The sequence below is a fragment of the Bos taurus genome, chromosome 11 (genome assembly GCF_002263795.3).
Source record: "Bos taurus isolate L1 Dominette 01449 registration number 42190680 breed Hereford chromosome 11, ARS-UCD2.0, whole genome shotgun sequence".
In the NCBI taxonomy this organism is placed as follows: domain Eukaryota; kingdom Metazoa; phylum Chordata; class Mammalia; order Artiodactyla; family Bovidae; genus Bos; species Bos taurus.
The window spans coordinates 80,818,458-81,106,815 of record NC_037338.1 but is presented as its reverse complement, the minus strand read 5'-3'; the positions used below and the strand labels follow the sequence as shown (position 1 = coordinate 81,106,815).

Here is a 288,358-nt window from a genome sequence, read left to right as displayed (position 1 = left end):
AGTGCGACTATTCTATATGGTATAACAGTGAATACATGGCATTATGCATTTGACACAAAGAATGAACTCTAATGAACTCTACTGTAAACTATAAACTTTAGTTAAAAATAATGTATCAATTTTGGCTCAACAGCTCTACCATATGTGCCATAGTAACACAAGATTTTACAGGGGAACTGGAGAAGAGTAGTAGTATACAAGAACTCTGTATTTTCTATTTAATTTTTTTGTAAATCTGAAACTACTTTGAGAAATAGTCTATTTATTTTCTAAAGTTAGTATTATAAAAACATTAATGATTACAAAACTATGCTCTCTCTTAATGAGAGTTTTAGTCTAACATGAGAGTGTTATATCTCTTTAGACAAACACATGCTAAGCTCTATATATTTCTATAACATTATATATTTAGAAATTGTTGGTGCTATTACACTTCCTTGTGCTTAGTCGCTCAGTTGTGTCTGACTCTTTGCAACCCCATGGACTGTAGCCCCCCAGGCTCCTCTGTCCATGGGGATTCTCCAGGCAAGAATCCTGGAGTGGGTTGCCATGCCCTCCTCCAAAGGATCTTTCCAACCCATGGATCCAATCCAGATCTCCTGAATTGCAGGTGGATTCTTTACTGTCTGAACCACCAGGGAAGCCCATGAATACTGGAGTGGGGAGCCTATCCTTTCTGCAGGGGAATTTTCTGACCCAGGAATAGAACCGGGGTCTCCTGCATTGCAGGCAGATTCTTTACCAGCTGAGATCACCTTCAAATTTATTTTTCTTTGTATTCAGCACCTTCAAAAATATTCCTAGATCCAAGTCCAACTTGTGGCATTCTAATCCAAATATTTCAAGAAATCTCTTTCATGTCAAAAAAAATTTAAACCATTAAAAATATATGTGGATCAGGTCTGTTTTTAGAGAAATAAATTGGTATGTACACAAACTTATATATTGAGCTAATTTCTATAATACTCTGCAACATGCAAATTAAAATTTTCTATCAATATGTTTGTAGTTTTTCATGCCCAAAAACGGAGACTTACATGTGTAGAGAAATTTTGTAAAAATATATAAAATGTTTGAGCAAAATGCTACTGATTAGAAAATGAAGTAGCAGCCGGAAGATTCTGATCCATCCAGCAAGCTATGAAACAACTTTTTGTTCTGCTACATTGCAATAAGTTGCCTATAAATTTTGGTTATTCATATGTCCTACTCATAAAGGCACTTGATGGCTAGTAATGAAAATGACAGTAATGATGAGGATGATCATTCCAAGTGTAGCAGTCAGAATAGTAGTAAATTTGCAAGGTATTATTCTGTGAAACAAACTTTAAAAGACACAAAAGAATAGTCTTACAACATTCATTTTTGCGTATATGTGAAAGTACATAAAAATTTCAAGAAGTTTTTGTTGAAAATAAATGTCATCAAAAATAAAAAATGAGTGTGTAAATCAATTTAAGTAGATGTTAATCATTTTAAAAGGAATTTATATGAGAAAACCCTGGGTTCTGCCTTGAAGCTGGCCTAAATACTGAGAGTAAACAAGTAAGAGGCAAAAACAAAAGTGTCACCGAGTCCCATTGGACTTAGGTTTATTCTCTTCCACAAACCAAAAAGGCTGTAAATATGGTAGATTTATCAATAAAAATGCAAAGCCATGTATAAAAATCATGAAATAAATGCCATATTAATGTTCAACATATAACCATAAATATTTTTAAATATAAGACATTGATAAAGTGCATTAGAGATTCCAAAATATTTCTAAAATGATGCCTGTGCACAAGCTTAGATAGGTGAAGAGATAAATAGTACCGAAACAGGTGTCATAAACATTTTTTGAGTGAATTTTTAAAGAAACTACTAATGCTATTTATGGGACACAGTAAACATAACACACTCAAATAGTTGGAGAAAGCATTATAGAGATTATAATGTGAGGATAGGTAAGATTTAAATAGGTAGGAGAGTATTTTAGGAGAGGAAAGACTATGAATAAAATGGGAAAATATTATAATAGTTGGAGAAAGTGAAGTGTTAACAAGCTAGTTTAGTTGTAGGGAAGTCATGGGGTGGTCACCTAGAAAGTTAAGCAAAGTCACGGTATTAGAAGAATAGAAAAGGATGAATAAGTCAGAGAATTCCTCAGAAAAAGGAAGCAACAGGATATGATAGCATGAAATAAATATCAGGTAGAAAAGTGAATGATAACTGTAGAATTTTAGATATGAGTTGAATTCTTGACCTGTAGTGATATGGAAATTAAAGCAGTATACAGTAACAGTTAGGCACTTTGGCCCTGAAGCAGGCTGCCTGGGATCGAATTCTAATTTTGCCAATTAATACTTTATGACCTTTGGCAAGATATTTAAATTTCACAATGTAAAACAGACCTGGAAATCTTACTATGACATTATTTAAGGATTAAATGATTTAATATATGTAAAGAATTTAGACTAGCTCCTGACTCCTAGCATGCATCTAATGAATATTAGGTTTCTCTATTATTGTTACACAATTGAAATCAGAATTTGAGAAAGATATAATTTGGTGCCAAAACCATAGATTTGGTATAGTAAATGGTACCACCAGATTGATAAGATTTCTAAGGAATAAAATACAGAAAACAAAAGTCACTCATTTGTGTCTGATTCTTTGTGACCCCATGGACTATATGTCCACAGAATTCTCCAGGCCAGAATACTGGAGTGGGTAGCCATTCCCTTCTCCAGAAGATCTTCCTAACCCAGGAATCTAACCCAGATCTCCCACATTGCAGGTGGGTTCTTTACCATCTGAGCTACCAGGGAAGCCCAGCAATACGGAAGTCAAAAGCATAAGTCCATGGGCTAAACTTTAGAGTTTACTTATATCTAAAAATCAGAAAGTTAAAAAAAAATAGTGTGGTCAGGAAAATAAGAGGTAGTATATTATTACAAGGTGAATGTTTCAAAGATGCAAGGCAGCTAGCAATGCAAAGAAATAAGAGAAAAGTCAAACTGAAAAATAGCCAAAGGGTCAATGACTCTTGAGTGTTCTTTCTAGTGAAAGGAAGCAGGGCAGGGCAAAAAGAAATAAAAGACTCTGAGAAGAGAAGGGATATGTGTATATAAAGATGGAAGATTACAAAATTAATGAGTAGGAATTAGAGCTACTGAATGCAGAGCAATGACATAAAGGAAAGAAACTGAAACAGCAATTAACCAGGCAACAGAAAATCAATCACAAAGATTTTTTAAGAAGAAGGAGACATATGGATTATATAATTAGTATGTCAATAAAATTCTACTTATTGAAATATGAATATTATGTTAAAATGGTATTAAGACTATTTTTAAAAGTTATATCAGAATTCCTAAAGTTGTCTTAAAAATTGTTATTTTAATCAAAATGTCAGATTCACTAAACCCATTTGACTTATGTTTCAGTTTCTTTACTGTTAATTTTTTCTCCTCTTAATTTCAAACTTTTAACATGTTGAAATACATAGACTACTGAATTTATTAAATATTATATTTTAAAATTATAGTAATAGAAAAGGCAACAACTAAAAATAATCCATGTGCCTATTTATAATAAAAGTTCATTATTTCATAAAAATATGTAGAGGTAAGGAACTGTTAACGGTTATTTCTTCCATCAAGAAAAATTGAATAGCTGAGTGCCGAAAAGAAAGAGAGGGCCTTATAGTCACTGTTTATTTTTTTCTTTATCCTTTGCATTTTGTACCATATCTACATATTAACTTTTCAAAAAACAAACAAAATTCAAAAGATTACTTAAGGGGAAACATAAAGGGAAAAATAAATAAAAACATAATCTAATAGCTATTTTTTTACTAATGCAAAGAGAATACATAACCAGAAAATTTTAGTGTATTGAACAGACTTTACGAAGATTTTTAAATGGGGTAAGATAGCATGGAATTTTGAGAAGTATTTTTATAATTTAGTTTTCAAAATTATTTAAAAATCATGTATGCTTTTATTTGTTCTACCTTATTTTTCTCTTCATAAAAAAAGAGAAAGACTTTTAAAATTCTGACAGCCCCTGAATTCCTGAAGAAAGATACACAGTAAGCCATCTAGATTCAAGCTTTGTTTTGACATCTTTGGCTCCAGGAGAAAATGCAACAAAGAATATCAAAGAAGAGGGGAGAGAACTTTAAAGGCCAGTACACAGCACTATGTGCCTGAAGAATAAAATTTAATCAGCATGATACATTTTAACACATAACTACTCTTGTTCACATTGTTGATTCTTGCATTCAGCTAACATGTATTGAATAGTTATTGTATGAAACACCATTTCTAGGCATTGGAAACACAGTAATAAATATAATAAGAAAAACTTTTGCCCTTATTGATTTTCAAATATAATAGAAAAGCCAGACAATAAACAAGATAAATAAGTAAAATACACAGTATGTTGATAGCAAAGTATTAAAGAGGAAAAAATAAAAGCGCGGAAAAGATATGTGAATGTTAGCAGAAAGAAAAAGCCACATTGAGAAAGTGACATTTAAGTAAAGCTCTAAGGAAGGCAGTTCAGGGCAAGCTATACAGATATTTTAGGAATGAGCAGTCCAGGAAAAGAAAGCAAGTGAAGAAGCCCTGAGGCAGGGACATTCCTAAGGAATCCAAGGAACAAGGCCAGCGTGGTTTCAGTAGAATGAAAAAGAGGAAAATACTAGAGAGGAGTTTAGGGAATTAAGAGGATCAAGTCATCATATATCCTTGTACATGAAAGTAAGAATTACGGCTTTTTCTCTAAGTGAGATGGAAAGCCTTTGGAAAGTTTTGAGCAGAGTTGTGATGTGCTATGACATATTTTAAAGAACCATTCTGGCTAATGTGTCCAAAATAGATTAAAGGGGAGCAAGTACTATAAAGTAGGAAGACCAGTTTGGACTCTACAGCAGTAGTCCTGGCAAGAAAAACAAAGCCAACAGATCTGACACTGGGCCAGCTGTGGGTCATGAGAAGATAGTGACAAAAATGACTCTAAGATCTCTAACCTGATTAACTGAGAGAATGACATTACCATTCACTGAAATGAGAAATCCTACAGGAGGAGGGATTTGAGGGGAAATATCAGGAACTCAGTTCAGGACATGTCAGGTTTGAGATATTTATTAGACATTATAGTAGAGATGCTGAGTAAACAGTTATGAGTCAATTTCTGTGAAGAGGTCCTCAAGACTTCTTTTTTTTCTTCTTTTTTTAATTACACATGGTCCAAATTATAAAAATTGTTAAACTACAGAAACATTATAATTATAGAGACTTTTATATCATGAGTTTATTATTTTGCCCATATCCTGGATAAATGAAATAGTTTAATGACTATTTCTTCTCAATTTGCTGTTATAACATGTGCCTATGCTTTAAAAAAAAAAAGAGCAAAAACAGCAGCAACAAAAACATAAAGTAGGAATATCTGAGGGATAGCTTCAAACAGTGGTATATTTTACGGCTATGTAGAAAAAATATAATTTGGAACCTTTCTGATATCTTTATATCCTAATCTCTTTAGCCTAAAAGATAATTTCATTTATCTAGCTGTGCCAGGTCATAACTGAGGCATGCAGGATCTAGTTTCCTGACCAGGGATCAAACCCATGCCCCCCTGCATAGGGAGCATGGAGTTTTAACCACTGGATCGCCTAGGAAGTTGTCCCCAAAAATAATTTTTAGTAGTATAAATTCTGTCGCAAAGTACTATATGTCTATGTAAATATGTGTAATATTTGTGTTATTAGAAAAATTTCCCAAACTGATGGCTGACTCTATAAATTCTTTCATGTGGCCATTGAGATGGAACTAAAGATCAACTTTACTAAATATTTTATTTTCTATTTTGATTAACTAAATAATGTTAAATAGATAACATTAACTCAGAAGTTTAAGGCACTGACTATCAACATAACTTTTTCAAGTTGATTTAATGGAAGGTTCTGCTTCTTTTCTCATGCTCACTGTTAATGCATCCAAAAGCTTGTTGCTTTAAACTGAAATAACACAGAGATTTATTCTAAAGTTGAAGAAGAGCAAGTATTTTTTGAAGTGGCTTTTCATCCTTTGAATATTTTTCTTCTAATCTGAAAGCATTCAACTTTTACATTTTAAGAACAAGGTGGAGGGAGGATGGATTTCAATTTTAAATGTCTTCAACCATAGCTCTCAATTCAGACTCTCCAAACCTGGCCATGAAGACAAAAGCAAAAGAGCCAAAACATTATCTCCCTCCTATCCTCCAACTTTCTAATTCCAGAAACAAGAACTCATAAAACTAGGCCTAAGGAGGAAGGTGGTGTCTGTTTTTGTGTGCATATGTGTATTTGGGAAGGAAGTACTGAGGGAAGAAGTACTTGAATAATGATGCTAGTATGAGCAAATTTCAATTTGAGGAGGTGTAATCTTTCTCAAAATTTTAATAAGAAAAGCTCTATAGATCAAGCTATTAATAGTAATGGTGTGAAGTGAAGAAGTGTTAGTCCCTCAGTCGTGTCTGACTCTTTGCAACCCCATGGACTGCAGCCCACCAGGCTCTCTGTCTATGGAATTCCCTAGGCAAGAATACTGGAGTGGGTAGCCATTCCTTTCTCCAAGGGATCTTCCTGACCCATGGATTGAACCAGGTCTCCTGCATAGTAAGTGGATTCTTTACTGTCTGAGCCACTAGGGAAGCCCAGTAATGGTGTAGCAGCATAGAAATGGTATGTGCTAGGAGTTTATACTTATTATGTAGTTCAGAGTGTGAAAGAACTGTAGTGGTTGTAAGTTTATGCACCATTTACTAGAGAAAAAATGAAAGCATATATAAAAGCTTCCTAAAATTAAGAATAAGACTGGGAGCATAAAAATTTGTCCTAGAGAAATTGATATGAGAATGGAATTCAGTATTCACACACAGCAACAAAGAATAGGGAAAAGGACCAAGGTCTGTGAAGACAAACTTTGATTGTGATGAGATCTGCCATGTATAAAATGAAATAAAAATCCAACATGGAACTTATAAAAATAATAAAAAGAAGGAGAAGGAAGATAAGGACCTGTGTAGAAAAAAAAGTTAAAGGAATATCTTCAACAGACTCAAAGGAGTAGGCATAATCCCAAAGATAATCTAATTCAAGATACAGAAAAAAAGAAAAAGTCAAAACATTCTAGTGACTAGCTATTGAGTATTTACTGTGTATCAGTACATTATTTTTCATTACTGAGAAGTTTCTACTAATATCAAAGCTATTATGAATCTATCACATGCATTAGCTCATTTAACATCACAATGATCCCATGAGATATTATTATCCCCTTTTTAGACTTTCCCAAGGTCATAAAGCTATTAAGCATTCAAAAGACATAGCTATTATGACCTGGTGTAGAAATTTATTCACTTGTACACGCAAATATTTTATGGGTACTTACAAGGGGCAGGTACTCTTAAGAAACCTGCCTTCAAGGGTCTTGCATTCTAGCAAGATATAAATTATATGTGTGTGAGAAGGTGGTGAGTTCTGTGGGGAAAAATAAGAAATTAGAGCAGGATGTTGAAGTTACCAAGTACATGGTGGGGAATGAAAATTAATGAATAGAGCTGAATTTGAAATGGTATTTAGTGTGTCTGAGAACCTTGGCTTGTAGTAGGATAATTTAATCCAGTCACATTTATTTGTGAACTGATACATCAGTCTTCCTTTTTCTGATTTTATCCTTTCTTGACACTTCCTTTTTTCCTTACTTTTTGCTAAGTAGCCCACTTTATTGCTATTTCTCTGCTAAATGTTTTGAAAACTATTGCTCTACTAATGGTGACCTTTAAATTATATCTTTAAATTATACAAATCATATATTTTATCTGTGTATAAAATGTAAGCTCATTAAGGCAGGTCTTATACATGTCTTTTTATACATTCTATTACTGAGCCTAATACAATAGCAGGAGTATCAAAATATGTTTGTTTTATAAATTAATTAATTGATAACTACATGATCATAATTCTGCTCTAGCCAAAGATAAGACTCTGGAGGGGAAAACAAAAACTAGAAAGTGAATTCAGAGAAAGGTGAAAAAATTGCTACAGAGGAGAGTGCTTTTATTTCAATCCTGACTAAAATAAAAAGTGAAAGTCACTCAGTCATGTCTGACTCTTTGAGACCCCATGGACTAATACTTGAGTGGGTAGCTGTTCCCTTCTACCAGGGGATCTTCCCAACACATGGATCAAACCCAAGTCTCCCACATTGCAGGTGGATTCTTTCCAGCTGAGCCATCAAGAAGCCCAAGAATACTGGATTGGGTAGCCTGTCCCTTCTCCGAAGATCTTCCTGATCCAGAAGTCGAGCCGCATTGCAGGTGGATTCTTTATCAACTGAGCTACCAGGGAAGCCCTTCAATCCTGACTAAGTGGTCTTGAAAAATTTACCCATCCTCTTTGTACCTCTGTTTTTTTCACTTTAAAAATAGGGAGAGTGGATTAGAACAGTTAGTTTGTGACATTTTTAGGAGTCATAGATTCTTTTCAGAAACCAATAAATACTACCAATGCTCTCCACAAACACTTTATATACATATATCATGAAAATAAGTTGACATATTTTATAAGACTATGAAAAACCTTCATGTATATATTTATTAATATGCTATGAAAACATTAATGAAGTATTTTATAACATTTAAAGATAGATATACACATTGCTGCTGCTGCTGCTGCTGCTAAGTTGCTTCAGTCGTGTCCGACTCTGTGCAACCCTATAGACGGCAGCCCACCAGGCTTCCCCGTCCCTGGGATTCTCCAGGCAAGAACACTGGAGTGGGTTGCCCTTTCCTTCTCCAATGCATGAAAGCGAAAAGTGAAAGTGAAGTCGCTCAGTCGCGTCAGACCCTCAGCGACCCCATGGACTGCAGCCTACCAGGCTCCTCCGTCCATGGGGTTTTCCAGGCAAAAGTACTGGAGTGGGGTGCCATTGCCTTCTTCAAGATATACACATTAGATACACACATACACAAACTTCTAAGCTGGAAGAAAGCATTTATCCAAAGAAAGAAACAAAAGATTTATAGATGTGAAATGTTTTGAAATATTAAAGTCCAAAATCTTCTTTTAAGTTCTCAAAACATATTCATTTCAGATAGGGATGAAGTTGTTTAAGCTTGGCTTTTCTTGACAATCCAACCCTGATTGGTCGACCGCATGTCTTAAGAGGTAGTACTCTTGAAATTCCATATGAAAAACTGCTACCTAAAAATATAAGACAATAAAGGTACATAAGGGAGTAAAAATCACTCATAGTTTCTATGCTTAAAAATGATTCCTAACTTCTAAAATCACGATACTAACAACATTTACTGAGTCACTGAGCTAAGTGCTTTGAGTGCATTAGTTTACTTACTCTTATCTCCATTTTTTAAATGTGGAAAACTCAGCACAAAAATGATAAGTAACTTGCCCAACATAACATAACATAGCAATTAAATAAAATCAGCATTCCAGTCATGCAATCTGGCTTAACATCAACAAAACTATATAGAGTTTAAACTTAACATGATGTAGTGGCTGTAAAGACTATGTTATTTTTCCATTAGAAGTTATTAGACTATATCATTAATATGTACATGTGGCTTCTAATAGAGATTATTATAGATAATACAGCACAAATGTATTTCATCTTCATGTATCAATGGAGAGCTCTAATTTTGAAGTTTTATTTAACATGACACTAACATTTTGTAAAAAGTTCAAAACATCTGGCTACCTAATGCGAAGAACTCATTGGAAAAGACCCTGATGCTAGGGAAGATTGAAGGCGGAATGGAAAGGGGACGACAGAGGATGGGATGGTTGGATGGCATCACTGACTCAATGGACATGAGTTTGAGTAAACTCTGGGAGTCGGACACAACTAAGCAACTGAACTGAACGGAGAGCTGTGAGTTTCAGTTTTGTTTGGGGACTTACTGAGGAGTATACCCTCTGGATACAGCCTCTCAGATAGCTCTGAAGAACTGCTGTGGACAGTTTAGAGAGGAGGTGAGCATACATGTGATTTTGGAGAAGAGGTATATGCAACCAGACTCACATCTTGGTAGAAGCTTAGTGCCAGTTAGGAGGAACAGATATTTTAGTCAATTATTTCAGTGCTTTTCTAAGTATGGGAAGATGCAAGAAATTGGGTTCATACAATTTTCTCTTGAAAATATCTATCTGAAGACCTGTTCTGCCAGTTTTTCCAGAGCACAGAATTCCTAAACTCCTTTCAGACTATGCTAGAGATTAGCAAGTGCAGTGGTTAATGACTCACTCCTTGTAGAATCAGGTGACTCGTGATATTCTTTGGTTGACATATACATACACATTAAAATTAGAGAAGTATTGGTATTAAATGATATATAAAGCTCCTGGCATACTGGCTAGCTGCCATTTGACACACTCAAAGTATTTGCCTCCTCCATACCACAGAGAAAGGAGAGAGACAGAAAGGGAGATAGGATGTGCTAGAAATGTTGGTAGCAGAAACTTTAATTGGAGGCATCATGATGACAAGTGGGTGGGTATCAAAAACATTTCTGCACAATCAGAAGTCTTTCAATACCTTTAAAAATACCCTGCGTAAGTAGGGACCCAGAATTAGTCCATTTTTAGTCCATAATTAGTCCATTTTCCCCAGTACCTCCCAACTTTTCCCTTACACTATGGATTTTAACAAATCCCAGGTATATCATTCCATTTTTATGCACTTTGAAAGAGGCTTCACAATGATCCTAACATAGTATTAAGTAATTTTGGCTGACCTCTAACATTATTTTTCATATTTCTTGACAAGGAGGTATCTTTCCTCGTGAAGCCACAATAGAGTATTATGGGTTCAGATATTTCCAACAAATGTAACATTTCTTTCCCGATTGAGGCACATACTTTAATCTGTCTTAAATATCCATTTCATTAACACAATTATCATCAAGAGGACAATATGGGTTTGTGTTCTCTAATAATCTTCCTCTATCAGAGAATATGTTCCTAAACCCAATTTCTTCCTTTCTTCCTGTTCTAGAAGAAACAACCCCTATCCTTTTCAGGCTAATTCTACTACCCAGCTTTCGGTCTCATAGAGTATTGTTCCTTAAATTATTTCCTTTTTTCAGGGGAGAAAACCCACAGGCTTTTGATCTTCCAAGGACCTGGATTAATTTTTAAGAGTATTTCATTGAAAGCTAAGAAAAAAGAAATTATGCAGTTTTGAAGTGACTGAATAAAAGTGTCAGGGACAGCATTTTCTTCTAATGAGAAGCCAGGAGAAATGCTTTGAGAAGTGATGCAAGACTGAAGATATTTTGATAAATGTATTTCACCTACATCATTATTCTTTCTAGATCTAGTCTTGTATAAAACCAGCAATTTCAGATCAAATGAAAATGTAGTCATTTAGAAAATAATTCCCTAAAAAAAAAAAGAAAGAAAGAAAAGAATTCCCTAATTTCAATCCAACCCCTACCTCATCTTCATTGGTACTACAAGTTAGAACAGATGGTAGACTTAGTGTATTTTATTCTGATATTACAGACCTCTTAGGCAAAGAATAAGGTTAGCCGTTTAACTTTTCTTTAGTTTGATTCTTTTATAATCAAACATTTAAATGCCATAGTACTAAATTATGTTAATATATGTAAATGGTGCTAATTTCTTTCAAAATTACAATATAAAATGTCCATATAAACAGCCCTATAATATTTAAAGGATAGAAAACAATGATACTAAATTTATAATTGGGAGTAACACCAATGTAAATCTAACTTAGACAAATGCCTTTTTTGCTTTTGCTAATTAATGTTACATATATTAGATATACATACTAGATATATATAATACCTATCTTATCATATAGCGATTGCAAGACATCACTGAAAATATGTAAAGTTTTATAAAGTATATTTTCTAGTTACATTCTAAATGATTTTTTTCATTTTTAGCCAATTTTTACCTGTAGGAATTTGTATCAATAAATTTAATGTTTACAAAAGTATTACATTTTTGTATTTATTTTTTAACAACTTAGCATATTTTCCTTATGCTAAAAATACAAGAATGCAGTAATCATCTTATAAAGTATTAAAGAAAATAACCAAAACTCCTACCTGCCTTCAGTAGATAATTAAATTTTTCTTCCTTAGATTCATCAGAGAAAGAAGTTGGTCTTTCAGGTGAAGGATTTTCACAATCTGAAAATAAAGATCAATGTGTTATAACAAAAAGTAACTTTTTATATGAAGTGTCAATACTATAAACAAATTACTTTTTCAGAAATATTCCCTCCCATTCGTTCCTTATATATAATAGAAAAATAATAACATCAATAAATACTGTCTTACACCTTACTTTCTTTTTTGCCAAAATTATATATTTGGCCTACACAGAAAAAAAATGCCGTATTTTATCTCAGAAAGTACATTTTAAAATCAATTTCATACCTTCCTTAGAAGTAGAATAAAGTAATTCTTCCTCTGGTGTTCTTAGGCAGCAATCATTAGGAACTTCCTGTTCACCATTTTTGGGTACTGTTTTCCACTTAAATAAACTTTGGTGTTTTTTATGCATATTCGGACTTGCTATCATATCACCAAGCAAAGAAGATGAACATAATTTGTTTTCTGTACCCATTTTCAAACCTTTTTTTATCTCCATTTTTACCTCCTCAACAGCATTGCTTTCTACAAAGTAATTTTCTTGCCTATTGTTGGTTTCCACAGTGCTTAGAATTTCATTTTCCTTACTAATTTCATGAAACATACGAAGTTCTTCAAGCACTAAATTAAATTTACTCTTCATTTCAAAATTGTTTGCTATTGTCAGAACGTCTGTTGATAAACACTTGGCAGTTAAGTCCTGAAAACATTCATTGTTCCCTACACTCAAATGAGTTTCAAACTGATGATTAAAACATTCTGAAGAGTCATTCTTTGGATGAAAATGCTTTGAATTAGCTAACTCACTTTCTTGAAAAGTACTCTCATATTCATTTCTGTCAATTACATTACTTTGATTAACATATTTAGTCTCTTCCACATCCAATTTAGTCATTAATGAAACTGGTTGCACAATAAACATGTCATCCATTGAATAAAAACTATTTTTCTCTTCTTTTTCTGTCTTAATGTCTTCATGACCTTGGCAAAAGTTTGTTAAATTTTGTGTTGTGATTTTTCCTTCCTCCTTCAAAGTTAAGTCGTACTTTTTATCTTCAATTTCATTTATCAAGTTCCCAAAACCTAGCACCTGAGTTACAGTCATGGGATTGGTTTGTTCACTATGCTTTTTGTCATGGCTTGCCTGTATAGCCTGTTGCCTAGTATTGAAGAAATCTTTAAATATGTAGTTAAAATTAAAACTTTTCTGCTTTTGCTTTTCTTCATCAATGTCATCAAAGTCCATTAAAAGAGGAATTTTTTCATATGTTTCAAAAATTGGAAAGTGTATGTTTTTACTTGTCATACTGAAGGAATTGGTAAGTTTTTTCTTAGGCTCTTCAAAAATTTGTTCACTTTTAAATAGCTTTCTTTTCTTTAACTTAGGTTTCATATTATTGTCTAATAGTCTTGAAAAAGTTAAAATCCTGACTGAACATACAGTATGACTTTCCAATGTGATGTTTTTTGGATAATTCAAATACATTATCCATTTGAAAATGCATCCCTCTTCTAATTTAGAATCATTTTCAACTACTGTAAAAGAGACAAAGTCATTGAGCAAAGAAGTTATGCTGGTTTTCAATATAATATTTAGAGGGTCCAAAACATTGGTTTGTAAACATATGCTTGAAATATCATTATTTATACTGACATTCATAGTCTCAGTTATTAGATTTTGAACATCAATTTGCTTTTTACACTTCAAAATTCCATACCAGGTTAAGATATTATTATCTTTTTGATTTCCTGAAATACTTTCATGGAAATAAAAAATTTCTGTAATGAAACTTTCAAAATAACTGCTTAAATGAAAATCTTTTTGTGTGGTATAATGTCTGAAGTATAGCATATTATCTTTTTCTCCTTTATCTTTTAAGCAAAAAATTTGCTTTAAAGCTTTTTGACTACCCAGTGTTTCTGTCATGAGAGGCTTTGCTTTTTCATCATGTGTTTTCATGACTTTCATATTGTGATAATTTCCTTTACTTAGATCTATTTCTAATAATTGTTGCAAATTCAGTATTTCTCCAGCTTTTTTCATATTTTCATATTTCACCTTGTAACTATCCATAGTCCAACTATTTTCCCTATTTTTTCTCAAAATATATATAATGTTACAGTCCCAGCTTTGCAGTTTTTCCAATCTGGTAAATATGTAGCTGTACAGGCATGTTTCTGTCTCCTTGCAATTTGCATTTTCTAGTTTTATAGTGAAATTCTTTGCGGAGTCTATTGCATCAAACTTGATACTACTGTGATTATAGTAGTGTAAACTGATCAAGTCTTTTTTTCTCACACAAACACTTTGGTTGCTGACTGACTGGTGGTTACTTTCATAACACTCAGAAAAAATATTTTCTGCATCCACAATTTTTTTATCATTCTGTAACTTTTGCTTCTTAACATCAGGTCCATTTTGGGACCAGTGAGTGTTTGTGAAATCCCTAACATATGCCTCATTTTTGTCATTTTTCTTCCCTATTTCCTTTAAATAGACAGAGGACATTTTGCTATTTAAATCAGTTGGAAACTCAGGGATACTTGTTGTACTCTTATCTCTAAAATAGCTAGGTTTGGCAATTTCCATGCCGCGCTGGTTTTGAGATTTTGGTATTTTTAGCGTAGATGCTGGAACGCTATTTTCTTTTTTATTTGATGGCATAACACTACCAGCTTTACATCTGTTCTTAATATCATGAAATGTTGATTTGGTGTCCTTGTAAAAGGTAATATCTAAAAATGGATTTTCTGTCAGTTTTATGTCATTATTGTCTTCCTGACTATTGTCTCTCTCCTGAACTAAATATTGTCCATCCTCGTTTTTAATTACATGTACATCGTGTACAGAGGCGTGGGACAGCTGACCAGTCTCTATTTCAAATCTATCAGTGCAATGCACACTGAAAATCTCTCTGGCATACAGCCCTGGTTCACAAGACGTTCTAGAAGTCTTCACACCAGAAACAAAATTTTGTGAGGGTAGAGACCGCAAACAACTATTCATCTCAAATTTGCTATTTTGGCCTTCCGGATTATATATCTGTTTCCCACTTACAGATTTCTTCACACACGAGCCTGTGGCGTTACCAAAAATCTCCTCAGTTGAAATCATGAGCGCTGTGAGGGGTCTGAGCGACAACTCCCAGACTTTTTCCACCTCAGACAAGCAAGGCACCAAAGGCAGCCTCCACTCCACCTCAGAAACACCACCGGTCTCCTCAAGACGGGGCCTCTTACTACGGGGTGGTAGGGAATCAGGGTCGTCAGCAGGTGGTAAAGGGGAGGCAGGCTCCCCGAGTTCGGAAACCTGCGGCGCGCGCTGCGTGAGTGACATGACAGCGAACTGAGGTATTCTGTCACAGGTTCCGGGCAGACTCGGGTCTCTGAGCCGGCCCGAGGCGGCTCTTAAGCAACACACCCCCTCCAGCCCCGCCTCGGTCACGCCCCTGACACGCCCCCAGGGCCACGCCCCCACCCACCCTGCTGCAGCGAGCCCCGCCCACATAGTCTCTACTTCAAAAAACACCAACCGCCTGTGACCGTTATTTTGTCTATTGTTAGCGCCCCTTGCTATTGTTACAATTGTAGCTGATCTAAACTTTTTCTTCCCTCTGGTAGAATTAAAGAGAAAAGTCAGAATCTTTTTTTTTTTAATTTGTGAACGGACACGGCTGTATTTTTAAAATTCTAAAATTCTGTTTTTTCTCAGAAGAACGTCTCCACAGTTTCTCTGGACTATCTTGTCCATTGAAACCGTGTAGCTCTGTAAACACCAGACCAAATCTCCCTATGTGTGGTAAAACTTCCTAAAGTGCTCTTAATGATGCCAATGGCGTTTACAATCATATTCCCACTTCAGTCTTGAAGTGTGTTTTGAGAGAAGGCAGGACTGGTACTTAACAATCTGAATATTTCAGGGGAAAAGTCGTGTGGAAATTATTATCCAGATAACTATTAATCTACACTTTAAGACTGTAGAAGATTTTCAATGCACTGTGGAGTTTTCTTTCCCAATGTTGTGATTTTTTTTTAAGTCGCTCAGTCGTGTCCGACTCTGCAACCCCGTGGACTGTAGCCCACCAGGCTCCTCCGTCCATGGGATTCTCCAGGCAAGAATACTGGAGTAGGTTGCCATTTCCTTCTCCGGGGAATCTTTCCGACCCAGGGATCTAACCCAGGTCTCCCGCATTGCGGGCAGACGCTTTAACCTCTGAGCCGCCAGGGAAGCCCTGTTGTGAATACAATTACTTAAAAATTATATGTTTCAAGTATTCTATTTATTGTAAGTGTAATCAGACAGTTCTGACTCACGTAATAAATTTTGTAAATGTTATTTTTCTTTTTCTTCTGGTTTGAAAGCAATATATTTATTCTCTTCAGTCAATTCTGATTTTTGTGAATGTCATAATTCTAAAGAAAGCTATTTTCAAAGTGCTTAATATTATTCTTATATATATGTTCATTATGAAATATATCATTACTGTTCAGTAATCAGAAGCTTCTATCCCCTTGATACTAGTTTCAAAGTTGATAAGCTGTACATTCATAGATACATACATATATATATATATATATATAAAATCTCAGAAACTCTAAGTGTATAAATGGCAAACTATGACTGGCATACTGCTTTACTTAATAAACTGTTCATCAGCCTCTTGTCTCATAAATATTCTTAGATATATTATAATTCCAATTCTAGACGTTACTTTAGCTTGTGAATTCCTCCAGACAAATGTTTACTTAAATTTATAGAAAGCCTTACAGTATAAGCACTTCATCAACACTATAAATATAAATGTGGCAATAGTTCAGGTTATATATCAGCAAGTTCTCAAAGTGCTGTTCCTATATATCTTTGGTTGCATTGTTTTTTTTTTAATCTCAGATTTTCCATAATTCTACACTCCATTCAAATGCACTCTGTTGTATGCTTTGACCAACCCATAGACTGACTTGCATAGCCAGTTCAGTTCAGTTGCTCAGTCGTGTCCGACTCTTTGTGACCCCATGAACCACAGCACGCCAGGCCTCTCTACCATCACCAGCTCCTGGAGTTCACCCAAACCCATGTCCATTGAGTCGGTAATGCCATCCAACCATCTCATCCTCTGTATCCCCCTCTCCTCCTGCCCTCAATCTTTCCCAGCATCAGGGTCTTTTCAAATGAGTCAACTCTTCACATCAGGTGGCCAAAATATTGGAGTTTCAGCTTCAGCATCAGTCCTTCCAATGAACACCCAGGACTGATCTCCTTTAGGATAGACTGGTTGGATCTCCTTGCAGTCCAAGGGACTCTCAACAGTCTTCTCCAACACCATAGTTCAAAAGCATTAATTCTGCAGCGCTCAGCTTTCTTTATAGTCCAACTCTCAGTAGATGTAATTGGTATAGTGACATAATATTAGAAATAAGCTTTCTATCAGTATAGTAACTGTTATAGCTTTGTGATTCTAGATAGATCTGTAACTTGGTGTTTTTTTTCTTCAACTTGCTAGTTTTCCCAAGAACACACAGTTTTTAAAATCTCCATCACACCATTATTTTAAAACTGCATTAAGGACTAGAATTCAAATAAAACTCAGTTTTCCATTTAATTCAACATTTGTTTGAGAACTATGTCTAAGATGCTGTTAAGTGTATAGGAATGTATGTTTTTTTCTGTTTTGAAAAAATTTATAGCAATAAAGTCAGAAAAAATCTTTCCTTGAACTTACTTGTTTCAACATTAATGACCACTGTCATTTTAATCAATGTCTATTGAAACTACTATGTGCATTTTCCTTGAGTTGTAAAATGCTGTCTTGAAAATAGACTAGTTACAAGTGATAAGTGCAAAAAAATTGTATCTTCAACTCATTTTAATCTAAATACACATGAGACTTCTAATCTTACCTACTCTTGAAAGCCCATTTTAATTGTCCCATTTTTCTGTATCACTTTACCTGCCCTTCCTTTGAAAAATCCTACCTCCTTTAATAACAATAAACTGAGCTTTAAGGCCAGCATCTGTCATTCCTTTCAGCTTTGTGTCCTATTACAGTGCAGCTCTGAAGGAAAGAATGAGATAAATACCATACTGAAAATATGACACAAGTTCCTGTTAAATTCAAAAGTTCACCCAGTACCTCAGGATGCCTGAGGACCAATGTCCTTAGCTCAGTATGGCAGATCTTCACAACTAGATCCTACCTTAACTTTTATGGCTTCATCTGGTTTTATAATTTGCCCTGTGCTGCCTACACCAGACTGTTATTTTCTTGTCTTTTCATGTATGTTTTCAATGCCCATCTCTTTCTCCATTTGACAAATTCATTTTCAGTGTAAAAGGGTTCTACCCAAAAGTTACCTCCACTGAGGGAGCATCTTTATCGCATTCTTGCCCTATCCAAATCTTAGGAAATATTACTTAGATCCTCATCTCTGTTCCTATAGAAGTTTATTTTCAACTATACTATAACACTTAAAACATTGTATTAAGTTGTTTACATCCCCTCTACTAGCCTTGTCAATTAGGGCAAAGATCTTTTCATTTTTACATCACCAGTGCCATGCTGCTGCTACTGCTGCTAAGTCGCTTCAGTCGTGTCCGACTCTGTGTGACCCCATAGACGGCAGTCCACCAGGCTCCGCCGTCCCTGGGATTCTCCAGGCAAGAACACTGGAGTGGGTTGCCATTTCCTTCTCCAATGCATGAAAGTGAAAAGTGAAAGTGAAGTCACTCAGTTGTGTCCGACTCTTAGTGACCCCATGGACTGCAGCCTACCAGGCTCCTCCATCCATGGGAGCTTCCAGGCAAGAATACTGGAGTAGGGTACATCCCCAGTGCCATAGTTAACTTCAATTAATGAAATAGAATGTAGGAATATTACTGTTACTATACTTTTACCCCTGGGCTTCCCTGGTGGGCTCAGTGGTAAAGAATCCACCTGCCATTGCAGGAGATGCAGGTTCAATCCTTGGATCAGGAAGATCCCCTGTAGCAGGAAATGGCAACTCACTCCAGAATTCTTGCCTGGGAAATCCTATGGACAGAAGAGCCTAGTGGGGTCGCACATGAGTTGGACATGATTAAATAACTAAATAACAACAACAACACTTTTACTAATCCAAATGCATTTAGTGGTGTATTAAGTATATTTTAAGCTTCTGCTTTTGGCTTGATTTTATACGATAAAATGGAGAGTTGATTGAGCTCATATCAGCATAAAGCCAAAAACTGACTTTAAATATTACTGGTTTTAATGTCATTTAAGTTTCATGGTAAGACCAGATATTTGACAGGGCAGTTTTTCTCTTTTATATCTTTTAATAAAGCACATAAATGATGAATAAATACACTCAACCTAAAACTTTCAGACCAACAAGTTAACAAATATATTTTAAACACTTAATAAGAACAACTAACAAAAATATTTGAAACAAATACGGGGGTTAAAGAAGAAATGCCACCATTTACAAAAAATGTTTGAAATAAATATGGCTATAAATAACACAAAAAGCATTCTTTATAGTCACTAAGAAGCTCTAGTTGGGAAAATATTTAAGAAAACTGTGATGTTCTGTACATCCACATATGCAATTAACCTTTCAGCTGAGTAACAACAGTAACTTATAAAAGTCTTAAATGAGACAATGTATATACAAATACTTTGAGTTTTAAACTATCTCCTCATTACCCATTTTATTAATAACATCATTATCTACCCAGTCTTCTGAACTAGAAACTCTTCTTGTTATCCTTAATTTTTTTCTCTCTTACAGTGTTTCCTCATCACCCAATCCCTATGTAGACATTCATCAAATCTTTTTAATTCTATATTAAATATGACCCAGGAATGACTCCTCTACTCTTTATCCCTTATGACCCAGGAATGAATCCTTTACTTTTTATCCCTAACACATCTGCTTTATTTTAAACCCTCATCACCTCCTGTTGAGAATAGTAAAAAGATGGTCTTTTTACTAGTCTTCTCTTTGACTTCCACCCACCACTATCATGAGATTTTTTTTCCTAAAATATTAATCGCTTTGTTGCTTGTTTCCTAACCAAGAACCTCTCTTGACTCGTTGATGCCCATAGAATAAAATACAGGCTCTTTAATTTGATATGCAAAGTTCTTTGTAGTTCTCCAAACTGTTTTTTCAGCTGCTTTTTATCTTATTACACAACACAACTTGATTTCCTGCATCACTAAGCTTTTCACCATTCTTCAAATATATAAAGTCCTTTCACATCTTTAAGTCTTGGGCATATGCTGGTTCATTTGTGTAAGTATGATGTCAGGCTTTACTTAAAAGTCTTCTGAATTCCTTCCAGTTTACAGCTATGTTGTATGTTTAGACACCCACAGTTTCATCTGCTCCTCATTCTTTAGTTCTAAATATGATTTCACTAATGTACTATTATATTTTTGCATGGTTAGCTATTCAAAGATATTTTTTTTTCCTAAGCCCTGACTGTTGGAAAACCAGGGGAAATGTTCAACTATTTCCAACATTTCTTTGATGGTCTAATAAATTTCAGCAACAATTAAAAGATTCTTTGTTGCTGAGATAAAAGCAAGAGTCTGTATTATTTTGAAATTCATACAATTGTAAATAACACCTCTTTTAAAAAATAATTGTGAATTCTTTTCAATTAGCCTTTTACAAGAATCTTTTCAAGATTTTGAGATGGCAAAATGTCTATAATTATTTTTATCATACAAACTTGTAATTACTTAGATTGCCTTCTCCTTTTGTACAATTTTTTTGCTGAGATTAGTCATTTTTTTATGGTTGGTTGCGTAATAAATATTTAGCTGGGCATTGCAAATTTATAAAACTATAATATACTTTAAAATTTGAAGGAATTATATATATTTACATTAAATACAAAATAGAGTTAACATTAAAAACTACACTGAACGTAATTTTTTTTATCCTGAAGGCAATATAGAATAACACTGAGGTGAGTAGGCTCTGGAATTAAACTGTCTGTGTTTAAATCTATGGTCTACTTTTTCCTGCTTTTGTAATCTGAGCCAATTACTTAACCTTTCTGAGACAGATCCCTGTAAATGGGAATTGTAAAGTAGTAATAGAATTTATCTCTTAGGCTATTGTGATTTAAATGAAGTACATCATGCAAAGCATTTAGAACAGAGTTGGACATGTAAATAGATATTTATTAAACATTTCTTAAGTTATGATAGTTATTATTAACATCGAACTAGCAAGGTGTTGGGAGAAGGCAATGGCACCCCACTCCAGTACTGTTGCCCAGAAAATCCCATGGATGGAGGAGCCTGGTAGGCTGCAGTCCATGGGGTCGCTTTGAGTCAGACACGACTGAGCGACTTCACTTTCACTTTCCACTTTCATGCACTGGGGAAGGAAATGGCAATCCGCTCCAGTGTTCTTGCCTAGAGAATCCCATGGACGGAGAAGCCTGGTAGGCTGCAGTCCATGGGGTCGCACAGAGTCGGACACGACTGAAGCGACTTAGCAGCAGCAGCAAGGTGTTAGACTAGTTCTTACAGTTTGATGAATGTCAGCATCTCTATCCAACCCTCCATTTCAGTAATATCCTGTGGGTAGCTTAGAGTAGGCCTTGATGGAAGTATTTCTATTTAAATTGCCAAAATCAGAAACACTACAAATTAGGGGTTTTTTTTTTTTTTTTTTTTTTTAAGTTCTAGACAAGCCACGTGTCAAACAGTTACCAGCATAGTATTGAATCAAACTCTATTTTACAATACTTCAGATACATTACTCTGTAAATCAATTCTCACTACAGAATTGTAGCTGTGGTAAGCCAGGGAGTTTTTGTGTCTTGTCTGGCTAAAGTAGTGCATGCGTGCGTGCATGTGTGTGCAATTGCTAGGCCACATCCGACTCAGAGAGGCAATTCAACAGATTATATATTGGTACCAGGACATATTGTGAAAACTTTATCACAACAAAACAAAACTCTGTTAGTTTGTTTTCATCTCATTTGATAATTTTTATGGGTGAAGAATCCTAAATTTGCCACATACAAAAAAGTATCAGTTCAGTTCAGTTCAGTTCAGTCGCTCAGTAATGTCCTACTCTTTGTGACCCCATGAATTGCAGCACACCAGGCCTCCCTGTCAATCACCAACTCCCGGAGTTCACTCAGACTCATGTCCATCGAGTCAGTGATGCCATCCAGCCATCTCATCCTCTGTCGTCCCCTTTTCCTCCTGCCCCCAATCCCTCCCAGCATCAGAGTCTTTTCCAATGAGTCAACTCTTCGCATGAGGTGGCCAAAGTACTGGAGTTTCAGCTTTAGCATCATTCCTTCCAAAGAACACCCAGGACTGATCTCCTTTAGAATGGACTGGTTGGATCTCCTTGCAGTCCAAGGGACTCTCAACAGTCTTCTCCAACACCACAGTTCAAAAGCATCAATTCTTTGGTGCTCAGCTTTCTTCACAGTCCAACTCTCACACCCATACATGACCACAGGAAAAACCATAGCCTTGACTAGACGGACCTTTGTTGGCAAAGTAATGTCTCTGCTTTTCAATATGCTATCTAGGTTGGTCATAACTTTCCTTCCAAGGAGTAAGCGTCTTTTATTTTCATGGCTGCAGTCCCCATCTGCAGTGATTTTGGAGCCCCCAAAAATAAAGTCTGACACTGTTTCCACTGTTTCCCATCTATTTCCCATGAAGTGATGGGACCAGATGCCATGATCTCCGTTTCTGAATGTTGAGCTTTAAGCCAGCTTTTTCACTCTCCTCTTTATAACTCTCTCAATATTTTAAGTTTGCCTATGGTTCTATAATTTCAGAATGACCATAGGTTCAGTTCAGAGGAAAGGAATGGATCAAAAGAATGCTTCTTCTATCACTATTTAGGGCAGAATGTAGTCACTGTTTACTATCAATAAATAATCACTGGCAACTAAATAACATAAATTTCAAAGTAATTTAAGTGAATGCTCTCATCTGATTTAATTATCCTTCAATTTGCTGAATGAAATACCTGTTATCTGCAAGAAACTATGCCTCATACTGAAGTAAATATTATGACATATAAAATGTAATCTTTGTCTCTAACAAATACATTCCAGACAGTTATATGCATATAAAAGGATAAAGGTGATATAAAACTAACACTACATTGCCCATTACATAGCCCAGTTAATCAGGCCATTCACAACTTTGTCCTAGACTGTTTTCTAGCCTGATCTCCAACTAATCCATTCCCTTCTCCCATGCCTCTCACACTCTGCCTCACCAAGTTGCTTTCGATTCCCCAAACACTCATGTTTTCTTGTTGTTACTCAATTCTCAAGACATTTATTGAGTATTATGCTCCAGACTTCCTGATGGCTCAGATGGTAGAGTCTGCCGGCAATGTGGGAGACCCAGGTTTAATCCCTGGGTGAAAGATCCCCTGGGGAAGAAAATGGTAACCTACTCCAGTATTCTTGCCCAGAGAATTCCATGGACAGAAGAGCTTGGTGGGCTGCAATCCATGGGGTCACAAAGAGTCAGACACAACTGAGTGACTAACACTTCCACTTTCATGTTTCAGGAACTGTGTTAGGTATTAGATATTCAAAATCAAGACAGCCTTTTTTCAAGGGGTTTACAATATAATAGGAGAAACAGGCACATAAAGTATACAGACATATAATAGTATAAGTGCTACAACAGAGGAATACCCAAGCACTGAAGAGACGAGACGAAACCGAGTCTGGAAGTTTAGGGAAGATACCTAGGAACAAATGATGCCCAAAATCTCATTCTTAAAGGATACATTAATTCATTCCATACTTCAGTTCAGTTCAGTTTAGTCACTCAGTCATGTCCCACTCTCTGTGATGCCATGAATCGCAGCACGCCAGGCCTCCCTGTCTATCACCATCTCCCGGAGTTCACTTAGACTCATGTCCATCGAGTCGGTGATGCCATCCAGCCATCTCATCCTCTGTTGTCCCCTTTTCCTCCTGCCCCCAATCCCTCCAAGCATCAGAGTCTTTTCCAATGAGTCAACTCTTTGCATCAGGTGGCCAAAGTACTGGAGTTTCAGCTTTAGCATCCTTCCTTCCAAAGAACACCCAGGACTGATCTCCTTTAGAATGGACTGGTTGGATCTCCTTGCAGTCCAAGGGACTCTCAACAGTCTTCTCCAACACCACAGTTCAAAAGCATCGATTCTTTGGTGCTCAGCCTTCTTCACAGTCCAACTCTCACATCCATACGTGACCACTGGAAAAACCATAGCCTTGACTAGACGGACCTTTGTTGCCAAAGTAATGTCTCTGCTTTTCAATATGCTATCTAGGTTGTCATAACTTTCCTTCCAAGGAGTAAGCATCTTTTAATTTCATGGCTGCAGTCACCATCTGTAGTGATTTTGGAGCCCAGAAAATAAAGTCTGACACTGTTTCCACTGTTTCCCCATCTATTTCCCATGAAGTGATGGGACCAGATGCCATGATCTTCGTTTTCTGAATGTTGAACTTTAAGCCAACATTTTCACTCTCCTCTTTCACTTTTATCAAGACACTTTTTAGTTCCTCTTCACTTTCTGTCATAAGGGTGGTGTCATCTGCATGTCTGAGGTTATTGATATTTCTCCCGGCAATCTGGATTCCAGCTTGTGCTTCTTCCAGCCCAGTGTTTCTCATGATGTACTCTGCATATAAGTTAAATAAGCAGGGTGATAATATACAGCCTTGACGTACTCCTTTTCCCATTTGGAACCAGTCTGTTGTTCCATGTCCAGTTCTAACTGTTGCTTCCTGACCTGCATATAGGTTTCTCAAGAGGCAGGTCAGATGGTCTGGTATTCCCATCTCTTGAAGAATTTTCCACAGTTTATTGTGATCCACACAGCCAAAGGCTTTGGCATAGTCAATAAAGCAGAAATAGATGTTTTTCTAGAACTCTCTTGCTTTTTCGATGATCCAGCGGATGTTGGCAATTTAATCTCTGGTTCCCCTGCCTTTTCTAAAACCAGCTTGAACATCTGGAAGTTCATGGTTCACGTATTCCTGAAACCTGGCTTGGAGAATTTTGAGCATTACTTTACTAGCGTGTGAGATGAGTGCAATTGTGTGGTAGTTTGAGCATTCTTTGGCATTGCCTTTTTTGGGGATTGGAATGAAAACTGACCTTTTCCAGTCCTGTGGCCACTGCTGAGTTTTCCAAATTTGCTGGCATATTGAGTGCAGCACTTTCACAGCATAATCTTTCAGGATTTGAAATAGCTCAACTGGAATTCCATCACCTCCACTAGCTTTGTTCGTAGTGATGCTTTCTAAGGCCCACTTGACTTCACATTCCAGGATGTCTGGCTCTAGGTCAGTGATCACACCATCGTGATTATCTGGGTCATGAAGATCTTTTTTGTACAGTTCTTCTGTGTATTCTTGCCATCTCTTCTTAATATCTTCTGCTTCTATTAGGCCCATACCATTTCTGTCCTTTATCGAGCCCATCTTTGCATGAAATGTTCCCTTGGTATCTCTAATTTTCTTGAAGACATCTCTGGTCTTTCCCATTCTGTTGTTTTCCTCTGTTTCTTTGCATTGATCGCTGAGGAAGGCTTTCTTATCTCTTCTTGCTATTCTTTGGAACTCTGCATTCAGACGCTTATATCTTTCCTTTTCTCCTTTGCTTTTTCTTTCTCTTCTTTTCACAGCTATTTGTAAGGCCTCCCCAGCCATTTTGCTTTTTTGCATTTCTTTTCCATGGGGATGGTCTTGATCCCTGTCTCCTGTACAATGTCACGAACCTCCGTCCATAGTTCATCTGGCACTCTATCAGATCTAGGCCCTTAAATCTATTTCTCATTTCCACTGTATAATCATAAGGGATTTGATTTAGGTCATACCTGAATGGTCTAGTGGTTTTCCCTACTTTCTTCAATTTAAGTCTGAATTTGGCAATAAGGAGCTCATGATCTGAGCCACAGTCAGCTCCCGGTCTTGTTTTTGCTGACTGTATAGCGCTTCTCCATCTTTGGCTGCAAAGAATATAATCAATATGATTTCAGTGTTGACCATTTGGTGATGTCCATGTGTAGAGTCTTCTCTTGTGTTGTTGGAAGAGGGTGTTTGCTATGACCAGTGCATTCTCTTCACAGAACTCTATTAGCCTTTGCCCTGCTTCATTCTGTACTCCATGGCCAAATTTGCCTGTTACTCCAGGTGTTTCTTGACTTCCTACTTTTGCATTCCAGTCCCCTATAATGAAAAGGACATCTTTTTGGGGTATTAGTTCTAAAAGGTCTTGTAGGTCTTCATAGAACCATTCAACTTCAGCTTCTTCAGCGTTACTGGTTGGAACATAGTCTTGGATTACTGCGATATTGAATGGTTTGCCTTGGAAATGAACAGAGATCATTCTGTTGTTTTTGAGATTGCATCCAAGTACTGCATTTTGAACTCTTTTGTTGACCATGATGGCTACTCCATTTCTTCTAAGGGATTCCTGTCCGCAGTAGTAGATATAATGGTCATCTGAGTTAAATTCACCCATTCCAGTCGATTTTAGTTCGCTGACTCCTAGAATGTCGATGTTCACTCTTGCCATCTCCTGTTTGACCACTTCCAATTGCTTTGATTCATGGACCTGACATTCCAGGTTCCTATGCAATATTGCTCTTTATAGCATCGGACCTTGCTTTTATCACCAGTCACATGCACAACTGGGTATTGTTTTTGCTTTGGCTCCATCCCTTCATTCTTTCTGGAGTCATTTCTCCACTGATCTCCAGTAGCATATTGGGCACCTACTGACCTGGGGAGTTCCTCTTTCAGTGTCCTATCATTTTTCCTTTTCATACTGTTCATGGGGTTCTCAAGGCAAGAATACTGAAGTGGTTTGCCATTCTCTTCTCCAGTGGACCACATTCTGTAGGACCTCTCCACTATGACTGGCCCATCTTGGGTGGCCCCACAGGGCATGGCTTAGTTTCATTGAGTTAGACAAGGCTGTGGTCCTAGTGTGGTTAGATTGACTAGTTTTCTGTGATTATGGTTTGTGTGTGTGCCTTCTGATGCCCTCTTGCAACACCTACCGTCTTACTTGGGTTTCTCTTACCTTGGATGTGGGGTATCTCTTCATGGTTGCTCCAGCAAAGTGCAGCCGCTTCTCCTTACCTTGGACGAGGGGTATCTCCTCACCACCACCCCTCCTGACCTTGAATGTGGAGTAGCTCCTCTAGGCCCTCCTGCGCCCGTGCAGCCACTTAGGAGCCTATAATTTTCTATAAAATAACTTTTTTTCTCTTCTCCATACTAAGCAGTTTTTATCCATATCCCCATTATTTCAGACATCTATTGTAATACCTATAAAATTACATAATGTTATATACTATCTCCTCTACTAAATTATTAGCTCCTTGACACTTAAAACAGTTACTTTGTTTACCTTTGCATTTCTAGTGTATACATGGGTATTACCATCTAATAGATAATAATAATTTTTAACTGTTGGGTTGACTATATACCAATTGAGTAATATTAGCACTATTAAGAAGAGTGCAATGGCACCCCACTCCAGTACTCCTGCCTGGAAAATCCCATGGATGGAGGAGCCTGGAGGGCTGAAGTCCATGGGGTCACTGAGGGTCGGTCATGACTGAGCGACTTCACTTTCACTGTTCACTTTCATGCACTGGAGAAGGAAATGGCAACCCACTCCAGTGTTCTTGCCTGGAGAATCCCAGGGACGGGGGAGCCTGGTGGGCTGCCGTCTATGGGGTCGCACAGAGTCGGACACGACTGAAGTGACTTAACAGTAGCAGTAGCAGCACTATTTATTGAAATAAATAATTTCAATAAATTTATTGTTGTTATTGTTTAGTCACTAAGGCATGTCTAACTCTTTACAACCCCATGGACTGCAGCATGCTAGGCTTCCCTGTCCTTCTCTTTCTTCTGGAGTGTGCTCAAACTCATGTCCATTGAGTCTGTGATTCCATCCAATCATCTCATTCTCTGTGGAATTCAGTGAAGAATGAAGTAAGTTTTAGATAGGAAGGTGAGAAATCTTTACAGAGGAGAGAGATTGAACTGGGTCTTGAAAAACAGGATCTAGACAGCCTCAGGAGAGTAGTTTCAACTAGAAAACAAAAAGGATCTAAGATCTAAAAAATAGAACTCTGCTTTCACAGAATTAAAGGATGTGCAGAAATAGCTCTAACATTGGACTGAGAGAAATAAGGATGAACTAATTAGGAAAGTCATTAATCCAAGAAGTTTGGCTATAGAAAATGCTACCTAGTCAGGACATAAAATAACTATGGTCTGAAAGAAATAAAGTGATATTTTTAAAAACCAAATCTACATAGAGACTATAATATAGTAACCTATCTATTGTGATTGTATCAATAATATATGTCCCAGAATTCCTAATTATAATGAATGAGTTGGGCACACTCTTCATAACTGAACCCCGCACATTCTATACATTAGTGGATCTTTTAGAGAAGAGTTAATGATAGAAAAATGTGACCCAGGCCATGACTCTCTTGAGGAGGTTCTTGAGGGAGTCTTGAAAAAAGACAGCCAAGAATCATAGAAAGTGGAAAGGAAATGTAACTTTAGGACATGCAGAGACGCAATTAGCTGCCCATTGTAGTGTGCTGTCACAGAATTCTATTAAACAGCAACTCATTCCTTAATTTTTAGAAGTTTCTCATAGATAGCTATGCCCTATGAGAAACAAAGTAGCACAAGAATACATATTCAGTTTCACAAAGTTATCTGACACATATTCATTATATACCTAATATTTGTTATACATTGTACTTGATCATGAATAGATTAGGGTTAGGGTTAGCAGTGTCACCTGTTTTGCAGTTTTCCTGAGGCCAGACATGCTAATCACCCACTTGAAAAGTGAAAGTGAAAGTCGGTCCGTCGTGTCCTACTCAGTCCATGGAATTCTCCTGTCCAGGATACTGGAGTGGCAAGCTGCTCCCTTCTCCAGGGGATCTTCCCAACCCAGGGATCAAACCTGGGTCTCCCACATCGCAGGCGGATTCTTTAGCAACTGAGCTACCAGGGAAGCCCCCATATATAACTGTAGTAACCACTCACTTACTACAGTTACACATCAACTTCCAAAAGCTAAACCCATGCTATCTGGAGACCACTCAGAAGGACTCTAGAGGTGACTCTTAAAAGTTATCTAGTTCAGGTCTTGAACAATAACCTGGAAAAACATATATATATATATAGACACACACATATATAACAATGCCATCTTTCAAAAAACAGAGAAACAGGACAGGGGCTGGGCTTGGTATATAATGAGTAGCTAAGCAAAGACAGAACCACAACAATCATGGTTTGTATGAAGATCCTTTTTCTCATATGAGAAAAACTAAAAGGTGAGAAGGAGAAGCAGAAGCACTGTGACCATACATTTCCAAGCTCTCCTAATTAGGCTATAAAGGAAAAATATGTGTGTTCTCCATTATAAAAATGATATAAAGAATCAAAGGATTAAAAATAGAATTTTACTTTAATATGATCTATGACCATCCATGGGAGAAGGCAATGGAAACCCACTCCTGTGTTCTTGCCTGGAGAATCCCAGGGACGGGGGAGCTGGGTGGGCTGCCGTCTATGGGGTCGCACAGAGTCAGACACGACTGAAGCAACTTAGCAGCAGCAGCAGCAGCATGACCATCCATGTTTTGTAGTAATTTAATCTTCAATAATACTACATAAAAAGGCATAGAGGTTTTCTTTGTTTTTTGCTTATAAAATCTCTGCTGGGCAAAAACAAATACACCAAAAAAAAAAAAACATCATTTCAATTCAAACAATATTTAGTACACAATATGTACTCAAGGGGCTTCCTAGGTGACGCTAGTGGTAAAAAACCCACCTGCCAATGCAGGAGACATAAGAGACACAGGTTCAATCCCTGGGTCAGGAAGATACCCCTGGAGGAGGACATGGAAACCCACTCCAGTATTCTTGCCTGGAGAACCCCATGGACAGAGGAGCCTGGTGGGCTACAGTCCATAGAGTCTCACAGAGTCAGACTCGACTAAAGCGACTTAGCACGCACGCATGCATGTGCTCAATATTAGATCAGATGCCATATTAGATGCCATCCTCTTCTGAAAAGTATAGACTGATATATGTGTCTTGCTGATGAACAGCCTTCTGCTTGCACAGTAATGTAATAGCTGCATCATCTTTTCCACTTTTACTCTCCAAACTCCTCTCTGATAAAATAATTTTTTCAAAAAGGCAATAGTTTAACTTATGCAGGCCACTGAAGAAAAAACCTTTTCTATTGGATTTTATTTATTAACTAATTTTCTCAAACTATAATTATCCATCTTTGAAGCATTGATACATGGTCAAACTTTGTCAGGAACCTCAAAATATTTAAATAGAGTTAAGAGACCAGAAGCGGGAATCCTCACACCATATGACAATAGTAGAGCCCAACAGGAAGAAGGAAGACTCCTCTTCTCTCCTGGCAACAAACTGGCCAATGAAAACCCATGGGCTCTGCTTACTGTTGGAGAAGGCAATGGCACCCCACTCCGGTACTCTTGCCTGGAAAATACCATGGATGGAGGAGCCTGGTGGGCTGCCGTCTATAGGGTTGCACAGAGTCAGACACGACTGAAGCGACTTAGCAGCAGCAGCAGCAGCTGCTTACTGTAGTCCTCCCAACTTTCCCCCTCTATAAAAAAAGTTCTCCCTCCCTGGCTTGTGCAAGCACTTGCATGTGGCTTGACATGACTGCAGACCTCAACTGCAATTCTCTGCAGATCCTGAATAAACCCATCTTTGCTGGAGAAATAACTGGCAGTCTATTTGTCTTAGATCAAAAAGTGTTACCTACATATAGACAATCACCCACAAAATGTTGAGATGTATGACATTTCCCTCAGAAACTCTAAAAGGGAAAACCATTTAAACTTTTACAAAGGCCTTGAAAAGCCATGATTAGGTCCAAGGAACACTTAGGGGAAAAAAATAATCTAGCACAACCTTCATTTGTCAGTAGCAAGGAGAAGAAGCGGAGAAGGCAATGGCACCCCACTCCAGTACTCTTGCCTGGAAGATCCCATGGACGGAGGAGCCTGGTGGGCTGCAGTCCATGGGGTCACTAAGAGTCGGACACGACTGAAGTGACTTCACTTTCACTTTTCACTTTCATGCATTGGAGAAGGAAATGGCAACCCACTCCAGTGTTCTTGCCTGGAGAATCCCAGGGACGGGGGAGCCTGGTGGGCTGCCGTCTATGGGGTCACACAGAGTTGGACACGACTGAAGCGACTTAGCAGCAGCAGCAGCAAGGAGAAGAAGAGAAAGGAAGGGGGAGCAGAGGAAGAGATGTCAACCTAAAGAAGAATATAAAAATTTTCTTGGCTTACAAATGATTACACTGGTTGCCAAAAGATGGTTTGGTTCTAGTGTCTAATGCCAATTGTAAACACTGCTGCCCAGTCAAATAAATCTAGAAACTCCCTTTTGTCAAATATAAAGTCCTCTTTTCTTCATAAATTAGATCACATGGCATCATGGAAATTAATTTAAGCATTAAATCACTTCTTGTTTAAGCTCTTTTATAATATATTTCACTACATATGGTACAAACCTATATTGAATAATAAATATAATCACCTGATGGGAGATGTTTTCTCTTTAAAATCAGTATAAAAAAACTGCTTTTCATTGTTTAGAATTCTATAAACAGAAAATTATGTATCACACTTACAATACCAATTATGAAACAGAATCATTAATAAGTTGTAAAAATAATCTTTCCAATTATCAGAATTCTAAACTGAATTTTAAATCTTCTAAGTAGTAAAATCACAGAAAAACAACACACTGAAAATAAACACTAAAGAGACAGGAGATTAATCCACCAAATAATTACTAAGCTCTACTATGAAGCATGAACTTGGCAGTTTTAGTAAATTAAAGTAGAAATATAAGACACAGATTCTGCACTAAGGAGCTTTAAAATACAGTTGGATATTAAAATCTAAAAGGAAAACTATGTGTCTTGGTGATATTTCATTGATTGTTCCACACATCTTACATCCAATAGAAATTGAAAAGAAAGAACTATCAGTTTGGAATAGATAATCAGGGAAGTCATCACAGGACTTGAACAAAACCTTGAAGAAAAAGTACGAAATGTTACTGCTATTCAAATTCAGCAATGTCCTGTACTCTGATTCTTTGGTGGAAACTTGCCAATCCATTCTAAAATTCCTCACATGGGGTACAAATTGGTGAATCAGGAAATATTTGTTTGAGAAGATCCTGCCCTGCTTAGGCTCATTTAAAAATGCTATGGTGGGTCCTTAGTATCTACTGGTTCCATGTGTATAGCTTCAACCAACCAAGGATTGAAAATATTGGAGCAGAAATTCCAGAGAATTCCAAAAAGCTGAACAGGCAACTACTTACATAGCACTTACATTGTATTTACAACTATTTATGAAGATCCCCTGGAGATGGGAATGGCAACCCACTCCAGTATTCTTGCCTGGAGAATTCCATGAACAGAGGAGCCTGGAGAGCTACAGTCCATGGGGTCACAAACAGTCAGACATGACTGAGTGACTAACCCTTTTAATTTTCACGCAGCATTTACATTGTATTTACAAGTATTTGCACAGTATTTACATTACATTCAGTATTAAAAATAATCTAGAGACAATTTAAACTATATGGGAAGATATGCATAGGTTATATATAAGCTATTTTATATAAGAGACTTGGGCATCCATAAATTTCAATACCAATGGGATCCTAGAACTAGTCCCCTGTAGATACCAAGACAACCGTTGTTGTTCATTCACTAAGTCATGTCTGATTTTTTGTGACTCCATGGAAAACTGTATTCTATTCTAATTCCAGATCTAGGATCTGATCAGAAATTACTACCACAACCTGTTACTTGCCCCAGCTCCGGTTCACTTCACAGCAGAGGATCACCATAACTACCAAAGAGGACAATTTTCTTCTCTCTGAAGGAAAAATACTTTGTCATAAATTGGAAGAGATTCATCTTTGGCATCTTTCCACTCATTCATACTATTTTTGAATAAAATGCATCACCAAGGCAGAATGTGGTCTTTTCTATGGGAGAAGGAGGAAAGAAATATTCAGAGAAATAAGAAGAAAGCATACTCACCTGACAACAGCAAGGACATTTTGTCTTAACTGCCTTAATGTTCCTGAATAAGGCTTTCTTAATTTGTTTCAAGGTGACCCTACAAGCTATATTAACGGCTGCTGGAGAGATACAGGACTCCTCAGATGGACACTGGTAGCTTCCCAAAGACATAAATAAAGTTGGGTACTGTATTCTTTCCTCCTGGCCTAAGTAGCAAATTGTTTGCACAGCTTTAAGGACAGAAAGAGTGAAAGCATAAATAGTATCATTAATGGTTCATTCTCTTAGATTAATAGATTTATTAACTCCTAAGGAGAAAGAGCTTCAATCTATTTAGAAGTATTTGGGAAGGTCTATTGTAAAAATGCATGCTGAATTTATAAAATTTGAAGAATAAATTTTAGCTTTTTCAAACCTGACCCTCGTTCATTGAATTAAAATTACTTTCAAAATGGCCATGATCTCAAGCCTCAATCACTTATTTTTCAAATAGTACAATGATGTATGAACACTTAAATGTTTCCAGGTAGCAGGGTTTTAATAGAATGTGGTCTTTATAGATTTAATCTTTAGACTGTATCTATTTATGAATGATCCTGAAGGTTATAATGACAGTAATATGTCATTTGCTAAAATTCAAATATAAATCTTAAACAACTAGGAAGCTGGTAGTTGTAACTGATAATTAAATTGGTATTAAATGATCAAATGACCACCTAATGTCTGCATCTCAATATAGCTGTGTTGTTCTTATTTATTATCTCACTTAATATTCTGTAAGTAAGCAATATAGCTTACTTTACCAACAAAGCAATTTTATTCTAGAGTGATATTCATATAATAGGGAATCAGGAAAGTTTTAGAACATATCCTTCAGGAAAGTCAAAGGTCTACAATATATTAAGTAAGCAATATAATTAGTCTGTTATTTATTTTTATTTTTTATTCAATCCAAAATCAACAGGCTTGAACCTCCAAAACTATATTATAATCTATACTACCGGAACCAATAAGGTCAATGAATTTTGCTCTAAAAATAGTCTTTTTAAAGATATTATACTGCTAAAGTGCTATTTATGTAAGTTTAATTTCAAAATGTTGTTTAACACTCCAGTGTTATTAATACTTAATTTTATTAGAACATCTAAATTAGCCCAAGAAATTTTAAACCCACTTGTATTACGTCTAGTAGTGGTGCTGTGATCACTGTCCCTAATCTGATTTTCATAAGCAACAATATGCAAGGTCTCTAAGGAAATTATTTTAAATGAACTCAAAACCATGAATTTAATTTGCTTTACAATTGGAAGAAATTGGCTCAATATTATCTTAGATGTAAATTAGCACTGTTAACTTACTATCTGAAATTTTGTAGATGCCCAGTATCTTGAATTTTTGAACTATAGAGCTCTACTTTTATAAATGAGTAAATCAAGTCATGAGGGAAACTTAGCTGATTTTCCCAATACCATATCTAATAAGTAGCAAAGCTGGCTCTTGAATCAAAATCTCTTAATTTAAAATCCAGTGATTTTCACATGAAAAAGAGGGGGAAAGAGAAATGTCTATTTGTAGAAAAGAAAATGTTATCTTTCTATCATCTCAATCCCAGAATATTCTTACTGTAGACCTATCTGCTGAATGTAGTTATCCTCTATTATTGAGACTTTCCTGGTGGCTGAGATGGTAAAGCATCTGTCTACATACAATGCAGGAGACCCTGGTTTGATTGCTGGGTCAGGAAGATCCCCTGGAGAAGGAAATGGCAACCCATTCCAGTAGTCTTGCCTGAAAATCTGATGGACGGAGAAGCCTGGTAGGCTACATTCCATAGGGGTCGCAAAGAGTTGGACACCACTGAGCGACTTCACTTTCACTTTCATCCTCTATATTAATTTCCTAGGACTGCTGTAACAAGATACAACAGATTGGGTGGCTTAGATACAAAATTTTATTCTTTCACAGATTAGCAGAAATCTTTCAGGCAAAAGAAAGAAGAGTTTCTCTAAAAGAGAGGAGTAAATGCAAAAGTACAGACAGTACTGCTCCACAGTATAACAGAGCAGAGAAGCCTGGAAAGGCGTAGCAGGAGGCGAAGCTGAAGGGGTATGCAAGAGCTAGAAAATAAAGGGGCTTGCTGTGCCCTTTTCTTTTTACTATATAAAGTGAGAAACCACTTAACGGTTTTATTCAAGAGAGTGATGTGATTTTATCTGAGTTTTTTTCAATAGTTATGAGAAGGAAATATATGATGCTTTGATGATGAAAGGATCCAAAAGAGATGATGAAAGGATTAACTAGTACAGTGTCAGTGAGGAATGAGTTTGAGAGACTTTCAAGACATGGGACTTTTAGGACTTAAGTGATGAGTTGATGGGGAATGAGAAAGATGGGGGAGCTGAAGGTGCTACCCAAGGTTCTTATTTATAGGACTGGGCTGATAGAAGGTACCTTCAAAGTGGTAGGGGCATAGGGAGGTTAGTGGAGGTGGTAAGGGGCCAGAGAAGTAAGTGTTTTGTACATGTTGAACCTGAAGTATCTGTAAGAAATTTATATGAAGGTGTTCTATAGGCAATCATAAATAATGAACTAGAGAGTACTCTCTGGGTTTAAGACCATCAGTGGTCCTTCTTTCTGTTTTTGAACACTTCCTATTTAGTACGGTAAAATGAACTTAAGGAAGAAACATAGTAAGGACTGCAAAAAAATGAGGGAGTCTTCTGTTTCTCTTCCTCAGGCAGTAGACAAAAGGTAGTAATGCTGGGAAAGGCAGTCTTTATCTAAGCCTGTTTCCTTCCTGCCTCCTACTCACCCCTCTGAAAAAAACCCAGATGCTCTGTGATTAAGGTTGCCACATAGTGGAAAATTCTGAATACATGACTTAGGATTTGACATTTTCTCAGAGGAAACTGGAGATTATTGAAAAGAAATAAGATTATCACAATATTCACAATATTTATCTTGCAAAGGAATATTAGGTGGATAAAAATGTAGTAATTTATAGAGGGAGAATCATAATATTCTTTGGAATGGGGTAAAGAATAAAGAGGAATGAAGGCCAACTGAAGAAGGTATCTGGAGAGGTTACTAACACAAATGTTGCCTCAGTTTCCTCCTCATCTGTAAAATGAGTTTTCAGCTCAGTTCACTTCAGTTGCTCAGTCGTGTCCAACTCTTTGTGACCCCATGGACTGCAGCACACCAGGCCTCCCTGTCCATCACCAACTCCCAGAGTTTACTCAAACTCATGTCCGTTGAGTCAGTGATGCCATCTAACCATCTCATCCTCTGTCTTCCCCTTCTCCTCCCACCTTCAATCTTTCCTGGTGTCAGGATCTTTTCCAGTGAGTCAGTTCTTAGCATCAGGTGGCCAAAGTATTGGAGTTTCAGCTTCAGCATCAGTCCTTCCAATGAATACCCAGGACTGATCTCCTTTAGGATGGACTAGTTGGATCTCCTTGCAGTCCAAGGGTCTTCTCCAACACCACAGTTCAAAAGCATCAATTCTTCGGTGCTCAGCTTTCTTCACAGTCCAACTCTCACATCCATACATGACCACTGGAAAAACCACAGCCTTGACTAGATGGACCTTTGTTGGTAAAGTAATGTCTCTGCTTTTTAATATGCTGTCTAGGTTGGTCATAATTTTTCTTCCAAAGAGCAAGCATCTTTTAATTTCTTGGCTGCAGTCCCCATCTGCAGTGTTTTTGAAGCCCCCAAAAATAAAGTCTCTCACTGTTTTCATTGTTTTCCCATATATTTGCCATAAAGTGATGGGGCCAAAATGCCATGATATTAGTTTTCTGAATATTGAGTTTTAAGCCAACTTTTTCACTCTCTTTCACTTTCAAGAGGCTCTTTAGTTCTTCTTCATTTTTGGCCACAAGGGTGGTATTGTCTGCATATCTGAGGTTATTGATATTTCTCCCAGCAATCTTGATTCCAGCTTGTGCTTCATCCAGTCCAGCATTTCTCATGATGTACTCTGTGTACAAGTTATATAAGCAGGGTTACAATATACATCCTTGATGTACTCCTTTCCTGATTTGGAACCAGTCTGTTGTTCCATGTCCAGTTCTAACCGCTGCTTCTTGACTTACATACAGATTTCTCAGGAGGCAGGTCAGGTGGTCTGGTATTCCCATATTGAATAATTTCCCACAGTTTATTGTGATCCACACAGCCAAAGGCTTTGGCATAGTCAATAAAGCAGAAATAGATGTTTTTCTGGAACTCTCTCGCTTTTTCAATGATCCAGCAGATGTTGGCAATTCGATCTCTGGTTCCTCTGCCTTTTCTAAATTCAGCTTGAACATCTGGAAGTTCATGGTTTATGTACTGTTGAAGCCTGACTTGGAGAATTTTGAGCACTACATTGCTAGTGTGTAAGATGAGTGCAATTGTGTGGTAATTTGAGCATTATTTGGCACTGCCTTTCTTTGGGATTGAAATGGAAACTGACCTTTTCCAGTCCTGTGGCCACTGCTGAGTTTTCCAAATTTGCTGGCATATTGAGTGCAGCACTTTCACAGCCTCTTTTAGGATTTGAAATAGGATTTGAAAATGGGTTTTAATAGCACCTATCTCACAGGTAAATAGCTTTGTTACTAAATACAGTGTTGCATATAAAGTGCTGAGCACACTGCCTGACACAAAGTAGGTGCTCAATAGGTGTTTGAGAAATGAATGATGAGTGAGATCAAAAGAAATTCAGCCTGCATGCATTACTGAACACAACCATGGGTTACTCAAGCATTTTCTTTCTTCTAAACAATCAGAACAATCCACGCTCCTAGAGACTATGGTACAAGTGCTAAATCTACATTCTGAAAAAAATCAACAGTCATCAGTGGTCACTCTTTCTCTTCCTGAACCGTTTCAGAGTGGTAACATGAACTTTAAAGCCGGAATATGATAAGAACACAAAAAACTGAGAGTGCCAACTGTTTCTTTCCTCCTTCAGACAGTAGGTAAAAATGTAAACGCCACTGTGAAAATTCTTAGGTACAGAATGTGGGTTTGCTTCTTGTGGTTGTCTCAGCGGGGATGTAGAATTCATTATATTTATTTTTCCCTTAGGTTTCTTTGTTGTGTTCAAGTAAAAAATTCAAAGGAACTATAGTAAGGAAAATAAAGATTGAAGGGAAAAACAAATCATTAAGATCTGCTTCAGGTAAGAAGTGCTTTTGAAGATCTTTCAGGATCAGATGGTATCCAAAGTACAAAAGTTCCAGAACATGAATCCACAATAATATTTGTAGTGGCTAGTCACACAACTAAAAAAGTGTACAGCCTGGCAAACAGGACTACCTAAAAAGCCACTAAAGAAAAGGAATATAAGCCATAGATAGTCTAATTCTGCTATCATTGTTCCTTTTGTGTTGTCACTATAAGCAGTGACATTTTCCAGCTCAAGTGCACTGCTATGAATCCACAGGTTAGGCCCAACTGTAGAATACATGGGATGAATGGAAAAGAATGGAATAAAGTACTTTACATTCTTAAGGCTGAAGATCACCTGCACTTGCTAGAACTAGTTCTAACACTCCAAGAAACTTCTGGAAACTCAAAACGTTGACAATAATTCACTCAGCAGGGATATAAATTTTTATTGCAGATTGTTCAAATTTTCGGAGAAGGCAATGGCACCCCACTCCAGTGTTCTTGCCTGGAGAATCCCAGGGACAGGGGAACCTGGTGGGCTGCCGTCTATGGGGTCCCACAGAGTCAAACACGACTGAAGCGACTTAGTAACAGCAGCAGTTCAAATTTTAAGGGGAACTGGTGACACAGCAGAGAATGATCTCTCTGAATTTAGATTCAATCATGGATTACAGAGATAAATCAGTAGTGGGAAGGGTGAAATGACCAACTGTCATTTAAAAAGTAGGCCTTTCAATTCCTCTTCTGTATACGAAGGCATAGAACATTCCATTTGCATGGGTATTACTCCTTCAGAGAGCAATCTTATATTTTTCCACTTATTTTCAGTTCAGTTTAGTCGCTCAGTCGTGTCCGACTCTTTGCGACCCCATTGAACGGCAGCACGCCAGGCCTCCCTGCCCATCACCAACTCCCGGAGTTCACTCAGGCTCATGTCCATCGAGTCAGTGATGCCATCCAGCCATCTCATCCTCTGTCGTCCCCTTCTCCTCCTGCCTCCAATCCCTCCCAGCATCAGAGTCTTTTCCAATGAGTCAACACTTCCCATGAGGTGGCCAAAGTACTGGAGTTTCAGCTTCAGCATCATTCCTTCCAAAGAAATCCCAGGGCTGATCTCCTTCAGAATGGACTGGTTGGATCTCCTTGCAGTCCAAGGGACTCTCAACAGTCTTCCCCAACACCACAGTTCAAAAGCATCAATTCTTTGGCACTCAGCCTTCTTCACAGTCCAACTCTCACATTCATACATGACCACAGGAAAAACCATAGCCTTGACTAGACGGACCTTTGTTGGCAAAGTAATGTCTCTGCTTTTCAATATGCTATCTAGGTTGGTCATAACCTTCCTTCCAAGAAGTAAGCGTCTTTTAATTTCATGGCTGCAGTCACCATCTGTAGTGATTTTGGAGCCCCCCAAAATAAAGTCTGACACTGTTTCCACTGTTTCCCCATCTATTTCCCATGAAGTGATGGGACCAGATGCCATGATCTTTGTTTTCTGAATGTTGAGCTTTAAGCCAACTTTTTCACTCTCCTCTTTCACTTTCATCAAGAGGCTTTTCAGTTCCTCTTCACTTTCTGCCATAAGAGTGGTGTCATCTGCATATCTGAGGCTATTGATATTTCTCCCGGCAATCTGGATTCCAGCTTGTATTTCTTCCAGTCCAGCATTTCTCATGATGTACTCTGCATAGAAGTTAAATAAGCAGGGTGACAATATACAGCCTTGACGTACTCCTTTTCCTATTTGGAACCAGTCTGTTGTTCCATGTCCAGTTCTAACTGTTGCTTCCTGACCTGCATACAGATTTCTCAAGAGGCAGGTCAGGTGGTCTGGTATTCCCATCTCTTTCAGAATTTTCCACAGTTTATTGTTATTCACACAGCCAAAGGCTTTGGCATAGTCAATAAAGCAGAAATAGATGTTTTTCTAGAACTCTCTTGCTTTTTTGATGATCCAGCGAATGTTGGCTATTTGATATCTGGTTCCTCTGCCTTTTCTAAAACCAGCTTGAACATCAGGAAGTTCACGGTTCACATATTGCTGAAGCCTGGCTTGGAGAAGCCTGGCATTACTTTACTAACATGTGAGATGAGTGCAATTGTGCAGTAATTTGAGCATTCTTTGGCATTGCCTTTCTTTGGGATTGGAATGAAAACTGACCTTTTCCAGTCCTGTGGCCACTGCTGAGTTTTCCAAATTTGCTGGCATATTGAGTGAAGCACTTTCATAGCATCATCTTTCAGGATTTAAAATAGCTCCACTGGAATTCCATCACCTCCACTAGCTTTGTTCATAGCAATGCTTCCTAAGGCCCACTTGACTTCACATTCCAGGATGTCTGGCTCTAGATGAGTGACCACACCATCGTGATTATCTGGGTCATGAAGATTTTTTTTGTACAGTTCTTCTGAGTATTCTTGCCACCTCTTCTTAGTATCTTCTGCTTCTGTTAGGTCCATACCATTTCTGTCCTTTATCGAGCTCGTCTTTGCATGAAACGTTCCCTTGGTATCTCTAATTTTCTTGAAGAGATCTCTAGTCTTTCCCATTCTGTTGTTATCCTCTATTTCTTTGCATTGATCACTGAGGAAGGCTTTCTTATCTCTCCTTGCTATTCTTTGGAACTCTGCATTCAGATGCTTATATCTTTCCTTTTCTCCTTTGCTTTTCACTTCTCTTCTTTTCACAGCTATTTGTAAGGCCTCCCCAGACAGCCATTTTGCTTTTTTGCATTTCTTTTCCATGGGGATGGTCTTGATCCCTGTCTCCTGTACAATGTCACTAACCTCAGTCCGTAGTCATCAGGCACTGTATCTATCAGATCTAGGCCCTTAAATCTATTTCTCACTTCTACTGTATAATCATAAGGGATTTGATTTAGGTCATACCTGAATGGTCTAGTGGTTTTCCCTACTTTCTTCAATTTAAGTCTGAATTTGGCAATAAGGAGTTCATGATCTGAGCCACAGTCAGCTCCTGGTCTTGTTTTTGTTGACTGTATAGAGCTTCTCCAACTTAGGCTGCAAAGAATATAATCAATCTGATTTCGGTGTTCACCATCTGGTGATGTCCATGTGTAGAGTCTTCTCTTATTTTAGGGGGGAAAAGAAGCATGTAGAAGGAGTATAGACATAAAGGGTAAAACACTATGTATCAGAAAAACTACTGTACAGTTTTATTGTAGGTGATAACTTTCTGTTTTTCTTAGGGAAGTTATTTTGTTAGTCTATCCGTATATTTTTTTAAATAGCATTAAAAAATTAGGATGTTGTGTGCTCAGTTGCTCAGTCGTGTCCAACTGTGCAACCCCATGGACTGTATGTAGCCTGCCAGGCTCCTCAATCCATTGGATTTTCCAAGCAAGAACACTGGGGTGGATCGCCATTTCCTAAACATAATTATTTTACATTATATCTTCCCTCTGTAAAGATTAATACCCTTAGGTTTTTTAAATAAAGACCCTTTACCATACAAAAAAATTACTATCATTATTCTCTATGAATATAAGTGTTATAAATTCATTTTTCCAATTCCTGTCTCTTTTCATTTTCTAATGTCATCTTCTGAACACTTTTTCTTCCAATATCCTAAATGCGCCCATGCCTTCAGTTCCACCCTTTTTGGCTCATATATTTTATACAGAGCATGTCCGATAAATAATATTACAATGAGCTGAGATCTGTTATATCACTGGCAATTTGCACTTTTACTGCCATTCTCAGTTTTCAGTTTGTCTATGTCACAAATAAAGTGGATGGAAATATTAAATTAATTTACTAAGTATTAAATCAGTTGTGTACACCTGAAAATCGTTCTTAGTTTTGTTTATTTTGTTTGAATCTCGGAAGGAGAAAGGCTAAAGTAGAGCTACTTCAGAAAAGAATGTTATTTGCAACTGAGGAAGGGAAAAATGGCTTATCAGGGGTTTCCAGGTAAGTGAGGGTTCCACCAGGTCCTCCAGAAAAAACAAAAAAACCAAAAAACAATTCTTCCTTAAAGCACCTTTCTCCCTCCCTTCCCCCAGCCCCGATTTACACAGCCCCTCCCCAAACCTCCCGGCTTCTCAGGTGGCGCTAATGGTAAAGAACCTGCCTGCTAATACAGGAGACTTCAGAGATGGCGGTTCGATCCCTGGGTCGGGGATCCCCGGAGGAGGGCATGGCAACCCACTCCAGTATTCTTGCCTAGAGAATCCCGCTGGGCAGAGAAGCCTGGCGGGCTACAGTCTATGGGGTCGCAAAGAGTCCGACAAGACTGAAGCGACTTAGCACGCAGCACTTCCCAAGCCTCCAGGATGTGAAAGCTGACACCGCGATCCGCAGTGTAGGGGACTTGGCTTCAAGTAATAGGGCAAGTGCTACAGCTGATGGCATTCTCCGCTCATCACGGCCCAGCATCCCGGTCCCTCTGTCCCAGGGCCGCGCATCTCTGCTCTCTTGTGATCACAAGTGTAAATGACCGAAGAAGGAAGGAAACACAGGGCTCCCGCGTTTAGTGTTCTTACCACACTCCTTTTTTAGAGTTCACTCTACCATCCTATAGAAGGGAATTGCTTTCTGTAATTTAAATGATAATATTCCTTCGATGTTTTTAGAATCATCTTTCCTATGTGACTACATGTGACTTTGTTACATATATAAAAGGCATCACACAAAACATTTTAACAAAAAACACTAAAAAGATAAAGGTGCACAATAACTGAGGATTAAAAAAGATATCGCCAAACAACGCCTCAGTGCAAACAGAACTAACAAAATCTGCTTGCCCAATGAGACAAAGCAGCTTCACAAAAGCGCACGCTTCTAAATCAAATCTCCCCTACAAGAGAACACGGTTTAAAGTCTCAGTGTTCACTTTACCCTACACACAAGTTGTCAGTAAGTCATCTAAAACCTAACACAGCCACGAAAGAGACCTCCAGGGGAAATGAATAGGTACATCTCTCCGAAGAAATGGCATCATGACCCTTTCGGTTGCTGCAGATTGCAGTGCGGAGACTGTTCTCGAGAGAGAAATCAGAGAGCACAGTGTAAAATGCTTGACAACAGAAATCGACAAAAGACGAGGAATCACTTTGAAAGCTTTTGGAGGTTGTGTCCCTGGCCAACCAAAGCGACTCATCTGGAACTGACTTTTGCCCCCACCCCATCCGGAGAAACAGAAAGAATCCGACCGGGCGAGCCCCGCTGCGCAGTGCGCATTGCGTCCCGGAGCGCAGGGCTGGCGCCCGCCAGATCCACAACCTGCTCGGCTGCCGCAGCGCGCCGGGGCGGCGCGCCCTGCTCCGCGTCAATCCACGCTCCGGGTTTCCGCGGTCTCCGCCGCCGCGCGGAAGAGCCCCGCGGGGAGGGCGCTTCGGCGAGCCTAGTTCGGGGAGTCCCGGGAGCGCTCCTCTGCTCTATCCAGGGCTTCCTTCCGGCCCAGCGGAGCGCGTTCCTGAGCTCTGGGCTGGCCAGGTTGGCTTTGAGCTTGAGGCAGCGGCTTAGTTGTCACCACCTGGGGCCCTCACCCACCACTGGCCTTCCAAAGCCAGAGACTTGAGGAGTTTCTCTTGATCTTTGCTTAAGTAGCCTCAAGGTCTTCCAAGCTGGGCGCCCCCTACTAGCAGTCAGGAGTAGGCACCCTCTTAGCAATGGAGATTTGTCTATCTCCAGCTCTTTTGCCCAAAGAGATACTCTTGGTGTCCTCAGAACCGAAAGGTTAACTGCAGGTTTAAAAAAAAAAAAAAAAGGTTGCTGTACCGCAAAGTGAATCAGCTTCCTGGATGTGATAAGGTGTTTGAAGGCACTTTGCAAGTTGTAAAATTCTCTGCTTAAAAAGAAAGTCCATCTACACTGTGTAACAAAGAGTATCTTTGTTACCCCATGGACTGTAGCCTGCCAGGCTTCTCTGTCCATGGAATCTTGCCAGCAAGAGTACTACAATGGGTTGCCATTTCCTCCTCCCAGGAATCTTCCCCACCCAGGGATCAAACCGGTGTCTCTTGCAGTGGCAGGTGGGTTCTTTACTACTGAGCCATTGAGGAAGCCCCCATCTTCACTGCCCCTCAGAATTTCCCTCTCTTGAAAACTCCCATCTGAATGAAAACCTCGAGAGGGATTTTGTTCCCTGCCTTTACCCCCAAGGCATTGAAAAATGCCTCAAGTAAGTGGGCAGGTGGTCAATGAATAATTGTTAAATAAGCAAAAGTACCAGAGAAGGCAATGGCACCCCACTCCAGTAGTCTTGCCTGGAAAATCCCATGGACGGAGGAGCCTGGTAGGCTGCAGTCCCTGGGATGGCTAGGAGTTGGACACGACTGAGCAACTTTACTTTCACTTTTCACTTTCATGCATTGGAGAAGGAAATGGCAATCCACTCCAGTATTATTGCCTGGAGAGTCCCTGGGACGGTGGAATGGTGGGCTGCCGTCTATGGGGTGGCACAGAGTCGGACACGACTCAAGAGACTTAGTAGCAGCAGCAGCAGCAAGAAAAGTACAAACAACACACTTTAGGAAATTAATTGGGTTGAGAACATTTGAGACTTCACCTTGCTTTCCTGGTAGAGAAGCGACCAAACATTTACTGGGCACTACTCCTTGCCAAGTCTTCTAGGCTTTGGCTAGGACAGTCATGATCTGGGGAGGGCTGGCAAATGTAAGTGTCCTTCAAAGACACAGAAGGGGGCTTTATAAGATGGCTTAGTCCAATCCCTCAACCCTGGATTCCCATGAGGGCTCATTGACTGCCCTTCTCTGCCCACCACAGCCCCACCCAAAGCATATTCAATAAAATGTATTTAGTGCACAAAGAAGGCACTTATTGGTAAATGTTGGTTGATGATTAGCATGATTGGCCCAAGGTCACTCAGGACCAGGACGAGAGCTTCAGTCTCCCCCTCCCTTCAACACACAGCTTCTCCAAGGCCGTTAGGGACCACGATCATCCTGAGTAGAAGGCTTTTAGAATGCCTGGCTCCCAGTGCTCTCAGTTTAAGACCCTCGGAAGAAATGACCCACGCAAAGTGCCAACCATAAGGGTTTTCTTCAGAGTGAGCCATGGAGACAAGCTTACAGCTTGCCGGACACGTTTCCTTCGGAGCAAGGGATTTCTGCAGTTTTCTCCTTCACCTTACAAGCCTGACAAAGAGGGGGTCGGGGGCCCTCCAGGCCTGAGGGTGGCAGGAAGCAGGCTCCACGTGTCCCATTTCTGGCCTCAGCCTTCATCACCAGACTTGGCTGGTTAACCGCGGGGGCGTGGTGAGGCCAACTCGCTCAGCCAGTCCAGGTGAAGGGCTGCGCCAGTGGCCAGGCTCCCTTTTCCTATCTACTTTCCTTCCGAGTTTCTGCTAAAATCTGGAGACGTGGAATCCACTCGCGGCAACTCCGAGCCTCTCCAACTGAGCATGCGCCAATGCCTGGCTGCTTTTGGTCACCGGCCCCAGCTCCCTTTGAGCTGGGCTGCGGAGCCGGAGGAGGGAGGAGGGAGGAGGGGAAAGGGGAGGGGGTGCCTGGAGAGGCGGCGGCTCGCGCGCCTGCGCATCCGGCTCCAGGGACCCTAGGTTTTCTATGGGATTCCCAATCTGCAGCAGAGACCTACCGGAGCGTGTTGCGGCGGCGACTGGGCTTGCAAGGCGCGATCCAGGAGGGATTTAAGCAGCCCAGAGCTCCACTGGAAAAAAAAAAAAGAGCGCGAGAGAACCATACCCAGAGACGGCTTAACCGTTTATCCGAATTAAATATATATATACATACATTTATTTATAGAGAACTGTTGAGTTTTATCATTTTCGTTAAGTGACCGTGAGCAGCGCTATAACTGTAAGTGGAAAATACAATCTTCGTTGCATTTGTGCATGTGTAGTGCAGCCAATTGTCTGGGAGACGCTTGGGTTATTGTAACCTACTTGGCTTTGCATAGATACGTCTAAATGCATGGTGTGACAATAGCTTTGTTTAATGCTGGTGATCTAAACGTATACTGTTAGTCCATGGGGGACCTTTTGGAATAATGGGGGTGGGGGAAGGGGGAGTGTTTACATGTGGCGTGTTTGGGGAATTGCCTTAGGCTAGATTTAAGACAGGTGAAACTGAGGTGCTTTTTAAGTGTGTCTATACATACGCAGATTTCCTTACACAGATTTAAGTAGCTAATGGACCGATTGTGAAGTTTTCCGGTTGCTGATAAAACTATTGAGTGGTTGCAGTCAAGTACCAACCTGTCATCCGTGGGGCTGGTGCACCATTTTTCTCACCGTGGAAGAGGAGCAAACGTGTTTGTTAAGTAAAACTGAGTGGACGAGATGGTGTGGAGACCAGGATTGGTTTCCAAAGTGGGATGTTTAGAACCACAGGGCTAGGCGCAAAATCAGCTCATTTCTCTGTTAGTGTTTAGAAATGAGAAGATAATTTTCGGTTTTGATTTTTCATCACGATGGTGAATGGGCAGAAAAAGGAAAGATGTTCAACCACCCCGTCAGCCCGGTCTATTTTGAACAGAGTATGAGACTCAGAGCCTGTGAATGGGGACTGTCAGATCCAAACTAGTTACCTGCCTTTGCATGCTGTATTTGCATTCCAGAATGCAGGGATGAAAAAATATAAAACCAGATGTTTTACCTTTGGTAGTGTTTCTTTAAAGGAGAAAAGGTCGTTCCGTGTTTTGAGTTAAAATGGATTGTTCCTTGCCCAGATACTGAAGAAGGGTCTTTGCAAGGTCAAACCCCCTGTGGAAATCAGGGGGTCTGGGGAACTGGGGGAGGGTGCAGGAAATGATGATGCTCTCTGTGGGTGCTCAGCACTGCAAGGAGATGCCAGAGTGAGAATACATTTTTCTAGAGTTTCCCTCCTGTCCATATTTCGGAGATCAAAATGAAGTGGAAATGCTAGTGGGTGTAGAAAAAAAAGTGTATACTATCTATGTGTCACATCTCACTTGGAGACAAGAGGACCCAGGGAGCTGTATTTCTACATATTTAATTTTTCAATTTAAAGGAATTTCACATTGAAAAAATTAAAAATGAAACTCTTGGGAAGACACCTTTTTTCCCTCACTACCGTTTAAACTGGCTATTGTTGTCTTTGGTGGAGGCGGCCGGGGGCGGGGGCAGGGGGATGGTGGTGGTGTAGAGGGGTCCTGCATCATTGAACACCCCACTCTTGAGCACACGCTCATTAAGCTTCGGTGTTTAACCCCAGAAAATGCTGCACTGAAGCAGGTTGGCAGAATGGCATGAGGCAGGCAGACAGGAGAAGAGCATGGCCAGTGTGTGCTGAATTTCCACAGAAAAAGCAGATCCAGTTTCTAGGATGAAATGAAATACGTTTTACTCCAAATAGGACAAGCCATTTTAGACTCTTGACCCTTTAGTCAGTTCAACTATTTGGAACCTTTCAAAGGAATCTACAATTTATTTAAGTGGATGAAATTTGAAGTAGAAAATTCTGGAAGATCCTCTCCTTGGAAACCTAAAGTGTAAATCATACTGCCTTCTCGGTCCCTCCTTTCTTTACTCCAGGGCAGAAGGACCAGTCGTTTGTCCTAACTGAGCCATACTCCTTGTCACCAGTGAAAGTTGGATCAGCTCTCTGAATGGTGCAGGTGCAGCACTGCGTTGATAAATGGGTGGAGGAGAAAGAAGGGGGAAACCTGGTGTGAAAGCTCATAGATGTTTTCTCCCAGATACCCTGGTTCATAAGGCTGAGTTATAGAGAATCGCATCAGGCAGAGACCTTCGAAAACATCTAGTCCAAACCCCTTGTTTTATAGATGAGAAAATTGAGGCCCAGAGCCGTGAAGCTAGGGGAAAGTCAATTAACTTCGAGTCTATGGAATAAAGAATTAAAGAGTAATGTTGAGGGAAAATGTTCCCTTCTCTCTGCACTTATAGCATCCTCAGTGACATCGCTGAGGTCTTGCAACAAATAATTGCCTGCTCCCAGCACATCTTTCGAGAGAGTCCCGAAGGTTCGTTTTTTACACCACTGCACCTCTCTTTGCCTCTCTTTTTTGGTAAGGTCTCCATCTCTTTTTGCTGTTGCCCCTCACTTCTAATATACCCACTTCATTAGATGTTTAGTCTGGCCTTCCTGGCATCTCAGTCAGTTCCTTTGGAATCCTTCGAGTTTTTGGAGAGAACTGACAAACCAATTGGAATCTTCAGCTCCCGTTTGAAAACTGTCCAGGCCCATCGCCAACCCCTCTCTGCTCTGTTCCCCAGAACCTTTCAGGGAATCCAGGCTTCTGAGACACTGCAGGTATCTCCCCTTCTGTTCTACCTGTCTCACCTCCTTCAGCTGTGCTGCAGCTGCGGGCACTGGGACCTAGCAGAGTGAGGAAGTTGCAGTGTCAACACACAGCAGGCGCTGCCAGCTCGCCTCTGGCTCCTAGAAGGCAGAACCCAAATCCAAGATGCCTAGCTGTCTCCAGCCTTCATGGAAATCCACCAGACAAAGCCACCTGCAGAGAGAGGGACTGAAGGCTGGGCGGGAAGACTGAAGGAAGACACCTGACTGTTCTTCCTGAAGTCGGCGCTATAGAGGAGAGGAGAGCAGCTTTTTAAAGCCTTTAGAGCTTTTAAAGCGCAGTCTTGCTGGACAGGGACTGCAAAGCAGGCAATAATTATACCTGCCTAATTTGCCCTCTTCTTTCCTTCTTTTTTTAATCTCTTTTCCACTCATTTGCTTTCTCTATTTCTCCTTCATATTCTCCCTTTCATAAAAATTTCTTGAGTATCTGTGCCATGAAGCTCTAGGCCTTTTAAAGATAATTCAGTCATCCCTGTCCCTTCTCCCCAGGCACTCAGGAACTATCACAAATGTCCCCTTTGGGGAAATGCCAGGAATTCTTACCTGAAAAAGCTGAGAAGTTGGGGGAGGCTTGAGAAAGACAAAGTCTGAGACTCTTCCTCATTTGAGAGATAAGCTAAATACACTTGACAAGTGTTGAAGCTCAGAAAGCAAGGTAGTGAGTTTCTCAACACATTTCCCAATTAACAATTTAACTTAACCATTTCCCTCATGGTAAACTTTTACTGAGTTGGGATGAGCTCTGTCTTGGAGAGAGTCTGTCCCTAACACATACTCTTGGGTCAAATGTCACCTGGCCTTGCTGTTCTGTTCTGAAAACAGCCATGTCCAAGCTATTCTATACACCACATACCTTATACAGAGGTCAGAGATTTGTAGCTACTAAAGATGCTTTGCTTTGCTGCGGTATAAATCTCATTCTGTAATAAGACAGCATGATTAGAAATGTCCTGAGCAAGCTATAGATTTTTCTATTTCTTTTTTTCAAGCAAACATCCAGTTCTCTTTATTGGGATGCAAATAAATCTCCTAGCACTACAAAAGTACGAGTCATATGAGAGGTTTACAATGGTCCCTAGTACTGTATGTAGGAGGATTTTAAATAAGACAGCTATCGATAATTAAAAGCGAATTAGTTCAATCAAGTTACAGTATCATCCTTCAGATTAAAGTGCTCTGATATTAACTAATGTGGCAGCAAACGTGATCCTGAGAAGGAATCCCACTGCCAATCATCTTGCCTCTTAACTTCAAAACAACAAGAATGAACACAGTTCGTGTAATAACCATTCTCTCCTCAAGCCCTGCCCACCCCCTTGGCTTGTGACATTGTCTCCTGAGGAGAGATGTCGGGATTTGATGAGATTCTGTCTCAACTGGGACAAAGAAAAATGAGTAATATGGAAAACATTCTAACATCGGGTTACTAACAAATTAAATTAAATTACCTGATGACTCTGTTTAGTTGCTAAGTCATGTCCGACTCTGTGACCCCGTGGACTGTAGCCCACCAGGCTCCTCTGTCCGTGGGATTCTGTAGGCAAGAGTACTGGAGTGGGTAGGTTTTCTATTTGGGTTGCGTGTATAAATGGATTCCAAACCTTGCTGAGGAGCTCCCTGTGGAATTTTATAGACTGACAGTATAATATCAATATCAAATGCGTGGTTTCCTAGTTTGCAAGAGCAAAATATGTTTAATGTCATTCTGAAGGTCTTTTTCTTTGTGTTGAATGATTTTTATGTTTCTACGATGAGCAATTATTTAGGAAGATAGAAAGGCTCTCCTTATAGAGGTGATCACATGCCGTTGATCTAAGGCTGAAATTGACAAAGTCCATCTCAGTTACATTATTAGATGTAAATATATTAATTTTCTAAAGTATCAAATGGCACAGAGATAAGTGAACAAATGGTTGATATTTCTACTATGTTGGTGGTTAATTCACATTATTTATAGAGTATGTGAACTGGATGGGATCCATATAAATTACCTAATCCATCCCTTCAATACATAAAAAATTGTAGTATAGTAAGGAACATTTTCCTGAGGAGGGCATGGCAAACAACTCCAGTATTCTTGCCTGGAGAATCCCATGGACAGAGGAGCCTGGCAGGCTATGGTTCATAGGGTCACAAGGAGTCAGACACAACTGAAGTGACTGAGCAAGGAACATTTTATCTTAAAGACATATCTGCAATGTGAAAACACATTGCACAAGAGCAGAGATTTTAATGATCTTTTTCATATTTCCACAAAATCTATACAATGTCCTTTATAATAGACACTCTGTAATATTTCTCAATTAACTATTTTAATAAGATTCAGTTACATAAACCTTGTTAATTATGTCAAGAAATTAAATCATGAATACTAAAAGCATGGCTTCCCTCATAGCTCAGTTGGTAAATCATCTGCCTGCAATGCAGGAGACCGGGTTTGATTCCTGGGTTGGGAAGATCCCCTGGGGAAGGAAATGGCAACTCACTCCAGTATTCTTGCCTGGAGAATCCCATGGACACAGGAGCCTGACAAGCTACAGTCCACGGGATTACAAAAGTTGGACACAACTTAGTGACTGAACCACCACCACCACTAAAAGCATGCACAAAATTAGAATTGCTTTAAGTATCTATGTTACTAAAAGGAAAATCTAAACTAAAAGTTATTTTATAATTTATTTTCAATAAGAACATAAAAGCACTATGCTAATACCTTTAAGCATGCTTTTTGATGTACTTACGGAGTATATTCCCTTGTATCTCTTCATAGGTAAAAATGTAAATTATTTTATGTATTTACAAGAATTGATATCAATATGTCAAAAATGGAGTATAAACCTATACTGTAGTAGATATGTATACCACGTATTTAAATCATGATTCTCTTGAGCTATGGAATTATTTTAATGTGTTCACACTGTGAAGGGACCATAACACTGGATTTCTCATTTACAGTTTGTTTCTAAAGATAGCTTATGCTCTCTTACGTGAATCAAAATAATTTGAGTTGCTTCCAGCTTCATTCATTGAGAACTCCACAAATGGAATCTTAGGGGTACTTTAGAAACTGCTTAATGAATGAAATAGATATGCAATAGAAAATTACTGAGGAATCCTCAAAGAGGTTTGACACCTTAATAACAAGGTTCTATGAATACATTAAAGATGCTCTATACCCTTATCAGCTGACTTAAAGCATGCCAGTCGGGTAATTTGTTGGTGATTCTTTTGTTTCACTCTGGATTTCTCCGTTGCCTCCCTTAACTACATTTCTAACACAGATGACCTGATGTGTAGCCATCAATCGTTTTTTTAAAAAAGAGTGCACTGCATTTCTAACCATTTGTTGGATTATTTTCAGGTGAACAACATATTTCCTTTTGTTCTCAATTACATTTAAGATTTGGAATATTCTCATTCACCAGCAACCTTCAAGCTCACTATATCTAATGCAATAATTGCAGAACTTTTTATAGAAAATAAGACTCTCAAAAAGAGTTCATTTTTATGAAACATTGCTCATAAAAGGCAACGTGTTAACAAATAAGCTAAATTTACTTGCAATTTTTATATATCTATAGAATGAATATGACTTTTGTTTATTCTTGTTCATATAAGGACTTTTCTAAGAAATATGTCCCTTTAAATGTATTTTTTTCTCCATTCTTTGGATCTTATTTATTATCTCTCAGGCTCTGAAAGACTGTGAACTTTTGAAGAGCTGAAAGTAAATAGATTTTTTGCAAATTATTAACATGTTCAATGTGCTTTGCAGCCTTGGTAAATTTTTTCCAGTGTGAACAACTAGATCCTAATATTTCTGCTGTTTCGTAGTTTAGAATGTTTATTGCAGTTGAAAGCTTCTCAGAATAGTAGATTTTGATGCTGCTAGAGTCTTGTGTTTTACATTTTGCCTTGGTTTTATTAATTTGTGATTAGTGTATTTATTTTTGACTTATTGAAACCCAGTCTTAAATTATGAGTGAAATTTCCCATTGGAGGCCCATTAAGGATTATCACTAAAGTTGACATGCTTATTAATATAATATCTTATTTTTAATGTGTGGAATAGTGCTGTACAAGTTTGATTTTCAATTAGCAACTTCTGTTCTGGAGTTTTTTGGCTTTTGATGTTATGAGCTAATGAAAGGCTATCAATTTTGTTTATTCCAGAAGTTCAAGTGTTTCTGAAATTTATATGTAAGGTGTGTGGTATATGCTTTCTTGTTCATATGGGAAATTTTATGAAAAATAAAAAAGAAATTGTGAAATGAGTTTAAATTCTAAACAAAATTGTTAGTTTTTCTTTTAAGTGTTTATAAAGATATTTATTCCTCAGAGTGAGATGAAAACCATCCATGCAATCTTCTGCCATTTTTAATTAGTAAATGGAAAAATTCCTCAATTCTCACGGTTTCAATTGACTCAAAAGAAATTATGAAAGTGTAAAATGAGTTTTCAAGCTAGATACACTTAGATAAAAATCCCTAATTCCACAGTTTATTAGTTCTATGACCTTGAATATATTGTTTAACCTGTCAAGCTCAGTTTCCATTTAAAATTGGATTCTTGAACAGAAATAGAAGACTATGTATTAAAGAATATAATATAATGCCTCATTATTGAAAATGTGCAATTAATGATAGTCATTATCATTACTGTCATTTCTTTTATCAGAAATTAATGGTTCATAAACCACTTTAGTCTCTGAGTTATAGTAATCCCAGTCATAATAGAATCTCTGAATAAGAAGTTGAGCTATGACCAATGCACAGTTAACAGTGCTTAACCTACCTTGTAAAAAAACATCCATTAAGTAAGTGTGCCAAGCACTGTGTAGTCACTGGAATCAATATTAAATAAGTTACAATCTCAGCCTTCAAGGAATTTATGCCTAATGAGGAAGGTAAGCGCAGTTCAGTAAGTCAAGTGAAACAAAAATATGGTATAGATGCATAAAGGAAATAATTTGTAGAAGAAATGCCTACACTGAGACCTTATTCTCATTCTTATTTCTTTCATTCTTTCCTTAAATGCATCTCCTTTCATTATACTGTTCCTTTGCCATTATTTCCCTACCATAAAATACCAACGTATAATTGGACACAACAGAATATGGAACCAAGAAGATATTTTTAAGCTTGTTTCCTTATTGAATACATTTTAAGGTCATCTATTAATTATTTTCCAATGTAGCTAAATAATGTGGCCCTTGTCTCCCACCCAAGCCTCCAGAGGGTCATTGAAACTCAGTGAAAAAAGAGCCTTGCCTTTGGTTTAAATATTATACAATGATACTTCTATCCTTTGATACCTTCCAAAAAAGAGCTTTCTGTCTGATACTCTCTGTGCTAAATGCTAAGTTGCTTCAGTCATGTCTGACTCTGCAACACTATGGAGTCTGTAGCCCGCCAGGCTCCTCTGTCCATGGGGATTCTCCAGGCAAGAATACTAGAGTGGGTTGCCGTGCCTTCCTCCAGGGGATCTTCCTGACTCAGGGATAGAATCTGTGTATGCCACACTGGCAGGCGGATTCTTTACTACTGAGCCTCCAGGGAGGCCCACACATACGTGTGTGTGTGTGTGTGAAAGTCACTCAGTCATGTCCGACTCTTTGTGACCCCATGGACTGTAGCCTGCCACGGAAGCCCACACGTACACATACATAAATCCAAAATGGCCTTAGCTATCTTCAGCTCTTCTAAGAGCTTTTTCACTTCTCCTCAGCTTTTTCCTCCATTCTCCCTCTATTTCCTGCCCCACTTACTAGGAAAACTCAAGTATATTTCTTATCTGGAGTTAAAGAGATATCTTTTTCTCCTTTTGAAGTCTGTAACAAAGTTGCACCTGAATTCTGAGGCTCTTTTCTATAGGAGGAGTATTGTATGATTCACAGAATTAGGTAGGAGTTTTGATTCTCATTAATTTGGGGGCTTTTTTTCCTCATTTTTGAAATGGGGTCATATATCTACCTTGGTACTAATAGGTGTGTATGTGTGTGTACCTCACATGTATATGTGTACCACTTAAAGAGCACACCTGCCACTGCAGGAGACATAAGAGATGCGGGTTCAGTCCCTTGGTTGGGAAGATCCCTTGAAGGAGGGCAACCTTCAAGGTTGGCATGGCAACCCAGTCCGGTATTCTTGCCTGGAGAATCCCATGGACAGAGGAGCCCAGGAGACTACAGACCATAGAGTCACAAAGAGTTGGACATGACTGATGCATGCACCCACGCACACCACTTAAAAGAGGTTCAGTTCAGTTCAGTCACTCAGTCGTGTCCGACTCTTTGCGACCCCATGAATCGCAGAACACCAGGCCTCCCTGTCCATCACCAGCTCCTGGAGTTCACCCAAACTCATGTGCATCTAGTCGGTGATGCCACCCAGCCATCTCATGCTCTGTCGTCCCCGTCTCCTCCTGCCCCCAATCCCTCCCAGCATCAGGGTCTTCTCCAATGAGTCAACTCTTCGCATGAGGTGGCCAAAGTATTGGAGTTTCAACTTTAGCATCAGTCCTTCCAATGAATACTCAGGACTGATCTCCTTTAGGATGGACTGGTTGGATGTCCTTGCAGTCCAAGGGACTCTCAAGAGTCTTCTCCAACACCACAGTTCAAAAGCATCAGTTCTTCGGCACTCAGCTTTCTTCACAGTCCAACACTCACATCCATACAGGACCTCTGGAAAAACCAAAGCCTTGACTAGATGGACCTTTTTTGGCAGAGTAATATCTCTGCTTTTCAATATGCTATCTAGGATTGTCATAACTCTCCTTCCAAGGAGTAAGCGTCTTTTAATTTCATGGCTGCAGTCACCATCTGCAGTGATTTTGGAGCCCCAAAATATAAAGTCTGACACTGGTTCCATTCAACCATCTCATCCTCTGTCGTCTCCTTCTCCTCCTGCCCTCAATCTTTGCCTGCATCAGGGTCTTTTCCAAGGAGTCAGTGCTTCACATCAGGTGGCCAAAGTATTGGAGCTTCAGCATCAGTCCTTCCAGTGAATATTCAGGACTGATTTCCTTTAGAATGGACTGGTTGGATCTCCTTGCAGTCCAAGGGACTCTCAAGAGTCTTCTCCAACACCACAGTTCTAAAGCATCAATTCTTCAGCACTTAGCTTTCTTTATGGTCCAGCTCTCATATCCATACATGACTACTGGAAAAACCATAGCTTTGACTAGATGGACCTTTGTTGGCAAAGTAATGTCTCTGCTTTTTAATATGCCATCTAGGTTTGTCATAGGTTTTCTTCCAAGGAGCAAGTGTCTTTTAATTTCATGGCTGCAGTCATCATCTGCAGTGATTTTGGAGCCCAAGAAAATAAAGTCTGTCACTATTTCCATTGATTTATAATGCTCTTCATAAATCTTGTCAGAGGATATCTGCCGACCTTTAATTATCTTTCAACCTTCGTACTCTCCCTCCTCTACCTTTTCCTCCAAGGTGCCTTGAGCATGTTTTAAACATTCTAATGACATCCTTACTTCACTTCTTTGCTTCAGGTCTAGCACTATCACTTCTGTATTTTTGGCCCAACTAATGTCCATCAAATAACATCAAATAAATGGTAGAAAGGGAGCCCTCAGTGGAGTACATAATACCTGTTGCAGAGCATGTTCATGCCAGGGTTGGCCTCTCAGAGCCTTCATTTGTTGAGCATTTGTAGAAGTGTAATCTGATGTAAGTTAGCTAGGAGCTGAGCTCTCAAAGTGAGGGTGAGGGAGAGGTGCACCTACATACAGATACATAAATACATACATACTTACATGCATGATAGACACACAGTAAGCTCAGTATGTTGTCATAGGTTGTTTTACATTTTAAGGAAAAGATTGAAGAGCAAATAACTACATAATAAATCAGCACTTTTGAGATGGCATTAAAAGGAAGGCCTTGATGAAAGTCTTCTCGTTCTAGGTGAAGTGGCAGATTTGAAAGTGAAGCGGGTTTTAAGGCTTCCCGGGTGGTGTGGTGGTAAAGAAACTGCCTGCCTGTGCAGATGCGGTTCTGCTATCTGCTGTCTGCCAGAACAGATGGGAGATTCGGTTCAGCCCCTGGGTCAGGAAGAACCCCTGGAGTGGGAAATGGCAACCCATTCCTGGGAAGTCCCAAGAACAGAGGAGTCTGGAGGGCTACAGTCCATGTGATCAAATAGTCAGACACAACCAAGCACTCACACGTTAAGGACATTTTAGACTTTGTTTGTTTAAAGAAATATTTCCAAAATACTAATAGTTATTTCCCCTCGAAGAGTCTTGTGGAAACCCTTTTTGACGTAGATAATGTTTCCAACATCCTAGTCTTAAATTATTTTCAGTGCATATTTTCATATTAATAGTAAGTCTGAGTGGTCCTGTGAAGACCCAGTATATGTTTTGTTTGCTTAACCTTATGTTTCCAAACCTTTTTGCCCAGGAAAGTTATGTTAAAATGCACTTGTTAACCATCTCATTGTGGTTCTGAAGAACCCAATTGGAAAAGAAGGACAAAAACTGGAGTATGTAGTGAAAGGTACTTTCGGACAAGGAGCCATTAATTGTGTCTTTTAGGTATCAAAGTTGTGTTTTAGGTATCATAAGTGTGAAGTCTTGCAAGAGTTACTTTACTTTTCTGAGTTCTAGTTTTGTCATTTAAAAATAAATATGAGATTTTCTGCCTTCCCTTCTCTGATTAGTAGTTTATTGTGAGATTGAAATGACTTTGAACATACGCTATAATCTGGATCGTGCCAAGTAAGGGTAAGAGACTTATGATTATTATTCAACTTTAGAATTTTAGTTTATCTTTTATTTTAAAAAGATAAATTAAGAATCAGAGTACTGATCTGGTGCAAATTATTGCAATGAGATTATATCTACAAAAGAAGTCCCTGCCCCCTATCCTCCCCTACCTCAGTATAAAATGGTAAACATATGGTAACTATAACTAGGTTTTCACGCAGTAAAATTGAAAAGGTGATTTTAAAATAAAATAAATCTGGAGGGGAAAATCAAATTATTTAAAATTTTAGGCACATCGACTTCTGGTTTTTTCCCTCAGGATTTCTCATGTAGTTGAGCCCACAGTGTTTCTCAGTGGAGTAAGCATGTTCCAATTTTCAGAGACGCTCTTGTGGAAAGAGAGGCAACCATGGCCATGCCCAAGTGTTTGTTCCAGCAGACAAGCTTTGGCAATAAGACTTTTATCCTAATGGAATAAACAGGTCTGTGAGAGTCACTGGGCCTTGCATTCTTGAATGCAGCATGTAGAACTGAACAATGCAAGGACGGGGAAAAATGACCGAAGAAACAAAAGAGACCCGTATATGTCTGAGTCCAAAGAGAATCCATTTTGAACAAGGTCTGTGCCTCTCAGTGCAGGCCAGCAGGAGCCATGACTTCCCCCCAGGGACAATGGAAATCATTTCTCATGAGTTTCCACAACCCTGACTATCAAAATCTGATTCTTTCCTCGGAATCCTCCCCTAGTCATCTTAGCCAAGAGTTTTCTCTCAGGCTTCTTACCACATCTGAGCTCATAGTTACTTGTGTATGTGCCAGTTCTCCTAGGAAACTGGAAGTTCCTTGAAAGGAAATCTGCCTGATAGATTTTTAGGTCCCCTCTAGAGAGGTGTACCACTGGAGGGCAGTTGAATAGGGGTGGTACCATGTCAAGTGTCGTTGCCCCATTAGTAAGTCGTAAAGAGTGGCAATCACCAGTCAGGCGCTATTAAAGAGTTCGCAAACACCTAGGGTTATGAGAAGCAGCATTTGGGCATCTGACTCATAAAGGGTGTTGGCGGCTAGGTTACACAGTACCTGTAAGAGTAAGACCGCCCATTTCCTATATAACCTCCTTTTCTTGGCCCCTCCCTGGAGCAGCAGAGCAAACAGTGAAAAGGGAAGCGAGCAGAATAAAGAACAGATTACAGTCTCCTCTCTTCTGCTTATTTCAAAATTGAGCTGAGAAAGGAGAGACTAGGTTGGATATATAGTGGAAATTTGCAGTTAAATTAGACTGAGCTTTTTAATACCTACTATAATACCTACTTTTCTGATACCTGAAAGTTACTTGGAAAGATACAGATCAGCCCAATATATCATCCTGGAATGGGAAAGGGAGGCACAGTTAAAGCATATTAGAGGAAGAGATGAGAAAATAAAGCTATATAACCAATCCATTCGACAAACTGGTTATAAAAGAAACAATACAAAATGGCATATAATTCATCCATAACGCAAGAGGTAGAGACCAGAATTGCTGGTGTAGGTGTTAGAAAGAAGAAACTGGTATGAACTCGACTGACAGAAGAAAATGGCCTGGATCCAGATCACCAATGGTTCAGGAGAAATGGGAAAAGAATGACTTCCAAAGAGGCGCTCTGTAGATATCCAAGTACACAGAGCACTTGTATCATTCATCTTTGGCTCATAACCAAGATCAGATTCATCTGAATATTGAAGTTATCTCTAAGCTAATTTCAGGAGAGCAAGGAAATGAAAGCAAAGATCATTTATACTTGGTAATAACATTAAGTAATAATGGTGTAAAGAATTTAAAGTGTATATGACACTGTTTTGGCTATTGACACGTTACTTCATTGAATCCACATTACAGGTCTGCAAGGTAAGCTTCATTTTATGACCAAGAAGCTCTGTCTCAGAAAGTAATTTTTTCAAGATCACACATCTACTAAGTGATAAAGGTGTTATTTAAACCAAAGGCTCTCTCTATCTATCTTTTTGTAGTTGTTTAGTTGCTAAGTTGTGTCCAAGTCTTTGTGACCTCATGGACTGTAGCCTGCCAGGTTCCTCTGTCCACGGGATTTCCCAGGCAAGAATACTGAATTTGCCATTTCCTGCTCCAGGGGATCTTCCTGACCCAGTGATCAAACCCATGTCTCCTTCTTTGGCAGGCGGATTCTTTCCCCCAGGAAAGCCTGCCTATCTATATAGGCTTTTTTTTTTTTTTTTTAAAGCTTTTTATTATGGAGAGCATACACATTTGAAGAGAATGATATAATGACTCTTATGTACCCATCACTCAATTTTAACCACCAAGAGTCACTTTGCTTCACTTCTATACCCATACTTCCCCCTCCAATAGTTTAGTTTGAACAAATTATGACACTATGTCATTGCATCTATAAATATTCAAATATGTGTCTATAAGGAGTCTTTGAAACATGTCCACAGTACTGTTATATACCCCCAAAATTATTTAATGTCATCGAATATCTAGTCAGTGTTCAAAGCTCATAAGTATTATTATAATTTATCTGAATCAGGATTTAGATAAGGTCTACACATCCCAGTTGGCTAGTAGACAGCTGCTGCTGCTGCTCAGTCGCTTCAGTCGTGTCCGATGCTGAGCGACCCCATAGACAGCAGCCCACCACGCTCCTCTGTCTCTGGGATTCTCCAGGCAAGAATACTGGAGTGGGTTGCCATTTCCTTCTCCAATGCATGCATGCATGCTCAGTCTCTTCAGTCGTGTTCAACTCTGTGCGACCCTATGGACAACAGCCCACCAGGCTCCTCTGTCCACGGGATTACCTAGGCAAGAATACTGGAGTGGATTGCCATTTCCTTGTCCAGTAGACAGCAGCCTGTTTTATATAAAACATTTATATAAGACATGTTTCTCACTAGAGGAAACTATGTTATGGATAAAAGAGACATGGCTTCAAATTTGAGCGTAGTTGCTCTGAACAAGTTATCTAACTTTTGAAACGTGAAAATTATGTTCCTGAGATTAGTTGCAAGGTTTAATAGTATAATGTTTTAAAAAGTGCTTAGAACAATCTCTGGCATGTACAAATATTTTAGTGAATTTTAGTCTCCTTTCCTTAAAAAAATTTAAAAGAAAAACATAGTATACTAGGCCAAGAAACTTGAGGAAACTTCTTGGAGTGGTTTGGCTACTGACCCTTGTGATCACTCTTGTTTTGCTTCTGGATATAAATTTGACCACAGTTGTCCCATAATGGCTGATGACTAACAGCTCTGAATCCTCCTCACTGGCATGTTTCATGTGGTTTCCCACATGAAGAGGAAGGAAATTTGTGAGTTTAAAATGGTCTCAAGTTCAAAAATAAATGAAATGTTACAAGCTATTATCATGTCAGTTAAAAGTAATAGGAAAAAATTAAAATATGATGTCATGTTAGCAGAGGTTAACTTTGCATAAGTAGCATAATTAAAAAAAACAAATAGGGGCAATTAAAATGATTCAGGTTTGAATTTACTTTTTGTTCTTATGAACTTGGGCAAGTCACTTCATTCCTCGAGATCCCAGTTTCCTAGGGTATAAAATACAAATTCTGAATAAGATAATCAAAATAATCTAAAGATCAGACATCAGCAATATGGGAAAATGGAAATAATATTGGGCAATAAAACCAAATCTGAATTCTGACTTTACCATTTAATGGCTGTGTGGCCTTAGGCAAATAATTTAATCTCTCTGAACCTCAGTCTTCTCAGTTGTTAAATAAAAATTATAGCTGCTCACAAAATTGTTGTGAAAACCAGAGGTTATACGTACATTTTAAATGACTAGCAGAAACCAAGCATTTAATTGACACTCAGTTTTTTAATAATGAAGTAGTATTTGCTGTTCTCAAGAGTTTTTCATTTAAATTGAGAAAATTGAATGAATTCATAATCAGGAAGCATAGAACTGAATACAGCTGGCAGGCCATCTCCTGAATTGGGTACATCTAAAGCCATTTGTGAAGTTAACAGGTACTTTATCTAGAACACGATGTTTGAATTCAAAACATTATATTTATAAAAGCTTATAGCCCAGTGACAGTAACATAGTGTTCTTATAGTGCTTATGCCTGCTTATTTAGAAAATATAAAGTAAGCAGTTTTTTTCTGTGTCATGTGAGAACCAGAGGTTGCTGGTGAAGAGTATTCAGATTTTTGTAATAGGTCTATAAGGTTATACATCTGTGAATTGAAACTCACTAGGAGGTGATGTAATGCTGATAGAGGGAAGGCTAAAAATTCATACAGCATTCCAGCTAGTTTATCTGAAGTGTAGTTACTGATTTCTATGGTCAGTAGCCAAGAATCACATTATTTCTCTGAATTTGAATCTAATTTGGACACCACTGATTGTTATCATGGTGACTGAGTTTGCATCATTATAACAGCGAGAATATTCCAGTTTTGTGGTTGTCTTAGATTAGATATGAGTGCAGAATTTTTCTTTTTTAATTAAGTGGAGACAGAGACTGCTTTTTTATTTCAAAAGACTTTTTAAATCTAATTTTAAAAATTCATTTGACAAAACTCCAAAAACTAGAACTAAAGAGGGTTACTGTCGGCATTCCAGATAACTCACCAAACAAATAACCACACTTCAAGCTGCTACTCATATGACAGCTCTTAAATGAGCTTCATTGAAAGCCAGGACTTTGCTCTTTTAAAGTACTTTTTCTGAGCAAAAACAATAATACTTGCTCACTGTAGAAAATTTAGAAAGAAAAACCCAGAAAAAACAGAATCAGAAAAGAAAAGAAAAATCAGAGGAAAGAATAAAAATCACTTACAGTCTATTATTTATAGGTTATAGTTTCCTCCTTTATAAACATTTTTTTCTAATTGAGACTACTCGTCTCTTTAAAATTTATATTCTGCTTTTTTCCCCCCTTAACACCACCTTTGCAATTAAAACTGTTCACAAATGTAATTTTTAAAAAAGATTTACTTATTTATTTTTGGCTGCGCTGGGTCTTTGTTGCTACCTGCAGGCTTTCTCTAGTTGCAGCAAGAGGGGGCTACTCTCTAGGGCGGTGCACAGGCTTCGCATCTCAGTGGCTTCTCGTGTTGCAAAGCCTGGGCTCTAGGCCCTTGTGGGCTTAGTTGCTCTGTAGCACATGGGATCTTCCTGGACCAGAGATCAAATCCATGTCCCCTGCATTGTCAGTCAGATTCTTAACCACTAGATCACTAGGGAAGCCCCACAGATATAATTTTAAGACATTACACTCCACCATATGCATAGAGAAGATTTGCTTCAGTGTTCTCTTATTCTTACACTTTTAACTTGTTAAAGACCACTGAAGGGAGCATCTTGCCTGGAGAATCCCAGGGACCAGGGAGCTTGGTGAGCTGCCGTCTATGGGGTCGCACAGAGTCGGACACGACTGAAGCGACTTAGCAGCAGAAGGGAGCATCTTGTGCACAAACTTCACTGCCTTTTTAAGAATGGACTGGACAATGTCCTTGGTATACATTTCCGGGCATCACTAGCAGAATGAGTAATTTCTTTGAATGTAGGCTTTTCTGCTTGGTGACAGAGAATGGGACTCTGGAGAAACAGTAGGCCTGAGGAGTCATAATGTTAAATAGTTTGTGGAAAATTCACCTAGACTAGTTTGTAGTTTGGGGAGACTACTTTATGGGCAGATAGCTGTATTCCTTTCAGAAGTTCTGAAAAACCTCTTCTGATCAAAACGTTCCTGAAATGTCATTATGTCTGTCACTGTTTTGAAGCAGGAAATAGGAGAGAAAGCCATTTCTAGGCTAAGATCCCAGAACATTGTTTGATTACCATTTTTAATAGCATGCTCTGCCTTTATTATCATTATGACTGCTATTACCACTATCATCATCATCCTCTTCATCATCATTTCCAGTAGTACCCTTCCTAACCCATCTGGGAATTCCTAGAAAGCAGACACAGGGCCTCAGTAATCTTTGGATCTCTCACAAAGCCGTACACCTACGAGGACATAGTTAGGGGCTTTAAAACAGAATTCACCCGTATTTGTTTTAGCTTAAATAAATTTCTGAGTTTTTCTCTTGAAAACAAGTTTTGTTCGAAGAAACAAAATAGCAGACTGTTAGGCTCCCGGAAGGTGGTGAATAACATTTCCTGCATTCAGAATTTGTTCTGTTCCAAGCCAGCCCTATGCCCCATTTTGACACTCCCAGGACTTCTTAATAGGCAGAATTTCTCTTACTCATACAGCAGATGCCTCTTGTGCTTTTATCATATGCCAGGGATCCAGTTTGATTCCAGGAGTACAAAGATCTTTAAGACAAATTTCTGTCTTCAAGAAGCTCATGATCTAAAGCAGCAGTTAAATGAAGTGGGCTATATGTTAAAGGAGTGTTAAAATGATGATATTTTGTTCAAACAGAATACTTGCCTAGAATCTCTACCTTTTAAAACATTGTTGTTGTTGTTCAGTCGCTTAGTCATGTCTGACTCTTTGCGACCCCATGGACTGCAGCACGCCAGGTTTCCCTGTCCTTCACTATCTCCTGGAGTTTGCTCAGATTCATGTCCATTGAGTCTGTGATGCTATCTAACCATCCCATCCTCTGCCGCCCTCTTCTCCTTTTGCCTTCAATCTTTCCCAACATCAGGGTCTTTTCCAACGAGTCGACTGTTCGCATAAGGTAGCCAAAGGATTGGAGCTTCAGCTTCAACATCAGTCCTTCAAATGAATATTCAGGATTGATTTCCTTTAGGATTGACTGGTTTGATGTCCTTGCAGTCAAAGGGACTCTTCAAGAGTTTTCTCCATCACCACAGTTCAAATGCATCATTTCTTTGGCACTCAGCCTTCTTTATGGTCCAACTCTCACATCCATACATGACTACTGGAAAAACCATTGCTTTGACTGTACAGACCTTTGTTGGCAAAGTGATGTCTTTGCTTTTTAATACACTGTCTAGGTTTGTCGTTGCTTTCCTTCCAAGGAACAAGCATCTTTTAATTTCTTGGCTGCAGTCACCATCCACACTGATTTTGAAGCCCAAGAAAATCATATCTGTCACTGCTTCCACTTTTAAAACATAGCATGGATAAACTGGCCAACATAAGCACATACATGGTTTCATGTGGTTCAAGGTTCATTAATTTGGCACACTTGGTGTAAAAGAAAAACTCCTGGATCCTGACTTTTGCTATCATTTTAAGGCTTTTTTTTTTTTTTTTTTTAAAGATTGCTGTACCAAATGCAAGTGGTGTGAAAACTCAACTTTTATGAACCTATATTTTTATATCACTTATTATAAGAACTATATTTATTAAAGTGACTAGTCTAATAAAATAAATTATAAACTAATGCCAGTTCATCACTTCTTAAATCAGTTAGAACATTAAAAGTGATAGGCAGATGTCGGTAGCAGATGGAAAAATCATGTCAGTAGTGTTACATAGACCTGAAGTCAAACCCAGCATTACCACTGGCTAGTTGCAGCATCTTCTGTTTCCTTGCCTGGAAATGGAAAGTCTATCTTGTATCGTCCTCATAAAGATTAAATCAGTTTATGTATGAAGCATATGTAGGACAGAGCTGGGGATAGAAGGAATGTGCAATATCAGATAATTATTATCATTAATGTTTACAGTGATAATGTGAATAATTAAGGTCCCTAGGTTCTTCCAGGACTTATTTGCACAACAAAGCTTTTAGACTCAACTTCTATGTAATTCACCAGTGTATTCTCAAAACCAAATCCAGTGATTAGCATATATAGCATAGATGCTCAATAAATATGGATTAAATGAATCAAAGAACCCCAAGAGGTCTAAGAGATGGAATAGAGAAGTGGTAATTTCTGGTTATATGGGGAAGATATTTCAGGGGCAAAAGAACCTCACATTCTCCAGGGTTTACTCATCAGAGTTCTTTCCACTTGTCACAGTCTTACACCTTATGATGTTCAAATGTTCTGAAACTCCCCACAGTTAATTCAGCAAAGAAGGGGAAAAGAGGAAGAGCTGCCTTTTCAGGTGTGCAGTGTTTGCAAACACTTGTGGCACTTACGCTCCCTCTGTGCCAAGGACTGTGTAGATGCTTTACTTTACATACATGTTATCTCATGCATTTTCACAATAATTCAGTGAAATATCTGTACTTTAGATGAAGAGATTAGTACTTACAGGGATCGATTAATTAACATAAAGTCATAAAGTTGTAAGTGTTGGCTCTTAGACCCAAACAGATCTGTGCTCTTTCCACTTACTTTACTACATTGCTTTTCTCTTCACTATGTTACTTTTACATGAAGTACCATCCCTGTGCTTCATCAGTTCATTCATTCTTTCAACAAATACCTGTTGAAGGCATCTATCATTTGCCTAGTACTAAATGTACAGGTCAACACCGAAATCAGATTGATTATATTCTTTGCAGCCAAAGTTGGAGAAGCTCTATACAGTCAGCAAAAACAAGACCAGGAGCTGACTGTGGCTCAGATCATGAACTCCTTATTGCCAAATTCAGACATAAACTGAAGAAAGTAGGGAAAACCACTAGACCATTGAGGTATGACCTAAATCAAATCCCTTATGATCATACAGTGGAAGTGAGAAATAGATTTAAGGGCCTAGATCTGATAGATAGAGTGCCTGATGAACTATGGAATGAGGTTCATGACATTGTACAGGAGACAGGGATCAAGACCATTCCCATGGAAAAGAAATGCAAAAAAGCAAAATGGCTGTCTGGGGAGGCCTTACAGATAGCTGTGAAAAGAAGAGAAGGGAAAAGCAAAGGAGAAAAGGAAAGATATAAGCATCTGAATGCAGAGTTCCAAAAAATAGCAAGGAGAGATAAGAAAGCCTTCCTCAGCGATCAATGTAAAGAAACAGAGGAAAACAACAGAATGGGAAAAACTAGAGAGCTCTTCAAGAAAATTAAAGATACCAAGGGAACATATCATGCAAAGATGGGCTCGATAAAGGACAGAAATGGTATGGACCTAACAGAAGCAGAAGATATTAAGAAGAGGTGGCAAGAATACACAGAAGAACTATACAAAAAAGATCTTCATGACCCAGATAATCATGATGGTGTGATCACTGACCTAGAGCCAGACATCCTGGAATGTGAAGTCAAGTGGGCCTTAGAAAGCATCATACGAACAAAGCTAGTGAAGGTGATGGAATTCCAGTTGAGTTATTTCAAATCCTGAAAGATGATGCTGTGAAAGTGCTGCACTCAGTATGGCAGCAGGTTTGGAAAACTCAGCAGTGGCCACAGGACTGGAAAAGGTCAGTTTTCATTCCAATCCCAAAGAAAGGCAATGCCAAAGAATGCTCAAACTACCACACAATTGCACTCATCTCACACGCTATAGTAAAGTAATGCTCAAAATTCTCCAAGCCAGGCTTCAGCAATACATGAACTGTGAACTTCCAGATGTTCAAGCTAGTTTTAGAAAAGGCTGGGGAGCCAGAGATCAAATTGCCAGCATCTGCTAGATCATCGAAAAAGCAAGAGAGTTCCAGAAAAACATCTATTTCTGCTTTATTGACTATGCCAAAGCCTTTGACTGTGTGGATCACAATAAGCTCTGGAAAATTCTGAAGGAGATGGGAATACCAGACCACCTGACCTGCCTCTTGAGAAACTTGTATGCAGGTAAAGAAGCAACAGTTAGAACTGGACATGGAACAACAGACTGGTTCCAAATAGGAAAAGGAGTACGTCAAGGCTGTATATTGTCACCCTGCTTATTTAACTTCTCTGCAGAGTACATCATGAGAAATGCTGGGCTGGAGGAAGCACAAGCTGGAATCAAGATTGCTGGGAGAAATATCAATAACCTCAGATATGCAGATGACACCACCCTTATGGCAGAAAGCGAAGAACTAAAGGGCCTCTTGATGAAAGTGAAAGAGGAGAGTGAAAAAGTTGTATTAAAGCTCAACATTCAGAAAACTAAGATCATGACATCCAGTCCCATCACTTTATGGGAAATAGATGGGGAAACAGTGGAAACAGTGTCACACTTCATTTTTGGGGGCTCTAAAATCACTGCAGATGGTGATTGCAGCCATGAAATTAAAAGATGCTTACTCCTTGGAAGGAAAGTTATGACCAACCTAGACAGCATATTAGAAAAGCGGAGACACTTTGCCAACAAAAGTCCATCTAGTCAAGGCTATGGTTTTTCCTGTGGTCATGTATGGATGTGAGAGTTGGACTGTGAAGAAAGCTGAGTGCCGAAAAATCGATGCTTTTGAACTGTGGTGTTGGAGAAGACTCTTGAGAGTCCCTTGGACTGCAAGGAGATCCAACCAGTCCATTCTAAAGGAAATCAGTCCTGGGTGTTCATTGGAAGGACTGATGCTAAAGCTGAAGCTCCAGTACTTTGGCCACCTCATGGGAAGAGTTGACTCATTGGAAAAGACTCTGATGCTGGGAGGGATTAGGGGCAGGAGGAGAAGGGGACAACAGAGGATGAGATGGCTGGATGGCATCACCGACTCGATGGACATGAGTTTGGGTGGACTCCAGGAGCTGGTAATGGACAGGGAGGCCTGGCGTGCTGTGATTCACGGAGTCGCAGAGTTGGACATGACTGAGCAACTGAACTGAACTGAACTGAAATGTACAGAGTAAACTAAAACAGACACAATCCCTGCCCTTAGGCTTCCCAGGTGGCACAGTGATAAAAGAATCTGCCTACCAATGCAGGAGATGCAGCTTCGATCCTTGGGTCAGAAAATTCCCCCTGGAGAAGGAAATGGCAACTCACTCCAGTATTCTTGCCTAGAAAATGCCATGGACAGAGGAACCTGGTGGGCTGCAGTTCATGGGGTCACGAAGAGTTGGACAAGACTGAGCACGTGCATGCAAGCACGAGAATCACAAAATAGCCTAAAATTACAAGATTAAGTATCATGAAAGAAAAATACATGGTGCTGTAAGAAATGGTAATATGGAGATCTATTTTGAGCTGCATGAAGTAATAGATACCAGGGAAATCCACTGAGGTCTAGATTTCCAACTCACCCTCCTGGGATTGCCACTGAGACATGTTTACCGTGGCTGTGTCTTAGGAAGGTAATGAGTGCTGCATTTCTCTTTGAGAAGAGAGGAATGGGCCTTGCTTCCAGGTTTTAGCATCTCCCACTTTATCCATCACTCACAAGTCCCCCAGTAATAAGGACAACAGAGCTTTTGATGCCAGCTCATCTCTAAGAGAACCACACTCTCTGATGCATCATGCACTGTGACAGTGTCCAGATAACTTGCAAGCACCTGTGTGTCAAGTACTTCTCCCAAACCCTTGGCTGTTTTCATGGGGGCCTTTAAACACACCCAAATGCCTCTATAGTTCCACTAAGTTCCAGAAGTGGTTTTCATTGATTCAACAAGTGTTTATTAAGCACTTACAGTGTACTCTGAGGATACAAGACATTGTTCATACCCTCTCAGAACTGACACTCCAGTGGTGAAGATAGATGATAGTTGATAGTCTGATAAGAACAGTTGTGAGAGAAGCAGAGTGTGCTATGGGAAGACTTCTGGAATATACAGGACCCAGACCTCCCTTTAGGATGAGAGTTGAAGGTGGGATCACTTTGAGGACGCCAAGGCTATGAATTAGGAAGACAGTGGGAAAGAGGAGTAAGGACACTATTATTGACAGAAGGAGCAGGAACCACAGTTTAGTTACAATTATGGCAAGAAAATACTTTCAAATAAGTGTGTTTGACATAAAGTGTTAAAGTTTATAGAATCTTAAATAAGATGAGCATGGTGTAATGGAAAGAATTGTGGGTTTTGTAATCAGGCTCTGTCACAAAATATTCCAAATTAGGTGAGTCATTTTATCATGAAATATTGATAATGATACCTATGGGACAGTATTATCATGATAATTAAATTACAGATATTACCACATAAGTATATATGATATCTAGACTTTAGAGGTAGTAGTAGTGATGGTTTCAATGATAAGATCAATAATACTACATGGAATTAATTTATATTGACATTATCAATTGTGTTTATTTTTCTAACACTCACAACCCATGCTAAAGAACTTTTAATGTTCTGACTGCAAAGAAAATTTAGAAACAATAGGCAACAGGCCCACCATCACACAGCCAATAAGCGGCAAGACCAGAAAGTATGACTTCAGAGCCATTTCTTGAGTGCTCTCCATAGGCTGCCCCCAGTAGTCAACACACTGCTGTTATTATCATTATTTTAAGTTTCAAGTTCTTGAGAATATAACCAGAATTCTATTTAACATCTTGGCTCAGACGATAAAGAATCTGCCTGCAATTCAGGAGACTTGGGTTAAATCCCTGGGTCAGGGAGATCCCCTGGAGAAGGAAATGGCAACCCATTCCAGTATTCTTTTTTTTTTTGCCACAGTGTTCTCTCTCTCTTTTTTTTTGCCTTTCCAGTATTCTTGCCTGGGAAATGTCATGAACAGAGGAGGCTGGCGGGCTATAATCCATGGGATTGCAGAGTTAGACAAAACTGAGTGATTTAACACTTTCATACTCTATTATGCTTTCTTTCTTTTTTTTTTTTTTTTTTTTGAGCAAGAGCTTGCATTCCTAGAATTTACTAACAGACCAGCTAGAATTAGATTCAGCTTAAAATGACAGAGAACCCCAGATAACAATAAGTTAAAAGGAGAGTTTATTTCTCAATCATATAAAAGAAATCCAGCAGTGGGCAGTACAAGGTTGATAGGGGAGCTTCACGAAGTTCTCAGGGGCTCAGTCTCCTTCTGCCCTTCACCTCTGCCATCCTTCACAGGTCGCTTCCATTTCTTGATCCGCCATGGCTGCAAGCCTCACATGTGCTTTCTACTAGCAAGAAGGAGAAGGGGGAGATAAAGGGTGCATCCTTTCCTTTTAAGGACCCTTGCCTAAGTCAGACCTGAAAATTGACATATATGCCATTGGCCAGAATTCAATCACATTGAACAAAACCCCTGCTATAAATTAGGAGTTTTATTATTAAGGAAGAAGGACATTGATTTTGAAGGAAGCTGGAAACTTCTGCCGTGCTAGTAATAATAAAATTTTAGAATAAATATTTTAATTTAGATTATCAATTTTTATGTGTAATATTAAAAAATCAACACACACACAAAAATACATCTAAAGTTCTAATCAACAAAATTTTTATTAAAAACATTGTTCCAGGGGTCATAAAACTTTGGTATTTTTGCCTGGGCTTTACTCCTAGTTCTTTGTCTTGGTCAAATCACTTTCTCTTGCTGGGCCTCAGTTCATATGTAGAATAAGTAGGGTTAAACTAGGATATCTCTAAGATCTTTCCATCCCTACCTACTGTTATCAAATGTAATAGGTAAATCTCAAGGTCTTACCAGAATATTAAAGTGTTATAGAGCAAAAATCTTGCAATGAGCCACTTTTCTCAGAAATAGACACAGATTTATTACTGTATATTTATACTTGGGGGCTTCCCTGCTGGCTTACATGGTAGAGAATCTGCCTGCAGTGCAGGAGACCCAGGTTCAATCCCTTGGTTGGGAAAATTCCCTAGAGAAGGAAATGGCAATCTATTCCAGTGTTCTCGCCAGGAGAATTCCATGGACAGTGGAGCCTGGCAGACTACAGTCCATGGGGTCACAAAGAGTTGACATGACTGAGTGACTAACACTTTCATTTTCATTTATACCTTGTCTTCACTCAGAAAAAAATTAAAGATTCATATTGTTCTTTATTTGTGCAAAAGCAATATGATGACAAAATAAGCAGAATAAACACTGAGAAAGAGATTAAGTTATCAATTTTTTTGAGGGGGGGCTCAGCTTAAAGTGAAAGTGAAAGTCACTCAGTCGTGTCCAATGCTCTGCAACCCCATGAACTATACAGTCCATGGAATTTTCCAGGCCAGAATACTGGAGTGGGTAGCCTTTCTCTTCTCCAGGGGATCTTCCTAACCCAGCGATCGAACCCAGGTCTCCCACATTGCAGGTGGATTCTTTGCCAGCTGAGCCACAAGAGAAGCCCAAGAATACCGGAATGGGTAGCCTCTCCCTTCAGCAGATCTTCCCGACCCAGGAATCGAACCAGGGTCTCCTGCATTGCAGGAGAATGCTTTATCAACTGAGCTGTCATGGAAGCCTTACTGAGCTTATTTAGAGAAAATCCAAAGTTTCAAGTAGAGACAAAAATTAGTAAATATTAGGAGGCTGGATGCAAGATAAATTACAAAAATAAATAGACTTTTCTTTTAGGCTATCAAAAAAGCTTTCAGAAATGAAAATTGGAAAAATATTCTATGTTCAATAACAACAAATACAAATATTTAGGATTAAAAATTTTAAGAAAGGCAAATACTTTTTGGATGTTAACTATCTGAAACAAATCTGTTATCAGTAGATTTTTGAAGTTGCCTCTTCAGGCCTCAGAATTTCTTCTGTGAGAGTGTGACAGTTAATCCAACTCAATAAACATTAATTGATTAATTCCGCTTAGCAGATTTTAATTGAGTGCTTATTATGTGCCAAACTTCCCTGATGGTTCAGACTTTAAAGCGTCTGCCTATAATGCGGGAGACCCAGGTTCAATCCCTGGGTCGGGGAGATCTCTGAAGAAGGGAATGGTAACCCACTCCAGTATTCTTTCCGCCCCCCACTGCCCCCCACCAAAAAAAAGTCCTAAGGACTTTCCTGGTGGCTCAGATGGAAAAGCGTCTGTCTACAATGTGGGAGACCCTGGTTCAATCCCTGGGTTGGGAAGATCCCCTGGAGAAGGAAATGGCAATCCACTCCAGTACTATTGCCTGGAAAATCCATGGACAGAGGAGCCTGGTAGGCTACAGTCCATAGGGTTGCAAAGAGTCGGACACGACTGAGCGACTTCACTTTCACTTTCTTACGTGCCAAGCCCTGTAGTGGAAAATTTAGAAGTGGGAAAAAAGAACAAACCAACAACCTAGAGTCTTTCATGGAGCTTATAGTAAGGAAAATACAACAAACAAATGATTAAGAACTGATCAGGTGGTGGGTTTGGGAGAAGCAGAGATTATGCTCCTATGGGCATGTATAGCAAAGAGATTAACTTAATCTAAGGAATTTAGGGCAGAGACAAAGTAAGATTTATGCTGCAATCTAAAGTAAGAGTAGGGGCTTCCCAGGTGGCTCAGTGTTAAAGAACCCGCCTACCAATACAGGAGATGCAGGTTCCATCCCTGGGTGGGGAAGATACTCTGGAGAAGGAAGTAGCAACCCAGTCCAGGATTCTTGCCTGGAGAATCCCCTAGACAAAGGAGCCTGGCAGGCTACAGTCCATGGGGTTGCAAAGATTCCAACATGACTTGGCAACTAAACAACAGCAATGAAGTAAGAGTGGGAGTCAGCCAGGTGAAGGAGGCACAGAAAGAGCGCTCCCAACACAGATAATAGCAAGTGCAAAAAGCTGGATTCGAAAGTGAACCTGGTGGGAGACAGCAACTCCAAAGAGTGACGAACAGCCAGATTTCATATTGTGATGAATCTTATGAGGACTGTTCAGAGTTTTATTTTGTTTTTGCTTTTTTTTTAACTGGGTCCTAAGAGGAATAGTGAAGAACGGAATCCTCATGTGCTGCAGTCCATGGGGTTGCAGAGTCAGGCATGGAAATGACTAGGCAACGGAACAACAACAAAGAAGAAAACGGAAACCATGGAAGGTATTTGAAAGGAAGTGACTTAATCAGACTCACATTTGCAAAAGATCCTTCTGGAGAATGAATTAGGGAGGAGCTAAACGTAAACAAACCAGTTTGGAGACAATTAGAATTGTCCATGTGAGAAGTGATATTGGCTTGGGCTGAAATTGTGCAGTGCAGATTCAGAGACTTGTACAAACTTGGGAAATATTTAGGAGGTAGATCACATTGGAGCATGACTGAATTTGTGAAGAGAGAGAGGATGATATTGTGTTCATGGAAGATTGGGTTGATGGGATAATTCATCAGATAGAGAATGAATGTTGAATATCTATTCTTTTTTGTAACTCTTAACTGTACAGCCCGGAAGTTAATAGAGAAAATGGCACTCCTTTTATGTTGTTCTAAAAAGGTATTTGTTGTTGTCTAGTCACTAAGTCGTATCCGACTCCTTGCAACCCCATGGACTGTAGCCTGCCAAACTCCTCTCTCCATGGGGTTTTTCAGGCAAGAATACAGGAGTGGGTTGCCATTTCCTTCTCCAGGGGATCTTCCAGCCTCAGGGATTGAACCCACGTCTCCTGCTTGGCAGGCAGATTCTTTACCACTGAGTCACCTGGGAAGCCCCAAAGATGGTTTGTTGTTATTTTTGCTAAGTTATGTTCAACTCTTGACGACCCAATGGACTGTAGCCTGCCAGGCTCCTCTATCCATGGGATTCCCATACAGGAATGCTGGAGTGGGTTGCCATTACTCATCAGAATAAAAAATGTAACTCAACACCAAACCCTCTAATCAAGCCAGCAGGGTCTTCAGTACCCTACCCTTCAGAATTAATATTCTTTTCTATTGAGGATAAATTCAAACTTATTAAGGTTTTCATCAGGTCTACAGTTGGTCAGGCATTCCTAATTTTTTCCAGCACTACTTTACACTCCTAGGACTTCTTTGTAATACTAGAGCTTTTTCAAGTCTCAAAGTTAATCATTGTGATTTCATTATTAGTCAATTGAAAGAACACAGAGTGATACATAGCTACTATAAAATTCAGTAATGCTTAAAATTCATGTATTATTAATAGCAGTAGCATTGACATATATTTGAAAATAATGCAATGATATATGAAAGACACACTATGCCATTTACAAGGCTTAGTTTTCACATGTGTTCACAGACCAAAATGTATCTTTCGGATGATTAAAAAAGTTTTTGTTTTACATAAAAGAATGCTGCTGTTAACATGAAAGAATCAATTTTTGCTCCCTCACGGTGGCATTTAGACCGGGCCATGAGATTACATAAGCAGGTATTCTCTCAGCTGCGGCATAAATTTAGAACCTAGAAGCTCTCTCCAGTCAGGGCATACATTGCATTAAAGCAGTGTTATCTGTCTCTGAACATTGAATTTATACAAAGAATACTTATTTTAAGAATGAGCGTCAGAACTAGACCTAAGGAGCCATCAGGAACCAGCAGAACTCTGAGGACTTGCTGTTATCTCCTTTTCTTGGTCTTGTGGAATCCAAGATGTTCTTCTGTCTATACATAGCATCTCAGCCACTCTCTCTGCAGTTTAGCTTTGTGATCACTATTGACGAAGGATCCAGTACCATCTGCTTTCCATTCCAAATCCCTGAAAGTGTAAGTCTGATGACTTTTATCTCTATTTGCACAGCCCTTCCCACCATCCAGCGTCATTGATTGACCTGTGCTGTGCCAGCTTTGATTGGATTTTTAGGTCATCTCTGCCTAAAAACACCTTAACAGTACTTCCCTGAATATGAAATCAGATAAGACCATCTCAGCTAAAAGAAGAGATGGGACATATTAATAGTAACATGTCCAGTATATCTAGTGAGGAATAACCAGGAAGGGGAAGATGCAGAAGGATGGGAACTATTTCATGACAAAAGTAATTCAGGCATTTCCCATGCGTCCATAACAGAACATATTATCTTCAGAACAAAACCAGAGGGTTTATAAAATTCTGTACTTAACTGAAGAGAACAGTGGAGCTTTGAGGGAATGAACAATGTGCTTGGTCATCCAGCAGACCCAGGCCTTTTTGACTCCCGAACTTGAACTTTTTGCAGACCCCTTCTAACCTGGAGTGTTTAGCTGTCCCTGGCATCAGTCAGTATTATATGTTTAATTCTGGGGAGAACACTTGTTAATCAGTTCAACTTGTTTAAATTTAGGTCAGTCAAGACAACTCTAAAGACATTAAGCAAATATATAATTGCTAAACATTTGAGAATTGCCTGTGTGCTATCTAAATGTGTAAGTCCTTTAAGAGTTATGTTCGGTTTCATTATAAAGATAATATTTGACAATGATAAGAATCTGAAAAATTCTAACATGGAAAGAAATTTAAATCATCATCTTAATATTCAAAGTTAATTATTATGATTATTCGACATTTTCTTTCTGATCTTTTTTCTATACGCTTACTTCTTTACATTGTTGTGATATAAAGAAAATTTACCCTCTTCTAAGTATTCCTTTTTAAAACAAATTCTTCTAATAGCACGTGTTTTTCAAGAGTCATGCTCTTCTCTGTTTTCTTTTATCTAGTCTTCTTCCATACTTCAGAAGTGATTTCAGTTAGGTTTAGGAAATGTATCAAATACAGTGAAATAAAACAGTAAAAAAAAAAAGTTAATTAGAAAAGAGAGGTTTCAAAAAAGGAAAACAAGGAAGTTTTTCTGTGTGGCCTGGCAAGCTCCTCTCTACCTTCCTTGAGTCCTCTGACCCAAAATATGCTGCTAATAAGCTGAAAGAAACTGTGCCTAGATAGTTGGCCAAGGATTATGTTCCATTTTGGCAATGAAACACATATTTATCATTAAGTGGACTTTATTACACCATTCCATGAGACTGTTCAGAGTGACCTTTACAAAATTATCCCAATACTCATGCTTACAGTTCTGGAAAAACAACAACAGCAACTACAAGCAATTACATACTCATTTAATGTGTTTAGTACAATGGCAGGAAACCAGATGGACTCAAAGAGTTGCCATCATTCCAACTTTATTGATTCAGCACCTCAAAAGGTCAGAATCTCTCAGAATGTCTTGCCAATGTTTCATCAAACTGTTGTATCTAATATCTCCATTCACAGATGAAAGTTGGGCTTCCCAGGTGGTGCTAGTAGTAAAGAACCCTTCTGCCAATGAAGGAGACATAAGACACGTGGGTTTGATCCCTCAGTCAGGAAGATCCCCTGAAGGACAGCATGGTAACCCACTCCAGTATTCTTGCTGAAGAACCCCATGGACAGAGGAGCCTGTGGGCTGTAGTCCATAGGGTTGCAAAGAGTCGGACACAGCTGAAACAGCTTAGCACACGTGCACAGATGAAAATTGAAATTTTATAAAATCAGTTTAAAAGCACTCACTGAATGCCCATATGATAAGGATATTTGATGAACAAAACTGGGTGTCCATCTTCAAAGCATTCCAAGAGTCTAGTCAAGTCAGGCAAGGAAACAAGTAATTGTAATGCACAAAAACTACCTAGAAAGTGTTAACTGTAGATGCAATTGTAGCACCAACAAAACAGTCATGAAACTATGGAAATTAACTTGATTTCCATTTTGCTTTGTGCTACCAATTTGTATACCACAAAAATGAAACCACCTGAGAATTACCAGTGGAGAATAAGAGAAATGTCTTTTTTCCCTAGACTTCAAATGGACATGCTTTAAAGTATTCACTAAAATTCTTAGAGTCTGGCACAATTTTCTCCTCATTATTCTGCCACATATTTTCTTTGAAATAAATGTGATTACTCTGTATAAAAGCTGAAAGAAAACATCATTATTCAAAATTATAATGGCACCCAAGCCATTTGATTAGTTAATTTTCTGCAATGGAGTGTACCTAAGAAAAAGTCAGTTGGGATTTGAGATAAATCTGAATTACAGAATAAAGGAAAATAAATTACTTTTTTGTTGTGAAAAATTTCAAACATCCAGAAAAATTTAGCGAGTAGTATGACAGATATCCATTGACCTACTACCTAGAATTCAGAAATATTATTGCCATCTCATGTTTTGAAATGATCATCATTTTCCTTCTCAATCCCACTCACCTCCTTTCTTCCTCAGAAAAATCATTCTGTTATTTGCTATGCATTTTCTTCTTGAATACCTTTATTCTTTTGACCAGTTATGTATATCTCTATAGTATCAGTTTGGCTCTTTGATGTTTAAGTAGATGACATCATAATGCATGTGTCATTCTCCAACTCCTCTCAAAAATATTTTTAGATTACCATTTTTATTCATATAATATCTTCGTTCTTTTTGACTACTTTATAGTGTTTCATCATGTGACTATACTTCAAATTAATTAATCATTTGCTATTTCCCTGGTGGCTCAGTGGTAAAGAATCTCCTGGCAATGCAGGAGACATGTGTTCAATCCTTGGGTCAGGAAGATCCCCTGGAGCAGAAAATGGTTACCCTCTCCAGTATTCTTGCCTGGAGAATCCCCATGGACAGAGGAGCCTATGGGCTACAGTCCATGAGGTCACAAAAGAGTCAAACACAACTTAGAAACTAAACAACAACAAATCTGATGAACATTTAAGTTATTGTCACATTTTTTTTTTTTTACTTTGGTATTACAGATTTGTAATGTACATCTTTTTCACACGTCCCCTTGTGTATTTGTGTGAGTTTCTCTAAGGTTTATATGTCTAAATGGAATTGCTGCGTGCATAAGTTGCTTCAGTTGTGTCTGACTCTGTGACCTTCTGGACTGTAGCCCGAAAATCTCCTCTGTCCATAGGATTCTCAGGCAAGGATACTGGGGTGTCTGTCCTCCTCTAGGGTGTCTTTCCATGCCCTCCTCCAGGGTATCTTCCTGACCCAGGGATTGAACCCACGTCTCTTATGTCTCCTTCATTGACAGGTGGGTGAAAGTGAAAGTAGCTCAGTCGTGACCAACTCTTTGAGACCCCGATGGACTATACAGTCCGTGGAATTCTCTAGGCCAGAATACTAGAGTGGGAAGCCATTCCTTTCTCCAGGGGATCTTCCCAACTCAGGTCTCCCGCATTGCAGGTGGATTCTTTACTGGCTGAGCCACCAGGGAAGCCCAAGAATACCAGAGTGGGTAGCCTATCCCTTCTCCAGTGGATCTTCCCAACCCAGGAATCGAACCGGCGTCTCCTGCGTTGCAGGCAGATTCTTTACCAACTGAGCTATGAGGGAAGCCCAGCACCATATATATATAAAATAGCTATTAGCATTTTGTCTGGCATATTTTCAGTTTCTAATAGTTTTCTTTCATTTAATTTTATATTAAAGTGTTTATTTTAAATGGTAATGATGTGTTAAAAGATGTACATGGTGTGGTTCTGGCTTCCTTTTTGCACCAAATGGCTATCAAGTGATGGTGATAGCATCCCTTACAAAATTATATTTTCTTTAACCCCTTGCTCTGAAAAGCTTCCTTGATCATACATTAAGTAATTATGTATAGCCAGATCTATTTCTAGACTCTCCGCTCTGTTATGCTGATGTATAAGTCTATTTTTGTACCAGTAAATCCTTCACTTATATGAGGAGAGCTCAAATTTCCTCTCTAGAACCTTTGCTTCTCCAGCCTAAACATTCCCAGTTCCTTCAATTGCTGCCCTTGTATTTAGCAGCCAAGCCCTCCCCCAACCCCATGAGGGCCAAAGCCCAGCAACTGGGAGGTAGCTGACTAGGACGACCAGTACCTTTAAGTTGACTCATTTAGGTAAACAAGTGCATAGATCAGGGCAGCATCCAGGCAAGAAAGGAGAATAATGAACGCTTACATTAAAATAATAGTTTTTCCCCTGGCAAGAACTTTCTTGTTTCTCATCTCCTTTAATAAGCAGAATAGCTAACAGAGGGTAAGAGCCTTCTAGGGTTCAAATCCCACTGTTTTCTTGTAGTGTGACCTTGGACAAGTTTGTTAAATTCTCTGAGCCTTATTTTCCTTGACTCTAAAATGAAGATATACATGGCATCTACTTTAAATTATTGTAAAGATGAAGTGCATAATCCATGAATGAACACATGGTAAGTACTTGCTAATATAAGCCAGGATTGTTACTGCTAAAATATCAGTGAAATAGATTTATTATTTCATTTAGTTTTTGTTGTTGTTGTTTAGTTGCTAAGTCATGTCTGAGTGTTTGCGACCCCATGGACTGTAGCCTGCCAGGCTCCTCTGTCCATGGAATTTTCCAGGCAAGAATACTGGAGTGGCTGGCCATTTCCTTCTCCAGGGGATCTTTGACCCAGGGATCGAACCCATGTCTCCTGCATCAGCAAGGCAAATTCTTTACCACTGAGCCATTTAGCATTTGGAGATAATTTAAAGTTGGATGAATGGGAAAGATTAAATAACTTTCCTGAAGGCACCAACTAATAGAAGTGCTGGAGGTGGAGATCTTACCTCATGTGTCTAACTCCAAGGTCTGGGCTGTTTCTCGTAGATAACACTACCGCACAGCATGATGTTAGATACTTAGAACTGGTTCTTTGGGTTCGGCGACGGTTACATAAGTGAAGCTGCAAATTCTTAGGTAAATATAAGGTTCAAATATATGATTATCTTGAGATTTCCTTTTGGTTTCAACATGAAAAGCCATTAGATTAACAGGAAGCAGATATACAGTTTGATCTTAATCTATAAATTTGCTGATGTGGAAACCTAGTCTTTTCAAACTGAGTATTACTCCACCTTGGAGAAGGCAATGGCACCCCACTCCAGGACTCTTGCCTGGAAAATCCCATGGACGGAGGAGCCTGGTAGGCTGCAGTCCATGGGGTCGCAAAGAGTCGGACACGACTGAGCAACTTCACTTTCACTTTTCACTCTCATGCATTGGAGAAGGAAATGGCAACCCACTCCAGTGTTCTTGCCTGGAGAATCCCAGGGACGGGGGAGCCTGGTGGGCTGCCATCTATGGGGTCGCTTACTGAAGCGACTCAGCAGCAGCAGCAACAGCAGCATTACTCTACCTGCAGCTCCAGGCGGCAGTGACATAGGTCCAGAAGCATTTGTCATCCCCACAGGGTGCCAGGGGAAGCAGCATTTCCACTCCTTCAGCACATGTTACCTGTGCACTCAGAAGGCCCAGGGCCGGGAGGGAGGCGGGGAGAAAGGGCCATGTTAGCAGCCTGTGCACGCAACTGCCAAGTCAAACAGCACCAGAAGGTCTAATTTTAGCCCTCTCAGCCTTGGCATTGTCCCTTTTAGCCAAGATATTTTTCCTGCACCACGAAAAAGTGCTTTGTTCCAGCCTTACTGGGTGCTTCACAAAGACCCAGCAAGGACGGGGTGAGCGTAATTCAGAGCTGGAAATACATTAGAGATAGGAACCTCGATGGGAGGGTCAGCTCTCTCTGCTGGCAATTTTGGGTAAATATGCTCTTTCCATTCCCCTTCCAAAACCCCAAGGTGGGCGGTGTGGTTGCCTCCTCTTCTCTGGCTGCTTTGTGAAGCTTCTGATGGCTGCTCATCCCCAGGTGTCTTTGCTCCTTCTTGCTGGGACTTGCAAGTCACTCTCTCTTCATTCCTGCCTAATAAAGCCCACTCCTTTCCATATGTCTGGGTCTTATTTTCTCTCCTGAGGTGTCCTGGAAAGTGCCTACATGGAGAGCTAGAAACACTTGCCCATTTCGCAAACTGCCTCTGTGGTTTGTCCCAGTGAATTAGGTGAATTCTTTCATAGAACTTTTGGAGATGAGGAAATGGAAGTTCAAAGAGGAAGCCAACTTACAGGAAAACATGGGCAGAGTTGGGACTGAAAACCCAGCTCTCATGTTTTAAGAAAAGGCATGGTCACATTAATCTATCAAAGCCCAGAAAACCCATACAGGTCTTTGGGGAGGCCCTGGGTACTTTTCCTGAGGATGTCAATGGGTTTCATGGCCAAAAGTTCTGGATTGAGAACCCTGGGTAGTGGGCTTTTGTTGTTGGTGTTTAATCGCTCAGTCCTGTCTGACTCTTTTGTGACTCCATACACTGTAGCCCGCCAGGCTGTCTCCTCTGTCCATGGAATTCTCCAGACAAAAGTACTAGAGTGAGTTGCCGTTTCCTTCTCTCGGGGATCTTCTGACCCAGGGGTTGAATCCACATCTTGTGAATTTGCAGGTGGGTTCTTTACCCCTGAGCCACAAGGGAAGCTCCATGGTGGTCTTCACCTTCAGGCAAATCACCATTTCCTTATTTCTTAGGAAGATGGCAGGGAAGCTTCATCCTAGACACATCCAGAGATACCACTACTTCCAAAACCTTTGTAAGGGAGGAAAAATAATTCTCTTTCTGCCCTATGGGTCCTTGGTTAAGATAGATTAACTGGAGAAAAACAGAAGTTTAATAACATGTATAACTCCTTATACAAGCAAAATATTCAAAAAACTGAGGAACTCTCTGAAATAGTCCAAACCATCCCCTTAAATACCATCTCCAGCTAAGGATAAAGAAGATATTGGTGGGAAGGAAAGCTAGATGTGGGATGCTATGGCAGGGGCGGGCAAAGCTCAGTAAACAGGGTATGGTGATGCAGATTTAAGTCAGTTGCCTTCTCCACTGAGTTCCTGGAGATTTAGTCATTGTCCTCTTCTTCTTAGAGAGGGAGACACCTTACAAATGGAGATATCCCTCAGAGACGTAAATGTCTGTTTCAGAAGAGTAACTTCTATTTGGTTTTCAGAGATTCTCCTATGTCTGGTGTTTATTAAAAGTAATCAGCCTAAAATAATCTTTATGCCAAAGAGGCATGTTTTGAGTGACAAATTCTATTCCTCTTCACCTCAGAGACTCTGACACACAGGGTTCCCCTCCCAACCTGTGTCTCCCATCACTGCCTCTCCAGGGTGAATGTGGGTGAGGAGGCGACAGACTCGGGGTTCTTCTGAGCTTCTCTTCCATGTTCATCCCTTCACCCAGAGCTAACCCTGGCTTCAGAGCTAAAGGTTTGTTGTCTCCCCACACCTGGGCTTCCTCAAGGGTAAAGTGATTATCATGTTCTCCTTAGCTTCCAGTTCAGACTGAACCCTGAAATATTGCTGTGAATTAATTGTTTGAAGAAAAAGTGGCTTTAACTGAAAGCACCATAAAAGTTCTCTTTCCACAGTTCCTGAGACTGATTGTTTTGTTAACAAAAGACATTTCATTTGTTAGTTGAAATTATTTATGTACTTTCTCTCTGATTATAAATGTTATATGTACACATTATAAAAATTCCAGAACGATTCTGAGCAGTGAAATACTACCATTCTACTGCCAGCAGTAATAATAACTACTGTTAAGACTTCATCATAAATGATGTACTGCCCTAACTTTCAGTGCACAATAACTTGAGCTTGAGCACGTACAGAGTAAAAGCAAGACAATACGACATACACTGTTTTATGACTTGTGTTTTCTACTTAAGAGTTTATTGCAATGTCTTCTCTCTTTTTTTTCTTTTTTGGATCTCAAGAGCACACTTATGATAATCATATTCCTCTGTTCATGGCATGCAATCATCGTCTATATTACAAAGTCCCTCTGGTGTTTTATTACATATTTTTATCTTCTGCACTCACTTCCATTCTTCTCCTCCATTCTATTTTATTTAATGCATTTCTCAGTGAGTTTTTATCCTTGCATATATACATTTGTTTTGTTTATTTGTGTGTTTTAATTTAAATAAATGACACTGACGCAATACTAATTCATCCCAATCAACATAGATCTACATTACCACTTGTAATGGCTTTGTCATTTCCATTGTATAGTTCTACCAAAATCTATTTAACCAGTTGGTTTTTTTGTTTTGATGGATACTTAGGTTATTTTTTTTAAACGTTTTTCTAAAATTATTTTAAACAATGATGGGGCAAACATTCTTTTGTATATGTCTCTGCAGAATTGTGATTATTTCCTTGAAATAATTTTGTGGGACCACTTTGTGAAAAATCCTTCATTCAGTTTTTTCATTTTTCATCTCCTAAAGTAGTTTTGTTACTGATTCCTAGAAGTTCCCCACCACCACCCCCCAATCCTCTTTCACTCTCTCTTTCTCCCAAAACTTTGCTGGTCTTTCTCTAATGGCACTAAGCACAGTTATTTTTGATCTGTTTCTTGCTTTTCATTCAGCTAATAAGCTCTAGCTCCTTGTCGACAGAGATCACGTCATAATTAATTGATCTGACAACATTTTCTGGGCACCTGTTCAGAGCTAGGCTCTGAACTGGATGCCAAGGGGAACATGACGGTCTATTTCCCCTTGAGGAAGCCCAGGTCTGATGAGACAGCAGACATGCCTTATGGTGACCACGTCATGGGCAGGTGGTGTGGTAACAGCAGTGTGTACAAGAGTCAAGGTGAGAAAGAGGAAACCAGACAACAAAGTCACTGACGAAGATCCCCATCTGTGTCTGGAGTAGACATTGGATTAACTGGCAGACCAAAGTGGACCTGATGGGACTGCCCTCAAAGTAAAAGAAACAGCTCGTGAACAGCCAGAGACGTTCAAAATGGTAAAGGAAGTTGGAGCACAGGGTGGGAGGGTGGACAGAAAGGTTCCTGGGTGGGGGCCAGAGTAGGTCCAGGTGAGGACTGAGTCAGAATAAGGACAATGGGAGGCCACTGTGGGGTAAGGCAGAGCAGTGATGTGATTGGATTTCAGGTTTTAGAGAAAAGGTCACTTTGTCTGTAGTGTGGAAGATGGATTTCAGGAGAGCAACACAGATGGATTTCAGTAGAGGCTGTTGTAGTAATCAAAGTGAGAGATGATCCTGTCCTGAACTAAAGTAGAAGCAACAGAGAGAAGCAGATGGAACTTAAGAGACAGTTAGGAAGTAGCGTCTACACACTATTTAACTGGATGATGGACTAGATATAGCATTACGAAGAAGAGGACAGAGTCCTGGGTAACCCCCAGGCTACGTAAGAGACCCTGGGTAGGCGGTGAGGCCATTTACACAGTGAGGAGCACAGGAAGATATGTGGAGTTTGATATGGTTGTAGGACAAAGGTAGAGGGTATGTTCTCCAGTGTTCGGGAAAGGCTCACCATAAAATGAGATTTGAGAATCAGTTCCAGTTCCAGTTCAGTTGCTCAGTCGTGTCCAACTCTTTGCAACCCCATGAACCACAGCATGCCAGGCCTCCCTGTCCATCACCAACTCCCGGAGTCTACCCAAACCCATGTCCATTGAGTCAGTGATGCCATCCAACCATCTCATCCTCTGTCGTCCCCTTCTCCTACCCTCAATCTTTCCTAGCACCAGGGTCTTTTCAAATGAGTCAGCTCTTCGCATCAGGTGGCCAAATTATTGGAGTTTCAGCTTTAATATCAGTCCTTCCAATGAACACCCAGGACTGATCTGCTTTAGGATGGACCGTTTGGATCTCCTTGTAGTCCAAGGGACTCTCAAGAGTCTTCTCCAACACCACAGTTCAAAACCATCAATTCTTCAGCGCTCAGCTTTCTTTTTAGTTCAACTCTCATATCCATACATGACTACTGGGAAAACCACAGCCTTGACTAGATGGACCTTGTTTGACAAAGTAATTTCTCTGCTTTTTAATATGCTGTCTAGGTTTGTCCTAACTTTCCTTCCAAGGAGGAAGTGTCTTTTTATTTCATGGCTGCAATCACCATCTGCAGTGATTATGCTGCTGCTGCTGCTAAGTCGCTTCAGTCGTGTCTGACTCTGTGCGACCCCATAAATAGCAGCCCACCAGGCTCCCCCGTCCCTGGGATTCTCCAGGCAAGAACACTGGAGTGGGTTGCTATTTCAGCCCCCAAAAATAAAGTCAGCCACTGTTTCCACTGTTTCCCCATCTATTTGCCATGAGGTGATGGGACCAGATGCCATGATCTTCGTTTTCTGAATGTTGAGCTTTAAGCCAACTTTTTCACTCTCCTCTTTTAATCAAGAGGCTCTTTAGTTCTTCTTCGCTTTCTGCCATAAGGGTAGTGTCATCTGCATATCTGAGGTTATTGATATTTCTCCTGGCAATCTTGATTCCAGCTTATGCTTCCTCCAGCCCAGCGTTTCTCATGATGTACTCTGCATAGAAGTTAAATAAGCAGGGTGACAATATACAGCCTTGACGTACTGCTTTTCCTATTTGGAACCAGTCTGTCATTCCATGTCCAGTTCTAACTGTTGCTTCCTGACCTGCATACAGGTTTCTCAAGAGGCAGGTCAGGTGGTCTGGTATTCCCATGTCCTTCAGAATTTTCCACAGTCTATTGTGATCCACACAGTCGAAGTCTTTGGCATAGTCAATAAAGCAGAAATAGATGTTTTTCTGAAACCCTCTTGCTTTTTTGATGATCCAGCGGATGCTAGCAATTTGATCTCTGGTTCCTCTGCCTTTTTCTAAAACCAGCTTGAACTTGTTTACCTTTCTAATATATGTTAATATTGAATAAAACTTTGTTAAATAAATGAACAAATTAAATTTTAGTATCATATATCCTTCAAATGTAGAATAAGAAATGGCAAGCCGCTCCAGTATTCTTGCCTGGAAAATTCCATGGACAGAGGAGCCTGAAGGGCTATAGTCTGCTGCTGCTGCTGCTGCTGCTGCTGTTAAGTTGCTTCAGTCGTGTCTGACTCTGTGCTACCCCATAGACAGCAGCCCACCAGGCTCCCCCGTCCCTGGGATTCTCCAGGCAAGAACACTGGAGTGGATTGTCATTTCCTTCTCCAATGCATGAAAGTGAAAAGTGAAAGTGAAGTCACTCAGTCATGTCTGACTCTTTGAGACCCTGTGGACTGCAGCCTAGCAGGCTCCTCCGTCCATGGGATTTTCTAGGCAAGAGTTCTGGAGTGGGGTGCCATTGCCTTCTCCAGGAGGGCTATAGTCTATAGGGTCACAAATAGTCAACCACGACTGAGCACATCCTTCAAATGGACTTCCAGGTGGCATTAGTGGCAAAGAAGCCACCTGCCAATGTAGGAAAAATAAGAGATGTGGATTTGATCCCTGGGTCAGAAAGATCCCCTAGAGAAGGGCATGGCAACCCACTCCAGTATTCTTGCCTGGAGGATCCCATGGACAGAGGAGCCTGGTGGGCTATAGTCCCATAGGGTGGCAAAGAGTTGGCCATGACCAGATCGAGTTGGCAGGCATGCACGCATCCTTTAAATAGAGCATTTTACTTCTATCAAGTCACGTTCGTCTGAGAATTTCCAAGTTCTCTGTATTTAAGTCCCACCAACATGAGTTAAAGTAGTTTTAGAAATACTGTAGAGATAACATGGTAAGAGCAAATGGTTCTCAGAGGGGAAAGGCCACCAACTGAAGAGTCAGAAGACTTGCACGTCTCTGCCACGACTGGTAGACAGTTGGATGCATCCGTCGCCCCTTGGAGTATCTCCTTACTCTGCAGGCAAGGAGGGGCTCAAACCACTGATGCTCCAGGCTGCTCCTAGCCCTGTGCCTAAGGATGTGCGGGTGACATCGGTGCCCCGGCCTGTACTTCTCTCTCACAGCTCCCTGCCATTCGGAGATAAGGGCCATGGCTCTTCCCCACTGCGACTTGGCAGCACAACCTGGAACACAATCTGTTGGACAGAAGGGGGTGATTATTAATGAACGCATTTCCTCTGTGACCTCACCGGACTAAGCGAGGCTCTGACACTGCCAGAGGCGGCCCGTTTCCTTTCACAGAAATCGCTGCTCAGAAACACATAGCATGGTCAGAGGCAAGACCCAGGGGGAAGTGAAAAATAAGACTCAGAAAAGTGGGCAGTGGCTTGAACAACTCCCAGATGAAAGGTTACTAGCTATTAATCAGCTCACATTCTGTTCAGTGGGTGAGCAAGGAATTGGATGGAAGCTTCAGTCAACAGTTGAGGCTTCATCAGGACTGTGGACTCCTCAGATGACTTTCCTCTGTCAGGTTGGGTATGAAGCACTTTTACTAACAGGAAAGAAGCAGAGGAAATAGGACCACAGTAGAACTGTCCGTGTGTGACTATGTGTGGTCTTCCGTTTGGTGGCACTTGTGGTCAAAAACCCACCTGCCAATTTAGGAGACTTAAAAAGATGGGGGTTCAATCCCTGGGTCTGAAAGACCCTCTAGCGGAGGAAGTGGCAACCCACTCCAGCATAATTACCTGGGAAATCCCTTGGACAGAGGAGCCTTGTGGGCTATAGTCCATAGGGTCGCAAAGAGTCAGACATGACTGAAGAAACTTAGCACACATGCATGCACGCACGCATGCACGTACTTCTGTTTATGCACACCAGGCCTGGTGTAGGTGTCAAGGTTAGAGTGACACCTTGGTGTCTAGACCTGAATCCTGAAATGTTGGCCTCTGCCTCTTCTGGAATAGCCCAGTTTCCTGGGTCCTATGCTGAGGGTAATAATAGCTACTGTTTGTTGAACGCCTGTTGTGTGGAAGGCACTGGTGGAAGGAATTCAGCGTGTTATCTCATTAATTCTCATAACAGCTCAGTGAACCAATGTCATCATGTCCATTTGACAAATGAGGAAACCGAGGCTCCAGCGGGCAAGTAACTTGTCAAAAGTCACACACCTTGTGTGCAGCAGGAGCTTCATTTGATCCCAGGTCTGACTCCAGCACACATGCCCCGCCCCCCACCACTAAACTAAGTCCAAGTGCAAAATAAAAGAGGCACGTGGTGTGATAGAAAGAGTAGGGAACCCGCAAAATGAGGTCGAAGGGGAAACTGGGTCTGAGTAGAAACTTTCCCAAGGTCGTAGCCCAGCACCTGGTCATGGGATGTGGCTTCTGTCTACGTGGCATTTCCAGGTGTTCAGGAAGTGTTGTCTGTGTAGAGAACATGAGGGGGAAGATGGCAGTTGAATCTGACCCTTAAGGGCTTATAAGGCCACTTGATTCCTCGCAGATCAGAGTCCCTGAGCACCTGGCCACCTAGTTACCAGATGGGTTCAGTTTGGAACCACCTAGTCAGATCCAAGGGCTAATGTCCACTGGCAGCTCCTGTCCTGGGGTCAGGGTGGGCTGTCCCATCCAGCTGGTTCTCCAGGGCCCCTGCAGCTCTCAGACCCTCAGTTGTAGAAGGACAACTCAGGTGGCAACTTGACTGGGGGCAGCAGACACGGGCCTGGGGAGGAGTCCACTGTCCACACCTCGGTCATGGGATGCTCTTCCAAATCCTGCAGGGTCTAGACCCTTGGCCCATCTTAGCGCCCGAGGATCACTGGCCTGGACATTGCAGCAGCCTCAAATCTTATTGTCAAGGCTTGGTAGCCAGGGCGCCGCTAGAGCCTGTTACTAACTTGCTGTAGTCCCCGGGTTTAAGTCCCCTGACCTCCCAGGCTGCCTCTAGAAAGCAAAGGGATTGAGTCGGACGGTGGATCCCTGGGGCCCTCTTGTGCTTTCACCTTCGTGTGCGCATTTATTATTCTTTCTGGAATAGAACTCCTGTCACTTGCCCTAACAGTGCCTCTGCCACTGCCATGAAATGGAAATGAGGAAATGTTTTTCCTCATTTATGACAAATCAAATAAGTACTCTTGCCTTATCTTGAGTCCTCAAGGATGTAATCTCTGCCCCCTGCCTGTTTCATGCTTGTGGGCTAGGACTTGTGCTGTCATCCCAGGAGGTTCCCAGTTAGAAGTAAGGTCAGCAGAGAATGCCCCAAGAAAGCCTGTCTCTTCCTTTCTGAAGCTGCTCTGGTCCCCAGAGGTGGCATGAAATGCCAGCCTATGATCAGCACTCTCCTTACCCCCTGGGAAATGCTGCTGGGGACTTGTAAGTACTTGGCTTTCAGGAGATGAAAATGAGAAGAACAGAAAGAACCAGAAGGACACATTTGCCTTTGTAAGAAAAGAAAACCCCACACAATGTACTGGGAAACTTTGAGGCTTATTCTTCAGGGCTGTTTTAACAGTCTCTGAAAACTAGCAACCTAATGTCATTTGTTTATGGGATCCAAGAGGGGTGGTAATGGGGATTGTTTCAACATCCTGGCTCGGAGAAAAACACGCCTCCTGGCCGATGGACTGTGTGTGTTTGGCATGAGGACAGCGTGCTGTGGGGCTGAGAGGGTGGGGGCACCCAGTTAGGTAAGGAGAGTCGGGGTTCTCATCATGGTCATGCCATCAGTTGTCCGTGTGATCCTGGAGGAACTTTAAATGCACCAACCTACAACCAGGGAGCTTAAAACAGAATAACCCAGAGGCAGGTCTTTACAAGCTTTGATCTTCTCTGGTTGTGTGATTTTTAAAACCTTAATGCTAGTCCCTGGACCTTGAAACCACATCAAGGATGCCAGATGGAAGGTGTGAGGGATTAGAGACAGCAGGGTTATGTCTATGCTGCTGTGGGCATTTTCTACCTTGATTTTCATTCGTATTTTTCATCAGTGATTCCCAAATTGACTGAGAACCATATTTACCTGAGTTGCTTGTTCAAAGTACAAGCTTCCTTCTAAGTGAGGGTCTCTTGAAGCTGTATTTGTAACAAAATAACCAAGGATGATTCTTGTACATAGGCAACTTAGGGACACATTGCCTAAGAATTTTCACCTGGGGACCAGTCACAGGTAAAATTGCCTGATGGGAATGTGTCTCTCTGTCCCTTGTGCTCCCTGGCTTTCAGCTGTGACCATTCATCTCACCAAGCCCCACATTCCAAGAGGTGTCTATTTCATCCCGTTCTGAGCCCTTCAAGGCTGAAACCATGTCTTCTTTTCTACATTCCACTGTGCCCAGCACAGGGCCTTTTTCACAGATGATGCCTATAACGTCCACTGAACTGAGTTGCCCAGAGAGTTTCTATCTGCCTCAGTTAACCAGACCATTAGTCATTATTGGTACAAATCCATGCCTTTAGGGACAAGGAGGAGAGGAGAATTTGTAGAGACGTACCACAGAGAAGACAGCATGAAAACTGAGCCTTGCAGAAGGAGTAAGATTGGGCAGGTGGTAAGAACAAGAAAGGGGAATCCAGGCAGAAGTTTAAGCGTGAGCAAAGCCAGGCTCCTCCAATTATTTCCACGTTCAGGTAAGGATCCCATGGCCCAGAAAGAAAGCCGGATGTAGCCTTTGGAGGCAAGCCAATTGGAAGTCTTTAACTTGTACTTTCGTACTTACCAAACTTAGGTTGCAAATCAGGGATCAGTGGGGTCGGAAGGACCTTAAAGATTATCTTGTGCAACTCATTCACTTTTCACTCATTCAGATCTGGCCCAGGTTACCTGACACTAGAACCACCTTAACTCCATTCAAGACTCCTTCCATACCGGGCACTGTTGTATGTTCCTTAGGCCTCCCACCTGAGCCCCTAAAGAGCTTTCGTCCTCCAATCTGAACTCAATTTCCAGGACTATTTCCCTATCAGTGGTGCTCACCCTGCTGTCCACCTGCATGTGAGGTGGCACCATCCCCAGCTCAGCCCCCCAGTCTTTACATGAGCCTCACCAAACTCAGACAGGCTGATGGCCAGGCTCCTAGGAGAAGCCAGGCGTGCCATTCTGGGTGCCTCAATGCACACAGCAAGCCTTGGTGTGACCTGAGAAGCTGGGCTTAGATGTCAGAGTAGGCAGGGGATAGGTTCAGGGCAATACACACACACACACACAAACATACATACACCATACAAAAATATATTTAATTTGAATCCTCTTCAAGACCGAAAGGGTCTGTGGAGGAAAGAGGGTCATGGGAGCTTTCCAGGCCTTCTGGGGGGTCTCTTTCCCCTTCTAGGAAGTTTCCTAGTTCTCTCCTTAGAGCATTCTTGCACGTGTCGCCTCTTCCGTACTAGAAACCTGTTATCCAGACAGGGTAGGAAATGGATGAGAAGTGGCCAAATGCAAGACAGGAAGACCAGTTAAGAGGTGGTTGCAGTATCCAAGTAAGAGATGACAGTCTGGAAATCAGTGGGGTTTGAGACAACCCATTTACTCTGTACTTGTGGCTCAGCTAGTAAAGAATCCGCCTGCAATGCGGGAGACCTGGGTTTGATCCCTGGGTTGGGAAGATCTCCTGGAGAAGGGAAAGGCAGTGTTCTGGCCTGGAGAATTCCATGGACTGTATAGTCCATGGGGTGGCAAAGAGTCAGACAGGACGGAGCCACTTTCACTTTTCAAGCTTTCTACTAGCTCTGGAGCTAAGGTAAATTACTTCATCTTTCTGAGGAGCTTCAAACTCCTCACTAATAAAAGGGATGATAATTATCTCTTCCTAACAGCATTGTTTGGAGAAGGCAATGGCAACCCACTCCAGTACTCTTGCCTGGAAAATCCCATGGATGGAGGAGCCTGGAAGGCTACAGTCCATGGGGTTGCTGAGGGTCGGGCATGACTGAGCAACTTCACTTTCACTTTTCACTTTCATGCATTGGAGAAGGAAATGGCAACACACTCCAGTGTTCTTGCTTGGAGAATCCCAAAGACGGGGGAGCCTGGTGGGCTGCCGTCTATGGGGTCGCACAGAGTCGGACACGACTGAAGCAACTTAGCAGCAGCAGCAGCAACAGCATTGTTATATGGGTAAATATTGTTACACAAAAGCCTTTTGCAAGCTGTAGTGTATAAATATGTGGTCTTTTCTGGCTATCAATTGCACTTTGGTGCCTTGCCCACGGGTCTGTTCCTGGTGGTTTTCTCTTGCCCATCAGAACCCTTCCATCAGTCCCATTTTGTGCCTAGTGCAAATCTCTCTCTATGATAACTCAAACCGTAAGGAGTGATTTGATTTGGGGCTGGGCTGCCCTTTATCTTATAGCCTGGAGCCCTAGCCTAAAAATAATACACTCCTGTTTCTGTTCCCTCACTTCTTAGGTAACAGACTCTCAAATACCGACTGGCTTTCAGGGAAAGAATCCACAGAGCCAACATGCCCTGACTCCTTAGAGACAAGCCACATGGAAGTCCTTGACTCGTATTTTCGTACTTCAAAAACTTATGTTGCAATCAGTGAACGGTGGGGTTAAAAGGACCTTAAAGATTATCTTGTCCAACTCACTCATTTTTCAGTTGGAGAAGCTGAGCAACAGAGGAGGAAAAGATCTTGCCCAAGATCAGGATTTAACTGGAAACAGGGCGAGGATAAATACTCCCCATTATGTCATGGAAGCTTTAGGGAACATGTTAAGCTTTACTGTCATTTTTACCCTTCTTTTCATCCCAGTCTCATAATGAAGACTACTTGGCCCACATCATTGCAACTCCAGTATGGTTGTTGTTATTCAGTGGCTAAGTCATGTCCAGCTCTTTCAGACCCTATGAACTGCAGCTCACCATGCTTCCCTGTCCAGGCTATCTCCTGGAGTTTGCTCAAACTAATGCCCATTGAGTTGGTGATGCCATCCAACCATCTCATCCTCTGTTGTCGCCTTCTTCTTCTGCTCTCAATCTTTCCCAGCATCAGGGTCTTTTCCAGTGAGTCAGCTCTTTGTATCATGTGGCCAAAGTATTGGAGCTTCAGCTTTAGCATCAGTCCTTCCAATGAATATTCAGGATTGATTTCCTCTAGGATTGACGGGTTGGATCTCCTTGCAGTCCAAAGGACTCAAGATTCTTCTCCAGCACCACAATTCGAAAGCATCAATTCTTTGGTGCTCAGCCTTGTTCATGGTCCAACTCTCACATCCAAACATGACTACTGGAAAAACCGTATAACTTAGCACCACATTTGTACCTCATACCGAGGATGCTAAGACAAAGGCACAGGCCCTGCTTCAAGCTATGCACAATGTAATGATGAAGACAGACAAGGAAACAATCTCTTAGAAGGGCAGTCTCTTTTCTATACAGTTAAATGAAATATTCCTCCCATCTGCCATCTGCACCCTATGTTTATACTTATGGTTGCACTAACTTTCCTCATGTATAGATTATTATGAGGTTGATTTTCCCAGAAAGAAACATACCAAATCCCATAACTTAATGAAAACCAGTGACCAGCTCCTTTATAGTGGCTCATGTATCCTTCATTCATTCCCTCAAAAAATATTTGTTGAGCATCTGGTATGAGGTACCAGGCTGCAAAGATAAAAAAAAAAAAAAAAAAAAAGCAGTCCTCTCAAGCAACTAACAATCCAGTAGAGAAATAATGATCATGGAAGCTTTTATAAGGGAAGGGAGATGCCTAGGACAAAAGAAAGTCCTATGGAAAGCCTTGGAAAGTCCACAAAGATTTCACAGACAAGGAGGTATGTGAAACTGAGACTACCTAAAGAAGTATGCTGAGCAGACAAAGGAGGATGAAATTCCAGGAAAAGAAACAGCACATGCCAACCATGAATGTGTGGAAGCATGCAAGTTCTGGGACCTGTAACAGTTGATTATTGCTGGCATGCAAAATGAAAAGACAGGTTGGCAGAAAGTGAGTTTATGAATAGGCAGGACTGTGCCATGTCAGCAAGCTGGGGCTACATCCTGTAGACAATGGAGAGCTGCTGAGGGTTTTAGGGAGAAGATCAGATGTTGAGGTTTGCACTTCAGAAATGCCATCAAGCAGCCATGCAGAAGCCAGGCTACAGTTAGAGAACACAGTGAGGATTACTAATCCAGGCAAAACCTAAGAAGGGCAGTGGCAGGCTGCTCAGATCCAGGCCAGAACTTGATTTTCTATATGAGTCACTCATTTCCTGGCACACCTGAGTGATGATACTGACGATGACCCATAACCAGGTTGCATGAGGTTATGTATTTGAGTCTCCAAAACTGTGATTCATGGTGCTAATGGTGTTCCCCTTATGTATAAGAGGCCATCCTCTCCTGGGTCAACTGAACAGTTTAAGGCATCACAGTGATCCTTGGAGAATGCAAGTTTCCTAGCTCAAGAGAGAAGCTGACACACTGTTGACCTTCTAATGGCCCTTGGGAGAGGAGGTTTTTAATAATGCTTAATCCATTTTCCCATCATTCACATAAACTCACTTCTGAGATTGTGGTTTTGGCAAATCTAACAGGCTTTTCCAAACAAGAGCCTGGCAAAGTGATTGCTCTCTCATCCCTTCTTTCAGCACCAAAGGACTGATTCAGCCTCTCAAACCTTCCTGCTTCTGCTCCTGTTCCTTCTGCTGAAATATCTTCGGACCACCTATCTCTGGGTAGTTGTGCACTGATATCTTCCTTACAGTTCCAGGTTCAAATTCTAGCTCTGGTTGTATGACTTGTACAAGAAGGCCACTCTAATCACTTGCTCAGTTGTCATGGGGCTAGAGGTCAAGTTTATGAAGTGTTCAACATACTGTCTACCCCCCAGCCACTGTCAGGGTTCAGTAGCTATTATTAGGTGAGATTCTAGTTCAAAAATGACAATTTGTACTTCTCTACTGAAAAGAGCAAAGAGAAGTAGTGAAAGGTTGGGTAATACATCTTTTGATTATCAAGAAAACCCTGAATTACAGTTTTCTTACCCAGATTAATTAAATCTGACACCTGAGTACCCACTTGATTTCCATACCCAGCTGTGGAATCCCACAGAAACTTATAATTAAGAGACAGTTGCTAATAAGAGACTTGGAACTTGAAATTAAGAGCGAAAATAAGTAGAGAAACTCCGGAGGTCATTGTTGCTGATCCTCAGGTCCTTTTCTCAAACAGAAGCATTTGAAAGCAAATGGCCATCTTAACAGCACTGTTTTACCGTGTATTCTTCCCAAGAGGAAATCTCCTGAAAGCAGCAAGAGTGGTTTGGTTTCATTACAATGAAAGAATTGTGCAGTGTTAGGGCAGGCTACTGACAATAGGTGTGGAATCTGTTTTAGAAGAAAGTAATAAAAAATAATAACAACAAGGTATGTGGTAAGATTACCCCTCTTGGGCTATTGCAAGTGTGGGCCTGCTGAAGGCCTGGTAGAGAACCTGTCTCCAGCACGTAAAAGGGCTAGGTCTGCTTGGGTAAATTCTTCTAAACCTATCTCCTCTAACAGGACTTTAAAGATCTTGTGATACCTTTCTTGTTCTGGTGACCCCTCGTATTTTCAAGTCTAACTTGATTTTTAAATCACCCTGTGGTTAATTTGTTTTGTTTTCATTCCGTTTTGTTACAAAACAACAACATTAAAGGGGAAAAGCTTAAATTTTGGAATAATTTTTGGTCTTTGTTTACCTACTTATTTCTTAATTAGCCATCACAGTAAATCTGAAAGAGTTTTTTAGTTTTTCTTTTTTTAATGTGTGCTTTATTGGGAAAGAAATTGACGATAAAGCAGATAATTAATATTTCTCTAAGCAGCACACAAGATAAATGGCTGGCCAAATCAGGGATAACTCTAAACCTATGCTCTGCCCACCTACACTTGAGAGTGATGTTGGTCACACAACCTGGCCCATGATTGATATATTTTATATTTTATTTTATGCACTTATTTTTACTTACTAGCAGTAATAATAAAATAATGAAATTATATCAACTGAAATTCACTAACCAATCTTAAAAAAAAAAGCCACCCAGAGGTTGTCAACACTGAAGGCAATGTTGTAGGAAGTCTCTGAAGATGAAAAGAGAAATAGAGAGCTAATGTGACCAGTAAAAATGAGCTGTTTCCATTTGAAAAAGAAAAAACAGCAGAAACTTTAGAATTAGAACAACCACCATTGCTGATCATGTTTTCAAAGCCATTTTTTGATGATTTGCCGATAAAGCCTTCTTATTGTTCTTGTCAATAGCCCCACTTAGTAACCCTGCAAACTAAATGCAGAATTAGGTATCTGGGCAGTAAGTGCTAAGGAATCATAATTCATAAAATGAGATTATAAACAGTTTCCATATACTTTACCTGAATAGCATAAAAGGAGATGATTGGCTTTCCTTGTGGGAGTCAATGTGTGTAAAAGATGACACATGACGAAGGAAGATAAAGTCAGTAGCCTTTTGAGAAATCTTTTTCATGCATCTCTTTTCTAGAATATCAAATAGAAGGAAACAGATTTGGGAAGACTGATCAGACACGCTAGAGGGACTTCCAACCAAGGGACTGCTCAGAACTCTAGCTTGGCTCCTAATCAAGCTTGAAATGATCACAGGCACAGCACTAATTGCATTAATTTGCTTTTCTTCAGGCAGAATGGGGAAACAGAATAGCAAACTGGCCCCTGAAGTGATGGAGGACCTGGTGAAGAGCACAGAGTTTAATGAGCATGAACTCAAGCAGTGGTACAAAGGATTTCTCAAGGACTGTCCAAGCGGGAGACTGAATCTCGAGGAATTTCAGCAGCTCTATGTGAAGGTAAGTTGTTTTTCAACCTTTTTAAAAATTTTTTCAGGCCAGAAAACCTTGTCTTCATCAACTATAGCTTCACATGGAATTATAACTCCAAGTAGCCAGTTTGTTTCAACTCTAGTGGTTTTCCACCCCAAAAGAAAAATGGTCATTTTTTTTAAAATGTAAAGGAATGTGTTTTATTCCAGAGATAAGTCAAGAAATTTCTGAACAAGAAGAGTAATTGTTCAATCAAAACACCAAACAGAGTTCAGACTTTGACAGCATCTGGTAAAGAAGAGTAAAAATCCCAGATAATAGTGTTTCTTGATGATTATGGACAAGCAACTAATTGCATCATTTTGCTTGTTAAAGGTATCTACACGTTTCTCCGGCTCCCCTGGTAGCTTAGCTGGTAAAGAATCCGCTTGCAATGCAGGAGACCCCAGTTTGATTTCTGGGTTCAGAAGATCCCCTGGAGGAAGGCATGGCAGCCCACTCCAGTATTCTTGCCTGGAGGATCACCATGGACAGAGGAGCTTGGCAGGCTGCAGTCCATGGGGTCGCAAAGAGTTGGACATGACTAAGCGACTAAGCCCTGCATAGCACACCTCAGTCAAAGAGGAAGTGCATGGGAGGGCTTTTGCAACAAAGGTTCCTTTATATGCAGATAAGAAAAATATATAGATCCCCAAAGCTTTGAATTTAAAAGGAAGTAGGGAGTTCTGATGTATATTAAGGTCAGCATGGATGGTCGTCTACATTTTATCAAGTTCTTAAATATGAACTCTTCCCAGCATTTTCTACTGTTTAGAAGTTAAAATTCCCCCATTGTTGTTTAGTGACTAAATCGGGTCCAACTCTTTTGCAACCCCGTGGACTGTTGCCTGCTAGTCTCCTCTGTCCTTGGGATTTCCCAGGCAAGAATACTGGAGAGGGTTGCCATTTCTTTCTCTAGGGGATTTTCCCAGCCCAGGGATCCAACTTGTGTCTCCCGCATTGGCAGGCAGATTCTTCACCACTGAGCCACCACAGAAGCCAAGGACATTAGATAAAACCGTTCAATGAAAGGTATTTGTACCGCAGTGATGTTTCAGTTTTGCTGAATTTATCAGTTGTATTGGTTCTAGATTTGACATGATCTAAGACATTCCTTTTTCTTTATACTTGGATAATTTGTGGCTTGTGGAAGAAATGCATTGTTTTTCTTTTAATTTTTTCTGACTAAAATACCAAATATATAATAGTGCTCTTATCATTTAAATGCAGCGAATACCAATTTGAGCAATATGATCCATCCACGTGCATGTATGTGTGTTGGGATGATTATATAAAATATTGAACATTGTCATTCTCTCCTGAAGTTGAACATCTCACATAGCCTTTGCTCCAGCAATACCATCCTGTGCATATAAAAAAGGTATATATAAGAATGCTCATAGCTGCACCGTTCACAATAGCAAAACTGGGAAACAACCCAAACGCCCATCAAAAGGAGAGTGGAAAATAAACTGTGGTATACTCACACAGTCATCCAAACAGTGGAACTTCAGCAACACTGAAACATTAAGTGCTCAAAGTCAGTCTCAAAATACTTTAAATTAAACACAGATAAGATAAAAATATATTTTATAGAACTACAAATAAAAGCAATAAAATCACACAAAAAAGAAAGCAAGAGAGTGATGAAGACAGGATTAAAACCTATGGTTGCCTCCCATGCATAAGAGGCAAAGGGTGAGATGGAAGTTTAGCCACGTGGTTAGATACAGATTGTGTCAAAGTCTTAGCCACTGCTTTGGGGGCTGGGTTTGCAGGTACTTATTAAATTACTCATTTTATTAATGCAACAAGCACGGACCACCAGTGAATGTCAAGAATCCATGATTATCATGAATCTAGTGCTGACCTCCTGAGAGCTCGAGGTATCTATAAAATTCTCTCCTTGCATGTGTGTAGAAAGGACAAAAAGTGGCAGGTATGCATGTTATAAGATCACTGTGACATTTCTAAGAGGATCTGAGCCATTGGTTTTAGTGTGTAGAGATCTTCTATATGGAAGCACTGAGAAATGCATTTATCATTGACATAAATAGACATAAACTGCTTTTGCACAGAAGTGGGATGGTCATTTTCCTAAATTTTTATACCACTCTCCATAGCTTTCAAAGTCACATCTTCTATCGTTTTATTACCCAGGAGTGAGCCTGTGCCTCCACATTGTCTTCCCTCAGCCCCAAGGAAAGTACAAATAAATGAGATTTGTCAAAGCCACTTTCCTCTGAGGAAAGGTCATGCAGGCTGTCACTCTGTGTTTAAGAGAGCTGTGTGTACCACGTTTCTCACTATTTGTTTACAGTGAGAGCGATTTTGCCTTTGAAGAAATAGTTCAAATGCAGGAAATGAAGTATTTTATTTACATGCTGGAGGGACTCCACACGGAAAATAAAATCCACCTCAAAATAAGGGAGGAGCATGTATAAACATTAAAAATCCCTCAGCGTTTTATGGTACAACTGATGTACATGACCAACATCAGCCCCCGTTTCTACCTTCCCCAGTCCACCTCAGAGTAGACTTTTTTCCAAGAAGGTGAAGTTTTATCCTGGTAGATGGAGTTTAGATTCTTGGCAGACTCTTAACAACCATATTTAAACTCAGCCACTGCTCTGGTTATCAAATAGTCAGAAAGTAGGCAAAGTCTTCCTCTCCTTTGAGAGTTGTCCAAGGACAAAATACAAAAAAGAATCACAGAGGAAGTATGCCACTTCCTTCCACAGGGAAAAAGAATAAAAGAAAGAAAGACAGGTCTGATAGGTTAGAGGGGAGAGTAACAGAGAAAGATGTGGTTTATGTAATGAAGGCCCAGGAGAAGGGCTGGGAAGAAAACTCTTCCTTTAATGCTGCTTAAAAGTACAAATGTTCACCAAGGCAGTCTTCATCTTGGTGAATAGGCATTTTTCAGTAGTCCCTTCTGTCTCAGGCTGAACGGTGAGACATCCTGGAATCCAGCTGAGCGAACAAAGCGGCCGGTGGCCTCTGCCCTCTATCTGTGAGGTCAGCCTGGTACATTTACTGTTACTGACCTGACCCCGTTTAGGCTTCAGGAGAGTCACCTCACTGCTGTAGCGTCAGCTGTGAGGAGAGCGTGGGGTGGAGCAGGATAACCAGAGAGGCCCCTGCCCCCGCCACCCCCTGCAAGGCCGGGAACCACAAACCCTCAACTTCAAAAGACTTTGTATGCAAAATATAAAGAAATTCCATCCAGTCTCTCTTTAGAACTGTCCAAAACTGAAGTTCAGAAAACGTAGATAATTTTCCCAGTGTCACAAGAAGACTGGTGATCAGGACAGACATTAAAGATGGGGTACCCTGACCCGCCCAGCAGCCCACGGCTCTGCCTGTCCCCTGGATTCTCTTGGCAGCCTCTCATCACCCTCCCTCCAAGCCCCTCCACCGTACAACCTGCTGGAGTGAGCCTTGAAAAACACGGGGCTGGGCATGGTCCTTCCTGGTTGTGGCTGGTGGTAACCGAACCAGGCTCATTTGCCTGACGCATGGCAAGCCAAACGCTGAGATGGTGAGGTTTGTGGCAGGGAAAGAGCTGACTCAAGACAGCCAGCCAAGGAGCTGATGGACAAAACAGCCAGGAGAAGGAGTCTCAGACCCACTGCCTTGAAGGCAAAGGGCGTGACATATTTATATATAAAGAAGCGAGGTTGTCTGAGGCCTGGGGCAAGGTGATGCGAGCAGAGAAAAGGTGAGTTATCAGCATTCGGTGCAGATGTGTCCGGGTTACATGCTTCTTCATGGGATGCATGTTCAAAAATGGAGGTGCTTTAGCAAGATCTGAGGATGGATGTTTTGGCCCTCTGACATCAAAAAGTCACTCATCAGACAACTGTGCAGGCCCAGTTTTAGTGTCAGCGGTCCCTACCTGCTTTAGTCAGCCTGACTAGACAGGAGTTGACGCCAAGTTTCTGGAAAACAGCTTAAGTGCCTGTTGTTCCTATAGTGATCCGTAGTCAGAGGAGTTATCTATAGGAGTGGTTAAGAAGTGTTGTGATATTATTACCTCGCTATGTGAAACTTGGAGGGAATGCAATTAAAGAAAAAAAAAAAAACTAAACCAAGCTTAATCAATAAAGGCAGGTTACAAGCAGGGTTTTTTTGTTTGTTTTTTTAACAGTCTGTTCCCTTATCTGCTGTTCTGTGGAAGTCAAGGATTTCTGTTAACCCTATGGGGCACAGTTTTGCAGGTTTCATTCATCAGTCCTGTAGAGCAGGAGTCCCCAGTCTCTAGGATTTAATGCCTGATGATCTGCGGCGGAGCTGATGCAATAATAATAGAAAGTATTAATAACAGAAATAAAGTGCACAATAAATGTAATGCACTTAAATCGTCCTAAAATAATCCCACCCCGCCCAGTCCATGGAAAAATTGTCTTCCACAAAAACTGTCACTGGTGCCAAAAAAGTTGGGGACCACTGTTATAGAGGACAGTCAGCTCACTTCCATTAACATAAAACCTGGTGGCTAGCACAGGGCCTGCCACAGAGCAAGCATCAGTGTTTGGTGAGTGCCCTATAAATAATAAACACTGGCTGTGTATCTCCTTTTTGGGAAGCCTTGTGGTGGAGGCATAGAGAAGCGGCTAAAGGATAGTCCTGCCTGCTCTTCAGGAACTCAGAAGCTAATTGTAGAGACACAGTTAACCACAAGCCAAGGCAGAATGACACTGATGCATGTTGTTGGGGCACAAGCGGAAGGTAGATGTAATTTCATGATGGCATATTAAAGTAAGAAGTTAATTAATGCAGTGCAAATAGCTTTATCTGTACCATTTTTCTAGATTCCACTTGTTCAGTCACTAAGTCATCTCTTTACGACCCCATAACTATATAGCACGCCAGGCTCCTCTATCCTCCAATATCTCCCAGAGTTTGCTCAAAATTCATGAGTTGGTGATGCTATCTAACCATCTCGTCCTCTGTCATCCCCTTCTCCTCCTGCCCTCAATCTTTCCCAGCATCAGGGTCTTTTCCAATGAGTTGGCTCTTCCCATCAGTGGCCCAAGTATTGAAGCTTCAGCTTCAGCATCAGTCATATCAGCAATGAATATTCATAGTTGATTTCCTTTAGGATTGACTGGTTTGATCTCCTTACAGTTCAGGGGACTCTCAAGCGTCTTCACCAGCTCCACAATTCAAAAGCATCAATTCTTTGGCTCTCACATGCATTAATACACAGTATTTGACATATGTGCACTGCCACATGTAAAACAGATAGTGGAAACCTGCTATATAGCACAAGGAGCTCAGCTCGGTGCTCTGTGATGACATAGATGGATGGGATAGGGCGTGGGCTGAGAGGGAGGTCCAAGAGGGAAGAGATATATGCATACATATAACTGATGCATTTCATTATTCAGCAGAAACTAACACAACATTCTAAAGCAACTATACTCCAATTTTTTTTTTTAAAGAGAGTAAGTTTTAAAAAATCATGGGATTTAGAATCTGACAGACCTGAGATTCAATCCTAGCTGTGCTACATTTGCCAGATCTCTGCCTCTCTGAATCTGTTTCCTTATCTACATGATGGAAATAATAAGCCCCGGCCTGTCACCTCAGTGGTGGAGTCCCAAAGGAAAGAAAGGAAGTGAAAATGACTTGCAACCTATAACAAGATGTTTTTGCCATCATGATAGATGATCTGCTCATTTACTCTCAAAGAACCAAGGTGGAAAATAGGTTTTATTTCCTGTGCCAAAGGCAGTGGCAGCATAGAAGGGTCTATAGAGGAGGAAATGAGGTTCTGCGGAGGTTCAATAGGAAAATGAGCCTGAATCGAATAGTGTTGTCTACCATGTTTCCAGGGTAGCAGGATCCACCATGAGGCTACATCCCCAGCCCTGAGATTCTTAGCCACTGAGTTCTGTGCTTTCTCCAGCACAGTGGCCTCTCCCAGCTCCCTGCTACCAGGCAGAATAAGGCATGGTGTTCCAGATCTTCTGTATTCAGTCCCACCAACCACTTGGCGTCCTGTCCCCCACACACCTCCACCTGCTTCTACCTGCTCAGTCTCTACTGCATATTATTTTGCAGATGAAGAAAGAGATAAATTCTCAGAGGTAACTAAATAGCCAAAGATTGTTCTTCTGGTTCTGTTCTGTGCTCATTCGCTCAGTCGTGTCCAACTCTTTGTGATCTCATGGACTGTAGCCAGCCAGGGTCCTCTGTCCATGGGATTTTCCAGGCAAGAATACTGGAATGAAGTGCTATTCCTTCTCCAGTTGATCTTCTTGGTCCGGGGATTGAACCTGCATCTCTTGCATGTCCTGCATTAGCAGGCAGATTCCTTACCACTAGTGCCACCTGAGGTCTAGCCCAATTCTCTTGAGCCACTGTTTTTCCACCAAGCAAAAACAATTGCACCAAATTTTCTCCTCAAGAGTGTTAAGTGATAGGCAACACTTACAGGTGTTAGGGCCCGAGGCAGGTGGGAGGGCCCGAGAGTGCCTTTGAACCATCTCTAATCCAACAGTTTGAATTTTAGTAAAACTTATTTACATATAACAGAAGAGTTCTTGCCTAGTGATTCCATGTGTCCATCCAAGCGGTCGTTTCCTGAATAGCTCCTGTAATTTGGTTTTTAGAAAATACTCTTGCTGCTTATCCTTCAAAGACTGGGTTTATCCATTCATTTAGTCATTCAAGGCCCATTTCCTTTATGCTTTCTGTAACATGTTCTCTGTCTTGGGACTTGCCCTTGGTAATCTCAGAACCTGGTAGAGCTGGAATATCTTTTTTTTTTTTCTGTATAATGCTTTTCACTTCACAAAACTATGTTTATTTTACAATAAAATATAATTGGAATTCCATTCAGTGAGCAATTGTCGGGGCCTAAAACTTAAGAAATACAAATCTCGACCCCAAAATTCTGATGATATAACTACCCAGAGACAAGGATTAGAACAAAAATTTTTTTAAATGCTATCATAGAATCAGGAGCATCTAAACATTTGATGATAAAGACATTTTAATAGAACAAGAGAGATTTTCCAGATAATAGCGCATTATTACCTAATTCGCTAAAGGGCTCCCTGGGTAGCTCAAATGGTAAAGAATCTGCCTGCAATGTGGGAGACCTGGGTTTGATCTCTGGGTTGGGAAGATCTCCTGGAGAAGGGCATCGCAACCCACCCCAGTACTCTTGCCTGGAGCATTCCATGCACAGAGGAGCCTGGCGGGCCAGAGTCTATGGAGTTGCAAAGAGTCAGACACAACTGATCGACTAACATTACACATTACACCTAATTTGCTTTATGGCTTTAGCAGTTTACTCTCAAATTGTGCTCTTATGTTTAAAAACCTACTATTAGAAGGAAATATGACCTCAAAGATAGTCCTGAGAAAACCCATGAATGATATTTTGAGAGACACTGGCCTGTAATGTAAAATTTTGTATCTACCCTCTAGGGATAACTTCCTCAGATTTGTTTTATTTTATTTAGTTAGTTTTGGCTGTGCTGGATCTCCCATTGATGTGCAGGCTTTAGTTATAGCCAGCAGGGGCTACTCCCTAGTTGCAGTCAATGGGCTTCTCATTTCAGTGGCTTCTGTCATCATGGTTCCTGGACTCTAGGTTCACAGGCTCAGTAGTTGTGGTGGCACACAGGCTTGGTTGCTCTGTGACATGTGGAACCCTCTCAGAGCAGGGATCGAACCCATGTCCCCTGCATTGGTGAGTAGATTCTTAATCACTGGACCACCAGAGAAGTCCCTTCCTCAGATTTATAAAGGGTTCTTTGCAAGCTCTCAAAATGTTGTTGTTGTTGTTCAGTCGCTCAGTCATGCCTGACTCTTTGCAACCCCATGGACTGCAGCATGCCAGGCTTCCTTGTCCATTACCAACTTCTGGAGCTTGCTCAAACTCATATCCACTGAGTCAGTGATGCCATCCAACCATTTCATCCTTCATCATCCCCTTCTCCTCCTGCCTTCAGTCTTTCCCAGCATTAGGGTCTTATCTATCAGGATCTGAAAATGTTAAGGATCACCAAAGATACTTGTATCATTGACGGGCTGAACATTCTAATTTCCATAACAGTAGAGTTGTGGGGTGTCAACTGACATGAGACAAATGGGGAAGATCTCCCTTCTATACTAGACTTTCAAATAAACTTTGCAGGCAATAAAAGAACAAAAGTTTCTAGATTGCACTCTGTGAAATTGTTTTCAGTTTGTTGGGGATGCTTTCCTGATTCATTCAGGGCCCATTATTTAAGCTGTATTTTGTCCAGAGCCCCATGAAAATGGGAAGGCCCCACAGGGATGAAATGTATCTGCTTGCCATTCATTCTCCTAAGCACCTATGTGCCAGATGCTGTGTAGGCTCTGAGTCTACAGAACACGTCACAGATCCTTGAGCTGAAGTGGCTATGATCTGGTCCTATCAAGAAGTCTATAGGTCGAGTGTATGAGATATGTATGTGTGTGTGTTCAGTTGCTCAATCATGTCTGACTCTTTGCAACTCCATGGATTTCCCAAGCAAGAATACTAGAGTGGTTGCCATTTCCTTTTCAGGGAATCCTCCTAACCCAGGGGTCAAACCCTCATCTCTTGAGTCTCCTGCATTGGCAGGCGGATTCTTTGCCATTAGCACCACCCGGGAAACCCCTATAAATGGGTAGGTGTATATATACATACATACATATATATATGTGTGTGTGTGTATGATATATATATATATAAGTATGTGTTTTTTATATACACACATACACACATCTATGGTACAGGGGCTATTGTTATCAAGACCATGAAAGACAAGAAGGACATGAAGGCCTAGGGAGGGCTGGTGGGAAAGGAGATATTAAAGCTGAGTCTCAAAAGAAGAGTGATTTGGACCTGAGCTGTCAGTCTGTCTGGAAACTCCAAAATCCCAGTGACCAGAATCACAAAAGCTAAAAAAAAAAAAAAAAAAAAAACTATTGTGTTTGAGAGCTCCTTTGCATAATGCTGGCATGAGGCCCTTCTGATTGAGTATATCAGCTTGAAACAAAAGTACAATGAAACAAACACAACAAACTCACTCACTAAAACCTCTCGGCAGAAACTCGCTGAGATAATTTGGAAAAACCGCCTGTTGAAACTAAAGCTCATACCCACCAGGACTCCACCACAGGCCTCCTCTCTGGTGTCTCCCCCTTTTCTCCCTCCCTCCCTTTCTTCCCTTCCTTTGCGATCACTCTAAAGTGCTTCCCATCTGCCTGGTAGCACACTTGATTCTCCATGACTGAGGAGCCAGACTTTGGACATAGTATTTCCTCACTTGAAGCCATAAGAGTTGGAAAGTCAGGAGACCTGACCTGCAGAGGGGCCAGCAGAGTCAAACACGTGGGCCACCTTGCAAGCAGCATTCTCCCCTCCTTGCGGTGCTTTCTGTGTCCTCTGGGTCACATTCAGGAGCAAGCACCAGGAGTTTCTCTGTCTACTTTGTTGTAAGCCATGTGTGCCACATCCAGCCATCCTTCTAGGACCAGCTCAGAAGTCTTGTTGTAGCCACGTGTTCCGGGAAACAAACTCACTCAGAAGAATAATGCAGATAGTGGAGTGCAGTTTATTACACCAACGGGCCCAAGGTAGAGTCTCCTCTTAGCCAAGGACCCCGACCAGTTTTTAGGAAAACCTTATATACCCTAAGTGTACGTGTCCAAACCCACCTCCCCCAAATTCCCTGAAACTAGTCGGAACAGAGGAAAAAGAAAGATACAATCCAAGTTAACCCATGATTCATAAGCCTTAAGCCTAGGTAGTTAACAGTGGACAATTATCAATAGGCTTGTGGTCATACCCCAATAAGCATAATATAATGTATGATTCTATTTGGTTACACAGATAATTAAGGTATTCTTTTAGGCAATGGGGGCCTGGTTTTCTGTTGGTATGTCGTTTCCATAGATACTGGGCATATAGCTCAAAGTCCACAGTCCGGCCCAAGATGGAGTCCTGCTTTCAAGAGAGAGCCTGTTCTGTTTCCTCCTTCAGTCTCTCCCTGGAAGAGCCTCCTTTGATCTCCTTACCCTCAAAGCCAGAAGAATCTCTTTCTCCACTGAGTTCCTTTGACTTTGATTCACCTGCATCCATCTCAAGACATTATGGTTTTGCAACAAAATTCTGTAAGCTTTTTTCACCGTCTCTCTAAATAGAAGCCTTCTTCATTCTCTAGAGCCTATACTGCTGTCAGTGTTTTGCCAGAACACACTTCAATGTGATGTGGTTTGATGAGAAGGCTAGAAGTGTACCTGGCTCTTCCGTTAGCTGGTCTTGTGAACTTGGGAATGTTTTATGCTTAAATGTTGTTAAGTAAGTCAACAAACCACTCTGACCCTCAGACTCCTCATCTTTCGGATGGAGAGAATTACTCTGACGCCTGCTTATATCATGAGAGAGCCAACCAAAGCGCTTTATAAACAGTGACTATCCTTGCCCAGGTAAGACTGATCAGGACTTGATCTTAGGCACCTGGGCATGGGAAGGCTTCCAGACACCTAATAGCCAGTCTTTTGGGCTGTGGCATCAAAAGCTGGCTCCTCTATCAGATATTTATCAAAATAAAATGTAACATTGCTTCTCAACACCTGATTCAAATCCATTTTGAAAATAATACTCTTGGCTCAAGAAAAGATTTTTGGGTAATCAGTTTTGGGGTATTCAGATTCTGCTTGTTCATAAGAGGTAATTAGGAGCAGGCCTTATTAAAAATTTGTTGCGCAGAGCGATATACAGAAGCATTTTAATTCCTTTGGGAAATAGACATTACATAAGACACAAAATGTTATCCAGATTGAGCTGGTGAGAACGTGGTAATTTTTAGTGAGAACCTGGAAATCCATTTCCACTTGGAATGTTTGCCAACATGATCCAGGCTGCACTTCAACTTGAATTAATGTGGAAAACAAGAGCTGGGGTCTGAAATCTCAAGGAAGAGATGACAATAAAGTTACAGTTCTGGGAAAACAAGGTCCCATGTAAGACTGCAAAGATACTTTATCAGGGTGAGACTGTCTCAGGGAATAGCTGGCTATTTCCTGCATGTCTTGCATTAGAGGGAGCATTTATCCTGGAAGGGTGGAAGTGATAACCTTCTTCTGTCTCAAAGGGTGTGAAATTATGTTGAATGGCTTCCACACCTTGGGACTTTACTTTCCCATGATAGGGTAGGTGTCAGTTAGAGAGATAACAATGATCTTTGCAGCCAAGCCATCCAAAGGAATGCTCTTAGAGAATACCTCAACTTCTGCAGCCTCAGGTTAAGGTTGGAAAGAGTCCACCCTTATCCCATTTTACAAAAGAGGAAACAGACGTCCTGGGGGGTGAGGGGAGGGCTTTCCAAGGAGCTGTTTCCTAATCTCTCCAATTAACATCTAAAAGGACGTGCCTCAACTCCAGGTTCTGTATGAGGGTTTAAAGCCAGAAGAACCTACTCTTCCTGTTAGCTATTCTTTTCAGTTAATTCAGTTCAGTCGCTCAGTCGTTTCCGACTCTTTGCGGACCCCATGGACTGCAGCACGCCACGCCTCCCTGTCCATCACCAACTCCCAGAGTTTACTCAAACTCATGTCCGTAGAGTCGGTGATGCCATCCAATCATCTCATGCTATGTCATCCCCTTTTCCTCCCACCTTCAATCTTGCTCAGCATCAGGGTCTTTTCCAATGAGTCAGTTCTTCACATCAGATGGCCAAAGTATTGGAGTTTGAGCTTCAGCATCAGTCCTTCCATTGAATATTCATGACCGATTTCCTTTAGGATGGACTGGTCAGATCTCCTTGTAGTCCAAGGGACTCTCAAGAGTCTTCTCCAACACCACAGTTCAAAAGCATCAATTCTTCGGCGCTCAGCAGTCTTTATAGTCCAACTCTCACATCCATACATGACCACTGGAAAAACCATAGCTTTGACTAGACAGACCTTTGTTGGCAAAGTCATGTGTCTGCTTTTTGATATGCTGTCTAGGTTGGTCATAACTTTCCTTCCAAAGAGCAAGCCTCTTTTAATTTCATGGCTGTAATCACCATCTGCAGTGATTTTAGAGCCCCCCAAAAATAAAGTCTGTCACCGTTTCCATTGTTTCCCATCTTTTTGCCATGAAGTGATGGGATCGGATGCCATGATCTTAGTTTTCTGAATGTTGAGCTTTAAGCCAACATTTTCACTCTCCTCTTTCACTTTCATCAAGATGCTCTTTAGTCCTTCACTTTCTGCCATAAGGGTGGTGTCATCTGCATATCTGAGGTTATTGATATTTCTCCTGGCAATCTTGATTCCAGCTTGTGTTTCCTCCAGCCCAGCATTTCTCATGATGTACTCTGCATATAAGTTAGATAAGTAGGGTGACAATATACAGCCTTGACGTACTCCTTTTCCTATTTGGAACCAGTCTGTTGTTCCATGTCCAGTTCTAACTGTTGCTTCTTGACCTGCATACAGATTTCTCAAGAGGCAGGTCAGGTGATCTGGTATTCCTATGTCTTGAAGAATTTTCCAGTTTGTTGTGATCCACACAGTCAAAAGCTTTGGCATAGTCAATAAAGCAGAAGTAGATGTTTTTCTGGAACTCTCTAGCTTTTTCGATGATCCAATGGATGTTGGCCATTTGATCTCTGGTTCCTCAGTATGTATTAAATGTATTAAAGGACAATACATTTCTAATTGGAAACAGAGCCAAAAAGGAAGAAACAGCCCATTCCTATTACAGGGTTGGACTTGAATATAAAAAATTATATCTGGATCTCTCAATGTAAAGCTGTTTTATATCACTGTATTTTTCTGACGTTTTGGAAGGGTGAGAGGGACTGGGATCTGATATCATTGACCCATCTTAGTAGAAATCATTTCCTCTCCTCCTGTGGCCTGTTCAGCACCTGCTAGAAGAAATCTGTCTGTTTTTTTGATTATGTACCTCTGTGTCTCCATTTGGAATGGTTCTTGGACCCGCATCTGTCCTTCCAAGGTTGTGATGAAACCTGGGCTCCCCTCCCTGTGACAGCGCTTGTGTTGCTGGGTATCATAAGCAGATGAGCTCTAAGACAGCTTCTCCCCTTACATCTGCAATCAGTGTGCTCCTGTCATCACTGGAGAGAATGCAGCAAAGGTAGGGGGGAGGTTCAGCCATGAAACAGGCCTCTCCATCTATGAAATGCCCAAAGGCACCCTTCACTATCTTAGGGGAATCTTGTTGTAGATAATCACCCATAGCAGCTTCTACCAATCACCCACCTTTGCCAAGCACTACTAGGTTGTATGTATAAGTCTGTAACCAAGAGCCCTGGATGATGCAGTTTGAGCCAGACTCCCTCAGTCCTTTAAAGAGCTTGCAGCCTAGTAGAACAATCCATGTAGACAGTGCAAAAATCATAGAGAAAGTGATATCTGTGCAAAACCCATGTAGATATTCTAGCATAGTGAATTTCTAGATAATTCTCTTCACTGAAGGGACTTGCCTGGCAGTCCAGTGGTTAAGACTCCATGCTTCCAATAGGGGACGTGGGTTCAGTCCCTGGTTGGGGAACTAAGATCACACCTGCTGCATGGTGTGGGCAAAAAAAAAAAAAAAAATCTTCACTGAACATTTCATGGTACCTTGAAATAGAGGTCAGATTGGCAGCCGCAAGGATGATGACATTAGCAGCGGTACAGGGCAGGGGTGCAGGGGAGCAGGGGGTGGTGTGGCAAACAACGGCAAGCCACTGTGTTGGCTAAAATGTTGGCTCACCAAAAAGGTATCAGGGAAAAGTGAGGTTGGAGATGTGAGTGGGGTTCAATCGCAGAGAGCTCAGACTGCCAGAAAAAGCTCTGACGTCCTGAATGCTGTGGCGAGGTAAAGAGACGGCTTCCTGCCGGAATGTGTTTGAGGAGTGTGGAAATACTGGTGACCTGGTGTTGTCTTCCTCTTAAAACAGCATAATGAGGGACTGGGAAGGAAGAATTATTTTTCATTTCCTTTGTAAATGGCCCCAGTGACTCTGTGGGTGAGGCTGCAGGAGCTTGCGGCGTGCCCTCCAGCAAATGACTTACGTCAAATTTGACGGAGTTATTCATCAAGTACGTACCAGCTGTACCTTGTCTGTGCTCACTAAACCCTGAGGGGAGCAGGAGGTAGGACTCCCATGGAAGAGCCGGGCCATCTGGGGGAGATGAAGCCTTCCAAGCAGACAAGTGCAGGGACAATTTAAGAGCTCAGTGAAGTTACGGGTCCGTCAGAGCTTTGTGAGCTCAGGTGAGAAGAAGGGAAAGAGAGGACCAGGGAGGGGCTGGTAAGGCTTCCTGGGCAGAGGGTACAGGGCCAGTGTGGGAGCTGGGGGCTGGGTCCCAAGCAAGAGACAGAGTGGGGAAAAAGCTATTGCCTCCTCAGCACAGGTGGTGAGCTGTAGGTGGATAAAGCCCTGCTCTTGGAGTGGCCGGTGCCTTCTGGAATGCTCAGGGGCATTTGGAATGTTCCTTCCCATTGTCTGTTCACCCAGGCAGACTTGCTGCCTCCTCCCTTTAGCAGTGGAGACTGACCCCACCCCACAAGACTAGTCCTGTCCTGTCATCCTGGCCCAGTTCCCAGCCTGAGCTGCCTGCTCCGAGCCCTCCGCTTGCTGAGAAAGAAAGTGAATTCGTCAAAACTTTCAGGGTGAAGACAGTGACTCTGGGTGTTCCAGAAAGACCCTCTGGGTCTGGCTGTTACAGGCAGCATCCGTGACTTCAGATCCCACACCCCTGACCTCTCTGAAGTCGAGGAGCAAACTCAGTGTGTTGTGATTTGAAATGAAAAAGAAATAGCAGGACTTCCCTGGGTATCCAGTGGTTAAGACTTCACCTGCCAATGCAGGCGGTGAGGGTTCGATTTCCGGCTGGGGAGCTAAGATCCCATGTGCCTCATGACTGAAAAACCAAAAGATAAAACAGAAGCAATACTGTAACAAATTAAATCAGTTCAGTTTAGTTCAGTCACTCAGTTGTGTCCAACTCTTTGCAACCCCATGGACTGCAGCACGCCAGGCTTCCCTGTCTATCACCAACTCCCAAAGTTTGCTCAAACTCATGTCCATTGAGTCAGTGATGCCATCCAACCATCTTATCTTTTGTTGTCCCCTTCTCCTCCTACCTTCAGTCTTTCCCAGCATCAGGTTCTTTTCAAATGAGTCAGTTCTTCGCATAAGGTGGCCAAAGTATTGGAGTTTGAGCTTCAGCATCAATCCTTCCAATGAATATTCAGGACTGATTTCCTTTAGGATGGACTGGTTGGATCTCCTTGTAGTCCAAGGGACTCTCAAGAAGACTCTCCAACAACATAGTTCAAAAGCATCAATTCTTCGGCCCTCAGCTTTCTTTATGGTCCAGTTCTCACGTCCATACATGACTACTGGAAAAACCATAGCTTGGACTAGACAGACCTTTGTCAGCAAAGTAATGTCTCTGCTTTTTGATATGCTGTCTAGGTTTGTCATAGCTTTTCTTCCAAGGAGCAAGTGTCTTTTAATTTCATGGCTGCAGTCACCATCTGTGGTGATTTGGGAGCCAAAAAAATAAAATCTGTCACTGTTTCCACTGTTTCCCCATCTATGTGCCATGAAGTGATGGGACCAGATCCCATGATCTTAGTTTTTTTAATGTTGAGTTTCAAGCCAGCTTTTTCACTCTCCTCTTTCACTTTCGTCAAGAGGTTCTTCGTTTCCTTTTCTTTTTCTGCCATAAGGGTGATATCATCTGCGTATCTGAGGTTATTGATATTTCTCCTGGCAATCTTGATTCCAGCTTGTGCTTTATCCAGGCCAGCATTTCGCATGATGTACTCTGCAAATAAGTTAAGTAAATAGGGTGACAATATACAATAAAATACTTTAAAAATGGTCCACATCAAAAAAAAAATCTTAAGAAAGACAAATTGGATTTTTTTCTTAGCTTAGTGCAGGACGGGTTCAGGGAAAAGTATAAGACAGATGCAGTCCTCTGTTTTGTGTATGTATTTTTTGCTAAAGGGCACAATGATGGGAGCTAAAATAATGGATATTATTAAGATTATTTGGGGCTTGGATCCCTCTATCAGAGACACAGAGAGCAGCTCAGAATATGTGTTAAATAAGTAAGAGCTGAAAAGGCAGCCTCTTCTGTGTGTAAAGAACAACGCTGGAGCCGACACCACAGTTTGAACCCAGGTTCTGCCCCTAAGATCTGCGAGTTCTTGGACATGGTCCTTCACTTCTCTTATCTTCGCTTCTGCCGCCGTTAACTGCTTCTCCATCTTTCCCTTACACGTGCTTCCGCTAAAGCTGCTCAATTAATGCCCCAGTCACTTTGGCCCTGAGGACTGATGACAGGGGTGCAGGGGTGCGGAGGCTGGCCTCACAGTGTGGGGGAGATCCTTCTGGCTCTGCCGGCCTCTTAGCAGCCTCACGTCACCCTTTGCCCCAGGGCCTTGTCCGTCTCTTTGAGGGGGAGTGCTGTCTTGCCTCACATCCTGTGAATCAGGCTTCCCCGGGGACCAGCCATCCCACCCCTGTGGGGAAAGAGGGGAAGAGAAGAGATTGTTCCAGGCACAGATGCCAGCCCGAATTCTCCCAGCGGCTGGGGAGGGAATCTAGCAGACAGAAAATTCTCCCTCTCCCTGTGTGTCTCTGCTGCAGACAGTAACAGCCTCGGAGGCGTTACCCTGACTCCAGAGGAGAGCTTTGGGAGGAAGTGACTTCCCCTGGACGGGAAGCCCAGGTGGCGCACTTGGGGCACGTGTACAGGCCCCTTGGAGGGCTGAACGGGAGGAGCAGGATCCCATTTGAGGCAAAGCATCCTCACACTAGGGATGGAGGTTGGTGGCCGGGAAGGTTCCTGTTATCCTTGTGCAATCTGTAAATATGCTGTCTGCTCCAGGGCACTGTCACACCTTGGAGGTGAGTAGAGAGGGGGCAGGTTGTTATTATAACAAAAAATACAGTAGAAACCGCACGCTTTAGGTCCTTTCTGTTTTGTTCTTCAGTCACTCAGTCATGTCCAACTCTTTGTGATCCCATGAACTGCAGCACAACAGGCTTCCCTGTCCTTCACTATCTCCCGGAGTTTGCTCAGACTTGTGTCCACTGGGTCAGTGATGCCATCGAACCATCTCACCCTCTGCCACCCTCTTCTTCTCTTGCCCTCAGTCTTTCCCAGCATCAGAGTCTTTTCCAATAAGTCAGCTCTTGGCATCAGGTGGCCCAAGTATTGGAGCATCAGCTTTAGCATCCATACATCCAATGTATATTCAGGGTTGATTTCCTTTTGGATTGACTGGTTTGACCTCCAATCCCAAAGAAAGGCAGTACCAAAGAATGTTCAAACTACCGGACAATAGCACTCACTTCACATGCTAGCAAGTTCATGCTCAAAATCCTTCAAGCTAGGCTTCAGCAGTACATGACTCGAGAACTTCTAGATGTAAAAGCTGGATTTAGAAAAGGCAGAGGAACCAGAGATCAAATTGCCAACATCCGTTGGATCATAGAAAAAGCAAGAGAATTCCAAAAAACATCTACTTTGGCTTCATTGACTACGCTAAAGCCTTTGACTGTGTGGATCACAGCAAACTGTCAAAAATTCTTAAAGAGATGGGAATACCAGACCACCTGACTTGTCTCCTGCAAAACCTGTGTGCAGGGCAAGAGGCAACAGTTAGAATCAGACATGGACTGGTTCAAAACTGGGAAGGGAGTACCTCAAGGTCCTTTCTAGGACAAATCAAACTGTGACTAGGTGCGGAGATGAATGATGGATAGGTGACAATAGGCAACATTAACTGAATGCTTATCAAGAGTCAGGTACTGTTCCAAACATATCATTTTGTGTATGTTAACTCATTTGGTCCTCAGAACGGTGTATGAAGTAGACATTGGTATTCCCCCACTTTACAGATGAGGAAACTGAGGCAGAAGATGATTGATAACTTTCCCAGGGTCACGTGACATTTACACCCAGGCCGCTGGGCCCCATTGCTGGTGCTCTTTACTGGGTGGATGTATCCCTAATAGAAATCTCAGAGGACCTGATCCCTACTAAAAAGGGTAATTTGTATAGTTTACCTTCCCACAGTCTTTAATTCAAAACATCCAAATAAACAACTGATGTGGTTCCAGAGTACAGACAGGTGGAAGGAGTGAGGAGCCTGGAGTCCAGGAGTCTGTTGGACTGAGGCAAGTTCTTCACTCTTGAGTCTACGTTTTCTCACCAGACAAGGAAAAGGCCAGGGTCCTTGTGAAGGCCAACGAGGCAGAGGTCTGACAGTGCCTGTATTTCCAGTGCGAGAGCTCCTTGCCAGCAGTGTTAGAGTTGGCTCAGCGGAAAACCAAGGAGAGCTGACTATGTATACGAGGCTGGAGAAGGCTACTCACTATGAGGAATTACAGCTTCATTCTCAAGCAGGCTTAATGATTACAGATTATGGGACCAGGCTGCCTACTGCCTGGCACTGACCAGAGGAGACACAGCGGGGTGGCTTGATGAAACGAGGTGGTAGACATTGTGGGTTGTATACCCAGTGGCCATGGTCCTCGTTCTCTGCCCGTGGCCTACCTCCCATGGCAGAGGCTAAAAACCCTGGTCCATCTTGTATTTGAGATGTGTGCATGTCACCCAATCCTGGTCCAAACGTATCTGAGAAAAGCTGTGCTGGAAACTGGGGCTGGTACTGAAAAAGCATTTCTTCACTTTAGAAGGACCAGTGTAGTGATGTTTATATAGTACCTGCATGTGATTTCTGGAATTGCTATGGCTAACTCTCAGAGGTGAAGGAAGATGCTGATTCCAAGCTGAGCATGGCAAAATGGAAAGACAGAAGGAGCCTGGGCCCTTGCTGATATCCCTGAGCTGCTGACTTGATCCTAAAACAGTGTCTGGACCATGCGTTGTATGGGATAATTAACCCTCTGTGATGTGGGCCATCTTTGGTTGGTCAGTTCCTTGCAGAAGAAAGCATCATAAGAGATTGAAACTGATAGCCAGGAGCCCTTGGTTCTGATCAGGACTCCGCTGCTAAGAAGTTGTGTGAATCTGGGCCAGTTACCAACGTCTCCGAGGCATAGTCTCAATTTATTTATTTAATTATTTACTTTTATATTATACTTTTTTGGTTTTTTTTTTTACCTTTTCAGACGCACCTTACAGCATGCGAGATTTTAGTTCCTTGACCAGGGATCAAACCCATGCCCCCTGCAATGGAAACATTTAGTCTTAACCACTGGGCCACCAGGGAAGTCCCTTAATTTATTAAAGAGGCTAGTAACCCTTGCTTTACCTCCTTCTCAGAACACTTGTGAGACCACATGAAACTTTTTTAGCCCTACCTCCTACTTTGTTCTGAAGATACATTGGGTTGGCCAAAAAGTTCATTTGGGTTTTAATGAACTTTTTGGTCTACCCAATCGAAATGAATAAAATAGGGTATGGATAAAAATGAATGAATAAATGAAATGAAAAAAGGAATGGGTAAAATTAATTTTAAAAGACAAATATGGGGGCAAACTCCATGTTCCATGAACAGAAGAAAGGAGTTCAACATGACTGAGCACCGGAGATGGAGGGACCAGAGGCAGAAGACGGGAGGTAGAAGAGATAAGCGCAGCCTCAGTTTCCACCTCTGTAAAATGATGGAGAGAACCACATGACCTCTTAATTTCTTCTCCAACACCAAGATTCTGGAAGCCAAGTGGAGCTGTCACTAATCTCTGCTAGATGTGAATGTCTCAGTACCACATGTCCCTTGGCATCATAGCAGTTTTTCTGCCCAACTACCCGCAGGGGCGGGGACTGTCTTACTCATCACTGTCTCCCCAGCACCCAGTAACAAAAACTAATTGGTTAATAGAACAAGTTAATTAATGAATAAAGGACTCTGTCTTACAGGTTACCTGAAGTGTTTGAAAAATAAATGAATGAAACATTTTCTAGTGTGTAATCCAGAATAATAAACCTACAGAGATTCATAATGAACCATTGCATATAGTACATTTAAGTAAACAGGGTGCAACAACAGGTAACAGGATAGTATAGCATCCCATTCTCGGAGTCAAGTGGCTCATTTTCTTACAAATATTTGCCAGCAAAAGAGAGTCATCATGAACTTCCTTAAGTACTATTTTTCCCAAAGAGGAAATGAAAGAGTAAAATGTAAAGTTGAGATGTCTCATATGAAAAAGCTATGTAATGACTTGAAAATTAGGCTGCTTACGTTTGAGTTTGTAATGAGATTGTCAAAGAAAAAAAGCTGTGAGAACTGAAAGGATTTTCTTTTAGAAGAGATGCGAAGGAGACCATTAAAAACATAGATGGTCTCTGAAAATAGATGACTGTCTGCTTTCTAAGTAAATCTCTCTGCATAGTCAAGGTAGGACTTATTTTTATTCATTTTCTTTTAAAAAATGTGATGTGTCTACTGAGAGCACGATAAATGATGACACTGTTTAAAGCTAATATGTTGTGGATTCACAGATCAGCCCAGTAAAGTCTTTTGCAGACTCAGAAGCAGGGACTTAGAGACATCTTTCAAGATGACGCAGCTGGGTTGCCAGGGTAACTCGCTGGATGAGGATGGGGCTGGTTTGGGGAGAGATTACATAAGACAAGACCCACTGGGAAGAGCTAAGGGAAGTCCTGGAGTCAGGGGATGAAAAGAGTTCCTTCTGGCTTCAGGAGGAGGACATGGATCAAGGTGGGGACACTTGGAAGTGGACAGCATTAGACACCTGGATTGGCCACCTAAATGGAATATCTTAGGGAACAGACTGATGAAGAAAGAAAGCTCTGGGTAACTGAGGATTCCAGTTGATAGAGAATTAATATAACATATAAGAGCAAGGATGACCATTTCCCCAAGAATCAGTCTTACCATTTTCTTTTAAGATGTCAGAAATATTGAAGAAGATGCCCTCTTATTTTGTGTTTTATGTGTTTATTGTTCAAATGGATGAATGACTCCCTTGAAGGACCAAGATTCAGTTGAATTTGTAACTGTCGATGGAGGAGACATAAAGATACTGCTGAGTGTATGTGTGTGTGTGTGTTATGTGTGAGAAAGAGATTTGATACACACACACACACACACACACACACACTGTCCAGATACAGTGTTTTAGTTGCTCAGTCATGTCTGACTCTGCAACCCCATGAACTGTAGCCTGCAGGCTCCTCTATCCATGGAATTTTCCAGGCAAGAATACTGGAGTGGGTTGCCATTTCTTTCTCCCGGGGATCTTCCCAACCCAGGAATCGAATCTAGGTCTCCTGCATTGCAGGCAGATTGTTTACCGTCTGAGCCACACACACACACACATATATGTTCAATTTACACACATAAAAATATATTTGTTTATATGGGTGTCTTGTGAGAGAGAGAGATTTTATACATACACATACACATCTGTATTTCCAGTTTACACACATATAAATGTATTTGGTTATATAGGTACCTAAATTAAGATGAAAATTCAACTGAGTGTGACAGAGGTTCATCTCATTTCAACATGACTGAAAGTTATTTTTCTCTTGTGGAAAGTCCAAGCTGGCCTGGCCACTGCTGTGCAAGCCATCAGGGACTCAGTCCTCTTCTCTCCTGGTGCACCTTCCTGGGGTGTTGCTCTGATTCAAACAACCCCAAGTGGCTCGCCACGGCATCACATTCTAGCTAGTGGAAGGAGAAGTCAGAAGAGATGGGGGAACATACCCTTCCTTTTAAAGGCAAGACCCCAAAATTGCACATGTGCAGAGCTTAGTCTCACGGCAATATGTAGCCACAAAGGACACTGGGAAAGTAGTCTTAATTTTGGATGGCTGTATGCCCATTATATAAGTCACTCACCCTGGAAGGAGAGAAGACTAAAAAATGGGAAATCCTAGCAGTCTCTCACCAGCTTCTCTTCAGTTGAAACATTCAATTGTTTAAGCATCTCTGTGGTTGAGATTTGAGGCATGTCAAGCAGAAATGGACTCACTCTGCGTGTGCTTTTGTTTTACCAAAGTGTGTAATGTCAAGTTACCCATCCTGCCTGGACTGGGCCTCACTACCTCTCCCAGGTTTTGCTCTGTCTGATGTGATGGGGCTTGATGGAAACTTCATCCAAATGGATGTGGCCATAAATGTGCCAATGGTGGTCACTCCATATGCTGCAGGCAGTGGCGTTCATTTTTGAAGCATGAAAAACTGTTGTCCATAATTTGCTAACACAAGAATCCCCTGTCACTTCTACCCTTTTCCTGTGCCTGCTTTTTGAATCTTTAATCCCTACAGTGCTGCCTCTGTGGGGTGCAGCACTGGACTAGAGGACCACGATTTAGTGCTTGCATTTCTCTCCTTGTGTCAGTATGGTAGCAGAGGTGTTTATTTGCTCAGTGACTTGAACATCACATGAACAACAGGCTTCTAGGGGCATTAGGCAAATGCACCATCACATGAGGGACAAACACCTAACAATGGGTGAGAGATACTGAGACACAGGGCCTGTAATCACATTCATTGTGAGAGTTATTGATGCAGAATGACTGTTTGCTCTTTGTATTCCTTCCATGTATCCATTCATCCATTCATCTATCCACCCATCTGTCCATTCACCAATTCATGCATGCATCTACCCATCTATCTATCCATCCATCTGTCTATCCATCCATCCATCTATCCCTCCATCCATTTATTCATTAAAATGCCCTACGAAAGTCCCAAATTAAGAGCTGAGGATATTGAAATGAATCAGTAGCCATGAGGATATTGAAATGAATCAGTAGCCATGATCCATGAGTTCCTGTCCTCAATGAGCTCAGTCAATGGGAGAGATTGTCAAGTAAACTGACATTGATGATTGTTGTTGTTGCTTAGTTGCTAAGTCATGTCCGACTCTTTGCGACCCCGTGGACTGTAGCCCGCCAGGCTCCTCTGTCCATGGGATTTCTCCAGGCAAGAATACTGGAGTCAGTTGCCATTACCTTCTGCAAAGGATCTTCCCAATCCAGGGACTGAACCCACGTCTCCTGCATTGGCAGGCAGTTTCTTTATCACTGAGCCACCTGGGAAGCTGGCGTTGATGATGCAATGAGGTAAATGAACTAGAAGCAGTGAAAACCAGGTAGTTCTGGGAAGAGACTTGGGGTGGAAGGAGGAGGCTTCCCAGAAGAAATAATACTTGAGCCACATCTTAACACATTGAGCCAGTTGGCAATGAAAAGAAGGAGCTGTTGACAGCAGTACGCATTTGCAATCCTTTTCTTTTTGGGCTGAGATTTATTTCTTCCTAGTCCTAGTGCACACAATCATCTTGCAGGGCAAGATCTCAGATATTTCTCAGCCACACTAAAAATACATCCATAATCTAATGGAAACAAGCACGCTGGCAGAATGTTCCCCTTCCTGCCCATTAGTCAGCCTTTTATCAGAAGAGCCCTGTCGAGGACCAAAAACATGACGTTGGATTGCAACGTGTCAGTGATAGGGGACTGGAAACATCCGGGTGATGGGGCCTTGGCTGTCCATCTCCACTGTGTGTTTCCAAGGAATCTTCCTCTGAACTCTAGCCAAGCAAGGGCAGAGCCCAAAGCCCTGAACCCTGCTTGCTTTGATCCAGTAGTGCCTCTGTTGGCTTTTTCTCTTGGGGGACATGAACATCTTTGTTCCATTAAACAAGCAATTACGTCCCTTTTCTGTTCCTGATGGTAGTTTTCAGAAAGAGAAAAGACAGGGGAAAGGGAGCTAATATTTACCAAGTTCCTACTGTGTGTCCAGTAGTTGCTATGAGAGAAACCGTGGAGATAGGATCCCCTTGGAAAATTAGTGAATAGTTACAATAAAAAGGACAAGAGCAATAATGATAGCAAACACTTATGTGTTATATGCCAGGCATTATACTTTGTATGTTCTATGTCTTAATTCACCTAATTCATACAACAGCCTTTTGTACTGGATACCGTTACTGTCTCCATTTTGCAGATGAGGCAACTGAACACAAATAGAGAACTGTAATGTGTCTAAGGTCACACAAATGCTGAACGCTTGAACTGTACACAGATTTCAACTTTGGAATCCCCAGCTCTGATCTTTACTGTATGACCATGGACAAATTACACAAACTCTCTGGGCCCCCGTTTCTCCATCTCAGTGATGGTGACAGCAATGCTTCATGTCCAGCTCAGTCATTATGTTGAGATACCGTGCTCATATAGATACAAAATGAGGGGTAACCATGCCTATGACAAATACACAGTGGAACCCTCATGTATGACTGCTCTGGGGTTGGCTTTACCCAGGAAGTGGGGCTTGACCTGGGCCAAAGGGTAGATTTTTTTCAGGTTAGGATGAGGTTTGGAAGATAATTCCGAAGAGAACAGGGGTGGCTCCAACTGACCCCCATGAGATCCCAGACCAGACAAACCTCGTCTCTGGGTTTATTCCCTCCTCATGAAAGGTATCGGGACTAAATAACCTCTAAGCACTCTCCTTCTTGGGAGAGTCACCCCAGTGTTTCTTTCATGTTAAACTCCCTTCTCTGCTCATGGTTGCCCTCCACCTGCAGCCAGGCAGAAGGTGGGGCCCTATGCTGGAGAATGCTCATTTTCCCCTGAGCTGGACAGAGCTACTGGCCCAAAGCTCATCGGTTCACCTCACTTTTCATACAATTGCCTAGAAGCAAAGGATACATCTTTCCCACCAGTTATTCATTCGTTTATTCCACCAAAACGTAAGTAGCATGTATCAGTTACATAGCTCTTTATAGGGTGATCAAGAGAAAAATCCACCAGACAGGATCCCGTCCCATGAAGAGCTCCCGGTCCAGGTGTGAGGGATGAACTGTTAACTCTATAAAGCAAAATGTGCTCAGCTTCCTTTAACAGGGAAGTCAGAAAGGTTTGGAAAGGAGGCTGGGAGGGAAACATGCTGAGGAGGGGCCGTTCGAAGAGACCTCATGGAAGAAGTCGTATTAGAGCTGGGCTCTGAACCAACGTAGAATTCCCCAGGACTGTAGTGGGGAAGGCATTGCAACAGGCATTGCTTTTATGTGGGCAAAGCCCCCTGCAGTCTATCTGAGGCCTCTCCCACAACCTTTGCTTTTGTGGCAGCAGAAGCGAGGGCACTGAAACAGCACTTCCGGTTGTCAGACTTCCCAGTTGGGGAAAGCATTGGCTTAACGATGTTCAGCAAACTGCATATTCACGATGAATCCCGTTGGCAGATTTTGCCAGCCCTGAGCACTAAAGAGTGCCTCTCACAACATAATTATCCCTCACTATGAGTTTTGCCAGTTGTCACTTTTCCCAAGAGCTTTGCTTAACAGTCAGAAGGGAAACCAGTCTGATGGGCTCCACACAGCACTTTCTGTGGCTTTCTCATCTTGTCCTTTCCCTCCAAACCCATGCCAGTTTGTGCCTGCCTTACTTACTCAGCTTTGGCCAGCACCCAAGGGAGCATTGACCCTCAGGATCAGGTTCAGAGCATTTTGCTTTTCAGCAGAATCCACCAGGAGGAAGCTCCCTGGGCGCTCACTTTGCATTATGTCTCATCAAAGCCTTCAGATATATTTGCATCTGGAAGCATGAAACACATGGACAGTAATGAAGGAAAATGGAAAAATGCAAACCTGCTTGTTCGTGAGACAGCGGACCCAAGGACTTTGGGTTTCCCAGGTGGTGCTAGTGGTAAAGAACCTGCCTGCCAATGCAGGAGATGCGGGTGTGATCCCTGGGCCAAGAAGGTCCCCTGGGGGAAGGCATAGCAACCTGCTCCAGTATTCTTGCCCAGAGAATTTCATGGATAGGAGGAACCTGGCGGGCCATGGTCCATAGGGTCGCAAAAGAGTCAGACACGACTGAAGCGCTGAAGTGACTTAGCAGTCAAGCATGGAGAAGGGCAAGTAGGAGGTGACTTAAACTATCTGCTGGATGGCCTGGTGACTTTTCTTTCTCATGGAGTTAGTCCAAGCACCAGCTAACACAGACAGCTTACTGTCATCAAACAAGCCTCCATGTGGCACCTCCATCCCTGTACTCCACTGTTCTCTTGGCTATGACAGGTTCCCTTGGGAGGACATGGTGAAGGGAACAAGTCACTCACATACTGTGAACATCATCACAGAGAGAAGCCCAGCTGCCACACACTGATTCTTGACTCCGGGTGGCCCTGCAGCCAGCTGTGTGGCTCCTGTTGGGCTCTCATGGTTAATTAATGAAGTCCTGTTTATTTATTATGAAGTGTTATGAAATGGCACAGTGTAGCCTTGTCCCATGAACGCTGCTAGCTCCCTGGATGCTCTCTGCAGCACTCTAGCAAGTCCCACAAAGATGAGGAAGGACATAATAAACTACTCCGAATACCTCATGCTGATGGGCGGTGCAGTTTTAGGTGGCATGAGCTGACAGAGCGAAGTGAATTTGCTTTCTAAATGCAACCTTGGTCAAGGTGAGCTCCATGTCGACCCTGAATTACAGTTACTTGTGTGTATGTCTCAACTTGCTTGACTACAGCTCCTGGAAGTCGGGAGCTAGTTGAGCATCCTTAGAGAAGTTACCTGGTGGATCAGATTGGTTGGAGGAGTTTCTCCTGCTTTGTATTAACAGGGTCTGGGAGTCCATCCTGGTCAGAGGTGGGGCTTATGAACTATGCCTGAGGAATAGGAATAGGTCTCTGAGGAATAAATAGTACAGGAAGCAAGGCTCTCTGGGGCTCCTCCAATGGATGGCAACCGGAGGGTGGATTCATCACCTATTCTTCTATCTCATCCACCTTAGAATGGGGCACTCCTTGGAGAAAAATGAGAATTTGGAATAACACAGAGAGTAGCATCTTTTGGCAGTTGTCCGCTGGGGCTCTTCTCCCCTCTGCCGCAGGGAAAATGTTGGTTTTGGGGAACGCTAAAAAATAGCCATCAACCTGATTTCTTTAGCTCCAGCTCAGTCTTGAGTTTAAGTTTACTGTCTCCCAGTGAACTTTATCTCAGAGTTGTTAGAGGGGCTGTCAGGGGCCCTCCTGGGCAACCGCTTGTTCATCACACCAAAGAGGAAACAGGCTAAGCAGGAAAGGCCTTAGTGAAGAGATCTTGAATCCAGTGCTCTGCCCACTCTTCCTTGCAGCCTCCTGTCCATTGAGAACCATGTTCTCAATCAAATTTCCTGGCTTCTGGAATCCTGCAGTTAATTTAGAAAGAGGGAGCATAGCAGAAGTGCTCTAGCCTCATGGTAAGTCAGACCCTGTCTTGACCAGAAACTGCCGAGCCCTGGGTGGTGACTGGATTGCACAGCGGCAGAGCTGTTCTAAGGAGGCAGCGAGCAGAAGCCAAGGGGTGCTGTTTCCATGGCAACTGCCTTTCATCCTTGGTTTGCCAGGTTAGGCATTCTGGAGTAGAGCAGGGCTGAATTTTTGCCCCACCATGTAATATTTTTTCAGTTTTGAAAATGCCTTCATTTACATACACACACACATACATACACACTCACCACATTTGATTCCCAGTGGACCTTTTCAGGTATGGAAGGACCTTCCCAGCCTCAGACAGCATCAGTAACCTTGGAAGGGGAGGTGAGGAGAGGGGATGAGAGAAGTGTGAGGGGGACCAGCTGTCATCACTGTACCTAGTGACCAGAGTTTGGTGGTCATTGTTACTGTCAGTGTTCAAGATGGTTGTCACCTGGTGTATAAGTCTCCTGTTGCTACAGCAAATTGCTACCAACTGAGTGACTTAAAACAACACAGATTTATATTCTTGTAGTTCCAATGGTCAGATGTGTGACATGGGTTTCACTAGGCTAAAATCAGAGTGTCTGCAGGGTTGTGTTTCTCCTGGAGACTTGTAGAGAATCCACTTCCTTGTTTTTTCTACCTTCTAGGGGCTGTTGGCTTTCCTTGACTGATGGTCCCTCCTCTGTCTTTAAATACAGAAGAATGGCATTTTCAATTCTCTGCTTCTGCTTATGTTCTCACATCTCCTCTGACTTTTTAAAGGACCCTTGTGATTACATTGAGTGCATGTTAAGTCACTTCAGTCGTGTCTGACTCTTTGCAACCCCATGGATTGCAGCCCGCCAGGCTCCTCTGTCCATGGAATTCTCCAGGCAAGCATACTGGGGTGGAGTGCCATTTCCTTCTCCAGGGGATCTCTCCAACCTAGAGATCGAACTGGTGTTTCTTGCGTCTCCTGCTTTGGCAGGTATATTTTTTACCACTAGCTCCTCCTGGGAAGCCCCATGTTTAATGTGTAAAATGTGTACAATTTGATGAGTTTGGGCTAGACATATACCCACTACACCATCACCACAATCAGGTAATGAACCTATGCGTCACCTCCAAAAACTTTTTTGTGTCCCTTTGTGATTTGTGTGTGTTTATGTGTGGTTAGAAAACTTAGCTTGAGATCTGCTCACCTTAACCAGTGTTTAAGTGCACGACAGTGTGTCATTAACCACAGGCACTAAGTGTAAGCCCATCTCGAGAACTTAGTCATCTTCTGTACCTGTGACTTTATCTCCATGGAGCAGCTTTCCATCGCCCCCTCCCCCATATCTGGCAAACTCCATCTATTTTCTGCTTTTATTAGTCTGACTGCTTTAGACACTTCTTAACCACAGAATCATTTAACACATGTCCTTTGATGACTGACATCTTTCACTTAGTACAGTGTCTTCCAGGTCCATCTACATTGCTGCATATGAAAGGATTTCGACCTTTGTTAAAGGCTCAATAATATTCCATTGCATCTATATACCTCATTTTTCTTTATCCATTGATCTGTCAGTGGAGAGTTGAGTTGCATGTTTCAGTTTTTAAATAAGACATTTTAGGGAGCATAAGGCAGATTTCATATAAATAAAATGTGAGATAAATAAATACATGCTAAGTAAAATGTGAAGCTTCAAACAGCAGCCCCTGAGCCTACCAAGGCCACAGGTACTCTGTACTTCCAAGTGTACACTGGTGGCAGATCTGAGCCTCGTCCCCCAACGTGCTCAACCAGGTTGATTGTCTCGTATTTGCCTTTTTAGAAAAGGCCTCTTCTAGGCAGAGTAAGTGGGTCATCGGCAATATTAGAATTGTCCTGTCCTGACTCCCATCTCCTGCTTCTTTTACTTCACCAGCTGCATTTCCCCACCTGAAAAAGAAGGAGTGACTCATTCATTCACTGAGTCAAGGTTTACTGGGCACCTGTGATGACCTGGAACTGTACTAGACACCAGAGATTCAAAGATGAGTTAATGTCAGTCTTTTTAAAATATGTATTTAGTTGTTTGGCTGCAGGTCTTAGGTGTAGCACATGGGATCTTCCATCTTTCTTGGAGCATGTGGAATCTTTTTAGTTGCAGCATGCAAACTCTTAGTTGCAGCATGTGGGATCTAGTTCCCTGACCAGGGATGCAACCCGGGCCCCCTGCATTGGGAGCTCGGAGTCTTGGTCACTGGACCACCAGGAAGTCCCTAATGTCAGTCTTTTTTTTTAAATTAAAAATTGGATGCCGTCCCTAAATCTTCAGGAACACAGGGATGTTACTGGGCTCTTCTGGCACGTGGTTGGTGCCACACAGGGTCCTGTTGGGGGTGTTAAGAGGGCGGGGAGGCAGAGCAGTCCACCTGGCTTGAGTTCAGGCTCCCTATGTGACCTGAGTCCTGGAAGTTGTGTAGGAAAATGCCAGGAGGTAAGAAAGCATCAGAGTGAAAGCTTTCCATATAGTGGGAGAAGCCTGGAGGTGTGAAACTACATTGGGAGGTACGTTGAGAAGTATTGATACAAAAGTATATTTTACTAGAGTGGAAAGTATTGATCAGGCGGGTAGGGCACCGCTGTATGAATGGTGTAAACCTTAGAGAGATGAACAGCCCCTTTTAAGTAGCTGGTTCTGGCAGAGTGTGTGGAAAATGGATTGGTGAAATGAGAGGGGCAGGCTGGAGGCAACAAGGTCAGGAGCCACTGACCAAGTGACCCAGCTGGGAGGAGGTCAGGTCACTGTCTCTTCCCTCAGGAAGGTCCTTGAACCCCCAGGGGATTGCCCTGTATGGAAAGGTTTCAGGATAGAGGACTGTCTCTGGCTTTGGCATGGGCTCCGTTCCCTGGAGGACGGCATGGCAACCCCCTCCAGTATTCTTGCCTGGAGAATCCCATGGATGGAGGAGCCTGGTGGACTATAGTCCATAGGGTTGCACAGAGTCAGACATGACTGAAGCGACTGAGCACGCATACACCCTCACCCACAGATCAACCCTATTAATTAAAACCAAGGAGCCACTGGAAAAGTGCAGTCTTCTCTGATTTCCTGGAAAAGTGGGCAGGTAGGAGGTAAGTGAGTAATGTGCTAGTCATGATATGCTCTTTTGAGAAAAAGATTTTCTCACCCACCATTGTCTTTCTTCTGGTAGCATTACAAAATAGATTCCAAGCCTCAGAAATCAAAGAGGGTGTATAGTAAAAAAAAAAAAAAAAAAAGCAAGATCACACAGTGTTTCCTTGCTTGTGATTAAAAAAACAAAACAAAACTCAGAGAGTAACTCTTGATAAATTCAGGAAACATGTAGAGTGAAATGTCTCAATTTGAACTCACTGAGGAAAGCTTATTTGAATTTTACATGGTTCCTAAGGAATGCAATTATAATCCTCTCACATCTAAGGGTAAGAGAATATTTGTGTCATCAGATGCTGATGAGTAGAATAAGGCAAGTTAATATGAAAATATAATAGACTTGTGTTATATAATGGTGAGTCAGGAGCAGTCTGGTCATTTTCATATACAGGAATGAACTTGATGATGGATAGTTTTCTTAAAACAATATCCAGCCTCTCACTTAATAGAGAATCTCTCACTGAACAGATGGCCCTGAAATAATCAGTGGTTTCCAGGGAGGCTACTGGTTCTTAGGTTCGATTCTTCTGGGAAGACCAGGAGAAATCACAATGCAAGAGGCTAACCTGAATAGGTGAAGTCCTCATTCATTCTCCTCACTTTTTCTGAGATGCTTTCTTACCTCCCCCTTTCCCCTACTTATGACACAAGTCAAACCCAGAGGCATCCCAAACCATCAACCTCTTCTAGCTCATCCCTTAATCCAGCACCAATCTTACCTCTAAACATAGAAAAATCTTCCATGCATCCTGGTCATCTATATTTTTTTTAACTATGTATTTATTTGGCTCTTCCAGGTCTTAGTTGTGGCATGTGAGACCTTTTAGTTGTGGCACGTGGGATCCAGTTCCCTGACCAGGGATCGAACCTGGGCTCCTTGCACTGGGAGTGTGGAATCTTAGCCACTGAGCCACCATGGAAGTCCCCCTAGGCATCCATATTTAATGCATAGTAAAACTACCACTAAGTTTTTGTTTTCTCCCAAGACTTTAAGGCTAGTTTAGCATTAGAAAAAACTATAAATACTTTATAATATAATTACACCAAAAATTTTTTAAAACATCATCTAAAATAACAACTGAGGGAAATTCTTCAATTTGAGCAAGGTTAACTATCATAAACCTTAATTGGTATCATCATCTTTAATAATAAACATTTATTAAAGCCAAGACTGATGAAGGTACATCCATGATCTTTGGCTGCTGTTATTTATTTTTGTTATGGAAATCCTCCCCCATTCAGTAAGATAGGATATCAGCACTGCTGCTGCTGCTACTGCTACTGCTGCTGCTAAGTCACTTCAGTCGTGCAAGACTCTGTGCAACCCCATGAACGGCAGCCCACCAGGCTTTCCCATCCCTGGGATTCTCCAGGCAAGAACACTGGAGTGGGTTGTCATTTCCTTCTCCAATGCATGAAAGTGAAAAGTGAAAATGAAGTCGCTCAGTCGTGTCCTACTCTAGAGACCCCATGGACTGCAGCTCACCAGGCTCCTCCATCCATGGGATTTTCCAGGCAAGAGTACTGGAGTGGAGTGCCATTGCCTTCTCCGTCAGCACTAGTATCATAAATTAAGAGATATAATTATTAAGGGACCATGTTCTCCGAAAACAACTCCGTGAGTATCAACAGAAAAATTTATATTAATAATGATTAATTTTAAATGACCTAAGTTAAAAATATAATAGTCATCACCTTCTCTATATACATTAATAATTAATCAGGAAACATATTAGAAGAAAGGTAACAATTATAATAGCAACAAAATAGAACACCTAGAAGCAACCTTTTGGAAAAAAAGTGTGGGACTTATATGATGAGGGACTTAAGCCTGAAGTAAATGGAGGGAAACTCAATTTTCCTGGACAACAAAATTACATATTATAAAGATACCAATTTTCCTATAATTAAATGTCAATTTTAAATGATTCTAAGGTCACCTTGGAAGAATAAATAGCTGAGAGCAGCTAACTCTTAAGTAAGTGGGATACTTGTTCTCTCAGATGTGAACATGTTCCATAACTTCAGTAATTAAAACAGTATGGCACCAGTGTCCAAGACAGAAAAATGGCAGTTAGGTCAGAAACAATGCCTCGATGCATAAAAATGTTGCATGTGTTCAGATGCCATCACCAACTAAAGACTGCTGGGACATTTGTCGGTTTTTCGTTTTCTGTGGGGAGAGAGTAGAAAAGAAATTCAGATCCTCTCCTTCCATCCAGCATTAAATAAATTCAGGCAAATGAAAGAATTTATTATTTAAATTAAGTAATAAGGAAAATAAGGAAATAGAAAAGTGTTAGTCACTCAGTCATGTCTGACTCTGTGACCCTATGGACTGTAGCCCTCCAGGCTCCTCTGTCCATGGGATTCTCCAGGCAAGAATACTAGAGTGGGTTGCCGTTCCCTTATCCAGGGGATCTCCCCGACCCAGGGATCGAACCCAGGTCTCCTACGTTGCAGGCAGATTCTTTACCATCTAAAGAAGGGGCTGTTAATTATCTGCATGAAGGGCCATTTCTAAAAGTAATGGAAAATATATGTTTGATTTGTTTATATACATGTAGTTTGACTACATATAAATTAAAGATACTGTCAATCCAGAAATGCCCCAGGCTAAATTAAAGACCAAAAACCAGTTCTGCTGTAGAAACACCTTGCACTGAGTTACAATAAGGACTAAAGTTGTTGATCAAAAATACCGATTTCTGCAAGGCAACTTTTGAGAGAGGATGTGCTCAAGTCTGCCAGAGGTTGGGAGAGCAGTGTTGATTTCACTGATACGTGTCAGACCCTGTGCTTTTGGGAAGCCAAGCCTAGCTGTGGACAGATGCCTGCAGTGTGTGATGATCAACTGGGCTGCATTTATCTACTGGGTAAACTTGGAGTCGTCCCTCTGCCTCCCTGTGCCTTTTGCCTCCTGTGGAAAATGACAGGTGTGGGATGCAGAATAATGCTCCCCAAAAATGTCCACAGCACCATCACTAGAGCCTGTGGATATGCTACATTATGTGGGAAAGGAGAAGTAAGGTAGTAGGTAGAACTAAGATTACTAATAGGCTCACCTTAAAATAGGGGGAAAACCTTGGATCATCTAGATGCCCAATGTAATCACAATGGGTCCTGAGAAGTGGAAGAAGGGAGCTGAAGAGGAGCTCAGAGATGTGTGATATGAGGATTCCACTGCCCATTGCTGGCTTTGAAGATGGAGGAAGGGGCCACAAGCCAAGGAATGTGGACATCCTATCAGTTCAGTTCAGTTCAGTTGCTCAGACATGTCCGACTCTGCAATTCTATGGACTGCAGCACGCCAGGCCTCCCATCACCAACTCCACAGCTTGTTCAAACTCATGTCCGTCAAGTTGGTGGTGCCATCCAACCATCTCATCCTCTGTCGTCCCCTTTTCCTCCCACCTTCAATCTTTCCCAGCATCAGGATCTTTTCCAATGAGTCAGTTCTTCACATCAGGTGGCCAAAGTATTGAAATTTCAGCTTCAGCATCAGTCCTTCCAATGAATATTAAAGACTAATTTCCTTTAGGATGGACTGGTTGAATCTCCTTGCAGTCCAAGGGACTCTCAAGAGTCCTCTCCAACACCACATTTCAAAAGCATCAGTTCTTCGGTGTTCAGCTTTCTTTATGGTCCAACTCTCACAAATATACATGACTACTGGAGAAACCATAGCTTTGACTAGATGGACCTTTGTTGGCAAAGTAATATCTTTGCTTTTTAGTATGCTGTCTAGGTTGTTCATAAATTTTCTTCCAAGGAGCAAGTGTCCTTTAATATCATGGCTGCAGTCACCATCTGCAGTGATTTTGGAGCCCCCCAAAATAAAGTCTGACACTGTTTCCATTGTTTCCCCATCTATTTGCCATGAAGTAATGGGACTAGATGCCATGATCGTAGTTTTCTGAATGTTGAGTTTTAAGCCAGCTTTTTCACTCTCCCCTTTCACTTTCATCAACATGCTCTTTAGTTCCTCTTCACTTTCTGCCATAAGGGTGGTGTCATCTGCATATCTCAAGTTATTGACATTTCTCCCAGCCATCTTGATTCCAGCCTGTGCTTCATCCAGCCTGGCATTTCACATGATGTACTCTGCATATAACTTAAATAAGCAGGGTGACAATATACAGCCTTGATGTACACCTTTTCCAATTTGGAACCAGTCCATTGTTCCATGTCTTGTTCTAACCGTTGTTTCTTGACATGCATACAGATTTCTTAAGAGGCAGGTCAGGTGGTCTGGTATTCCCATCTCTTGAAGAATTTTCCACAGTTTATTTTGATCCACACAATCAAAGGCTAGGGTCAAAATTAGGGTTAGGGTTAGTCAATAAAGCAGTCAATAAAGCAGAAGTAGATGTTTTTCTAGAATTCTCTTGCTTTTTCTGTGATCCAACGGATGTTGGCAATTTGAACTCTGGTTCCTCTGCTGGATTTAGAAAAGGACATCCTATAGAAGAAGGAAAAAAGGGCATGGGAATGGACTATCCTCTAGGGCTTCCAGGGCACCAAAATCGCTGTGGTTGGTGACTGCAGCCATGAAATTAAAAGACACTTGCTCCTTCTAAGGGAAACTCTGACAGACCTAGACAGTGTATTGAAAAGCAGAGACATCACTTTGCTGACAAAGGTGTATATAGTCAAAGCTATGGTTTTACTAATAGTTAGATACAGATGTGAGAGTTCGACCATAAAGAAAGTTGAGTGCCAATGAATTGATACTTTTGAATTGTAGTGTTGGTGAAGACTCTTGAGAGTCCCTTGGACTGCAAGGAAATCAAACCAGTCCATCCTAAAGGAAATCAGTCCTGAATATTCATTGAAAGGCCTGATGCTGAAGCTGAAACTCCAATCCTTTGGCCACCTGATGTGAAGAGCTGACTCATTGGAAAAGATCCTAAATGCTGGGAAAGATTGAAGGCAAAGGGAGAAGAGGGCCACAGTGGATGAAATGGTAATATAGCATCACCAACTCAGTGTTTATGACTCTGAGGAAACTCCAGGAGATAGTGCAGGACAGGGGAGCCTGGCATGCTGTAGTCCATGGAGTCTGAAAGTTGGACACAATGGAGCAACTGAACAGCAACGATGACAAGGCCCCCAGATGGGAATGCAGCCCTACCAACACCTGGCTATTAACTGAGGGAGACCCATGTGACACTTCTGACCTCCAGAAGTGTAAGATAACACGTCTGCCTTGTTTTTAGCCCACAACTTTGAGGTGCTTGTTATAGCACCAATAGGAAAACAATGCAAGAAATAACATATGCATGCTAATTCGATTCAGTGGTGTCCGACTCTTTGCGACCCCACGTACTGTAGGCCCCCAGGCTCCCCTGACCGTGGGATTCTCCAGGCAAGAATACTGGAGTGGGTTGCCATGCCTTCCTCCACGGGGTCTTCCCACCCCAGGGATCGAACCCACATCTCATGTCTCCTGCATTGGCAGGTGGATTCTTTACCACTTGCACCACCTGGGAAGCCTGCAACAAATGATACTTCAATGTATGATTAAGACATTTTCAATGAAAGCACCTATGTGAAATGCTAGTATGGTGATTGGCATCCAGATGCTCAATTGAAAGCACTGGTTGCCTTAACAGAGCAGCTAGAAGGAGGCTCAGTGATGAGATTTCCTGAGGAGTCTTGACTCCTTGACTTATAATCGTGAAGTGTTTTTTTTTTTTTTTTCCCCTTACAATCCCACACAGCAACCATGCTACTCTACCCTTTGTAGTAGTTGCTTTGACAGCATCTTGGCAAGATTCCCCACATTTGCAGTCACTTTCAGTTATTAGGATAGACTCATTTCAGGTATTTAGGACTCAGTCCTATTCATTAAAAAAAAAATCCCATCTCCATCTCACGTCTGGTTCTCTTTCCCCTGCCCCACTCCACGGCGTAGGCTGACTTGTCTGTAGCCTCAGCTTCTCGTGACGGGAGTGGGAAGTTTCAATGATCAGCTCTTGGCAAAGTGCTCGTCTTTCCTCTACCATTATAGCTCCTCTCCCCCTTCAGTGCATTAGGGCAGGGAGAATGTAGAGAAAAGGGAGTCCTCTGCTAACTGAACTGGTTCTGGTTACATCCTCTCCTTGGCTGATCTAATCTAACCCATTGTCTCAGGATCCTTGAAGGATGGCCAAGGCTCCAGTAGGCTCCCCCAGCAAGAGCAGAGCTTATGACTCTGCGGTACCCCCTAAGCCCTTGGATTTCATGCTGCTTTTCTGTGAGGTCAGGGTTTCCTGGTGGCTCAGATGGTAAAGCGTCTACCTGCAATGCAGGAGACCCAGGTTCGATCCCTGGCTCCAGAAGATCCCCTGGAGGAGGAAATGGCAACCCACTCCAGTACTCTTGCCTGGAAAATCCCATGGATGGAGGAGCCTGGTAGGCTATAGTCCATGGGGTCGCAAAGAGTTGAACAGGACTGAGCGACTTCACTTTTTTGTGAGGAGTTGGGTTGTGTTCCCCATCAGCCACCCCCAGGCTAACACTCGGGCTAGTGGGCGCCTGCCAGATCCATTGTCTAACCCCTTTAGGAACTAAGAACTGGAAAGGGGGACCTGAATGAGGAACCTCCAGCCTAGTCTTTGTCAATCACATCGTAAGTCTCCAGGGCTCCTTGGTCAGAAGCCTGGGGGCCACTAATGAACCGCCTACACAGCATTCATCCAGGGAACAAGATGCCAGCCTTTGCTTTATGCAGGGCCTGATGTTCTTTTATAGTAACCCTCCTGGAGCTATTTTAATTAAGTTGTGTATTTTTATTTTTTCTCAAAATAAAAACTGCTTTTTTTTATTTTATCAATTTTTTTATTGAAGTATGGCTGATTTACAAGTTGTGTTAATTTCTGCTGTACAGCCAAGTAATTTGGTTATACTTCTACATATATTCTTTTTAAATGTTCTTTTCCATTGTGGTTTATCACAGAATATTGGATATCATTCTCTGTGCTATACAGTAGGACCTTGTTGTTTATCTGTTCTATAAATATATATATTTATACATATATAAAAGTTTACATCTGCTAACCCCAACCTCCCACTGCATCCCTTCCCTGCTCCCCTGCCTCTTGGCAACCATCAGTCTGTTCTCCTTGTCCGTGGTTCTGTTTCTATTTCATAGATAGGTTCATTTGTTCAATCATATTTTCGACTCCACATATAAGTCATATCCTGCGGTATTTGTCTTTGTCTTTCTGACTTACTTCACTTGATATAATCATTTCCAGTTGCATCCATGTTGGCTGCAAATGGCATTATTTCATTCTTTTTTATAGAGCCACCCACTTTGATGGTGAGGAGGGGAGGCATGGCAGGAAAAGGGATCAGGCTCTCTCAGCTACCCAGGAGACTATGGTTGGATGCAGGATGCATTCTTGGATTAGCACCTTCTCATAAACCCCCCTCAGCATATGGCTGACCCCCACTGCCAGCAGCTCTCTGAAGCTAGAATGAGAAGTGTTTAGTGCCTCTAATTCCCAGTTTGGGCCTTGGGCCACAATTTCAGGACACCAGAAAAAATTGTCACTGGCTAGAAGCTTCATTGACTTAGAAGTACCAGAAAGATTCATCAATGTATTAACATGATAAGAACTCCAGCACTCCTATGCCAGGCCCACTTCCAACTGACCATTGCCAGGACCTGCTGGGTCCCCCATGCCTTCACAGAGACTCAGGATGAGTGAGACCCAAGCAGCAAAAGCCGTAAAGGGCTATTTTGTCCAAAACCTACTGTTTCTGGCCTACCCCAGCAGCTCCACCCTTATTCTGACAACACTGCCTAAAAACAGCTTCAATGATTAGGATGCAAACCCAGGGCTGCGCATCTCCAGACTTGGCTCCCTTCGACTGCACCACTGCTGTGTGGCTGCTTCGGGGTTACTGGAGGAGCTTAGAGGAGCACCCCTCAAACACTCATACATATCACACATCAGACAAAACTGTAATTGTTCCCAGGGCTTCTTCAGTTATTCATTCTTTCAATGGGGCACCTATCTTGTTCCCTGTTTTGTGCCTTGAGGGACACAAAGATAGAAATGAACATTTCCCCCTGGAAACAGACAACCTGCCTGTAAAATAAGATACAATAGGGTAGGAACCCTTAGAAAAGTGTAAATAAAATGTTAGGAAAGAATACATTCAGGATAGAAATTCTTTTTTTTTTTTTTTTAATGTTTTTAAACATTTATTTGGCTGTGCTGGGTCTTAGTTGCTGCATATGATGTCATTTAGCTGTGGTATGTGAGATCTAGTTCCCTGACCAGGGATTGAACCTGGGCCTCCTGCATTGGGAATGTGGAGGCTTAACCACTGGACCATCAGGAAAGTCCCCCAGGATAGAGATTCTAATCTGAATCAGCAAAGGCACAAACGTGGCATCGTCTCTCTCTCTCTCTTTCTGTATTTGTCTGGGACTAGCACTGTGTCTGACACATATTGGATACCTAACATTTGTTAAGTTAACTTATCATTGGAGGCATATGGAGAATTTGAAAAAAAAAAAAAAAAAAGATAATAATTCAACATGTCTGAGTTCCAGCAGAGAGAGAAGAGACTGTGAAGAGAGATCTGGTACCCCATTTCAAAGGCTTTAGGATGCCGTGCATAGGAGTCAGCCCTGTTTCCTCTGGGCAAGAAGGGCAGAAAAGATGTTCAAGAGATACGAGAAGCTGTGAAATGCATGGCTTTGAAAATACTGCCCTTGGGTAGTGATTAAAGGCAAGAGGTGTGGCAAAGGAGTTCTGTTCGAAGGAAAGAGATTTGTGAGGGCTGCAGTCATCTGAGTCTTCAAACGTGGGTTTCAGTTTGTTGGAACATCTTTTAAATGGTGTTGTCAACTGAAAAAAAAAAAAAAAAAACACAGTGTAAGAGATGTGAGTTATGTTTTACTCAGGGTCTTACCAAGGACTGTAACTCAGGAGACAGTCTCTCAGTGGCTCTGAGAAATTGCTCCAAAGACACAGGGGAGGAGCCAGTATATGTATGAGTCATTGTGGTTAGGAAATCCATATGGTCAAATGTACATCTTGATAAAAGATGACCGCTAGTCACAAATCTCAAGTTAATGATTTTAGTGCTCTTTGAATATGTTGTCCTTCATCATCTGCTGGAGTTTGCTCAAACTCATGTCCACTGAGTTGGTGATGCCATCCAACCATCTCATCCTCTGTCACCCCCTTCTCCTTCTGCCCTCAATCTGTCCCAGCATCAAGGTCTTTTCCACTGAGTCAGCTCTTCGCATCAGGTGGCCAAAGTATTGGACCTTCAGCATCAGTCCTTCCAATGAATATTCAGGAAGATGCAAGAATCTAGGGTCATTGAAATTCTTTCTGAGATATACATCAAACTAGCTATGGGGCCTTTTCCCAATGGACAGAGAATCCAGTCCTGTTTTTTCCATCCTCAATTCCCCTCGGGAACACTGTCCCTGGGTTGTGACTTTACCCTTTGTAAAACTGGGTGATGAGTGACACTCTGTTCATTTTTTCTTCACAGTTTTAAAAGAGAAACTCAAAGTCCTCGAGCCCTGGAACAGGCTAGCCACCTCTGGGTGTGAGGGAGGTTGCCCCATGATATCCTAGGTCCTTGAGTTTGGAAGGTCAGGGATGGCCCTTGGACCCTGGCAGGTGGACCCTGAGCTTGGTACGAAGCTCGGCCTCCTGCCTGGTCTGTGGCCCCATTGGTGTCTTGAGGGGCCAGGGCTCAGGAGCCAGCTCTCTGTCCACCACCCCCCAGGCGCTAGAAGACACAGCCCCACACTTGCATCCTCATTCTCTCGTCTATGCCACTTGTTCAGACTCTGCCTCCCCCACACTCACAGAGTGTTGGCTCTTTCTTGTCTGAACTTCAGATCTTCCGGCTCCTGAACCTCTGCCTTCCACATGGGGCTCAGCGCCAAAGCCCCATCCTCCTCCAATCATGCATTTCTCTTGGATGTCCGCCCACCTGGCCCCTCTCCCAGGCACCCAGCCTGGGGATCCAGAGCTGCCCCCTCCTTCAGTCTCCTACCTCCCTTAGGCTGGGTTTTCAGGCTGTTATTAGGCCCCTTGATGATCACGATGATTTAATGAAAGGCTTAGAGCCAGGCAGATCTAGAATCCAATCCCAGAGCCTCAGCTGCCAGGCCTTGGGCAGGTCACCAAATCCTCCTCTCTATCCCTGTTATATGGGGCAGTGTCATCCACCTCCAGGGTCAGTGAGAAAATGCGGTGAAATGCTTACATAAAACACCTACCCTAGGAGGTGGGCCAGAATTAGCACCACTTCACTTGGCTCAGAAAAGGCCTTTTGAGCCACCCCTACTGAGATCTAGGCTAGGGCAGTTCTCCAGAGAAAGATATATTTATTCCCAGGGCAGGATTTTCTAAATTCCTTCCCTGTGTATGCACCTCGGAGTCCAACAGAACTGACTTACCTGGCAGTGGGTTTAAGCTACCCCTGGGAATGCCAGCCCAGAGTCCTTCTGGGCTGGGGGACTCATTTCAAGAGCTCAGTGCCTCCCCTCCACTCTTCAAGGCCTGGGGAGCTGGCTGTTCACACTCCAAGAGCCTAATCATTTGGGCAGACGTCAATCAGCACATGGATGCTCTTAGTTCTTGGATAGGAAAACTCAGAGATGCCAGCTCTCCATAAATGAGTGTAGCAGCTCAGAGAAACCTGTCAAAATCCCATTAGGTTTGCTTTGTTTAGTTGTTTTTGAACTTGACCTAATTATTTTGAAGTTCCTCTTGATGAACGTATTTTCAAAATAATCCAAAAGAGAAGAATAAAAGGAATGCTTATCGAGTATTTAGTTCAGTTCAGTCGCTCAGTCGTGTCCGACTCTTTGCGACCCCATGAACCACAGCACTCCGGTCCTCTCTGTCCATCACCAATTCCAAGAGTCTGCCCAAACCCATGTCCATCGAGTTGATGATGCCATCCAACCATCTCATCCCCTGTCACCTCCTTTTCCTCCTGCCCTCAATCTTTCCCAGCATCAGGGTCTTTTCCAATGAGTCAGCTCTTTACATCAGGTGGCCAAAGTATTGGAGTTTCAGCTTCAACATCAGTCCTTCCAATGAACACCGACTGGTTGGATCTCCTTGCAGTCCAAGGAACTCTCAAGAGTCTTCTCCAACACCACAGTTCAAAAGCATCAATTCTTCGGCACTCAGCTTTCTTTATAGTCCAACTCTCACATCCATACATGACCACTGGAAAAACCATAGCCTTGGCTAGACGGACCTTTGTTGGCAAAGTAATGTCTCTGCTTTTTAATATGCTATCTAGGTTACTCATAATTTTCCTTCCAAGGAGTAAGTGTCTTTTAATTTCATTGCTGCAATCACCATCTGCAGTGATTTTGGAGCCCAGAAAAATAAAGTCAGCCACTGTTTCCATAATTTCCCCATCTATCTGCCATGAAGTGATGGGACCAGATGCCATGATCTTAGTTTTCTGAATGTTGAGCTTTAAGCCAACTTTTTCACTCTCCTCTTTCACTTTCGTCAAGAGGCTCTTTAGTTCTTCTTCACTTTCTGCATATTAAAATGTATTATAATCTTGCAGTAATTCAAGCAGCAAGCTATTAACAGAGGAATAGACTGCCTGACAGGCAAAGAAACAGAATAGCAAGTGCAAGCATCGGCCCCAGGATATGGGGAAAATGTAGCGTTTCAAACAGCCAGGGAATAAATGGACTCTTCATTAAATCATATAAAGTTTGTCTCTTCATCCTATTCACACAACACATGTGACTGTTCAAGGGTAAATGAGAGACAGTGTGAGAGAGAATTAAAAGAAAATATAAAGGAATATTTTGAATCTCAGTGTGAGAAAGGCCTTTCAAAGTATGACCCCCAAACCAGAAGACAATTAGAGGAATGCTGATGGATCTGACTACCGAAAAATTTAAATGTCTGTATAGAAAAAAAAGAAAATTATAATCAAGTTTATTTATGATTTCCCAAAGGAAATACAAGAAATATTTAAGCTGACCAGGAATCAGAGAAATGCACAAACACTTAGATAATAAAGTGATACCCTTTTTCTTCTACTAGAAGAGAAGAGATGAAGGAGAATGTTCATACCCAATTTGACAAAGATGGAGGATAAATTAATGCTGGTTAACTATTGGAGTGTCATTTGGTAAATGTGTCAAAATTAAAATGCGTGTACTGTTTATACCAGCCATCTATTTTAGGAAGTAACCAGATCAACCAGGGCTTCCCAGGTGGCTCAATGGTAAAGAATGCACCTGCCAATGCAGGAGCTTCGGGAGACATGGGTTTGATCCCTGGGTTGGGAAGATCCCCTGGAGGAGGAAATGGCAACTCACTCCAGTATTCTTGCCTGGGAAATCCCACAGACACAGGAGCCTGGTGGGTTACAGTCCATGGGTTCACAATGAATTGGACACAACTGAGCACGCACACATAGCATATAGATCAATTTTATGAATAAAAAAAAATTCACTAAGGTTTTGATGACCCTGATGTGCTAAACAATTACCCAAGAGTTAAGGAGCTTTCCTGGTGACTCAGTGGTAAAGAATCCACCTGCCAATGCAGGAGCCTCGGGAGACACAGGTTTGATCCTTAGATCAGGAAGATCCCTCGGGGAAGGAAATGGCAACCCACTCCAGTATTCTTGTCTGGGAAAACCCATGGACAGAGGAGCGTGACAGGGGTCAATCCATGGGGGTCACCAAAGAATCAGACACAACTTAGCAACGGAGCATGCCAAGAGTGAAGACTTGATTAAAGAAATTACAAAACATATTGACCATGAAAAAGAGGGTCATACATTTAAAGCCAGTGGCATGAAAAGATTTTCATGGCCTATCACTAAATAGATAAACCTCGTTAGAAAGTGCAAATATACTTGTGTGTGTAGGTGCTGTGTGTGCAAATTGTACACAGGCATATACATAAGCAATGGCTAGAATAAAGAAAAGGCTTTCTATGTGCCCGATTCACTTCCATATCTCCAACATATGAAACATTATAGTGTTCACTAAATACTTGCTGAATCAGTGAATGAGCGAACTATTCCTAATGGCTCTCTCTAAGCAGCAGAGTTTTGCATAGTTAGTCCTTAATGACAATGTTTTATTTTTTTTCTTTATAAAGGTGTTTTATCTTTATGTTCAGTTCAGTTGCTCAGTCGTATCTGACTCTTTGCAACCCCATGGACTGCAGCACACCAGGCCTTTATCTTTATTGTAAAAAAAATTGCTATTTTCATTAAATGAAAATAGAAATGCTTCTTTAAAATCAACAACAAATCTCCTTCAGTTAGACATCGAGCAGATCACTCTATGGAGAAGAATTCTAAAAGAAATGTGAAATGGAGCATGTGAAAAATTTGTCTTGGCTCACTTCATATAAAGTTACAGCAGAACTGAATACGACAGATCTGGTGGAGGGCTTCACCCATTAAATTGATGAAGAACTAGAGATTGAATATCCACTGTGTTCCAGGCACTAGAGATACATAAATGAGTCAGGCACAGTCCTTCTCTTGAGGACCTCATAGTAGAGTTGGAGGCAGTCACATAGCAGGTCAGGACAGTGATGAGTGGTGAGTGTCCTGTACACAGTGATACAGGCTCCATCACTCCTCAGGGGGGAAGCTTAGGAGGGCAGAATGTGGGCTCTGGGCTTGAAAGGGAAGGATGATCTGGGAAGACAGCTCAGAGGAGGCGACCCTTGAGATGAGTGGCATAGGCCTAATGGGAAGTAGCCAGGAGTGAGAGAGAAAAAGGATATTCCTTGCAGAGAGAGAGAGAGAAGTTTGAAAGAACACTTTGGGAGGATTTCCACTGGATCATACAGGCATGGAGTGCCCAGGGGGTGGCCTGGGAAATGAGACCAGAAAGATGGCTGGACCCAGGTCCCAAAGGGTGACTTTGTTTCTGGGGCTGTGGGATCCTGTGGTGTGAGAACATCAAAGAGCTTTCAGTAGAGATGTGAAAGGGTTAGATTTGCATATGTACTAGTTCATTCCAACAGCAGTGTGGAGGCGAGACCCAGGGTCCGCCCATGGATGTGAGACCAGAACAGCGGCTCAGGACCGCATGTTCAGAAGGGCCTGCACTTGCTTTAATGTTCCTGTCGCCATCTTGAAATCCTTAATCACTGTTGAACAGGGGACTCCCATTTTCATTTTACTCATGCGTGTATGCTCAGTTGCTTAGTCATATCTGATTCTCTGAGACCCACATGGACTGTAGCCCATCAGACTCCTCTGTCCATGGGATTTCCCAGGCAAGAAAACTGGAGTGGGTTGCCATTTCCTCCTTCCTGACCCAGGGATTGAACCTGCATCTTCTGTGTGTCTCCTGTATTGCAGGTAATTTCTTTGCTGGGTCCCACAAAGTATGTATAAGGTCCTGCCGAGACTAGAGGCAGGCTTCGTGTTTCAGTGGATCATAGTGGGAGGCCATCCTGGCTTCTGTATTTCCCTCTCTCGGCCATTGTATTTAAAGGTCTTGTCAACACATTTACAAGACAGGAGTGACAAATCAGGGGGCTATGAGTGCCCTTACCCAGACCCATGAAGATGCCCTGCAATGCAGAAGTAAGAAACCTGAGTCCAGGACTCACTGGCTGTGGCCCCTTCTCCTGTCCTGCCATCCTCATTTCTCCTCTCTGTGGAAACTGGGATCAGCCCAGCAAGAATGGGCTCCCATATCTCTGCAGATGGTGACCGTAGCCATGAAATTAAAAGATGCTTGCTCTTTGGAAGAAAAGCTATGACTAACCTAGACAGCATAGTAAAAAGCAGAAACATTACTTTGCCAACAAAGGTCTGTCTAGTCAAAGCAATGGTTTTTCCAGTAATCATGTACGGATGTGAGTCGGACTATAAAGAAAGCTAAGCACAGAAGAATTGATGCTTTTGAATTGTAGTGTTGGAGAAGACTCTTGAGAGTCTCTTGGACTGCAAGGAGATCCAACCAGTCCATCCTAAAGGAAATCAGTCCTGAATATTCATTGGAAGGACTGATGCTGAAGCTGAAACTCCAATCCTTTGGCCTCCTGATGCGAAGAACTGACTCATTTGAAAAGACCCTGATGCTGGGAAAGATTGAAGACAGGAGGAGAAGGGGATGACAGAGGATGAGATGGTTGGATTCCATCACTGGCTTGATGGACATGAGTTTGAGTAAACTCGGAGTTGGTGATGGACAGGGAGGCCTGGCGTGCTGCAGTCCATGGAGTCACAAAGAGTCGGACACAACTGAGCTACTGAACTGAACTGACAGCAAGAATGAGGTTCACAGCAAGTGCTGAAAGAGAGGGGGGAAGACAGGTGTTTTTGTATATTATTTTTTCCCTCCCTGAGGAGCACAGCTACCAAAGAAGAGAAAATGGTTACCTCCCTGCTTTAGGTCATTTTGTGCACCTGTCCCACCCCCATCCCCTCCCCTCCTGCCCACCCCCACCCCAGCCCCCTGCGTTCCTGCCGCACCCATGCTCTGTTGCAGTCCTGCTGCAGGGAACTGGTCCCAAAGCCAGTGCTGGCTGCCAGCTGGACCTGAGTGCGTGGGAAGCTCACTGCTACCCACCCCCAGCTCCTTTAAACACACACACACGAACACAAACACACACACACACACACACACACTCATGCCTATGGCTCTGGGCACATCAGGGTTTGTTTTTTGTCACCATGAGGGTTCCTTCCACACATCTCAGCGTGCACTAGCTGCTTAGCAACACACCCTTGGGCCGAACTGGGAATTAAATGGTTCTCTAGCTGCTGTAACCGCAGGTGCCCCATGGGAGAAGGAGGGTCCCTGGGAGGGACTCGAGCTGAGGACAAGGCTGTGAGGAGGCCAGGAGGACAGCAGAGACAGGACAACTGAGGCATGGGTGCTGAGCCGCGGCTCTCAGGGGCCTGCTGGAATGATGGTCCAGAAAACAGAATCCCGACAGAAAGCCGTGGGCAGTGGGGAAATGGCCCGGGTGCTGATAACAGGTGGCAGACAAAATGCACAAATTCATAAATCTATGCTGATGGGATTTGCCTTGGCAGGATGACCTGGGTTCAGGTCATTCGTCCTCCACACTGGTTTGTGGTTCTTGCCTTTGGTGCCTGAGTGACTGCTTGGTCATGTCCAACTCTTATGACCCCGTGGACTCCATTCCATGGCTCCTCTGTCCATGGAATTTTCCAAGCAAGAATACTGGAGTGGGATGCCATTTCTTCCTGCAAAGGATCCTCCCTACCCAGGGACTGAACCTGCACCTCCTGCATTGGCCGATGGGTTCTTTACCATTGCACCACCTGGAAAGCTCTTGCCTTTCGGGCTTAAAGTCAAAATTCTCTCCCCTGAGAGTCCTGCCTCTGGTATAGCAGTGGGGGAAAAAGGGCCCCCGGGCTCTGCACGTAACTTTCCCAGGTTCATACCTCCACTCTGCCATTTCCTGTGTGATCTTAAGAAAATTACTTAACCTCTCTGTGCCTCAGATTTCTCATCTGTGGGCACTACCTCATAGGACCGTTATGAGAATTAAGTTAAAGCAGGTTATAGTCCAGTCATTCAGTGGTGTCTGACTCTTTGTGACCCCATGGACTGCAGCACATCAGGCTTCCCTGTCCTTCGCTGTCTCCTAGCTTGCTCACACTCACGTCCATTGAGTCGGTGATACCATCCAACCATCTCATCTTTGGTCACCCCTGCTCTCAATCTTTCCCAACATCAGGGTCTTTTCCAATGAGTCAGCTCTTCACAGGGAAAAGGACCTAACCTGAAGTCCAGCTCACAGAGGTGGATCAACCTGTGATCAACTACATTTCTCTGGGATAAAAATGGTTTGTGGTTAGAGATGGCACAAACTGTAATGTAGAGTCTGAAACACAGGCATGCATGATCTTGAGGGCAGGGGGAAGAGGTGTAAGCTATGCTTTATTTATTTATGTTCTTTAGTGTCTTCCATGTACCTGACACGGTCCAAAATGCTTTACATAAGCTAGTGCATTAGCCAGTCCTGGGATTGTTCTCTTCACACCTGAAACTGAGGCTCAGAACAAAGTGCCCTCCTCAAGGTCACACAGCCACTTCAGAGGTGGGTTTGATGTGGTCACTGTGGCTTCAGAGCGTCACTCTGAGGGACTCTGACAGCTGTGCTGTCTCCCCTGTTACTTCTCTGAGAAGAAAAACAAACACTGGTCTCTCTCTCGGAGGGTCAGGATTTGTTGCTGGAGACAGTGCCTCCCCAGAGTGACAGCTTAAAACACTCTACAAATTCAGTGGCTTTGCACCATGGCACTCCTTGTGCATGCACCCAGAATGGGGAAATACCAGCCAGCGTTTTGAGGAAATGGGAGATGTGACCAAGGTGAGAAGGCATCAGACACTGGATCTGGAATAAAGCGCCATCCATCAGCAAGAGGCCCAGAGCAGCTGGCGGAGAAGCCTGCCGTGTCCGAGAGTGGGAAGGAAAACCAATGACTGGGCTTGAGAGAGCACAACTTTCCTTGTTAACACACACACCCCTACTTCCCTGACCAAGTGGATGCTTCTGTATAACATATACATCATCACAAAGTTCATTTAAAGCAGTAGCCTATATTTCTAGAATCTAGGTAATTAAAACACATTCTAGGTCTTCCCTGGTGACTAAGTGGTAAAAAAAATCTGCCTGCCAATGCAGGAGACATGGGTTTGATCCCTGAGTCAAGAAGTTCCCCTAGAGAAGAAAATGGCAACCAGCTCAAGTATTCCAGATTGTAGAATTCCATGGATAGAGGAGTCTGGTGGACTGCAGTGCACAGAGCTACAAAGAGCTGGTGGACAGGGCTGAGCAACTAAACAACCCCATTTATAAGCAGAGAAGTTGAGGTGCTGAGAGCAGAAATGATTCTGGCCCTCCACGATCATCTGTAGACCCTCTGCCTGGCCCCTGGCCCCCATTCCCATGCCCCCTCCTAAGGCTGCTGGTGGATGTTTTTCAATGCCTCCTGCCCCGTGTGGACTCCCCTCCCCTCCCCTAGGGGAAGGCCTGCAAGGCTGTCCTTGGGAGGTTCTGCATCTTTATTCGTGAGCCTGGGGGTAGGCAGGGAGAGGGAGGAGCCTGGAGCCTTGGTAAGTCTGCTCTCTGCTTTCCCTGCTGAGAGATAAATATGGAAATGTGAGAGAAGAACTTCCCTGTCTGGAGTCTGAACCCCACCTCATCTAATGCCTAAGCACCTCGGGCCAGAGGAGGTAGCTTCTGGCTCTTTAAGGCTGAATGGCTCAGTGTCTTTAACTCCAGCTCAGTGCCCCCTCCAGCCTTCCCCCAACCCCCAGACAGTATCACCCAGGCAGACTGATGCAGCTGAAGCAGCTCATTCACAGGTGCCGGTGCCATCTCACATCACCATTGCTGCACCCTCCCCGCCCCACCCACCCCCCCCCCCGCCCCATACCCCCTGCGGGCTGTACCCCCAACACCTCCACCCCCCTAACCCCCCGCCAGCGATGCTGAGCAGTTAAGTCAAGAAGCCTTGGCTCTGGCCAAAGCCCACGATCCTATGCAATCTCTGAGCTACAGAGCCCATCTGGAGCTTCAGAATGTCTGCTACCTCACCCGCCAGGCTTCTCTGCTTCTCTATCAGACTAGAATGGACTCAGATTCTACTGTTGGTACGTGGTGAGAGTGAGAGGCAGAATTGGGATTTTTGACCTTTCTGGTGTCTGTGTTCCTACGTGTTAGATCAGAGGCAAGTAGCTTGGTAAAAGTGTAGCCTTTAGAGTGAAACGAGTTCAATTCTGCCAATAACTAGGTGTGTGATCTTGGGCAAAGTAACATAATACCCCCTTTGCCTCTGCTGACTCGTGTTGCCTCTGCTGACTCGTGTCTGTAATGGGTTGGGAGTGGTACCTCTGTCAGAGGGTTGTTAGAGGATTCCATGGGGAAACACTGGCAGTGTGCTGAAACACACCTGGCATGTAGGAAGTGCTATAAAAGTGTTGTTAATTAAATCAGCATCTTTTGTCAAGTATAATGTTGTCGATTATGCAGATTTAGAATTACAGGGGTTGATAGACCCTCTCGGGCTGATGGAGAATCAACCCCCTCATTCTACACGACAGGAAACAGGCCCAATTGCTCAGACCCTTCCCCAACATCAGTAAGTGTCACCTTCAGAACTTGGACTCCGTCCCTTGTCTGCGATGGGCTCACACCCTGCAGGAGATAGTTAGAGAGTCAAACCTCTGCTGTCTGGCACCCCAGAACCCCAGTGGCTCCTGCCCTTTGGCCTCATCAGGGTGGGAGGATTCTATCATGGCCCCCTACTGGCAGACTCTTCAGAGATTTCCCCTGCACCCTGAGATCTAATCTCTAAATAGATCCTTCTAGACAACCGAGTTAAGAATCAGATGGCCTTTGCTGGGGTTACTCCCCATGGAGAGGAGGATCAAGGAGTCTGGGTTTGGGAGGAGAAGCTGCAGAGGCAGGTTTCATCCCAGGGAACTCGGTCCAAGAGCTGGCTCTGCAGCAGCATGAGAAGCCGTGCGGGTCTGACACCCTGGCTTGGCTGCTCCTCTGTGTGGGTTTCATGTTCCTGCTCTTTGTAATCTTGAGTCCTGACTCTTGGTGCCTCTTTTGTGTGTGTTAGTGGCTCAGTCGTGTCCCACGCTTTTTGATCTCACGGACAATAGCCCACCAGGCTCCTCTGTCCATGGAGTTCTCCAGGCAAGAATACTGGAGTGGGTTGCCATTCCCTTCTCCAGGGGATCTTCCTAACCCAGGGATCGAACCTGGATCTCCTGCATTGCAAGCAGATTTTTTACCAACTGAGCCACCAAGCCCAGTTCCTGTTTTGGAACTTCTCAAATAAAGCCTTCTTCCCACAGCAGGTTCTGGACTCTGGGTTGTGGTAAAAAGGAACCCCTCCTGGAATCAGCAGTCCAGCAAGATCTGGAAATAGGGATCTGGGGTTTTTCTGTAGCAGTGGAAATCTACTGCTATGGTCTGTTCTGGTTTTTTCATTCTTCCGCTCCGGGGCTGGGTTGGGAAGGTGGGATATATTGCTGCCCTAGGGGGCAAGGGAGAGCCTACACTTTTTAGAATTTCTCCTGTTGCAAGAATTATTTGCCTCAACTCAAAATCTGGCCACAGTTTATGCTTTTCTGCATCCCTTTTGGCAGTTAGACTAGCACCTGGCACATCATGGGTGCACTTCATTTCAGTTCAGTTCAGTCGCTCAGTTGTGTCCGACTCTTTGCGACCCCATGAATCACAGCACGCCAGGCCTCCCTGTCCATCACCAACTCCCGGAGTTCACTCAGACTCATGTCCATCGAGTCAGTGATGCCATCCAGCCATCTCATCCTCTGTCGTCCCCTTCTCCTCCTGCCCCCAATCCCGCCCAGCATCAGAGTCTTTTCCAATGAGTCAACTCTTCGCATGAGGTGGCCAAAGTACTGGAGTTTCAGCTTTAGCATCATTCCTTCCAAAGAAATCCCAGGGCTGATCTCCTTCAGAATGGACTGGTTGGATCTCCTTGCAGTCCAAGGGACTCTCAAGAGTCTTCTCCAACACCACAGTTCAAAAGCATCAATTCTTCGGCACTCAGCCTTCTTCACAGTCCAACTCTCACATCCATACATGACTACTGGAAAAACCATAGCCTTGACTAGACAAACCTTTTTTGGCAAAGTAATGTCTCTGCTTTTGAATATGCTATCTATGTTGGTCATAACTTTCCTTTCAAGGAGTAAGCATCTTTTAATTTCATGGCTGCAGGCACCATCTGCAGTGATTTTGGAGCCCCCAAAAATAAAGTCTGACGCTGTTTCCATTGTTTCCCCATCTATTTCCCATGAAGTGATGGGATCAGATGCCATGATCTTCGTTTTCTGAATGTTGAGCTTTAAGCCAACCTTTTCACTCTCTTTCACTTTCCTCAAGAGGCTCTTTAGTTCTTCTTCACTTTCTGCCATAAGGGTGGTGTCATCTGCATATCTGAGGTTATTGATATTTCTCCTGGCAATCTTGATTCCAGCTTGTGCTTGTTCAAGCCCAGCATTTCTCATGATGTACTCTGCATAGAAGTTAAATAAGCAGGGTGACAATATACAGCCTTGATGTACTCCTTTTCCTATTTGGAACCAGTCTGTTGTTCCATGTCCAGTTAGTAGACGATTATTGACTAATCGTTCCATTTTTTCGATTCTAGTGTCCTCCTCCTTAAATCCCAAAGATCCCAGCCCAGCAGCCAATTCTTCCCCTGCCCAGTTTTCATATAAACAAAGACTTTGAAAAAGCTTTAAAAACACTTTGCCAAAGGTCCCACATTTAAGAAACTGCAGAACTGATACTCAGTCCCAGACCCATCTGATCCCACCACCACGGCATACCACCCTTCCTCCTCCATGGGATTTGTATCTCTTGTTCATTTCTTGGTCTGCAGTCAGACCTTTTTCTTATACCTCAGGTGGCAGAGATGGCATTACATCTGGAGCAATTTGTGGCTCCCCTGGTGGCTCAGATGGTAAAGAACCTGCCTGCAATGCAGGAAAAACTGGGTTCAGTCCCTGGGTCAGGAAGGTCTCCTGGAAAAGGGAATGGCAATGCACTCCAGTATTCTTGCCTGGAGAATCCCATGGACAGAGAATCCTGGCGGGCTACAGTCCATGGGGTCGAAAAAGAGTCAGACACGACTGAGCAACTAACGCTTTCACTTTCGCTGGAACAATTTAGGTAAAAGTTATGGATATGTCAGCAATGATGGACGGTAAAAAATCGAGGGGGACATTTTAGAGTTGGGAGGGAGACTTCTCTTTCCAGGAAAGGGAGGACACAGCTACTGAGGTGGTGGCCCTGTATATGTTCATTTCTTACAAATGAGTTCAACTGCTACAGACAGAACTCCCCATCTCAGACAATCATTGCGGTCCCTGTCACCAGCTGTGCTGTACAGCTCTCTCTTCAGAGTTGCAGCCTTGGTGGCCTGTGACATTATATTAATAGAAGGTTTTAATTGAGATGCAGCCAGGCTGAGCATTCTCGTCATGGTCACCATGACACTGTGAAATGAGTTGGGCCTAGGGTGAAATGGTCATCGATCTTGAAGAGACTACTTTATTCTAGGAGGAGTTCAGGAGGTGAAATAAATAAGCAGTTTCAGACCCACTGCAAAATCTGCTGCTCTACCCACTTCAGTTGGAATAATTGAAGAGACTGTGAGATGAGGAATCCTTTTCCAGTTTTCCCCCACACGACCAGCTTTTCACTGAGCATCTTCAAAGAGCCTCAACCCTTCCTCAGTTTCAAAGATGGGTTTCTTTTTAAATTGACAAAATTGTCTTCTTTCTAATATAGTAGACTGACTTAAATGGAAACATGACAATTGACTGTTGTGTAATTTACTATTGTTGACCCCCTATTTTGTAATAAATGCTAACAGTAGACTGCTTTATCCTGGTGGTTCAACATTAGTCAACAAGAGAAGTACTGGAGGAAACCCCTTGTCCCAAATCAAGATGTCATTGAACCAATTTGTAATGTGAATTGGGTATTTGGGCAGAAGTAAAGAGAGTTTATTTTTATTTTATTTTATTTATTTTTTGAGAGAGAGAGTTTAAAGTCTGAGTAACCAGTGAGTGGGCATCTCAGGTGGCTCAGTGGTAGAGAATCTGCCTGCCAACACTGGAGACCCATGTTTGATCCCTGGATTGGGAAGATCTCCTGGAGAAGGAAATGGCAATCCACTCCAGTATTCTTGCCTAGGAAATCCTATGAACAGAGGAGCCTGGAGGGCTACAGTGCATTGGGTCACCAAAAGTGAGACACGACTTAGTGAATAAAACAACAACAATAGATATGTTCACCCTTCAAAGTCTGATCCTGTAATTAGGCTATACCAACAAAAGGGGCCACACTCCCTGGAAAAGACCCTGATGCTGGGAAAGACTAATGGCAGGAGGAGAAAGGGTGACAGGGATTGAGATCATTGGTTGGCATCACTGACTTAGTGGACATGAGTTTGAGCCAACTCTGGGAGATGGTGAAGGACAGGGAGGTCTGGCGTGCTGCAGTCCATGAGGTCACAAAGAGTCAGACACGACTTAGCAACTAGACAACAGCCAGAGAAAGGGGCAGTAAAGTAACAAATCCAAATTCATGAAAGTGTCACCCATTTGCCAAAATCATTTTCTTTTCTCCTTTTTTAAAGATTTCACTTCTAGAATCAGAAAAAAATAAATAAAATGTGATCGCTGAAAGAAATTTTGAAGCTTACCTGATATATGCTGTCATTTTATATCCCAAGTGGCTTGAGTTCAGTTACAACTAGATACCGTGCCACAACCCAGCATCGGCTCCTCTGCAGCGAGTTGCTTCCTTTATCCACGCTAAGCATTTATAAAGCATTTATCAAGCATCTGCAGGATAACAGATCCTAATCTAAAACCAGTGAAGATGCAATTAAGAGCAAAGCATCGTATTTCCTTTAACGAAGAGGCGATTCTGGCTTTACCCATGGTGTGAATTCTCAGATGAGGGAGACCGGAACATTAGGCAGGATTTCCGCTGCCTGTGTCTGGTTTTCTATAAGAAGGTCAGAGAACTTCCCCTGGGCCTCATGACCTTCTTGGGGTGATATGCCTGTGGAGGGACCTGGTCGAGGACATAAATGAAAATTGCTTCCGTGACCCAAGGGGCAAAACCCCTTCTCTAGGAATTTAATTCAGGACTAATTTTCTTCTCAAATAGATGCAGCTCAAGAACCATGAGCTAATAGTGGTTGTCTCTTAATAAAACCTGGACTCCTGAGGGACCCATAATGTAAAAAATGGATATTGTCACCTAGAGGACAAGTGGAGAGGCAGCTCTGAAAAGTGACCTCAGGATCTGGGTGCCCCCCATGGGGGGCAGGGTAGAGGGGCTGTATCTTTAATCTCTTTCCAGAGAGCCCAAATGTGGAGGGCAGCTCACACTTTGGGCTGCATCTACATATGATTGGTTATGTCTGCTTGAGGGCAGGGACGGGTCTTATATTTTACTCTTTTTCTTCTTCGCTGCCCCTCACCCTCCTTCCCTCCCACACAGAGCTCAGCATGAAGCCTGGCACCTCCCCTGGCTTTTGGGAGTATCTGTTGAATGAACATCTTGGCAGAGAACAGTTTGGGGATCCACCATTTCTGATTAAGGAGAAATATCTCTCTCCTTTTCCCCTGCACATGACCAAGTGCACATACTGCTCTGATGATGATTCAATCCTCATGAATCATCGGCTGAAGCAGTAACGGGGATGACACGATTTAAGGCCAGGTGGGAGCCTTCTTTAGCAGAGCTGACTTAAGACACCCTTTGGAACACATTTCAGGCCTTCCCTGGTCATTGGGTGGATTTGCTGCTGTATCCTCAGGCTCAAAAAAGACCTGCTGTGCTGAGTCATATGTTCATCTGACACCTCCTGTGTGTCTGGCCCTGTACTAGATGCCAGGGATCACAGTGGTGGGCGAAAACAGGCCACTCCTTGCCTCCATTTAGCTTATGGTCTACTAGGGGAGGGGCTTCCCTGGTGGTTCAGGGGTAAAGAATCCGCCTGTCAGTGCAGGAGACACAGGTTCAGTTTCTGGGTCAGCAAGATCCCCTGGAGAAGGAAATGGCAACCCTCTCCAGTATTCTTGCCTGGGAAATCCCATGGACAGAGGAGTCTGGTGGACTGCAGTGCATGGGGTCACAAGAGAGTGGGACACGACTTGGCTGCTAAACAACCACAACAAATGCTAAGGAAGACGGGCCTTAATCAAGCAAGGCCACGAACATTTCTTCACTGTGATGATAAATGTAACCGAGGGTGGGACTCAGTGACGTGCGTGTGTATAATGGGAGCTTCTGACGTTGCCTTGGAGAAGACTTCAAGGTCTGAAGAAGAACACAGGCATTACCTGGGTTGGAGCAGAAAAGGAGCATTTCAGGCAAAGAGAAAAACATGGCAAAGGCTGCATAGCTGTGGCTGAGAGCTCAGTAAGTCCCAGGTAGCAGGTAGTGAAAGAATCCCAGAGGGCAGAGGAGTGGACCGAAAACGACATAGAGGCTTGGGGGTAATTTTGTTCCTTGTCCTGAAAACAGTTAGATGCTATTGATGGTTATGGGAAGTGAACAGGAGAAAACTTGGGTGTGAAAAGTTCCCTCTGGACGTGTGATGGTTTGTGGGTGTGATGAGCCTAAAGCCAAAACCAAATACCAAGTGAATCCTCAAGGACACCAGTTTGGCCAGCAGCCCAGGGCAGGTGTGTGAGAGAGCCCACCGCTAACCAGCTGCTCGCCCAGCTGCCATCTGCAAACATCAGGAGATGGATGCTTTGGGGCAGCTTTGAGGGGAACATGGAAGGGCCCAGGCCCAGCTCCTCACAGTCTCAGACAGTTTACACATGTTCTGTCCCCAGTACGTCTCACAGCACTTCTACATCATAGGTATTGATTATTATTGCCCTATTTTGTGGAAGAGGAAACTGAGGCTCAGATGACTTTGTCAACATCACAGAATAAGATAGAACTGAGCTCGCATCTCACCTCTGCTTCTCATGAGCCTGGGGTGGGTCCTGCTTTGTCTCAAGGACCCCACCCCACTGCAGCCCTGGGGGCAAGATGGAGTATCTGCTCTGAGCTGGGCCACAATGAGGTCCAGGAGGCTGACTGCCATCCTTGGTTAGCCTCTCTCCCTCTGCAGCAGTACCTGCCCCGGAGCCAGGGGCTATGGTCCCCGCCGACCTGCCCAGGGCCCAGCCCTTCCTACTGCCTGGAGAGGAGGGGGTGTCCCCTGTGAAGGACAGGTGTTTTCCCCCCTTTGTCCCTAACAGTGGGTACCCACTCCCTGTGAGCTTGCTCTGGCCTGGACCAGCCTTGATGACAAGGATTGAGGCTCCTGTGAGCACAGTGCAAGGCAGGAGTGCGTGGGGAGGAAGAAGCAGAACCACGGGCCAGATGGGCAGATCCTTTCCAGAACCTGGTGGAGGAGGCGGGTTGCAGCTCCATTTCAGTGCAGAAGGCCAGGCAGACTCAGCAAGCGCAGGAGAGGCAGCGTCCACTGAGCAAGCTGGGTTTGATCCCAGTGCCCTCACCCTCCTTAGAGATACAGCCTTATTGTTGTTGTTCAGTTGCTAAGTCACGTCTGACTCTTTGCAACCCCATGAACTGCAGCATGCCAGGCTTCCCTGTCCTTCCCCATCTCCCTGAGTTTGCTCAAACTCTTGTCTATTGAGTCAGTGATGCCATCCAACCATCTCATCCTTTGTCACCCCCTTCTCCTCTTGCCCTCAATCTTTCCCAGCAGCAGGGTCTTTTCCAATGATACAACCTTGAGCCAGTTACTTAATGCAGAGCGATGACCTTCTAGTCCTAAATGTGTTGAAAGACCAGCCGAGGCAGCACAAGAGAAGGAACTGCCTAGGACCTCGCTCCCCGATAGACTTTCATGTGGCCAGTAGACCACTGCTCTACTGGCAGGACCTGGAGAGGTTAATTTCTGAGCCAGGTCATCCAGGAGAGGCTTCTGGCTAATTCCAGCAGAGGTGAGGGGAGATGACCTTGGAAGCAGAATTGCTATATTTCAGGGGTGCAATAGATAAGACTCTGTCATACCACTCATCACACAACCGGCCAATAAATCAAGAGAAGTTGTTGAGACAAGGAATAGTGACTTTATTTGGAGAGCAGCAGACCCAGAAGATGGTGAACTCGAGTCCCTAAGAACCATCTTGCCCAGTTGGGATGTTAGCTTATTTTATAGAACAAAGAGGGGGAGGTGAGAAGGTAAAGTAAAAAAAGGCGATAAGTTGTTGCAAATATTTCCTGGTTCCAGCCAGACTCCAGGGAGGATGTGTTAATTTCTTCTTTCCTGCATCCATTCACAGGTGGTCCTGGTCAGGATGTTTCTTGTAGCTTAAAGGAAAGTGTTTTAGCTTAACTCTCAGGCATGGGAGGCAGGGTTCCTGGAGGTGGGACATTATGTATACTTTAAGGTGGCTCAATGGTTAAAAAAAAAAAATCTGCCTGCCAATGCAGGAGATGCAGATCCAGATTCAATTCTTGGGTTGGGAGGATCCCCTGGAGAAGGAAATGGCAATCCACTCCAGTATTCTTGCTTAGGAAATCCCTCAGACAGAGGAGACTGGCAGGCTGCAGTCCATGGAATCACGAAGAGTGGGACATGACTCAGCAACTAACAACATTCCTTTAGTGATGAGCTTGTAGCAAAAGCAATAGAATATAAAGGTTAAAGTTAAAAAAATAGATCCAATATGAAGTCAGATTTGTTCTTCCCTAGTACTACTTTAGTCTATAGTCAAGGCTATGGTTTTTCCTGTGGTCATGTATGGATGTGAGAGTTGGACTGTGAAGAAGGCTGAGCGCCAAAGAATTGATGCTTTTGAACCATGGTGTTGGAGAAGACTCTTGAGAGTCCCCTGGACTGCAAGGAGATCCAACCAGTCCATTCTGAAGGAGATCAGCCCTGGGATTTCTTTGGAAGGACTGATGCTAAAGCTGAAACTCCAGTACTTTGGCCACCTCATGCGAAGAGTTGACTCATTGGAAAAGACTCTGATGCTGGGAGGGATTGGGGGCAGGAGGAGAAGGGGATGACAGAGGATGAGATGGCTGGATGGCATCACCGACTCAATGGACGTGAGTCTGAGTGAACTCCGGGAGTTGGTGATGGACAGGGAGGCCTGGCGTGCTGCGATTCATGGGGTCACAAAGAGTTGGACATGACTGAGCGACTGAACTGAACTGAACTGAGTACTACTCCATCCTTGGGGAGGGGATTCTGTTGGTGGGTTCATAAGCCAGACAATATAGGCTTCTGACATTTGAGAACAAAGGAAAACAGAACTGACCTGAGCGAGGACTTTTCCAAAGGGACTGTGTCTGGTGAGAGACTGGATGGCAGGCCTCTCCATGACAGTGAGCTGCAGAGTGGTCCAAGAATACTCTTCTGTTCTTTGATCCCATTGTGAGCGCTATTTCAGGCAGATTAATGGGCAGATATCTACTCTGAGGTCTCAGGGCTGCCCAGCAGCAGCCCAGAGCTGGAGAGAGACTGCCCTCCTCAGCGTCCTGTGGCCACGCCCCCCGATACAGCAGGTCTGTGGTCAGCTGTCACGGTGGGTCAAGGCTTTGCTTGTGAAAACCTCCCCCGCCTGAAGGTTGGACGGAGAGCTTCTAGGGGACCCGGAATCCTCCATCAAATTGAGGCAGGCCCCCAGTGACTCCGAGAGAGAAGGGAGGATTCTCATGGGAAATGTTACGATGTTTTCTCGGAACTCAGTACAACTTCTAGAAGGATGAGCTAGACACAGGGACAGCAGCCAGGGCTGGAGCGGGGAATGGAAGCACTGTGTTTCGATGTCATTTGTTTTTGTTTTTGTTTTTTTGGGTTTTTTTTTTTCTGATGCAGCCACCTGGGGGTAGTGGGGGGTTGGGGGAACATTGGCATATTCAGTATGAGGTATCTGGGGTTCACTCACCGTCTTTTAAGGAGACAGCCCATTTAATATTCACAACTGCATAGATTATTGAAAAGATGGAAATGTGGGACATCAGCCCACTCTCTGTAAGAAAAACCTCTGCTGTGGCTTTGGAGTAAGCTGATTAATTTGTGCCAAGTCTCCCTTTGTCCCCCTGGGGGAGGCAGAGTCCTCGAGCATTTCCTGGTTTTGTTCCTATTCTGCACATTGGTTAGTTCTGAATAAGGATGTGGAGTACAGTGGGATACAGTCTAGATTTGTGTAATCCCCAAAGTTTTGGACTCTGAGACCTTTCTTCAGCTATGATGAAGAGCAGTGAGTTGTCACCACCTGCATATTAGGGTGGGGGAGGGGAGCTGCACACTAAATTTTCATTAAGTTTCAAACTCATAAGATCATTCCCATAACTTTCGCTTGTGGCTCTATGCACTTGTGCTTAGTTGCTGAGTCGTGTCCAACTCTTTGTGACTCCATGGACTGTAGCCCGCCAGGCTCCTCTGTCCATGGGATTCTCCAGGCAAGAATACTGGAGTGGGTTGCCGTGCCCTCCTCTAGGGGATCTTTCAAACCCAGGTCTCCCTCATTGCAGGTGGATTCTTTACCAGCTGAACCACTAGGGAAGCCCAAGAATATTGGAGTGGACAGCCTATTCCTTCTCCAGGGGATCTTTAAAACCCAGGTCTCCCTCATTGCAGGTGGATTCTTTACCAGCTGAGCCAGTAGGGAAGCCCAAGAATATTGGAGTGGACAGCCTATTCCTTCTCCAGGGATCTTCCCAACCCAGGAATTGAACCGGGGTCTCCTGCATTGCAGGTGGATTCTTTACCAACTGAGTTACCATATCATAGTGCAATTTTATACTTATGTAGTTGTATGATTCGGAGAAGGCAATGGCAAGCCACTCCAGTACTCTTGCCTAGAAAATCCCATGGATGGAGGAGCCCGGTAGGCTGCAGTCCAGGGAGTCGCAAAGAGTCGGACGCGACTGAGCGACTTCACTTTCACTTTTCACTTTCACACAATGGAGAAGGCAATGACAACCCACTCCATTGTTCTTGCCTGGAGAATCCCATGGATGGCAGAGCCTGGTGGGCTGCCGTCTCTGGGGTCGCACAGAGTCGGACACGACTGAAGCAACTTAGCAGCAGCAGCAGCAGTTGTATGATTAGTGTCTAGGTCTCCCATGATTATAAATATATATTTTTTCTACTTTGGCCACCACCCAACACAGTGCTTGACATGTAGTAACTGCTCAGTAAATATTTGTTGCATTAAAAAATGAATGAATCATAAAAAATATCCCTCAGGAGCATTGTAGTGATTTTCATGTAGTACATACTTCCTGCCAGGAGATGGCGATAAATACACAGTATTAGCAGGATGAAAGCTAAGAATTACATAATGCAACAAATTCGTTTTTTTCATCAGATGTGGATTTAACTTTATTTCTTCAGCTAATACTTGGTTAGGGCTTCCCAGGTGGCTCAGTGGTAAAGAATCCACCTGCCAATGAAGGAGATGCAAGAGATGTGGGGTCCATCCCTGGGTTGGGAAGATTACCTGGAGAAGGAAATGGCAACCCACTCCAGTATTCTTGCCTGGGAAATCCCATGGACACAGGAGCCTGGCGGGCTACTGTCCATGAGATCACAAAGACCTGAACACAACTGAGAGACTGAGCACACACACACAATACCTGATTAATAGAAACAGAAAGATGTAGCAGAAATGACCCGACAGATATGCATTCAAATCCTGCCTCTATCATAGCCAGCCAGGCACCATGAGCCAAGGCCTTGACATTTCAAGCTTGTCCACAGGAGTTTGTGATGGCAGAGTGTTCAGAGTACAATGCAGAGTTTATGATCAGACTGTTCCAGGCAGATCAGGCAGATACATTTTTTTCCCCTAACCTTCTACCTTGTTTGTTATACAGTAGTTGGTCCCTCAGCATCCATGGGAATTGGTTCTAGGGCTCAAATACCAAAATCCATAGATGCTCAGATTCCTTGTATAAACTGGCCTAGTACACTCAGCCCTCCACAGCTGGGGGTCCCAGAGAACCCAGGGACAGAGGGGCTACTTGGTGGTCCCACCTTCCGTTACTAGCTCTGAGTCCCCAGGTGTTGGAACCAAAGGGCTGTGGGCTCCACAGGGGCAAGGACAAAAGAGGGCTGTAGAGAAGACTGCCTCCGGGGCAGCCTCACCCCCAGCCCAAGGAGCCTGGGGCACTGGCCAGCTCAGACGCCCCCAGAATTAAGCCTAGGGCTCTGCTGGCCCGAACCTGGAGCAGACCCTGCTCCACCCCAAACCCTGCTCTTCACAAAGGAGCCTTCTCCTGGGTATCCTCAGGAGGACAGGCTGCCCCACTGATGCCAAACCCCAAAGGATGCCTCCGGGAAGCACACCACATGGCTTCTGGGGTCAGAAGAATTCCTGGCTGGGAGCCTGGATTCCCATCAAGCAGGCGTTATTAACTGGCCATTTGCAGCTGCTTCCCTGGCTTCCCAGGTGGCTCAGTGGTAAAGAATCTGCCTCCCAATGTAGGAGATGCAGATGTAGATTCAATCCCTGGTTTGGGAAGATCCCCTGGAGGAGGAAATGGCAACCCACTCCAGTATTCTTCCCTAGGAAATCCCATGGACAGAGGAGCCTGGTGGGCTACAGTCCATGGAGTCTCAAAGAGTCAGGCACAACCCAGTGACTAAATGTTGTTTAGTCAGACAAAACTAAACAATCTGTTTCTCAGATGAGGTGTTTTTTGTTTTTTTTTTTACTTTCCTTTTAATGGAAATACAAGATACACTAGATTTAAATATTTTGACCAAAAGTAGAGCTGTGTGTGTATACATGGGCATAAAAGAGACAATGGAAATTAATTGAAGGTTAGCTATATTAGATTATCTAATATAGTTTTTGAAAATTTTTACAACAAAACTTATTTCCTTTTAAACAAGTTGCTATGGGCTGACTCTGTGTGTCCCAAATTCCTATGTTGAAACTTCATACCCAAAATGATGGTATTAGGAGGGAAGTGCTTAGGTCATGAGGGTGGAACCTTCATGAATAGGATTGAAGAAAGTGAAAGTGTTGCTCAATTGTGGCCAATTCTTTGCAACTCCATGGACTGTAGCCCACCAGGCTCCTCTGTCCATGGAATTCTCCAGGCAAGAGTACTGGAGTGGATTGCCATTCCTTTCTCCAGGGGATCTTCCCAACCCAGGGATCAAACCCAGGTCTCCCACATTTTAGGCAGATTCTTTACCATTTGAGCTACCTAAGAAGCCCCATGAACAGGATTAGTGCTCTTATAAAAGAAACGTCATAGAGTGTCCTGGCACCTTCCAGAATGTGAGGACACAGCAGTCAGCAGAATGCAACCCAGAGGAAGGCCCTTACCAGTACCTGACCATGCTGGCATCTTGATCTTGAACATCTAGCCTTCAGAACTATGAGAAATAAATGTGTGTTGTTTACTAGCTACCCAATCCTTGGTAGTTTTTTATGGCAACCTAAGGGCTTCCTAGATAGCCCTAGTGGTAAAGAAGCTGCCTGGCAATACAGGAGACAAGAAACTCCGGTTTGAGCTGTGGGTTGTGAGGATCCCCTGGAGGAGGGCTTGGCAACCCACTCCAGTATTCTTGCCTGGAGAATTCTGTGGACAGAGGAGCCTGGTGGGCTGCAAAGAGTCGGACATGACTGAAGTGACTTAGTATGCACACACAAAGACACAAGTGAAATATATAAAACTATATATATATATATATATATATATATATATATATATATAAAATTTCAACTTCCAAGTTTTTTATTATATTAAAATATTTGGATTATTAATAACACAAAAATTATTTCTACATCAATATTTAATGCAGGAGTTGATGCAAAATACATTGAATTTAAAAATACCCTTCAAGCAATAATACTGTCCAGATACTTGTACTTCTCAGGCAGTGTTTTCCTCCGAGAGAAGTAGATATGAGCTCAAGACCCTGATTTCTTCCTACAGAAACTGAAGGGAGTATGGCTTCATTTTTTCTGTCATGCCCCATCCAGAGTTGAATTATTTCATCAAAAGAAGGATCATTCCCCTGATTCAAAAAACTTGAAGTACTCAGAAAATGATAAGATGAATTTTCTAAAGGAAACAACCACTCCAGATATCTGAGGGCTCTTCATCACACACTCCGTTCCTCCAGAGAAAACATGTTGGCTTTAAAAGTCAGTAAACAGACCTTCAGCAAGGCACATGCAACTTTTATAGCTCAAAATTTACCATCGATTTTTTTTTCTGAAGGCCTTCCAGATCTAAATTAATTTTTAATACACTGACCTAAGATGCCCAGCTATTTTCAGATAAAAATATCAGAAGGCCTTTAACTTAGAAGGATGCTGTGAGATGTAAAATGGGTAAAGCACTGCACCACCAGAAACCCACAGGGATGGAAAAAATTATACCCAGTGGACTCCTGACACTGGGTGCAGAAAGACTGATGGATAAAAGTCCCCAGGGAGATCTTGGAATCTACCAGGGGCTCAGTCTGCTCTGTTTTTAGGTTATTGTATTTCTCAGGTACAGGCTCTGCTCAAGACCCCTGAACACAGACGACACATTAGCAAACAGCACCCCCTTAGAGAGAGAGGAAGACCACCCAGGCAGAGGGCACATATGATACTTAGAATAAGAAATAAATATATTTGGTCTTAGTCCTTGGTTCCTGGTACAGAAGTTTCTAAGACTCTTGGAATCTCTGGAGTGATCAGTGTCCGCATGCATGTTCAGTCATGTTCAACTCTTTGCAGCCCCATGGACTGTAGCCTGCCAGGCTGCTCTGTCCATGGGATTTTCCTGGGAAGAATACTGGAGTGGGTTGCCATTTCCTTCTTTAGTGTCTATTGTATGTTAATAAGATGAGTGTATGTTAATAAGATGAGTGAGGCAGGATTGTTGAGGGGGCGGCTGGTCCCAGAAAGACAAGGGGCAGATTAGAGAACTGGAACTTCCAGCCCCAAGCCAGACCTCCAGTGGAGACAGGGTGTCTGGAGATTGAGTTCAATCATCAATGGCCAATGATTTGATCGATCATGCTTGCATAATGAAACTGCCATTAACTATGGGGTTCCAGGAACTTCAGGCTGATGAAAACATTCAAGGGCTGGGAGAGTGGGGCAACCCGTACTGGGAGCTCCATGCATCCCTTTTATTACTCTATGCATCTCCTCCATTGGATTGTATCCTTTATAACAAAGTGGTGAAGTGAAGTTGCTCAGTTGTGTCTGGCTCTTTGCGACTCCATGGACTATGCAGTCCATGGGATTCTCCAGACCAGAATACTGGAGTGGATAGCCTATCCCTTCTCCAGGAGATCTTCCCAACCCAGGGATCGAACCCAGGTCTCCCTCATTGGAGGCAGATTCTTTACCAGCTGAGCCATCAAGGAAGCCCAAGAATACTGGAGTGGGTAGCCTATCCCTTCTCCAGCAGATCTTCCTGACCCAGGAATCAAACTGGGGTCTCCTGCATTGCAGGACACCCCAGTAACTCCAGGCCATTAGGATCAGAAGTGAATTGACCTGTAGGACACCCAGCTGGGATACAGAAAATTGGTTGTTGTGAGGAGAAAAAAATAGAACAACCCCCCAACTCCTCCCCCACCATGTGGTGTTATAAGTGTTACAAATAATGAACAGTTCAGAATATAGGAGGCTCATAGTTACAGAATGAGTTGTTTGATTAGAAAAGAAGAGATGGTCAAGTTTTTATTTCCCAAGATTAATAAAATGATTGTTACTGTTTCATGCCACCAGGTTTAGGGGTAGCTTCTTACACAACAAGAGCAAGCACCTGATCAGATACTGGCGTCTGCAAGTTGAAACCAGATCTCCCCACCCCTGCCCCCAGGAATGCTTGTCTCATCCCTGGGCCTCCTGTATTCGCCCCTTACATGAAATGCTTGTCTTTTGTTTCTGGAGGGAGATTTCCTACCATTCAATGTGCAGTGTAGGGTCAGTGGGTAGCAGGGCTTAGCGGGTCCCAGGTCAGGACGTACAGTGAGAAAGGGGACGCAGTCAGAGAGGGCATGATGCCAGCCATCTGTGTGTGGCCAGCCTGACCCACTTAGCAAGTGGCAGCACCCACGCCAGAATATGAATGCCATGGCATCCTTAGGAATCTGCTTTGGACTTTGTTTTAGTGGAATTCTTCATCCAGAAACACGAATGCACCTTCTCTGGTTTAAAACAGCACGTGGTTTGTTTTTGTTCAGGGATGGGACGAGGTTTGCTTGCTAGTTTCCTGTGCTCCACCTGGAGAGAATGTCTTTTCCTTTTTTTTTTTTTTTTTTAATATTTTTATCAGAGTATAGTTGCTTTACAATGTTGTGTTAGTTTCTACTGTACAGCAAAGAGAATCAGCCCTACATATACTTACATACGTATATGGAGGATGTCCTTTAGCTTTGCTAGGGCAGAGGGTCAGGCATCAGAGCTCCCTGCTGTGTGTGGCAGGCCCAGATGTGTGTCCAAGCCCAGGGCCATGGCCACGGTCTCCGTGGTCTTCCCACTTTGGGGTCTGCACCCCCTCCTCCTCCTGCGTCCCTCTCCTGTCTCCTGCAGCACCCTGCTGGCTCTGAGAAGACACCTCTTTATGTCTCTCAGAAATAAGCCCAGTCATGTTCTATTTTTAGTGGGTCTTAAATGCCCCGCAAAAGAAAAGTTTCTAGAAAAAGGAGTTGGACGCTGGCCCAACACCCAGGGGGACCTTGGTGGGCTAGGGACCGGGAGCCACTGGCGGGAGGTCAGGGCCACCTTGCTCAGGCCCCACGGGCAGTGAGCCTGGATGATGACACCCGAAGAAATGTGGGAGTCCAGGTCATACTGCCCTGTGCAGGAGAGAAGTCAGCTGGCTGCCCCGTCCTAGACCTCGAGGGAGAATGACAAGAAAGGCCACAGAGGAGGAATTCTAGCAGCCCTGATCCAGGTCCCACCAACCTCAAAGCCCAGTGTCTCCAGCCTCACCCTCAGGCAAGAGCGAGGAGCCTGGGAGTGAGGACGCATGGGGAGACCGCTTCCTTGTGCCCGTCCTTAGCCTTGAGTGTTGGGCCAAACCCGGTCCACACGGGCAAGCCTGACCCCCTCGCCCCCTGGGAGGGCTGGGAGAGCCCCGGGCCAGCGTGTGGCACTGGGCTTTCACTTTGGGGCCTGCGATTCTTCCCCTCCTGACAGGTGACCTTGTGTGTTCTGCCCTGTAGTTCTTCCCATACGGGGATGCCTCCAAGTTTGCCCAGCACGCCTTCCGCACCTTCGACAAGAACGGGGATGGCACCATCGATTTCCGAGAGTTCATCTGCGCGCTGTCCATCACCTCCAGGGGCAGCTTTGAGCAGAAGCTGAACTGGGCTTTCAACATGTACGACCTGGACGGGGACGGCAAGATCACCCGAGTGGAGATGCTGGAGATCATCGAGGTGAGGCCCCCGGGTGTTCTCAGGGCCTGGGCTGCTGCAGGCAGAAACGCAGACCTTGGGAAGAGCCTCCCTGGGCACAGGCCTATGGCAGGTCCCCTGCTTCCCCACCAGGAGCCCTGGCAGGCCTTGAATCCTCTGTCCTGTCCCCTGCCTCCATGCTGGATAATGTCTCAGCTCCAAGCTGCTGGGTTCTGACTGTCAACCACATTTCAACCAGCCATGCTCTCACTGTGAGATCTTCCACCAACATAAGCCTAGAGGGTGAGAAGGATGGTATCAGGACCCAGCTTCTCTAGCCCTTGGCTTAGCTCCGCCCTGCTGGACGCCGCTGTCTTCTTCAAGCCAGCTTCCCCACGGTGGGCACAAGATGCTGCTCATGGTCCCCAGTTTCCCATCATTCCACGTAAACAAGCATCTTCCTCAGTTGCCTGTGCAAATGTCCCAGGACCCCCTGCCCACTGCTGCAACCTCAGTCTTCAACACCACTCCTTACACACTGAGTGTGAGATACCTGGGCCTTGGTTTTCCTGGAACACACAGCCTCACATCAGGGCCTTGATATCCTCTCCCTCTGCCCAGGACCGCCCCCCAGGTCCCCTCATTCCTCTCAGGGTTGCGCCTTCATCTCAACATCTTGGCAGGCCTTCCTCCCTGAACTCACATCCCCCTACCCCTGGGCCATCTAATCCCTTACCAACATTTTTTTTTTTTTTGGTCATAGATTTTATCACTGCCCTAAATTATCTGATACAATAGAACACAAGCTACGTGTACAGAGAGGGCCATACTCTCTCACTGCTGTATCCCTCCAGCCTAGAACAGTGCGGGAGCCTGCTGAGCACTCACCCGCTGATGAATGAGTCATGCCTCTTCACTCACTGTCTTAGCTTGTGTGTCCACCTCTGCGCTGACAAGGTGACCCAAAGAGGGAAGGCAGGACCAAGTGTCTCATCCTGGAGCTGGGGCAAGGCCATGCCCAGACCACAGGGCTGAGATTTGGGGTGGGGGGGAAGCAGAGGTGTAGATCCCCAAAGCAAAGCTAAGGGGTGATGGCGAGAAACAGTAGCCAAAACCCAAGTGACCCAGATGCCCTCTCTGCTATGCTGACTCTCCTCCCTCTGGGGCTGCTTCCCAGCTCAGTCAGCTCTGACCTCTGGAGCCCTGCCTTCCACTTACCCCACCTGCACCAGCATCTTTAGTCCCTTCTCTACCTTTAGTACCCACTTCCCTTCCCAAGTAAACTGGGAGACCCAGTAAGGTTCAGGCATGGAGTTGGCTATAGGGCATTGAGCACCAAACCATCAATGTCTTTATGAAAAAATGATAATGAACCTACCCTTCAAGACTGTGGTAATGATTAAGCACCTGGCACACTTTCTCTCAGGCTTCCCTGGTGACTCGGTGGTAAAGAATCTGCCCGCCCAGGCAGGAGACACAGGTTCAGTCCCAGGGTCGGGAAGATCTGCTGGAGAAGGAAACGGCAACCCACTCCAGTATTCTTGCCTGGGAAATCCCATGGACAGAGGAGCCTGGTGCGCTACAGTCCAGGGGATCACAAAGAGTTGGACACAACTGAGCGACTAAACAAGATTCCTGTCATGTAGGAAATGCTCAGTACATGGCAGTTCACTGTCAAGGCTCTGTCCCCCTTGGAAATATCCACCTCGACTCTCAGTTTCTTTCCTTCTAATCAGCCGTGCCCCTTCTTCATACTCCCTCTGCACGTGGCTCCCTATCTCCTTCTCCAGTAGTTTCTCCAGCTTCTAGCCCTCTGCACTTGCACCCTGGCACCCCTTCCTGCCTCCAGGTTCCTTTTTGCTGAGTCACCTTTTCAGAACCAAGGTATCAGTAACTGATACAGCCTTTACAGCATCTCTGTACTTCAGGAGCTGCTCATTCATTTGGTCAAAAGTCTTTATAGAGAGGTTCCTCCATGCCACGCACAGCTGTGCACACAGATCCGGCTATCCAGCTGACATCCATTCGCTTGCATGTCCCCTGCAGCCTCACTGTCCATCCAGGGCTGCTCACCCTTGAACACTCACCACTGGCCACTTCGGCCTCTACCATGCTTTCCACCTGGGCTTTTCACCTTTTCCTTCAGGGCTCTGGGCCCATCCAAATCTTCTTTACCCTTTAAGGTCTAGGTTATCTCGCCATCATCATAATCCAATTGTAGAACATTTTTATTCTCCCAATAGGATACCTTATGCCCATGGGTATCCCCAGATTTTGAAAACTACCCTTCTACTTTCTTTATGGATTTGTCTCACTGAACATTTATATAAATGGAATCTTACAATATACGTTTGGCCTTTTATATCTGGCACTTTTTTGGACATTTATCTATGTTGTAGCATCTGTCAGTATTTCATTCCTTTCTGTTGCTAAAATCATATTCAATTGTACAGATGCATCGTATTTTATTTATCTCTTTGCCAGTTGAGTATTTGTGCTGTTTCACTTCAGGGCTATTATTGAAAATGCTGCTATATGTTTACCTACAAGTCTTTGTGTAGATGAGCATTTTAAGGCACTTTCCTAAGAATGAAACTCGTTTCTACCTTTCATTTCCATTTTGAGAATTACATGTGTGCAGTTTAATGGAAAATGGAATCATCTTACTCTGTTCTTTCACTCATGAAGATAGTCCCTGACTCGCAGATCCCTCTCAGCTAACTTCTTTCAGGGCTTAATTTTACTGGTGCCCCTTGCTTGCTTTCTTGACAGATTGTAAGTCCCTTATCAGTTAGGATCAGATTACAGTCCATTTCATCTGGGACCACTTCATCTTTTCCTAGATCTCCAAGGAGTAGAGCTTGTTGATTACCATCTGACCTCAAACTCAGAAGTTTCCAAACTGAGCTCATCATTTTCGTCATTCTTGGTCTCACCACAACTCTTTTCACTCACTTCCTCCAGCCCGAAAAATTAGGAGTCATGAAATTCTTCTCTATCCCGTTAGTCATGAGACTCACACCGATTTGATTACACCACTCTCTTATTTAAAAGCGTTTAAGGAGTCCTTTGAAGTAAATTTAAATTCTTTACCCCATCCGAGGTGAACTTTATGATCTATTTCTTGTCTTCCCAAGGCTATCTACAAAATGGTGGGCACAGTGATCATGATGAAAATGAATGAGGATGGCCTCACGCCCGAGCAACGAGTAGACAAGATTTTCAGCAAGATGGATAAGAACAAAGATGACCAGATTACACTGGATGAATTCAAAGAAGCTGCCAAGAGCGACCCTTCCATTGTACTACTTCTGCAGTGCGACATTCAGAAATGAGCGGAGGTCAATGCTATGGACTGCACAAGAGTATCAATGTTCCATTCAGTCTGCAGCTATTAACACACACACACACACACACACACACACACAGATATTGCTTGGACTACCTATAAATGGACTTGCTTCTTGTGTTTGAAACACTTGTGTGCATGAGAATGTCATTTGCTAATGAATTTTAAAAAACATATATTCTAAAACAGACAACCTGCCACAATGTGATATGTGTAATATCATTTCATAAAAAACCTTCCTCCTCCAAAGCCTGGGCAGAAATGTGCTGCAAAGAGTTCTATGATTTCTTGTTCATGTTTTGCTAATGCTTGTGTCTCCTTGATTACATAATGTTAGTAGCACTGAGACCCCCATGGTAATGTAACTGAATTTTAAGCTGTGTCACCATTCTCCTGTAAAATAGTACTAGACAGACACACCGAGGAGATCTTGACTCCTCTGTATGGTCCACACACAAGAGCTTGTATTATCAGTGAATATAAATGTATGACATTTGCATGCCTTTTAGGTTTGCCTTAATTCTTACCTCATTTGCACCCTATCAACCTGGAAAGAGCTGTGTTGGAATTAATGCAGTATAAACCTTACAAACTCTGCTAAATGACTCATAAATATATCTATAATATGCATATACTCAAAGATATTATTTATTGAAAGTAAAAAAAAAGATGGATGTGTATTGATTTCTGCTTGAATTTTCAAAGGCTTCCAAAGAGGTGGCAATAGATGTCCCAAATAAATTTATAACATTTGACTTTTCCCCTCAGTTCTTATTTCATAATTTTAAATTGGAAACAGATGTTTCATGATCATCCAGGGTCGGTAGCAACAAACGTACTAAATTTCCCTTTGAACACACAACTTGGGAATTCAAAGACGTAGTGACAACCAACGGGGAAAAAGTGACTTCTCAATACTTCATCCTGGCCCTCAGAAGAGGGAAAATTAATATGGCATGTCAAGTTTAAATAAAACATAAAACTTGCTCATTCTCAAAAACTGCTCACTATATGACAATACATGCTATCTCAGTGTGACTGTGTGTTATGTTTTACACAACACACTGAGTGAGAAGCGTCCTGCTGGCAGAAAAGGGGCCTTCTGTCTTGCCAAATCATAAACGTACTCGTGGTTTTAAAGATGGAACAAAATCCTGACCGTTTTGAGCTTGAGGAAGGAAGGCAGAGATTCCATGAAGAGCCCTAGGGGCAGGTTTGCATTTTCAGAGCAAGCGTGGATGAGACCGGTTTCTTTCTCCAGGACCATCCAGTAGAACTTGCTGGGATGGTGGAAACTTCTGCACTGGTTGTGTGTGACTTTGGAGCACTTCAAGTTCAGCTAATATGACTGGCAAACTGAATTTTTCATTTTAATTAATTTGCATTTAATTTGCCCCATGTAGCAAGTTGTCATCGTATCAGACAGTACAGTGCTAAACTGTTCACTTTTTATGGACTGCCTTTTTTCCTAAATATTCGTCCCTTGTCTGTCTGAGGATCCTTAAGTGAGACCTGAGACCAGGACCTGACGATTCCATTCATCTATTCAGCAAGAAGATGGGAGTGAGCAAAACTCCCCACAAACTCTCAGGAGACCGGTGGTACCTGAAACCCTGCCAGACCACACTTCCGCCCCCAGAAAGAACAGTCCCAAGGGCTCATAGGACTTCCGGGTGCCCTTAACCCTGTACTTGGTGAGTCCAGAGTGGAGGCAGGAGAAGATGGGGTCATTCAGAGCCCCCAGTAGTCTCTCCTCTGATTGAGGGTGGTGTGGAGGTGGAGGGTCGAGGAACTGGGAAGACACCTTAGAAAGGCACTTGGTGAAATCAAGCTCGAGTTAACGAATTCTTAGCAAATTTTGACTGATCACCTATAACGCCCCCAACACCATTCTTCTAGGGAGAGACAGACAGTAACCACACACACTCCAATTGTAAGAACTCTGAAGAAAAGCACAAGAGGTGAAGACAGATGGAAAACGATGGGATGCAGCAGTGGTGTTTGCTCTAAGCTGGTTAGGTGACACTGATGTAAGACCCAAGCGACGGAAGTGAGCCACATGGGTATTTGGGGAAACAAACTCTCCAGGGTCTTCCTTGGTGGTCTAGCAGTTAAGACTCAACATTTCCACCATAGGGGCATGGGTTTGATCCCTGCTCAGGGAGCTAAGATCCCGCATGGAACTAAGATCCCCCATGCCCCTTGGTGCAGCCAAACAAACAAGAACAAGAACAAAACACACCCTCCAGCAGACTCGGTTCAGTTCGGTTCAGTCTCTCAGTCGTGTCTGACTCTTTGCGACCCCGTGGACTGCAGCACACCAGGCCTCCCTGTCCATCACCAACTCCTGGATTTTACTCAAACTCATGTCCATCAAGCCAGTGATGCCATCCAACCATCTCATTCTCTGTTGTCCCCTTCTCCTCCCACCCTCAATCTTTCCCACCATCAGGTTCTTTTCAAATGAGTGAGTTCTTCGCATCAGGGGGCCAAAGGACTGGAGTTTCAGCCTTAGCATCAGTCCTTCCAATGAATATTCAGGACTGATTTCCTTAAGGATTGACTGGTTAGATCTTCTTGCAGTCCGAGGGACTCTCAAGAGTCTTCTCCAACACCACAGTTCAAAAGCATCAATTCTTCAGCACTCAGCTTTCTTTAAAGTCCAACTCTCACATCCATATGTGACTACAAGAAAAACCATAGCTTTGTCTAGACGGACCTTTGTTGGCAAAGTAATGTCTCTGCTTTTTAATATGCTGTCTAGGTTGGTCATAACTTTTCTTCCAAGGAGCAAGTGTCTTTTAATTTCATGGCTGCAGTCACCATCTGCAGTGATTTTGGAGCCCAAAAGAATAAAGTCTGCCACTGTTTCCACTGTTTCCCCATCTATTTGCCATGAAATGATGGGACCAGATGCCATGATCTTATTTTCCCAGCAGACTCACTGGGAAATAAATAAAATGTAGAAATTGGGCCAGCAAATGAACATCTTATTTGTTTTAGTCCTCACTGCTGTACTAGAGTAGACTGTTGCAGAGGGCTGAGAGCAGTCTGGCAGTATTGGTTAGAATAAGTGCACATATGCCCTCTGACCCAGCATCCCCACTCCTGGGTATGTTGCCCAAGATGCTTTCACAGGGGTCTGTATGGGGACTTTTCCCAGCATGTCTATGACAACTCTGTTTCTGGTGTGGGGACTGGAGGCGACTAGTGGTTCGTGACTAGAAGACTAGGTAAGTAAGATGTGGTGCATTCACCCTATGGCCTACTTACCTTCAGCTGGGAGCCGACGCCCACACATGGGTTTTAACAATGCTGAAAGGGAGAAAGAGCAACAGTGAAACCTGTTGCACAGTATAATACATACAAATGAAGCATGCATTCTCACAAAAGAACACTAAAGACACATAAAATAAAAGGAAATATCACATTAGAGTTGAGGGGTGTACCACAACATTTTATCCTCTCCAAGTGGTGATGGCTTAAAATAGAAATCATCATCTTAATATTCCTCACAGCTACTGTGGGTCGGGAATTTGAGAAGGTTCACCTGAATGTTTCTGGTTGGGGGTTGCTCATGCAGTTGCAGTCACATGATAGTTTGAGCTGAAACAGGTCCCTGGAGCAGCCTGGAGTGGAGAGGGCATCTCTCCCCTTCCAACCTCAGAGCATCTCCACACAGGCTAGTTTGTGCTTCCTCACAGCATGGTGACCTCACAGCAGCCATAGTACTTACCTGGTGGGTCAGATCTCCACCACAGGCATTCCTGCAAAGAAACTGGAAGTTTCATAGTCTTTTCTGCTGCTGCGTAGTCGCTTCAGTCGTGTCCGACTCTGTGTGACCCCATAGACGGCAGCCCACTAGGCTCCCCTGTCCCTGGGATTCTCCAGGCAAGAACACTGGAGTCTTTTCTGACCTAGCCTCAATTGTCATGAAGTAGCACTTCCATGGCATTCCACTGATTACAGGAAAGTCACAAACCTAGCCCATAATCAAGAGGGAAATTAGATTCCATGTCTTTCTTAATGGGTTTTTAAAAGTTTCTAGAAGAACAGGAGCAATGTTGTTGCCACCCGTTTTGGAAAACCATTGGCCACAGTCTGCCCTGTAGCCACGATCCATCTCTTCCACCTTCAAAATGCATTCACCTGCTCCCAAGTAACGACAAAAGTCTCATCCCCTTACAACTTCAGGGTTGGGCTTGAAGCCCCAGATCTCATCATCTAAAGGCTCCTCAGTGTTGGTTCATCAGATGTAGCACATTGAGATCATTCTTTTAAATCCAAAGGCCTGTGGACAACCAATAGGTAATTATCGCCCCCTTTCCCACCTGCCTTACACAACATAGAATGTTGGGATGGGGAAGCATAGTCAAAGCTATGGTTTTTCCAGTGGTCATGTATACATGAGAGAGTTGGACTTTAAAGAAAGCTGAGTGCTGAAGAATTGATGCATTTGAACTGTTGTGTTGGAGAAGACTCTTGAAAGTCCCTTGGACTGCAAGGAGATCCAACCAGTCCACCCTAAAGGAAATCAGTCCTGAATATTCTTTGGAAGGACTGATGCTGAAGCTGAAACTCCAATCCTTTGGCCACCTGATGGGAAGAACTGACTTATTTGAAAAGACCCTTATGCTGGGAAAGATTGAGGGCAGGAGGAGAAGGGAACAACAGAGGATGAGATGGTTGGATGGCATCACCAACTCAATGGACATGAGTTTGAGTAAGCTCTGAGAGTTGGTGATGGATAGGGAAGCCTTTCGTGTTGTAGTCCATGGGGTCATAAAGAGTCGGACACGACTGAGCAACTGAACTGAACTGAAGCAAAACTACAGTAGAGACACACTTTGAGAAAAGGGGAAACTGGAAAGCTTGAGGTAGTCTCTGGTCCATAGCAGTTCTGACATCCAGCTAGGGACATCTTGTAAATTCCTTGATTAAGGCTCAGTCCTACTTTCTGCTGGTTGTTCTCCGTGGCTTTTGGCTCTGCCTTTTGTGTTCTTGTTTCTACCTTCTGAGTTAGCCTTCCTTTTTCATAAAAAAGTAGCCTGTTTATAGCTGAGTGGTTTCTCTGCTTACTGCCTGCCCATAAGGTTTCAGGAGTACAAAAACTTGTTTTCATTTTTGTACTGTCTCTTTCAGTCTAAGCTGATACAATTCTTTAAAGAAAAATCTTATAGTTTTTTTATGGATCAGTTTACAAAGTCCTATGAGAGGGGACTGGAATGCAAAAGTAGGAAGTCAAGAGATACCTGGAGTAACAGGCAAATTTGGCCTTGGAGTACAAAACAAAGCAGGTCAAAGGTTAACAGTTTTGCCAAGAGAACACACTGGTCATAGCAAACACCCACTTCCAACAACACAAGAGAAGACTCTACACATGGACATCACCTGATGGTTAATACCGAAATCAGATTGATTATATTCTTTTCAGCCAAAGATGGAAAAGGTCTATACAGTCAGCAAAAACAAGACTGGAAGCTGACTGTCGCTCAGATCATGAACTCCTTATTGCCAAATTCAGACTTAAATTGAAGAAAGCAGGGAAGAGCACTAGACCATTCAGTGTGACCTAAATCAAATCCCTTATGATTATACAGTGGAAGTGAGAAATAGATTTAAGGGCCTAGATCTGATAGAGTGCCTGAAGAACTATGGGCAGAGGTTTGTAACATTGTACAAGAGGCAGTGATCAAGACCATCCCCAAGAAAAAGAAATGCAAAAAGGCAAAATGGTTGTCTGACGAGGCCTTACAAATAGCTGTGAAAAGAAGAGAAGCTAAAGGCAAAGGAGAAAAGGAAAGATATGCCCATTTGAATGCAGAGTTCCAAAGAATAGTAAGGAGATATAAGAAAGCCTTCCTCAGTGATCAGTTCAAAGCAATAGAAGAAAACAACAGAATGGGAAAGACTAGAGATCTCTTCAAGAAAATTAGAGATACCAAGGGAACATTTCATGCAAAAATGAGCACAATAAAGGACAGAAATGGTATGGACCTAACAGAAGCAGAAGATATTAAGAAGAGGTGGCAAGAATACACAGAAGAACTGTACAAAAAACATCTTCATAACCCAGATAACCACGATGGTGTGATCAGTCAGCTAGAGCCAGACATCCTGGAATGGGAAGTCAAGTGGGCCTTAGGAAGCATTACTACGAACAAAGCTAGTGAAGGCGATAGAATTCCAGTTGAGCTATTTCAAATCCTAAAAGATGATGCTGTGAAAGTACTGCAGTCAATATACCAGCAAATCTGGAAAACTCAGCAGAGGCCACAGGACTGGAAAAGGTCAGCTTTCATTACAATCCCAAAGAAAGGCAATGCCAAAGAATGTTCAAACTACTGCACAATTGTACTCATCTCACACACTAGCAAAGTAATGCTCAAAATTCTCCAAGCCAGGCTTCAACAGTACATGAACCATCAATTTCCAGATGTTCAAGCTGGATTTAGAAAAGGGAGAAAAACCAGAGATCAAATTGCCAACATCTGCTGGATCATGGGGAAAGAAAGAGAGTTCCAGAAAAAACATCTACTTTTGCTTTATTGACTACTCCATTTGACTGTGTGGATCACAATAAACTGAAAAATTCTTAAAGAGATGGGAATACCAGACTGACCTGCCTCCTAAGAAATCTGTATGCAGGTCAAGAAGCAACAGTTAGAACTGGACATGGAACAAAAGACTGGTTCCAAATAGGGGAAAGAGTATGTAAAAGGCTGTATACTGTCACTCTGCTTATTTAACTTATATGCAGAGTACATCGTGTGATATGCCAGGTGGGATGAATCACAAGGTGGAATCAAGATTGCCGGGAGAAATATCAATAACCTCAGATATGCAGCTGACACCACCCTTATGGCAGAAAGCAAGGAAGAACTAAAGAGCCTCTTGATGAAAGTGAAAGAGGAGAGTGAAAAATTTGGCTTAAAACTCAACATTCAGAAAACTAAGATCATGGCATCCAGTCCCATCACTTCATGGCAAATAGATGGGGAAACAATGGAAACAGTGACTTTATTTTTGGGGGCTCCAAAATCACTGCAGATGGAGACTGCAGCCATGAAATTAAAAGACACTTTCTCCTTGGCAAAGTTATGACCAACCTAGACAGCATATTAAAAAGCAGAGACATTACTTTGCCAACAAAGGTCCGTCTAGTCAAAGCTATGGTTTTTCCAGTAGTCATGTATGGATGTCAGAGTTGGGCTATAAAGAAAGCTGAGCACCGAAGAATGGATGCTTTTGAACTGTGGTGTTGGAGAAGACTCTTGAGAGCCCCTTGGACTGCAAGGAGATCCAACCAGTCCATCCTAAAGGAGATCAGTCCTGAATATTCACTGGAAGGACTGATGCTGAAGCTGAAACTCCAATACTTTGGCCATCTGATTCAAAGAACCAACTCATTTAAAAGACCCTGATGCTGGGAAAGATAGAAGGTGGGAGGAGAAGGGGATGACAGAGGATGACATCACCGATGCAATGGACAGGAATTTGAGTAGGCTTCGGGAGCTGGTGATGGACATGGAAGCCTGGTGTGCTGGAGTCCATGGGGTCGTAGAGTTGGATACGACTAAGTGACTGAACTGAACTTATAAAACCCATGCTATTAGCAAGGGTCCATTGTGTGATTGCTTGGGAACAACACCCCTGATATTCTTAACTATGGTTTAATGAAGAGCACCCAAAAGTCAAACCCTCAGAAAAAGGGGTCTTTTATCTGTCTGAAAAGGTCTAAAAGCCCTGCCTTAAGTCTTTCTGAGGTCCTAAGCAAGGGTCTTACAGTGTTCTACCCTGGATTTTATTTTGCACGGAAGCCTCTCCATAGTGTAAAAATTAGTTGTCATCTGGGAGAGGGTGGAAATAAAAACTAGTCCTGGCTCCTTATATGTAACTGCTGACCTTTTAGTTCATCTCTCCTCTCTCATGTTTTGTCATAGGCAGCAAGAAACCAGAAGTAACTTTTCACATTCTACCTACACGTCTCTTCAGCTAGATCACCAGTGGATTAGGTACATTTCCTACTTTCCATGTTATTAGTACCACGGCATCAGCTATGCCAACTTTCCATCAGTACATAACAAGGGTCCCCTTTTCACTCCTGCTTCCAATGGCATTTCCCTCTTTTAGCTCTCACCAAGAGCATCCTTGAAATGCTTTATTTTCTAACACTCTCCCCAAGGCCCTTTTAAGCTTCCATGAGCATCTTCCTCTAGGTCCTTTCAATTTATGTGCTTGTGAATCTAAACTTCAAGGTCCTTCCAACCAGTGCCATATGGTTTAAATTCATTTTTATTTGGTTTTTCCTTTTCTCAGATGCCAAAATCTGTTTGTTACTAATACTATGTGACAAATCCCCCCAAAACTTAATGGCTTGAAACAATAACTACTGTATTATCTCCCATGGTTGTTTGGCCAGGGTGTCAGGAAGGACTCCGTTGGGCAGTTCTGGCTTGGAGATCTCATGCAGATGGACAGAGACGGGGGGTTTGGTGGCGTTGGAGCAGCTGAGGGTGGCTGGGCACTTCTCTTCATGTAGTTCCAGGGCTTCTCCAAGTGGTTTTCCAACACAGGCTAGTCTCGTTCAGGCTGCCTCATGGAGTGGCAGCCTCAGGGAAGTCAGACTGCTTCCATGGAGGCACAGTGATCTGGCATGAATGTTCTAGAGACCAAGGTGGGACTTCTCTTTCTTTTCATTGCGTTTTCTGACTGAGCCACCGAAGTCAACACATTTTTACATACTGTCATTCTAGTGGTTATAAGTGACATACAAATCTGTAAGAAGGGAATTAGACTCTACAAAGCAAGGTTTTGGAAGATGACGGAAGGGATCTCTTGTGTGGTCATCTTTAAAAAATATAATCTACCTCAGGGAATGAAGAAAGGAGGTAAAAGGAAATAAGTATTGCATGGACCAGAGCTGAAGGTGAGCCATGACAATTTCTGGAATCAAGTTCCATTTAAGCACGTGTGTGTGCACGCGCGCACACACACACACACACTCAGTGACAAGGATGCTCAGGAACCTGTGTCCCTCACAGAACAATCACACACACAGCCCTCAGTGACAAGGATGCTCAGGAACCTGTGTCCCTCCCAGTGTGTGTGCGTGCGTGTGCGCACACACACACACACACAGAACTCAGTGACAAGGATGCTCAGGAACCTGTGCCCCTCCCAGCCTCAGTGGTCCCTTGAGAAAGGAGAAGTTATGGGCATCCTCTCATCATTCAGTGGCCTACGTTCTCTGTTTCAGCTTACACTCAGCTATTTTGATTACCCCGTCAACTGGCTCTTTAACTCCTGCTGTCCTGAAAAGAAAATGCTTCCAAATGTCTTACTTTTATGCTAACTTGAACTCTTTCATTAGTTTGAAATACTAAGTTTACATATTTTCTCTTGTATTACTTCATTTTTCTTGAATAGCTATAAAACTATTTCTAAAAAGGACTCATATTGTTTTAAGGCTTCATCTTCCCTGTAGTTCCTTCCTTCAGGATCACAGTCTCTAGATGAATAATATGAACAACTTTCTTAAAGAAGCCAGATGATTAAAAAAAAGAAAAAAAAAGAAGCCAGATGATTATTTCCTCTACACTGTCAGAAACCATGTCAGGAAGTAAAACACACGCTTCAGCAGACGTCTTCAGAGAGCCTTACCTCACCGGATGTGTAGGGGTTTAGTGAGAAAATGATAGTCAATTAGCTTTTAAATAAAATGACACAGTTCCCATAGGGCCTTTTGTGTAAGCAATTCAGTTTCCCAAATATCTTGGGCATGCAATTTGGGTTCTTCCCAGCATTTTGCAGCAAAATATAGATCTCTAGACTCTTACCTTATGCTATCATTTCCCAAGTTCTTACATTTATCAACGTACAGTAACCCATCAAATACCCAATTAACTAAATGACTGTCTCAAACGCCACTGCCTGCTCAAATCAGAGCCAGTCTACATCTCCCCACCAGCTGTCCATTTTTCTCCCCCTACTCCACATCTTCCCTAGCTCTATGAATGACTCCATCACTCATCCAGGTTTTTAGATCCCAGACTCCCAGCCAATGATCCTTGGTTCTTCTCACAACTCTACACTACAGCTGACCCTTGAACAGTACAGATTTGAACTGTGTGGGCCCACTTATCGGTGGATCTTTTCAATAGTAAATACTGAAAGGAAATGGCAGCCCACTCGTGTTCTTGCATGGGAAATCCCATGGACAGAGGAGCCTGGTGGGCTACAGTCCACGACGATGCAGTTGTACACAACTCAGTGACTAAACAACAGTGCTTTCCAAACCATGATGCCAGGGGTAGAAATGTGTATGTGGAGGGCTGATGATAAACTACGATTTTTGACTGCCTTTAACTGCCGTGTTAAGTGAAGTCAAGTGGGCCTTAGAAAGCATCACTATGAACAAAGCTAGTGGAGGTGACGGAATTCCAGTTGAGCTATTTCAAATCCTGAAAGATGATGCTGTGAAAGTGCTGCACCCAACATGCCAGCAAATTTGGAAAACTCAGCAGTGGCCCCAGGATTGGAAAAGGTCAGTTTTCATTCCAATCCCAAAGAAAGGCAATGCCAAAGAATGCTCAAACTACTGCACAATTGCACTCATCTCACACGCTAGTAAAGTAATGCTCAAAATTCTCCAAGCCAGGCTTCAGCAATACGTGAACGGTGAACTTCCAGATGTTCAAGCTGGTTTTAGAAAAGGCAGAGGAATCAAAGATCAAATTGCCAACATCCGCTGGATCAAAAAAGCAAGAGTTCCAGAAAAACATCTATTTCTGCTTTATTGACTATGCCAAAGACTTTGACTGTGTGGATCACAATAAACTGTGGAAAATTCTGAAAGAGATGGGAATACCAGACCACCTGACCTGCCTCTTGAGAAACCTATATGCAGGTCAGGAAGCAACAGTTAGAACTGGACATGGAACAACAGACTGGTTCCAAATAGGAAAAGGAGTACATCAAGGCTGTATATTGTCACCCTGCTTATTTAACTTCTATGCAGAGTACATCATGAGAAACGCTGGGCTGGAGGAAGTACAAGCTGGAATCAAGATTGCCGGGATAAATATCAATAACCTCAGATATGTAGATGACACCACCCTTATGGCAGAAAGTGAAGAGGAACTAAAGAGCCTCTTGATGAAAATGAAAGAGGAGAGTGAAAAAGTTGGCTTAAAGCTCAACATTCAGAAAATGAAGATCATGGCATCTGGTCCCATCACTTGATGGGAAATAGATGGGGAAACAGTGGAAACAGTGTCAGACTTTATTTTTCTGGGCTCCAAAATCACTGCAGATGGTGACTGCAGCCATGAAATTAAGACACTTACTCCTTGGAAGGAAAGTTATGACCTAGAACCTAGATGGCATATTCAAAAGCAGAGACATTACCAACCAAGGTCCATCCAGTCAAGGCTATGGTTTTTCCTGTGGTCATGTATGGATGCGAGAGTTGGACTGTGAAGAAAGCTGAGCTCTGAAGAATTGATGCTTTTGAACTGTGGTGTTGGAGAAGACTCTTGAGAGTCCCTTGGACTGCAAGGAGATCCAACCAGTCCATTCTAAAGAAGATAGCTCTGGGTGTTTTTTGGAAGGGCTGATGCTGAAGCTGAAACTCCAGTACTTTGGCCACCTCATGCGAAGAGTTGACTCATTGGAAAAGACTCTGATGCTGGGAGGGATTGGGGGCAGGGGGAGAAGGGGACGACAGAGGATGAGATGGCTGGATGGCATCACTGACTCGATGGACGTTGAGTCTGAGTGAACTCCGGGAGTTGGTGATGGACAGAGAGGCCTGGCGTGCTGCAATTGATGGGGTCACAGAGAGTTGGACACGACTGAGCGACTGAACTGAACTCCCGCATTGTTCAAGGGTCAACAGTATTCTCATGAGCAAGTCCCACTGCCTCTGAACTTCAAATCCGAATGCTTCTATCCTCATTATCTGGTCCAAGTCACCCCTGTGACCTCTCACCTGGATCATGGCAGAAGCCTCCAGATTGTTTGCTCTTTCCATGTTGGCCCAAACTCCTAACTCCTTCTAACTCCTGTCATAGGTGGAGAGATTCTTTGAAAATGATCTCCAGACTAGGTCTGAAAACCTGCCCAGGACCTCAAACCATATTACTTGTCTGCCTATGAACTTCATTCCTTACACTCACCAAGTTCTGGCCTTGAGATCTTGAAACGTGAAGTTCATTCTCGCACTAAGTAAGGCCTTTGCACTCATCTTCGCCTCGAAGTGTCAACCCTACATCCATCTTTCCATGGCTCTTCTCTTACTTCAGACCTCTGCTTAAATATCAGCTTCTGCCAAGTCTTTTCCTAACACTCCATCCAAAACACCTCTCCTCTCCGTCTTAACTCCTTACCCTATTATTATTCATAGCAATGACCATACCCTGAAATAACATGTGGTACTGTTTCTCTAGCTAGACTTTAAGCTCCATGAAGGTAGATTTTGTATTACAGTAGGATTACCAGTGCTTAAAATAGTCCCTAGCACATGGTATTGATATTATATAAAATTAAGAAAATTTCATTTGCCAACTCAAAGAAACAAGTAATTTATATTCACTCTTTAAAGAACAAAACTCCTTAAAGATAATAACAAAAAAATATTTTGATATACCTTCAAGCCCACAGGTACTTAGTTCAAAATCATGAAATATCAGTAACTTTTAGAGCTACAAGTTTCAAACCTATTCTGAAAATCTGAGTGATGCAAAGTACAGGCCTCTATGTAGATGAATAAAGTAAAAAATCTAACCAGATAACTATTGACTCAGGACATAATTTGTACCACATGTAATTCGTATTCAGGAAATTTTCTAATCAGGCACTCTGGATCACTTGATGTTCATCACAGTCAGCAACAATTCTGATCCAGGTTTTGAGTTACAGGCAATACTTTCTTAGGCAGAACTCCAAATAAAAATTTAGATCTCCATATAAAACATGTAGATCTCCACATAAAACAGCCTAGACATTTTGAAGACATGCAAAAAGGCATCAGGTGATGGGAAGAAGGGAGAAGGGAAAATACTTAAGAATGTGATCCCTGAATCTCTAGGATTGATCATCAGTATGAGAAACACTATTACTTACATCTTGGTTTACTTGAGAATGATTTTAATCATAGCTCAGTTGGTAAAGAATCCACCTGCAATGCAGGAGACTGCAGTTCAATTCCTGGGTTGGGAAGATCTGCTGGAGAAGGGATAGGTTATCTACTCCAGTATTCTTGGGCTTCCCTTGTGGCTCAGCTGGTAAGGAATCCGACTGCAATGTGGGTGACCTGGGTTCGATCCCTGGGTTGGGAAGATCCCCTGGAGAAGGGAAAGGCTACCCACTCGGGTATTCTGGCTTGGAGAATTCCATGGACTGTACAGTCCATGGCCTCACAGAGTTGGACACAACTGAGCAACTTTCACCCCAAAATTCTGAGAAGGTAGGATTTAAAAGCCCAAGGAAGCATTTCTTCCTTGTTTCCCAAGACTTTATGACTCGGTTCAGTCATAGGTGCCCTGATGATAAATCAGGAGTGGAAGAGTCATCTGTATGAGGCATTCAAGTCAGTATTCACAAAGAGGCTTGATTTTGTCAATTACAGTATCTTCCCCAATTCACAGAAACATGACTTTGAATACATATAAAGTCTTAATTTTAGAAGTTACACATATTTTAAAGAAGCAATTTCTTTTTATTCTAATTAATATTATCATTAATTAGAATATTAATTGAAAATATAAAATATTTTCACTTATGATAGTTGAAACCAAAACTCTGTAAGGCCAAAGCAATGAAAAATCTTCAGCTCAACAAGAGATGCCTGGATACCTGAGGAGTTTTCCCATTTTGTATTAAGAACCATAACGTTAAAAAATGACCACAAAAACTCAGACACTGAAGCTGTGTAGATGATAAAAGTTTATGCATTTGGTATATTCTACTTTTTTTTTTATTTGAAAAAGCACATGTATGTTAAAATAGTTTTGATACAAATGAATTATAAATGTAACTTTAAAAAAATCAGACTTTGTCTTGGAAGTGGGGGATGTTTAAAACATTCAGCATGTTTCCTCTTTCTGCAAATTCTTAGATTACAAAAGCACAGTTTTGGACTTCTCATTTACCAATTGATCTCTGCTTAGGACTACATTCGACTCCCTCCCCTCACCCAAAACAAAATCCAATTTTTCTCAGTAACTACAGAAGTGTCGCTGCTTTTAAAATACTGCCTTGTTCTTAAAATACTTCCTTTTAACTTCATAAATATTTACTGCTAGCAATAGAGGGAATTCTTGTTGGATATGCACGTCTTTTTAAAAAGGTTAGCAGTAATCCTAGTATCAAACGTAAGAATACAAACAGGCGTTCTACTCATGTTTTCTTTAAAAAAAAAAAAAAGCGTTCATAAACACAATTGCTTACAACAGGCTGTTATTTTATCATTCTAAGCAGCACACTTCTTAACAACTCTAAATCAGGATGTGTCTCACAACTGACACCCGCTCCACCCCACCCCGCCCCCAGCAGCCAGTCCTTTGACTTTTGGTCGCTTCTCTGCTCCAGGGGGAGCTGCCTGCGGCTGTTTCCCCAGCCCTTCTTCTCAGCATGGTCTGCAGAGTCCCTCTGACCTGCATCCTCTCAGCAAAGCCAGAGCTCAAGAGACTTTGGACTGCAAACCAAGGGACTCTAAAGAGAGCAAGCACACTGCAAGTCAGGGGGCACAAGTGGGTTGTAACCCGGTTCCGACACAGATTGGACACTTAGCTGAGTAGCTGATGGTCAAGGACTAAGGGAAAGGCACTGTGTCAGAGTTGGCAGTGCTTTAGTGCTCTGAGAAAGTGCCTTAATAGCATATTAAATGTGATGAAACACAGTAATTAAAACTATAGTCCAGATCTGTAATCGTAGCTCCAGGATTAACAATGACCTATGCGGAGGCCTGGCGTGCTGCGATTCATGGGGTCGCAAAGAGTCGGACACGACTGAGCGACTGAACTGAACTGAACTGATGCAGTGGTTGTGACCAAGGTTTCTATGGTCCTGTGTAGGTCCTTCCTCGTTAATAAGCACAAAACAGACAATAAATCTACTGGAAGCTGGTCCCTGCCCACAGCCCTACCCCCTGCCATGAGAATAATGTAATATCCTGGAAAAGCAAAACTAAATATAATCAGATGCTCAAATGTTTATTTTAATTCTTACAAAATACTATAGAAATGAACCCAAACTTAACAGATATGTACATGTACATATGTACAAAATTTGAAACTTCTGAAAAAGAATCTATAAAAGTAGATGGTTAAAATAATAAACAAAAAGATTTAAAACCAGTACTATGAAATTGGGTTTTCTCAAAGTAAGATAACTGTTAATTTTAAATCGCTGGTTGTGGCTGGTCTTATTTACATGTTTTGTGATACATAATGTCAGATACATAAAGGAGCTTCTTTTACTTTAGAATACCTTGTTTCATTTTACTTTAAATAGTCCTGGATGCTTTTCGCCTTTACATGTCTTTCAACATGAGGACATGGCGTATTAAGTCACAAATCAACTCCGGTCGTCGTCGTCTTCTTGAGATACAGGTCGGAAAGGCAATGTAGTTTGTCCTCTTTCAGGATCAGACATTCGAAGAATTCTAATCAGTTTACTTGATGGAAGTGAACTAAAAGAAGCAAAATTAATTACTCCAATTTCCAAGTAAACTTTTTCATATTAAAAAAAATTCTAATACTACCTCATGAAAATATAAGTCAAATGGCTGCTAATGGGGGAGGGGATATAAGTCTGATATCTGAAATTCTAGGAGAAATATAATTTACAAGAAGGAAATAAATTTTCATTTTCAAAAATTAACTTCCTGATTAATGGCATGAGTTTTCACTTTGGAGGAAAAAGAAAATGAAGGAGATTTATATAACATCTAACTCTCTTACTCTTCTTATCTAGCCAGGAAGGAGTCACCTGAATATTTCCTGTCATAAACTTAAACCCCCAAATGATCAAGTGACCATTTTAGAGAAAGAATATCAACTTTAAGTGACACAGAGCCTGACACCATGCAGGTACCTAATAAATGCTGATTGATAGCAAAGTAGTATTCTTTATTTAGAAAGACTTGTAAGTCACCAGAATAAGATTCAAGATGAGGGAGACTATGAATTATTTCTTTCGTCTAACTAAGTTACTAAAATTACTTTATATTAGTTGGTTCCTGATTACCACAGAAGAGCAGATTCAAGACAGAAATACTAAAAAGTAAATATTCACATTCAAATAAAACCTCCTCTATTATGGAAGGAAGCTAACACAAACAGTATTTTAAATATCTAATACGGAAAAACTACCTTCAATCTCTGGAATAAGTTTAGGGGTTTGTTTTTATTGATCACTTATGCATTTGCATTAAAAAATTAAGAATATAAAGGATTTCTTACTTCCTTTTATATACTTGACATATATATACATATACGTATTCATAGAAGAAATTTTAAGTTACCTCATGCTTTGAGGGGTAAGCAGGATAAACTGTCTGAAGCGCTGGGAATCTGCCATCTTGAGTATCATGTCCATTGCAATCCTCCGGTTAACCATATCCTGGAGAACAGACACAGAAGTTAGAGCTGCTGCTGTGTCAATTATGTTCTTGGGGAAGCAGCCTTGGATTTTACACACCCTTGGATTTTTATCCAAGGATCATCCATTATCTACAATGTCAAGCAACTCTTACATACTGTGAAACCCAGTATCTAAATTATTAGGGAAAATAACTTTCAGGAATTTCTATAGTCTAAGTATTTTTAAGTATAGCTCCTTGCCTCCCATACAGTTAACAATTAAAATAATCAGAAAATAGTCAAAATTAGCTGTTGCAAAGTGAATCTAATTTCAACAGTAATAGTTAGGAGAATGGTATCAAAAGTGACCAGATTCAAACTTATTAAATCTCTTAAATCTTCCCTCAATGATTAAGGTGTTTTAAAAACTCTGTTCTTATCACCTTCTACAATTTGTACAATAGTAATAAGTTCGAATTTATAGACTAACTTCTCAACTGAATCATTAAAATAAGTTAATCAGCACATCAGTGTATAGGGAAAAAATGCCTGTTTATATAACAATAGGTTGTGAAACTAAATGAATTAAACTTTGTATTTACATCTTCTGAGTTAAATAATAAAAAATGATAAAAATGGAAGTATCTCTCCCCTTCCATGAAAACTCCGCAAATATGAAAACACAAGCAAATGAAACCACACGTGGCCATACAGTATGGTGGTCTAGAACCTGGACTATGGAGGGCAGACAACGGCCCAGCATCCTGGCTATACTGCTCAGTGGCTCTTTTTCTAGAAATTCTTCCATTGGCAGATCTGTAGTCTAACTTAAGGTGCAAAAGTAACCAGGGCTTGCCCAAACTGAATACTGTCCTTTCAAAACAATGCCTGGAGGGAAGTCTATCGTTTAATAACAAAGCTGCCAATGCACCAAGAAATATTTATTCATTTCGTTTAGACTGGTTCTCCAAACTTGGGTACATTTTTCTGAATAATTTCAACAAGGCAAAATGTCATTCCGATTAAAAACCTCTAAGTCTCTGAACGAGAAAGAAATATTCAGAATTAAATATGAAAAATAATATGCGTGGTAAGACTGCATAATGGCATTTTGGCAAAAATACTGTATGGAAAGAGCAATCGTCATCTATGATTTGTGAATCAGCTTTGAATCCAAATCTCAAAGGAATTTCTTAATCTTCAGGAATGAGAGCACAGGAAAAAACCCACTGAAGTGGTCTGCAAATATGAATTCTGATTTGCAAATAAGCATTTTCTAAAATCCTAATTATGTACTAGGCATTAAGAGGTAGAAATATGATTAAGACATGGTTGATAACTTAAAAAATAATTCGGTGAGTGATTCAGACATGAAAATAGGAGAATGCAACAAAATGAAAGCTAAATAAATATAATACATAATAATAAAATGTGTATAATATATTGAATATTATATAGTAGTAGTGTTCAGTTCTGTCTCTTCTTTTTTTGGTGATCCCATGGACTACAGTCCACTAGGCTCTTTTGCCCATGGAATTTTCCAGGCAAGAATACTGTAGTGGAGTGCCATTTCTTACTCCAGGGGATGCTCCCAACCCATAGATCAAACCTCTGTTGCTAGCGTCTCCTGCACTGCCAGGCAGATTCTCTACCACTAGCACCACGTGGGTGAACATTATATACTATAAAATATAAAAATATACAATTGCATGAGTTGATATAAAGTGGTGCTGAGGAAACTGAGAAGTCCCTAATCCTGTCTGCAGGGTGGCGGTATGGAGCTACATAAAGGTGACATCCAAACCAAGTCTTGAAAGATGAGTCAGAGTGTGACATACAAGGAAGAAGGGCACAGTGTTTGGAAAATCACAAACAGCTTAGTCCAGCTGAAAAAGTAGATGGATACAGTACCATAAAGGGTCTCAAAGTCACCCTACAGAATTAAACCAAAGACTTTTAAACAAGGGAGTGACCACAATTAGATTTATTTTAGAAACAGAAACCTGGCAAGATGGTGAGGACAAAGTGAGAAGGAACAGGATTAAAGTCTGGAAGTCTGGACAAGGAACAAAACAATGAGCAAGAGCTGAGGACAGAAGAGGTGACAGAGGCAGCAGAGGCTAGGGAGAAATCATAGAAGAGGAGACAGAGGTCAGACTTAATGTGTAACAAGGAAAGAAGAATCACAGATAAATCACTGGTGTTGCAGTCAGGTGTTGGGTTGGTAATGGCAATTTGTGAATAATCAAAGAAAGGAACTCAAGAAAAGAAAAGCTTTGAGTGGAAAACCAATTCAGTCTCAGACATGCTGAGTTTGGGATGTAGGTTGTTCACTAGATGAGGTCTCACAGGGGGCAAGAGAGATGTTAGACGAGATGCTTAGATTTGGTAGGAATCCAGTGTAGGAGAATCCTGTGGACAGAGGAGCCTGGAGGGCTGCTGTCCATAGGGTTGCACAGAGTCGACTGAAGCGACTTAGCAGCAACAGTAGCAAATGTAGGTACCAGACTGTGGACTGTGTGTGTGTGTGACAGGTGGGGGAGTAGGCAGAACATGATATCCAGGGAAACTCACACCACTGTAAAAAACAAAGAAGACCTTAAACATTTAAGGGCACGTGAGCTGGAGTGGTGGGGACAGACTGGCACGTTGAGAACAAAGAGGAGTGTGGAAACCCGTAAGAAGACACAGCTCAAGAGATGGAGGCTCAGTCTGTGGTACAAATACTTCAAAGAATTAACGTTCATTTATGATCCTTGCTAAACAAGTTTCGCTGCAGTACTGCAGTCCAAACTCAGATTGCAGTGGGTTTAGTGAATGAAGGATGAACAGCTGAAGTGAGAGGCTTACGATGTGCCTGAACCACAGTGAGGCAGACCTCACTGGAGCCTCACTCTAACCCTGTGAGGGAGGAAAGGCTAGGGATCTTATTTTATAGATGAAGAAACTGAGGCCTGAAGAGGACAGATACTGACTCCACAGTCACCTGGGTAACTGGTGACAGAGGCAGGCCTCAATGTTAAGTTTTTTAACTTCAAAGTCCAATGTTCTTGCTCCTCACATTACAGAGGTTGTTCTTTTGAAAAGTGTGGCTGAACAGGAAAGGAGACAACAGTGGTGTGAAGGTCACAGCAAGGGTGGTGAACTGCTTATCATAATAAACGAGGGAAAAGAGCACAAGTCCAGGATGGGGCCAAGCAGTGTGGTGTGTTAGTAAGGGAAGGAACAGGGATTCTTTAGCTCTTCCCTACCAGTCATCACAGACAGAACTGACAGAGCAGGATCTTTTCTGTTGAGAAGAACTAACAAACGAATAGTTTCCTTTCAAAATACACATTTCAAACCACCACCAAAAAAAGAGAAAAACTCGAGAATTTAAAAGTTAACACTACCATGTAGACATCAAACTCATCCAGGCATCTGAAAGGAGATTCAGCAATGGACCACAGAGAAAGAATGAAGCAAACCGTGGAAAACGAACGTTCACCGCCAGATAAGGCCCGCATGTCATTGAAAGCGGCTTTGTTTCCTTCTCCAGGCTGAACCTTGAAGGAGGTAACAAAAGACAAAATGCAGAAAAAAGTCAGATTAACTTCTTTACAGAAGTGGTTGGCTACCATTTTAAAAAGGATGAATTTATAGTAAAAATGAAGATAAGCAACAAAATCAGTCAGTGACTTGGAAATGACATCTATTCCATTTAAAATATTTTAAGTAAAAATATAAGCTGTATAACAGCGGCTTCTGTTTTACTGTGAGAAATCTAATTGAAAACATTTTCTCCCCTTAACCAGGTCTAACATACCAAAATTGTAAAAGCTTAATAAGAGTACTAATATTAGGGAAATGAAAACCGTTATTGCCTCCACCTAGTTTCATTGAGATAAAACTAACATTTAACATTGCATAACTTTGAGGTATAGGACATGACACAAACATATACATTGCAAAATGATTATCACCACAATAAGGTGAACATGTCCATTAACTCACACGGTTGCCTTTTTTTTTTTTTCTTTCAGCGGTGAGAATTTTTGAGATCTACTGTTTGAGCAACTTTCAAATATACATACAGTATAAGTACTGGCATAAAAATAGACAAATAGACCAATGTAATAGAATTTGAGAGCCCTGAAATAAACCCATGCAAATACAGAAAACTAATATTTGATAAAGAAGCCAAGAATATACAATTCAAGAACATACAATTCAGTTCCACTGGTCTGTATGTCTATTTTGGTTACTGTTTTGGTTACTACATATTTGCAACACAGCCTGAAATCAGGAAATGTGATGCTTTCAGACTGTTCTTTCTTCTCCAGATTGCTTTAACTACTGTCTTATCTGGTTCCATTCAAGTTTTATGACTGTTTTTTTCTCTTTGTGAACACTGCCTTTGGAATTTAGATAGGGATCGCACTGAATCTATAGACAGCTTTGGATGGTAGAGACATTTTAACAATATCAACTCTTCTGATTCACGTATAAAGGTTATCTTTCCATTTATTTGTGTCTCTGCCAATTTCTTTCGTCAGTGTCTTATACTTTTCACTGTATAGAGCTTTCACTTCTTTGGTTAATTTATTCCTAGGTATTTTATTGTTTTTGATGCTACTGTTAACCAGATTGTCGTTTCTTTTTGTCAAATATTTCTAAGTGCCAAGAAATAGTTGTTTTTACTTTTGTTACTTGATTTCTAGTGACATCTAGTGGTTAAACTGCTTTTGAAAATAATTACAAATTTTCTATAATCTCCCACAAAATTTAACACGCTGTATGAATTTTAAAAAGGAGCCAGTGGAGTGAGAAAAGATGGTAAACATTTACCACTGAAAACAAAAGTCCTTAATTATCACCATAAGAAAATAATCTGGTTGTCCGCAGGGGGGAAGGGAAAGAGCTACAACAGCAGCTTTAGTCAGTAGAATTAATTTAATTTTCAACACTTTGGTAAAAACTATCTTTAACTTAAAAATAAGTTCTTTTGTTTCCTATGACAACAGATCAACTTATCATCAAAAGAAATGAAGCCCTCCGCCCAGAAAAAGAAATGAAGCAGGTTATCCTCCTAATGACTAACATGGAAAGAGTTAAGATACTTACTGATATAGTAAGAGTTTCATTCTTGTGGTCAAAATTCATTTTTCCACAATACGCCCGCTGAGATAGTAAGTTGTCAAAGTACAATTTACATCGTAAAGTCAAACACCTTAAAAAAAGACATTGGGCACATTAAAAAGTTTACAAAGTTTTAGAGAACTGTAGATTCAGCATGAGCTTTAAACCAGCATGTAAGACCAGATGAAAATACGCCAGGGTGTTAACACTGTGCCCGTTTAAATAGGTAAAATTTTAGGTGATTTTGTCCTTGTCTTTATATTTATGTCTCCATATTTTTATCAATTCATTTTATAATAAACAAAACATCTATAAGATGAATAAAAATGTCCCACATAGAATAAAATCCATTGTATTACAGGCAGTCCATATGAATGTATCAATCAACTAATTTATACAAAATATCACCCTAACACAGAAGACATAAATCATGCCCTTGAGAGGATTAAACTTTAGCAGTGTTAAGATAGTGGTAAATGGCCTATTCATTAGCTTGTCTCCTCCTAACTTTATAGTAGCAAAAATGGCGAGGGCAATCTCTCAGTCATGTATCTGCAGTACCTTACACACTGCCTCACACAATACAAACTCCATTTATTTATCAGATGGCATCCTGCTGTCAGGGAGACCTTTCCCTTCTTCCTCATTTATTTATTTACATTCTTTTTATAAGGATGCAGTCAGATTGCTATTTTATTCACTGGGTTATCATTCATTTGTTGTTGCTAAGTTGTGTCCAACTTTTTGTGACCACGTGGACTGTAGCCTGCCAGGCTCCTCTGTTCATGGGACTTTCCAGGCAAGAATACTGGAGTGGGTTGCCATTTCTTTCTCTGGGGGATCTTCCTAACCCAGGGATCGAACTTGAGTCTCCTGCACTGGCAGGTGGATTCTTTACCATACAGCCACCAAGGAACCCCACCATCTATTACTGTTCTTGTTTATTGTGGTCCTCAAATTGTCCCACAGTTTGCCAGTGGGAGCCTCTTTCAAGATGCCTATGTCCTTTCATCATGACTCTACATTTTGGGGAGCACTTCCTTACATTTCTGGCATCTATACCTTCCCTGCTCAGCTCCATATTATTAACCACTTCTCCATGGAGCCTTGATTCCTTTTGGTGGGGAGTGTTAATTAGAAAATAAAATCTGGGTGATAGGCAACTGGCTATTTTTCCTAAAGTCTTTGTTCCTAAAGAACTTAAGACTCCTTTCTTTAGAAAAACTGTATTTTATTCTTTTCCCTCCCAATTCCCTTCCTAGTTTCAGTTCAGTCGCTCAGTTGTGTCCAACTCTTTGCAACTTCATGAACCGCAGCACGCCAGGCCTCCCTGTCCATCACCAACTCCCGGAGTTCACTGAGACTCATGTCCATCGAGACAGTGATGCCATCCAGCCATCTCATCCTCTGTCATCCCCTTCTCCTCCTGCCCCCAATCCCTCCCAGCATCAGAGTCTTTTCCAATGAGTCAACTCTTCGCATGAGGTGGCCAAGGTACTGGAGTTTCAGCTTCGGCATCATTCCCTCCAAAGAAATCCCAGGGCTGATCTCCTTCAGAATGGACTGGTTGGATCTCCTTGCAGTCCAAGGGACTCTCAACAGTCTTCTCCAACACTACAGTTCAAAAGCATCAATTCTTTGGCGCTCAGCCTTCTTCACAGTCCAACTCTCACATCCATACATGACCACAGGAAAAACCACAGCCTTGACTAGACGGACCTTTGCTGGCAAAGTAATGTCTCTGCTTTTGAATATGCTATCTAGGTTAGTCATAACTTTCCTTCCAAGGAGTAAGCGTCTTTTAATTTCATGGCTGCAGTCACCATCTGCAGTGATTTTGGAGCCCCCAAAAAATAAAGTCTGACACTGTTTCCCCATCTATTTGCCATGAAGTGATGGGACCGGATGCCATGATCTTTGTTTTCTGAATGTTGAGCTTTAAGCCAACTTTTTCACTCTCCACTTTCACTTTCATCAAGAGGCTTTTGAGTTCCTCTTCACTTTATGCCATAAGGGTGGTGTCATCTGCATATCTGAGGTTATTGATATTTCTCCTAGCAATCTTAATTCCAGCTTGTGCTTCTTCCACTTCGTTTCTCATGATGTACTCTGCATAGAAGTTAAATAAGCAGGGTGACAGTATATAGCCTTGACGTACTCCTTTTCCTATTTGGAACCAGTCTGTTGTTCCATGTCCAGTTCTAACTGTTGCTTCCTGACCTGCATACAGATTTCTCAAGAGGCAGGTCAGGTGGTCTGGTATTCCCATCTCTTTCAAAATTTTCCACAGTTTATTGTGATCCACACAGTCAAAGGCTTTGGCATAGTCAATAAAGCAGAAATAGATGTTTTTCTGGAACTCTCTTGCTTTTTCCATGATCCAGCAGATGTTGGCAATTTGATCTCTAGTTCTTCTGCCTTTTCTAAATCCAGCTTGAACATCAGGAAGTTCACGGTTCACATATTGCTGAAGCCTGGCTTGGAGAATTTTGAGCATTACTTTACTCGCGTGTGAGATGAGTGCAATTGTGCAGTAGTTTGAGCATTCTTTGGCATAGTCTTTCTTTGGGACTGGAATGAAACTGACCTTTTCCAGTCCTGTAGCCACTGCTGAATTTTCCAAACTTGCTGGCATATTGAGTGCAGCACTTTCACAGCATTATCTTTCAGGATTTGAAATAGCTCCACTGGAATTCCATCACCTCCACTAGCTTTGTTCGTAGTGATGATTTCTAAGGCCCACTTGACTTCACATTCCAGGATGTCTGGCTCTAGGTCAGTGATCACACCATCGTGATTACCTGGGAATGAAGATCTTTTTTGTACAGTTCTTCTGTGTATTCTTGCCACCTCTTAATATCTTCTGCTTCTGTTAGATCCATACCATTTCTGTCCTTTATCGAGCCCATCTTTGCATGAAATGTTCCCTTGGTATCTCTAATTTTCTTGAAGAGATCTCTAGTCTTTCCCATTCTGTTGTTTTCCTCTATTTCTTTGCACTGATCACTGAGGAAGGCTTTCTTATCTCTTCTTGCTATTCTTTGGAACTCTGCATTCAGATGCTTATATCTTTCCTTTTCTCCTTTGCTTTTCGCTTCTCTTCTTTTCACAGCTATCTGTAAGGCCTCCCCAGACAGCCATTTTGCTTTTTTGCATTTCTTTTCCATGGAGATGGTCTTGATCCCTGTCTCCTGTACAATGTCACGAATCTCATTCCATAGTTCATCAGGCACTCTATCTATCAGATCTAGGCCCTTAAATCTATTTCTCACTTCCACTGTATAATCATAAGGTATTTGATTTAGGTCATACCTGAATGGTCTAGTGGTTTTCCCTACTTTCTTCAATTTCAGTCTGAATTTGGTAATAAGGAGTTCATGATCTGAGCCACAGTCAGCTCCCGGTCTGGTTTTTGTTGACTATATAGAGCTTCTCCATCTTTGGCTGCAAAGAATATAATCAGTCTGATTTTGGTGTTGACCATCTGGTGATGTCCACGTATAGAGTCTTCTCTTGTGTTGTTGGAAGAGGGTGTTTGCTATGACCAGTGCATTTTCTTGGCAAAACTCTATTAGTCTTTGCCCTGCTTCATTCCGTATTCCAAGGCCAAATTTGCTTGTTACTCCAGGTGTTTCTTGACTTCCTACTTTTACATTCCAGTCCCCTATAATGAAAAGGACATCTTTTTTGGGTGTTAGTTCTAAAAGGTCTTATAGGTCTTCATAGAACCGTTCAACTTCAGCTTCTTCAGCATTACTGGTTGGGGCACAGACTTGGATTACTGCGATATTGAATGGTTTGCCTTGGAAACGAACAGAGATCATTCTGTCGTTTTTGAGATTGCATCCAAGTACTGTATTTTGGACTCTTGTGTTGACCATGATGACTAGTCCATTTCTTCTGAGGGATTCCTGCCCGCAGTAGTAGATATAATGGTCATCTGAGTTAAATTCACCCATTCCAGTCCATTTTAGTTTGCTGATTCCTAGAATGTCTACATTCACTCTTGCCATCTCTTGTTTGACCACTTCCAATTTGCCTTGATTCATGGACCTGACATTCCAGGTTCCTATGCTATATTGCTCTTTACAGCATCAGACCTTGCTTCTATCACCAGTCACATCCACAGCCCTTCCTAAACTGCATTACATTTCCACATTTGAAAATACTGATAGTTTCAGTTTTTCCTTTGTTGCCACAATAACTATTGCTAGCTGGTATTCAGAATTTTCTGTTAACTTTCCTTCTGAAATACTGATATGCATTTTTCAACTGTGTCCACTTATGGGATATCTAAAACACTGTCCTCATGAAAGTGACAAGGTTCTCCAGTGTAAAGAGATAAACAATTTAAAAAATTTAACCATCTCTATTGTCCTCTCAAGATTAGGTAAACAATGTAAAACTTGTCAGGGGTGAAGAAACATATCAAGATAATAAATTATAAGATCAATACTTTAACAGAAAATACTTTAGGGATGCCACAAATTACTTTCACATTAAGAGTAAAAGGCCATGAGATTAAAAGATGCTTGCTTCTTGGAAAAAAGGCTATGACAAACTTAGACAGCATATCAAAAAGCAGAGACATCACTTTGCCGACAAAAGTCCGTATAGTCAAAGCTATGGTTTTCCAGCAGTCATGGATGGATGTGAGAGTTGGACTATGAAGGCTGAGCGCCAAAGAACTAATGCTTTTGAACTGTGGTGTTAGAGAAGACTCTTGAGAGTCTCATTGACAGCAAGGAGATCAAACCAATCAATCCTAAAGGAAATCAGTCCTGAATATTCATTGGAAGCACTGAGGCTGAAGTTGAAGCTCCAATACTTTGGGCACCTGATGTGAAGAACTCATTCATTAGAAAAGACAGACCCTGATGCTGGGAACGATTGAAGGTGGGAGGAGAAGGGGACAACAGAGGATGAGAGGGCTGGATGGCATCACCGACTGGATGGACATGAGTTTGAGCAAGCTCTGGAAGATGGTGATGGACAGTGAAGTCTGGTATGCTGCAGTCCATGGGGTTGCAAAGAGTTCGACATGATAGTGACTGAACAATAACAAGAGTAAAAGGGCAGTGAAAACCCAGGTGGCACCCAGAAGCCCCGTTTAGGAATCTGGGGGGGCCCAGGCCCTCCGGTTCAACAAGCAGAGTGTGGGGAAGAGAGAGCTGCACTGAGAGAGCTCTAGAGAACCACAGAGGGGCTGGGAGATCCCCAGGTTAAGTAACCTTATCAGTGGCAGTGTGGGAATACTGCCCGAGGCTGGCAAGAGAAACACCCCAAAGCAGCAGAAACAACCCCTGAGGTCACTCAGAGCCAGGAACAGTTCACATTCCCACAGGTACGAGTGGAGTAAACTCACAGTGCATCAACAGAGGACTCAGAAAAGCACAGCTTCACTGGTAATAAAAAAATTTGTCCTTGACCGAAGACTGCTCTGGTCCTACCTAACAAGACTTAAAAGCTGCCTCAAAAGAATAAAAATAAGAAAGTCTTTAAGTTCTAATAACATGCATATAAAACTGAAACACACATTTCAAAAACTAACCTATTGTTTAGTTAAGGAATATGGCCAAACAAGCAAAGCCTATTTCCCATTATGGCTTTATTTGAATTTCCCCTCACTGCAGATGGTGACTGCAGCCATGAAATAAAAGACGCTTACTCCTTGGAAGGAACGTCATGACCAGCCTAGACAGCATATTCAAAAGCAGAGACGTTACTTTGCCAAAAAAGGTCCGTCTAGTCAAGGCTACGGTTTTTCCAGTGGTCATGTATGGATGTGAGAGTTAGATGATAAAGAAAGCTGAGTGCCGAAGAATTGATACTTTTGAACTGTGGTGTTGGAGAAGACTCTTGAGAGTCCCTTGGACTGCAAGGAGATCCAACCAGTCCATCCTAAAGCAGATCAGTCCTGGGTGATCTGATCTTCATTGGAAGGACTGATGTTGGAAGCTGAAACTTCAATACTTTGGCCACCTGATGCGAAGAACTGACTCATCTGAAAAGACCCTGATGCTGGGAAAGACTGAGGGCAGGAGGAGAAGGGGATGACAGAGGATGAGATGATTGGATGGCATCACCGACTCAATGGACAAGAGTTTGGGTAAACTCTGGGAGTTGGTGACGGACAGGGAGGCCTGGCATGCTGTGGTTCATGGTGTCGCAGAGAGTCAGACACAACTGAGCGACTGAACTGAACTGATAGTAGTGAAACTTAAAATTTATAAAAATTAAAAAAATTCTAGTCTTAAGACCATAGTTCTTGGTATGGGGATGCACGCTCAGTTGCTTCCTACTCTTCACAACCCCATGGACTGCAGCCCACCAGCATCCCAAGTCCATGGAATTTTCCAGGCAAGAGTACAGGACTGGGTTGCTACTTCCTTCTCCAATAGTTCTTGGTATAAACAGAGTTAAAAAACATGCTACTGAGGGGATGCCATAGGAAAAATAGCTTAGGTGGAAACACTAGGGCTGCCTAGGATTCAAGTATATCAAGAGCCAAGCCTACCTATCAACTGTCCTCTGGTTTATTTCTGTTGCTTGTGATTTTAGTTGATTGATCCCTGACAATCTGCACATTTCTGGGTATACTAATGAGATCCAGTGTCTCTGACCTTGTACTCATTTATTCAAACAATATACATCACGTTTCTACTACATTTCAGGCACCACAGTAGGCACTGGGGATATATCTATGAACAAAACAGAGATTCTGTACCCAAGGAGCTACATGGTTCTAGATTAGGGCGATCAACTGAGAACCTGCCTCAACAGGGCCCATAAAAAGCCCATAAAAAATTATCTCTCATTAGAACATGCATTGTCTAAGACTGAAATAGTCTGTTTCAGAGCCAAGAAGCTTCCAAATGACCCATTTAAGCAGAGACTGAAAGCCATCTATAAGTTATCCAGTAAGGTACATCTAATGGAGTTTAAGTTTAAAAAGCTCATTTATAAAAGTCCCTTGAAATCTAGAATTCTCATTAAATTATAGGGTCCTAAGCACTACTACATCTTTTCTAATTGAATCATGAAAGTTCTCATTTTATTGTTTACAGGGAGAATTGAAAACAAAGAATGCATAGTGTGTGGTAATATTTTTTAATGCACTTACCTTCTAAATTGTTGATATGTTTTATATCTATGGATCATTATTTCTTCCAGTAATTTAATAAACCTTTTTAAAGTCTTTACTTTGCTATCCAAATCAAGATAGCTTTCTCTTGCCTCTTGATATTGCCTATTTTATGAAAAAAAAAATATTAAGCAAATAAATGTCATTCAATGAAACATAAAATCTCAAATACACTTAATAAGTTCTATAATAATTCCAAAGAAAAAAGTTATTTATTGTTAATATTACATGTATGAAAGACTAGTTAAGCTGTAACCATGTGCCATAGAAACACTTTACCCAAACTTAAGGTTTTATATAAATATCTTTTGTCTTACTAATATATATGGATAATATGGTAAAGTAGAAAAGCAAGCACTTACTTCATTATTTCCTCTCGATCTCCATAACTAGCATGTTCTGCCTGTATCTTCTGTCTTAATCTATTAATTTCTTTGTCTAGAATTGAGGCAGATTTTTTCACTTCTATCCGCTCTGGACAGATTTGTCTTGCTTGTGACATTTTCTCCTAAGATAACAGACATTTAACTTTAAAACGTCTTTGATAACAACAATTCACTGTACTCTTTGTACCAAAATATGCAAAGTAAAATTCTGAACTTATATTTAAGAAATGTATTTTAATTACACTTAATATCAATGTTATTTTTCTAAGCTTTATACTGAGAATACAGTTCAGAGTCATCATAAATTTTCAAAAGAAAATTGCATTAGTGTACACAACTTTAACAATTTAGAGGAGCTCCATAACCTTCTAGTAAAACAAATTTCAAGTAGATGTTATGAAGGTCTGGCACCCCAGATGCTGAGGTCAGACATAGCTTTCTGTGACTTTTAAGAGGGATTCTAAATACCAAATGGTACTGAAAACATAAAGACCCTTCTGTTTGTAAAATATTAAAAACCCAAAGCACTTGCACACATAGCATTTCCATTCATGACATTCGTATATTAAGTCAAACAAATCAGGCAATGGGTTTCAGAGTTGAAACCATTTTCCTAAGACATGTAAAAACAAAGCTGGAATCCACTTCTTTTAGGTTAAACCATGGTTGCCTTCAACTTACTTTCCTCTAAAAATAGGGCTTCCGCTTTCCACTGTCAACCAGGGTTATTAGTAAGGAGGAGCTGGACTGTAGCCCAACTCACTCCTGAGTTAACTCAGAGGCAGGGAGTATTTTTCTGACATAAAGCTGCTATGCACTTGCCAAGTTAGGCATGTAAGGAACTATTTCAGAGCAGGGAGTGCCATTTTCCAAATCACCTGGAGGCACAATAAGGGGCTATGGCAGTCCTGCCTAAAGTACTCTTCGTGTTGGTCTATGAAGTCCCCACATTTTGAGAGTCCCTAAGTCTTTCCCTCTGTTGATTCACTGAAACAGCTATTACTCCAAAGAAAACAGATATCCATCAGACAACTTGTCTCTGTTTGGAAATATGACATTAAGGAAAACGCACTTTAATAATCATGACTAAGGTTGTAAATAAAAGGTTTTAAAAAATCATGGATAACCTCTAGCTCTTTTTCTTTCATATCTAGTTCTCGTTTCTTTTTATTTAAAGTATCCAAGTGTTCTTTCTGCTTGTCTTCATAATGCCGTTTCCCTCGCTTTTGGTTATCCACTTCAGAATCAGCAAGGTTTAATTCATCCTGTTTAAATAAAACCAAAATAATCTATAAGGAAAAGATTGCTTTAAAAAATTATCAGCTTAGGTATAAACTGACAAGTAATAAAGTGGACAGGATTATGCTGCTTGAAGAGGCCAGTGTTAAGAGTTCATATCCTTCTGTGACCATTGGAAAAATGCATCACTCAACTATTCTTATTACTCAAAACATAGCTCTAACCACAATAAAGATGCCAATGCTGAAGACACATGAGAAAGGTTAAAAAAACTAATTCATGAAATGTAAATGGAAACAAAGCAGTATTTCTAAATGTTAAATGTATTACTTCGTATATGTGATTCTGTGGTGTTCATGTATAATTAAATTAATAGACTGAATGTCAAGTACACATTTTGATTATTTTGCCTGATAATTTTATACATGAATGATGCCCAAAACACATTTTCTTCTATTATTGGAATTCTCCCTTGTTATAGGAATCTGTCTTCTATTAAGAGTATATACAACATATAAATTTCTTTAAAGGAGGTAGAGACTGGTGAAAAGATTTTACTGGCATTTAGAGATGATATATGTACAAAGCCATAAATTATGGCAGCTTTCTTAAATACTGATATATAGACTGCCTTCTTTATCATCAATTTGGATGTTTTAAAAAAACATAGATTTCCAAACCCCACCTCTGGAGATTTTATTTTAGTAGGCTGAGAATCCCTACATCTCAATTTTTAAAATGGCTCTTGATTTCAGTTCAGTTCAGTTCAGTCGCTCAGTCGTGTCCGACTCTTTGTGACCTCATGAATCGCAACACGCCAGGCCTCCCTGTCCATCACCAACTCCCGGAGTTCACTCAGACTCACGTCCATCAAGTCAGTGATGCCATCCAGCCATCTCATCCTCTGTTGTCCCCTTCTCCTCTTGCCCCCAATCCCTCCCAGCATCAGAGTCTTTTCCAATGAGTCAACTCTTCGCATGAGGTGGCCAAAGTACTGGAGTTTCAGCTTCAGCATCATTCCTTCCAAAGAACACCCAGGACTGATCTCCTTTAGAATGGACTGACTGGATCTCCTTGCAGTTCAAGGGACTCTCAAGAGTCTTCTCCAACACCACAGCTCAAAAGCATCAATTCTTTGGCGCTCAGCCTTCTTCACAGTCCAACTCTCACATCCATACATGACCACCCGAGAAACCATAGCCTTGACTAGACGGACCTTTATTGGCAAAGTAATGTCTCTGCTTTTCAGTATGCTATCTCGGTTGGTCATAACTTTCATTCCAAGGAGTAAGCGTCTTTTAATTTCATGGCTGCAGTCACCATCTGCAGTGATTTTGGAGCCCCAAAAAATAAAGTCTGACACTGTTTCTACTGTTTCCCCATCTATTTGCCATGAAGTGATGGGACCGGATGCCATGATCTTTGTTTTCTGAATGTTGAGCTTTAAGCCAACTTTTTCACTCTCCACTTTCACTTTCATCAAAAGGCTTTTTTGCTCTTGATTTAAGAACCACCAAATTAAATTTTGCTGAGTTTGTCTATTTTTTGAGCCTAGTCTAGTATTCTTGCCTAGAGAATTCCATGGACAGAGGAACCTGGTTGGGCTATATATACTCCATGGGGTCACAAAGAGTCGGACACAACTGAGCCACCAACACTGGACATATATACTATGATGATGATGTTTACCTTCAGGAATCATAGTTATAAAGAAAAAGAAACAAACACAAACCAAAACAACAGCATCAAGGAAGACAGAAGATTTACGGATATCCCGAAAAGAAAAAGAACACGTGATGTATCTAAAAATTCCCAGTTATTTACACCTCATATAAAAGAGCAGAAACAGGCTACTTCCTGACCTAAGAATACAATTTTCTGCAAGTTATTCACACTGCTAAAAATAACTACCACCCAAGGTAGACACTTAATGATATAAAGTTTTTATAACACAGGTCTATTAAAAATAAAAACATTATTATATGGAGGATAAAGATAAGCTGCTCCTTTATTTTGAAGAAAATAAAAGAAAATGGGTACAATTTTTGTAGTAGGAGATACTACAGCTGGAAATTGGAATGGCTTATGAAACAGAACGGTTGCCAACACTAAATTTTCTAATTATTTTTTGTAGAAACTTTCAAAATACGTCCATGTTTGCTTTAGGGGATCAAATCAGCTTTATGGAGCCAAAGGGGTCAGTTATATTAGGATGGATCGTGTTGGTTAATTTTCTCTGAGTAACTTTAGAAAGGGAAAAACTTGACTTATAAAACAGAATGCAAAGAATTTAAGGTTCTTTCTATTACTGTGGCTTTTTTTTTAACTTTACAATATTACATTGGTTTTGCCATATATCAACATGAATCCGACACAGGTATATACGCGTTCCCCATCCTGAACCCTCCTCCCTCCCCGTACCATCCCTCTGGGTCGTCCCAGTGCACTAGCTCCAAGCATCCAGTATCGTGCGGCAAGCCTGGACTGGCAACTTGTTTCATATATATTATAGTCCTCAAATATTTAATAAAATTACATCCTGGGTACCAATAAATGTAAAACTTTAAAAAAGGAACCAAGAGAATATTTCCTTTCATTTCATTTTGGTGATGGTAAAACAGAGACCTAAAGATATTAAATTCACTTAAGTGACACTTACCCTGTTTTGGGGTGAGGGCTAGGATGGGTTAGATCTAGAACTAAATTCTGATATAGCCCTATGTCTGTAGAGCTTCTAACCTTTAAGAAAGATCAGCCTTTAAAAAAAAAGTAGGCTGAGATGCTAGAAGGGACAGAATCATTGAAAAATTTTATTCTCTTTGACGTCTAAATAACAAATTTTAGTTAGCTGACAACATTGGATAAATAACTATAGTATGTATTATAGCCACTTGCTTCCTATAATTACATCAATTATGAAGTTTTAGAAAGCTATAAATCATCAGATCTTGAAATTTTCAAAAGCAGTCAGTCTCAATAGAAATAAACACTCATTGTCTCTATCAGAAACAGAGAACCTCTCCTACTCTAATAATGCAGACCATGATTCTTAATGCAGATCCTGCTCCCTGTACAAAAAATTCAATATGTAACTAAAGCATTAAGCTTGCAGTATAAATAAAAAAACAAAACAAAACAAAAAAACCACCGCACACGGCCACAGCCCACACGACGACCGCCAGGTAGCTCCCTCCCGACGGACGCAGCAGCAGTGATCATAGCGCGCCACGCCGTGCGCCACCCCGGCCCCTCGGGGGATGGCGGAGTTTGGAGAGTGAAAAGGTTGGCTTAAAGCTCAACACTGAGAAAACTAAGGTCATGGCATCTGGTCCCATCACTTCATGGGAAGTAGATGGGGAAACAGTGGAAGCAGTGTCAGACTTTATTTTTTTGGGCTCCAAAATCACTGTAGATGGTGATTGCAGCCATGAAATTAAAAGACACTTACTCCTGGGAAGGAAAGTTATGACCAACATAGATAGCATATTGAAAAGCAGAGACATTACTTTGTCAACAAAGGTCCGTCTAGTCAAGGCTATGGTTTTTCCAGTGGTCATGTACGGATGTGAGAGTTGGACTATGAAGAAAGCTGAGTGCCGAAGAACTGATGCCTTTGAACTGTGGTGTTGCAGAAGACCCTTGGACTGCAAGGAGATCCAATCAGTCCATTCTAAAGGAGATCAGTCCTGGGTGTTCTCCGGAAGGAATGATGCTGAAGCTGAAACTCCAGTACTTTGGCCACCTCATGCGAAGAGTTGACTCATTGGAAAAGACTCTGATGCTGGGAGGGATTGGGGGCAGGAGGAGAAGGGGACAACAGAGGATGAGATGGCTGGATGGCATCACCGACTTGATGGACATGAGTTTGAGTGAACTCCGGGAGTTGGTGATGGACAGGGAGGCCTGGCGTGCTGCGATTCATGGGGTCGCAGAGTCAGACATGACTGAGCGACTGAACTGACAGATCAAAATAAACTGTTTAAAGTGAGAAAAATACCCCCTATGCCAAGATTTCAATGACTACATACTTGAACAGCATGTTCTACCTCTTGCCACTCCTCTGACACAAAATGAACAAATGTCCTAACAGAAAACAGATTCTATCTAGAAGCTGCTAATACGTCATGACAGCTTCTGAGGAATTAACTCCTTTGTTAGCCAACTCTTCTTGGTCCTGTTATTGATGGCTAGTAGGATGCGACACTATAAAGAAAAACCCTCTTGGCTACTAGACGACTGTGTGCAGGTTTACTGAAGGGTTCACTTATTGGCAACCAAGGCAAAGAGCTAAGATCAATAATTCTTACTGCATTCTGCATGTATATTTTGCTACTGAACTTATCTCTGGACTTCCAATTCTAGGAGTTGCTTTAGCCTACAGGTCCCTAACGGAGAAGGCAATGGCACCCCACTCCAGTACTCTTGCTTGGAAAATCCCACGGACAGAGGAGTCTTGTTAGGCTGCAATCCATGGGGTTGCTAAGAGTTGGACACGACTGAGCGACTTCACTTTCACTTTTCACTTTCATGCATTGGAGAAGGAAATGGCAGCCCACTCCAGTGTTCTTGCCTGGAGAATCCCAGGGACGGGGGAGCCTGGTGGGCTGCCATCTATGGGGTCGCACAGAGTCGGACACGACTGAAGTGACTTAGCATAGCACAGGTCCCTAAAAGAACAGAACACAGCTTAACTTATCTGGGATAATACAGTGCTTCCCAGGTGGCGCAGTGGTAAAGAATCTGCCTGCCAGAATAGGAGACATGGGTTTGATCCCTGGGTGGGGATGATCCCCTAGAGAAGGAAATGGCAACCCACTCCAGTAATCTTGCCTGGAAAATTCTTTGGACAGAGGAGCCTGGCGGGCTACAGTTCATGGGATAATTCGGGTGCTAATTATTTCTTTTTCTATATTACTTTAGCATAAATTATCATTTTGATTTTAATCAATCCTTCATCATTTAAAATTTTCTTTGATCTCATCTTTGTTTTAATTTCACTTCTCTAATCCCTGAATTTTGAATTTGGTCTCTCCCATTCTTGACAATTTTCATACTTATTTTATTTCCTCTTATTCTATTTTCTTTTAAAAATTAATTCTGTCTTCTTTATTTATCTTGGACTTTTTGATTCAAATTTCCTGTAGTAACTACTTTTTATTTGTCTTTTTCAATAGTATCCTTAGTATGTTTTCCTTTCTCACAACATTAAAATTTTTTAAAATTCTTAGCTCAAGTAGAAAAATACAAAACCAACATGTATTACCAAGGTAGCCAGAAATCACAACTCTATGGACAGCAATAATATAGAGGTCACCACAAATAGGGAAAAATTGTTTCTATTCAGCTTCTCCTCTAACTCTCTTTAATAAATTACATTTTCTGTCAGTGGAGACAATTATAGTAAAGTACATATGTGTGCAAGTTCTTTTAAACTTTTAAAATATTTAAATACATTTTGAGTCAAAGAAGTACTTTTCCTGCAAAAAAGGGGTTATATCATCAACATACCTCTTCCCTCTTAAGACATACTACTGATTCTTCTGTGTCTTATAAATAAAATCTTAAGTTTTGAGAATAATTGAGCTGTTCAATTAGAATGATAATAAGCTGCTGATAATAAACTTTATTTCCCTAATTTGGTTTCAAAAAGCATGTGTCTTCAAACAAAAAAAGCCAATTGAATTCTGGCTGGAATATAATGCAGATATGTTAGTAAGTAGGTATTTCAAGCTGGCTTTTATATCAACTAATCTTAGAGTTCAAAGATTAAACTCTTTGACAGAGATAAAATTGCCAACATTTGTTGGATCATAGAAAAAGCAAGACAGTTCCAGAAAAACATCTAATTCTACATCTACTTCTGCTTTAATGACTATGCCAAAGCCTTTGACTGTGTGGATCACAATAAACTATGGGAAATTCTTTAAGAGATGGGAATACCAGACCATCTGACCTGCCTCCTGAGAAATCTGTATGCAGGTCAAGAAGCAACAGTTAGAACTGGACATGGAACAACAGACTGGTTCCAATAGGAAAAGGAGTATGTCAAGGCTGCATATTGTTGCCCTGCTTATTTAACTTATATGCAGAGTACATCATGAGAAATGCTGGGCTGGATGAAGCACAAGCTGGAATCAAGATTGCTGAGAGAAATATCAATAACCTCAGATATGCAGATGATACCACCCTTATGGCAGAAAGTGAAGAACTAAAGAGACTCTTGATGAAAGTGAAAGACGAGAGTGAAAAGTTGGCTTAAAATCCAACATTCAGAAAACTAAGATCATGGCATCCGGCCCCATCACTTCATAGACAATAGATGGGGAAACAATGGAAACAGTGACGGACTTTATTTTGGGGGGCTCCAAAATCACTGCAGATGGCGACTGCAGCCATGAAATTAAAAGACACTTGCTCCTTGGAAGCAAAGTTATGACCAACCTAGACAACATATTAAAAAGCAGAGACATTACTTTACCAACAAAGGTCCATCTAGTCAAAACTATGGCTTTTCCAGTAGTCATGTATGGATGTGAGAGTTGAACTACAAAGATGAGTGCCAAAGAATCGATGCCTTTGAACTGTGGTGTTGGAGAAGACTCTTGAGAGCCCCTGGGACTGCAAGGAGATCCAACCAGTCCACCCTAAAGGAAATCAGTCCTGAATATTCATTGGAAGGACTGATGCTGAAGCTGAAACTCCAGTACTTTGGCCACCTGACACAAAGAACTCATTCATTGGAAAAGACCCAGATTCTGAGAAAGACTGAAGGCAGGAGGAGAAGGGGACAACAGAGGATAATGGTTGGATGGCATCACTGACTCGATGGACATGCGTCACAGAGTCGGATACAACTGAGCAACTGAACTGAACTGAACCCTAGAGTTATTGAGAAGAGGTAGGACAAGAGAACAGATAAGCACAGAGACAGAACAGACAGATAAATATCCCTGTCTCTGACCTAAAAGAAGAAAATATCCCACAAAATAAAAAGCTAACAAAAGCTGTAACCTTCTCAGGGGGTGGGGGGGAGAAATTTGGCAATTTATTTTCTGTAAAGGTGTGAGGAGATTATTTAATTCTGATTGATCTAATGATGAAAAGTTGGTGTACATCCCAGTTTTATACAGCTTTATTTACATTTAGTCATAAATTCTGTTAGAATATTATCTAGCAGGTGTGAAAGTCAAAGCCGCTCAGTTGTGTCCAACTCTTTGCCACCCCTTGCAACCCCACAGACTATGCAGTCAATGGAATTCTCCAGGCCAGAATACTGGAGTAGGTAGCCTTTCCCTTCTCCAGGGGATCTTCCCAATCTAGGGACTGAACCCAGGTCTCCCACACTGCCGGCAGATTCTTTACCAGCTGAGTTACCAGGAAAGCCCTTCTAGCAGGTATACTGCAGATATAACTGAAAAATAAATCAATAAATACATACATATATATATATCAGAATAACAATATATACCTTAAGTGGATCTGCTAGCTCTGAGAGCTGATTAATTTTCTGTTTAATTTCATCATACTTGTTTTCTGCTTCTACTTTCAGGCTTTTAAGATGTTCCATATTTTCTTTTTGTTGTTCCATATTTTTCTCAACCATTTTCATCTTGATTTTATTTTCTTGAGCTTCATCTTCCTGGCAACATTTACAGAGCATATAGAATTAATTCAAATACTTAAGTTATCCAACAGGAAAATAATATAATTCTGGAAAAGGAGAAACTATAGGCTACAAACAAATCAGATTAAAGACAAATACAAAGAACATTACGATATTTTCATACCCTTACTGGTAAATTAGAAGGTAGAAGACTATAGGTTAAAAAATAGAAAAGGATTACATTTAGAAGACAAACTATTTTATTGTGCTTGAGGTCATAATCAAAGGGGATAACTTTTATTCTCACTTTTTCTTTCAAAATATAGTATATATAAATATATACCTTATGCCAGACAATGTATCAGATGCAGACTGAACAAAAATAAATAAGACATACAACTTTAAGAAATTGAGTCTATCAACAATAGGAATTAAAGCAGAAAAACACTAAGGGGAAAACCAAATTACTAATACAAATTGGAGACAAGTTCTTATTGAAGTAAAGCTCCATCAGTGCAGTGACTTGATCTGTTTTGTTTACTGTTGTGTCCTTCAGCATTTAACATGATGCCTGGTACAGAGTAAATACTGATTTACTCTGAATGAACCAGGTGAATACTGATTCATTTTAACAAGACTCTGCAATCTATTTAATTCACAACTTATTGCAACTTGGGGAGTTAAGCTGAATGTCATAAAAAGATGCCTAAGAGAACAAATATGTGGTGAATAAAAACCATTAAACTTGGAAAAAGGAAAACAGTTCAAAGAGACCAACTACAACTGACTAAATGATATCACTAATACTGGTACTGATTAATTATGAAAAATACTATGCTAGGTAGTTTGAACAGTTACTGTTTAGATAAACAAGCTCTGACAAAGATTTATTACATGTAGAAGAAGACAAAACCAATTACAATACATGGAAGTTATATGTACAAAATATTAAGGAACTTGAAGGTCATACACCAGGAAGTTTCTAACTTATTTGTAAATGGAGATAGCAATCATAAAAAGTAGCCTCAAAAAGGTTATTTTTAAAAATCTTGAGACTAGATTCTCTTAACCTAAGTAATAGTTTTATCTTTTACATTACATTTAAGTTGAGGAAAAGAATCTTACCAAGGTTGCAATATCTACAGACTGGTGTTCTTCTATATTCTCAAGTTCCCGAATTTCAGAAATACTTTTCCTTATTTTCATCTTTTGAAAAAAAAGGTATTTAGATTTTAGTAACATAAAAATAAATGAAAAATAGAAACAAAAACCCTGGAAAGGATGTATTAATCAACAAAATTCTAGTCTGGTTTATATTACAGAAGGATTCCACAGTTAAAGACACATTAGTACTAAAAGAACTAAAGAAAATTATATATAAAGTCTGTATCAATCACCATTATTGCTAATCAACTCTCATACAAAGCAGATAGAAGTATTTCATTTAGCATTTAAAATGAAGACAGTATGACAGTGTTGCATCCACAGAGACAGTGTTTTCTTGAAACATCCAGTCTAAAGTGCTAGAATGATTATCCCAGTGGTTCTTAAAGTCCAATCCCAGTATCTCCTGGGAGTCTCAGAGACTCATTCAGAGGGTCCATTAGGTAAAAACTGTTTTCATAAAAACATTAAGGCATTATTTTTTTTTTAGATCACTTTTACTATCGAGTTCTTCTAAGTGTTCAGGAGGTTTATAACTATAATGTGCAATACACTAACAGACTGATTATAGAAGCTGATATGATAGGTTAGGTGAATTTTATTACGCCAGATATCAGAGATATAGAAAAATATAAAAAATGTCAATCTTTTTACTAAATCTTTCTGGCTTTGGAAACTAGCTATTTGCCATAAAAACGTTATTTATGTTAACACATAATGTACTTATTATTTTTAAATTAGTTAATAAATATTCTTAAATTTTGCATTAATTTTTAATAATAGGAATACTGATAAAACCCACACAGATGAGGGCTCTTTTAAGACTGTAAAGGGGCTTGAGGCCAAAAAATCTGAGAACTACTCATCTAACTCAATGCATGCTGCTAAGTCACTTCAGTCGTGTCTGACTCTGTGAGACCCTATAGATGGCAGCCCACCAGGCTCCGCCATCCCTGGGATTCTCTAGGCAAGAACACTGGAGTACATTGCCATTTCCTTCTCCAATACTCAATGCATGGTAAGACCTTAAAAATAACTTGCAAATGATTAAGCTGAGAAAACAAAATGATGTTTTCTTACCTTTAACTCTTTGTAATGCAGTTGGTACCTTCTGAGAAGTTCTTCATTGCATTTAATATCCTTTTGAAGGGTAGACAGATGTTGCTGAAGATTTAATATCTGGGCTTTCTTATTTTCAACTTCATCCTCCAAGTCACTTAATAGAAAAGAGAGGGTAAAAAAATACTTTAAATCTACTTCTGAATATTATAAATATTTAGATCTTTACAAAGAAAGCCTTATTTGTAACAGAGTTTTGCCAAACCTTATGCAGTTAAACCAGTTCTCTATTCCTAACAAGTAATTCATAACATGGAAACATGGAGATTTCAAAAAACATCTTTTAAACTGGAATTAAATTTTACTTATTTCATTCATAAGTACTTATGATCTACCTGTGAAAGGTACTATGCACAGTGATAAGCAGAGGTAGAAAAAGAATTAAGGCAAGAAGAAATTAAACAAAAAGCCCAAGCGTCAGGAAATAAACAATAATATTGAAATGTGAATGGGATACCGCACTGCATGTCCACACCACTATGGGAACATAAGAGCAAGTCTGGGAGAAGAGACAACTGATGTGTGTTCTCTGAAGTTTTCCCCAGCTGCAGCAACTGGAGGAGAAGATAAAAAGAAATACATGAAGCGAGAAACAGACTCCTGCATTTGTGGTGGTGAATAAACACTACGAATGTGTGGGGAGAGAAAGGGGAAGTGAGGAGGACAACGAAAGAGGTGGAGGATAAGGTCAGCAGATACCGAAGCCAGAAGGGTCTCCACACCAGCAGAGGCATCTGCCTTCAGAAGTGATCTTTTTCCCTGCCTCACTGACCCAAGTACCTGTTCCAAAATCGTGTGCCTGGTGGAAGAGAACCACCTGTGCAGTTAAGAAGAGCTTTTCTCTGATAAAAAGTGTATGCCAGATTTCACTAAAAGCATATTTTCCCACAGTTTAACATCTCTGAATTCTAAAATCATCTTTCAGTCCATGGTTCAACTAGCAATATTTTTATTTTTTACTTGTATACGGAATAACAGGGCATTTTAAATCTGATGTACTATTATTATAGCCATGCTACCTGGCGGAACTTTCAAAATTAAAAAAACAATCAGTAAATGTTGAATGAATGATAAACAAAAGAGCAAATGAGAGAAAGAGGAGAGTACTTTTATATTTCTGGTAAAAACAGGGCCAGACACAAAATCTTTTTCAGGGAAATCTTTCATCAACGGGAATCTGCTAGTGCTGAGTTGATGGGGCACAGAGAAGCATTCTTCATATCTTCATAGTATGAGAGGGCATTAGGGAAATCAATTATTCTGTAGTCATTTGGTAACTGCTATTAAGTGATCAATTTATGTAAATCAAAAAATTTTAAATATTAAATTATTTCTTTTAACAAATACTAAGGCTCATTTAACATTATTAAGTACTAAAAATAATGTAATTATTTAATGTTATTAAATATTTTAAATTGGCCCATAAATTTTATGTTAATAAAACACTAACAATGACTATTAAATTATTTTAAAATCCACATATCCTTTGACTCAGCATTTTTACTATTTAGAATTTAAGCTATGCACATCCTTTCAAAAGTATGCCAAGACACACATGTTCTCACTGCAGCGCTGCTATAGTAAGAGAAAACTGCAGACAATGTCTCTGTCCATCAAAAGGAACTGGTCAAGCATCTATTACAGGGCAGCTTTACCTGTGCTGATATGGAACAATCTCCAAGATTTAATTGTTGCTGTTTAGTCGCTAAGTCACATTTGACTCTTTTGCGACCCCATGGACTGTAGCTCACCAGGCTCCTCTGTCAATGGGATTTCCCAGGAAAGAATACTGGAGTGGGTTGCGATTTCCGACTCCAGGGGATCTTCCTAACTTAGGGATCAAACCCGTGTCTCCTGCATTGCAGGCAGATTCTTTACCACTGAGCCACCAGGGAAGCCCTGCCCAAGATATAATATTGAGAGACAAAAAGCAAGACATAGAAACCATATGCATACTTATACACAGCAAAAATGTGTGAACTTTGAAACATTATGCTAAGTGGAAGAAGCTGGACACAAATGGATGCATTTTATATAACTGCATTTATATGAAGTATCCAGAGTAAACGAATCCATAAAGACAAATCCAAAAATAGAGTAGTGGTTGCCAGAGGCTGAGGGTGGGGAGGAATGAGGGAACAACTGCTCATGGGCAGGAGTTTTCCTTCTGGTGTGACCAAAATGCTTGGACTGAGATAATAGTTATGGCTGCACAAAAATCTCTCAATTGTACACTTGAATTATATCTCAATTTCAAACTGTTCTGGAAATAAATATAAGAAAGTACAAGTATATAAACCATTCCGGAAATATATGTAAGAAACTGTTAAAGTATTACCTTACTTTTGAAAGAGAGATGGGGGCAAAGGGCTTCACTTTTCAATGCATACATTTCTGGACTGTTTGAATTTTCTCACCATGTGCATATATTACTTTTAATTATTTTTAAAATGTCAATAGGGACTGTCGGGAAATGAGATTATGAGTTACTTTTGTTTTCCAATTTATATTTTTCTGTATTTGAAAAACACCAGTGAATTGTTTTTAAACTTCCAAATATCAGACAACTACTATACTTGTTCAGGTCAAAACAGATGACACAAAGTATCATAATAACATTGTATTTTCAATCAATAAAGTTCATTAATGTGAAAAACAGTTTAAAAAAATAAAAAAACAACAAAGTTCAGGGGCTTCCCTGATGGCTCAGTGGTAGAGTCCACCTGCCAATGCAGGAGACATGGATTTGATCCCCCGATCTGGGAAGATCCAACCTGTTGTGGAGCAACTAAGCCCATAGACCACAACTACTGAAGCCTATACGCCCTAGAGCTATGCTCTGCAACAAGAGAAGCCACTGCAATGAGAAGCCCATACACCCTCAGCTAGAAAGTAGCTCTCTCTTTCCACAACTAGAGAAAGCCTACCTGTAGCAAAGATGACCCAGCACCGCCAAAAAGTAAATAAATCAAAAGGAAAGGGTGGGAATAATACAATAAAGCTACATTGCATACCAACCTTATTTCAGAATCCACATCTCTGCTTAGAAACTTAGGTCTTGTATATTCAGATGAATAATAACGCCCTGCAAAAACCTGATCACCATCAGCAGTAAAAGCTTCTCTACAATTCTTGGGTGGCTTTTGGGATTGCATCACTGCACGAGCTACAGAATTATTCTAAAAAATATAGAGGGAAAAATACATTTTTAAAATATGCCAAAGCATTTCCACTGTATATAATTTCAAAATGTTACCTATCACTAGTTTAAGATTCAATTATTTTTGTTTAAACATTCCAATGAAATAATTCCATGAAGATAAGTAGAAGAATTTAAAAAACTGTTTTCAAGATTCAAAGAATTAAACTAAGTCTTAAAAACATAGGAAACAATGTTCTATGACAAACTGACATATTTTATTTTTAAATTCTAATACTGCTGTCCATTAAAATAAAAAATCTTAAGTACCTTTTCATATAATAATATTTACCTTAGAAATCTTATTTTTCATAGAAAAATGAAATCTTACTTTTTTCTAAATGTCTTTTACACCCTAGAAAAGATGAGTGAAGAGCAAATTCCAAGAAAAGATTAGTACACTGAATTATGTAGGGAAAACCTGGAAATCTTTAATATTTTACTTCCTAGAGGAAGTAAGGTGATTAGGCTTATTGCAGCCATGAAATTAAAAGACGCTTACTCCTTGGAAGGAAAGTTATGACCAACCTAGACAGCATATTCAAAAGCAGAGACATTACTTTATCACCAAAGTCCGTCTAGTCAAGGCTATGGTTTTTCCAGTGGTCATGTATGGATGTGAGAGTTGGACTATAAAGAAAGCTGAGCGCAGAAGAATTGCTGCTTTTGAACTATGGTGTTGGAGAAGACTCTTAAGAGTCCCTTGGACTGCAAGGAGATCCAACCAGTCCATCCTATAGCAGATCAGTCCTGGTTGTTCATTGGAAGGACTGATGTTAAAACTGAAACTCCAATACTTTGTTGTTTTTTTTTTTTTTTTTTTTTTTGGGAAACTCCAATACTTTGGCCACCTGATGCGAAGAGCTGACTCATCTGAAAAGACCCTGATGCTGGGAAAGATTGAGGGCAGGAGGAAAGGGGGACGACAGAGTATGAGATGGTTGGATGGCATCACCGACTCAATGGACATGGATTTGGGTGGACTCTGGGAGTTGGTGATGGACAGGGAGGCCTGGTGTGCTGCGGTTCATGGGGTTGCAGAGAGTTGGATATGACTAAGCAACTGAACTGAACTGAACTGAGGCCTTATCAACCTTTCCTGGAATAGATCTTTACAAGGGGACTTCATTATTTTCTTTCACGTATCTGTCTAAAATATCAGAGGGCCAAGCCCACAGATAATTACAATATGAACTTGCAATATACATGTACACATTTGGATGACTGCTATCATTGCCTCTCAGATTCTATTAATGAGAAAAATAGACTGTATTAATTACAGATTTGTTTTGAATTTCCTTGTCCCTTCTCAGCAAATTTATACCAATAGATGAAACACAATACTGGCGATACAATCTAACAAGTACACGGAAATACATATGCTGATAAAGAGTAAACATTGATTTATTTTACAGAGCTAAAAGGTTTTTGTTAAGAAAAATAATTCATAAAAGATCAAGTAAAGTACTTAAGTAGAATTTATATAACCAATTTAAGTTTAGAAAATTTAAAAATAATATAAAACACAGGAAGCATCTGGACTTACTTTGATTAGCAGCACTGTCTCTATGCTTCGCATGTCAATCAGGCTATTTGCAACAACTGCATTATCTATTTCTAACGCTGTCAGAACTGTTGGGTACTCTGGATGATATGCAGCTCTAGGAGACAAAAATACATAAGGATTAACTTACCCAACTTTAATATTATATATATTGAAAGTAAAAGTGAAGTCACTCAGTCGTGTCCTACTCTTTGTGACCCCATGGACTATAGCCTACCAGGCTTCTCTGTCCATGGGATTCTCCAGGCAAGAATACTGGAGTGGGTTACCATTTCCTTCTCCAGGGGATCTTCCCGACCCAGGGATCGAACCCAGGTCTCCTGCATTGGAGGCAGACGCTTTAACCTCTGAGCCACCAGGGAAGCTCTATTATATATATTAGATATATATTTTAAATAGGTTGAGGAAATGATGGATAATAACAAGACATGGAAGACATTTGAAAACACCTGTAATAGGCTTAATTTTATCTTATTAGCAAACATTCATTTCATACTAGGCACTGTTCTAAGTACAGCTGATCCTTGAACACGGGTTTGAACTGCACATGTCCACTTATACATGGATTCTTTTTCAGTGAATACAGTAGGTCCTGCAGTATCCATGCTTGTCTGAATCAGGAACTGTGGCTACAGAGGGCCGACTATGGGACAGGAGCATCTGCAGATTCTGACCAACAGAGGGCCCTGGAATCAATCCCCTGTGGATACCAAAAGACAAATGACCGTGCTGGCTTATTTAATTCTCAGAACAACTATATGAGATAGGTAACATTATTATACTTTTTTTTCAAGTGAAGAAGCTTCAGATAGTTTAGCAAGTTCCCTGATGTCATAAAGCTAACTTAGAGGTCAGTCTAGGATTTAAACCAGGCAGCTCAGTTCTAGAACCCAGATTCTTAATCATTATATTCTGTCACCCCCTGTAACTAATTATTACAATTTCCTTAAGTCCTATACTGCTACCACATATACATAAAAGTCAATTAATTAAAAGACATGGGGAAATGGCAATGGCATTCATAATGCTTAGTTCCAGAATTCCAAAACAAAATACGTGTGTGTGTGTGTGTGTGTGTGTGTGTATGTTTTTCACTTAGTTATTAATTCACCATGTACTTTCTGAGCACCTACTATGTGCCAAATGCTGTTCAGAGGATGAGGAGATAGGAACAGAACAGACTATATCCTTCTCCCCATGAAGCTTACAGTCTATTGAAGGGAGAGAGAAAAGCAAGGAAAAGTACTTTTTCACACAGAAAAGGTCAGGAAAAGCCTTACTAGGATAACAATGAGCAGACACCTAAGGTAATGGGAGTCACATTAGCACCCTGAAGAAGAGCATTTCACGCCAAGGGAGCAGCATTTGCAAAGACCCTGAAAATGGCTGTTGGAGAAGCCAGGAAGTTGGTATGCAGTTGACAAGCAGTGTGGCAAGTGTGTCTGGACACGAGGACAGGACAGGACAGAAGGCAAGAGGGCAGATCATGTAAGCCTGAGAGGTCGCAGCGAGGCCTCAAGAGGATGAGAACACACTTCGGCAAATACTGCTGATAGGTCAAGTCAGTGAGTAGCAAGGAAGGACTCCAGGACCAAGCCAAGCAAGGCTCGCTGGTGCCTAGACAAGCGCTGTTCTGGGATGTGATGAAGTTCTACAAGCTTGACTGGTAAGGTTCAAGGAAGAAGACAGAAATGAGTGACAGAGACGACTCTTCTAAGCAGTCCTTCCTGTAAAATGAGGCAGAGAAACAGGATAGTAACCTTAGGACAGAGATCAAGCGGAAGTAAAAGCAAAGATAGGATAGAATGGGGTGGGCGCTGTAGAAATGTCAAACAATGTCAGTGAAACAATGCAGGGAGGGAGGGGAGAGAGGGTGGGAAGCAGGAGTCTAAGAGGGAGGGGATGTGGAAGGGAACTGTGGTAAAACATAGACTCTGGCCAGTCCACTGAGAGCACAGGTTCTATGCTGGGGAGGAGCAAGTACTTTCAAGTAGGCATGTGCCACCGCTGGATGGGCTTGCTCCTACCAGCTCTAAAGCTCTCAGTCACAACCACCTCTTCCTTCTGCTCTACTGCCCTGGGATGTACTTCATATTTAATTTATATCACAATCAGTTGCCTGCTGACATGTGGTAAAATCAGTATAGGAGAACTAAAAGTAAGAAGGAATAGTAGCGATAAGGGGTCAATCATGAGACAAGGAAAGGACAAGTATGAAACAGGCTCACGCAACAACAAAATGGAGAAGCCTAAAGAGGGTGAGGACAAAGGAAAAACCGCACATCAAACTCCAGGCAAGCATGACAAGCCTCAGTGGTAGGAGCAATTACAGGACAAAATGCTTTGATGATCCTAATTAAGCTTAGAAGAAATCTTAATAAAACATGATTTCTAAAGCCAAGTAAAAGGAAAAATACCACAATCAAATTAAATATGGAAAAAACATGCTTAAAAAAAGGGCATCTTTCATGTCTCCAAATATAAGACTTAATTGAAAGAAGCAAAAATTGTATTCATTAGAAAAAAATGGGAATGGGAGAGGAAAAAAAAATTTTAAACTGTAATCTAGTAATAGGAAAATATATATACAGAGGAATATATATATATGTAGGAAGATATACCTTACATATATATCACATATACATATATGTGTGTGTGTGTGTGTAAGAGAGTAAATTGTTAGCTAGCTAGCAGCTAACAAAGAGGCCAGTTTGGGTATGGTGCCCTTGAGGTTTGTTAGGGTCAAAGTAAACAGTCAAACAAAGATCAAAGAAAACAACCACAGCTCTTTATGGACTCTGTAAACCACCTCTAGTTGAACTGTGACCAATAAGTGCCACAGCTCTGCTGTACACCCTCCTTTTTAACATGGATAGGTATGCACCATTTTATTCCTCAGTACAATTTCTAAGCCACACAAGGTCTATTTCCTGGTATGTCTCCCACAACAGATCTCGTGTAAGGACCTCAAAGGCAGGGAGTATCTCTCATTTATTGATCTATGTATCTTCAATGCCTAGATTCAAATTAAAGATGTAGCTGATGGAATTTTTACAGATCAGTAGTGTAGACATGGTTAACATTAAAAATGTTCTAATTCTTTCTGATCTTGTACATGACTAAACAAAACCAGAACAGTTTTTAAATAATTACTGATGCCTTACCTGTGTCTTACATCATACATCTCATTCCGAAACTCAGAAACTATTATCTGTGGCCGTGAGGTCCCTGGTGAATAAAACTTTTTCATCAATGCCTGAAGCACTCTTTCATCGGCATGGTTATGGCAACAATAGGCTTGAAGAAGTCCTTTTAAGCAAGATTCAATAGCCAAAGCAAGCTCAGGGTCCCGAAGATGAATGCAAGCTCCTAAAAATGAGAGAAAGCTATTAAAATGCCCGTTAAATACTTGAAACATTAATGTAACTATCTTTGTATGAAGTGATAGTCACTCAGTCATGTCCGACTCTTTGTGACCCCATGGACTGTAGCCCGCCAGGCTTCAGTGGGTTGTCATTTCCTTCTCCAGGGGATCTTCCCAACCCAGGGATTGAACCTGGGTCTCTCACATTGCAGGTGGACTCTTTACCAACTGAGCCACCAGGGAAACTATTATCTTTGTATAACAGTTCATAAATGACTTTAAAATAGTTTCATACTAAGCAATTTAAATAATATTACAGATCTTATTTTAATCAAATGGGAAATACCCTCATCCCACTGGATACACTGGGGGGAAAACACCGAATCCTATGAAAAGCTGTCTTGCTCTAATGTAAATCAACAGTGTTTTTCCTTTGTGTAAACTAATTCAGCCTCTGAATGGTTTTGAAAATCAAGCCAAAAGGGTTACAGACTCTACTGTTTAATGCGAAACTGATTAATATTGAAATTTTAGATTTAGAGACGGAAAAAAATACCTCACCTATTGAAATAGATCCTGGTATAGAGGTATACACATATCATTTAAATGAAGAGACATTACTACAATACTTAATGCAGTATATAATACTGTACTAAAAATGTATCTGTAGCATCATTTTCACCTAATGATGTACAGAATTAAAAATAACTCCTCAAAACTCAATGTATTTTTTAATAACTATTTTTTTGATGTGGACTATTTTTAAAGTCTTTATTGAGTTTATTACAACATTACTTCTATTTTATGTTTTGGTTTTTCGGCCATGAAGGAATTGAACCCACAGACCTGCACTGGAAGGTAAAGTCTTAACCACTGGACCAACAGGCAAGTCCCTCAATTGATTTTTTTCTCATGTACATATGAGGATAGTTAAATAATTCCAGATTTATATTTGAAAGAGAACTCAAAAATAGTGTGGTCCAATCTAAATAGAAACTTCCTACTAATCAATTGCATGCAAATTAGTTTATTGATTTATTCATTCAGGAAAAAAAATCAGAACCAGATTATTTAACTCTATAGCTACTTTTCCTTTTCCTAAGTTCTCTTGATTTTTTTGTGCTTAGAAGATACCAGAGGAAAGTTACAAAGCTTAAAGTGATTTTATCATTATTTCTTAGAATGTGTACAAAGTCTACACACAACTACATGGTTCTTTGATGACAGAGCTTAAAAAAAATTATATTCAACAGACTCCTTCCTGAAAATAAAAATACATTTCTAATTTTTATGATATCCTGACTAACTGGTGACAAATACCTAATGGGCCTACAGGTTTATAGGTAAAGTGTCCCCGTCTGTAGGCATCATCTATGGCTTCAAGAAGAGCTGGAACGTGAGGGCCAAATCTTTTGAGTCGATCAGTTTTACTATCTTTCAATTCTTTCAGTTGCCTCTGGTTAAAGTTCAGTGTAGTCTTCACATCTAACTCTTCTCTCCTAAAAAATACAAGTGGAAAAACAGAATAGGTACATGAAAATGTTATACAGAAATATCCAGACTTTTCCCCTAACACCTGCATACCAATAAATGACACAGCTATCCTAAGAACTAAAGGCAGATTCTTTATTTGAAAACAATTGTGTTACCAGGAAAAAACAGTCAGAAGACCACTAAAAATAATGCAACAGTGACAAAAACAAGAAAACCCAGAAACTGTCCAATTCTACAAGTTTAGAAGTTTTATTAGGAAAGTGATTTTGAAAGATACTTTAATAATACTTTATTATTATGAGAAAGAACAAAATAAAAACCAAGTATTTTATTTTCATAAAGAGGAAAACTACATAATTTTCAAATAACTGAAAAAATATAAGGATGTAGACACTTACTTAATCCTGGTATGTTCTTCTTTGTCTTTTTCTATGGCTTGCTGAAATTGTTCGATCTCTTGATTGACTGAACTTTCTTGATCTTGTAAGGCCTTTATTCTCTCTTTTAACCAAGATATTTTTTTTTGCCTTTCCAACCGTTCAGGTTCCAAAGACTGATCGGCACTAAGAGTAAATAATCCAAAGCGGAAATGTTAAGTTAAAAGCCTAACACTGTAAAAAACATAAAGCGATGTAATAAAATTTCTCTGCAGTAGTAGAGAAACTTAATGGTTGCGGGGCGGGGGAAGAAACAGGGAGTTTGGGAAGGACGTGTATACACTGTTATATTTAAAATGGATAACCAGCAAGGACCTCCTGTACAGTACGTGGGAACTCTGCTCAATGTTATGTGGTAGTCTGGATGAGCGGGGAGTTTAGGGGAGAAAGCCACACATGTATATGTATGGCTGAGTCCCTTTACTGTTCCCCTGAAACTATCACAACACTTAATCCACCATGTGTGTATGTGTGTGTGCATGTTAACTTGCTCAGTTGTGTCCGACTCTTTGTGATCCCATGGACTATAGCCTGCCAGGCTCCCCGGCCCATAGAGTTCTCCAGGCAAGAATACTGGAGTAGGTAGCCGAACCCCTCTCCAAGGGATCTTCCTGAACAGGGGATCAAACCTGGGTCTCCTGCACTGCAGGCACATTCTTTACTGTCTGAGCCACCAGGAAAGCCCGAATTGACTCTACCTCAATACGAAACAAAAAATTAAAAAAAAAAAAAGAAAAGAAAATACTTCCTCCATTTCACTTGGATTACTTTATTACAAAATGAGGTAAAAATGAAAATTGCAAAGTAACTACCTTACCTTTTTTTCAGTTCTTCAATTCTTCTGCAGAGCTGCTCATCATCTTTCTTTAATGCTTTATACTCATTTAGGGAACGATTATACAAAACCTAACAAAAAATCAGACACACTTCAGTAAAATAAAAAAAACAAATACTCTATTCAAGTTCACTTCTGCCAAATGGTCAAATCAAAGGTTGAATATATACTTAAACGAAGTACATATATGGCCACATGAAATCGTAACATTTTTTAAAGCCCAAAATCAACATAACTACAAAACCTCTACTTTTAAAAATAAACAAACAGTATTGATATTTGATATGATGAAGTTTTTAATGGGCTTCCCTGGTGGCTCAGACAGTAAAGAGTCCACCTGGAATGCAGGAGACTCAGGTTCAATCTCTGGGTCAGGAAGATCCCCTGGAAAAGGGAATGGCTACCTACTCCAGTATTCTTGCCTGGAGAGTTCCATGGACAGAGGAGCAGTATTTATATTTGATATGAAAGTTTTTCTCTCACCTCAGCTTCATTATAGGCCCTTTTCTTAGAAGTAAGATCTGCTTTCAGTGCCATACATTCTGGCGCTCGTGCACTTGTCTCTTGACTAATCTTTTCTAGTTTATCTTGAATGTCTTTGTATTTTTTTTCTGCTTCATTAAGTCTGACCTTTAAGAAAATTAACATTGTTGGAATATATTTTATTGGTCTTCAATAAACAGAAAAGTTAAAAAAATAATTATATATGGTTCACATTTCAAATAAACTTAATTTTGCTTTAACTAAACTCTATAGACAGTAATTAGATAAATGTAACTATATAAAATGCTAAAATATATATATTTTTTATTGAAGTATAGTTGATTTACAATATTGCATTAGTTTTAGGTGTACCGTAAAGTGATTCAATTATACATATACATATTCATTCTCAAGTTTTTTTTCCATTATAGGTTATTACAAGATATTGAATATAGGTTCCTTATGCTATACAGTGGGCTTCCCAGGTGGCCCAGCGATAAAGAATCTTCCTGCCAAGGCAGGAGGGATAACAGACACAGGTTTGATCCCTGTGTCGGAAAGATCCTCTGAAGTAGGAAATGGCAATGAAAATGCTCCAGTATTCTTGCGTCGGACATAACTGAGTAAGCACACACATACATGCTATATAGTAAGTCCTTCTTGTCTATTGTATATAGTATGTTAATGCTAATCTCACACTCATAATTTACTCTTCCCCCTCCCTTGCCCCTCTGATAATCATAAATTTGTTTTGTCTTCTATGTCTATGAGGTGTTTCCGTTTGGTAAATAAGTTCATTTGTACTGTTTCTTTTTTTCTTAGATTCCACATATAACGTCTGTCTGTCTTAGTTCACTTACAGTATGATAATCTCTAGGTCCATCCACGTTGCTGCAAATGGCAGCATCTCATTCTTTTTTATGCCTGAGTAATATTCCACTGTATATACATACCACTTCTTTATCCATTCACCTGTTGATGAACACTTAGGTTGCTTGCATATTTTGGCTATAATAAATAGTGCTGTGAACACTGGGGTGCATCTGTCTTTTCTGGATATATGCCTAGGAGTGGGATTCCTAGATCATATGGCAACTCTATCTTTAGTTTTTTAAGGAACTTCACTGTCTTCCATAGTGGCTGAAAGAATCTAGATTCCTGTCAACAGTGGTAACAGGAGGGTTCCCTTTTCTCCACACCTTCTTCCACCACTTATTATTTGTAGATTTTTTGATGATGGCCAATCTGACCAGCATGAGGTGATACGTCATTATAGTTTTGATTTGCATTTCTCTGATATTCTAAAATATATTTTAATCTTAAATTCACATTTAGTAAATGTAAAGGGAGACAGATACAATTTAGCAGAGAAACAACCATGCATGTGGATTATACAGTTTGGATGCAATAATGCTTAAGTAGGGTATGTATATTTCTAATAGTGAAAGCACACAGGAAGAACTCACAGGTCTGTCAGAAAAAGTCAGGAATGCTTTCAAAGCAGCATTTAAGCTGAAACTTAAAAAATGTTTCAGATCAGGGAGTAGCAAATTTTTTCTAGAAAGAGCCAGATAGTGTATCCTTCAAGCTTTGTGGGCTGTAAAGTATCTTTCATAGCTATTCAACTAAACATGCTAAGTTTGAAGTGTCTGGAACATCCAGGTAAAGACAGGAAGACAGATATTTAAATCAAGTGCTCAAGATAAAAGTCTGAATAGGAGATACAGATTAGGGATTGTAACTATGTAAGACATTTAGGAAACATTATATAGAATAATAGTGTATTTTTATTATGAAGACATCAGCAGTATAATCTGTATGTTTTTAATAATAATTAAAGTTGGTTCAGGTGTTACACAAACTAAACAAAATTCATCTATTTTCAGTTTTAAATTAGGTGAGTACAAATTTAAAATCTGCTTTAGATACTATTTTTTCAGAAGCCTTCTCTTTAATAGTTATGCTATAATCTATAAACAAGTATATACTATACAAAAGGTTTTTATGTAAGATATGGTGGGAAGAATATAAATATAAATTAAGACAATCCATACTCTAATGAAATTTACCACTTACTACACAGTATAATACTTAAATACTCAAGCAGAGCAAATACCTACAGAACTAAGTATCATCCAGCCTCAAGATTCTCCTTTCTTCATTTGAAAAAACACGGAGCATTTATTACTAAAACTGATTTCACTTTTAGATTGAGAAAATATCTAAAGAGGAAACCAACAAGGTCTTCCCCAAGGACAAGCTATGAAACGAAGCTGAGAAAAATCGAGTGAAAATTTCAGAATATTCTCTCAGAAATGGAAAAAAGTAAAGTGAGAGAGGTGGGTGGGGTTGAATTTCCATTTACTAGCTGAAGATTGAATAAGAAATTCAGCCCAGAGATCACAATGTACTGCTTTCACCATTTCTGTTCTTTTACACACTCCTCTATTACCTTTCATGGATTAGTGCTATAGCTCTTAAAAGGAAAAACACTTATCTGCTTATCTTAGGGGTAGACAGGAAAAAGCAAGCTGGGAAAGATTACACGCTGTAGTACAACCAAGCCTGGCAGCCAGAAGCTCATAAGCTAAGTAGAACGAAATAGTAATATGCAAGTCAGTCACCCTGAGTACATGGGGGCTCCTATAAAGAAAGGTTAGATCTATTTCTGGCAAGACAGCAGAGAACTCCACAGTGGTGGCTATTAAACCTTGTGAACATACAAAAAAAAAAAAAAAACCCCACTGAACTGTAAATTTTAAATGGGTGGACTGTACAGTATATGAACTGTATCTCAGTAAAGCTGTTAAAAGAGAATGGGAAGGGACTTCCCTGGTGGCCAGTAGAAAAGAATACGCCTTGTAATTCACGGGACACAAATGTGATCCCTGGTCAGGGAACTAAGATCCCACATGTCATGAACAGTTAAGCCTGTGGGCCACAACTACTAAGCCTGGGTGCCACAACTAGAGAGTCCATGTGCTACATGGAAAAGATCCCGCACGATGCAATGAAGATCCTGGGTGCCACAATTAAGACCCAATGCAGCCAAATAAATAAATAAACAAATAGAAAATAACTCCAGAATTGTGTAAACGTAACTTTTAAAGAGAGAGAGAGAATGGAAAGGTAAATATATAAGTGCGTCTGCTCATGGTACAAAGGTCCATGTGGACCCTCAACAGAAAATCATTCCCGTATTTACCACTCAACCAACTTCTACCTCGGTATAAAAAAAGTGTAATCACCTGCTGCTCCTCCGTTTTCCTCTCAAGTCTAGCAGCACGATCTTCTCCAATTTTGATGTTATCTCTGATAGCATTCAATTGCTTTTCAATTTCATTGACCTAAAAATAAATTATATAGCGAGTCACATATAAGACCAACTATAACCAAGTATATTCTGCATATTACAAATATGTGTGAATAATTAATTAAGTGAAATTACCACTGCCCAAGCCATTTCATGTTTCAGGTATTCCAGGTTGGTCTTCATTGTACTTAAGCCAGCGATATTTTGAAAACGTTCTTCTTTCTCCAAACACTGGCGCTTTAGTTCACTAAGTCGCTTTAAAAAAAAAAAAAAAATTTTCTTACTAACACTAAAAAGACAGACTTTCTGCCAATATATTTCTTTTGAACGCATTGCCTAAACAAGTACTGAAAAAGATCTGCTAGGCAATTATTTCTTTAATTAGAGCAGAAATAAAAATATTTTTGTTTCTTTGGTATACTTTTACTATGTGCAATAGTTTTGTTAATTTCTGCACTCTAAAAACGGCTAGTCTTCAAATGAGGAAGAATGAAGGAATAAAAGTTTCAAGGCCACACAAAAACTCAGTTTTCTCATTTTCTCTCAATTCCCTATCTAAGAGACAGACTGCGTGAAGTATACCACTAGATCCATTTTAATGATACTGGAAAGGTCAAAAGAAATTTATTTCTAAAAATCAAATGTTATATTTTTTCTCATCAAAATTTTCTCTTAATAATTAATCAATAAAATTATGCAAAAACTAACTACAGTGATATACGAACAGCTTCTAAAGCTGCACACCTGACTGGAGAGCCTCTCCTCTCCATTCAGAGTTTCTGTGTTCAAATAGGGACTTCGCTGTGGATCTTAGTGTGTTTCTCTATCGAAGTCACTTTCCCATTCTTCAGGATTATTTCAATCCATTATCACTCTCCTCAAACCTCATATACCTACCACCCTAATCCCTCACTCCTCCCTAATGCCTATTTTCATAGAATCCAGAAGCTGTAGAAAGCAAGCTCTTACAGCTTTCAACAACCTGATATATAAACTGAAAAGCAGTCTTTTCCTCCAGCTAAAAAGGAAGAGGTAGCTTCATTATACTTAAGACCAGTCCCCCCTCTTATTTGGATCCTGCCCAGTCCCTCTTCTGCCTTCTCAGTTCAGTTCAGTCGCTCAGTTGTGTCTGACTCTTTGTGACCCCATGGACAGCAGCATGCCAGGACTCCCTGTCCATCACCAACTCCCGGAGTTTATTCAAACTCATGTCCATCGTGTTAGTGATGCCATCCAACCAGCTCATCCTCTGTTGTTCCCTTCTCCTCCTGCCTTCAATCTTTCCCAGCATCAGGGTCTTTTCAAATGAGTCAGTTCTTCACATCAGAGGGCCAAAGGATTGGAGTTTCAGCTTCAGCATCAGTCCTTCCAATGAATATTCAGGACTGATTTCCTTTAGGATTGACTGGTTGGATCTCCTTGCAGTTCAAGGGACTCTCAAGTCTTCTCCAACACCATACTTCAAAAGCATCAATTCTTCAGCACTCAGCTTTCTTTATAGTCGAACTTTCACATCCATACATGACTACTAAAAAAACTATAGCTTTGACTAGAGGGAACTTTGTTGGTAAAGTAATATCTTTGCTTTTTAATATGCTGTCTAGGTTGGTCACAGCTTTTCTTCCAAGGAGTAAGCGTCTTTTAATTTCATGGCTGCAATCACCATCTGCAGTGATTTTGGAGTTCAAAAAATAAAGTCTCTCACTGTTTTCATTGTTTTCCTCATCTGCCCTCTGAGGGGGTCTAAATTAGTTGATTTTTCATCCCATCTTTTCATCTTTTTTCCACTTATTCCTTTTCATTGACTCCTTTCCAGGATCACATTTAAATCTTTACTTATCTTTTCCATTTACAAACAAACTCAACAATTTCCACCCCAAGGCACCACCTTTTTCTCTAAAAGTGGTTTCCCCTTTACATCTAAGTTTCATGAAAATTATCTCTAGCTCCTCCATTCTTCCTGGTTTTCAGCCCCACAAATCTGGCTTTTGTTTTCACCACTACCCTCCATGCTCCATGTAACACTGGCCCAAACCATTTCAAAGCTCTTTTCCATCTTACCATGGCCACTATTCTAACTTACCTCATCGTCATCATTTGTTTGGACAACAATACCTTCTTTATTGATCTCTCTATGTATATTCTGTCCTTAGAGTAGTTCACTCTCTTCTGTAGCAGAGTGATCTACTGAAAATATACATTCAGTCAAGCCATCCACTTTCATGTGTTGTACTGCCCTTAAGTTTCAAAGCTCCCCCACAACCTGGCCTTCTAACTCTCATTCTTGTGTTCCTCACTCTAGACAATGTAGAATTCCTGCAGCTTTTTAGAAACACCAAATGCTCTCTTGCCCAAAACTCCATCTGTGCTTATTTCTTGGAACACACTTCCTCACTCTCACCATCCTTTGTCTGTTATTCTTCACCCTTCACGTCTTACCTGAGGCATTACTTACTTAATAACTACACCCCTCCCACTGCCCCTGACTTGCCCCTTGTTGCTAGTAACCTATTAAAACTAATCTTTAACTCCTCTAGGAGCACTCACCATACTCAATTATTTACCATGTGCTTTCTGCTGCATAGTTAGGTACATGACCCCAAGAATCTTGTTAGGTATTTACCGCTATACGGCCACGGCCAAAGCACAATGCTAGAAGGCATGCGATAGGAACTCAGTATTTGATGGCTGAATGACTTCCAGTTTCTAATCTTCACGTTCTATTTCTTTTCTCCGACTTATTTTTATTTGTATCTCCCACTGAATCCTTTCCTGATTGCTTTTTAAATAAAATTTTTATTGAAGTATAGTTGACTTACAATGTTGCATTAGGTCACATTCCACTTCTTAAAGGCTAATCCAGGGTTTATTTTGAGAATCTAGTACATTTAATCAATCAGAAAAAAACTTCTTACAAAGTGCATATTATACGTAAGAAACTCAGCTACATGATACAGGGAAATACTTCTTAAACTTCATAAACAAATTACTTTCAATTGCTGATGACAAAGTATACCGTGAAGAAAGTGGGTATTTAAACATCAAGCTATTTAAAGCAAACAAATTTCTTCAAAGTCCTGATCCATTGTTTTTAAGATAATATACATTAATATATATTATGCATATTTGTCTGAATATGCATTTCCTTTCCCCAGTAATAAACACTGATATTCAAAGAACATGTACTATATCAATTCTATGGCTTATAGCACCTCCTTGCACACAGTATCACATACCTCAGGTTCAAAGCAATAATGTAGGAATAAAAATAAATATACTCATCCTGACTTTTTCAGTTTTCACTTGGTGAACCATATAACTATAAACCCAATTTTAAATATGTATTCCTCAAAAATTTGAAGTAAAAAGGTCAGTGCAACATCTAATAAATTTAACTTGGGTCAATCATTAATAAAAGTGTGTCTCAAAAGAACATACTATGAAGTTGCTGAAAGCAATTAATTGCATAAAACTGATTAAATGACAAAAGAACAAGATACAGAATCAAAGAAAAACTGCTGGGACTTAAAGTACTAGATAAACAGCTGAAACATAAGGCACTAAAAGAATGTTAACATTTAATGAACATAATGAAGAGTCATCTATAATTATAAATGCTGCTGCTGCTGCTAAGTCACTTCAGTCATGTCCAACTCTGTGTGACCCCATAGACGGCAGCCCACCAGGCTCCCCCGTCCCTGGGATTCTCCAGGCAAGAGTACTGGAGTGGGTTGCCATTTCCTTCTCCAATGCATGATAGTGAAAAGTGAAAGTGAAGTCGCTCAGTCGTGTCCGACTCTTAGCGACCCCATGGACTGCAGCCTACCAGGCTCCTCCACCCATGGGATTTTCCAGGCAAGAGTACTGGAGTGGGGTGCTACTGCCTTCTCCAATTATAAATGCATATTATGTTAAATACCAGCTGAGGCTCCTGCTTATTTTCCCATCAAAAGAAATATAGTTTTTAAACTACTGCCCAGTGGGAATTAGTGACACATTATTATGGAAGCAACTAGCCATACAGCAAGGGATAAGTAGGTTAGATACTGCCCTGCCCTCCAGTCTATGATTAAGACATGGATATACCCATTATTATAAAACAAAAAAAGCAAAGGCTAATACATACCCTGAAGGTAAAAAACACACAAAAATGTTACTATTTTTATATAGGTACACATATATAGATACATCGGTATATAATTTTATAATACCATTTACCTGGTGTAAGAATTTGACTGATTTCAAAAAACAATTGCATTAAGTGCTTACAAACCTCTTCTCCTTGATTTATCTGCTCTTTTGTTCTTTCTTTTGTTTCCATAATGTATGAATAGTCTTCCTTCATTTGTTCAAGTTGGGTTGCTTTCATAAAGAACTAAATAAACAAGAAAAATATAATTAGGAGTTTGTAAACTTCCATGTGACTATGAAAAAAAAAGAATCTGGTCTCTGAAAACTAAACACAAACACAAAAGAACACATTTTATTTATGTATACAAATTTACTTAAAGTGCTACATTCAAACATACATGTTTACTTGCAAAAGTTCTTAAAGCCTTGTGAAAGAAAACTCATTTGGTGTGAAGATAATACCATTCTGAATTCTCATTTTCACTGTTCTTCCATTATTTAAGCGAATGTTAAAACAGAGAAAACATTCGTATCCTTGATCTCAATGCACATAATTTTTTAGCATAGCAAACACCAAAACCATTCAAAATTCACACTGCAAGCTGCAGTAGTAGTCATATATTTTGTTGGCTTTTTAAAGAGTACTAAATAACCTAATGTTTAAAAGTTATTATGTATATACGGTCACTCATTCCCTTCTATTTCTACAAATATAAGTTTTAGAATTCACTCTCAGAATTAAAAGCCAAAAAAGTCCCAGCAAGGATTTATCAGTAAAATTATACTTCCACCTTAATTTTCTAAATTAGTCATACAATATTACCTTATACAGTGGCTTAAAAAAATACTTGGTATTTACTATATGACCAAGATTAATGCTCAGTATACATGCTTAATTTATAAATGTCTTCTTTTTTAGGTAGGTTTATGTTTATTTCAGTGCTTCTTACTTTGTACTTGTCTCCCTCATTTTTAGACTGCAAGAACTGCTTGCTCATCTCTTGTGTTAGAACAGAAACCGGATTATCTACCTGAAACAAACAAACAAACAAAAGATTATCTTTAAATATTTCATTTTAATGCCTTAAGGAGAACTGAACTAAGATATCCATTATAAGTGACCTATGCTTCCATCAGGAAGGCTAGGTACTAGCTGGAGGTTAGAGCATTAAATACACAAAAAGAAAATCTTAGAAACTTTTAATGAAAAGAAAATATTTCAAAATTTCATGGTAGTGAAACAAATACTACACCTAAGGCTGATTCATGTTGATGTATGGCAGAAACCAACACAACACTGTAAAACAATTATCCTCCAATTAAAAATACTACAGCCAAAATTAAATATTCTCCCATTACATAAGGATATAAGAACTTTCTAAACAAGTGTTTTTATTAGAAAGTTTTCATTCCTTCCACCTGTTTTATAGATACCACTCCTGTGCTACTGGTTAACCATCAGATTACAAAGTTGGAAGTTCTCTAGCGTGTAAGCAGCTGACTTGGGCTTTTATTTGGCTGTCTCAACATTCTATGTAGTCTCAGGCAAGTTAATTACTTCCTCCAACTAAATACAAAAAGTCCGACTCCATTACTTCTCATCAGAATTAAAATGACAAGTATTGTTTATTTTTTGTACAGCATTTCTTCAGATTTCTTATTTCCTGTTATTTCTTCATGAGGAATTAAGAATTTTTTTTCCTACTTGTTTCAAAAAGATTCACAGTCATTTCCCACTTATATCTTTGGTATTAATTTGTGTAACTAAGTCGTGTCTGACTTTTATGTGAACCCCATGGACTGTAGCCACCAGGCTCCTCTGTCCATGGGATTTCCCTGGCAAGAATACTGGAGTGCGTTGCCAACAAAGTCAGAAATAATGTCAGAATATAATCTTGTTTGTAAAGCACAAAATATGAAGGATCAGCAGAAATGAAAAAATGTGTAACTCCTTTATTTTACCATCTGTAGAATACTGATTGTACTTTATTTAGTATACTCCTGGTGAAAATCTTTCTTTCATGCAAGATTTTGGGTCTTCCCTTTCAAGATGATAAAAAAGATTTATGCAGTTATAAAGAAATCCCTGTTACATTTTTCTCATTATATAGGTAGCTAAGGCTCTGATTGTCATCTTTTTTTTCTTCCAAACAAGGCCTGTGTGGTATCTTAATTTCACACAGCATCTAATTTCTTAAAACTAAGACAATTGCCTATGTGGTATCTTAATTTCACACAGCAACTAATTTCTTAAAACTAAGCTTTAATGACAGCCATTTTATCACCAACTCTGGATTAACAGCTTTGCCAAAGTTCATGTTCTTTTTTTCCACATCCTCTGAAATGGAGTTCCTAGTTTTTATACTAGAGATTATTTAAAAATCTGGCACCCTTATATGTCAAGACCCTGGAGTAAGCAAAAGGCAAGCACAAACAGGTAAACTTCAGAGAAAAAGTAAGAGGTTTGATGGACAAATGCAACTGGGTACTTAAAGACATTAAACACCCTCCTTTCTTCTGACAATTCTAGGCCACACCATCCAACGGAAATACAATGCAAACGACACACACAATCAAGCTTTCTAGTATCTACATTAAAAATATAGAAACAGGTGAAACTGATGTTTGTAATATATTTTAAATCTAGTGTATCTAAAATACTATCATTTTAACATGCAATCTTGCCTGGAAAATGCCATGGACAGAGAAGAGCCTGGCAGGCTACAGTCTATGGGGCCACAAAGAGTCGGACATGACTGAGCGAGACTGAGCACAACATGTAGTCAGTATGAAAACTGAGTTACTCCTTTGCATTAAGTCTTCAGCACCCAGTGTGTATCATTTCACACTACAGCACCCCTCCATCTGGACTACCCACATTCTGAGTGCACAATACGCATCCACACGTGATTAGTGATTACTGGATATTCAGTGTGGCTCTAGACCTTTTGCACTTTTGATCAATGAACTTGAATCTTTAGTTAACTGAATTGTGTAAGAAGAGGACTAAAGCAGTTATGATATCTTCAAATATTTCAGAAGAAAAGAAACATGTTTTTATATTCCCCAAGGAAGTGGGCACTTAGGAGAAAAGAGATTGAGCTTTTCCCATAAACAACTTTTTAATAAATACAGTCAGCTACATGGGTCAGCAGCCTCAGGCAGAGATCATTTTCCCACCACCGCCCGCTCAGGCACCTGCTGAAGGAACACGTGGTGGAGACTGCACACAACGTGAGCATGCGGTATGTTACGACACTGGATGCCCTTCAAGTTTCTCCCAACACCTGTGATTCCATAAACTCTAACTTTCGGTTTTGCTGACTTCAGTTAACAAACTGGCCTGTGTTCTACGCTGTATCTGCTTTTCCTCAGATTTCACTATTTTTCTGAACCTGTGCTGCCCAATATGCAAGCTGCTAGCTACATTCAGCTTAAGTAAAACACAATAAAATATTTGATTTCTCAGCCGTCACACATTTCAGATGCTCGCGCGGCTAGTGGCCACCCCACTGGACATCAGTAATACCTAATATCTATCATTCTATCGTTACAGGAAGTTTTTCTGGACAACTTGTTCTAAACCAAACTGGGAAAGAGACCCAGACACATAATTGCTTTTTCCCCTTAGTGTTTAATCTTGGTGTTCTTAGTCCTGGAGTAAGGCAAGTTGATACAGTGGATAGAGCATTAGAACTGAACAGAGATATCTGGGGCCCATTACAGGCTCTGTCAGTAACCACGCCTAGACAACTGTAAGTGCACATTTACTCTTGCTGGCTCCGAGTTTCTCATCTACAGAATAAAGGGTCCGGATTAGATATTCCCCCCAAGACAATTCCAGGGCTAATGTTACCGAACTATCTGAGCCCCGTTTCCAAGTGCTCAAAGTATCTTAGCAGAATGGACTCAAATCTTATCCACCTGTAGGTGATGAAATAAATCCAAAATATATAAAGAAATGTTTTCTTTATCTTTCTAGAATAAATGTCCTTTCTACAAAAGAAACTTAGCAACCAAGTTTAGGAAACTATGATGCTATTCTGACTTGGACAGCAGAAAGCCAAGAAACTTTATTACGTACATTTTTTTAACATAAATTTTAGCATATATTAATATAGACAAGATATTCTTATATGTTCTATCAAATTAAAGATGTTATGTCTTGAAGGTACCTGATGCATTAGAAGCTTACTAACAATAGTTAAATATATTCTTCCTGTGGTCAATTTACTCATATGAGGCCATTCAAATTCTTTCTATACCACAAATGAAATCACACAAAAAAGTAGCCAGCTGTATTTATTAATCTGAAACACAGATTTAGAAATTACCTGAATGTTAAAATGATCAAGAATTCCAATCAGTTCTTCTTTCTTAGTAGAAATCACAGCACCTAGTTATGAGAAACACAAAATGATCAGACTGTTTCTAGGGCAGTAATACATTTTTAAAAACGAGCAATTATTTATAAATATAAATATTAACTATTTTCCTGATGTCATTAAGAAAGGTACGTTGAAGGTACACACATCTGAATGAACTGGGGCAACACAAGTCACGACACAAGTACAGAGGAGGCAGAAGCACAAAGATGTAGTGACAGCGTTTCTCTACTTTCCAGAGCTAAACATTTGGTTTTTTCTTCTCATCTATCTCTTTATACTCCCCTCCTCTTCCTTTATGCCCTTTTCCACCTTTCACTAACCTTCTCTTTCCACATGTGATAGTAACTATAGGGGTGAAAGAAGATCAAAATGGCATACCACAGACTGTTTCAAACTGACCCAAATTCTGCTACTCAAACTTTTGCTGTAGAATCCCTTGTGGTAATACAACAATGTGTAATATATGTATGTATGTATACATACATGTGTATATGCACATATATGCAACCAACCAATCCTCTTACAAGAAGGAAGTTTCAAGAGATGAGACGTATCCTTCCAGTGATACCAGCACAATCAATGACCTCTTTTTAACTGGATGTGTACTATTAGTTCTCCAAAATAAAAGAGAAATTCATAACAAACCTGTTGCACTCTTCAGTTTGTAAGATCGACTTCCATCCATGCTGATGTGCTGTTGTACAATAATAGTGTCGCCGTACACATTTCCTCTGTAGGCATCATCCCCTCTGTTCCTTATTGTTATTGAGATATCTGCTGAACTAAAGCAATAAGGTTAAACTAAGTCACAGGAATGTGCAGGGCAACTGTAACACCAACTTATAGTAATTTTCAAAACCTCTCAGTGATTTGGCTAATTCATTGGAAAAGTAGCTTTACATCAGCAGTTGATGGCTGAGAGGCTACTACAGAATAATATTAAAGATACCATACAACAAAGATGAGAAGAGAAACTTTATAACAAAATAAGTGACTATGCTATTCGTAACAGAAATACATTTTCACAAAATTCATTTAAGTTTTGGTTGTTTCATGTCATGTAGGTAAGTTACACAGTTTCCTATCTGTAATGTATAATCAATATTATACCGCCTGGATAATAATATTGCATATCAATATCATGCTAAATCACATAATAAAGCATCATCCTGACAGCAGGTGTCTAAGAATGATGAAGTGAGAATTAAGGTGAAATAATATATTTTCTAAGAAGATGAGAACTAAGGGAAACAATTTTGATTCTTCTATTACTTATGCAACAACAACAAAAAAGGCTAAAGTATTTGACATCAAGAAATGTAAACTAAATCTCAAAATTTCCTAAGGTTTTATTAGTATTACAAAAGAATTATTTTCAAAGTTTAAAAGAAGTTTGAAGCATTTATAGCCATGTATATTTTAACATATTATGGGGGAGGAGAGAATCAATCTCTGATTTTCTACTCTAAACTCTGTTAAAATAAGCCCTGGGAGAAAAAAATTTTTTTAAGTTAATGAAGAGCATTAATAAATAAATATAATTTCCTCAAACATAAAAGCAGACAATATTTTCTCTGGTTAAAAATGAGTATCTGTCAAAAATGCTCAAGTCCTTTAATGTAAATCTGATTTTGGTAATTAAAGGCTATATTAAACAGAACAAACTTGTTTTCATCAATTTGTAGTCATAATCCAAAACTGCTTCCATTTGCAGGAAATGTAGGGAAAAATACTCAAGATGAATTTCACTGTGAACTTAGTAGACATCCTGAAGGGGCTCAGTTCTTGTTCCCCCCGTACATGTGTGCAGGGAAGTGCTCTCATAGACAGAGGGCTCAGCAGCCCCCAACCCTTCCCACAGGGACTGAGATAAATATAGAAGACATGGTTAATGTGTGTGTGTGTTCAGTTGCTCAGTTGTATCGAACTCTTTGTGACCCCATGGCCTGTAGCCTGCCAGGCTCCTCTGTTCATGGGATTTCCCAAGGCAAGAATATTGGAGTGGGTTGCCATTTCCTCTTTCAGGGGATATTCCCAACCTAGGAATCGAACTAGCATCTCTTGCATTGACAGGCAGATTCTTTACCACTGTGCCACTTGGGAAGCATATAGAAAGTGGATAGTAACTGAGCCAGATACTCTTCTTTAAAATTCAAATTAATAAAAATTAGTAAAGCTCAAGTACAGTCTGTAGTCTAGTTAATAATAATATACCAATGTTAACCACACAGTACTTTGATAAAAGTACCTCAGGTATTTAAGATGTCAACATTAAAGGAAATTGGGTAAAGGCTATAGGAAAACTGTACTAGCTTTGCAGCACTTGTGTAAATCTAAAATTATTTTAAAATCACAAGTTTTAAAAACAAACTCAAATTCAGACTCAATCAAGCGTTAAGGAGGTAATTTCTTGGAGCTACAAAGTTCTGAGGACTCTGGGACTAGAGAGATCAATTTGGGGCGCTATGTTCTGACAAGTACAAAGTCTGCAGAGACTACAGAGAGAAGCAGAACATAGAACAGTTAAGTTCTTGGGAAACCACCTGGACAGAGAACGACACTGAATCACGGATACTGGCCATGAATCAGAGACATAGAGAACTCAAGAGCACTTCCTTTCAAGGGCAGCCCCACACACATGAACAAGGAGATACAGAATAGCAAGAAGACTAAGAAAGAGCACACAGGCTCCAGGGTAGGTAAAAATAGTCACACACCTGCATGCCTGTAAGAAGAGGGAAGGCGGGAGAGTACAGCACAGAAGAGAAGGCCGCTCAGCCTGGATGGGAGGGGAGTTTGGGGGAGAATGGATACATGTGTAAGTATGGTGACAGGTGAATGTCTGGCTTGTAGAGGCTTGGATTTAAAATGCAACATCTGTTTGAAGTCTGGACCCCTTCCTCCCCCCACAAAGGATTACACTCTCACAGAAAGGGTAAGTCAGAACTTTTGCCACATAGCAGTAAGAAAAGATAATAAGGTTTAGAGAATGAATTGATGGTTACCAGGAGGGAAGGGTGGGGGAAAGGGATAGTCAGGGACATGTACACACTGCTATATTTAAAATGGATAACCAAGAAGGGCATGCTGTACAGCATGGGAAACTCTGTTCAATGTGATGTGGCAGCCTGAATGGCAGAGGAGTTTGGGGGAGAATGGACACATGTATATGTATGGCTGAGTCCCTCTGCTGTGCACTGGAAACTACCACAACGTTGTTAATCAGTTATACTTCAATATAAAATAAAATGTTTTTAAAAAAGTGCAGCCATTGAGGAGAGGGAGGGAAGTAGTGGAAAGGAAGAGCTGTAAGCATAAGCCTGACGAAGGAAGGAAGACACAGATCCAGAAACAGACACAAAGAGCCAGAGACACAGAACAGAAAGACCCAGAGAGCGACGATCTTTGGTTCTCAGTTTCTCAGTTCCAGTCACTCCTGATCCAATTATGCTTCCTCCCTGCAGCTTCCAAGATATACATCCTACATCTTTATGATCTATCTCTTCTCAAGATACCCTGAGTGGCTTGGGGTGTGTACGTTTTTAACCGGAAATAGCAATCAGTATCTAACTAAGACAGATGTGCTCCTGAAAAGTTCTAATTAATGAGCTTTTAAAGCACTCTGCGGTAATTCTAATGAAAAGTCAAGGTTGAAAACTATCAGCTAAAATCTATGATAGGAGAAAGGTATCTGGCCTACAACATAAAGCCAAAAATATTTGTAACTCATGAAAACATTTTTAAAAATAAAGTGATACCTCCCTTGATTTGCAAATACCAACTTTATTTTCCTTCTGGGCCACTCCTTGCATTTGAAAGCTATTTTTACTATTGTGAGAGCTTTGTAGACACTTATATCCCACTACCATATGAATTCATAAGAAAGGCAAGTTATTTAAAAACATTTAAGGCTTACAAAAAATACCCTTCATAATGACTGCTCAGAAAACCTATATAAGGAAACAGAATACCTGCTCTGGGACTGACTGCTGTCTCCCCACCTACTAACGTGGCTGGTGTGGAATTTGGGTCAAGAGCCATAGAGCCCAGTGTCTGTCCCTAGAGAGACCCTTCAGTGAGAAGAGGAACGATCAGGGAGAGCTCCTCCAGAATGACAGCACACGAGCGCGCACACACCACAAGCATACGCAGTGCCGCCCTAAGGCTGTGGCTTCATTTTTTGGGGGGGATCCAAAAACTACTTTTTATTTATCATCATGAAGATTTTTACATATTTAAAACTCAAACTATACACTTTTGACAAGTGAAATTTATGAAAATGCTATAATAAAGCTCTTTTTAACAAAAACTATTTTCTCATATAAGATGTCACTCCCACAAAGAAGTCACTGAAGTTCCTGTCAAAATTAGAATTTCTAGGGGTTTCGGTTCAAGATGGCTACAGGATCCAGAACTGACCTTCTACAACACACGGAATCTATAGCTATGCACCGAACAACTTTCTCGGGATAAAAATAATTAAAAACTAGCTAAGCAAATCCTATACATGGGATGAAGGAGAGAAGGCCCATGTCAAAGTGGGTAGAAGAGAATGGGACACAATGTGGCCATAAAATATGAGAACAAGGAAAATACAGCTTTATCAGACATTTACCTCTTGATGCTGTAGCAATGAGGGACTGTGAAAGTAATTAATAAATAAGTCACAGAAAATCCCCAATGATAAGAAAAGATCCAAGTGGCTTAAAACAGAAAAAGAAAGGAACAACAGTGAAAGAGGAAAAATGTAAGAGGTTACCATTTTCAAACCCAGAACAACAGATGGCACATATCTCTGGTCCTGGTAAGAAGGGAAACCTGAAGTTTTTTTTTTTTTTTTACTTTTGTGTGCTTCTCCACATATATGTCTTATTTTATACACCTGCACATATAAAGGTTACAAACTTGGGAAGTGTGGCTTACAATCACCAGGGAGGTGGGCCATGAAGGAAGATGATGTAGAAAGAGCACAGGACCGCTAATGCTACTTACAGTGGAAAAGGGAAGTGCATGTTGGAGGTCCCCAAAGGAAAACGCAACTGAAGTGCAGAGAATGTAGGGTGGCGGTTGTTTAGTCACTAAGTCATGTCCAGGTCTTTTGCAACCCGGTGGATTATAGCCTGCCAGGTTCCTCTGTCTGTGGGATTTCCCAGGGAAGAATACAGGAGTGGGTTGCCATTTCCTTCTCCAGGGGGCTGTGGCTTCTTTCTTGGCTTCAGGAGACCCTTATCTGTACAGAGGTGACTCCAGCATTGTGTATTGATGGAAACGAGGCACAAGGAACATGGAAAATGCCATGTAGAATAAGGACACACCTGTTCCTTCTCTGGGTGGCTAGCTAATCTGCAGTACGTTCTGTAAACTTGACTAAATCAATCAGGCATGTGTAGTATCCCTCCATAACCCACTCCCCCAATGCTACAGCTGATGTCAAAAACTGGCCTGGTGCCTAGATCCCAGGACTAGGATTAGGAAGGCTGAGGGAGGGAATAGTGAACTGAACCTGCTGAAGAATGTGAAGGGCTATGGGTCTGAGACTTTGGTCTCTCCGAGAGGAGGAGACATATCTTTACTACTGCAAAGCCTCGCTGGATGATCAGAGGGCGGAGCCCCAGGTAAAGAGCCTCTAGGCACAGTCAGTCCTCTGGCTTCTCCTAACCATCTTAGGTAAGCATCTCTAAGGAAGGTTGGAACCCTCTACAAAGGCAGCCTGGAGCTCAAGTGTCACAAGTGGAGTGCTTCAGATGGGGGGAGGGGGAGTCCTGAGGACCACCTTAAACCTGTGCCTGAATGACAGGCACCCTCAGAACGATGGAATAGCCACACAGATTTTAGACACAAAACAAAAAGATAATACTCAGTGAGCTAATTCTGTTTAAAAAAAAAAGTGGTAACAGAATCAGAGATTATAAAATTAGAGAAATTTTATAGCCACCGAGTGTTTTAAATGAGGAAGACAAGGACAAGAGGAGTAGGAATGGGTTTGGAAAAGCTGTTTTTAGCTACTTTTTCAGACAAGGTCAGTACAAAGCAGACTGAGCTCAGGTCAAAGCTTTTAGCTGTTATTATCTCTGTTTAAAATATTTTAATGTTCCTATCTACAGGCAGCTGTGTCCTTCAATGGTGGTGATTTGTACAAACTAGCCTTTATCCATCTTTCTTTTTTTAATGGCATTCCAAGGACAAATCTCAGAAAGAAGCTTCTGCTTGGGTCTAGGTACTTCTCATATGGAAAAAAATTTTTTAATCTTTAATGGAGACATAAAACATTTAATGGTACAGAATAAAAAATTTCTTCCTGAGGTTTCTATGTGAAAGATCAATGGGTTATCCAGCTAGGTAGACTAGGTAAATATTTGGATAACTTGAACTGAAACACAGTTGAGACCATTAACTTTGAAGTGTTCAAATAGCTAACTTTTGACTTCAGACATTATTTTCTTTGGAGACTGTGGGAGAGAAGACCTTGCCAGACTGGAGCCCAAATACAGTCAGGAGAGGCAGAAAACATGCTGGAGAATTGTTTTCAAGTAGTTCCTTTCCAAGGCCATACAGCACGGGAAACAATTTTCTGTGTATCTTTTCCTTCCTCTTCCTAAGTCCACTTGGAACCTTAGCTTTAGGGGTAAGATTCCTAAGGTTTCTGAGAAATACATAAGAAACCTGCAATCCTGATTCACATCACGTCCCCATTCTGTTTTTTAGAAATCAAATGGAAAATGGGGGAAGTTAAATCGATATAACACTGAGCAGAAGGAAAGTCAGTTACAAGGGGGACAAAAAGACAATCACTGTTAATTATCAAAGTTCCAGAAGTCCTTGGGCACCGAGTATGTGAGGGAGAAACAAGCAGTGGGAGACGCCTCACTGTGGGAGCTGGGATGACAGAGTCTAGGACATCCAGTTCATAGGAGAAATGAGGATCCCGTCAGGGTTTTCTGAGGCTGAACTAAAAAGAATAAGGATATCAGCCTGACAAGAGCTCCTAATGGACAAAGGGCCACGAGTCTACGATGATGCAAACCAGGCAATTAATATACAGTTAGGTGACGGTGAATGTAACACAAACATTCAGTGAAAGAAACACAAACATAAAGCCACACATGGTTGTTATATAACCATTCACAAAGGTCAGGATGAACCACAAAGAGGTTTATGATTATAGCCCTCACACCAAATTCACTGGTGAACCATCTGAGTAAAGCATACAAAATGAGAGACAGAATGGAATACTTTTTTTTGAATTCTTAAGAGAGTTGGAGTTCTGTTTAGGGACACCTTGACTCGTTACTAGTTCTGCTCTAGCTCACGTGGTATCAACATGTACTTGCTGAAGCTGGATTTGGGACAAGAGCCAGAGAAGTCCTGGTGGTCCAGTGGATAAGGCTCTGCACTTCCTGTAGAGGGCAGCAGCTCGATCCCTGGTTGGGGTAAGGTCCCGCATGCTATGCGGCCAAAAAAATTTAAAGTCCCATGTTCATAAATATTCCTTTAAATGGAAGTACACAAATTTATCACTCCTCATTCTTCCATAAAGGTAAAGGAAACAAGTGTCTGGGGGAGGTGCATGGCATTAAGTGACATAAGCATTCTGTCAGGAGAGATAAAGAGGCAACAGTGGGGAAGAGAAAGGAATGAAAAGATATGACACCTGACACCTCTGTTCCACTTCCAGGAAGCCAATTCATTTCTGACAATGTCTACATGAATTGGGAATCTAAAGCTGCTTCTTATTAAAGAACTGAAAGATACACGTAGAAAGCCAACACTTACTTCTGTCCATCCTTCACAAAACCTTTTAAAGAAGATCCTCGATTAGTAGTGATAGCTTTTCCACCAAGACCAACTATGAGAGCTGTGAGCACCGCACTCTTGCCACCTAAAGAACAGGTGTTGAAGAAATCACATGCATTAGAGAGGGAGAACTATGATTTCTACAATTTGATGTAAAAATATTTCTCAGAGAAGATGTGAAATAGTCTAACCCTGAAAGGAAGTGTTACACTTCAATTATAGTTTTCTTCCAGTGCCAAAAACAAAAAGTTGTATATATCATGAAATATTTAGCTGCTGCTATTAGAAAAAAAAAAATCAATATATTTCAGGAATCAAATTTTTGCCAGAAATGGAAAAAACTGGTTGATAACTTTCCAACCTAAAATTTACAGTATCATCTTGACCTGTCAGATATTAAATGAACTTATCTTTCTAATTAACCCAAATACATTTAACTCATCTAATGTTTCTTACATCCTAATTTAATTAAAATTAGGATTTTTCTTTTCCCATAAATTCTCAGAAGCCCAAAACTATTTTTGACCCTGATTGCAAGCTCCACAGGGACAGGACCTTACCTTAACTCAGTGGCTATCTCCAATATAAGCCCATAATAGGCACTCACATATTTGCTGAATAAATGAATTTAAATATGAAAAACTACCAGTCGTATAGACAGATTTTGTATATTTTGCGATATTTTGACAATTATTATTCCTAATTTGAGTATTATTCATTTGCTCACTCTTTAAAGAGTATACTTTTTTACTCCTAACAGACAAAAAATATCGCAAGCTAAAACAGCAAAATCTGTAACAGTTACCCAGAATATGATAACCATTTTCTCAACTCCACAATCAACCAAAGAGATCAACTCTTATTAACTCATCATCTTTCACAACATACTCTAAATTAAACCAAGTATACAAGAGTTAACCCAATTTAGTTCCTGGGATGTCTTTTGAGTTCCTATACTAACTCTCTCCTTTTTCTTCATTTCCAAATTCACAGTTTCCACCACCTGCATTAGATTAACACCTTCACTATTTCGAATGTTAAGCTCTAACTGCAGAACCTACCGGTCTGTCTTTACTACTTGTCCTGTTTGACCTCCCCATAGCTCTGGTCCTTTTGTCTATTCTCTCCTTCTGAAAACACTTTCCTCTTGAACTAACAGAGGAGGGAAAACAAAGAACAACTAAACAGACCACGGGGCTATCTGTACTAGTTCCATGTTCTAGCACGACCACCATCCCTGGACCCTGGCAAGCTCCTCTCCCTCTCTACTGGCTCAGTTAAGCAGCCAACATGGTTCACCACAAAGGCTGCCTAACTCGTCTTTCCAACTCCTATGTATTCCTCTATGTCTCAGCTACTTCTTCCCCAGAAGATCTAAAAGATCTTTCATTTTTATTCAAGTACCACCACAAATACCATCTCTTTTTAAAGCTTTCATTGGCCACATGAGTGAGAATTCATTTCTTTCTTGTTTGGATTCCCATGGCACTTCATTCATGCTGTTACAACATTTAATAGATACAAGACACAGGACTGTCTCAACGGCAATGAGGATAGCTTGCCCACTCTTCTATGGTATGAATTCCAAGGTACATAGATTCAAATCACTACGCATTCTAGAAGAGTGGGATTGGGAGGGAGTTGGAAGGGAGATTTGGGAGAGAGGGGTGGGGACATGGGTGTACCTATGGCTGATTCTTGTTCATGTTTGATTGAAAACCACAAAATTCTTTAAAGCAATTATCCTTTAATTAAAAAAATAAAGTGGCAAAACAACATGAAAGAAAGGTTTATTCCTCTTGCATAATGAACCCAGAGTTAATTCATTATTTTCTTAAAGTGTAGACTGGCAGCAAATACTGAAAAATTCATGACCACAAACCAGAGATCTAAAACTTAGCTGTATCAGCACTAATAGGCACCTATTTAAAAAAGTTAAAGCATTCTGACTTCAATGTACTGCTCAAAGTCAAATAAGAAGGAAGGCAAAAGCACTTACTTCCATTATTGCCAACAACAAAGTTGACATTAGAACCAAACTTAAAGGGTCCAAGCATCGAATGACACATGAAGTTTTTGAGCTGAATACTCTCAATTATTCCAACTTCTGCTGCTGTCTATGAATTTTAAAAAATGAGAGAAAACAATCAATCTAATTCAATCACTACAATCATCCAACTGTTTGTTAGCAGGAGAAAGATCAGCAGTGCCATCAATGAAAAAAGTTATAGAAAGTACAATTTTAAATGTTAATTTCAATCAATGAGTAAGAGCATGCTCAGTCATTAAGTTGTATCCAACTCTTTGAGACCCCATGAACTGTAGCCTGCCAGGCTCCTCTGTCCATGCAATAATACAGGAGTAGGTTGCCATTTCCTTCTCCACCGAATCTTCCCGACCAAGGGATTGAACCTGCATCTCCTGCATTGGCAGGTGGGTTCTTTACCACTGAGCCACTAGAGAGGCCTTCAATCAATGAGCAAGTGACATTAATTCATATGATTAACTGCTATTTTTAAAGTCCTTATAGGTTCTAACAAGTATTTCACAGGATTCTTTTTTAATATGGACAATACCAACATCTTGAGTCACATCAGTTTTTGTTGGAGAGAGGCTATCTTTGGCATTGTGGGATATTTAACAGCATCTCTAGCCACTACCCACCAGATGCCAGCAGCACTCTCTCCTCCAACCCCAGATGTGACAACCAAACATTATATTCAGACATTGCTAGATGTATCCACTGCAGAGAGAGCACAGAATTATAATTTCCATATTGAGAATACGTCATAATTAAATTAGAGATGGTTCATATATGTTTTAACCAAGAGTTTGATACACAGTGGTTACACTTTGTAGTTAAAATATGAAAATAAATCAACTATATTTTACCAAACCTTCCAAATGTTTTTGAAGAACATTTAATGTCTCCAACTTTTAAGTTATTTATTATAAAAATCTCTGGCTCTCTATCACTAAACAGCAGCTTATTAAAAAGCAGGGAACATTTACATCCTTATATGAGTGGCTTCCCAGGTGGCTCAATGGTAAAGAACCTGTCTCCCAATTCAGGAGACACGAATTCGATCCCTGGGTCGGGAAGATCTCCTGGAGAAGGAAATGGGAACCCGCTCCAGTGTTCTTGCCTGAGAAATCCCATGGACAGAGGAGCCTGGCAGGCTACAGGCCATGAGGTCACAAAAGAGTAGGACATGACATAGCAACAAAAACAAGCAGAATTCTGTAGAAATCATGGTTGAAGACTTTTTAAAAGTCTTCAGTTTATTTTGATCTAATTGAAGACTTAGAAGTAGTTATAAAAAATAATACAGAGAAATCCTGTGACTCCTTTACCCAGGTTCTGCCAAAGGTAAAATCTTGAAAACTATGGTACAATACCACACCAGGGTGCTCATTTTGATAGTGACGCACAAAATATTCCCATCACAAGTAACTGTCACATTGTCCTTCTAGAGCCTCATCCTCAAGTAACTGTCACATTGTCCTTCTAGAGCCGCATCCTCATTCCTCCCCACCCACTCATCCTTTACCCTGGCCCACTGGTCTGCTCTCCATTTCTGAGACACTGTTATTTCAAGAATGCTATATACATGGAATCAGACAGAATGTAACCTTTGGAAAAGCGCTTTTCCCTTCACTCAGCTTAACTGTCTTTTGCTGTCTATGTGCACAGTTCCCTGCTTTCTACTGCTAAATAGTATCTCAGGGTAGAGACATCCTATAGCAGGTTTAACTACTCACTCACTGTATGACATCTGGATTGTCATACAGTTTTTGAGTATTACAAAATAAAGCTGCTATGAACACTCATGTACAGATTTTTGTGGGAAAATAGATCTTCTTTTCTCTGTGATGCTGTGCTATGTTTAGTCACTCTGTTGTGTCTGACTCTTTGCGACGCCATGCACTGTAGCCCGCCAGGCTCCTCTGTCCCTGGGAATTCTCCAGGCAAGAATATTGGAGTGGGTTGCCATGCCCTCCTCCAGGGGATCTTCACAATTCAGGGATCGAACCCAGGTCTCTCACATTGCGGACAGATTCTTTACCATCTGAGTCGCCGGGGTAGCCCAAGAATACTGGAGTGGGTAACCCATCCCTTCTCCAGGGGATCTTCCCAACCCAGGAATCGAACCAGGGTCTCCTGCACTGCAGGCAGATTCTTAACCAGTTGAGCTACCAGGGAAGACCCTTTCTCTGTGATAGATACTGGGTTATATGATAGATGGTTACATGCTAAATTTCTTACAGAAACTGCCAAACTATTTTCCAGAGTGACTGTACCATTTTACATTCCCACCAATATATGAATGATCCACTTTCTTTGCATCCTTGCCAGCATATGGTATTGTCATTTAAGAGAGAAAAAAAAAAGTAGCCATTCTGATGGGTGTGCAGTGGTATTTCATCATGGTCTTAGTTTGCATTTCCCTCATGACAGGGCTTCCCTGGTGGCTCAGAGGTTAAAGTGTCTGCCTGCAATGCGGGAGACCTGGGTTCGATCCCTGGGTCGGGAAGATTCCCTGGAAAAGGAAATGGCAACCCACTCCAGTACCCTAGCCTGGAGAATCCCATGGACAGAGGAGCCTGGTGGGCTGCAGTCCACGGGGTCACAAAGAGTTGGACACGAATGAGCGACTTAACTTTCATGACAGGTTATTCTGAACATGATGTCATGTGTGTATCTGCCGTCTGTACATCCTGTCAGTGAAATGTCTCTTTATGTCTTCTGTGCATTTTCAAATTGGAAATTTGCTTTTAATTGTCGAATTTTGAGAATTCTTTATACATATTCTTTATAAAATTCTTTATACAGTACTCTTGCCTGGAGAATCCCATGGATGGAGGAGCTTGGTGGGCTACAGTCCACGGGTTGCAAAGAGTCGGACACGACTGAGCGACTTCACTTTCTTTCTTTCACTTTATACAAACAAGATATTTGTACTTTGTTGGATACATGATTGGCAAATATTCTGCTAGCTTGACTTTCCATCCTCATAACAAGGTCTTTGCAGAAGAAAAGTTTTTAATTTTGATGAGGTCTAATTTATCAGTTTTTCATTTTATGGTTTGTATATTTGGCGTCAAGTCTAAGAATTCTCTGCTGAATGCTAATCTGAACCTGAAACCCAAACATTTGGTACAATTCTTCAGTCAAACCAACTGAAACTGAAGAGACCTTTTTTAGGAGTTTTTAAAGGATGAATTAAATTTCCTTGTTATAGGAATTGGTCCACTCTAAACTGCTAATCTATGTGTGCAGAGTTGTTAACAATATTCCCTTATCGTCCTTTCTTTTAAAATTTACTTTTGGGTACGCTGGGTCTTCATTGCTGTGCCAGGCTTTTATTTAGTTGCAGTGAGCGGGGGGCTACTCTAGTTCTGGTGTGAGGGCTTCTCACTGAGATGGCTTCTCGTGTTGTGGAGCACGGGCTCTACAGAAAGCACAGGTTTCAGTAACTGTGGCACACAAGCTTAGCTGTCCTGCCACATGTGGATCCAACTCATGTCCTCAGCGATGGTAGGCAGATTCTTAACCACTGGATCACCAGGGAAGTCTCCTTATTATCCTTTTGCTGTTTGCAGAATCTATGGTCAAATCCACTGTTTCATTCCTGACACTGGTAGTTTGTGTTTTCTCTCATTTTCCCTTTCGTCAATCTTAGTAGAGGTTTGTAAGTTTTACTGACCTTTCCAAAGAACTACATCTTTGTTTTATTGTTTTTTCTACTAATTTTTTCTAAAAATTAACATGAACTTCAAAATTAGGTGATTTTTACATCACTTTTAAAAATTTATGTTATTTTTCCTCTGCAGCTAGCGACCCAGCTTCAGATACTGAATTAAGAATACGATATATAAAACAGACAGGAGAAACAGGACAATCAAAAGTTATTAATTTTATAATTTTGCACTCACCAAAGTAGAGGTACCATTAGTGAAAGAAACTGCACATTCATCTTCATCACATTCATCTTTATCAAAATCGTCCAATTCTTCTTGTCTTGGTCTTTTGGCATTCTCAGGAGAGAAAAAATTTTCTTCCTTTCTTTTGGCCATCAGGTCTAAACAAATATTACAGTGACAATGAAGAAAATCATGTAAAGCACCCATACAACTGTTTCATATATATATATATATTAAAAAAACTTAACAAAATCAGACAAAGCTTAAATTTTAGTACTATATCCATTCATTTTCACTTTAAGAAAAAGTACAATTATCATCTGTGTGGAGGGAGGGGGCCATGAGCCAAACAGTGCGAGTGGTCACGAGAAGGTGGAAAGGTAGGGACACAGATACTCAAGAACCTCTGGAAAGGAACATATCCTTCCTGCTCTCTTGATTTTAGCCCAGGCAGACATGTCAGACTTCTCACTACAGAAGTAGATAATAAATTCTTGTTTTAAAAAATCTGCATATGCAACACTAGAAGATTTTACGTCAGAGGGGATTCATGATGGAGGTTTTTATTGATGTGGACCTATCTAAGTATTTTAACTCCTAAGCTTACAAAAAGCAAACGGTTTTATTTGTGAAACTGTAGATACACTGATGAGATGGTAAATGCCTTCTGAACTTACTCCAGAGCAATCATCCAATTTTTATAAGTTATAAAGTAATAATGAATCATATAAAATTAATATTATTTCCCCAAAGAAGCATATTTGTAGTGGCCTGTATAGTCCATGGAGTCTCAAAGAGTCTGACAAGAAACAGTGACTTTCACTTTCACTTTTGCCTAGCACTAGAAGAGAAGGGAAAGGCAAGGGAGAAAAGGAAAGATATACCCATTTGAATGCAGAGTTCCAAAGACTAGTAAGGAGAGATAAGAAAGCCTTCCTCAGCGATCAATGCAAAGAAATAGAGGAAAACAACAGAATGGGAAAGACTAGAGATCTCTTCAAGAAAATTAGAGATACCAAGGGAACTTTTCATGCAAAGATGGGCTCGATAAAGGACAGAAATGGTATGGACCTAACAGAAGCAGAAGATATTAAGAAGAGGTGGCAAGAATACACAGAACTACATGAAAAAGATCTTCGTGACCCAGATAATCACAATGGTGTGATCACTGACCTAGAGCCAGACATCCTGGAATGCGTCAAGTGGGCCTTAGGAAACATCACTACGAACAAAGCTAGTGGAGGTGATGGAATTCCAGTTGAGCTATTTCAAATCCTAAAAGATGATGCTGTGGAAGTGCTTCACTCAATATGCTAGTGAATTTGGAAATCTCAGCAGTGGCCCCAGGACTGGAAAAGGTCAGTTTTCATTCCAATCCCGAAGAAAGGCAATGCCAAAGAATGCTCAAACTACCACACAATTGTACTCATCTCACATGCTAGTAAAGTAATGCTCAAAACTCTCCAAGCCGGGATTTGGCAATATGTGAATCGTAAACTTCCAGATGGTCAAGCTGGTTTTAGAAAAGGCAGAGGAACCAGAGATCAAATTGCCAACATCCGCTGGATCATCGAAAAAGTAAGAGTTCCAGAAAAACATCTATTTCTGCTTTATTGACTATGCCAAAGCCTTTGACTGTGTGGATCTCAACAAACTGTGGAAAATTTTTAAAGTGATGGGAATACCAAACCATCTGATCTGCCTCCTGAGAAATCTGTATTCAAGTTAGGAAGCAACAGTTAGAACTAGACATGGAACAACAGACTGGTTCCAAATCGGGACAGGAGTATGTCAAGGCTACATATTGTCACCATGCTTATTTAACTTATATGCAGAGTACATCATGAAAAATGCTGGGCTGGATGAAGCACAAGCGGGAATCAAGATTGCCAGGAGAAATAGCAATAACCTCTGATATGCAGGTGACACCACCCTTATGGAAGAAAGCAAAGAAGAACTAAAGAGCCTGTTGATGAAAGTGAAAGAGGAGAATGAAAAAGTTGGCTTAAAACTCAACATGCAGAAAACTAAGATCATGGCATCTGGTCCCATCACTTCATGGGAAATAGATGGGCAAGCAATGGAAACAGTGAAAGACTTTATTTTTGGGGGGCTCCAAAAATCACTGCAGATGGTGACTGCAGCCATGAAATTAAAAGACGCTTACTCTTTGGAAGGAAAGTTATGACCAACCTAGACAGTATATTTAAGAGCAGAGACATTTCTTTGCCAACAAAGGTCCGTCTAGTCAAGGCTCTGGTTTTTCCAGTGGTCATGGATGGATGTGAGAGTTGGACTATAAAGAAAGCTGAGCACCGAAGAATTGATGCTTTTGAAGAAGACTCTTCAGAGTCCCGTGGACTGCAAGAAGATCCAGTCCATCCTAAAGGAAATCAGTCCTGAATATTCACTGGAAAGACTGATGCTGAAGCTGAAACTCCAATACTTTGGGTGCCTGATGTGAAGAACTGACTCATTGGAAAAGACCCTGATGCTGGGAATAACTGAAGGCAGGAGAAGGGGACAACAGAGGATGAGATGGTTGGATGGCATCACCGACTCAATGGACACGTGTCTGAGTAAACTCCAGGAGATGGTGATGGACAGCAAGGCCTGGCGTGCTGCATTCCATGGGGTAGCAAAGAGTTGGATACGACTGAACTGAGTAGTGTCACTTCACTGTTCTCTAATAAATAACCCAGGCTAATTATCTAGTTTTTTTTTTTTGTTTTTACCAATATTCCTTAAAATTTGCCTGTAGAAAATTAACATCATCAAGCTTTTCTAAACATAAAAGCCACACCTTAAGTCCAAGTTGATGGTCTTTCGTTGAAATGAAATGGTATCATTACTTGAACTGCTGCTTTCATTTTTCTCTTAAAAATTCTCTTAGAGCCCTAAAGTGATAGGTACCTAATAACTGTTTGCTGAGTAATGAGAAACATCCACAGCACAGGTAACAAAAATTTCTAAGATACAAGAATATGAAAAATAGTTCTACTTTCAATCTGTTTGCTGCTGCTGCTGCTAAGTCGCTTCAGTCGTGTCCGACTCCGTGCAACCCCATAGACGGCCTCCTACCAGGATCCTCTATCCCTGGGATTCTCCAGGCAAGAACACTGGAGTGGGTTGCCATTTCCTTTTCCAATGAATGAAAGTGAAAAGTGAAAGTGAAGTTGCTGAGTCGTGTCCGACTCTTAGTGACCTCATGGACTGCAGCCTACCAGGCTCCTCCATCCATGGGATTTTCCAGGTAAAAGTACTGGAGTGAGGTTCAATCCATTTAGGTATCCCCAGAACTATATCACAGCAGGTTTGTGCCAGGTATCTGGGCAGCAGGAGATTAAATGACATTTTCCCTCTCATTAATTCGGACTGAAAGATTCAACTCAGTCCTCAGTAGAAAAAAGGATAGTTCACCTTGATGATGTATGGATGGCAAGGAAGCCGGTCAGACATGTAGGTGTGTGCTGGGAGGCCAGTGGAGTATGTTACAAAGACAACAAGAAATAGATCAAAGTGAGAGAATAAGGACTTTAAAGCACAAATGAGAGAGAGGAGGAGGGCAGGGGAGAAATACATACAGTGCTTAATTTTTATCCACTGCCCTCCAAACTTATACTGACAGAAGCAATTTTGCAGAAATATCAAATATCTATACATATCTTGTTGGAACTGTTTTGGGGAACTAGCTTTGACAAGTTTTATTATGACAATGCATGCTTCATTAAGTGAACTGGGTAGTTTATCTTTTAATGCTCTGCAATCACCACTATGGCATCACACTGAAAGGTTTTTTGAAAGTGAAAAAGAACTAACCTTAAAGCTATTAGATAGTGCAGACTATTTTAATTTTATGAAATCATTTCAATTTCTTTTTTTGTATACTGGTTATTACAGGTTGACTATAGATTCCTAGAACAAGTCTGCTGTAATTTCATTTTCCAGAACACTGATAATTTAAAGCTTCAAATTTATTACACAAAATTACCTTGTTTTGTACAATCCTCAACTGTGGTCGTGATTCCTTTCACGTCAATTCTATTTAATTAATCTTTTTTCTCCCCAAAGTAGCTATTTACGTTTACCAAATTTAGTTTTTCTTTAACAAAAATATTTTAATACTTACTCATATATTTTTAGACAATCAAATATAAGAGATACACAGTGGAGTTGGAGTTCAGAATTCTTTAACCCAAAGTGCAAGTTGAAAAAAGCAATCAGAGACTTCCACTTCTAGAAAGGTGGAACAGATGTATTTTCCCTATTCCTCTTGCTTAGTAAAACATTCTTGAAAATTATATACTATAAAACAAGCATAACACAGCTCTGAAAAAGGAGGTAGATTGGTAGGAAACTCACAATCCAAGGAAAGATGTCACGGTGGTTCACTGAGTTTTTGTTTTCCCTCAACTACTGTGGACTTGGAGAAGCCAGCAACAGGGGAAACACCAAGAGGTGCAGAGGGAAACAAAAGGCTTAATGAAAGCCTGTTCCCTCCAGACAAAAGGCCAGGAAAAGGAAGTCTAACAAGAAGACTTTCAGACAATAATCACTCTAGTCAAATACCATTAAAAGAACTGTTGTCCCTTCCTCACCGCCCCCTGCCTCAGCAAAGGTCAAGTGGGTAGTGTGGACCTCCTTCTGGTGATGCTAAAAGGAGGCATCTCAACATCCCATCTGGCCCAGTGTCAGACAAGGCTGTGCAGGCCAAGTAGGGAGGCATGACAGGGGCATCTGATGAAGAACCTAGAGGTCTACCCCTAAGAGGGTGTAACAGGACGCTATAATACTTACTCCCACTCCCCACTGGATGCGTCAGAGGCCTTTTACCACTGCCTAGAGAAGCGAGGAGCACACCCCAGCCCAACAGCCACCACAAGCCATGGAAAGAGCTCTGGTCAAGTTCCAGATGTGAGTCTCTGTGTCCATGGCCTAAGAAAACCAGAGGGCAGCAGTTCTCAAAGGTTGCAGTGTCTTAAAAAGTACCAAGGACCTCAGAGGGCTTTTGTTTCTATCAATATTGACCGTATTATAAATTAAAACTGAAAAAAAATTTAAAACAACCCACAAGTACACACTGTATCAGCCGTCAGAGCAATGACATTATCACATGTCTATAACCTCTAGAAAACTCCTCTGTGTAGTTACAAGTGAATGAAAGTAAAAAAGGGAAATAACATCTTATGATTATTATGAGAACAATTTTGATCTTGTAGCCCCTCTGAAACAGTCTCATGGATCCCTGGACTACACTCGGCAAACTGCTACTGCAGGGAATACTATAAGCATGCCCATTACATACTGCCATAAATGACAAGGCACAGCTACCAGTAATAAAGTTAGGGCAGCAGAGAAGCCAGCCATAGAATGACTGGTAGATTTGATATTCAAAGTGTGGTCCAAGGACCAGCAAGCAGCATCTACATCTCCTAGGAACACGCTAGATATCCAGAATCTCAGACTTCAATTTAAAACAAGTGAATCTGAATCTTCATTTTAACAAGGTCTTGGGTGACTCACAAGTACATTAAGTCTGAGAAGAATTGTTGTAAACAACATTAAAAATTTAGGACTTTATCCTGTCCTGAAGGCAACAAGGAACCTAATGTATCGTGATAAATCAAATACCATTTAAAGGGAATATTAGTTAACATCCAAAGGACATTTAACCTAAACAAATGCCTTTTGAGAGAGTACTAGCATTATAGTCACAATTACCTAATATTCACCATCTTTCTGACAAGTAACTTAGTGTTTATTTTGATCTCTTACACAAGTCAGAACTTGAAAATCAAACATAATTTTCAAATTATTTAATAGCAAGAATTAATATACATTAATTTCAGCTAACTTAAATTCCCTAGAATACTACCAGGCAATTATTTTCCCAACACTGCCTTTCCTCCCACCCATACCTGTTTCTTACTCAATTACAGTCATTTATTTATCACAGAAGAGCAAAGAAGCAGCATTACTTCTTCATTTTCCCAATATTAAATGTCCTTTTAGGCAGTTTTTATTAATGCTTAATACATGAATTTGCAGTTAGCTGACACTCAGACATCAGCTGATTGATCTTAGTATTTTACCACTAGAAAACAGTTGTTTTTCAAGTAAAATCAGGGGAAGGAAGGGGAACGAAGGTATGTGTGATTAGCTTCGCATAATCAATGTGAGATCCTATACAAGCAGAATACAGTGCGCTACATGACGACAATGTTTTTTTATTTGCTGTACTTAGCCTGGGATTTGCAGTTTGCTGTTAGGTTGCCATGGCAACATGCATCTAACAGACACTGAAAGATCCAACCTTTAAAAACATGAATCATTCTATAATTTAATAATGGACTTTTAAAAACACACATGAATGTCCTGCGACTTAAATATAGGTTACAACAGTAGAACTGTTTCTAATATGCTAAAAAGATAATATAAACAGATGTAAAGAAAAATACTTTTAATATCCTGTAAAACATAAAAATAGGGGGGGAAAAAAGCTCCTCTGGGATTTTCAATACATTCATAAAGCTCTTCATGGTATTCAATATTTATTTACAATAAAAAAATTCAATATTAAGGAATATACTACTTCTCCCTTGCAGAATGCAAGCTCCTTCAAAGCAGGAATAGTAACAAATATGATTATCAAGAAAAAATAAGTTCAAGAAGAAAGAAAAATCAATCACCAAGGGTTAATTACAGCAAGCATATACACAGGAAATTTGAAAGACCAAAAGCATTTTCACACAGGATTATAAATTTCTAAATTTTCCATTTTAATGTGAGTACCTAGTAATTCATACTTCCCATTAGTATCAAAGTAGGGGCTAACAGTAGTGAGAACAGTCATAACAGAATTGGAAACGTCAATAGAAAACAGAGGTTTTAAAAAAAGGTAAATTGCTACTGCTTCTGAATCTGCCATAGACTATTTACTTCATTCCCAATTCCGCTCCTACCACACCAAAGACAAACTCATTCTTTATTAAACCACCTCATTTTTAATGTACTGAAATATAAGCACGCTGCTTAGAATATATACATGAGATGCAACAGATAATAAATAAGTAAGTGAAAAAATTCATTAGTCCACCCATCAAACAATTATAGGTGAGCAAAACTCAGGTAATAAAATCTGAACACTCAGATTTGTGTTTTTAAAAAATCCCTGTGGCCTCAATATAGAGCACAAATGAAACAGAGTGAGAATAAAGGCAAAACAGACCAGTCTCTAAAGGACAAGCAGTGTTGAACAAAAGCAGTGGCATGCACACCAATGTTCACTGCACCATTATTACAACAGCCGACATACGGAAGCAATATAAATGTCCATCAACAGATAAATGGATAAAGACACGATACACATATACATCCAACATCCACAGATCATAGAAAAAGCAGGAGAATTCCAGAAAAACATCCACTTTTGCTTCACTGACTATGCTAAAGCCTTTGACTGTGTGGATCACAACAAACTGGAAAATTCTTAAAAAAGATGGAATACCGGACCACCTTCCTGGACTCCTGAGAAACCTGTAAGCAGGTCAAGAAGCAACAGTTAGAACCAGACATGGAACAATGGACAGGAATATCAAGGATGTATGTTGTTACCCTTCTTATTTAACCTATATGCAGAGTACACCACATGAAATGCCAGACTTGATGAATTACAAGCTGGAATCAAGACTGCTGGGAGAAATATCAACAATCTCAGATATGCAAATGATACCACTCTAACGGCAGAAAGCAAAGAGGAAATAAACAGCTTCTCAATGAGGAAGAAAGAGGACAGTGAAAAAGGTGGCTTAAAACTCAAAGTTCAAAAATGGCATCTGCTCCCATCACTTCATGGCAAATACATGGGGAAAAAGTGGAACAGCGGCAAATTTTATTATCCCGGGCTACAAAATCAATGCCAATAATGACTGTAGCCATGAAATTAAAAGATGACTGCTTGTTGGAAGGAAAGCTATGACAAACCTAGACAGCGTGTTAAAATGCACAGACATCACTTTGCTAACAAAGGTCTGTATAGTCAAAGCTATGGTTTTTCCAGTAGTCATGTACAGATGTGAGAGCTGTAATGTAAAGAAGGCTGAGCACTGAAGAACCGATGCTTTCGAACTGTGGTACTAGAAAAGACTCTTGAGAGTCCCTTGGAATGCAAGGAGATCAAATCAGTCAATCCTAAAGGAAATCAATTCTGAATATTCACTGGGAGGTCTGATGCTAAAGCTGAAGTCCCAGTATTTTGGCCACCTGATGCAAAGAGCTGACTCACTGGAAAATATCCTGATGCTCGGAAAGACTGAGGACAGCAGAAGGGGACAACAGAGGATGAGATGGTTGGATGGCATCACTGACTCAACAGACATAAGTTTGAGCAAACTCCAGGAGATGGTGAAGGACAGGGAAGCCTGCACCCCTGGAGTGCTGCAGACATTAGGACTGCAAAGAGTCAGACAGGACTTAGTGACTAAACAACAAAACACATACACACAATGGAATATTATACAACTGTTAAAAAGAAACCTTGCCATTTGTAACAACATAGGTATTGCTGTTGTTTAGTCACTAAGTCATGTTTGAATATTTTTTGACCCCATGGACTGTAGTCCATCAGGCTCCTCTGACCATACGATTTCTGAGCCAAGAATACAGGAGTGGGTAGCCATTTCCATCTCCACAGGATCTCCCCACCCCAGGGATCAGACTCCAATCTCCTGCATTGGCAGGTGGATTCTTTACCAGTGAGCCACCTGCGAAGCCCCAAAGGGTATTATATTATATGAAATAACTCAGACAGAGGAAGACAAATACTCATATGACCTCACTTATATGTTAAATCTAAAAATCAAAAGAAACAAACAAAATGAAAACAGATACTGATACAGAGAACAAATGGATAATTGCCAGAAAGGGAGAGGGGGGAAGCAGGGGAGTGAAATTAGTGAAAGGGATTAAGAGGTATAAACCTTTTAATTCTCAACATCCTTATAAGTGATCCCTTACTTTACAAAAGAGGATACTGAAGCTCATTTAAAAGATACCCAAATTCATGTAGGTATATCTTAGCAGAGCCTAGATCCAAACCCAGGTTGTCAAAACCCCAAATCAAACTTCTTTAATGTCCAGGTTCCACCTGGCATGAACTGAGTTTAACCAAGTTTGACTATTTATACAAAGTGAAATTGTCTGTTCATCTTGTTCTTCCTTTGGTAATGTATAAAACTATGTGATATGTCCCTCTAATGTTGGGCTTGCTGTATAAAATTTTATCTTGTGTTTAATTTTCAGAAACAATCTTTACTCTTAATAGTAAATGCCATCATCAGTAGACTGAGGTTTGGAAATGATTCATTCATTTTTCTTGAAAACATTGAGTTTGAAGTGCTTCTAGGAAATTGAGATGGATAGGCCAGTAAGCAGCAAAATAATAGAGTTAGATTCTAGTAGAGACTTCCCAGGTGGCTCAGCGGTAAAGAATCTGCCTGCCAATGCAGTCGACCCAGGTTTGATCCCTGGGTTGGGAAGATCCCCTGGAGAAGGAAGTGGCAACCCACTCCAGTATTCTTGCCTGGAAAATCCCATGGACAGAGATGTCTGGCGGGCTAGTCCATGAAGTCACAAAAGAGTAGGACAAGACTCAGCATCAAGACAATAACAAAGACGTAGATTTGGCAGTGGCACTAAGAAAGTCACAGAGACTATTCTGAATTTGTTCACCAGGGAAACTAGTGAGTAAGATGTACCTCATTAACTAGTGAATAAAAAATACTAAGTGTCTACACTTGACCCTCAGTCATCTGGACTTACATATGTATATATACATATATAACTGTGACGTTTAATTATGCTTTAAACATAATACCTTCATGTGTGGGCACTCAGTTGTGTGACTCTTTGCGACCCCCTGGACTGTGGCCCACCAGGCTCCTTTGTCCATGTAATTTTTCAGGCAAGAATACTGGAGTGGCTTGCCACTTCCTTCTCCAGGGGATCTTTAGGACGAAGGAAATGAACCCAGGTCTCGAATCTCCTGCATCGGCAGGTGGGTTCTTTACCAGCTGAGCCACCAATTCCTTAAAGTAAACCAAGTATGGCTTTGACTAATTCTCCTAACTTAGATCTAAAAATGATCATCAAGATTTAGGCAGGTTTTATACAAAATTCTACGTCTACTCAGTAAAATAAAGTCAGTAAAATAAAAAACCAGGCTCCTCTGTCCATAGGATTCTCCAGGCAAGAATACTGGAGTGGGTTGCCATTTCCTTCTCTAGGGGATTTTTCTGACCCAGGGGGACTGAACCCAGGTTGCCTGCATTGCAGGCAGATTCTTTACCATCTGACGCGCTGGGGAAGCCCAATTACAGAATAGAAACTGAAATTTACAGAGGTGGTACCAACCTGTTCAGGGTCACACAACACTGGTTCTTATACAAAAACATGTAAAAAGTAATATTCTGGTAATCTCCAAACTTCTTTGTACTTACTGGCATTCAAGGGGAAAAAAAGCGGAAAACTGTAAACACACATTTCTACAGGAAATAATTACTCTGCATATTTCTCACAGTAAAAGGAGATAAAGTGAATCTAAGTATTTCTAACATGCTCCCTTACCACCCATATACACCAGTGCATAAGCTAGTGAGTATTTTAAAAGACTACACAGCAGCCATCTAAAAATCTGGAAATTTGGACTTTTTCTTCTTTTGAATATATTCCAGAATAGCTCGTATTTAGAACACTCCCTTTCAATTTCACGACATATACAGAGTAGCAAGCACTCAGATAAGTTCCGTGTTCAGGGTTTAAACACCAAATAGTTGCTCCCGTAGGAATTAGCACAGCACCCTCTTATGCCCCAAAGTGTCCTGCAGCCCTTCCTCCACCCTTGAGCTCAGTGTTCAGGAATTCCCAGTACTGATTCTTCTCCAATTCATCTCCACAAGAAAATAAGGGGGAAAGAAACGCCATCATAAACTTCCAAACGTCACAATTTAAATTTTTCTAGGTAACAGTTTTGCGTTCTCCTGAAACTGGGATTTAGCAACAAAGCCACCTTCAGGGATATTTACACATATCTCTTAAACGTAGTTAAGTTGTTACTTGTAAGGGGTCATCAGAGGGGGTGATAAGAACCCAATTTCCGAGCCTACACTCATCCCCCTGACCCTTCTCCCCCTCAAACCACTCATCAAAGCCTAACGGGGGCCGTTCGGGGCCCGGCGCCGGGTTCCCTCAGGCTAGCCGGAGACGAGATTTTTCAAGCACCGCCGCCAGAGCCGTCCGAGGGAGGGGCCCGGCGGACACCGGCAAGTTTCCTGCGGCTGAAGGGACCCGCGCCGCCGGCGGAGAGGGTGCGGAGATCACCGCCGGCCGTTGACCCGCGCGCCCTGGGCACCGCCGCGGCTCCAAAGACCCGGCTGCCAGCGGGTGGGCTGAGGGAGGGCGCCGGCCAAGGGAGGATCCGAAGCAAGAGAGAGCGACGGAGCGCGCCCTTAGCCTACCTCAAACAAGTCGAAGTCTCCCCCAAGGAACCCCCGATCGGCGGGACTGCCGCCGCAGCACAGGACGCTAAAGCCACGTTAGTGGACTCTCGCAGTCGGCCCAGCAGCCGTTGGTCCCCGAGACACCGCGCGCCCACCACGGGAGAACGCAGGAGCCCCGCCGACCCCGGCCCCCACCTCGGGACTCTCCGCGCCTGCGCCCCGCCCCCCCTCCGCCCGCCGGGACTCCGCCCGCGCGTGCGCGCTGCGGGGTTTTCGCGCCACTGGAGTCTAGGAGGCGGGGCCGGAAGTACCCCCTGGGCGGGCAGTGGGGATGTTGGGAGGAGCGCCGGGGCTCTGCGACTGTGGGACGCGCGGAGGGGTCGGGGCGGGTGAGTTGCCTAACTGCAAGCGGGGAGAAAAAAAAACCACCCTGGAACCCCAACGGCGGCTACAGTTCCGCGCATGCGTACAGCGACCGGCTGGGCGCCGCCGCGGAGTGTACAGCCGCGGTCGCGGAAAGGCGGTAGTCACTTCCCGGAAGAGGCGGAGCCGCGTGGCTGAGGCGCCGCATTCAAGTGGTTTCCGGGGAGCCTTCCGGGCCTGAGTGCTAAGCCTCTGAACTCTAGGCTTTGCTTGGCGAGGGAAAAAGGAAGTTTTCGTTTTCTTTCTTCTTTTTTTATTGAGTAGAGGAACATTTAGAAACTTGGAGGCAGCAGTAGTTAGAATCCAGACCAAACTGGTAAATGACAGAAGGGGCGTCTTTCCAAAAACCAAGGAAGCAGGGTTGTCCGGGTAAGTCCCGCGCGGATCTGTGGAGAGACGGCCCCGCCCAGGCCCCTCTACCCGCTCCTTTGCAATCTAGGGGCGATTGCAAGCTGGTTGGAGGCGAGCTCTATGTTCGCGTTCCTATCTCGCCCGCCCCTCCTCCCAGGACACCGCCCGCGGTTCTCTCTGGGTCTAGTAGGACCGCGGCCCGGAACTCCCAGCCGGGCCCCGGCTCTCCGAGCCCGGGGTCTCCCCGCCCCGCGGCTCGCCCCCGCGGGAGAGATGTCCGTCGCCGCTAAGCACAGAGCCGAGGCCCTGGGTCCCAAATGGTCTTGCCCGGGCCCCGTGGGGCAAAGTCCCACGCCAGATGCGAGGCCATCCTGGGCGAGCCTTTCTCGATCACCCTGTGGGCACACTTGGGTGTACCTCCTTTTAGGTGTTAACTCTGAAAATAACTTCCCTCGTAGCAACTACCTTAAGGCTTTGTGGTTGTTTATATATACAGTCTTTCTTTCCCGCCCCCACTCCCACCAGCTCGTGCCTGGTTTACATTGTAAACCCTCTCAATAAACATCGGAACTAAAGAAAGTGTAAATTCCTTGGCTTAGCTTTCAGTACTTTACTTCCCACTTCTGTCTTTACACAACTCTTCGCGTGACATGCTAATCTAGCTATGTAATCCACTTTCTATACTCCAACACTTTCTTTCTAGATGGAAAAAAGATATTTACCGCTAACTCAGAACACCCCCAAAGAAACTGATGTCAAACTTAGGGTCTCCAATAAAAAAATTCCTACTCCTTTACTTATAAAGATAATCAAATATATGCTCCTATCCTAGCCCTTGTCATGACACACATATGACATAGTCAAAATAGATGAAAACTCAACAGCCTCTGGCCGAAGTGGTCCTTCTTGGTAAGAGATGGGAAACAGGGTTGGGAGGTCTCTGCTTAGCTGTCGCTTCCTTTAGGAAGCCTTCCTTGATGCCCTACACTAGGTAAGCTGCCTTCTTCAGATCTATATGCTCATCTTCCTCTATCTAGCCTTACTTCAGTGCCTATACTTGTCTCATTGTTGAAATTCCCTTTTTAGCTCATCTAACCACAGTCCTTAAATGCAGGGCTTGATCTTTTTCCCTATTGTATTTCCAGCAGCAAGATAAGTTCTGGTAAATTATAAGCATTTAATAAGTGTTTACTAGTTAAGCCTGGGTTATATTATACTTTAAGCCTGGGTTATAGTATGCTTCAAAGTTTAGGCTAAATTCAGATGAAAATAAAACAATAAACATAGCATTAATTAGTGAAATTATGTGGTATATCCTATACAGTATAATCCTGTACTGAAATAAATTTTATACAGTTTACCAAACTTTATATGAAAATACAGTTGTCTACGTGAGAATTGCGAAATTAAAAGTATTTCCTTCTTTATTGTTAAAAAAGATTTCTAATGTTTATGCCTGAAATATGGAGAAGGAAATGGCAGCCCACTCCAGTATTCTTGCCTGGAGAATCTCAGGGACAGAGGAGCCTGATGGGCTGCTGTCTATGGGGTTGCACAGAGTCGGACACGACTGAAACAACTTAGCAGCATGCCTGAAATAAAACTGGAAAACTGTTAGTTTATTAAAATGTATATTTTTGCATAAATAAAACCATTGACCTCTTTTTGTGTTCTTTAAATTTGATTCATTAGTGGAATTAGCAAGGTTCTGTGCTTTTCTCACCTCATTCAGTTTTATAATTAACCAATAAAAGCTTATTAGCTTTTAAGGAAGTTTTAGGAGCATAAACTGATTTATGGGCACCATATGGTTACATCAAAGGATTTGGTTTTGTTTTAATCTGAAGGGGATTCTTAAGCTCTTCTTTAAACTAGAAATCCATGTTTTTTCCACCAAGTGATAATAATCTGAAATAGAGTTTAAATACCAGGCTATCAAAATTGATGATGAGATTCAAAGAATGTCAGAATCTTGTAATTCATCTGTTTTAACACCTCTTATTTTGTAGATGGGTTAAATGTCTTCCCAAGGTTACATATATAGTTAATGTATATCCAAGATCAAAATTCTATGTTTTCTATCCCAAGTCCAATGCTTTTTCACTAAAGCAAATAAATTGAAGCCACTAGTAAGGCTATAAAATTATTTGCTATGGGTTTCTCTGACATTCACATAAGTGTTCTTGCATCATATTAATTCTTAAGAATTAAGAGTATTTTAGGAGATTCTTTTTATATAAATACATTGATTGCATGAGCAGATTGATGTCAATGAAGTCATTATGTTATAAAATATGAGTAGAGATTCATCAAATCCTACACCACAAAACATTTCAAATTTCACCCTATTTAAATAAAAGTGGAACATAAAATTATACACAGTTTAGGGTGAGTTTGCTATGTGCTATGTGCAGTGTTTTTAAATTTTACTTAATGCTGAGCTTATTTTCAAGTAACCTTTTATGGTTGATCATGACCTCATGCAAGAACCATCAGTTCTATCTTTAAATGTAGTTGTACTTGGATATCTTAACAATTGTTACATTCTGTCCCTTTTTGGAACTTTAAATGCTTTACAGTCTTACCATAGCTACTTAGTATCACTTCAAAGGCAGAGCTGGTTCCAAGAAAGGGACAAAGAATGAAATGGCTTCTGTGTGTAGCTTCTAATGATTATGTAGGAGTAGGAGGTAATAAAAAGTGGAAGCAGGGAGGCCAGATAGGAGACTGCAGAAAGAACTAAGGGAGTTTTCTTTAGATATGTGGGTTTAGGGTGTTTTGGAGACAAGGGACTTGTTGATCAAGTTGCTGTTAGTAGAGAGAACAATCAAGAATGACTGCTCGGTTTTTGGCCTAAGCAACTGAGTATTTGGGAATGACTAAGGGTAGCTGCGGGTGATGTTTCTTAGTGCAATATTGCAATTCTATTTTGAAGCTCTGAATTCCTGCTACATTTAATCCGTACTAGGGCTATAAGGGGAGAAGGCAAATGGCACCCTACTCCAGTACTCTTGCCTGGAAAATCCCATGGGCGGAGGAGCCTGGTAGGCTGCAGTCCATGGGGTCGCTATGAGTCGGACACGACTGAGCGACTTCACTTTCAGTTTTCACTTTCATGCATTGGAGAAGGAAATGGCAACCCACTCCAGTGTTCTTGCCTGGAGAATCCCGGGGACGGGGGAGCCTGGTGGGCTGCCGTCTATGGGGTCACACAGAGTCTGACATGACTGAAGTGACGCATCAGACAGTTTTGAGGAGAGGTGGTGGAATCAAGAATTAGATACCTATTGTCAGTTCAGTTCAGTAGCTCAGTCGTGTCCGACTCTGACCCCATGGACTACAGCACTCTAGGCTTCCCTGTCCATCACCAACTCCCAGAGCCTGCTCAGACTCATGTCCATATTGTGCATCCATGTAAAGATAAAGTAGGAGATTAGATTTTCTTTATCAATAACTTGGAGAAGGGAATTCCTTGACAGTCCAGTGGTGAGGACTGTGGGCTTCCATTGCAAGGGGCTTGTGTTGGGGAACTAAGATCCCTGTGCAGCCTAACCAAAGAAGGAGTACAGTTTACATTTCAGTCCTATACATAAATGTGTTTGTGTGTACATGACAAACAACACTGCACTATGTGACACCCAACACCCTTCATTCGTTACTATTTATTTATATATGTGCTGCTGCTGCTGCTGTTAAGTTGCTTCAGTCGTGTCCGACTCTGCGACCCCGTAGACGGCAGCCCACCAGGCTCCTCGATCCCTGGGATTCTCCAGGCAAGAATACTGGAGTGCAGTCAACCTATGTAGTGAAAAGTTAGAGCCGTGGTTGGAAGGAGTGAGCTTTAGATCTGGAAGGGCTGGGGAAAAGATGCACCTTGCCTGAGACCAGGTGACTTGTTCTTAGGTGTTCTGCAATAAACCAGAAAGTGTGACTCATCCCTAAAAAAGCCATACTGAAGTCATATTTGATACTCATGCACTCATAAAGTTATAGAACATTGCTTTTTATTGACCACATATTTAATTGAAATATGACTATATCCATATTTCATTACTTAATATTTAGGCAAGACAACCTTGATTCTGGATCTGCTGCAATGTCACCCAATTCAATCTGTGGGCCTTGTGAAATAGTACAAGCACTGGAACCACCATTAGCTAATGCTTTCTTCTCTATTTAAATCTATTAATACTCCTTCTTAAAGTGACATATGAGTAAATGTTTGTGCAGCTCTTCATAAAATGAGTGTACAAAATACTACTTGTGGTAACACTGGCCACATTTAAAATTAAGATTCAGAAAAGCTCAGAGAAGGACAACCATGTTTCCAGCATTTATTTTCTATGCAGTCATGTACAACTTGAGAGCATTTACTTCTACTATGGACTCTGTTAAAGGAGCAGACAATACAGTTACATTTTATTTAGAATGGTTTTACATTATGATGATAGTTTTTTGTCTTAATATGTTTTTGTATCCTTTCTTGTGTTTTTAGAATGAAATAAGGTCATTACTCAGAGGATATCTGTTATATATCTGTCTAGTCCAAGCTATGGTTTTTCCAGTGGTCATGTATGGGTGTGAGAGTTGGACCATAAAGAAAGCTAATTGCCAAAGAATTGATGCTTTTGAACTGTGGTGTTGGAGAAGACTCCTGAGAGTCCCTTGGATTGCAAAGAGATCCAGCCAGTCAATCCTAAAGGAAATTGGTCCTGAATATTCATTGGAAGGACTGAGGCTGAAGCTGAAACTCCTATACTATGGCCACCTGATGCGAAGAACTGACTCATTGGAAAAGACCCTGATGATGCTAGGATAGATTGAAAGCAGGAGGAGAAGGGGATGACAGAGGATGAGATGGTTGGATGGCATCACCGACTCAATGGACATGAGTTTTGAGTGAGCTCTGGGAGTTGGTGATGAACGGGGAAGCTGGGTGTGCTTCAGTCCATGGGGTCGCAAAGAGTTGAACATGACTGAGTGATTGAACTGAACTGAACTGATCTGTTATATAGTCAGACTGAATCTTCAAATGCTACATAACAGTTTTTATCAAACAATAAAGGAAAAGAAAAACAGCTATAGATGTTTAATAAAGGAAAACTTGCATATAGAAAATACCAAAGCAGGTCACGGTAGCAGAGCTTAAGCCAATTTTTTTTTTTAATATCATGTACATAGAAAACAGTTTAACATTAGTTTTTTTTTGAATAGTGAAACTGTGCTGCTGTACTCAGTCGCTTTAGTCATGTCCAACTCTTTGCAACCCCGTGGACTGCAGCCCTCCCTACAGGCTCCTCTGTCCATGGGATTTCCCAGGCAAAAATACTGGAGTGGTTGCCATGCCCTCCTCTAGGGGATTGTCCTGACTCAGGAATCAAACCTGCATCTCTTGCATTGCAGACAGATTCTTTACTGCTAAGGCACCAGGAAAGCCCAAATGGGACTATAGGTCATTTTAAAATATTTTTCTGTAAAAAGATGTTGTATTTTCCCACAATGAACATGTGTGACATAATTTTAAAAGTCGATGCTCCTTTTTTAAAAAATAATTACCTATTCTTCAATTCTTCATTTTCTGTCTCCCCTCCACTTGTCCGTCAGAGTTTTCCTTCATTAATCCTGTGTTTTTGTCTTTTGTTCATGTGTTTGCATTCTTCTTCTTTTTGTCTTTTTGTTTTTTCCTGATTATGATAGAGGGCTAGTCCTATTCTCTCTTTAGGTATGTAGATTGAGGAGTGAATTCTCAACAAGACAAATACACATTACCAGATCCTTTGATTTTCTCTGCATTTGTTAGCTCTTATTATTCACTGGAGCAAAGCCAATTACCACCCTTTGGGATGAGGGTAATTTTTCCTTTTATTTTCCAGATTTCATGCAGTATTAATGTGACTATGTGAAAAATTTTATTGTCAGCCACTGCTATAGGCAGTGTGGAAAAGAAGAAAGAATGAAGAGGGACAACCATTGACATTTGGTGACTTTAAATTTTAAAGTAACTTTATTTTTCAGTAATACAGAGAAACATATTGGGTGATATGAGTGGATTTTAAGGACAAATTCAGCATGCTATATTCTGCTAATAACTTTTCAGTTGCTGCATCAGTATTTTTGTAGCCACTAAGTGTATTACCACCATTTTTAATGTTTCAGGTATTCTTGATTCATCCTGAAGAGCTGACCAGTAAACGAAATGAGAATACTATTTATGAATCACCCCCAACTAGCTCAAAATACAGTCTAAATTTTTGTTCTGAGCTTCTATGTCTTTTAACAATCTTTTGAAAAGTTTGTTTCAAATAACAGATAACCACCAGGATGGGAGTAAATGACTTGTGGCAAATTTTGGAGCCTGTTAAACAACACGTCCACTTGCACAGTCTCAGTGGGAAAACCATTGCAGTTGATCTGAGTCTCTGGGTGTGTGAAGCACAGACAGTCAAAAAAATGATTGGGACAGTCATGAAGCCCCACCTCAGGTAAAGTCAACATTCTTAAAATATAGATAGGTGATGGCATAAGCAGTGGACGTCTTGGTTTTGTTTCCACTTCATTTGTTTTGTTGTTGCCATTTTGCATTTTGAGATTTTAAAATGTATTAACATGCCCACATTTGCCATCTCCATACTGTGTGTGTGCATGCTCAGTCAGTCAGTTGTGTCCAACTCTTTGCAACCCTGTGGACTGTAGCCCATCAGGCTCCTCTGGCCATGGGATTTTCCTGGCAAGAATACTGCAGTAGATTGCCATTTCCTCCTTCAGGAGATCTTCCCGACCCAGAGATTGAACACATGTCTCCTGCATTAACAGGCAGATTCTTTACCACTGAGCCACCTTGTACTGGTGACTCACAAATTTGTACCTCATACCCTTGAAGCTTCAGACTCATACCTGACTGCCTATTTAACATACCCCCTAGGATGTTTCAGTGACTAAAAGGCAGGAATTTGGGAGCCATTCTTCCCCTGCTTTACCTCTCCCCATATCCAATCCATCTGAAGTCTTGCCAGTTCCCCTTTCAGAATATATGTTGCATTCACAAACTTCGCTCCAGAAGCACTACCTCAGTGTATGGCAACGTCTCTTATATGCCCTGTTGAGATGAGGTTTTCACTAGCTTCCCTCCCTCTTATCTTGGCCTCCTCCTCCTCCAAACCATTTCCCACATAGCAATTAGAATAATCATAAATCTCCTTTGCTAAAAAACAAGCAGTGGTTTCTCAGTTCAGTCCACTGAAAATCATAATAAATAAGACATTATTGCATGTAACATTTTTGATACTAGTGTCTTTGCCATTATGTCATTCTGCAATGTTGACTTCTGCTATTCATGCATGATGATTACAGTATCGTTAACTTTTTCTATTTCAGAAATCTATTTTTTCGTATCTCATATTTAACGCTAATGGATGTAAAGCTGGTGTTTGTTATGGAAGGGGAACCCCCGCACCTGAAAGCTGATGTCATCAGTAAGAGGAATCAGGTCCGATATGGACCTTCTGGAAAAACATGGTCTCAGAAAACAGGGAGATCACATTTTAAGTCAGTCTTAAAGGAGGTAAGCATTTAGGCCTGATTCAATAATTCTGATTTGAATTAAAGAGTGTATTTTACTGTAATAAACTTTGTTGGTCAATATCTTTAATACTTACTGTCTTCACTAAAAGGCCAATGTGAATAGAGAAGAGAGTTTATGCTTTGGAGTGAAACTCACCCATGTTCAAGTTCCGATTCTGGCATCTAGAAATGCTAGGGGCAAGATTTTTAAACTATCTTTGCCTCATTTCCTACTCTGTAAAATGAGGGTAGTAGTACTTTATAGGATTATAGTGAAAATTAGAGAAAATATAAATATATCTAAAGCAACTGGTACATAATTGGGACTTAATATGTTAAATTTTATGAAACCTTCAGCACTTAACAAATTCCCAGAATAGCAGTCTCATTAATTCATACTTTACTCATCCAGGATTAATGATAATTGATAGAATTTGATTTGGCTTCCCTCAGGGCTTTGTAATTATAAAAAGTTATTATTTTAATATATTTATCTGTTTAAAAATATTATATATCTTAAATCTATAATAAGATAAAGTGTGTAAGTAAAACAATAGGAAGCTATAACTATTTTGTATCTTTTTAAATGTGTTTAATTTTTAAAGTTGCCATAATCATACACAAGTAATTTTTTTCTTGGACTTTTCACTTAACGTAGCATACCCGTATTTCCCTATTACCATATTCTATTCAGAATTATTACTTGTAATGGTTGCACTTGAAATCATTCCCCATGATTGTATATTGTATATTGTTTGCTTTCAATTCTTCTCTTTTATACATGAAATCGTGAGAAACATTTTTTTGTGAACATAGCTTTTTCTTGTGATTTGAAAATAAAATTACCCAAAGTGGGCTTGATAGACCTAAGTTTAGGAAGGATTTTATAACTCTTGCCAACTACTTCCTTACCAATACAGATATGAGATAAGCAATTTCAGTGCGTCCACAAAATCTTTGGATATTAGGAGTTTTATCTTTGTACTATTTAGTATGCAAAGTCAAAGACATTTTTTGGTTTATAAAGTACATATAAATACATATAATACATAGTTATATGTCATATTCTTTTAATGGTGAGGTTGAACATTAAGTTAGTTTGAGTCCTTCTGTAAGTCATGACCATCATGTCCTTTTTCCGCTTAACCTTTTTGAGGTTTTACTTTTTGTTTTGTTCAATTTCTTTATAGGCTAAGGATATAAACCTTTTATGATATTTGTTTTGAGTTCACATCCCTGTTTTTCTTCTTAAATGTTGGTTAAAAGTTTAATTTCTTTTAAAAGACATTGCATAAATTAATAAGCTTTTTTCCTCCAGAAGTTTTGTCCATTTTTTTTCTATTTTTTATTTTCATGTGATTAAAAAAGTAATTTTCAATTAGTGATTATTCCATCTTAATGACTATCAATAATTTAAGAAAATACCTGTACTGTATTCTAATTATTATATAATCAGTTCCTAGAAATATCTATGGTTCACATACCGAAGGCATTAAACACCCAGTATAAAGCAAAAAGATATTTGTCTTTTTGAGAAAATGCTTCTATTCTTATTTCTTTATTTCACCATTGTGATGTTCTTAGACATTTTATGTTGGTTCAGTGTTGCCTGCCCATTAATCATTATCATATTTCTCTACAGTCTGTTACTAGGCCTTACGTTCTCCTAATCTACTGCCATTTTTAGTTGCAAGCATGAAAAGCACAAATTAGTCCTCCAAAACAACCTCTGCCCCACATCATGGAGACTTAGGGCAGGGAAAATTCCAGCCAACCTCATCACAAATTCTGTGCTAGCTTTTGAAAAGAGTTAGGAGGACATGCACAACAATCTGGAATAACTTAAACTCTTGTTGTTTTTTATGAAAGGATACTTCTTATCTAGGGGTGAGGAAGAAACAACTATGTTTCAGTTGAGCAGCACCTGTAACAAGTCTGTCTCCCTAAGGTGCCCCTGAGTCCTGAAAAGTACCCCTTTTTTGAGTTGGTACTTTGTCTTTCTGAACCTTGTCCACCTTGGGCAACATCTGGCAGAGGTTTTTTATTACATAATATAACATCTAAACAATCAGTTAAAACAAGAGATACTTATTCTGTCCCTCTGCTGCTGCTAAGTTGCTTCAGTCGTGTCCAACTCTGTGCGCCCCAACAGACGGCAGCCCACCAGGCTCCCCTGTCCCTGGGATTCTCCAGGCAAGAACACTGGAATGGGTTGCTATTTCCTTCTCCAATGCATGAAAATGAAAAGTGAAAGTGGAGTCGCTCAGTCGTGTCCGACTCTTAGCGACCCCATGGACTGAAGCCCACCAAGCTCCTCCGTCCATGGGATTTTCCAGACAAGAGTACTGGAGTGGGGTGCCATTGCCTGTCCCTCTAGAAACAAGTAAATAGCCACTTTCCCTCACCATACCCAGTATTCCCCAATGATAGAATGAGAGTGTGACATATAACAAAAAAGAATGCACTAAGCTGTAAAGCTGAACTATAAGCTACCCAACAGAGTTAAATTTATAACCCAAAGAAAGCTATAGGAGATTATTTATACATCAGCAGATTGATAACAAACATCCTGCACAGACTTGTGACTTCCCTGGAGCACTCCAACAACCGGCCCCTGTGTGGTTTCCCACAATAACAGAGTTTCATTGTACAGGGGAGGTGATAAAAAGTAAACTTTTACATTCTCAAGCCAAAATTGTGTACTTGCAACTTCTTTGAAAGAGCTCATATTGGGTTGGTCATCATGTGAAAAGGATTGCTATGGTTTTACAAATGTAAATGTTAATGTGATTAATTATTATAATTTAAAGATATTTCCAAAATCTTGAGATAACAATGAATAGTGAAAATTGAATATTCATTACTTAAAAAAAATAAATTTTAAATTAATATTTAATTGGATATAGATTATTTTTTAATTGACATCAAAATTTTTAGCTTTTCATTACAGAAAATTTTAAATAAATACAAAAGTAACCCATCACTAATCTTTAAAAATTATCAACTCAAGCAATTTTGTTTCACGTATACTCCCACCCGCTTCCCTACTTCCACAATATTTTGAAGCAAATCCCACACATAATATTGTTTCTCTTAACAGGTCAGTACCTTTCTCTAAAAGATACGGCTCTTAAAAAATAAAAACATGACTCAATACAGTATTTATTAATGTACATAAAAGTTCAGCAATCATTCCTTAATGCTGTAAAGTATTCAGTGTTCACATTTCCAATTATTTCTTAAATATCATAATTTAAAACACACCTAAAAAGCTATTAGTATTTGTAATATAACAGTAAGTTAAACACCGTAAAAAGCAGCAATGCAAATGTTCTTAGATTTGTTGCACCTACTTTTTCTTTTCAGTGTCTTGATATGCTGGAATGCTTAGGAATTCCCTGGGTCCAAGCTGCTGGTGAAGCTGAAGCCATGTGTGCATACCTCAACGCCAGTGGTTATGTGGATGGCTGCCTCACCAATGATGGAGACGCTTTCCTTTATGGGGCCCAGACTGTTTATAGGAATTTCACTATGAACACCAAGGTATTTTTTCTTTCTCTTTTTCAGCATTTGTTTTAAAAACTAATTTTTTTAAGGGGATTATTAGAAGATAAACTAAAATATATAAAATGCTTACCATAATGCTTGTGTTTTTGTGTGTGTGTGCACATGATCTCGAAGTCTTGTCTGACTCTTTGCAACCCTACGGGCTACAGCCCGCCAGGCTCCTCTGTCCATGGGATTCTCCTTGCAAGAACACTGGAGTCGGTTGCCATTTTCTTCTCCAGGAGATCTTCCCAACCCAGGGATAGGACCGGCATCTCCTGCATTGCAAGGGGGAATTCTTTACCATAATGCTTGGTACACAGCAATTGCTAAATAAAATGCTTACTCATATTAAAAATACCACTACTGCATGGTTCATTCTCTTTTAAACGTGGATTTCTCTAAGAACTTGATTTGTTTCACATGGTTTACTTCTAAATCAGTTTCAATTATGTATTATGAAATGTCATGTGATATGTATTGCCTTGAACCAGAATGTTCACTGTTAGTAAGCCTCAGAACACCTCCAAGTATGCAAAGAGAGATATACAAGGATGTTATTAGTAGTTGCAGCATTGTCAATACTTTCAAAAACTTGGCAAACAACCCAAATGTCCATTGATAAGGAATGGCTAAATACAGCCATGGTTTTCATGGAGGCAGGTACTATACATGGGACATATTCATTGTAACTGCTCAAGGTTGAGCAGGGGAGACTGGACATTTGATGTACTGAAGCTAGGAAAACTAAGCCATTTGCCGGAGAATTCTGTTATCTTTCTGAAAATGCTCCCAGTGTCCCCATTGAGAAAAACTGTCTTGGAGTCCATCTAGTATAATAGTAAGAAGTCATTAAGGCCTAGGTGGCTCTAGTAGTAAAGAACTTACCTGCCAATGCAGGAGACATGAGAGATGAGGGTTCAATCCCTGGGTCAGTAAGATAGAGAGGGAGGAAGGCATGGCAACCCACTCCAGTATTCTTACCTGGAGAATCTTATGGAGGGAGGAGCCTGGAGGGCTGCAGTCCATAGGGTTGCAAAGGGTCGAACATGACTGAAGCAACTAAGATATCCAAATGTATTAGTGGGCAAGAAATATTGCAAAATAGTATTTTTATATAAGCCTATTTTTACTTTAAATAAGCATTTGTATATATGTGTTAAAGAAAAGAGTTTCTTAGAGGAATATGCGTGGCTGTCAATCATAGTTACTTCAGATGATGTGTTTACAGGGAATGTTTACTTTATATAGAATACATTTTATGTTTCATTATGTAAGATGAAAATCTACTTTTGTAGACACCAAAAAACAAGAAGAAAAAAATGACTACTATAGTTGTTTTTTTAAAGCTATTTTTGAAACGATTTTATTTTCAGATGTTAAAATGTTAGGTTATATGAAGATTCTGGTGATCAAGATAATTTTAAACTTCTAGGAATAAATATTTAACGGCAGCTTTGACAGATGATGTTTTACAATGTTGATTTTGTTTAGTTTTCTGAAGATGAAACTAAATCTGTACTTTCTTCTAGGACCCACATGTTGACTGTTACACAATGTCATCCATCAAGAGTAAACTGGGTTTGAATAGAGATGCTCTGGTTGGGCTGGCAATACTACTTGGCTGTGATTATCTTCCAAAGGTATGCTGAGATTGTATTTATTTAGTATTCATAGTGGCTTTTTCTCGTACCTTACATGGTACATAAATATGAATATAATATGGTATTATATAGTTAAGGACCTAATTTAGATGTGGGTGTAATAAACTATTCAGTAACTAAAATAATCAACATTTCAAGTGACATTAAAATGCTCGCTCACTGTGACACTGAATGTTGTAAATGAGAATAGAATCATAACTGGTACTACAGCTTGAATCTCAGTATTCTATTACTGTAAGAGATTCATATGCACATTTGACTGTCTTTTTAGAGAAATAGGAGCTACTCTTTTCTTGTCTCATGCCAATATTAGTTTCTATCACTGTTTGTCTGTGTTCTGGTTTTGAATCTCCATAGTAACTTTTTAACTGTACACATGCTCCATGTTATTGTTACTGTTGCTAGGCAACATGATTATTGGGCTAAGTCATTCATCCATCTATGCCTCTTAGCACTGCATTGAGCTTTGCTCATGAAAGCCTTTTTATATCTTAAGATAACAATACATACTCAGTGACAGGTATAATAAGTGAGGGATGAATTAAGAATTAAAATGATAACCCCATTCATAAATATGATATTTAAAAATACAAAATGATTTATATTGTAGCTCCTACTATTTTTATAAAGTCCCATTATTATGTCCCTGCTGATCATCTTTGTATCCTTTTTAAATCCTTCATTATACTATAGACTGTATACCTAAGAGAAGTCTAAAGAGAGATGACATGTATTTTTTTTCACTAGGCCATAGAAGAGGGAAAAAATAAATAGGATAGTAAAATTATTAATTCTGATTTCTAATCTGTGTCACCAGTGACTAAATAGAGAAATCAATAATTTTTTTAACAAGAAAAGAAAACAGGAGGAAAAAAAGCTGTTAAATAACACAAAAAAATAATTATTATAGTTCTCATTCTGAAATAGAAGATTCCTATTTCATATGTAATTGTATCATAACTAAAGTCTGGAAACAACCCAGTGTTGAATATAAGAAAAAATTTGCAAACTTGAACTCACAAAAACCAGTTTCAGTTTCACTGGAAACAACCCAGTGTTGAATATAAGAAAAAATTTGCAAACTTGAACTCACAAAAACCACTAATAAATAGTGGTATTTATTATATTATAGACTAGCCTTGCCTATTTTGATTTTTTATATCTTTGCAACCAAAACTGCTATCTATTTATATCATTGTACTTAATGATCTTTAAGACACTGCTATAATAACATAATTTGCTGAAAAAATTTTGGAAAAAAATTTAATATGTAACTAAATGCTAATACAGGAAGGGTCATATGCAAAATATCTAGTAACTGGTTTACTAAAGACATAGAAATGGAACGAGCTTCTGGCACCCTCTGTTGTGCCATGTGTAACCCTAATCCTCAGTATAGGTGGGTTGGGAAGGGAACTCACATTAGGGTGAAGACTCCTTTGCCAGCAGGCACTCAGGATATGTGGGCAGTGACTGTTTACTAACCAGTTTGGAAGTATTTTAACTCTGATATGTGTATCCTGATACATATTGACTAAAGAGCGGCATTGCTTACAAAGACATATTAATAAACTTTTATAGGAACTAGAAGACTCAATCTAAACCAGAAATTATCATGTGAATATACTTTTATTTATATATATAGAGAGATGTATGTGTATATGTGTGTGTATATATATATAGTATTGGAAATTAAATGTTTGTTTTAATTTTCTTAAGTTACTAATTTCAGGAATTAACTTGGAATTCTCCTTTGTTCTATTGGATGTCTCGGTCTTTCAATATTAAATGTTTCATATAGTCAAAGAACATGCCTTTTCCTGATTATAAATATTGCATCATTAGGTTAAGTTAAAATATTATCAAAATAATGAACATAGAAAATGAAATGCTGTTCATCTAAAATGCTGTTCCTCCCTCTCCTAAAATAAACTGTAAGTGCTTTTGTATGTAACCTTCTGACTTTTTTGGTTACATAAGTTAACACTGTAATTGCTATTTAACCTACAAATCTAAGCCACACCATATTCTCTTCTGCAGTTTTCATTTACACCTAACAGTGCGTCTTGCACACGGAGAGTTACCTTCTTCTCTGAGCTGCACAGTCATCATCTTTCAATCTGTTCTCTAGTGATTAACATTTGAATTTCTTTTCCCACTTTCTGAAAGGGAGTCCCTGGAGTTGGAAAAGAGCAAGCATTAAAACTGATAAAGATTTTGAAAGGGCAAAGTTTACTTCAAAGGTAACTAAAAATTATTTTTGCTTATGACATTAGTCTTCTAGTCTTGTTGAATTTAATAGTGTGTAAAATAAGTATTGGGCTTTCCAAAAAAGGGTTTTGTATTTTTAAGCTGATCTATATTTTCATTGACAATCACTTATTTATTCTGGCATTTTCCAAAGAAAGTTGAAAAGAACATGTCCTAAGCCATGCTTTGTATAGTCAATATTATTAGCTCACTACAAACACAAGTAGGAAGATGTCACATTTGTTTATTTATAACCATGGATGTTTGCCATAAGCTATCTTAGACTATTTTATCAACAAGTAAAGATAAACCAATATAATTTTATATTTAAAATTGTTTTATATAAATACTTCAATACTGTATTTTTCTATAAATGAAATGTCTGACATGTTGCAAATATTTAATTAGTAACACTTGGTCAAAAGTTTTACTTCACTACCCTTTGTTCTGTATTCACAAATTATAATGAATTTAGACTATATGATTTGAGGATTCAGGCTTCTCTGGTAGTTCAGAAGGTAAAGAATCTACCTGTGATGCAGTAGAGCTAGATCTGATCCCTGAGTCTGGAAAATTCTCCTGGAGAAGGAAATGGCAACCCACTGTAGTATTCTTGCCTGGAGAACCCTATGGACAGAGGAGCCTGGCAGGCTATAGTCAATGGGGTTGCAAAGAGTGGGACATGACTGAGCAACTAACACTTTCACTTCATTTGAGGATTCAGGAAAATTAAGATAAGAATATACTGAAGTTTGCAAACTGTGCTGTTTTGTTTTGAGCTTTCAAAACGAATCTATCAATTATATTTCCTTGATGAGGGCAATGTTTTATAAAAAATGAATATTGATGATAATAAAGCATAGAATGAATAGAAGGAAAGGAACCAGGACACTGAGACAGTTAAAATAATCTTGGCCTCCAGTAGGTATGAGATAGTGAGTAAATGAAAAGAAGCATCAAGTGGTAGAAATGAAGATTGGAATGACCATGAGTAAGATTTCAGATATTCATGCTCTTTCCTAAGATGCCTCTCTTTCCACTGTAAGGCTAATGATAGATCTAAGACTTTAATAAACTCATTATTAACATCAGCGATTACTATTTTCCAAAGCAGGAAAGCAAAGGTGTACTTTGGCATGGGGATGAGTTAAGGAACGATTTGGGAATTGTGAAGAATAAAAAAGGAAAAGCAAACAAATATGACTCTTGGCTAACTATAAATCGTTCTTATTGAGACAGTTTCAGCAAAGGCGAACTTTTGGCAGTATTTTATGTTTGTCTTCACAGTTGAAAATAATGAGATTATATTTTCTTGTAATAATCCGTCATTCTAATTTTTATTAGTTTAGACTAACCTTCCCCTGAGTTTTAAATTTTTTTATGTTTTTATGTTCCCAGGCTAGGACAGCAACTTTACTGCCAAAGGGAAAGTAAGTAGGCAAGTGGAAAGGAGCAGAATAGCCTGACCTTTGAGAACATGGCAGTTTGGTGACCTTAGTATTTGTTTGTTGTTTTTTTTTTAACCATTTTCTTTTGAAGGTTTAATCAGTGGAGTGAAAAATCTTGTTACTCTAATTCACAACCAGTACTCGTTAACAAACTGGCTCATTGCTCTGTGTGTTCCCATCCAGGTAAGCGGACATAAGGAATGATATCTCTAGAACACTGCTGTCAAGCTACCTATGTTTAGTATATACCTATGTTTCATCTCTATTCCTTTGGTATTTTTTACTTACCTACCTTCCTTACCAGATTGGGAACCCGCAGAGTCAGGAGTTGTGTCACATAGATACAGTAGACACTCAGTAAATACTTACAGAATGAAGTAATGTCATATCAATGATAGATATAGGATAACTGTAGCTTCAAACTGCATTATCAAATTATTTCAGTGTTAAAATTATGTTTTCAATGTAGAAATCCATTTTAAGAAAAAATTGTACTCATAAATCTTAGGGGAAAATGGAAGTGAAACCCCTTGTTTTTATATCAGTAATTTGTTTATATTTATATGGTGTATTTTTATTGTGTGTGAAGATAGTGACTTAACATTAATTTCTAATACCTGTTCACTGTTACTGAAAATAGCCTGGATTCTCTTCATTAGTCTTGATTGAAAAAAAATGATCTCCCTGGAAATTCCCTGGCAGTCCAGTTGCTAATACTCCGCGGTTTCACTGCCAAAGGCCCGGGTTCAATCCCTGATCAGGGAACTAATAAATAGATAAAAAAACCCATCTCTCTCTTTGCAATGTAAGAATTATCTTAAAAAAAAAAAAAAAAAAGGTGTTTCTGACATATACTGGGTCAAAAAAGCCTTTTGCTCTCAGGAGAGATTAGAAGATCATGTTAGCTCATCTTTTAAAAGAAATTCTGCTCTATCTATTTTTCTTAATATATTTTCATTGGTATTTAAGAATTATAGATGATAGCATGGAAGAAATAAATGTGTTTATAGATAAGATGCCATTCTACAGGCTGTTTGTTTTTTTTTGATGCCTTATGAATGATGGTTTTAGGTCATATCACTTATATAAGCTCTCATATATTCTCAAGACAGTGCTGAAGGTAGTCATGCTTTCCTTTTAATGGCCACTAGGGCCCAACATCCAGGCCACAACCAGAATTTGTTTATGTTCCAAGCTTAGTTTAAAAACAGCTATATAGATAACTGAGAGCTAGCCACTAGCAGAGGTAATAACTGCTGTATTCCTTTCATATTCCTATTTTTTAAAATTCCAAGAATTATTCTATTGACTAAATAATTTTTTACCAACAGTATCCTTCTTGTGTGTAACTACCACGCACTGCACCGTCTTCTATTCATTACTCCAAATGTACAGTTTCATATTACAAATTAACACTTTCAGATAGAAGAGTAATTTACAAAAAAATAGTGTCAGTGATGGTAACAGCTAAGGACTCAGTTTATCCTAAGAATTACTATTGTGTTGATTACTCTATTAAAATGTATTGAAACCCTTCTATATGCTAGGTGTTATGCTAGGCAGTGTTTGTTTTTGAAAATTTAGGTAAGGCAAAGAAAAAATGTATATAGAAGATAATTCTAAAAGGCAGTGAAAATTATACTTTTTGTGTCTCCGTAAAGGTTCATCTAAGGATCATGAACGTAATGGATGCAAATTATGTCAAACTGATCGATACTGTGAACCACATGATTATGAATACCGTTGTCCTTGTGAATGGCACCGTACAGAACATGAGAGGCAACTGAATGCTGTAGAAAACAATATTAAGAAGTAAGGTTATATTTTTGTACTCAGTGTTTTCTGCTGTGTGACCTATTTATATACCTTTGGTTGAATTATTTCCACATAACTTCCCCTCGTGTGTAGATTAATGTTTCACAAAATCCCTTTCTTGATTCTGTTCAAAAGTTTGGCCATCTTATAAGATAGTAATTTAATAATATTTCAGTGAGAAGGTTGATAACTGGTATACTATGCAAGGACACTTTTCAGAAAAGGAGATTAGAGGTGATAATTTTCAGTTCAGTTCAGTCGCTCAGTTGTGTCCGACTCTTTGCAACCCCATGAACCTCAGCATGCCAGACCTCCCTGTCCATCACCAACTCCCAGAGTCCACCCAAGCCCATGTCCATTGAGTCGGTGATGCCATCCAGCCATCTCATCCTCTGTCGTCCCCTTCTCCTCCTGCTCTCAGTCTTTCCCAGCATCAGGGTCTTTTCAAATGAGTCAGCTCTTTGCATCAGGTGGCCAAAGTATTGGAGTTTCAGCTTCAACATCAGTCCTTCCAATGAACACCCAGGACTGATTTCCTTTAGGATGGACTGGTTGGATCTCCTTGCAGTCCAAGGGATTCTCAAGAGTCTTCTACAACACCACAGTTCAAAAGCATCAATTTTTCAGCACTCAGCTTTCTTTATAGTCAAACTTTCACATCCATACATGATTTTAAAGTCTATCTAAAATTGCCTGATTATATTAATAACCTGTATATAACTTATTTTCAGAAAAGCTTGCAGTTGTGAGGGATTCCCATTCCATGAGGTAATGAGTAATAATTCAACTATGTGTTTATCTCAGAAGGTTTTTATAAAAGTTTGAATGTTCCATGCTTACTTTCTCTTCTCTTGCTAGGTTGCTCAAGAATTCCTTCTGAACAAGGATAAATTGGTGAAGGCAGTCAGGTACCAAAGACCTGATTTATTATTGTTTCAGGTATTTGAAAATAAACTCTTACTTTACAGTGTAAAGTTGGATACTAGAAAGATAAGAAGAGGTAATCACTTTGATTGCTCTGGGAGGAGGTTTGAAGTAGATAGCTATTGAATGCATGTATATTTTGCAGGCATTTATATCTACTTTTCATTCCTTTGTCACACAGTAGCTATATATTGCAAACTGTAAGACAAATCACAGTTATGCTGTTCTTTACAAGACACCTTAAAGGCCTTGTGTAGATATGTTGTATTCAGGACTGTGTTGAGGGAGAGATGCTAATAACTGGAGAATGTAAAGGTCAAGCATATTGTTACGGAAAACAGTACAGTTTATAAGCACATTGACCTAAATTTAAATTCGGACAGTCTGTCACTTACCATGTAACCCTGGATATGTGTTTTCCTCAAAATTAGAAACAAGATTACCTATCTTGTGAAGTCACTTTGAGGATTTGATGAGACTATTTGTATTAACCCTTAGTACAGTAAGTAGAAAAACAGTCACTCGATAAACTGTAACTGCTTATTGCTTAGCTCTACCAACCACAGTAATAATAATGGCAACCAACATTTATTGAACATTTAAAATTTGATATCATATTTAACACATTGCGTGTAATCTTCCCTAACTTCATAATCCGTGTGCTGGATTGTATTTTACAGAGAGAAAACATGAGGCTGAAAGACGTTAAGTAATTTACCCAACATCTAGGAAATATGCTGGCATTCAGACCCAGAACCCTCACAGTGAAATCATTGTGCAATATTGCCTCCTTAGGAGGCTCACTGCTTATGGGAATCTTCTTGTTGACACAACTTTAATATTAGTTATCTCTTATGGAAAAGATAAGATCACCTGAGAGTGCTATTTGTTCACCAAGAGATAGTGAAGTCTTATTATATTTTTTATTACATTTACAGAGATTTACTCTTGAAAAAATGGAGTGGCCCAATCACTATGCATGTGAGAAATTGTTGACACTGTTGACCCACTATGACATGACAGAAAGGAAGCTCGGTCGAAGGAACTCTAATCAACTGCAGCCGATTCGGTAATATAAAGAATTGTATGGACAACGCCCTATGTTTTCATTGGAACATCTTATGATCTAAAGTATTCTTCTTAATGTCTTTAATAGTAGGATATATCAATATATCTCTTTGTTTTAGAAGAATGGAGGAAAGGTCTGCTGGAATATTAAAAGCTTGTTCAGGGGTTAGTGTCAAGATAACATAGTAAGTTAACGCTTTGATACTTTTCAGCCTCAAGCATGTAGTAATAATAGACTGTTAAAGAAATATAAAAAGTTGTGCTGTGCTAAGTTGCTTCAGTTGTCTCTGACTCTGTGTGATCCTACGGACTTTAGCCCGCCAGGCTCCTCTGTCCATGGGATTCTTCGGGCAAGAATACTGGAATAGGTTACTGTGCCCTCCTCCATGGGGTCTTCCCGACCCAGGGACCTGTGTCTTTTATGTCTAACCTGCAGTGGCAGGTGGGTTCTTTACCACTATTGCCACCTGGGAGGCCCCTATAAAAAGTTGTAGCTAGGCTTAACTAGGTAATTATCTCAGTGTCAGTGGACCAGAAAGGGAACAGAAATGTAAGTGGAAGGGCTGAAATTGAGAATTGGTGACTCTCAGTGAAGGGTATATGATTATTCATTTTACTATTGAAACTTTTCTTAATGTTTGAAAATTTTCAAAATAAAAAGTTTTGGGAAAGTATTAAAAAAGATAAGTTCCAAAGGAGTCACAATCCATTAGCATACATCTTTGATGACAATAGTAGACGTCAGAATAATGGAGTAATATTTCAAAGCTTTGACTAAAAATAATTGGCAACCAAGACATCATTAAAATTATTCACTGGCTGGCAAGACACTTGCAGACATATGAAGATTAAAAGTTTGCCACTCACAGACCCTCGTTAAAAGCACTGCTAAAAGTTGACTTCAGCAAGAAGGAAAATGAACTTGGGGGAAATTGAGGATAATAACAAACAGTGGTCAGCTATAGAAATTGAAAAAATATATTTAGCTAATTTAATAAATTGAATGGAAAAAATATGTATATACATATCTTTATAATGCTTGATAGTATATGAAAATTATAATAAACTGACACTCCCAAAGTATGCATGTAAATAGTTAAGGATAATCACTAAAACATGAGAAATACCACTTCTATCTTTAAAACCAGTACATAAAATAGGAATGTACAACTCCAACCAAAAGAATTATAGGAAGGTGGAAAGGTAAAATAACAAAGATGAGCTTAGTAACCAGAACCGCAAATAAGATGTATGAATAAATCCAACTATGTCAGTAATCATAATGAATGTAAGTGGATTAAACTCATATATTATGACATTATATTAGATGAGTAAACAAAATTTAGCAATATTCTGCTTTATAGGGCACGTGCAGAATAAAACTATATTAAGTTTGAAAATAAAACAGTTTTAAAAGATTTGGGAGAATGACATTGAAACATGTAAAATATCATGTAAGAAACGAGTTGCCAGTCCAGGTTCGATGCACGATACTGGATGCTTGGGGCTAGTGCACTGGGACGACCCAGAGGGATGGTATGGGGAGGGAGGAGGGAGGAGGGTTCAGGATGGGGAACACATGTATACCTGTGGCGGATTCATTTTGATATTTGGCAAAACTAATACAATTATGTAAAGTTTAAAAATAAAATTAAAAAAAAAAAAAAAAGATTTACCAAGGCAAAAATTTACCAAAGTGATGTAGCAAAGTTAATAGAAGCAAAATAGACTTTAAAACAAAAATTGTTAATATGTAAAAGAGGAACACTGAATAATAATGACAGGAAAATCTGATAAGATCTAACAATTATAAACACTATCTTTTAAATAAGCAAATCAGAAATAACTACTCAGTAGTTCCCCACAGAATCTTTAGAATATTATTAAAACAATAAAAATTAGTGGGCATTGAGTTATTCAGTCAACAAATTGAAGATTTCCAAATAACTCGTGCAATTAGACCCCATTAGATGTGTGGTTTTTTTTTTTTTTTCAGAATCGTTAAAAACCGAATCAGAAATGGAGTTCATTGTTTTGAAATAGAATGGGAAAAGCCTGGTATGTACATACTGTAAGCAAAATTTATAACATTTAGTCATGTATGTTTAGCAGATATCATATGTAAAACGTGTATATAAAAAAGAAATGAATCACATACACCAGTGTACCTGTGCTATATGTAACTCATAATAAATTTTAAATGTCTTAAATTGATATTCCTTTTGTAGTTAATGTTTACAAAAACAATATGGAAATGGTTTTGATGTCTATTTCTAAAGAAAATACTACTACAAATAGTCTGGTCATTGGATTTCACTGTATAGTCAGTTCTCAAGAAACGAAGGTTGCTGATAGCACCTGTGGTGCTTCCTTTCCTTTTTTCCTTTCTTCCTTTCCTTCCTTTTCTTTCTTTATTGTATTTAGTTTTCATGGGAATTTATAGTGTCAAGTGACTCTATATTTTCTGTAGACAGAAATACAGTGAGCTCTGAATTAGCTCCAAAACTGAAGGCAGGGGAAGAACTGAGCACTTAAAATGGAAAATAATCCCAAATTCATTTCTGTTTGGCTTTGAAATTGGATTGTATGACTACATGTGACTGAGTGAGAGAATAGATTTGTCAATAAGTTCTAGTTGATGAACGATAAAGAATTACATAAGCTGTTCAAGGGAATAATAAAAAAGTAGCTAAAGAATTTTGAAAACCGTGTAGAAACAGTTTCACCTACTACAGTGTATTTTCAGCAAAGACAATGCCATTAACCCAGTTTGGCCATGCATCTCTTCTATCTAGAACTCAGGGTTAGGTGCCCACTTTCACTTATCCTTGTTGGAGTTAATCCCTTAAGGAGAAAATGTACCCCAGGTTGCTTTAAGAAATACTCTTAAGTTCCCTTGTTTCCATTGTTTCTACTTCGGACACATTAACTTACATTTCTTGATAGTTTGGCTTCTTATGTAGTTTTGCCCTCATATAGGATAAACATAAGAATCTAGTGTACTGTTTATGTATCTCATTGTAAATGTACACATTAGCATTCTCATTTTTGTTTATTGACTTGAGTTATTATTATTCTTGTGAGTCCAAGTAAGCCTGGGTATTTCCTTGAGAGACTGATAATCTTTGAAACTCAATCTGGAAAATGGTAATAGTTTTGATGACCTTTCAATTCTGTTCTTTTCAGAAGCTACTGCTAAAGAAAGCCAATGTTAAAGTTTTAGAAATTGTCTGTTTTCATTCTTTATCTGGAATTTTACACTTATGATACTGAATTAAAACTGACTAACCTTTACATTTAAGGGACTAGATCTGATAGAGTGCCTGATGAACTATGGACTGAGGTTCATGACATTGTACAGGAGACAGGGATCAAGACCGTCCCCATGAAAAGAAATGCAAAAAAACAAAATGGCTGTCTGGGGAGGCCTTATAAATAGCTGTGAAAAGAAGAGAAGCGAAAAGCAAAGGAGAAAAGGAAAGATATAAGCATCTGAATGCAGAGTTCCAAACGATAGCAAGAAGAGATAAGAAAGCCTTCCTCAGTGATCAATGCAAAGAAATAGAGGAAAACAACAGAATGGGAAAGACTAGAGATCTCTTCAAGAAAATTAGAGATACCAAGGGAACATTTCATGCAAAGATGGGCTCGATAAAGGACAGACATAGTATGGACCTAACAGAAGCAGAAGATATTAAGAAGAAGTGGCAAGAATACACAGAAGAACTGTACAAAAAAGATCTTCACGACCCAGATAATCATGATGGTGTGATCACTCACCTAGAGCCAGATATCCTGGAATGTGAAGTCAAGTGGGCCTTAGAAAGCATCACTACGAACAAAGCTAGTGGAGGTGATGGAATTCCAGTGGAGCTATTTCAAATCCTGAAAGATGACGCTGTGAAAGTGCTGCACTCAATATGCCAGCAAATTTGGAAAACTCAGCAGTGGCCACAGGATTGGAAAAGGTCAGTTTTCATTCCAATCCCAAAGAAAGGCAATGCCAAAAAATGCTCAAACTACCACACAATTGCACTCATCTCACATTCTAGTAAAGTAATGCTCAAAATTCTCCAAGCCAGGCTTCAGCAATACGTGAACCATGAACTTCCAGATGTTCAAGCTAGTTTTAGAAAAGGCAGAGGAACCAGAGACCAAATTGCCAACATCTGCTGGATCATAGAAAAAGCAAGAGAGTTCCAGAAAAACATCTATTTCTGCTTTATTGACTATGCCAAAGCCTTTGACTGTGTGGATCACAATAAACTGTGGAAAATTCTTCAAGAGATGGGAATACCAGACCACCTGACCTGCCTCTTGAGAAATCTGTATGCAGGTCAGGAAGCAACAGTTAGAACTGGACATGGAACAACAGACTGGTTCCAAATAGGAAAAGGAGTACGTCAAGGCTGTATATTGTCACCCTGCTTATTTAACTTATATGCAGAGTACATCATAAGAAACGCTGGAGTGGAAGAAGCACGAGCTGGAATCAAGATTGCCGGGAGAAATATCAATAATCTCAGATATGCAGATGACACCACCCTTATGGCAGAAAGTGAAGAGGAACTAAAAAGCCTCTTGATGAAGGTGAAAGAGGAAAGTGAAAAAGTTGGCTTAAAACTCAACATTCAGAAAATGAAGATTATGACATCTGGTCCCATCACTTCATGGGAAATAGATGGGGAAACAGTGGAAACAGTGTCAGACTTTATTTTTGGGGGCTCCAAAATCACTGCAGATGGTGAGTGCAGCCATGAAATTAAAAGACGCTTACTCCTTGGAAGAAAAGTTATGACCAACCTAGATGGCATATTGAAAAGCAGAGACATTACTTTGCCAGCAAAGGTCTGTCTAGTCAAGGGTATGGTTTTTCCAGTGGTCATGTATGGATGTGAGAATTGGACTGTAAAGAAAGCTGAGTACCGAAGAATTGATGCTTTTGAGCTGTGGTGCTGAAGAAGACTCTTGAGAGTCCCTTGGACTGCAAGAAGATCCAACCAGTCCATTCTGAAGGAGATCAGCCCTGGGTGTTCTTTGGAAGGGCTGATGCTAAAGCTGAAATTCCAGTACTTTGACCATCTCATGAGAAGAGTTGACTCATTGGAAAAGACTCTGATGCTGGGAAGGATTGGAGGCAGGAGGAGAAGGGGACGACAGGATGAGATGGCTGGATGGCATTACTGACTCGATGGACGTGAGTTTGAGTGAACTCTGGGAGTTGGTGACAGACAGGGAGGCCTGGTGTGCTGCAATTCGTGGGGTCGCAAAGAGTCGGACACGACTAAGCGACTGAACTGAACTGAACTGAACCTTTCTCTAAGCTGTTCCTACCATCTTTAAAACAAGAGAAATTTAAAGTTTTAATTTAAATGGAACTTCATTCCAGCTCTTGCCAGGTGGAAAAAGATCACTTCTGTATCAACAGATTATTAGAATAGAGATGTTGTAAGATTTACATGAGTTATCCATTTGTGATAACCTAGTTGACCTCGTAAAATGCGTTACCTGGGAAAACGGAGTATTTCAGATCTGTTAGTAAGGTTGTTTTATTGTATTTTTAATCCGTTAGAACATTATACTATAGAAGATAAACATGGAGAATTGGCTGTACAAACAATAGAAGAAGAGTCATTGTTTGAAGCAGCTTATCCTGAGATTGTTGCTATTTACCAAAAACAAAAGTCAGAAAATAAAGGGACGAAACAAAAAAGTAAGTATCCCATTTGATAACTATTTATGCTGCACACATAAATGAACTGTCTTATTTGAATCTACCGTGTCCAAATTTTGCTGATTCTGTAAAATCAAGAGTAAGGATTATACTCTTGCTCCTTTGTCTTGACATACTTTGTTTTAAAATATGAAAACCTGGAAAAAAACATTCTGCTCTGAGTCTGGTAACTTAACTGAGTGTTAATAATAGTAATTATACTAACCATTTATTGACCAATTAGTATGTATAACATATTTAGGATTATAAATACATTTTATTTCCCAGAACTCAGTGAAGAAATTCTAACATTATTTTATAACATGACAGTAATAACAGTATTTCTGAAAGAAAATATTTTATAATATTTTATTAATAATTATTTTTGTTATAATTAGTTTATAAACACTAGTTTATATAATTTATAAAACAGTTTTCAGGAATGCATTGAGACAAAAGAGGAAAAAATTGATCATATAGATTTCTGATCTGAACTCTTTTTTATTTACCCACATTAAAGAAAATAAAATAGATTTAAAATAGATTTTAATTGTATTATGTATTTGTTTCTTTTCAGGCATGAAAATTAAGTCTAAAGGAAACAGTTTGCTAGAATCAGATGAGATGATGAAAGTTCAGTCACATATGACTTTAAAACCCACATGGGAAATCTTTCCTGATCAGAATTCCAAGTTAAGCTTGGAAATTTCCCCTTGTTCTGCATCACCCGAGGAATCTATTTCCACATCATTGAATGTCTTGCTTTTAGCTGAAGATGCTGCCTGTTTGACTGCACAGGAACAGTTAATATCTTCTCCAAGGTCTTTGGCTATGCAGCAAATTAAAGATATCAGTAAGTCTCTAATTGCAGAATCTAGTCAACCTAGTACCTCATCCCATAATATATCCGCAGTTGCTGATCTGCACTTGAGCACCATCGACTGGGAAGGTACTTCTTTTAGTAAATCTCCGGCCATCTCCAGGAACACATTTACTCATGGTTTAAAATCGGAACTTGAAACAGCTATTCCTGACAGTTTTAAAAATAATCCAGAGCAGTTGTGTTGTGAAGCAGAACGACACACCACCAGTGTTAATAAACTGTCCTGTTGGGATCTTCAGAAGACTAATCCTGAGGAGCACCTACTTTCTGGCATTAGTGATTTACATCTTCAGGATTTACCCTTAAAGGAACGAGTACTTATAAAATCATATCCTCAGAATACTGTAGAACCAGATGTTGGCCTAAAAACTTTGTCCTTACTTACTGTAAAAGAACAGTGTGTTGCTAATAGTACTTCTCATTGTCCACCACATCTTTCCAAGGATCTAGGAATTCATTTGCAAAATGAGCCTAGAAGCTGTAAAGTTCTAAAAGGAGACCAGCTATTTCAAGAAAATGATAAATCAAATACATCTGTACCCTTGTCTGTCAATGACCCAGGAACGAAAACCTCCAATGTTAGAACTGGGCCACCAAATGCTACTTTAGATCGTAGTAGAAAAGCTGGCATTCAAATTGCTCGGAAAACTGTAAGGAAGAAGAGTGTGTGCCTTGACAGACTTTCCTCTGATGAAGAGAGTGTCCCAAAGTTTGGGAAAGCTAAATCCACAACTCAAAAAATGAAGCAGAGTTCTCAGAAGCATAGCCCAACCCAGTTCAAGAAAAATGATCCCAACAAATTGAGTAACCCTAAGGCATATATTAAAGAAATTGAGCAGTGTGTCCAGGTTTATAAAACAGCTAGAAATGAAGAAGCCTGTCTCCCAGATGCAGCAAAAGAGCCTCCGAGTTTTCTACGTAACCATAAGGATAAAGATGACTCTGGTACCTGTTTGGATAGTCCTCTTCCTTTAAGTCAGAGATTAAAACTAAGGTTCCAAAACACTTGAAATTTAAAGTATTCAGGTATAACTTAGTATTCTAGTACTGATGGCATTAGCAGAAGCAGAAGGAAGGTATCTGATTAATGTGTAGTAGAAAAATTTTATGTAGTTCTATGTATTATGAGACCCTTGCCATTTTAATCAAAACTGTAATTAAAATGTTCCCTAAAACTTTGGTTTTAAAGCATTATCCTCTGTAGTGAAAACTCCAGATAATGTATATTTTTATAACAGACTTTTTCCATTTTAAAAAATATCTTTATTGATTATGCTTTAGTTATATCCTTGAAATGTTAGCATAGCACTAGACAGAGTAAATGCTGTGCCCATTTGTTCAGTTTTACTCATTTCTTCCACAAGCCTCTAAAGCATTTTTGGATATTACAACTTGTTCCCCAGAGGATAACTCTTTATAATTGCCTGCATTCTCATGTCTTCTGTTGTACCTTTCTGGGAGTTACATTTACTTTCAATGTGAAGATACTTTCAACTGCTCTTCCAGTTTCAGTAATCTCATTCTCTTTTGTGAAATAAAATTCACAAAATTGTATATGTAGTGAAACTCATGGTTGTAGTAGTTGATTAAATTTGGAAAGCTACTTCTTACATATCCCCAGAGGTTCACAGGTATGCCAAATGGACAAAGATTTGAAACATAGAATGTATAACCAGAAGAGGATTAGAAACTTGCTCGGGATCATGCAACTAATTACTAGTGGTATGAGAATCAGATTTCTTTTTTATAGCTTTTTTTTCTTTCCCTTTTTGTAAAAAAAAAAAAAAAAAGAATCTGTGGCTTCCTAGGTGGCTCAGGGCTGAAGAATCCTCCTGTAATGCAGGAAACACGAATTTGATTTCTGGGTCAGGAAGATCCTCCTGGAGAAGGAAATGGGATCGAACCCAGGTCCCCTGCATTGCAGGCGGATTCTTTACCAGCTGAGCCACAAGGGAAGCCCAAGAATACCGGAGTAGGTAGCCTATCCTTTCAATGGATCTTCCCATCCCAGGAATCAAACCAGGGTTTCCTGCATTGCAGGCGGATTCTTTACCAACTGAGCTATCAGGGAAGCCCAAGGAAACGGCAACCCACTCCAGTATTCTTGCCTAGGAAATTCCATGGACAGAGGAGCCTGGTGGGCTACTCTGGGAGCATGGGGTCACAAGAGTCAGACACGGCTTAGCGACTAAACAACAACATATAATACATCAATACCTCCAAATATTAAGTTATTCATTACTTTACCTACCACTCAAAAATTCTAAAGGGAACCAGATTGGAAAGGAAAAAGTAAAACTATTGCTACTTGCAATGGTAAGACCTCATGTTTATGAAATTCTGAGAAATTCACTAAAAACCATTAGAACTGATCAATGAGTTCAACAGGTTGCAGGATACAAGGTCAAGATACAAACATCAGTTGTATATCCATACTCCTGCAATAAATAATACTAAAATTCTTTTTACAACAACAAAAAAAATACTTTGGAATAAATTTAACAAAAGAAACAAAATATGTACTCTGGGAACTATAAAATATCACTGAAATAAATTCAAGATAATCTAAATAAATGAAAAGACATCCATGTTCATGGATCAGGAGACCTAATATTGAGATGAGAATACTTCCCAAACAAATTTGCAGATTCAGTGCAATCCCCACCAGTTCCAGCTGATTTCTGTATAGAAACTGATAAACTAATTCTGAAATATATATGGAAATTTAAAAGACACAGAATAGGCAAAATAATCTACAGAAATGACAAGGCAGTACTTGCCCTTCTGATTCTGATTTCAAAACTTACCATAAAACTACAGTAATGATTGTGTTGAATGCCAGAAAGGTAAACATATAGATCAGTGAGATAGAATGGAAGGTCCAGAAATACGTCCTTGGGCTTCTCAGGTGGCTCAATGGTAAAGAATCTGCCAGCAAGGAAACGTAGGAGAAAGTGGGTTTCATCCCTGGTTCGGGAAGATCCCTGTAGAAAAAAATGACAACCCACTCCAGTATTCTTGCCTGGAGAATCCCATGGACAGGGGAACCTGGCAAGCTACAGTCCTTCAGGTCACAAAGAGTCAGACATGACTTAACGACTAAACAACAGCAGCAATAACAAAAACTCATTTGACTTTGCTGTAAGTTTCCTCTTTTAAAAATTTCCCATATGCCTTTAAATAGTTTAGTTATAAATAACATGAATTTACATATGAAAACAATAAATTTACTTTGAAGGCCTGACATTAGAAAAATTGACAGTATGGTGGCTACCAAGAGTGTTATTTCCTTGGTAAACTTACCACATTTTAGAGTTTAGCCAGTTTTGAACTAGTATCACATATTTATAGTAATCTCAGTTTTAAATGCATGTGTAATATAACTTTTAAATTTTCAAGGACTTACGCTTTTGGCATAAATTGGGCATTAATTACTGCATAGATACGTGTACAGCTCTAAGATCTGAAGTTTAGAGTTGAACAAAACCCCAGTACTATGCTTTGAAGGGGATGAGGATGAAGTTCTACTTTGGAGTAATTAATTTGGATAATTAATTTGGATTTGAACTGCTAACCTGACCCCACGCGCAGTAGATTTATGTTCTCAGACATATACCTAAAGACTCCTTTTTCACCAACTTCTTTTTATTGTGGTATAATTTACGTACAATAAAATCCACTCATTTTAAGTGTAAGTTTGATGAATTTTGGTAATTGTGTCCATTTGTGTAACTTAAACCACAATCAAAATATGGAAAATTTCCATCACCCCGAAGTTTCTTTATCTTCTTTGCAGTTAATCCTCTCTCCCAAGCCTTGATCCCAGGCAACAACTGATAACGCTTTTCTCACTATGGTTTGCTTTTTCTAGAATTTCTATAAGCAGGACCATACAATATATAGTCTTTCACTTTCTACTTAGTACATTTTTAAGACTTATATGTGTTGTATATATTAATATCTTGTGGTGTAGAGTAGTATGACATAATTTAATTTTAGAGTATTCAGTTCAGTCATTTAGTTGTGTCCAGCTTTTTGTGACCCCATGGACTACAGCACGTCAGGCTTCCCTGTCCATCAACAACTCACAGAGTTTGCCCAAACTCGTGTCTGTCAAGTCGGGGATGCCATCCAACCAACTTGTCCTTTGTCGTCCGCTTTTCCTCCTGCCTTCAGTCTTTCCCAGCATCAGGGTCTTTTCAAATGAGTCGGCTCTTCACATCAGATGGCCAAAGTATTGGAGTTTCAGCTTCAGCATCAGTCCTTTCAGTGAATATTCAGGGTTGATTTCCTTTAGGATTGACTGGTTGGATCTCCTTGCTGTTCAAGTGACCCTGAAGAGTCTTCTCCAGCACCACAGTTCAAAAGCGTCAATTCTTCAGTGCTCAGTCTTCTTCACAGTCCAACTTTCACATCATACATGACTACTAGAAAAACCATAGCTTTAACTGTGTGGCCCTTTGTTGGCAAAGTAATGTCTCTGCTTTTTAATACACTGTTTAAGTTTATCATAGCTTTTCTTTTTTATTTATTTATTTTTAAAATTTTATTTTATTTAACTTTACAATATTGTATTGGTTTTGCTCCAAGAAGCAAGTGTCTTAATTTTGTGGCTGTAGTCACCATCTGCAGTGTTTTTGGAGCCCAAGAAAATAGTCTCTCACTGTTTCCACTGTTTCCCCATCTATTTGCCATGAAATGATGGGACCAGATGCCATGTCATTTTTTGAATGACGTAATATTAATACATCATAATTTATTATGTCATCAGTTGGTGGAAAATAGAGTTTTCACATTTTGGCTATTATGGATAGTGTGGCCATGAATATTCAGAAAGAGGTCTTTAGGTGGACATATATTTTCACTTCAGATAAATAAGAATGAGATTGCTGGTTCATTTGATCAGCATCAGAGAAGGCAATGGCACCCCACTCCAGAACTCTTGCCTGGAAAATCCCATGGGTGGAGGAGCCTGGTAGGCTGCAGTCCATGGGGTCACTAAGAGTCGGGCACGACTGAGTGACTTCACTTTCACTTTTCATCTTCATGCATTGGAGAAGGAAATGGCACCCCACTCCAGGATTCTTGCCTGGAGAACCCCAGGGACGGGGGAGCCAGGTAGGCTGCCGTCTGTGGGGTCGCACTGATTCGGACACGACTGAAGTGACTTAGCAGCAGCAGTTGATCAACATATGTTTAATTTTTTAAGGTACTACCACAGTCTTCCAAAAAACCATTGTGTTCCCAACAACTATACATTGGGGTTTTAATTATGCTGCTGCTGCTGCTAAGTCGCTTCAGTTGTGTCCGACTATGTGCGACCATTGTCACAAAAACTTAATGTCAGTCATTTTCATTTTAGTCATTCTAATTGGTGCATGGTGGATCTCATTGTGACTGTCGGATCTCATTGTTACTTTGTCTTTTCCTGATAATTGAAGAAGTATCATGCATATTGGGCATTTGTGTGTCTTGTGAAATTTCAGTTCTTTTTGCCAAATTTTAAATCGGGTAGTTTGTTGTCTTGTTATTCAATTATAAGTGTTATTTTTTTCTAGGTACAAGCTCTTTGTCAGATATGTGTTTTGCAAATATTATATCCCTGAGTCATTTTAACAGTCTTTAAAAAGGCAAAATAATTAAAATTTTTATATCAATTTTTGTTTCCACTGGCCTATCTAAGATATATTTGTCTAACCTAATGTCCCAGCTATTTTTTCTGTTTTATCCTACCAGTTAAATGGTGTTTACCTCTTACATTTGGGTCTGATTTGTTTCAAGCTAATTTTTGTGTATCATGTGAGATAAGAACTGAGGGACATTTTTTTCCTATACAGATGTCTACTTGCATGATCACAATTTGTTGAAAAGAAATTTTCCCTCATTGAAATTACCTTGAATCCTTTGTGGAAAAATCAGTGGCCCGTGAAAAGTGTGAGTCTTTTGCTAAACTATTCTTTCCATTAATCTGTTTGCCTATCATCACTCCAACACCAC

At 40.6% G+C, this 288,358-nt stretch overlaps 4 protein-coding genes across 8 annotated transcripts; 2 read left to right on the top strand and 2 right to left on the bottom strand.

Annotated features, from left to right (window-relative positions):
- Window positions 1-8,611: 8,611 nt before the first annotated feature.
- On the bottom strand, window positions 8,612-15,699 carry RAD51AP2 (RAD51 associated protein 2). Its single transcript, XM_003586662.6, has 3 exons — window positions 12,466-15,699; window positions 12,133-12,216; window positions 8,612-9,241 (listed from the first exon to the last, which is right to left on the bottom strand). The coding sequence occupies exons 1-3, from the start codon at window positions 15,686-15,688 to the stop codon at window positions 9,123-9,125; spliced, it is 3,426 nt and encodes a 1,141-aa protein (XP_003586710.3). The 5' UTR covers window positions 15,689-15,699; the 3' UTR covers window positions 8,612-9,122.
- A 30,343-nt stretch (window positions 15,700-46,042) lies between these two features.
- Window positions 46,043-166,690, top strand: VSNL1 (visinin like 1). Its single transcript, NM_174490.3, is given in 4 exon segments — window positions 46,043-46,291; window positions 96,180-96,346; window positions 162,413-162,628; window positions 165,724-166,690. Coding segments are annotated over 3 exon segments (576 nt in total). The 5' UTR covers window positions 46,043-46,291; window positions 96,180-96,184; the 3' UTR covers window positions 165,922-166,690.
- Window positions 166,691-179,865: 13,175 nt separating this feature from the next.
- On the bottom strand, window positions 179,866-254,932 carry SMC6 (structural maintenance of chromosomes 6). Its single transcript, XM_002691475.6, has 27 exons — window positions 254,735-254,932; window positions 243,234-243,379; window positions 239,296-239,413; window positions 237,276-237,381; window positions 230,148-230,284; window positions 229,449-229,510; window positions 226,065-226,145; window positions 225,257-225,358; window positions 221,119-221,238; window positions 220,919-221,017; window positions 217,671-217,817; window positions 217,170-217,258; window positions 216,314-216,478; window positions 215,742-215,920; window positions 214,222-214,426; window positions 211,040-211,154; window positions 209,313-209,473; window positions 206,256-206,391; window positions 205,137-205,217; window positions 203,877-204,047; window positions 196,297-196,434; window positions 195,146-195,291; window positions 194,763-194,888; window positions 187,625-187,730; window positions 185,914-186,066; window positions 182,464-182,561; window positions 179,866-181,629 (listed from the first exon to the last, which is right to left on the bottom strand). Exons 2-27 carry the CDS (start codon window positions 243,372-243,374, stop codon window positions 181,515-181,517), a joined length of 3,297 nt encoding a protein of 1,098 aa, XP_002691521.2. The 5' UTR covers window positions 243,375-243,379; window positions 254,735-254,932; the 3' UTR covers window positions 179,866-181,514.
- Window positions 254,933-255,283: 351 nt separating this feature from the next.
- On the top strand, window positions 255,284-286,050 carry GEN1 (GEN1 Holliday junction 5' flap endonuclease). 5 transcript variants are annotated; one of them, XM_024999255.2, is made up of 14 exons: window positions 255,284-255,508; window positions 261,783-261,972; window positions 262,865-263,051; window positions 266,417-266,593; window positions 268,129-268,239; window positions 270,430-270,503; window positions 272,050-272,141; window positions 273,620-273,770; window positions 274,505-274,541; window positions 274,632-274,712; window positions 275,636-275,766; window positions 277,762-277,823; window positions 281,338-281,478; window positions 282,056-286,050. In XM_024999255.2, the coding sequence occupies exons 2-14, from the start codon at window positions 261,812-261,814 to the stop codon at window positions 283,369-283,371; spliced, it is 2,721 nt and encodes a 906-aa protein (XP_024855023.1). In that variant the 5' UTR covers window positions 255,284-255,508; window positions 261,783-261,811; the 3' UTR covers window positions 283,372-286,050. The 5 variants fall into 5 exon arrangements, with proteins under 5 accessions (XP_024855023.1, XP_059747554.1, XP_024855022.1 ...); XM_059891571.1 differs by having other exon boundaries at window positions 261,647-261,972; XM_024999254.2 differs by having other exon boundaries at window positions 255,284-261,470; window positions 261,800-261,972.
- The last annotated feature ends 2,308 nt before the right edge of the window (window positions 286,051-288,358 follow it).

Excerpts from the sequence above, each read along its gene's own strand:
- RAD51AP2 (XM_003586662.6), bottom strand. The coding sequence starts at position 15,688 with ATGTGGGCGGGGCTCGCTGCAGCAGGGTGGGTGGGGGCGTGGCCCTGG. Across the intron at positions 12,217-12,465 it reads TTATTCTACTTCTAAGGAAG|ATTGTGAAAATCCTTCACCT; the intron begins GTATGAAATTGA and ends CTTTATTTTCAG. Across the intron at positions 9,242-12,132 it reads TAATTATCTACTGAAGGCAG|GTAGCAGTTTTTCATATGGA; the intron begins GTAGGAGTTTTG and ends TTATATTTTTAG.
- SMC6 (XM_002691475.6), bottom strand. The coding sequence starts at position 243,374 with ATGGCCAAAAGAAAGGAAGAAAATTTTTTCTCTCCTGAGAATGCCAAA. Across the intron at positions 217,259-217,670 it reads GGGCCTATAATGAAGCTGAG|GTTTTGTATAATCGTTCCCT; the intron begins GTGAGAGAAAAA and ends ATTTTTTGTTAG. Across the intron at positions 182,562-185,913 it reads ATGAGTTTGATGTCTACATG|GATATGGTTAACCGGAGGAT; the intron begins GTAGTGTTAACT and ends TCTGTTCTCCAG.
- GEN1 (XM_024999255.2), top strand. The coding sequence starts at position 261,812 with ATGGGAGTAAATGACTTGTGGCAAATTTTGGAGCCTGTTAAACAACAC. Across the intron at positions 266,594-268,128 it reads ATTTCACTATGAACACCAAG|GACCCACATGTTGACTGTTA; the intron begins GTATTTTTTCTT and ends ACTTTCTTCTAG. Across the intron at positions 272,142-273,619 it reads CTCTGTGTGTTCCCATCCAG|GTTCATCTAAGGATCATGAA; the intron begins GTAAGCGGACAT and ends GTCTCCGTAAAG.